Here is a 288,358-nt window from a genome sequence, read left to right on the forward strand (position 1 = left end):
CCAATCCACTTGATGTCCTTTTCAGGGAAGACCTTGCATATTTCAGCAAGACAATGCTAAACGGCATATTGCATCAATTCCAACAGCAAGTTTAGAAGAGTTCAGCTGTTGAACTAGTCTCCTTGCAGTCCAGACGTTTTATCAACCGAAAACATTTGGAACATTATGACATGAAGAATATGACAAAGACAACCCAGGACTGCTGAGCAGTTAGAATTCTAAAATCCAAAATTCCTCCCCAAGAAATCCAGCAGCTGGTTTTCCTTTTCCTGGAATTGGACTGTTTTTAAAAGCAGAGGGGATGCTGATGTGTGTTGCTGCCATCAAATTCAGAATAATCTGATTTTTTTTTTCTTATAATGGTACACTTTGTCAGTTTAAATATTTTCAATGTTTTCTATGTTCCATTGTGAATAAAATTTGGCTTTATGGGATCATTCTGGGTTTTTTCGCCATTTTCCACAATGACAGAAACACAGTTTGAACTCAGGATAATAAATATTCAAGTATGTATCCTATCAGGTGCAGTTTGGGGGCACTGGTTAGCTGGCCTCTTATAAAGTTATGTTAGTAGTAATAGTAGTAGTAGTGTTACAGCACAAGCTTTGCTACTGCCTCTAGATCTAATTCATTCTCATCCCAAGACACGTCAAGAGACTTTTTAGTCATGTCTTGAGAAGATCATGTTTTGTGTCAGTGCCATTCTGCATCAGTGTTGTGTGTTAAAAATGACCCCTATCTTCAGAATTCAAAAATTAAACGGATCCTTTGTGTGATCATATGTGACAAGCTGAGAGTGACAGACCCATCTCACTGTGGTGTCGACGCACTGACACCGCAGGATACACCACCTTCCGTGTATATGAGGGACCTCAACAGCTTTGACAGGAAGCACAGTACCTGGAAAAAATCTTCCAGCGAATGCGGTTGGTCCGTTATCCTCCACCTGCAAACAGTGATGAAAACAGAGACAGGACTCTTGTGCTCTGCATATCTCAAACTACATTTTCGGGATCATATACCCACACCAAAACCTTTTTTTTTTATTACTTGTTTACTGGTGAGCGTGTTGCAGCTTTAGTCCTGATTTTCCATTATTTCTTTGTGATCTCATTTGATTTTTCTCTCAGCTAGCTGTTTCGAGCACACACAAATGCACACCCGTGAGAGATGTACTGATGAAACCAAACACCCAAAGTAATTCTGATGAAACTAACAGCAATCAACAAGAATGGCGCTCATGTCTGCTCTACAGTACGTTGTGTCTGCCGGCGTCTGGCTTTGTGTGCCAGTCTGACAAAAAATACACAGATACATCTTGTTTTTGTATATTTGCAACTGTGACTCAGCATATTGAAGAGGTATGTGCGGAAAGTCCCCAGTGATGCAGTTGTATAACAATTCCAGTGGGTTTTAAGAGACTAACCATCACACTGACAAATTGAGGTCCTCTGTGACAGTGCATGGAGAGCTTTACTGATCCCTGGGCACTGGCACGAGTTCAGATCCTGGAGAGATATTCAGCCCTCCTGCTTCCTGTTCAGCACCTAGGACAGCGAACAAGGACAAGCTCCCACCTGAGGCCAGAAGACGCAGCTGGATGGGATGTGTCCAACAATCTGGTTCAGTGCCTCAGGTGAACAGTTAGAGCTGAGGTTCATAAATCTCAGTATGGGAGAGTATGAAGGCGTTAGTGTGAACCTTACACAAGTTCTTGGATACCACTACTAGCATGATGCTAAATCTTACTTTTAAGACTTGAATTAAAGCTCAGTGAAAAAGATTACAGTTGATAAAGTTTTGGGTTTTTTTAATTTCAAGTTAAGTGATGTGGTACACAATGTCAAGAATTAAACAGCATGAAGGTGTACAGGGTGGGCCATTTATATGGATACACCGTAATAACATGGGAATGGTTGGTGATATTAAAGTCCTGTTTGTGGCACATTAGTACATGTGAGGGGGCAAACTCCTCAAGATGGGTGGTGACCATGGTGGCCATTTAGAAGTCGGCCATCTTGGATACAACTTTTGTTTTTTCAATAGGAAGAGGGCCATGTGACACATCAAACTTATTGGTAATGTCACAAGAAAAACAATGGTGTGCTTGATTTCAGCGTAACTTTATTCTTTCATGAGTTATTTACAAGTTTCTGACCACTTATAAAACACGTTCAATGTGCTGCCCATTGTGTTGGATTGTCAATGCAACCCTCTTCTCCCACTCTTCACATTCTTCATCAGTGGCTCATTCAGCAAGAGCCCACAACGTAGCACAAAATTATATCAAATTAAAGGTTTATTTAAGTTAATTTCAATGGACCAGACTCCATTAAAATTATTTTTTTTCACATTGTAACTTATATCAAAACGTTACATGTAATCAAATTACTTAAAATATACATTTGGGGCTTTTTTGTGTAGTTGCTTTCCCATAATTTAAAACGTATTTTTGAGGACATTTTTAGCTTTTACTGAAGAAGACAGGAAAGCTGAGAAAGAACACAGGGCAGAAGAGACAGAGGCAGATTTAAACTTGGGCCACTGCAGCAACTTTATAGAAAACGGGCTGCTTTCTTTGTCATCTTTTATATACAGTCTGTATATGTTGTGCTTGTTAGCTCCTTACAGTGTTACCTAAATTAAACTTGAGGAAAGAATAATATATTTGTAAGGCCAAAAAGAACTAAATGTGTGCAAGACATTGTTGATCCAACATTTTGAGTTTGGATTTTCAAGTTCAGTTTACGATTGAATATTTTCTCTTGAATTCATAGTTTTCCAACCGTTCCTCAGTGTTTCCCATCTAATCCTGTGGTTTCAGTTTCCCTGTGTTAAGTTTGTAGTTGCTGTTTCCACTTCCTGTCTTATTTTAATAGTTTGTAGCTGCCTGTGCCTTGTTTATAGTTTTACTTCCCTTCCCTTTGTCAACATTGATTTGGTTTACTTATCCTAATGTTACCCAGCTATGTCTTGTATTTTCCTTTGCGTTTTTCCTCCCTAAATGTATCCATTCAATCCTTGGTCCCATTTCCTTTGGACCAGTGGTCTCCAACCTTTTTTGCGCTACGGACCGGCCTTTAAGGTGTCGTGGATAAATACAACAAAATAAAACCAGTACCAATAGCAAAAAAGAAGATTTATTCATAATACACGGGACAAGACCCAGGTAAACCGAGTTAACTATAAAAATGATTTTAAAAACATAACTATAAAAACCCTCAAAACCATCAATTTCACACCCGAGCTTCAACTCTCGCGGCCCAGCACCAAACGAGTCACGTACCGGTCCATGGGCCGGGCGTTGGGGATCACTGCTTTGGACTGTTTCAGCTAACATTTATTAAAGGTAGGCTTAAGTTTTTACCTCGCCTGCCTCTGATGAGAGTGCATTCAGGTCCTTATTCCTCCCAGTCTACATCTAAAGCTTTAATTTTCACATTGGAATTAATTATAAGCTAAATGAGGAACGCCATCAATTCTCTGGAAAAACATGTAATAACCCACAGGTACATGATGGAGTGTTACTTCACGTAATGAGCTGCTAAGTCGTCTTAACATGTCAAATTAAGATGTATATTAGACTGAATAAGATGTGATTTTAAATTACAAATTAATTTGGGGGCCGGATGCTTGCTCGTTCCATGTGCTTCCTTAGTAATACTGCCAGGGGGTACCAGTCACCTATTTTGGATGAGTAGATAGCTGCAGGCCTTTAAGCAGCAGAGGACAGCAAGGACACTGTTATTAAACAGATGTGAAGAACAGACCAGTCATACATCAACCGTATATGTCTGTCTTTCCATGCCTCTCCCTGCTCCTTCATTACTGCCTGACTTTTTCACCTACCCTCTTTCTTTTCTTCCTCTCCTCCCTCTTCTCACTTCTCCTCTCTGCCTTTGTAACTGTATGTCCTCCTTTCACCCTCACCTCTCCCTAGTCCTTTTCTTAGTCTCCTCTTCTCTCCTCCTGTCCCTTTGTTTGTCCAACCTGTTCTAGAGTTACACTTCTTCCATTCCTCATTCTTTCCCCCTCCATCCATCTTCCCTCTCTTTTCACATCCTGCACTTATCTATCTCTCCGTCCCTTGCTGTCTTTGTTTCTCTCACTCTCACCCCCCCCCCCCCCCCACACACACACACACACACACACATGAACACACAACTCTTCTTATTAAATTAGTAATAATGTCACCATGCTCCCTCCCAGGAGGCCAGTGTTATTGACTTCATTATGCAAATGTAAACCAGCCCAGAGCTATACTACTGATGGGATAAGACATGTACACACACACAAACACACACACGCTGTTTATAGGGCGAGTGTGCTGGCCAGGAAAAATTTCTTGCTGTTTCAGATAATTATGTCAACCAGTGGAGTTGATGTGTGAATTAGCATGAAATCTGCTAAATCCAAAAGGCCTGGGGCTTATGATATCAGTCTTGGAGTGACAATGTGTTAGTATTATACACAAGACTAGACTATGGAATAGAGTAGAATAGAATAAACATATGTGATTGTGTAAAAAATTGGCAATGTTCACATAAAACATATTAACTGTAATGCAGGCCAAGTTACCCAACAGGTATCTGAATGGCCCGTGACATGTTGGAGTTATTTTGGCTTTGTGGTTTGGCCAGGCAGCGACCGTCCTCTTATTCGGTCTCTGATCTGTTGAGCACGCAGTTCGTTCTATAGTAGTGGCACTGACTGATAAGAGTTGCCAAACCCTGCTGTGTCTTGATACAAGTTCACAGACCTGGAAACATACTGGAGTGTATACAGAAAACACACAGGCTCACATATGGGCACAAATACACACACACGTTCAGCCACAGTATTGGCAGACTTGGTCGGGACAGATGGAAAGACAGCAGAGAGCAGGGAGGAAGTGGAAATTAAAGTCACAGTGTCAGGATGAACAATTGGAGCTCAGGGACAAGCAATACATGCTGTTAAAGTATTCCACCTCAATTTTAATCAGTGGCACAGTTTTCCTATTTACAATTCTTCATTAATTACAGTTTGAACAAATAAAAATACAGTTTGTTTTTCTAACACCAAAATGTGTCACCATTGTTCGGATAGTACGTGCCGCTTTATACCGCTTCAGCTGATTTACTGAAATGCTTAGGTAGTTGTTTTGACTTCCATTGTTGCTTAATTAAAATTGCCTAAACATCTGTCTTGTTTATTTGATTTGAATCCAATATCCTATTGAGCCTCTCTGGCACTTCTTTGAAATTAAACCTCCACTTAACAAACCTTAAAGCCATAGTTTGTTACTTACCATGTAGCTGCAGCTCATTTGCTCAGCGTAAGCCCAAAGAATTCAAATAAGAGCAACTCATGATCTGAAATAAAGCTTAAATAAAACATTAGAAATCATAGAATTAATAACTGAATTAGCCAATATAAATATTTGTTGATTCGATGATATTTCTTGATAATGAATAGGCAATAAACTTTGTACACAGACTACTGACTTTAGCTTTCTGTCTTTATCTCATCATGACTGGATATTAGATGAAACAAGACAAACTGATAACATACCGCTTTGTTCCGCCTTTCTTTTGTTCATTTATGCATGCTGACAGCCTTGTCCAACTTGCTGCACTTTTTCTCATCATCTTCACCTTTTTGAATTCTCTCCAAGCTAAAGAGTTGTAAAATGTCATAACTGTAGTTGTTATCTAAATATGCACTATTGGCAGACGGTGATGAGTCGTATAGGTTTTTTTTAAACCCATTCCTTTAGCAAAAGGAGGAATAAAAAACTCTCTTCACACACAAAAACGTATTACTGCCAAATTGTGCATTAATGATAAAAGTATTGCAGCAAATCTGTTTAATCTCCAGTAATGCATCACATTCTGTAAAATCATCAGTTTGTATTGTAACTGTTCCATGAGGACTGCATATCTCTAAAAAAAAAATGTTTTAATGAGCTCAGGAACACAGGTATACACCTTAACTCTCAATATCTACACCAGGATTGAAAATATTAATGCAAAATGAAGGCGCTGTATTAGCAAGACAGCTGGTTTAACTTTGTACATTCAGTCAGCCAAGTGATATCTCAACCATGCTAATCATCAAAGTGCTGACTGAGCCTGCACCTATTCAAGTTGTCTGTTTCATTGAAGCAGACATGGAAATAGTTCCTCTCTCAATCATCAAGGTTTTCACTGCTAATGTGCAAAAGGACTTGTTAACGTTTTAACACCAGTCTAACTCTTCTACATCATGCACGCACGTTGGCAGAGGTTGTTACTGAGGAAAAACTTTTCTGTAACACTGATAACTCACAGAGGGCTTGTTTACTTGCAAATTCTAGCTCTGTTTCTACACAGAGCGGAGCGGCAGCTTTCCCAGTTCTCCATCAGTTTCCCGTGAGAGATGGTTTATCTATAATGACCAGAAAAGGCTATGTTTTCTGGAGATGCCCATCAAAAATACTGGGCCCTTAAAGACTCCAGTGCAGTAGGAGCCAAGCTGACACAAACCTGCTTCCAGAGACAATATTCAAATGCAGCCACAAGAACACAGGAATTAAAAGGTTGAATGCAGCAAACAGTTAAGAAGTTTTGTTACAACACTATTTGAAATGATTGAGATCATGTTCATTTTGTAATGTTATAATTAATGTCTACTTTCAGATTTTACTGGTCAAGCACTGCTTGCCTTGCTTGCTCTAACTGAATGACACTGCTTTATAGAATATTTACACTTACTTAGAGCTTACTTCCTCCTATGCTTAGCGGCGCATCGGGCAGCTAACGGTCTCCATCGATGTCAGTCAGCGGTGACTGCTTCAGCTTCTGCCCAGGCGATGGATGGTTTTCAGATCATCCATAAACGTTTGACACCATGTGATCTTTGGTCAGCCTTGCTTTCGCTTGGTAGTGCACAGGAACCATGTAATGGCAATTTTTTGGCCAGGCGATAAGGGGGGTAGACGTAGCCAATGTCGTTGCAGAAAGGGGCTTCCGCTTTGCAGGCCATATTCTACGTCTACCCCCTTATCGCCTGGCCAAGGTTGCTCTTACATAGAATATTTACAGCCGGATACAAAAAACTGTTCTGTTGGTTTTATCATACTGGCTAGCTAACATTAGACCTGTCCAGCTCTAACCTGTTATCCAAATATGGCCTATCCCCACAACTCAACATGTTAATCTACAAACTATTTTTCTCAGGAGACTTTTTGAGTGGTCGTAATAAGGTTTATTATGACTCAGGTGTTACATTAATTGAGTTACTTTTTTCTGTTACTAGATAACACAGAGAAAACTAGAAAGAAAAGTGGTAAATCTATACATCCTTCTTTTAAATTAAGTTTATTAGTAAAACGATAATTTCCGTCCTGTATATTACCACTGTCATTTAGAGCATGTAAGCGCGGAATTCGCAATACTGTGCAAACTCATAGCCTCAAACATACGATAATGTGGTTCTCAGTATATTGTATAAAGGATGAGAAATCCTTTTTTCACCTGTAGTTCAGCCGAAACTGAACTACAGGTGAATAAAGTAAAAAATTGTTTAAAGAGCCAATTCGCTGACCAACTTACTGACCGTTTGTAAAAGGGGCCGATGCCATCTCACAGTTCACTGCCTCAGTTTTGGTTCAACAATGCAGAGCTCTTAGACTGACAAGAATATCTCTTTATTCATCTGTCTGGTTCCACAATTCAAAGGAAAAATGGAAATGACATTTTTACACAAGTTTAAAGCACACAAAGCTTCAATTTCTTCAAAATATTCTGCATTTAAAACAACTGAAACCAGGCAGACTCATCAATTTCAATAAGATTGTACTTCTGATAGAGACTTTGGAGTGACTGTGTTATTTAGCGCCAGATTGTGCCAGAGACTGACTGACTGACTAGCTGTGCTTCCATCTGCCTGTTACTCAGCAGTGTCTGACTAACTGACTGACTGACTTATATAGAGCATCAAATGATATAAAAACAGCTATTAGACACAGCTATTCGCAAAGATTATGCTTTTGATTCCGCCTGTCTGGTCAGAAGGCATTAGAAATGAGGAGCTGCACACCAGACACCTCATGCATTTTTAACCAATCAATATCCTCTGTTCTACATCTCTTTTTCCTTCTCTATTGCTCAATTTTTCTTTGCCTCTCTCTGTCTGCCCTTTGCTTCCTTTACTCGCTGACGTTCATGCTGCTGCTTTATGCTGTGATTATTTTTCTCTCTCTCATCTCGCTCTGTTTGTTCTCTCTCTCCATCACTTGCCACAATATCGCTCTCAAGCCAGCTTCTTGTCTTTTCTTTGCTCTGTCTCATTTGCCTTTTGTTTTTCTTTGCTCCAATCACCACGATCTCTCTGTCTTCATATTCCCATCCAATTTCTTTATTATACATTATTAAAGACGTGATTCATTTTGGAAATCACCTGACCTTGGATTTGACTTATTCAGTAGCCTTTCTTTCTTTCTTTCTTTCTTTCTTTCTTTCTTTCTTTCTTTCTTTCTTTCTCGCTTTCTCGCTTGCTTGCTTGCTTGCTTGCTTTCTTCATTATTTAGACAATATTCCTAAACTGGGGAATATTCAAACTGGGTTCTAAGCATGCTTAAAAGAATCTAGGACACTAATTTGACAAATTTATGCTACTTCTGATTTTTATTTATTTATTTTTATTTATTAATACAATCTTAAAAAGCAGCACAAATCTTGGAAAACTATCTTAAATCAGTGTGGCTCACCACTAAGGGGTGTGAGTGGTAAAATACACTTTTCCTGTCATTTTAAAATCTCCCTATCACACCCACAGAGTGACACCCCACGTGTGTGTGTGTTCCTCAAGCTAGGCCCGGAAATCTGAGGATTTAGTGCATTACCTTAGCTGCTCCTGAGCCTGCACATTTCTGGCCAGAGATCTCTGATGTTGTGCCTGGAATTTGCTGGAGCCACTCTTCCAGTTTCAGGGTTATACAGTGGGGCAAAAAAGTATTTAGTCAGCCACCGATTGTGCAAGTTCCCATACCTAAAATGATGACAGAGATCAGTAATTTGCACCAGAGGTACACTTCAACTGTGAGAGACAGAATGTGAAAAAAAAATCCATGAATCCACATGGTAGGATTTGTAAAGAATTTATTCGTAAATCAGGGTGGAAAATAAGTATTTGGTCAATAACAAAAATACAACTCAATACTTTGTAACATAACCTTTGTTGGCAATAACAGAGGTCAAACGTTTACTATAGGTCTTTACCAGGTTTGCACACACAGTAGCTGGTATTTTGGCCCATTCCTCCATGCAGATCTTCTCGAGAGCAGTGATGTTTTGGGGCTGTCGCCGAGCAACACGGACTTTCAACTCCCGCCACAGATTTTCTATGGGGTTGAGGTCTGGAGACTGGCTAGGCCACTCCAGGACTTTCAAATGCTTCTTACGGAGACACTCCTTTGTTGCCCGGGCGGTGTGTTTTGGATCATTGTCATGTTGGAAGACCCAGCCTTGTTTCATCTTCAAAGTTCTCACTGATGGAAGGAGGTTTTGGCTCAAAATCTCACGATACATGGCCCCATTCATTCTGTCCTTAACACGGATCAGTCGTCCTGTCCCCTTGGCAGAAAAACAGCCCCATAGCATGATGTTTCCACCCCCATGCTTCACAGTAGGTATGGTGTTCTTGGGATGCAACTCAGTATTCTTCTTCCTCCAAACACGACGAGTTGAGTTTATACCAAAAAGTTCTACTTTGGTTTCATCTGACCACATGACATTCTCCCAATCCTCTGCTGTATCATCCATGTGCTCTCTGGCAAACTTCAGACGGGCCTGGACATGCACTGGCTTCAGCAGCGGAACACGTCTGGCACTGCGGGATTTGATTCCCTGCCGTTGTAGTGTGTTACTGATGGTGACCTTTGTTACTTTGGTCCCAGCTCTCTGCAGGTCATTCACCAGGTCCCCCCGTGTGGTTCTGGGATCTTTGCTCACCGTTCTCATGATCATTTTGACCCCACGGGATGAGATCTTGCGTGGAGCCCCAGATCGAGGGAGATTATCAGTGGTCTTGTATGTCTTCCATTTTCTGATGATTGCTCCCACAGTTGATTTTTTCACACCAAGCTGCTTGCCTATTGTAGATTCACTCTTCCCAGTCTGGTGCAGGTCTACAATACTTTTCCTGGTGTCCTTCGAAAGCTCTTTGGTCTTGGCCATGGCGGAGTTTGGAGTCTGACTGTTTGAGGCTGTGGACAGGTGTCTTTTATACAGATGATGAGTTCAAACAGGTGCCATTCATACAGGTAACGAGTGGGGGACAGAAAAGCTTCTTACAGAAGACGTTACAGGTCTGTGAGAGCCAGAGATTTTCCTTGTTTGATGTGACCAAATACTTATTTTCCACCCTGATTTACGAATAGATTCTTTACAAATCCTACCATGTGAATTCATGGATTTTTTTTTCACATTCTGTCTCTCACAGTTGAAGTGTACCTCTGGTGCAAATTACTGACCTCTGTCATCATTTTAAGTGGGGGAACTTGCACAATCGGTGGCTGACAAAATACTTTTTTGCCCCACTGTAACTCCTAATGCTCCTGTTTCCTCTGGGACAACTTTGGACTTTACATTCCACATCTGCTCTGTTTTCTTCTGCTCCTTCCTTCTCATGTTACTGTCCACCAGGACTGTATAGAAACCCATCAGATGCTTTATTAGTACACCTTGCAAGTCCTGGGTTGAACCCTCCTTTTTTTGCCTTCAAACTCTGTTAATTCATTCTTAATGAGGCACAAACTCAGAAAGGTGTTGGACATTTAGAATCATGTCATTCATCCATGATGTGAATCTCACATTCCACCAAATCCTAAAGGTGCTCTACTGAATTGAGATCTGATGACTGTGGAAGCCATTTCACTACAGTGACCTCACTGTCATGTCAAGAAATCAGCTTGAAATTATTATACTTTAACATGGGGCATGGCTTTTTACATGTGCTTACAAGTACAATGCTCAGTTGTTTCTAAGGGGCCCAAACTGTTCCCCAATACCATTACCCAACCACTAGCCTGAACTGATGACATAAGGTCCATGTTTTCACATTGTTCATGCTAAATCGTGACTCTACTATCCAAATGTTCCAGCAGAAAGACTCATCAGACCAAGCAATCTTCTGTTGTTGAATTGTAGCTTTACATAGCTAACAGGAGTGGTATGGCTTTTGCTGCTGCAGTACATCTGCTTCAAAGTTTAACGCGTCGCCCATTCAGAGATGCCCTTCTGCATACCTTGTTTGTAACAACTGATTATTTGAGTTACTGTTAACTTCCTATCAGCTTGAAGCAGCCTTGGAATTTTTCTCTGATCTCTGGCATCAACAAAGCATTTTCACCCAGAGAACTGCAGCTCACTGAGTATTCTCTCTTTTTTAGACCATTCTCTGTAAACCCTAAAAATGATTGTGTAGAAAAATCCCAGTAGATCAGCAGTTTCTGAAATACTCATGTCAAGCTAAGAGTCACTTAAATCACTTTTTCTTTCCCATTTTGATGCTCAGTTTGAGGTTCAGAGTGTTGCCTTTACCATGTCTGCATGCCTAAATGAGGCCGTTAAGTGTACAGTCGGTGATCCTTGTGAAATTACAAGGCAAGTCTTTGCAAAATGAAAAAAGTGACACGTTTGATAGCAGCGTTCTTAGATGTGTTTCTACTTGGTTTTCAAGTGGTGATGTAAGAAGGAAGGCTGCCCTTCAGATTTTATAATTGTTATGGAAAAAAAACTAGGAATGGCAGAATTAAATGTATTAAACAGAAACTCAACCAGAGCGGAATTTGATAACGGGACATCAAGCTTGTTGTGGTTTACATTATACATTTAGCCCCTGTTCTTGATAAAAGTGACAAACGCAGTGAATCGTATTGGGCTCCCGTGAGCTACTGCTGCAATATCAAGATCTAATAGCACTTACTGTTGTGCCTCCAGGCACACACACACACACACACACACACACGACTGAGTACATGCACTATCATGAGCCCTCACACATAGACAAACACTTGAGGCCAGCCTATTAAGAAGGGAAAATGCTTTCAAAGATAAGAAGCACTAAAAGAAAGGAGGAAAAAAGCTGAATTAGTGTGTGTTTATGACGTAAATGTCTGCATCCACACTGTGAGGGTGTCTTTGTTTGGTGCACAGTCACAATAAAATTCTTTGAAGACAAGAAAGGAAGCTTTTATTTTAGGGTTACTGTTACTTATTTTATGTCATCAAAGCTTCTTAAAGGTTACCATTATGTTTCAAGGTAATAAATGAGTGTTTGTGAAAATTAAAGTGTTTTGTTTTTTTGTTTGTTTTTTAATTTTAGGAAATTTATTTGACCTCGAAAACTTGAAACGCTTCTGTGAAAATAAAAGCTAATTCCTGATGTTAAAAACAGAACCTGACAGCATTGAGACTTTGAGGTTTGTATGTTCTCTTGGAAAATATGAGAATTTACAGGCATTTGTTGCTGTCAGTGTCATGATTCTGTTTAAATAAAAGTCTTTATGCAGTGTCTTGAAAGGGCAAACCACGAGCTAAAAACTGCTCCGTTTTGTTGCCCGAGCACATCAACAGATTAGGTGATAGATTCGACCTTCTACCACCACCCGATCCATGCTGTGCTTTCCGCATTGTGGCTCATCTGTTGTATTAAGCAGAGTGAATTCCTGTTGTTAGAGATGCCCATACTGTTGAGATAAATGTGCAAAAAATGTGAGAGCCTGGCATCTCCACCTCCTCACCCTGGTAGGTGACAGGTGTCTGTATTTCCCGGCTCTGCCTGAAATATTTTTCCTGCTGCTGAACTGAAAATGTTTCTGCTTTTATCAAGCAACAAGCTCTCCACCACACTGTCCATAATTAGAGAAACGGGACAGGTGGCAGTGCCTCTCAGAGAACAAATCAATATGGCTCTGCACCAAAGGCCATGATTGGGAAAATGTGTTGGGTTTTTTTCCTGTCACGGTGCCCATGTGAAACGATGGTTTTACCAACAGTGTATATAACAAACATGACATGAGAGCATCATCCAAGTACTGATTGGATTAGAAATGATGGAAAGCTAAATAATATTTTTTCAGTGTCTTAAGAGCTTGAAGCCAGGAGGGTTCTTCACTTCAGATCACCCCAATTAATCTCAGCAGATTGCTGCCACTGCCTGAGCCTGTTTCTGCGGGAGGTTTCTTCCTGTTAAAATGGAGTTCTTTCTTCCTACTGTCACCAAGTGTTTGCTCATAGATGGCATTCTGATTGTTGGGGTATTCTCTGTATTATTGTAGGTTCTTTAGCTTAAAATAGCATCTTGAGGTGACTGTTTCTGTAACTTGGAGCTGTATAAATAAAACTGAATTAAACTGAACTGAATTGCAATGAAATGAAATGAAAAAAAGTGGTATTTAAACCATCTCCTCATATTTAAACCCAAGTGCATGTTGTCCCCTTTGGAGTTTGTTGCTGACCTATTTTTGATCATGAGGTAGCCCTTGCCCTACCCTATCATGTGACCTATTGGGGTCACCTGCAGCAAGGTGTGAGGTGGGGAGAGAAGGGATCTCAAGACTTCCTTGTAAGTAAATACCAAGGACTCTCCACCTTTTGTTTTTAGAACTGAAGAAACATCTTCGATGAGAGGTAAAGGGCACAAATGTTATGAAGTCCAATTGCTTTCATTTATCATGCTCTTAACACTAGCATGACGGCAGAGAACCTATACAGACACGCCCCTTTCAGTGTAAGCATACGTTTTAATCACGTTTTCATCTTTGTTCATGCATCAACATAGCAGAGTTTTAAGGACAGCTGAGCCAGTGAGCATGAAGTCACACTGAAATGCTCTGAACAATATTTTTTTCTCACAGAAGGCAAACTTTCTCTTCACCCAATTCAAATGTTAACAGCCTATTAAATGGCCATCAGTTGTGATTACTCTGACATGGAGAGTAGGCGTCCTTGTGGAATGATTTGCAGGCCAGCAGGTGTGTTATCATCCATTCTGGTCAATTATAAACAGAACGTATGATGTAGGTGACCTCCAGTGCTCAGGAGAAAGTGCGTGTAATACCTCCAGGAGACTCGTTAATACTCTAACCTCTAAAATTGAGTTTTCTCACATAGGTGCACTGCAGGACACAAATCAGGATTTTTTTCCTAATCCGTTGGTCAAATCTGTGTGAAACTCATCAGATTTTTTCTTCTACCACCCATCCAGCCTCCTTGTGCCAACTTCTCCTAAATGGATTTTCAGCAGCTCTGCACAAACACCATTACATGAGGTGATAATGACCTTCTGAGCCTACTAGCTGGCGGAGGAGGCTGTCTACTTACAATATCTATGGGATCGACAACAACAACAGCGAGCTTTTCTGTTTTTCTCTTTATTTTATAATCTACAAATGCAGACCTGAACAATGGACCATGTTACCACCTATATATTTAAAGTGGGTTCTCTCAGCTTCAGCAGCTGAGCTACACTGCTATGTTGCAAAAAAGTATGCTTAGGGAAGCTTGTTTTCTAACTTGTTTAACATTTTAAGATGTTTGTAGGGATGGCTGTAGCTCAGACGGTATAGAGCAGGTTGGTGGTTCGATGCCTGGCTGCTCCAGTCTGCATGCTGAATATCCTTGGGTGAGATACTAACCCCACGTTGCTCTCTGATGCATGAGTATGAATGTGTGTGAATGCTAGATAGAAAGCACTTCCACAGAAAAAAAGTGAATGAAGTAAGGTGTATTAAGTTCTCAAGTAGAGTGAAAAAGCATTATATAAGAACCAGTCCATTTACCATTTCAACATGATGAATGATCTTTTCCTAAGCAAACCAAGTAGTTTTTTCCATGTATGTAACTGTCACGGTAGGGGTTCTTTGACCCAGTGTTTTGTGTGTGTTTTAGTTATATTCTTTGATTATTGTTATTCATGGGTTTTGGTTCTGCTTGTGTTGTACTTTTAGTCCTAGGATTTTGGTTTCTGTTACTTTGCCTTGTCACTCTTGTCTCCATCTTCCCTCTGTTTTTCCAGTCAGTGTCTAGTCTGCATCTTTTTGATTGTCTCGTTTTTCCTGTTTTACTTTGAAAGTTTGTATCCTATGTCAGTGTATCTAGTTTTGCTCAGTCCCAGCTTAGATTAGTCCCAGCTGTGTTTCCCTCCTGTTTCCCTCATTACACCCTTGTATATTTAAACCTTGTGTCTTTGTTGTGTCTTTGGTTGTGCTGTGTGTTTTCTCTATGTTCCTCACCATCCTCGCACCTAGTTTCTAGCGTCCCAGTTTATAGTTTCCTAGTGTCTTTGTTCCTCGTCCTTAGTTTTTAATTTTCTCCTTTTGGATTTTGCTTCTAGTATGTTTTTGCTCCAGCGTAATAAAGCTGCATTTTCCTTTCGTGTCTATAAGTCCTGCATTTGGGTCCTACATCCACAGCCACACAGCATAACCTGACAGAAACCAAGCAATTTTGTTGTCTTAGTTAGCAAAACAGGAACTGATAGACCTCCTGAGTAAAAGTGTAAGGTTTGACTTGTACCACAGAGAGTAATATTTCTTATGTTGAGAACCTTGATTGTGAAACTAAAATGTGTATTTAGTTGCTTAAGATAGGGGGGAAAAAGATCAAATATCTGGCTCGTACTTTTGCCAAAAAATATTCCTAGAGCATGTCAGCGTTCTCTTCAGTTTCTTTCTTCTTCCTTTTTTTAAAATATATTTTTGTTATTGTTTCATTGATGCAAAGCCACGTTCTTGTCAGTAAGACAAAATGCATGTGACAGTCCTCCATTTTAACGCGCTTTATTTCAGCCTGTTTGCTGCAGCAGTGTGCAGAGATCTCCTAAGTTGCCTTAGTCTAACTCGGTATGCGCTTTCATGTTTTTGCTGCTGTGATCTGCATTTTTCTTCTATTTTTACATCAGGACCATTAACATGGAGGTTCCCTTTTTCAGAACAGCGCATTATCCCCCTGTGACCCTCTTGTGTTGCACTTCCCATGCTCGCCCTTCTTGTCTGTCGCTGTCATTGCCTTTCCTCTGTTTTTTCCACCCATGTCTTGTTTTCCCCTCTATTTGATCTCATTTCTGTCCATCCTCAATTTTACAGGGTGTAAACAGTGTATATGAGTCTTCAGTAGTTCACTCACTGTAACTGATATTTCACAATCACATCTTTTCAACTATCACGGGTCTGCAGTTAGATTGTTTTCACATAGGACACGGTGTAGGAGGTATTGCATGTCAAAGTGGCAGAAGGATAGTGTGTGTGTGTCTGTGTTTTCCTTGCATTAGTGTGTGCGGATGCAAGTGTGTGTGTGTGTGGGCTGAGATAGGCTGGCAGCAGCAGGCATCTGGTGACATCTGGTCCAGACAGATAAAGTAATAAACACACACTATCTCTCTATCAGCAAGGTGTAGCCTATCGCACCTTCTCTTTCTCTTTCGTTGTCACTCCGTTTTTTCTTTTATATCACTTTTGACCTGTGTCAGAATCACTGATAGGACAGGAATCAGCAAATACTGGCAAAGCAGTGTTTAAAATCAGGATGGAAACGATAACAGGTAAAATAACCAAGTATGCATTCTAAACTAATGAATCTTTTATCTATTTATTTTACTATTTTTAATAGTGGAAATTGTCATGAATGTAATAAAAAAAGTGTGTATTGTGTATTTTGTTGTACAGTTATTTTATTTTCAACTTTAATTTATATATTTTATCTTATTCCTTCCCAGTTAAATTTACCCTTCATTCTAATTTGTGTTGTACAGTTATTTCATTTTTAACCTTAATTTATATTTTATTCCTTCTTAGTTAAATTTACCCTTTTTAATTTTTCATATTTATTTCCTATCTTATTCATAGCCTTTTCCTTTTTTGTTTTCTTTAGGTCACGAGCAGTTGTCCAAGCATTTCACTACATATCGTACTGTGTATGACTGTGTACGTGACAAATAAATTTGAATTTGAATTTGAAAAGGTGCAGTAATAATAATAATAATAATAATAATAATAATAATAATAATAATAATGGATTGCATTTATATAGCGCTTTTCTAGGCACCCAAAGCGCTGTACAATGCCACTATTCATTCACTCTCACATTCACACACTGGTGGAGGCAGCTACAGTTGTAGCCACAGCTGCCCTGGGGCAGACTGACAGAAGCGAGGCTGCCATATCGCGCCATCGGCCCCTCTGGCCCCTCTGGCCATCACCAGTAGGCGGAAGGGTAAAGTGTCTTGCCCAAGGACACACCGACCAGGACAGAGAGAGCAGGGGGTTCAATCCCCTTGCTCTTCCGGTTACAGATGAGCTTCCCATCCCCTGAGCCATAATCTGTTTACGCTTCCTTTTGACAAGATCTAAGAGACAAAAGGACAAAACCAACAAAATCTCAGCGGCATGTTTTGGGTCATTGCCATCCTGGAAGATCCATCTACGACCCATCTTCAGGGTTCTGGCTGAGGGAAGGAGCCCAATTTTCTCATCCAAGATTTTACAATAAATGGCCCTGTTCATTGGCCCTTTAATTTGGTGAAGTCATCCTGTACCCTTAACATAAAAAACACCCCAAAGCATGATGTTTCCAGCTCCACGCTTCCCTCCCAGGATGGTGTTCTTTGTGGTCATTTGGTTTTGCATGATAGTGGACAGATGTACTGTATACAAATGACAAGTTGGGATCATTAGTATCTGTAATCAGCTGATTGTAATCAGATTACAGAGATCAAGCACTTATTTCACTCAATGACACGCAGTTTATAACTTCCTGCAATGTGTTTCTTCTTAATTTTTGTTTGATATTATGTCTCTCCATTAAAATGAAACTACCATTAAAATTAGAGACTGTTCATTCCTTTGGAAGTGAGCAAACTTACTTCAAATAATTATTTCTCCTACTGCATCCTCATTTATCACAGGGTTCAGCAACCTTTTATATCAAAGGAGCTATATTTGAGCAATGTTTCCAACAAACAAATTTGCATGTAGCTGCAAAACATATTTCAGCCTTTTGATGAAGATGGCAAAGCCTAATAGGTATAAATTAGCCCATCAAAACTCTGCAAATAATTCTCCCCTTTCATCACAGTCTTTGATGCATTATTTAAGTATAGAACTAGAATTAAAATAATGTTTTTTAACAAAGAAACTGAACAATTAAGTTGTTCAGGTGGTGAAAAGTATTTATTAAAATGCTAAGGCTTACTTTAAAACCAACCAGCATTATGAATCTTATCTTTTCAAGTACAAATGAATCAAATTAAAAGCTTTGCTTTGCTTTGATAAAATAATAACATATAAAGAACATATAAAGAAACCGAACGACAGCCCAATAGCTTTAAAAGTGATATAAGTTAAAGATAAATAAATAAAAACAGGCCACTTTCAATTTAATTTTTCACTGAAGTCCTGAAGCAGAATACCAGTAATCCAGCAGTGTTGATTAAAAGCATAAAAATCTGCCCAAAATGGTAAAATACTGTATTTTTTGTGGTGACATTTGTTTATTTGGATTTCAAATCCATATCTAAGGAGACTCAGGACTAGTCACGGATGTCTATTCATCCATGCTAGCCCCTGACAGTGAAGCTTTAATAAAAACTAAGAGGATAAGACACCAGGCGGCAGACAAAGGCTGTGTCACACATTTTTAAAACTGGAGAATGTAAAGACTTACTAATGCTATGACAAATAAAACTAAAAAAATGTTTTAAAACAATTTCCATTATCATTTGGTTTTTATCGCAGTTACAGGGAATTACTGGAGATGAACTAAAGGGCTCTGGGGGCTCTTCCACTGATAACAACTCTTGAAGTCCAAACTGAAATCCTTTTGTTTGCCTCTTCTTCATTAAAATAACTTTTTTGGCAGGAAGACTAGTGCTATAACAATATATGCAGTTTCCCCCCCCCCCCCCCCCCCAGTGGACGAGGTTTGATCACCACATGACAAGTTTTCAGTAATATCCAACCAAAGCTGTCTAACAAGAAGGTAGTACCACAGTAAGTGCATTAGCATAAATACTACTTCACAACCGTACCCGCACAGTTTGGGTGATGTGTACTCAATTTTCTCCAACAGACAGGGTGCAAGGTGCTATCTAACACATCTGTGTCTGCACTTCTTTTAAATTAGCGTTGTTATGCTTGCTTTTTGTCCTCCTCTTCTTCTTGATTTCCTTCTTTTTGTGTGTGTGGTTTCTTTTGAAGTTTAAACCCACTATTTCACTGAATCCAGATAGACTGATGGAAGGAAAGCTGGAACCTGATCAGTGGGTAAACACCACACAGTCCAATGAATTTTATTTTCCATACGATTGATTACCCTCTCTGAAACAGCAAGAAATCTTGAAAAACAAATGAAATCTTTCTGCCAACATGGGCAAGATATCCTTCCAATATTTCGTTTACCAAACCATAAAATTAAATTCAACTCACAATTGTTCTTGCTTTTCAGTTTTGAGGAAAAAAGTCATGCAGACTTTTTCACAGCAAAATTGGCCTTTTCCCGTAGTTAAAGTCTGATGATTTTGTTTTTCTTCATTAAGGTTTAATCTTCAGATTATTTTTTGCTTAATCAAATGATGCCTCTTGTTTTGTTTGGAGGTTTAAAACCCCAAGATATCCCATTTCCAATCAGAGACAACAAAGAACACCAGAAAATATTCACATTTAATGAGCTGGAATCTGTTGGGGGGGGGGTTTCTTCCAGTTTTTCCACAGTTTCTGCAAATAATCGCTTGCTGATGAATTTGTAATTTATCTCTGGATTAACTATTTCACAGCTCCTCATTTCAGACTTTACTCTTACCTCCCATATCTGCTAAAATCACATATAAGATGTGTACACACGCGCAGGGGAGATTTGTTATTTACTCACCCCTGAACCACACGGGGCCTCGCTTTCAGTGGTCAGAGCCTCTGTGGGTACAGGCCCAACTGACCCCGTCCAGAAGGCTTTTCTAAAGAGCAGATGATGTGTGACAGGGAGAATTAGGAAAGCTGACTTCTACAAAGGCCTCAGAAAAGGCACAAGGAAAGGTTGAGAAGGAGCTGGGAGTGGTTAAGAAAAAGGAGGCTGACTATAAGCGAGAACCTGAGTGGAAATATTGGTGGATGGAGTGATGGATGACTAAGTAAGTAAATGATAAATAGAAGGAGGGCTGGGTGGATGAATGGGTGGATGCCTCGACACATGGCCCCAGGGAGTCAGCCATTATACATGCTACTGTCACTCAAGATTAGAGGCATAATTAAACTCCTGTCCCACTGCGTGTGGCTGGAACGAGTGTGTGTTTGCATTTGTTTGTGCATGCTTGGTGTGTACCTGGATGTGTGTGTTGTTTTGGGTGCGTGTGGGAGGGGCAGACTGTGACAGAGATTGATGGTGAGGGGAAAGCGGGCCATTATGTTGTCTAGCAAAAGGAGTGATAGCCTCTCCACCTCTGTGTCCGCTTAAACTGCTGGCCATTTTATAGGCGTGGCACAAGCGACCCCACAACACACGCACACACACACATGTACACACACAGATTCTATAAGTCTTTAATTAGGAACAAACTGCTTATTTCGAGGAGCTTCTTGAAGCTTCATTTGGCTGCAGTTGGTAGCTGGAAAGCTTCTGCTGGATTGCACAGGCACTGTGAAAACAACACAGAGCCGCTGAGCAGAAACTAAGTGTCATTTATAAATTAGACAATAACCCTCCAAAGTGTTCACCCAAGGCTCTTTCCAACAATTTATAGATATTTGCGAGTTATTTTAATAAGCTACACCATTTCCCCCTCCTCTTTAAAATGTTTAGACTTAATAGCAGGTTATCAGAAAACCATTCAGACTTCAATTAAGTGAATGAAAAATGAGGATAAAATGATTATCTTGACAGCTCAGAGAGGACAGCCGACTGAGAGAGAGAGAGATTCACGATGATGGTTAAAGGCCATGCTCATGAGCAGCTGCACACCGACCAGGGCTACGTCTCTCTCTACATGTTTGTGTTTCAGGGAGTGAAAGAACCGCGCCGCTCCCCTGCCGAGCAGAACATCAGCCTCATCAAGTCCGCCGGGCTCAGATACAGCACGGCGGCAGGATGGCTTAGGCTGCCTTCAAAATAAAAGTCCAATAAATAAAACCAATGTTTAAAAACGGGAACACCTAATGCACTGAAATTTGTTGTACTAAGCAAAATTTGCTTGAATGATTTCAACTTTTAAAATATAAAAATATTTTATTATTATAAAATAATAATAATTATTATTATAATGCGTACTGTACGCGGAAGAGACCTTCCGCATACAGTACGCATTGTGTGCTTAAAAACATGCCACTGTAAACACTATACTGGTTTTAAATTTTGGACTGACTGAAGCTGATTAAAAGTAGTTAATGTCGACACTATCACAGGTACTGTATTATAATGTATCATCCCTGTTATCGTAGGGCAGGGAAGTCAAAGTCATTTTAAAAAGAAGGTCACACGCAGCCCCCTTTGATCTTAAGCATGCAAGACGAGTGAAACTCCACTTTCTGTCAGCGTAAAGGCGTTTAACTGCACATTTAATAAGGTACCTTAATGTAGGGTAAAGAAGTGCAGCTTCAACAGCATATCTCAGCTTTTCTACATGATGAATGTGTAAAATTGCTGAAAAAAGTTCTTGCAGGTCACTGCACAAACTATCCCATTTTTTTAAATTTACCTACAAATACTTAGCAGTATATTCAATAGAATAGGGGGGGGGGGGGGGGGGGTAATAATTAATACATTGCATTTTAAGGGACTTTTTTTTTTTTGTTTATTTTTTTGTTTTCTTTTTCCCACAGCTGTTGAACTGTTGTGAAAGAAGAAAATCAAATCTCACTTGGATCTGTCTTTATAAGATCAAATGGTCCTATACCTATGCCCAATGCATGCTGGTGTTAATTTGCAAATAAAAGCAAAGTGAAGCCACTTCATAATACAGCATATTTACAATACAAGATGGGAAAATTTGTTTTTATACTAAATTAGCCAGATGTTATTTACCATTTACCATTTTTGAAATTACTTGCAGTATCATTATTTGCTCTTTCTTGGAAATACTTGATACATTACCTACTTATTTTAGTGTATATACTGGTAAGTATTTGCAGGTAAATATAATTACATCAGAAAATACATAAAATTTCCAGTTAATTCTTGGGGAATTACACCCTTAGTCGCGAGAATATTATAAAGTGCTATTAGCCCTGATAGCAGCGTGGTACTCCACCTGCTTTATAGTAAAAACACTTTCAGGTTCAAGGTTCAAGGTTCTTTATTTGTCACATGCATAGTTATACAAGTATAACACACAGTGAAATGTAGCCTGACACGCTCCTCGACATGTGCAAAAAATTGGGGGGGGGGGGGGGGGGGGGGTGTAGAGGAAGAACATTATATATATGTATATATATATATATATATATATATATATATATATATATATATATATATATATATATATATGTAGTATATACATTGGGTGAATGTGCAGTAGTAGCAGCAAGCAGGTGAATTCTGTACATTAATATGAATAGACATCTGACTATTTTACAGGATAGACAATATAAACATATTTAAAATTAAAGGAATTGAAATGTCTTTCATGTCTAGTGTAACTGTGATGCACTCTGTAAACTGCTGAGTATGCAGGTTAAAGGTTGGGAATAGGTAATGTGAAGGACAGACAGTAAACAGTTTAAACTGAACCCTGCACCCTTACATCACTTAGCACACACTAAGATACTGTTTGCTTTGCGCTGTTTGCTACACTTAAACTGTTACCAGTGTAGTCTGATATTTGCTATGCTGTTTGCATTTAAACTGTGCTTTTGCTTTTTTGATCATTGCGGCAGTTATTAGAAAGATGATTTAAAGTAACTTAAATTAACTGACCATCTTAAGTATTGTAAGTAAGTATTTGTCTCCGACCAGGCCCATCCCTTTATGACCACAGTGCACCCATCTCTTGATGGCTGCTTCCAACAGGACAAATCATCATGCCACTAAGCTCAAATCATTTCAAACTGCAGCTTCAAGTCATGGATGTGCAGCAGGTCTGTGATGCTATCATGTCAATCCAGACCCAATCTGATGAACGTTTTCAGCACCTTTTTGAATCTGTGGAGAATTAAGGTAGTACTAAAAGCAAGAGAGAGGCCAACCTGGTAATAACTACGTGTACTTAATTAATGGCAAGTGAAAGTTTTTCCAATCCTGTTCGCTTTTATTTTGAAAATCCCCACCGGAACAGCACCACTGTACCGAGGTATTTGACTTGACAGATGGCAGGCGGGAGACGCTCCTCTCTCGGCTGTCTCTCTCGGTCCGTTGGTCCATCCCGGTTCTCATTGTCTCCCCTGTTCACTCCTTGAAGACAACCCCGAGACGACCAACTAAACTTAGCCGTTTTTTTCCCGCTCACACCACACACTATGCTTTACGTTTGGAGACTTACCTCGACCTGAAAATTTACCCCTTCCCTCTGTGTATGAAATTTGGACATGCTCTTCTGTTTTCTTGTTTTTGTTTTTGTTTTTTAAAAAAAACATTGTATAAACGCGTTGGCAGTAACGGAGACAGCACCGACTAAAACAACCACCGGCTGACGGGCTTGACAAGACAGCAGTTGTGCCATGGATCTGATGGGGAGATGAACCGAAGGAGGAGGAGGACTCATTAGCCAAAAAGCGCCCCCCGAAATCAGCTTCCAGCGGCTGTTGACACCTCACAACATTTTTATCAATGACCGTTTTCTCACTGGATAAAACACCACAGCTATCGGAAGATATAAGACAGGTTTGGGACCTACGTGTTGGAGATTTGAAATAAATATATAAATAAATAAAACGCGGTTTTTGGTGAAGGATGTTGCCGCTACATGTCCGTTACTTCCCCTGAGAGGAGAGGAGCTCGCCTGTGTGAAAAGAGGCAGGGACCACTTTCGCTTGTTTTCTCCACCCTACAACAAATTAGGCTGTTTCACTCACACGAATGCAAGTGGCTCTTAATCGGATTACTAAACGAGGGATTTAATCTGGAGGGGAATACATCCATCTAATCTCACCGTCTCTCTTTCCCCCCCAGCCCTTCAGTGTCTTTAAGTGGCTGCTGCTGGTGTGCTGGACTGTGTCACTTCCAGTGTGCTCAGCGTTGTGATGATGATGGTGATGATGATGCGACTAATCGAGGTGATCGCAGGTGATGTCTGGACAAGTGCAAACTGTGTAGAAATCACTGGAAAGTCGCTGTAACCTCTGCTGGATGAATGAATGAAGGAGCTGGATCTGACTTCGTTTGTGTCACATGTATTGAAATGCAGCTGATTTAGCAGGCTACTAAAGTGCCCTCAGTTGCTGAGGCTTGGAGAGGGTTTATCTACATATCCAGCTCTGTGGACTTGAATCATCCCCCTCCCCAAAGGACGTACTGTTACGGGCTTAAGTAGTTGCCTTTCATTCCCTTCAGCTCCAGAGAGTACAAGGGGGGAGCTGGTACCCTGTCCTCTGAGCCCGAGAAGGGAGTGCTTCTACCTGGGCTGGAGGCCAGCCAGACGGCCCTTTGGGAGCTTTTGGATTTTGAAGGAGAGATCTTGGGGAGTTTCTGCTCCACGTGGACCTCCAGAGAGAGCCAGGAGGACATCATGGGGTGCTGCAGTGGCAGGTGCACCTTGGCCTTCATCTGTGGCATGCAGCTGGTGAGTGTTTACGTTACTATTGATCCTGTAAGGGGAGGAAAGTCTGGGTTAAATCTTTGAAAAGCTCCACAAACAGACAGGTTCTGATGGGAAAGAAGAAAAAAAGGCATCTTTATCTGGAGGTGGAGCAGGAGGAGAGGTGGGTGGCTGGAGAGAGGGAGAGATGGATTACTCAAAGGTCACATTTCAGAAGTTAATAAAAGGTCATGATACAAGGAATGATGTTGAATGACGAATATGAGGACTGAATAGATGAATACTGTTGCCTGGAGCTCTGGGGCTGTACTAAGAGTCCATATAGAGGGATTGATGGAGGTGGAGAGTGATAGATTGAGGCACTGTAGAGAAACGAGGTATGGGTGGATGGCAGATGGATAGATATATGAAGCAGGTACAAGTAAAGCAAGGAAGGTAAAGACCCATTATAAGGTTGCAGCATCAGACGCTGCCATTCTGTGTCTGTCTGTCTCCCGGTGTATCTCTCTTTTACACCATCTGTGTCAGTGGAAACTGGTGCCAGGCAAGACAACTGGGAGGAGGGATGGTCTGTAGGTGTGTATGTGTGCATACATGTGAGGAAGTGTGAGGAGCAGCACAAACAGTTTTATTAGTTCTGTCTTGTAGCTTCTGCATAATATGAGGAAATTTTTTCCCAGGAGCAGAACGATGTAATGAAGCAGCAAGAGCTGCCAAATGGTTTAATGTGGGTGACCTGCTGGTAGATCATGACATTTCTTATTAAAGAGGCAAAGTGGATAAAATTTTTTTAGGTAGCATGTGAATAAACATTGTTGGAATTCAGTTAACGTTTTTTGTTTTGTTTTTTTAAATTAAATTTGATTAGATTTTCAGGCTTTTTTAGCCTTGTTTTGGTTAGTTTGTGACAAGCTTGTTGCCACCTTGGTTTCTGTATACCACTATATAAAGTCACTACACATAAATCTCCTGTAAACTACCTGTGGAAACCCAGCTTTTGCATTTTATTTTGTCTTTTATCATTTTGTAGTTTTATATCTGTGTGTGTGTGTGTGTGTGTGTGTGTGTGTGTGTGTGTGTGTGTGTGTACAAGAATACAGTCTATTTGCCCAACCTTAGTTAGGAGGATACTATAGGAAATATAAATATAGGCTGTTGTTTCTTCAGTAAGGCCGTTCCACTGTTTGCATCGCATCTCTTTCAATAAAGTTGAGCGATATGTAAACATTTTTCCACTTGGTGTTATTGCAAGCATCTCTTGTACCTACGGCATCTGTGTTACTCTTGGCAGCTTAAAGGTATTTATTGTGAATTTCCAAGCGAAACAGTTAAATCCTACTTCTGGTTCCTCCCTTTATTCACAAAGGGTCGCCACAACAGGTAGCTGTGCAGCTTTGATTTGGCAGATTTTTACATTGGATGCCCTTCCAGACCACCGAGGGCTGGTGTCAGGAAGGGCATTAAGAACGTGAACAAACTTTATGTTGTAAGTGACTGAGTGCTGTGTTGTGGTGAAGAGATAATCAGGAATTTCTAGTAGGACCTGGCTGTACGTTCCAATACCAATTTGTACTAGGGTTGACTCGATAATAGAATTTCAATATCAATACCGATGCCCAAGACAATACTTGATACTTGATGCCACTTTTGAAACCAAAGGCAATGTTTTGACCCAGTGGTGCAACTGTAGAAGTGAAGACTCGATCAAAATCTTGAAAAAGTTAACTTGTTAATTTTCAACTAATTTCCCCAATTATAAATTTGATTTAACAACATAAGTATTTAGGATTAATTTTAGAGATTTTACTTATTTTATAAATTATTTAGACAATTTCACTACAGACCATGAAGTTAAAATGTATTTTATATATGTATTACTCATAATAAACCTAGGGTACAACCAACAGCATAATACCTACCATATGTAAGTAACTTAATTGTTGTAGAAGAAGAGCATTAAAGAAAATTTAAAGATAAACTTTGGATGAAGTGTGGTATTCGTTCTGCTGCAAGAAATATTCATCTTTTATCTGGCTACAGTCCACAAGCTGCTGCATTAATGGTTTCAGATGCATAATGTGGCCATTGGGCAATTGCTAACAGTTAAACAGGTAGCACCAACATGTGTACTGGCTAGGTTAACATTCACAATACTTGTTTAATAATTCAGTGCTGTAAAACGGGAGCTTTACTGACCTCTGAAATTCCTCCTAAAATGTTGTTCACTCTTATGAACGTTAACTACTTGAAGGGGCTGCATGGATGACTGTGCGTGAAGATCGGCTGGAGGAGGCAAAGACGGCACTGTTTGTATAGAAACAGTTCCAAAAAGGACAGCAGGACACATCTAAAACATTTAAACACTTGCTTGTTAAAATGCTGCTGCTTGGTGGTGAAAGTTCAGTTTTGGAGATTGTAATTAAAAAATGTTCCTTTAAGAATAAGACAAAAAGAAACGCTGTTTCTAATGGCTCCCTTTTAAGTCCTCAAACAGACTTTTTAAGCTGAGAGCATGCCTTTAATTGATCCCTAGTTGTGGGAAAGTAGATGCCTTTACTTTTCTTTCTAATACTGTTATATTTAAGCTGCTCATTCTAGCTACATTTTATACTAAAGGATTATTATTGCTACTGTACATAGTAGCTATAAGACTAACAGCCACAGCAGAGCAATAATTCCAGGCAAAGATTCTCCAGACGCTAACCCGGGGAAATAAAGGAAATCATTCCCTTCAGGCAAAGCGGTACCACTCATCACAGAATAAATCCTGCATTTTCTAAAGATTTATGAAATGTTGCTGTTAGAGGATCTCGCTGTGGAGCTTTTGTCTGCCGCGTGTATGGTAGCCAAAGACAGGCTATGATATAGAATGGGACAGTGAACACGCATGTGAACAGAAATGCATAAACATGAGGTGAAACGCTTTGGCTGTTGAAGCCTTTGCAGTCATGTACAGTGACTGTGTGCAAAAGTAAAAAGCTATTGTGATGATGAATAGGAAGCTGTTAGCGGCAGCACGAAGCACTCTGTTTTCAATACAAAAGGAAAATATAGAGAAAAAAAACCTATCCAATTTACCATAAAGATATTATGTGCATGACCCTCTTTGAGCGAGCGTGTGCTTGTAGGCCTATTGTGCTGTGAAATAGGACGTTGCTCTGCTCGTTTCCATTCAAATAAAGACAGTTCTGTAAGTGAACACGCCCGCAGCAGAATGCCGATGAGTTTACCAAATGCGGTGCACACACTGTACGCGAAGAAACACACCACTGTGCTGTAAATGGGGATGCTGTGTATTTCCCTGTGTGAAATAAAGGCCACGAGTGACTCTGTGTGTGTGTGAGAGAGAGAGCGAGAGAGAGAGTGCTTGTGAATGAGATGCTGTCACAGAGATAGTCATTGTATCTAATGCGGTGGAACTAATGCTATGCCATAGTCAACAACATGTTTTGCTCTGTTAACCGTTGTAATAGCTAAGCCAGCTGATGAGCTGGAGGTCTAACACTACTGTATGTTTCAGCTTGGCCATGCACGGTTAGCATCTGCAGCTATTGGAGCAGAGGGCTCGTGAAGCATCACAAAAAGTGCTCATTTCCACTCTTCAAAGACATACATGTGAAGATATTTCATTCCTGCGGTTCCCTCACCAGAAGGCACGCTGCTCTCAGTCCTCTCTGCTGTGAGTTAACCACATTGACCACAGATTAAAGACAGCCTCTTACCCTGCCTCAGACGCCCCCCTGTTAGAAGTAATTGTTTTTGCTAAGTGAGCCTCCGCCTAATTGGGGAGCTTGTAGAGTAGGAAGCAGCACTGGTCCAACCCAGTATCACGGCAAAACATGTAATAGACACAGCGCTCCACCATGTCTTTTTCACGCTTTGCCTCTCCAAAGTGTAAAAAAAAACAGTGGACCGGCATGTCTGTTGCAAGTTTTGGTGCAATATCGGGTTGACTGGTCAGTGTGTCTTATGCAGGGGAACTGATGTCTTATGTAACTCCTAGCAGCAGTTTTTCCCCCTGCTTCATTAGCTAGGTTAATTGCTAAAAGCTGATGTCGCCACACCTGAGCAGAGATCAATGATCCAGGTTGGAGATATGTCTACTTCACAGCTGACGTCAAAGCGTGCAGAGTTTAATTGATTCTATCAGCCAAATGTATATATTTGCCTGATTGTTTTCATTGGTCTTGCTTTTATTAGTAATGTGTAATTTAATGTCAGCAGTTAGTTCAAAGAAAAAAGTGTGCTGCTTTTCTGATAGCGCTCGGTGCCAGTCTAAATCTTTTTCTTTCTTTTCCTCACAGCCACACTTAGTAAGTAAAGCTAAAGGGACTATTGACTTTGGGGGATTGAATAAATGGTTATATTCTCAGTGAATCAAGCAACCTCTAAAGAAAAAAAACGTAAAATGTAATTACGTCCAAGGTGATGGCTTCATATCCCTTGATTTGGCTGCCCCCCCCCCCCCCCCCCACCATCCGTACACCACCATCACCAAGCTGAACTGTCAGTAGAAGACAGGGAGAATCGATGCTGTTGTGTTGTTTACACCAAATTCTGACCCCACCATCTGAGTATTATAGAAGAAACAAAGATTCATCAAACCAGGCAGCATTTTTCCAGTCTTTTAATGTCCAATTCAAATATGGTGTAGCCTCGATTTCCTGTTCTTAGCTGTCAGGAGTGGCCGCAGGTGTGGTCTTCTGCTTCTGTGGCCAGCTATTTCAAGATTCAATGTATCGTGCACATTTAGAGATGCTCTTCAGCATACCTTGGTTGTAACAAGTAGTTATTTCAATTACTGTACCCTTACTGTCAGAGCGAAACAGTCTGGCCATTCTCTTCTGAAGGCAAGTCATTTTTTTCCTCCCAGTCAACTGACACTCGTTGGATATTTCCTCTTTTTTGGACAATTTTCTGTAAACCCTAGAGACGGTTATATGAGAAAATCCCAGCAGAGCGGCGGTTTCTGAAATAGAGTAGCCCGTCTGGCACCAACAAATCACTTCAATCACCTTTCTTCCCTATTCGAGTTGAACTTCAGCAGGTCCTCTTCAACGTGTCCACATGCCTAAATGCCTAGAGTTGGTGCCAAATGACTGGCTAATTGTATATTTGCATTACCAAGTAGCTGAACACGTGTATCTAATAATGTGGCTGTTGAGTGCAGATTTATTCTAAAGACAAAAGTGGTTTTGTCGTCTCTAGTGACTAAAAAAATGAGCAAATGAGAGACTTTCTCAAAATAAAGTCTTGTTGACTATAAAAGTGGCGTCCTAATGAGCCCATAGCAACAGCGTTGTCATGTTGTATTACATGCATAAAGTTTCATGGTGCTGTGAGCAAGCTGTGTTATAAGAGGAAGATCATACAGCTGAATTGAACAAAACAGCCATAGAGTACACACACACAAACATAAACACACAGATACATGCCATGCCACTGGTGACTCACTGCCTGTGGCGATGGTTCAGGTCTATGTTGCTATAACAGCCCACAGCAACCATCAGCTGCTGCCACAGAAGTGATGACTAAATTATCTAAGGGCGTGACGGGTAACAGGACTGCAACCGTGGCCTCCCACCATTGGCTGGTTCAGTCGAGCTTTTGAAGTCGGCCGGTGGGTGTTAATGTTGATGGAACGGTAATTATGTTGTTGATGTGTACGTTAATTGAATTGAGGTAATGGAGTAAAATGATGGGCTTGTAATTCAGTGTAGTGCACAATTATAGTGAGATAATAACTGGTAATCCAGAGAAATGTAATTGATCTCTCAGACTGTCACAACAGGAGAACATTAACCTAAAATAAATTTTCCCAGAAACTGAGGTAAGTGCTTTTTCTTAAAAAAAAATCTCTTTTACACGACTGGAATTGCAGATACTAAGGCACATACCAAGAATATTTGACTTTGATCTCCTGGCAAACTAAAGTTATTTTCATGTCTCCTTTATGAGGCTGTGGGACAGTAAGCGTTCAGCGCTTTCAAAGCTGAGCTGTGCGTCCCAGCACCTTAGAATTAAACAGCAACAAAGAGCAAGACATCAGACATAAAATATTTAATTGGAATTAAAATGTTGATTGTTGAAAGTTGATGTCGCTCTGTGTGCTACAGCACCAGATTAGGGTTTGCTGCAGCATTCATTTCTTGTCTTTTTTACAGTAGTTATTGTAGTACTGGTATATTTTTTATCATCTTTTTCATTTTTAATCACAATTTGATTTTGATAACATCTCTGGAGTGGGTGGCGCTCATAGGGATCATTTTCTGTGGAAGAAAAGTCATATGATGCATGAAATACCCATTTTAGCTTGCTGCCAACAACACCCATTTCATTTGAAGTTTTTTTTTAAAACATTTGACCAGACACACATGTATTTTTGTGTAATTTTGCAACTACAGTTTTATATGGAATGAGGTTATGCAGAGAATGACTGTAGGCTATCAGAGGCAGTGTTTATCTTACTGTGACAGTACGATCATGTGACATTTCCACCACTGAGGGACATACTGAATAATTTACCTTTTAGAAGCTGCAAAATGGATGCAGAAATGGTATCTCAGCATGTGCACCACATGTTTGAAAAAAAAAAGACTTTGTAACCATCAAAACTCAGAAACTAGTACTTAACCAAGATGTTTTGGGAGTTTAATAGAACTCATTTTATCTTGAAGCTGGCTTAATAACTTCAGCAGAACTGGTTTGTAGATTGATATAAACAGTCAATATCAATTCAGCATTGCAATTTGGCAAAAATGTTCTCCCACTCAGTTTGATTGTATCGTATATCCCATTTTTTTTATTAGTGATCTTTAGTTGCAACTATTTTGTAGTGTGCACCATCTCCCGCTGTTGGTTTTTTTCAGCATTTTAAAGAAAATCCACTTTTAGAATGGGTTGAGTTTTCAAAGTGAACAGAGCTCTGCTCTTTGGCAACAAACAATCTTCAGACCTCCTTCCTCATCGCAGCAACTCAGCGAGATAAAAAGGCTTTCCTATCCTTTATGTACAACACTGCTTTCAACAAAGGCCACACACAATCTCAGCTCTGAGTCTATAGATTTTCTGTCGCTCTTTCTTTTTCACACTCTCTAATTTGTCAGTCTCCCTTGCCCCAGGTCTCCATCTTTTTATATATGCCCACCCTCTATGTGTATGTCTTTCTGGCCATTTCATTTCTTTATCTCCACCTCCTCTCGCTGTCTGGCTCTGCTTGCAAGAATGCGGCCATCACACCTTGGCCAGGGACTTGACTGACAGCTCATTCACTGTATTTCAATAGTCTGAACACAAAGTAAGTCTTCACTCACTGATCTGATGAGGTAGTTTCAGTGTGCCAAATCAGTCCCACACTGAATCTCAGTCTTTGTAGATCAATCCAAGCTGCATCTGTATTGCTCATACATTCATGAATGATAGTGTCATATTCTGTGATTTTCTGTTCTGTGATTTTCTGTGAAGGTATGCTGTGTGCAAAAGGTTACGTTTTAGGCTTAAAACTTTACTTTTTGATAAAACTGACAGTTAGGTCTGAATCAGGTGACCCTGAACCTTACCTTAGTTATGCTGCAATAGGCCTAGGCTGATAGTGGCTTCCCATGATGCACTAAGGGTTTCATCTCCACTCACTCCTTACACAGCATCATGACACAGGGTGTACCTCCTTTCACATCACTCTACATTTAATAATTATTCATTATTATTTCTGGCTTGGCTCTTTTCCACAGTGTGTCTTTTGTCCTGTCTTCCTCCCCTCATTCCCCGAGTGGCAACAGCAGATGGCTGTCGCCCCCCTGGAGGTTTCTTCCTATTATGAGGGAGTTTTTCCTTCCCACTCTTGCCAAGTCCTTGCTCATAGGGGATTGTGTGATTGTTGGGGTTTTCTCTGTATTATTGCAGGGTCTTTACCTTTTAATATGAGGTGCCTTGAGGAGACTGTTGTTGTTATTTGGCACAATATAATGAAAAATAAAATTGAATTGAACTGAATTAACAAAGAGTGACATATTTCTAAACTCTTTTGATAGGGTATCGAGTATGTCAATAGGTTTTTGCTCTTTCTAATCTACTGAGTGGTCAGTTCCATGTTGTGTATGCAAAGTCTGATTGAGTGCATTGTTTGAAGTCACACACTTGAACTAGCAGATTATTACCAGATACATAACAACTAGGGGTGCAACAATACTCGTATCGATATTGAACCGTTCGATACAGTGCTTTCGGTTCGGTACGCATATGTATCGAACAATACAAAATTTTTTATTTATTTTATCAACTTTTCTTCTGACGATGCTGTCTGTGTTTTGCGCTCAGTGGATCTGCGTTGGACTACTCCACCTAGGCTGCACTGTCAGTGCAGATCCACTGAGCGCAGCGCAAGCTAGCAAGACAGAAGCTAAGCTCGTTGCAACATGGCAAATTGAACCTCCCCCACCCTCATTCAGATGTGGCGTTTGGAACTATTTTGGTTTTCATGTGAAGAATGACCCTGATCGAATCGAACCGAACCGTGAATTTTGTGTATCGTTGCACCCCTAATAATAACCTATATAAGCTATCCCAGTCCAATTAATGTGCAGACAGTATAATGAAGGTACAGACAGGAAAACAATAGATCAGTCAACCAGTACTAAGAAATAGTGCGTATATTGTGAGTATTTTTTGCAACCGTGCCGAAGTAATTTTTCTGCTGTAAGACTTACATCTGCAGTAACTGAACTCTCCCAGCATAATTACACTGCTACTGACAGTCAACCTCACTAACAGATTTCAGGGCACTCTGCACTGTGGTGTGATACAAATTATCTTAGGTCAGACAATGGATCAGCTCTGTTCAAGCAGATATTTTTAATTACTCAGTTAGAACCTCCGCCTCCTATACAGCCAAACGCTAACACCCAGCATATCTACCTCTCCCTTTCTTTGTTTCCAGCATTGATCTTCACATTTGTGCTTACTTGCATCCACCAAATGCCTAATTGTTTTAAAGGCTCATCCTTTAGACACCAAATGACCGCCTAAGCTATGAAGAAATAACTTTAAGGCGGAAGCAAGGTGGCCTGTTGTAACACTGCAGTAGTTCCAGCAGAATTCCAGCAGGCTCACCACCGCCTTCTTCAATACAGTAATAAATAATACTTTTTGTACTAGTGTAGTACTTCTATAGTATATATGTACTATAGTATATCTGTTTTTTTTTGCTTCATTCTTTACTGACCTATTCAACTGTCTCTCCACTCAGTTGTAGTCTGAGGTTGATGAGCTCCACATTCTTGAGCTGTAGCTAACAACAGGTAGCAACAGAGTCCCTTCACAACAGGAAGGTTTTGGGTTCAAATTCACTGCCTGACTCTGGCCTTTTTGAGTTTTCTCCATGTTCCTGGGTGGGTTTTTGCCGAGTTCTCAGGTACTCAGTACTCACAAAGGAATGCATTCTAAATTATCCATAGGTGTGAGCGTGAGTGAATGGTTGTCTGTCTCTTTGTGTTAGCCCTGTGAAATATCCAGGGTATCGTGGTGCCTGGTCTGTGACCCAGGGTTTTGCGTTTTGGGAATGTTTAAGTTTTTTCTAGTTTGTTATCTTTATTTTAGTTATTATTTTGAATTTGTTGTTATTCAGTATTTCATTATTAAGTGTTCCCTGTCCTCTTGTTTCTGGATTCCTGTTAGTTATTTGTCTGTTCCCCCAGTCTTGTTTCTGTGTCTGTTTGCTTCCTCTGTTTTCTCTTGGTCCCCTGCTCTTGCTCTGTGTCCCTGGTCTCTCACCTTTGTATTGTGTCTTCTAGTCTTGTGTCTGTCTCCTCCCTCCATTCCCCTTATTTTGTCGGTCTGAATCTTATTAGTAGATGCAGATTAGGCACCCTGTGACTAACTTAGTTATTGTATTTGGTAATTCAGCAATAAAGCCGCATTCATGTCCAGTTTTGCCTTTGTACGCTGCATCTTTGGGTCCATTCCTAACTGCCTTACACAGGGTGTACCCTGCCTCTTCTCCTATGACAGCTGGGCTAGGCCCCACCCCCCCTGCAATTCTAAATTGGATAAGCAGTTGAGAAAATGGATGGATGCAGCACCATACTTACATTTTACTGAAGTTGTCAAAATGAATGTGAAATTTTAACTTCTGGAATTTTAGTGCTGTGAAAATTAGAAAGAAAGTAATTTTACTCAAGTGGTGAGCACCTGGACTATAATTTTCTATTTGGTTGTTAATGTGGGACAAATTTTTGTGGAGCCATTCATTAGCCAAAGATGTCTATTAAATAGCTGTCACCAAACAGCACATCATTTTGCAAAATTTGTTTAGTTCATTAAGGTTTGGACTAACACCAAATGAAAAATGTGTGGGTGCTCTGTGGTGGTCTACCACTCATCTCTTTGCTTATGTTGATTTAAGGGAAGAAGTCTCGTGGACAACATAAAAGAGCCTTTTAATGCTATTTACATGTTTCTTTTTGATAAATATTTTCTGAAAGGTTGAAACATGTCGCCCTGCTTTCTGTCTAGATTCTAAGCTAAAGCTACTACATCTACTAGTTTACTGAATAGCAAATATTTTAAACATTATTAAAACTTAGTTCACGAGATGCAGACTCACTCAGCATGTATAGCAAGAAGAAAGTGTGGATTATACTCTGTATGTTACAGTTGCAGACACAGACAGCTGCAGACATCACAGAGGCGTAGTCCTTCCTGTTATACTTCTTTGAAGTCCACTTGAAGTCTTCTCGAAGAGCGACTGTGTAGTTGGTGCATTGTACTTTAGTGCCCGTCTCCCCAGACAACTCTACGCAGTTATACAAACAGAGCAGCATGAATCACTCGGACACAAGTGGACCCTAGCAGCTTCAGAGAAACTATAACACCTCTGAAAGTATCTGTAGTCATACTTAAATCTTCTGGAAGGATGTACTACTTAGGCACACCTGTGTTTTGAGCTAAATCCTAACACTAATATCAGCACAAAAACAATGCGTAGATACTGTTTTAAACAGGCCTTAGCATGTTAAGCATCTTGCTTTAGAAGGCTTTGCTGGATTTCTAAATTAAAGTCGAAGACTGTATTAATTGCCAGATTTAGATGAGAGTCTAATGCTAGTAGACCTGTGGGAGCAAGGTGCAGCCACAGACTGCGAATACATCACACAGGCACAAATTCCTGCCAGTTATTGTTAAATAACATTCAGGTGATGAGTCCTGATGATGCTGAAATTTAATGTCGTCGTCATGTCCGATGTTCAATAGCCACTTGATGTAAAGTGTTTCTAAAAGAAATCGAAAGAAACACTTTCTCAGTCATAGAGCTGGACAAAAACATATAAACAGAATTATTGCAAAATAACTTTGTCCAATAAAGAAGCAGAGCAGCAAACTGTGTCGAAAGCATGTTTCCACAAATGGCAGGTGACATCACGGATCACAGCGCCATTCTCACACAGTGCACAGCTCATTGTTTAGTTGCACAATGCAAGATGTTGGAGTCTCAAGCAATTTTTCCTGCAACATGCCTTATGACAAAAAACAAAGCAACAGCCTACTTTATTGTGAAAGTCATTATGCCAGTGAGCACAGTCGAAAATGTTGGATTTTAGCTGCTTAATAAAGCAAGTGACTCTCATAACCAACTGGCCATAAACATTTCTAGCGACTTGTTCATGGTATACTCCACCTCTCACCCTACGACAGCTGGAGTAAGCTTGATTTATATCGAGATATAAAGTTGTTGTCATGGTAATTTTTAACAATTTATTTTAAACTGTTCTTTTTTTATGGTGAAATGGGTTAATGTACAGCATACACCTTTAATAAATTAATAAAAGTTTGAATTTATTTTGGATTTTGTGTAATCCATACAGGATCTAATATATATATACACTGTGACTGATGTTTGGTTAAATGTCCCTCAGAAAGTTGCACCTCAACCAGAGATTTTTGGTTGCCATCAACAAGCTTCTGCCACAATTCTGGCTGGATATTTGAGCACTCTTCTTGGCAGGATTGGTGGAGTTCATTTAAATTGATTGGTTTCCTAGCACAGACCCAGCTTTTCAATAGGATTGAGGTCAGAGCTTTGGGAAGGCCATTCCAGAAGCTCTCTGTTAAAATAAAACTAGCATAAAATGACAGAGTTTTCATTTCTTTTACATGAGCAGAGTTACAAATTCAGCAGGGGAATAATTAAATATTTCTCCCACACTATGCTGTGAAATCATTCCACCCTGACCGGTGGTAACATTAAGAAAAAGAACAGCTAAAAAAAAAAAAGATTAAAATTACCATGACATTCATGACCAAGATGCATGGATGTAAACTTCTGACCAAAACTGTTTGTAAATATACATATGAAAAAAATGTTATTGTAAAAAGCAGGGTTCTTCTCTTAGTTGTGAACACAACATGTCTTGGAGGCTTAAAAAAGGAGTGCAACACAATGATAGTGTATCAACTCACGTTGTCATCATAACAAAGTCTGTGAAAGTGTGAAAGAATGGCATCAGTAAAGAGTGATTTTTTTTTTTTGTTCGACTTAGAAAAGCTGACTCAATCTATATTCCTGCACAGCTCAGTGGAGGCTTTAAATTGAACTCTTACACAGTTGGATTGTTTGTTCTATATTCTTACTGATACTGACACGCATATTGTGAAATCACAGCTGCAAACCAAAACTGAAATCCACTGTGTGGTGGGTTTGTTGTGTACGTTCATGTGGCAGCATGCTGCTTTTCTTCACTTATTTTTCTTTTTTTCATATCAACAGTGCTCATCACAGAAACACACTTGCCTCAGTTTTAATATTTTGGGGAAAGCATGTGTTTTCAGCAGTTTGGCCATCATTTGGTTTGGTTTCTCTACTGTTGCGATGGAGAGGAAGACTGTCAGAGGTGCAAATTGGAGCTACAGCAATTTTACAAAGCTTTCAGATAAAACTGGATCATTTTAACTCTTTTGAATTTTTTGTTCCACTTTTCAAAATTTGAACGTTCCAAGCTGCAAGAAAAACCTCAGTTAACCATTTTAATTACAACGATTCAGATCTTCATCTAGTTTATGTTTTGTTTTTTTATTCAAAGGGAAGACTGGAAATTCGTCATTATGAGCACTTAAGTTTGTGCATCGTTCAATATGCTAGATTTAGCTGTACATACAAGTACTAAAACAAAAGGGGTTGGTGGAAAAATAGACTTTCAGTGACACTACTTCAGATAAGGACAAAATGTATTTGCTGCTTTGGAGAGAAAGAAAAATATTATGTTCCTTATTTCTGGGGGTGTATTGTTTCAGGTATGTGTGTTTTAATTGTCACTTAATTTATCTAAAGAATTTATTAAAAGCAGATCAGAAAGAATAGAAATGAACAAATAATAAATAGATTTATTTGGCTAATTATTGCCCAGTATTAGTTATTTGCTATGAGTATCAGTATTCATATTAGTTGATGAGTTAAATTTTAAAAAGTAAAGAGACAGGAGCAAAACCTTCAAACATGTTATTGTGTGATTACACTGCATAGTCAGTCCACCAGAGGGGACTCCCCTGTTGGTAACTTGGGATGTGACGAACACAACAACCAGCTGATCCAAGCACATTCGAGTAGACTGTAAACAAGTACGTAAATCACTGCACATAACAAATTTTATGGAAATCTGCTTATGTTTGTGTGTCTGAAAGAAAGAAAATATTGGCTAGTATATCAGCATATCAGACCTTTAAATGACAAATATTGGTATTGGTCATAAAAATCCTGTATTGTTCATGTTTACTTTTGGTGTCTTTTTCAAACACATTAATAATTGCTCACAGTAAAAAACAGGTTTTCATCAGCAGTATTGAGATGTCTTTATTGAACAACCCTCTACGAGGCTCGACACAACATTTCATCTGGACTCAGGATTCTTGATTCCATAATATATTTTTAGCTCATTCCAGCCGAACATCTAATGAACTAAAATTAGCAACAGTTCATCTAAGCCGCTGCTGATCATTAACCAGTCACAACTGGCCAGAATTAGATGCTTTTTTCCAAAGTTCTTTGGTAATAAAAAATCATGTGGAGAGGAAAAAAGCTATTTGGTGGCACTTGAATATGACAAACCTAAAGTTGGAAACTGTACATCTCTTGGTGCTCCAATTATATATATATTTTGTACACGTTTGCCTCATTGATTTTTTTTTCTTGCTTGATTTAGCTTAATTGATGTAGCTTTTCTACTTGATGATTTGAGCCAGAGAATTTCATAGTCATCCAAGACAAAGAAACACTCCATCTGTGAGTCAGCTATTATTGTCTGTGGGGAGAATGATTGGAAACTCTCTAACTGAAAGTCCTTAGTGTGCACTGTTTCCCTTGAAACATACATTTTAATTCCAGGTTTTTCCTTTTTAAAACCAGAGGTGGTTATTTCATACACAATACAAGAAAGACAGAGGCAATGTATCAAAGATAATGCGAGGAACAGCAAAGTTCACAGTGGCTCACTGCTGGGCACGAAACTAGTCTGCAATGATATTTATTCACATCACTCCTCGGCAAACAAATTAGTTCCTTTAGCGCATGAGGAAAAACAACAAATGGTGAATAATGTTTAGAATCCTTGAAAGCTTCCTTTAATGCAGAACATTAGCGAGTGCACTTATAGATCTAGATTTTCAAAGTAATTGTCCAAACCTTTCATCTTAAATTGCAGCTGTGGAAAACACCATGAAGGCCACTGCAGCCAGTTATATTGGATTGCTGTTGTTTCTTCAGAGCAATCTGGTGGCCAATTTCAATCTCCCTGCATCATACTCCTGAGTCCTGACCCTATCTTTGAAAATTGCCGCCGGTTTCATATCGACACTAAGCAGTGGCGAGCGAGAGGAAAGTGAGGCGACGACAGGCAACAAAGGTCATGTACTGGATTTGAGCGAGCGATATCACAGGCGGGCGTGCCTGCTGAGCTGCCAAGATCCGTATCGACGGCGCTGGAAGCTGACCTTGTGCACGACCACCGCTGACGGATGAGCCGAGATGGTGTTTGGTCAGATACTGCAGCCTCAATATTTACACTCAGGCAGACAGACAGGCCGCCACAGACACTTGCTTCTCTGTGCTTCATTTTAAAGCGCTCCAAATTGTTGTGCTGCTGACTTTCTGCTCGTTGCTGCTCCGGGATCGTTATTTACCCCTCAAGGTGAAACGCTCCCCATTGTTCTCAGAGAACTCATATCCTGTTGATGTAGTTGTTGCTATTGTTGTTACCGTGAATCCTGATATTCCGCCTGCGCAGTCGTTTTGATCTTATTACATCAAAGGAGTGCTTGAATTATAATGGCGAGCGGCTGCAGAGCAATGCTTCCAGCTTCATTTCACATAATTATAATGTGGAGATACAACCGGTGTCAGATTAAGAACTGCTATTTGGAGAGAAAACAACCATATTTTCGGAGTGACATTGGTATTTGGTCGAGTCTAATGGATTTTGGGCGAAGTTGCTCTGCACAGAAGAAACTAGAGTTATCAGCGCTCAATATTTAGATGAAAAAAGGTAAAAAATCAGTTACAAGAAGGAAGTGATGAAAATTCAATTTAGCTGTTTTCTTCTTTCTACAGAAGCGAATTCTCTTTCTACCAACAATGTAACCATCCTTTCAACAGCAACAAACCTACTTCTGATAAAACATCTTGTTATATTGCCTGAAAGCTTTATCTTATCGGCTGCAGCTAAACCTCTGCTACGTCTTCTTTTATCATATTCACCATTTGTCTTTCCTCTGGTTTCTTATGCTGTTTCACTCTTTTCTTTCTCTGTGTCATTGTTGGCCTTGTTGTCTTGTAATTTTTCTCTCTGCGTCTCTCAATCTTTCTCTCAAGCTCACTCTCTCTTTTATTCTCTCTGTTGCTGCTCTGCAGAGTCTCCCGGGCCATTTGAGTTGCTCAGGGAGCTGTGAAAACGATGTCTGTGTGTCTTTGAGTCTGCATCCTGTAGGGACTGCCTTTGTGTGTGTGTGTGTGTGTGTGTGTGTGTGTGTGTGTGTGTGTGTGTGTGTGTGTGTGTGTGTGTGTGTGTGTGTGTGTGTGTGTGTGTGTGTGTTCACATGCAGGGACGGGGAGGTAGTGGAGCGTGTTAAGTCTTGCTGTAGAAGCCTTTCGACTGGGATAAGGAGCCAAGGGAGGAAGGAGGGAGAGCAGGAAGGAAGGATGGTTGGATAGATATATTCATAGTGGATAGATGAATGTTTGTGTGCATGGATCGATATTGGGATGGAGGGATTGAGATTTGGATGAATGAATAGATGTAGAGAGGGCAGAGAGAGAGATGAGTTGGGGCAGGAGGGGAAGAACAGATGATAACAAGAGAGGATGGATCGATGATGTATGGATACCCAAGATATATGGATGAACAGATGATTAAGGAATGAATAGACCTTTTAATAGGGCAGAGTTATTAGTAAAGACCATAGATGGCAGACAGAAAGCCAAATATGTTGTGCATTGACTTTGTTATAATGGAGCAGATACTGTCTGGAGACTCTAATAGTAATAAGGCTTACTAAACTTATATTTAAGAATAAAATCAAGCACTTTAAGGCCCTTCATGCTACTCTGTACACCCGACTAGATAATGTATTTAAATGTGAGTAATCAGTAAGTATTACTAAGAGCAGGGGTGGAGGAAATAAATAAAAGCAGTAATCAGAGTAGAAATATTATCATAGAATTAAAAGTCATGCAGTCAGGATTCCAATTAAAGACCGACTAGCAGGTTGGCAACCTCAGTAAATAAAATTATAAGAAAGTTAAACAATACCTAGATTATTCTGAAAAAAAGTTTATATATGCATTAAAAAAAACTCAGAGCTTGGTTCTCATGTTACACAAACTGAGTGCCAACTGGTAGGTGAGTGGTTGCTGGTTGTCACGATATTAGAATGTCAAATTCGATACTGATACCTATGAAAATACTAGATGCTCGATACCATTTTCGATACTATGGGGAAACTTTTGATCCCATTCTGTAAGAACAGAAGTAATGGCAAAGAAGTCACATCTTAACTTAGCTTAAACAAAATAAGTAGTCAGGATTGAGTTTAGAGGTTTTATTCGTTTTACAAAAAACAGATCATTACACACAGAGTGTAAAGGTAAAATAACACAATACCTAACGTCTAAATCATTTAATGAATGCAGCATTATGGAAAAGTTACTCTCATTGCGCTCACTGTGAAAAACCTCACAGCTGGCTTCAACAAAAAAAGAAACCCATTTTAATAAGTTAAGTAGAAAAGTTAACTTTTTCATCTCGTCCACATCTGCCTGCAGCCTGTTTCACTGTTCTCACTGCTTCACATCACTCTGCAGCTCTTCACATCCTCAGCTCTGCTCTGGATTTCACTCGTTATTTGCTCAGATTAGTTCTCCACACTCTGGACTCTGCTCAGTTCATCTACAGTTACCCCGCTGCTCTGCACAGCCAGCAATCTGCCAGGTTCTTCACGTGTCCGTAATCCGTTCTGTCACGGCACAAAATTCTAGCAGCGTGCAATAAGTATTCTGCTCTTATCTAACTGCAGCCCGCTAGGCATTATGTTAATGATAACAGACAGCTAAACTTGCTACCATGTAATTGCTAATAGTGAAATGGCTAATGTTACCACGTTCACTGGTCAGGTTAGCATTTATGATAATGGTTTAATACTTCAGTGTTGTTAAAATGGGAGCTTTACTGACTTTGGGAAATTCCTCCTAAAGTGTTCAGTGTTGTTACTTGTTAGTGAGGGGAGGGACTATGAACATCATCTGAATTTTACTGTCTTTGTGCTGTATAATGTGTAGAACTTAATTAACTTTTTAACTTTTTATTTTCAAGAAAAACTAACCTGCAAGTTCATCTTTAAGCAAAAGTTCAGTGTTATGATCTAAATACAAGTCAAGGATATGTATCATTTTCCTACAGTAACTCTGTATTTTATATTATATTTAATATTATTAGTCCCAGGAAAATAAGTACCTGAAGTAATCGTATAAAAGAAGTGGTATAAAAAGTATTTGGCTCTGAATAAATAAATTAATGAATAAAAAGTTGAGCAGTGTGGTTACTTTAAATTCAGTCTCACACCCTCAACAGTAAAGCTTCGAGTTTCGAGTTTATGGTCAAAGTCACATGTGTTCAAATCTGATGTTGTATCAACCCATCTGCATACCCTAACCCAGGGGTGTCCAACTCCAGGCCTCAGGGGCCGGTGTCCTGCAGGTTTTAGATGTGTCTTTGATCCAACAAACTGATTTAAATTGCTAAATTACCTCCTCAACATGTCTTGAAGTTCTCCAGAGGCCTGGTAATGAACTAATCATTTGATTCAGGTGTGTTGACCCAGGGTTATATATAAAACCTGCAGGACACCAGCCCTTGAGGCCTGGAGTTGGACACCCCTGCCCTAACCTCTTCCACATGCAGGGTTTTGCTTTGATTTTGTCCTTTCTCTTTTTTTTTTTTTTTTTTTTTTTTTACCACAGCAGCATTCAACTGTATGCTCTTCATTATGTGATTTTTCTCTCGGCAGAAATCCTGAACAAAGCTGCAAGTCAAGCCTATATTAAAGGACCTTAAGAAAGTGAGGTGATATTGGAACTGCAGTCTTACAATCATCCTCTTACACTTTAGAGGGTTTGGATTAAGGAGAAGTGATCGCAGTGAGAAGCCACAACTATGGTGTTTCAAAACTGAACATGGGTGAAAGAATAAAGATTAGTTGATTCAACTTATTTGTCACTTTGCAGTGTTCTAGTGGTTTTCCAACGAAACTGCATTTTTGAGCAATTCTTTACTAATTAACTTCCTACAATCTGAGTGTACAGGGTAAGCAGACATGTTCAACTGTCATGACTCATTTGTAAATGTCTAATATTTTATGTTGAGACTTTCCTTTAATGTAGTAACTGGCAGTTTTGAGCGAGTGAACTTTATCCACAAACAATAAAACCAAAGGTTGGAAATAAACTGGGCAAGGCCTCCTGGAAAAGATAGTTTTGACCTTAGCTGATCTGCTAATGTTTTACCATTATTTGATCACTGTAGACTTTGCTCAGGTTAAGAGGCTCGATGCACAGAAGAATCAGAGATCATAAACCTGCCTACATCTTTTGTGTCTTTTCATAGAATACGAGACTGCATACATTTTCACACACCCCCTGTTGTGGCACACACAGATCAGTAGTGATGCGGGTTGTTCAGTTCTTGTGCAAATGAAGTATTAATCATTCAGTAATTCTAAATATACAATGAACACATCTCATATGACTTATGCAATACGTGTGCCACTGAGTGCACCCAGTGTTGATGGGAAGGAGGTGGTTGCTTTAGGCAACTAGAGAGAAGCATTAGAAGCATTAAGGCTTTTATCATAAAGAGAATATCACATGAATTCATTCAGAAAATCATGTAAATAAGAAGCTGTCTTAACAGGCAGTTTCACACAACAAAATCAGATCTTGCTCTTACTTGAGCTTTCTCCGAAGGGTGGCTGGTCTCTCTGTTAGAGATAGGCTGAGGGGCTCAGTCATCTGAGAGGGGTTTAGAGTAGACCCGCTACTCTTCCAAATCAAAAGGAGCCAGTTGAGGTAGTTTGGGCATGTGACTAGGATGCCTTGTGGAGACGGACTACCCCCACAACCAGGCTTTGGATAGGCTTAAAAAAATGGATGGGTGGATGGATGGATGGATGTGTTAATGGGTGGATGGGAGACTCATTTTAAGACAAAACCTCTGCCCATGTATTTTAGTGATGTTATCTCAGGGTTATTGCTAAATAGTAGAGGTGGGAATCACCATACATCCCACGATACGATATTATCACAATACTTAACGCACAATACGATATTATTGCAATTATTTAAAAATATTTTGCAATATTCAGATTCTGTACATAAAGGTAAACTTTATCAATATTCATTTTATCTAATAACAAAGTCTCGCACTTAGTCTTTCTCTCATTTCAGTCAGTTTTATTGTTGACAAACTGAATGGTTTGTATTACAGTCTAGTCCAACTTAACTGAATCCAACCATCTGGTGCAATTATAGCTATTCTGAACTATGCAATTTATGAAAACTATGCAGCCCCTTCAGCAACTGAAGAATTTGAAAGTAAATTAAAACAAAATATAATTTTACATTAAATAAAAAAGTTTTAAACTTAATTAAAATAAAACATGTCTTAAATTAAAATAAGTAAACTGTCATGTTTATTGCTGCCAAAAAAAAAGTTGAACACATTTGGACAGTGAAGGAATGTCAGGATTCTTGCTCAGAAAAAGGATCAACATGCTCTGAAGTCAGAGCATGTTCCAGTCCACAAAAACCTTTTTGTAACAAAATATCGATTTCTGCTGTCCCTGTATCGATACATTATTAGCAAACAAAATATCACGATACTACACAGTATCGATTTTTCCCCCCAGCCCTACTAAATAGCAATATCAGTCTAATGTCTGGGCCCAAACACCCCCCTGACCTAAAGTATAGCTGCATTGGGGTAAGCTCAGATGGGAAGTGGCCCTGTAACTGGGGGTGACTGAAGCCTAAGTGTTAAAGAACATAATGGAGTGGATGGGTGGATATTTCATACTAATTAACTAACATCTCATAGTTTAATCTTACTTATTATTATTTAATTAACACACCAGCTATACACAACTCTGATAGAAAAAAAAACCTTGTAAAAACTACTTTTCTGTTCCTTGTGATTCTCACATTTTTCAAATACTCAGGCATGCAGATTGGTTCCATTTTGACAAGCACTTTTGTGATTAAAAAACAGAAGCCAAAACATCATTTTGCATCACTGATTCTTGTTAGCCTCACTGTTTCTGTTGCATGAAAAAGAGCACAGAAGTTTTGACAGGGGCTGTCTTATCTGATATGGGTCACATGTTTACTGCTGCCTGCCAAGGTCTTCTATCACTTCTCCAAAAGCTGCCATTATTCTGATCTATAAATATGTTACTTTGCTCTTTGTTCTCTTTACACACAAATGAACACACACTGTCAGGCTGGGCACAGACTCATATCTATGCCCTACCCGGCATGTAAACACAGACATGCAGATGCAGTTTTTCTGTACTTTCCTCTGATATGTTAACAGTAGGAATCCAGAGAGTCTTCACACATGACTCCTAAAGGCACAACAGAAGAACAGTTTTGATTCAGTTTTGAATCCCTTGAAGGAACAGAGAGGCGTAATGTGTGAGAGCAGTAAGAGCACAGCGTGTTACACTTTCATCTTTACCTGTAATCATTTTTTACCCTCCACCACTCAAAACCCTCCTCTTCCCTCTTCCTCTCTCTAAGTATGGATTGATTTAGTCTTATTACCTTACACACCTGCCCTTTGGTTTGGCTCCACTTGTCTCCTTTTCACATAGACACACACACATACCAACTACTGCCTTCTATTGCTCTTACTGTCATACCCACACATACACAAACACACTCAGACACAGTAATCAGATCCGCCAATCTCTTGTATTTTTGAATACGGCAGCTAAAGTGAGATACGGATACAGTGTCAGCTCGCAGCCCGGCTCCGTATCAGCATATCAGCCAAACTGCAGTCACGTCTCACCAAAATAGGAGCTCAGTGCGCTCTTGAATGTAACAGACATTATGGTGGCAGTAGTGTTCAGTGTCTCTGTGTGTGGGGGAGTCTTGTGTAGAGAGAAAATGTTAAATGACTCACATTACTGTTTTAGACCATCTTACATGTCAGAGTCACTTATACCCTCCCATCTTCCTGCCCTTAAACTTCAAGCATCGATGTAACGCCGCTGTGCTACATCGAAGTTTGCCAGAGACAAAGACAGTGCAGTCATTACTGAGTTGTGAAATGTGAGGAGTTCAGTCCTTTTCTCTATCCCCAGTGTTGGATTGGATCTTGGAACTTCGGTTATGTGCTCTGGGTAAATTGGACAGCCTTTAGGGGTGCAGTCACAATCCCTGATGAACTGGATGTACCAGTTTTCCAGTTCTATACTGATACAGTACCAGCAGTTTATTGATCGGCTTCCATAATAATTTATTTTAAATGTTTATTATCTTGTCGGACTAGAGTAGAAGTGGGATGGCATTGCATTCGGCAGTTGCACAGCTTTCCTGGTAGAAGGCAACCTGTCTCCCAACAATTAGGGTCTGACTCAGATTGACTGCACACTCAGACAGATTGCAAATAATTTCCGACAGACATACTGCCAACACATTGTAATCAATCTGAGTCAGTCTCCTGCAACACATCTCTGTGTAATAGGGGACTCGACTCAGGTTGTTGCCAACTGGTTGTATTCTGGTTATGTTTATATAAGGTTGCCCAGTGCCTATGTCATTTTGCAGTTAAACCACTGTGCTGCTCAAACTGGATCACTGTTCGTAGAAGAATTTTCATTTCATGTTCAATTTAGCTTTTTTATATAGTACCAAATCACAACAACAGTCACCTCAAAGCGAGGTGAAGACCATACAATAAAAGAGAGACAACCCCAGCAATCAGACAGCCCCCTATGAGTAAGCACTTGGCAAAAGTGGGAAGGGAAAAATCCCTTTTAACATGAAGAAACTTCTGGCAGAACCATGCTCAGGGCGGGGTAGCCATCTGCCATGGCTGGTGGGGGGAGAGTTAAGAAAGACACGACAAATCTACTGTGTGAGGTGCTGAATGTAAGTAGTTAATATGAATTTCTGTTTAATGGGAATTTATCTGTATGTATGGAGCAAAAACTGTTAATTGCCATATTATCACAAACTGCTTGCATGTAATTGCCAACTTGACCCCAGTTGTCACAATCTGATAGCAGAATGCCATCCATCCATTCATCCATTCGCTTATCCTTGTCCGGAGCCAATCCCAACTGTCATAGGGTGAGAGGCAGCGTACACCCTGGACAGGTCGCCAGTCTGCAGCAGGGCTAACACATAGAGACAGACAACCATTCGCACTCACATTCACACCTATGGGCAATTTCAAGTTACCAGTTAACCTAACCCCACTAACTGCATGGTTAAGTTTGACAGCAGAATGACTCGATCTTATTGCAGTCTTCTATCAAAGTCACTATGCAGATGCGTTTGTGTGTGTGCAAAGGTGACGGTGCAGGCTGTCCATGTGTGATTCTCTGATTGTGTGTGTGTGTGTGTGTGTGTGTGTGTGTGTGTGTGTGTGTGTGTGTGTGTGTTTATGTGTGATGCAGATGGTCCCCCATCTTTGAAGCAACCATTTCAAAGGCAACATATATATATATAACAGGTTGCTTGTCAGGATGTAATCCACGTCACTTTTTCTATGGTAACCCAACAGGTTGTGCTGTTATTTTTTACTGAGCATAGTCTCAGTTATTTTCTATATTTACAAATTTTCCTTCTCACCTTTTTCCTCCCACTCTGCTAGTTTCAGAGGATGTGATAATATAGGCTGCTTTTTAAATATTTTTTTATGTGCCACTTTTGGCAACAGATTCTTGGTCTGCTAATTGTACACGCAGCTTTTGAAACCAAAGATCAAGCTGCGTACGTATCGCCGTGTTCGTTCAGTGGCGTTGCCAACATTAGCAGCTGCATTTAATGATAAAAAATTGTTTGCCTAAATCGTCTTGAAGCATGTCTGCCAGTGTGAGGTAGTTATTACACAGCCCGCGCCTTTGCACGTTGAAGCGGTAAATTTGAAAAAAGTTTCTCTGAAACACAAAAAACCCCATGGAGCGTACAAACATGAACACAAAGCAAATCACTCCCCTGAATCCGACATAATCATTCATCGGGTCTGATGAAAGCAAGCCAATATCATTTGGCAATCTGTAGGCCTTTTTGCAGCGGAGGACATGATTGATTGAAATAAAGGGAGACGATGCGTAATGCCGACACTGTCAGCTGTCCAATCCCCAGAAAGGATTTTATGATTGATGGCAGGCGGTAGCTTTTAGAACTCTCACACCTCTGCACTGCACTCTCAGCACTCACGGTGATTACATCTGAGTGTGTGCGCATTTGTGTGTGTGCATGTGTGTGTCAACCGAGAGACACAGGAACAAGGGGAACAGAGCTGTAATGTTTGTGCGCCGGTTTGCATGTGTGGGGTTGATTACAGTGGCAAGTGCCCGTCTGCTTGCATGCATTTATATGTGTGTGCGTTTGTGTGTGTGCAAAGGTGACGTTGCTGGCTGTCCATGTGTGATTCTCTGATTGAGTGTGTGTGTGTGTGTGTGAGTGAGAGAGAGAGTTGCTGTGGAAACCTGAGTGCTGGTTGTGATAATGTGGGACTAAAGGAGGGAGGAAGCTAGTGAAGGACAACTGAGGATGTAGCAAGAAATAAAAAAAAGGGATAGATGGCAGCAGGAGTAAGTCAGGTGCTGAGGGATGTATAAGATGGGAAAGACAAATAAATACGTACCAGGCAAGGTCCAAAGAAGAAATGGAAGGAGGCAAGGATGGATGGATGGTTAAATAAAGCTGTGGCAGACAGGGACAGGGGGAGACAAGGTTATATAGAAGGGAGAAAAGGACGAAGAAGCATGTAAGGATGAAGTGAGGAATAGATGGAGGTAAATGAAAACCTCGACTTTCAGCCATGAAAACATGGGTCATGTACTTATCGCCACCACTACTGCACCAGTCCTGAATCTTTAACTGGTTTCACACATTTCCACTGGAAGAAAATGGCAAAAGCCTGACACTGGCACAAGATTTGTTGGGTTCCAAAGTTTGAACCACTGACAATAACGAATCATTCTGCAACCCACAAATACACATATTTTCTTCATGTGGAAATTAGTATAAACTTTTGCTATATCACAAACAGCCTCACAAACATCTCCTGTGCAATCCCAGATCATTCTTCTTTGATTAATCTCTCAAGCTACTTCAGATTTGAAGGTCTTCTGGCACAAATCTTCTGTTCACCCCACAGATCTTCAATGTGATTCAAGTCAGGGTTTCATGCAGGCCAGTCAGTAACGTTTACTTTCGTCTTCTGGCGGCAGTTCTTCACCAGGTTACGTTGTGTTGTTGACGGATTGGAAGGCAAAGCAATTACTCAGACTGAGTTCACCTTCTGACTTAAAATCTTCACAAATCCTTCTTTCTTGTTGATTCATTCCAACTTAAAGAGCTTCCTAGTTCCTGACCTACTGAAGCATCCCCTCAATATAACTGTCGCTGTAGCTGTCAAACAAGGTGGTGTTCTTTGGGTTGTGCACCTCACCCTTCTTTCTCCATCTCCAGCTCTAGCTTTGTCTCATCTGTCCAAAGGACATGCTTCCAGTCTCCTTAGCAGACCTCAGTTTGGCCGAAGGTGTCTCTTCTGCAGCAGTGGAGAATTTCTTGGTCTGTAACCTTGCAGTCTATTCCTGTTCAGAGCTCTAGTGATTGCCTTCTTTGAGACTACAGTTCTACAGTTGGCTAACTCATTCACTAATATCTTAGCAGGATTTTCCCAAGTAAAGTTAATGATTTTGTCCTGATCTGTATATAAATAAATAAACCATCCTTTAAGCTTTGTCTCTGTGCTGCTGGGTGTCCTCAGCAATCTGAAGCATTAACCTCCTTGGAGTGGCTCTTTCGATGACAGCAAGCTTGTAAAGGAGTGTCGATGCTTAAACACTTAATGTAATGGCTAAGCGTGTCAGCAGATTGATTTGGTAGTAAATGCACTGTAAATCTGTGTAACACCTGTATACTGTATCCTTATACAAACTGACTCGTGAAGATTCCCACACAAGCCGAGAAAAGACTTATCATCATGTTCGTGTTGTAGACAAAAGACAAATACTCTGACTATAATTTATATGGCGCTCTGTATTAATGAAAGTTTGTTCACAGTCATCAGAAGCTGTTTCGCATAGTTAAGTTTTCAAGGTCCAAATAATATTTTCTTTTTCTTTCTTTTTTTTTCTTGTAAAATCGTTTTTGCTTTGTTCTTTTGTGTCATAACAGCAGTCCCCTCGAATAATGAGGCAAAGTTATGCTTTTACAAACCCTCAACATTATTATTTTAGATTTCCAGTCACCCCACCACTACACACACAAGCACATACACACACTCCATCTAAAATGTAAAATGTGATCTTCAAAGGCACTGCGAGGGCATAAATCATCCTGAGCTCTGTGTGTGGGTATAAATGCATCATTGCGTGCGTGTGTGTGTGTGTGTGTGTGTGTGTGTGTGTGTGTGTGTGTGTGTGTGTGTGTGTGTGTGTGTGTGAGTGTGGTTTTAGATGTAAGGTCAGTGGCAGGGCAAACTGCAGGATAATCAAGACCGCTGTGTTTATATGTGTGGTTTTTAGCAGAGTCAAGAGGACACAGCGGGCTAGGTCAGATGTTATTTGACTATTATGTGTCTGTGTGAGTGAGTACGCCTGTCAGGTCACTGACTCCCAAGTTCCTAGTGCCAGGCCCACATGCTGTGTACAGACACCTGTATGTTCAAGCTATAAGAAGAGTTGTGGGTGGTTTTATTTTCCGTAGCTTGCTGGCAGGATACAAAGAAACCATATCACACCACACTCAGATATTTCCAGCACTGTTACGATACAGTGGTAGGAGTAAATTAATGCAATTTTATATTAATATCAATGTTTTCAGCATTAAGTTTGATCACACTGTGCAGAGAAGGTTTGCAAAAGCTCCACATCCATTAAGTTGATGCCATCACTTCACATTATGAAGCTCAGATTAAATGCATAAGTATAAATTATCTAGAGGCTACAATGTAGCCAGCCGAAGTTCGCGATGGTGTTGCCAGCATTCATACCTGTGTGCTTTTGCCACCAAAACATTAGCTGGTGCTGGAGTTTCTCTTTTAGAGTTGATCACTTCTCTTCCAGGAAATTTGAAAAATGGCACAAGTAAATGCTTAAGACAAAACAGTGATTAATGATGAATGATTCTCATTAAAGTGTCTAAAAATAGACCAATGTTATACAGTATGTCATTGCTTTTGTTCTATTTTTATTCATTGTCTTTCTAATCACCTGTCAGTAGCAACAAAATGCCATCAAGAATGCAAATTTTAGTGAGCGTTAATTTACATACTGGTGATGTTCGCTGAACGTGACGCGTGAAACTAATATAAACAGAAAATGTAACATCGCATTCATGATGATGAACATCATAGATGCAAAAATCAAAACTGGGATTTTTTTTAAAGCATAGAGCCGTTAATGATTGCTGTAAGTGTGGCAAAGTTCATGGAAAGTTTTGTTTAGATTGGCCCACCCCTTAGGGAGGAGATGGGGTACATACTTTCATACATACATTACGATCATTATAGTAAAGAAGGTGATGATGCTTGCTTTAGTTCTTGTGTTGTAAATTTAGCAGATCTCTTTTCTTTACATTGGCATGCTTTCATCCCTTCCTAAAAACCCAACTCACTCACTATTTAACTGAGCTTGAGCCAGTGTGACCGAAAGAGAGCCAACAAGGTCTACGTGGAAGAAGTAAAAGTCATAACAAGGTTTCTGTAGGTGAACTCGAGGAAACTTGCTGTCACTTACCGGTTGTCTCCTGAGGTGGGGATGTCTCCTGATAACAGACAAAGCCTCCAAGTGTGAAAGCTGCCCTTACAGGAAGGGCCTCACAATCTCCACCACCTCCACTTCATTTCTTGTCATTTTCTTGTTTAGTTTTCACTGAAAGTGTATTCAAAGTATACTCATAGTTCATGAAAATAGAAAAAAAAATTCAGCCTAATAATAGTTAAGTTGAGTTTCACACATTATTTTTTTATAAGTTAATCATGCTACATAACCGTGATCTGAGTCATGACCAAAATAATTGTAATTATGATTTTTTTTAGAACATAACCAAGCTTCTGTGTTTTAGCACGCATAAAGTGAATTTGTTTATGTTGTTTGTGTAAATGAACTGATTTATATTCATGTGACTTTCAGGCGCCAGGATCACATTACGTTAGCTGGAGCACCCAGAAAACATTGCGATCCGTTTTAGAGATTGTCATTTTAGAGACATTTTTCAGTGCTCAACACTCTGTGTAATGCATTTGATATAAAGCTGGTGTGAGTGTCTGTTGGCTGTAATGCTGTGAACTTTTATTCAATAAAGAAAGCGGAGCACTAACCCAGCAAACTGAGCCTGTTACAGCACTCCGATCCATGCTTTTTACTCGTAGCATTTAGCGGCAACAACTTCTGCCTTTAATAAACATTATAATCTGTTTCCCAGCAGTATTGCAAATTAGTGATTCAATATTATTCAGACTATTAATAGTGGACACTAGGCAGTGTAGTGATCAGTGTGATGGCAACGAGTGTTTGGCAGCAAGGATAATACCAGCGTCATTACAAACACCCCTTCAACCCTGCTAATGATCATTGATTTAAAATCACTAAAGTTACCAGTCCCTTCCCAAACTGCCACTAAAATGAAGTGCTGATGCTTTTTTCATGCCATTAGTTAAATGAAAAGCAAACACGTAGGGGTAGAAATGCACACAAAGACAAATGCTTGTTCTCTGTGTGTAGAGAAAAGAAGCTCTTTGAGTTTTTGTAAGAGCTTTCATTCAGCAGCCAGACAATGCTAAAAATGAGATTTTTGTTTTTGAAGTCTCAAAAGAAATGCCTTTGTGTAGTTGAAGTGGCTAGTTGACTTAAGGGAAGAAACACACACACGTGTACGCACACTCACTTAATAGATTGAAGTGGTACACAAATTACATTTCGAGGACCGTGCACAAAAAGTACAAAAGGGTGCAACTCAACACGCACACGCACACAAATACAAAAACTTTATCAGGGTTTAAGATCAGTTCCAACTAAACCAGTCATTTAGTTTTTTCACTGAAATGTGAGGGCTTATAATTACCTTTTAGAATGAACTTTTCTCACACAAAACCTCACCTGAAAACCTCGCCTTTTGCTGTGAAGCTGTAATGCTTGAGAAAAAGTAATTAACTGTGGTTGCTCGTGCTAATGAGCATGCTAAATTTTTTCATGACAGTTAGCCTTCTTTGAAACTTATAGTTATATAATATTACCTATATTATGTATAGGTAATAATAATATTTTGTGCCTGGACACAAAATAGGTAATTTTGTGTCCAGGCTCTTCATTCACCTGGTCACCATGTCGACCAAGAAAACAGAGCTTTTGTACAGAGCTGCTGGATTAGAAACCAAACCACAATCTTCTAAAGATAAATGGGAAGCACTTTGCAGCAATGTGGCAACCAAAGACCACAGTATAAGACATTTGGGGACTTCAAATGATGTTGGGCGAAATAACCACTGGCAACACAATGAGTTAAACTCCACCAATGACAGCAAAGAACATCGCAAACTGATGTATGAAGGGTGGTAATTACATTAAAGGATTGCCTAGAAAGCCCAAACTATAACTTGGGACAATACCAGAGGTTTAGTAGTTAGTACCAATACCAGTAGAATTACATTATTCTCTACACCCAATTGTAGAAAACAAAAATGATTATCCCATGAGCTTAAAATGTTGAAAAGTCAATAGTCGTGGTAGATCCTTTATTTAAAATGTTAACATTATGTTTTATTACCAACTGGCTCATATTGCCTGTCTTATCAAGAAGTTTAGGTGGAACTATTGGGGTAGCTGTAGCTTTTCCTGTGTTTTAGCCACAACATTTAATGATAGACAAGAACACTTCTGAGAAAAAGCCTCAATATATGTATTGCCTACGGTGACTAGACTTGTACAAAAAACTAAAAACTAAAAACAAAACAAAAAAGTATTCGCATTTTTAAATTTTTGGTATAAAAAGAAAGTAGCTAGCAGTTTTGGTCGCTTTGCTACTAGCCAATGACTGCCAACGACAAAGCAGTGTGTTACCAGGGTCTCCCTTAATTAACCAAATATCTAACCAAGTCATGGTTGGTGCTTAAACCCAACCAAATCATTATTTAACAAGTTGATAAGTTGAAAATTGTATTTTTGAATTAATATCATAGCTAAAATAATATCATAATATAAGTGAAGTGTAACTTGTTACTTGTGTAACTCCTACTATGCAAACTAAGCTGCAAAATAATCCACTCTACATCCCAAAATGTCATCTTTTTCGGGCTTTAAAAGTGGAACCTATTCACTTGGACGTGTACATGGACATATGAGACCTGTCATGTTCACAGACACGAACTTAGTGTGGGAAATTTGTGTCCACAAACAAGAATCAGTATTTTTAAAGTGACTATTTTATGATCTGTGTTTGATTGGTCATGTCTTAATGTTTACAGGCATTTTATAAGCTAATCTATTAATGGGAAAAACAAAAGATAGGTGGCAAGCAGTTCAATAATGAAAACAACTGCTTGTGGCAACCAAAGAACAAAATATTTCCTTGATATTATGTTTTATATTAGTGCACTGAATTAACCTTGCTATGACTCAGTAAGCACCTACAGTTTTGAATATATGCCAGCACCAGCATGAAAAAAAGAGTAAAAAAGAAATCACAGGTAAATTATGGACTGCTTGACAGATAAACTAAGTTTTCTCAGCCCAGCCCAGAACGGTAATCATGCCCTTATTTTAAAGTCTCTTTGGCCTCTAGTAGCACCTAACCCTGCAATGGAAACTTACAGAGGCTCCAGATTCACTGCATCTTAAATAGCTTAAGTGCAATCTGCTCGTGGGTGTTTCTGTACGGTAAACACACAGACGAGCTTTCGTGTCCACATGCACCGGGAGTGAATGCTGCCTGGATGTGCTCCACTGACACTGAATGGGTGATCAGCAATGCAGCCTCAGTGATAGCAGCCAGAGTAATATTATGGAAATATGGCCATATTTTCTGCTTCATAACAGTGAGCAGGAGGAAATAAAGTGCCTGGCGCCCATTGATGCTATGAGCGCCGTGAGCACAATGAAGCTCATTTAAATAAGGTGACAAAGATGGCCGGCAGTTCATTGTCAGCTGGGACACTGCGGGTTCTTTTCATGTCTCCCATTCAGCCCAGGACACAAAGTTAATTTAGTTTTGGCCCCGACACAGACACAATAAACCGCACTGATGCTATTGTCTACGGTCTTACTGAGGCAGCTGAAACATTTTGGGACACAGCTTGTGTTTAAAACCTCTACCTGGTTATTTTCACGCTGCAGTCAGCCCTCATATAACACAGTACAATAAACTAACACACAAGCTACTTCCTTTGTTTTATATATTTTTCCTCAAAGTAATCCTTTTTGTTACCAGTTACACACACACACACACACACACACATTCATGTTACATTCTGCTTGTGTGTATACAGGCATGCACGCCACAACCACCAATGACGTGGTTGATTTCATTCGGCTCCCATGAGGTTATTCAGAGAGAGGGAGAGGCCAATATCTACTTACCATTCTGTGTGTGTGTGTGTGTGTGTGTGCGTGTGCGTGTGTGTTAATGTGTTTGTGCAGTCTTAATGTTTCTTAGCCCGCTGGGCGTCCATCTGTGGGTTTATCTGTTGTCATTTCCACTCCCGCTTTGTCTCGCTCTCTCGCGCGCGCTCTCTCTCTCTCTCTCTCACACACACACACGCACGCACGCACGCACGCACGCACGCACGCACGCACGCACACACACACACACACACACACACACACACACACTTACAATACAAAAAACTGCACTAAACACACACTTCATGCACTGCTCTCACTTTCGCTCACGCACACACACACACGCAGTAACCTGACAAAACCGGGTCTCATACAGTGAACCACACACGCTGCATGCAGACGTGCACTTAACACACAAGCGCACACAAAACGAGAGCCCCTGGGTACGATAGAGGTTGCCTTCTAATACTCCCTATTTATCATGCAGCAGTTGAACTAACCAACACACATGCACGTACACGCACACACACGTTTTATTCTCATAAAAGCACTGCCTGCATAGATCGTCCATTAAGATATCAGAGTCTACGAAGGGAAAACCATTGGTGGGCTGATAATTCATTTACAGATTGACTGAGGAGAGATGCTACTGCATTTGTGTGTGTATGTGTGTGTGTGTGTGTGTGTGTGTGTGTGTGTGTGTGTGTGTGTGTGTGTGTGTGTGTGCGTTGAATAGTGACACAGAAACCGATTAAGAGAAGGAGGGAATGAGGTGTGGGGTGAATGGAGGAGGAGGAGAGATGAGGAAGATGAGATAATGGAAGCAGAGGCAAGGAGTGAGAGAGGGGAGAGAAGAAGAAGAACTCATGGAGGAGCAAGGGAGACAGAAAGCCAAAGAAAGTGGAAGCAGAATTGACAAGCTAAAAGCAAGACGGAGAAGAAAAGTTTGTGATAAAGGGAAGAAGAAAGAGTGAGAGGGGAGAGCGGGAGAGTGTCACAGGCTGGGTCTCCGACCCAGCACTCTGAGTTTTCTTTGTATTTTTTGATATGTTATTAGTTTGTGTTATTTCCTATTTGCCTTTAGTTTAGGCAGTTATTGTTCCTGGGTTTTCTATGTTTTGGGGTTTTCTATTTATTTCATCACGTATTAGGTCTGTTAAGTTGTGTTGTCATTTCCTGTTTTATTCTGACAATGTCATGTGTTCTTTGTTCATTGTATTTAGCTTTCCTCTCCTGGTCCTGTCATTAGGTTTATGTCTGTCAGCTGTTTTCCCCCATGTGTCGCCACTTCCCCATATCACCTCATGTCTGTATTTAAGCCTTTTGTTTTCTTCATGCCATTGTCAGTTCGTCTGTTTATTCTCACCAGAGTTACAGTCACAGTCATAGTCATAGTCTGTTTATTTTCCACCTCGGTCATAGTTATAGTTTTTGGTCTTAGTACCTTTAGTGTTTTGTTTCTTAGTGTTTTGCCAGTTCAGTGTTTTGTTTCTTAGTGTTTTGCCTGTTTGCTTTGGTCTCTTGGTTCATTTCCTGCCGTCATCGCAATAAAGGTTCACTTTTCTGTTAATCATTACTATTCCTCGTCATCATCTGCTTTTGGGTCCTGTTTCCGCACACATCGGCGCACCCCGCCGTGACAGAACGAACTGACCAGTCATGGACCCAGCGGATTCTGCTCTCACCGAGTGTCTGGAGGAGACTGCTCGGATCCAAGCGATCCTCGACCGCTTCTTTACAGCGCCCGATTTGAAGAGCAAGCTGGTAATGATTAACGCTGCTGAAGCTATTATGGAGAGGGATCCCCGCCTTCTCCAGCTCCCGGACTCACCTGCCATAGTTGATGCCTTTACGAGGATAAAGGAGATGCTGCAGGCCCAGGGACTGTCGAGTCAGGAAATGGCTTCCAGCACCCACCAGCCACAACAACCCCACAATCAGTCATCTCCATTGCTGCCTCCGGAACCTGAGTGTGTTCGTGTCGGTTCGCTGAGATTCGCCGCAGCGTCACCACCTCTCAGCTCACCAGTTTCCACGCCCTCATCACAGTCTCGCCATACTCCTGTCACAGTTCAGCGCGAGGAAGCGCCGCACACCATAGACTTGGACGACAACGAGCGCCAGTCTATATTCTGCGCTCTCTTGGAGGAGGAGCTCCGGTGGAAGCCGTGGCTCATTCCGGAGCACGAGCACTCTTTCCGGGGAACTCGACTGGCTCTCGGGGGACCTCGGAGTTACCAGGGACTTCCACCCATCGCTCCGCCGTCTTCCACTCCTAAGAAAAAGCGGCGTGCGCGCCACCGACGCTCCGTATCACAAACGCAAGTGAGTGATTACATTTTGGCTCCTCATGTTTTCTCTCAGGAAGTTGTTGAAATTGACACTACTTTTCCGGTTAATGAGCCCGGCTATACAGAGACTGTTTGCCCTGGAAAAGCTAGCCATCAGGCTCAGCTAAGCTGCTGTGGGACTGCTATCCAGGCCGGTTTGGAGCCGGAGACGGAGGTACAGCTGGTGCAGCCAATTTCAGTGTCAGCCGGAGGGCCCGGGGAGCCCGTCCGGCCTCATGTTTCGTCTGCTGGAGGTTCAGGAGAACCCAGCCAGCTTCATGCTTCATTTGCTGGAGGTTCAGGAGAACCCAGCCAGCTTCATGCTTCGTCTGCTGGAGGTTCAGGAGAACCCAGCCAGCTTCATGCTTCATCTGCTGGAGGTTCAGGAGAATCCAGCCAGCCTCATGTTTCGTCTGCTGGAGGTTCAGGAGAACCCAGCCAGCCTCATGTTTCGTCTGCTGGAGGTTCAGAAGAATCCAGCCAGCTTCAGGCTTCGTTTGCTGGAGGTTCAGGGGAATCCAGCCAGCTTCATGCTTCGTCTGCTGGAGGTTCAGGAGAATCCAGCCAGCTTCATGCTTCGTCTGCTGAAGGTTCAGGAGAACCACATCAGCCTCGCCATGTCCGGCCTCAAGCCACGTCTGCTGGGGGGCCCGAGGAGCCCGTCCAGCACCACGCCACGTCAGCTGGCGGGCCCGAGGAGCCCGTCCAGCCTCACGCCACGTCAGCTGGCGGGCCCGAGGAGCCCGTCCGGCCTCACGCCACGTCTGCTGGGGGGCCCGAGGAGCCCTTCCGGCCTCAAGCCACGTCTGCTGGGGGGCCCGAGGAGCCCTTCCGGCCTCAAGCCACGTCTGCTGGGGGGCCCGAGGAGCCCTTCCGGCACCACGCCACGTCTGCTGGGGGGCCCGAGGAGCCCTTCCGGCACCACGCCACGTCTGCTGGGGGGGCCCGAGGAGCCCGTCCGGCCTCACGCCACGTCAGCTGGCGGGCCCGAGGAGCCCGTCCGGCCTCACGCCACGTCAGCTGGCGGGCCCGAGGAGCCCGTTCAGCCTCACGCCACGTCAGCTGGAGGGCCCGAGGAGCCCGTCTGGCCACCTTCTGCTTCACCACCTGTGGCTGCCTCACTGTCACCTGGTTCTGCCTCTGCTACGCCAGGACCAGCTCCAGCCTGTGCTTCGTCAGCTGCAGCCTCAGGGCCTTCATCCTCGCCCGGTCCGGCCTCTGCATCAGCTGCTCCTGCTCCACCTGGTCCGGCTCCGGCTTCAGCCTCAGAGTCTTCGTCCTCGTCTGGCCCGGCCTCAGCCTCAGAGTCTTCAGCCTCGCCGGGTCCGGCCTCGTCAGAGTCTTCAGCCTCGCCGGGTCCGGCCTCGTCAGAGTCTTCAGCCTCGCCTGGTCCGGCCTCAGCCTCTGCTTCAGCTACGCCTGGTCCGGCCTCAGCCTCTGCTTCAGCGTCACCTGGTCCTGTGCCCTCCAAGCCTCGGCCGGTACGCCTGACACTTGGGCGCCGCCGCCGCCTTCCGCACGGCCGGCCCCCTGAACGGTTCCCGCCCCGTCGCCTTCCGCACGGCCGGCCCCCTGAACTGTTTCCACGTCACCGCCGTCGAGGTCGGCCCCCTGAACCGTTTCCGTGTCGCCGCCGTTGCCGTCCGCACGGACGGCCCCCTGATCACATGAACTATGACTTTCTGGACCGTCACCCTCCGGGTCGGCCCCCTGAGGAGTCATGAACTGTTCCCTGCGCTCCTGTGATTTTGATGGACGTTTTGTTTTTGTTTGTTTTTTTGGCCTTGTTTCTGGCCCTCCGTCCTGGACCCCCACCGCCCGCCCTTGGTGGGTTGTTTTTGGTTTTGTTTTTCGAGGTTTTAGGGCGTCTGGAATCCGCCCTTAAGGGGGGGGCTCTGTCACAGGCTGGGTCTCCAACCCAGCACTCTGAGTTTTCTTTGTATTTTTTGATATGTTATTAGTTTGTGTTATTTCCTATTTGCCTTTAGTTTAGGCAGTTATTGTTCCTGGGTTTTCTATGTTTTGGGGTTTTCTATTTATTTCATCACGTATTAGGTCTGTTAAGTTGTGTTGTCATTTCCTGTTTTATTCTGACAATGTCATGTGTTCTTTGTTCATTGTATTTAGCTTTCCTCTCCTGGTCCTGTCATTAGGTTTATGTCTGTCAGCTGTTTTCCCCCATGTGTCGCCACTTCCCCTGATCACCTCATGTCTGTATTTAAGCCTTTTGTTTTCTTCATGCCATTGTCAGTTCGTCTGTTTATTCTCACCAGAGTTACAGTCACAGTCATAGTCATAGTCTTAGCCTGTTTATTTTCCACCTTATAGTTTTTGGTCTTAGTACCTTTAGTGTTTTGTTTCTTAGTGTTTTGCCAGTTCAGTGTTTTGTTTCTTAGTGTTTTGCCTGTTTGCTTTGGTCTCTTGGTTCATTTCCTGCCGTCATCGCAATAAAGGTTCACTTTTCTGTTAATCATTACTATTCCTCGTCATCATCTGCTTTTGGGTCCTGTTTCCGCACACATCGGCGCACCCCGCCGTGACAGAGAGAGCCACCAGGAGAGAAGATAAAGAAGGAGGGAGAAGGCAATAAGCAGAGAAAGCCAATGCCATTAAGGAGCCAGGAGAGGAAAAGCAGGAGAAGAGAGCCATTTGCACAAAACGTACAACTCTTGACATCAGTTTGAAATTACCACAGCTGCACGATTACCTTCAAGTTCTTCAGTGTATAACCACAAGATATAACAAGGAATTACCCATACTGGTTCCCAAAAAACCCCAGCTAAACTATCATGATATTGGAGCAGTGTATTGGAAATATGATTTCAAATATAACCTCATCGCTTCTACAAGTTTTTTGTTTGTTTTTTTTAAATTTCCCCCAGCTCTGTTGTCTTCCCCCTCTCTTATGTGCTTTTGTCAAAGTCAGTCCAGTTTAGATCAAAGCGGCAGGGCAGATAAAACATATTGAGATAAATCCGAGTATTTCACTCTTTCTGGTCTCCTCTGATAATGTCAGCGTTTCTTTGGTCTGGCCGGATCAGACAGAAAAAAAAGGCAATCTGACAGACAGTTAGAGGAAGAGAAAGCTTTCAAAGGGAGCTGCAGGAAGACAAACAGATGGACAAGGTTTCCATCAAAGGCCTTAAATTCATCACTTAATAAGTATATTAAAAAGGATAGAGCATCAGAAAGAAGGTGACCGGACTGGGAGTTGGGGAAAAGGACGCGGACGGTAAAGAAGTGGAAGATGTGGAGGGAAAGAAAGTGAGATGGTTGGGGAGAAGAGACGGTGGAAAAAGACGGGACAGGTGCATTTATTGAGTTTATGTGTATAATATTAATCATAATCAAATGGTCAATCACGCTAAATGACTGCAAAGAGCTTCGGCTGCAACCTGCAATTATCGCTAATGACACATTCAGCTCAGGATCGGCACACGGCCATCAAACAAGCACACACACACACACACACACACACACACACACACACACACACACACACACACACACACACACACACACACACACTGTCATAGGCACTCAGACACACGTGCACTTGTTTTAGGCAGCCTAATGATATCTGATTGATAGTCTAAGAGAGAGGATGTCCCCCCCAGTCGTGTGTGCGCCTGTGTATCCATGCAGTCTGCCTACCTGTGTGTGTGTACTCCGTCTCGCACAGATGTGCCGTGTGCACCCCTCTGATATCGCTGCTATAAATAACCCTCATGCTGTCTATATTTTGGGAATTGGGATCAATTGTGCCTCACAGTTTGAGATTAGAATGGGCTTTTTTTTCTTTTCTTGGCAAGCTGAGCTAATATACATTGTTTTATCTGTGTTATCCTACACTGGGATTTACTGATAATAGGGACAATTTGACTGTTAAAAAAGGAGATGATGATAACAGAAGCAAGACTTTTCAGCCAGACTTTTTTGGATGTTGTTTCCAGGCAAAGAGAGAGAGAAAGAGGGAGAGCAGCACCCAGCTGACAGAAAAACAAAAGAGCAGCGGCAGAAAGAGGCAAAGACGGAGGGGCGGACAGTCACAGGCAGAGAGGGAAGATCTGTTGAAATACCAAACTGATTAGTCGGTGTTTCTGACATTTAAATGCCACGTTTACATAGAGAAATGTTTCCAAGGAATATTAATCACTTTAGTTAATTCACGAGGAGATGTGTACCGGATCCGTGGTGCTCGTGGCAGAAGAGAGGGACAGAGGGAAGGGAGGTGAGGAACGAATTCAGGTGGAGCAATTGCAGAAGTTAATGATATTAGCAGCAATGCTACAAAAATAGAAACCAAGGGGAAGAAGTCACAGAGTAGCTCATGATACGGTAGCGTCTCATTTCATTGCCCGCACTAAGCAAATGCAGCGATTCTGTTTGATACGTTGCATGACTGTGTGCAACTGAAAAGGAATAAGCACCAATGAATAAGTCCTGCACTTTGGTAATTTTGCCCCACCACTGATAGAAACTACTGCAATGTAAGTTTAGTAGTCAGTTGTCTGCTGCACTTCTTACCCATCATATTATTATTGTTATTATTAGAATAAAAGGCCAGCAATAAATAGAGGGGGCTCAGGTGGTGGTGTGGGTGCTCCATTGATCGCAGGGTTAGAATTTGGCCAGTCCTGGAGAGTCCCTGGACAAGAGACTGAACCCCAGTTGCTGGGCAATGCTTGAATGGCTTTGTGGAAGCTCTGGTTCAAAGTTGTAGTTATAAGAAGTCCCACAGTAGAATGCCAGTGCAGGTCTTTTCAGCATTGAGAACTTCATCTTTCAAATCAGTGGTCCCAATGTGGAACAACCCATTGAGTTAAGAGGTGAAATCATGTACTGCAGTCTATCTAAGAAACTTTTATCTTGACTGCTGGGATGAAACAGCTTCCCAGCAAGTGGCTCCGTGGCATCTTGTATGAAGTGAGCGAGAACCTGAATGTATTTCATCACTGAGGTACTTTGTCAGTGCCGCTCTGAGCTGCGAATAAAAAATGACAAAAAGAACAAAACGAGGGAAATCCCCCCTCGTGGTATTTCTGATTATGTTGCAGAAATAGGATTTCAGCACCGTCTATCTATCTGTCTGTTTTTCCAATGACGTTCCATTTTGAGAATGTCAGATGTCCGTGGGATCCAAATTGCAGTTCCAATTTGCTCAGGTGCTGGGGCTTATTACTGCAAATTAGGTGGGAAAATGGATTTTTGCCTGTGGGCTAGTAGTTACTCATCATATTTCCAGGTAGCCTGTCTTGAGCTGTAGTGTGAAGATGTGTGACCATAATAACAGCCTACGAGTGCTCCTCGGCAGCGCAGCTTTCATTAACACACTGCCATCTTGATCCATCTCAGTTGTTCCACATGACACATCAGAGCACTTACAGCGTGTTGCTAACTGGCTAACACTGCTCCCGTCCTCTTTTTCCATCTGCTGACAGCCACGGCAGCCAGATTTATAAAAACTGACATTATGACAGGCCAACAAAAGTGCAAAACAGATGAACCAAATGCATATAATTTGGACAAGAATCTATGAGACGTGACAAGTGTTGGGCCAGTATTTTTAATGTGAGATGCTGGGCAGTCGTGCAGCACACTTTTATTGTGACTACTGGCCATCTGTGACAGGTAAAAACAGTTTAGTTTATCTAAACTGTGATATTTTAGATACTGCATTCATTCTTTGTGAAATGAAATCCCTCATTAAGCTGCAATAGATTAACAGTAGACTTATATAACCATAGTTGGCCATATAGTTTGAAATACTTACTCGAGTCTGAGTTCACAGTGACGCATGTTTTTGGGAACACTAATCATCGATTACTGGGAGCCCTGGAGCCTGAAACGTACTACCACTAGTTTTTTGGGCAGGTCAGAGCAGTGACATTTAAACTCAGTGTAGAAACTGCCTGAAGTCAGTGGTCTTGAACCTTTGCCAGTGTACTCGGTTTCTTTTGGCTTCTTCTGTGTGCACAGTTTTACCACCCACATTTTAAAAAAATATCTTGTTTCAATAAGGAAAGATAATTTGGAAGAACTCAACATATTTTATTTAAGTACAAAGCTTGAGTAATAAATTATTCGGCGATTAGACTCAGATGAAACTTCGCAGCAGAGCGGAGTCCAATGATGAAGAAATAGGACAGCGCCCCCCAGAGTGCTGATGCTGATGGTGGGGGAGATGAAGCAGTTGGAGATGAGGTGGAGGTTGGGACAAGGATGATCACATGAATGAGCCTGAAAGGGGAGAATGAAAGAGGAGCCCTGAGATTTAAAGCACATGGAATAGGGGCTGATCGGCTTGCAGAACGTGGGCGAGAAAATGACTGATTGCCAGAATAATGGTGAGAGAAATGAGTCTGAAAGCATGGGAAAGTGGAAGTGATGTAAAGAATAGTCAAGCAGTCCACACATCCAGGTAGATGAGTGACTGCAGGTCTTCCTTGTGCTACAGTTACAATAGGGAAAACAGTGCCTGAAAATTGTGGAACGACCAAAATAATTCCTCTCTCACCAGGTAATCTGTGCCGTTACGTTTGATTGAATACCTTTTGCTGCAACTACTTGTAATCAGTCACCAGAATCATAAAACTTCATTGGGCCACTACTGATTTTTCCTGGTCACAAGGAAGTTGTGGTTGCATTTTGTTGTTGTACACATTATGATGTCCTTTTTGTTTCTTGTAGCCTGTCTTTAATAAAATGAATTGATTAATTTCTAGTCTCTGATCACTAGAAAAGACCTTTAAAAGACTAAAGAGGTGTGCACACAGGAAGAAACCAGAACATTAATGTGGTGGTGAGAGACCATGACCTGATGTGATGACACGTAAAATAACCACAGGGGTTGCTAAGCCAGCAGGTCCTGAATTGAATTAATATGTGATGTGGTGCAATTGCAGCAGGATCCCCCTGCAACAGTTAATTGAATAAATGGAAGAGGATGGATGGTTCAGTCCAATAGTGCGTATCAATATAAGTCTTGTACACTTCTGACTGACATTTGATGGAGTGTTGTCTGAGAGTCTGAAATGCCTCCTGGAGACCAAACTACCAGCTCTGAGCAAATCACTTCATATATAAAAGTGTAAGAGCCACTAATGTAAACCTGAGCACTTTCTGGCATGGAAAACCAGCGTTCAAACATTCTCTTGGACCTGAAACTTTCTCTTGACTTTCATGAGTGTCATTTCCGGCATCATTCCCAGCCAAGAAAATACGTTGACTTATTGTGTCACTTTTTGATGAAGGTTTGGACTCCTCCTTCAAGCTTTTTCTAGGCTGTTATTTAAATGGTTGATTCGTACACGATCCTGTGAGTGCTGGCCTTTCATCCCACCTTCAGGTGTGACCAAACAGCTCCAGACACTTTTCCAGTGTGGCCAATGACACTCCACTGTATTCATTTCAAAATTTATGCGACACTTAAATCTCTCATGTAACCATGATTATGATCTGTCATCTTGGCTGTCGAAAATATTTTGAATTCATTTAGAAATTCTTGTGATCATTTTTAGAGCTCTGTCTGTAATAAGAGACACACCGAGGCCTTGTAACACCAGTAGATCTCTGAGGTCATTTGATCAAGGTTTTCTGCTTGCCTCCTCACTTCAGGCTCAAAGGAGACTTTGTCTTTGAAGTATCTACCTGTAGACAAACATTGAGGGAATCCTCTCATAGAGCTGCTAAGCCACAAACTTTCTGCCAAAGAGTTCTAGCAGGTAAAAAGGTTCTGAGAAGGAGGGCTTGACCTGGTTCCTTTTTAAAGTTTGATACATTTTTAAGAGAAAAATACACTTTTTGTGATGATTGGCTTACTTTGGCCATTCAAGTTGATATACCTAATCATATAATTTAGGCTTTATTAGAAAACTTGCCCCTCCCTGAGTGCTGGAGGTTTCTTCCCGTTAGAAACGAGATTTTCCTTCCCACTGTCACCGGGTGCTTGCTCATACAGGGTTCTCTGTATTATTGTAGGGTCTTTAGCTTACAATGTTAAAGTCCACAGAGGCCGACTGTTGTTATTGACGCTATATAAATAGAATTGAATTGACAACATTCAAAATTACTAATAAACTAGGAGTCCCACCTACTTGCAGTGTAGCCTCTTCACACGCTGATAGTATTTTTCTTGTCTTTACTGACTAAAATAAATTGTTCTGCTTTCAGTTTCTGTGATACAATGAAGTGTATCTCAGGCGGAGACGTCGTTATTTTTTGTTGTGTGCGATCAGTCTGCTGATCAAAGGTTGCGACAGACATCAGTGCTGCACTGTTGCATTTTTCCAGCTGCCAGATATCTTCGTGTTGCGATGATCATTTTCATTTCCGGCATTATAGCGTTAATGTGTTGGGTGGGAGATGTGAGCGAATCTCTAATGAGATCGACCACAAACATTATCCCTGCACAGTCTAATCTGTAGCGTTTCATTAACTCACTGTCATTCAGTGTTTGGGGAATAATTTCGCCTCACCTCTTTGTCTTTCCGCCAGTTTCTCCTTTGCTTAAAATCCTAAATCTCTTAAAAGTCCCTACTCCAGCAGCTTTTCACCCGAGAACCTTTTGAATGCTTTCAGAATAACTATAATCTTTGGCAGAATCTGCAAGGGGGTCTGCATCCCAAACTGTGCACCTCGGAGTAGGATGTCTTTGTGATTGGACTTCTTAGTGCATTCATGTCATTTACAGAGAAGTCCATTTGCACTTGGAGACACATTACAGTCATAGCCCAAATTTGTTTAACATGGGCCACTGTTCTGCAATATGGGCATAGACAGCATATGAGAGGGAGGGCAAATGAGCATATATTGGATAATCTGACCCGAAAATAGTAATAGAGGTCATAAAGGTCATAAGCCTGGTGCCATTCTCCAATAGGTTTTTATTTTATTTTTATTTTTTTTACAACCAGAGGAATCACCCCCTGCTGGCCACAAAAAAGTATACAAGTTTAACGATTCAGCTTCCATGTTGCCTTTATTTTAGACCTGGAAGCTGTGTACATGTTTTATATTGTCTGATTGTATGTAAGGTGACTCAACTGTGGAAATATTTTGCCAATGTAATGTCCTAGGCTTGCATGCTCCAGTATTCCACTGTAACTGAAGATTCTCGCATGCTATTTTGGTATACCAAACAGTACATCAGCATTGAAAACAGAATAACAGCAATGGCTTTACCTTTGAAGACAAATTCTAATACAATTTCCATCCATCCATCCATTTTCTTAACCTTCTATCCAACTCACGGTCACAAGTGACTGGAGCTCATCCCAGCCGGGATACACTGGTCGCAGGTCGCGGATTCTAATTAAACTTTTCTACACCTTTTCTCTGAAATATGATCACCAGGAGCTGAAATACACACCCTGCTGTGATTCTTAAGCCTCACCTCTGCATGCAAGCTTCAGATCCACATGACGAAACGCTATGCCAGAACTAAATATGAAGCCATATCTCCTGCTGTAGTTTCATAATCTTATTCACCAGCCTCAAAAGCCCATAAGATCAGGAAAAATAATAGGTGCACCTGAAGGCTCAGCAGTAGCTTAACACAAGTCTCCTAAAAGTTCATCCAACTCATATAAAGGCAACACGTCACCTGTGTGAGTCACAGGTATGTTTTTTCAGTGCCCGTTTCCACTAAAGCGGCATGGCTTATGACTATGGCCATCCTGCAGTGTTAATTCAAGTGGGACTTCCACTTGGAATAGTGCATAGTCCGTGTATGGCTGAGTGACTAAGGATATTATGGCTATTACAGCTATAACTGAACAGCTGTGATGACAATGAGTAGGCCTGAATGGAGGAAATTGGATATTTAATAGAGATTTTCACCTGTGATCATCATTGTCTCTTTCCATCACGGCTCCTTTCCCCTTCCTCTTTCTTTCCTCCTCTTCCACTCTTTTGCTCTCCCTCCCTTTCTTCGGATCACGACATCCTTTCATCTTTTTCCTTCTCCTCTGCTCGCTCCACCTTTCCCCGCCGTCTTTTCTCTCTCTCTCTCTCCGAGCTCTAAGTAGCCACAAATGGTCCCTAATAGCCTCCAATGGAGATGAATTGATCGTTGTGCGAACCGAATCGATGGGAGATTGCTTTTGCTGTACACAGTAGGGCACTGCGCAGGCAGGCGGCCTTAATTAAGTTAACAGTAAAACCACGAATGCTTCTGAGGTTTATTGCAAAAATAAGTTTCGGGTGATTAGAGAAACAGAAAAGGAAAGTTGTGTAAAGAAAAAAAGGACGTATTTGTTTCACCGTGTTTGTGATTTGCTTGGATGTTGCTACTCGGTCGTGATGCTCCCTGCGTGACTCATATATGATGTTTCTGGGCATTTTCTCACATTTTTTCTCTCCCTGTTTATTTTTCTCTCTGCTCCATCCCTGCTGCTTTCCATACTGCCTCTTCTCTCTGCCAGCTCGTTCTCCAGCTTCTTCTTGTTGTCTCACCACAGCCCATCTGACCTGATCTCCTCCCCTTCATCCCTCTCTGCTTTCCTTCCCTCGCTGTCGTTCCTAATGGGATGAGCGGCAGAATTTGATCAGCAGTTTTTTAAAGGTCACACAACCAAGCGAAAACTGTCAGCCAAAGAGCCGAGGGAGCAAGTAGGTGAGGGTGGAGGAGTCTAGCAGGCGGGACAGGAAGGAAAAACTTCACTAGGAGATAGAGGACAAAGAGGGAGACGGTGGAGAGAATATGGGAAGCGAGCACGGAAGTGGGAGGTAGTGAGGTAATGGGGGGGAAAAGAGGGAGGGGGGCAGATGAGGTAATTTGCAGTTTTGTGACATAACAGATCTGTTAACAGATGAATACATATTAAATATGCAGGAGAGATGAAGGAAGGAAGAAGGCTGGGAGATGATGATGAGAAAAGGAAAAGGATGGGAGGAAATGAGAGCAAGGAAAGGGAGGTCGGGAAAGGAAAGACGGTGAGGAAGGAGGAATGGAGATATTTTCATTTCTATCACCCAGTGCCACTCATCTCTTTGCTCAGTAACAGTGGGATCCTAATCACCTCTCCATCTCCTCATGTTCTCTCATCAGATCCCTCTCTCCATCCTTCACTGTCTCATTCTCTCTCTTTCTCTTCGTCTTGTGTTTAAGATAAAAGACACTCGTCGCTCGGCAGTGTCTCATAATAGTCACGCAGTGCAGATGTCCTCCTGTCGGCAGCGAGGCTCATTCTTTGATTTCCATCTATCATTCATCATCAAATAGACCCAACTCTTTCCACCTCACCGAAGACCCTTTCCTGCTCTGCCTCTCTGCTGTCCCTTTCATCAGCTTCATATTTCTTTCTGCTGCTAATCTATTCCTGAAGTATTTCGGTGCGTCTTTGCCCTCACTGCATCTGCATCACTGTGTTGCGTGTGTGTACGAGTGTGTGTGCGCGCGTGTGTGGCAGAAACAATTTGCAGCACAAATGAACTGCAGAAGACAGCAGAGGGGTGGAAACCTTCCTCTGTCCACACTGGCTTTGTTGAGGTTAAAAGGGTCAGCAGTTTCATGTTTCACTGTGTGCACATAGCGGGGACCCCCACAGTCGCAGTATGCATATGACATCATCAGGAGTGGGTCTGTTTTCCGAGGAGGCTGAGGAAGTGTGGCATCTTTGCACAGCTGCAGCATCGATAAGTTGCTGACACCACGTCACTATCCTCCACCAGCACTCCCAGAGGAATGCGCACAGCATCGTCAAGAACCACAACCATGCGGCACACACACTTTTCCTGCTGTTGCGTGTTTCGTTGTCCACCTCCATGAGGCATGACAAATAATGGGAAAGGCAAAGCTTTTACCAATTTATTAACCAAAGAGAAGCAAAAACATATTTGACTTCACGAAGTGTGTTAGTCAGTAGTTGGATGGCTGAATGTTAAGTGGGTGGTGTTGCATAGTGTAAAAACTAAAGCAACAAGCCTAAAGTCAACTGAACTCATAGCATAGCGGGAGAGTGAGAACAAAGCCGAATAAGCTGTGTTTTAACCTAAATATGATCGATAAGGCTGAACTAGTTAAATATTTGAAGATGGAAACTACGTTGATGGCATCATTAGCTCCACAATTTGTTGGACACAGACACAACCTTTGTAGACTTGCCTCTGTACACCACCACAGTAGAGTTTAAATCAGTTAGTCAATACGTGATTGAAGTGCAGATTTTCAGCTTTAATTCAAGGGGTGTTACAAAACCTGTGCATTTATTGCTCAGGCATTACAGCCATTTTTATACACATTCCCCTGCTATGAGCTGTGTTGGAATACATCTTTGTTGGAGATACATTTATGAATATCAGGAGCGGGACCACGTCTCAAAACACGCCCCTTCCGAGTCTTATGACCCCCCCCAGTTCTACAAGCTGTTTGTTCTCATTTATGTGCCTCACCCTCCCTCCCCTTTTCAATCCTTTCACTTCTTCGCTTCTATTTAGTACATGGGGATCTGCCAGGCCCGGGAGCCGCTACCAGTCCCCTTCGAGGCCTGCCCCAAACGACAGCTCATTTCTTGCTTAAGCCATTCGCCTTTATCTACTAAAAATGCTTCCAAACCTAAAATGAGGACGTGGGTAGATATTTTAGCAGATATGCTTCGCTTATGTCACCTTACTTCATGGGTTTTTTCAGTCCGTCTCCAGTTTGCCAGGCTTAGTTTACCAAACAGATAGTTAAGTTAATTCATTAAAAAAGTAACTAAAGAAAAGAAATGGAAGACAATTTGAATAGAATGTTATGGTCACAACAGAGATAAACAATTCAACAAAAGGCATATTTACTTCTACTAGATATGTCGGCAACCAGTACTATTGACCTATGCTGATCTATGTCAGCATTTGTAACAGCCGATAAATTAAAAATTAAAAAGGAAAAAAATGAATTGTGAGAAACTTCTTTTAGCCATGTTGCAAATGTTGACGTTGCCATCGTTTGTCCAACAAAGGGCACTCTACATGTCCCTATTTACAACACCCGTGTTTGGAACGCCAGAAACACGAAAACCAGCGGGTAGTCGGGCAGAGCGTAAATGAGCGAATAATAGTAAATATTAGGGAAATGTGTTTATGTGTCATGTGTCTGAAAGAATATTCGATTTTCAAATCACGAAATAATGGTATCTGTCTTAAAAATCCTATGTCTGTCAGACTCTGACAGACTCTGTCAGAAGCACTATTAGTACAAAGCATTGGGATTTTATTCATTCATTTATTTATTTTTAGCTTAACACTTAGTGAGTGCATGGAATTAGTCCAGTACAATAACCTCTGTTTATACATGTAAAAGAGTGGGCACCATTCAGTTTTGCTCAGTTGTTCAGCTGATATTTGTTCATCATCATTCATTAGCAGCAGTACGATGCGTTCGGCAACACCACACAGTTTTCTGGACTTTACCCAGACTTCCCAGCAGCTCTCGACCTATGAACCTTTATTGCAGAAACCTTGCTTTGCATTCTGTGCGTCTCCAGAGACCAGGCGGCTGGCAGTATTCCTGCTTTTTTTTACACAATCAATCATTAGTTTTCCCAACCAAATGTCACATTTTTTTAAACATTCAATTGCATAATCAAGTTAAGAACAGCCGCTGCCAACCGTTCTACAGATTTGCTGTGACTGTCAAATGTTGCACCTATCTGCCCGTAGTGTTAATCACATCAGCCACAAATAACCTGCCTACAAAAACAACAATAAAAATCCACACGTTTATTGTTTCTGACACTTTAAATATGCACAGTTAACACTGGCCTGGAGTAACCTGGATACATGGATAGTGTTGTAGGTTGTGTATCTTTACTCACCACTAAAACCTAAATGTTCGAAACGCTATGATGGTTTTGCACCCCAGTGTGTGTGTGTGTGTGTGTAACTGACAGAGTTTCATTAACGGCGCTAATCAACAACAGGAGAGTAAATTAGCCGGCAACAGAGGTCACAGTGTCGTTTGTGGAAAACTGCTGTCGATGCCACCTTTCACCTCCTGCAGCTTGGTAACAAATAAAAATCACGTTTTTTGCAAAGCTTCAAATCATTGTTTGAGACAAGCAGGTGATTGGTCTTTGTTACTTTGGCAGTTAGATTACTTTCCCTTTAAACGCAGCCCAGAATCTATTTTATTTTTTCTCAGGAATTTGGCCTCTCTCCACGTAAATGGATAGCAGGGGAGTGATAGATTCACTGTAGCTCTACTTAGACTCCGTCTGCATTTGGGAAGCTGATGCCAGGAAGAGCACACGCATCAGTCTATGCTAACAAAACAGTAGGTGGAATAAACATTCTTGGTCCCTGAGGGAATTTGTGCTGGCATTAGATAGATTGACAGAAGGCTGAATATAAAGTTGTTTTCTGTGTTTTGTGAACCATTGTTAAACAGAGAAATGGAGTACCCACTTTATTTTCCACGCATTCATAGATGCAAGCATTGGCTCTCCAGAGCTCCAAGTATTCTTATGTGCTAGACCAGAACATATCGAGAGTAATTTGCTGTGTCCACCTGCAGATTTACAGTACATATGTACAGCATTTAAAATAACCCTAGTGTGCATGCATACCTGGCCTAAGCATTGGCTCTGAAATGTCCAAATCTGTCAGCAGCATCAAAGCGAGCTGCATCTAATCCCAAAGGACCCGGCTAGCCAGCTTGGAGCTCCACCTGCACACCACTGAAGCTTTCATCAGCTGCACGTATCACAAAACTGCCATATCTGCTTACATGCAGGCCATAAACTGCTGCTGGGAACGAGGCTCCTATGCACAGCTCTTCATCTCCCTTCCCCCAGAGTTAAAGTTGTTGAAAAGCAGAAGAAACTCAAACTGTTTCTTCTGTCATACGATTCATGAAAAAGGATGCAGGCGTTAGGAGGGTAGGGAGGTGAGGGGGGGTGCTTACATGTCTCCTTTCTGTTAGGAGAATTGAAGAAGTGAAATACAAAGGATGGGGCAGCTGATGTTAGTTGTTTTGCAGCTGAGACATGTAATGAGAGTTTCACATGAAAAGACGAGTGCAGTGCACGAACAGATGGTCTGAATTTGAATATTCCTTTCATTGGTTCCTATATGAACCCAGGTTAGAGCAATAAACCCCGACAACTGTTTTTTTAAGTGACTGACAGTTAAACTATAGAAATTCTTTACTTCATTTCTCAGATTTTCTCCACTGGATGCTCCTTTCTGTGACTTCTCTTGCTTGTGTGAGTGCGTGTGTGTGTGTGTGTGTGTCTCTGTCTGTGTGTCTGTGTGTGTGTGTCTGTGTCTCTGTGTGTGTGTGTCTGTGTGTGTCCCAGCTGGAGTGAAGACTGTTTATATTATTGGTGATGAAAGAGGGGCCCCAAGAGGCCTCTATAATAGGCTGGGAGGCCTCTGACTTTTTATAATGGTCTGTATGGTTGTGTGTGCCTGCTTGTGAGAGAGACACAATTGTACCACTATATAATTGTCAATGGGAGGACACACTTTTACATAATACAGATACACAAAGAAAGAGAGAGAGAGAGTCTATCCAAACATAAAGGCACTCACACAGAGAAGCACAGTCTCTCTCTCTCTCTATCTCACTCACACTCACACACACACACACACACACACACACACACACACACACACACACACACACACACACACACACACACACACACACACACACACACATTGTTGAGCCATCTGAGCCCAGTGTGTCCAATAACAGCAGGTGCTGTCAAGTGCAAGCACAGCAGACCTGCCCTGACACAGAAACCCACACATGGATGGATGCACATATGTCAGCACGCCGCACACTCATTCATACACCTTCCTTTTCCGTGTAGCTCTCACATTCAGTAACTCCTTTTTAAAACGACGGTCTGATTGGTGAAGTTTATGCACTGTTACGGTTGTAGTCATGACAGCGTGCCTGGTACTGTTGGGATGTTCCCATCTGTGCAGGACTTCCTCCAGTGCCCATCAGCCCTACTTTATGTTAAATATTGAGCGTAAACTTTGGGATTTTAAAAAAAGTGTATTAAATATGATTTTATTTATATAGAGATATAAAATAACAATGACCAGTGACCAGCCTTCTGCTACAGTTTTACAAATATAGAATCAGCTTGAAAGAGTCAAAAGAACTTTGATGCTTTAATGTTTAGTTGAAATTTGATTACTTGTGTTTACCAATTAGGTTAGTCCTCACGCCTAGAGACAAGTTGGCGACCACCTGGTGACCAATGAGGTTGCTAGGAAAAAATGAGGATTTGGTCATTGTTATTGTAAGTTATTGCTTAAAGCTGCGTTTACACAGGCCTATCAGTCAGTAACCCCTGGCAACCACGGAAAAAACAACTGGTTGGCGAGCATTTATGGGAGGATGGTGGCAGATGCTAGGTTGATGTTGTACCAAAAAACTCCCCAACTACTTGCTAAATTTGAAAGAAACTGCAAAAAGTTTCTTCAAAGTAAAACTTGCACCTTTTGGAACACAATTGAATCACAACTTTTACTTTCAAGGCAAACATTTTTACGTTTCCCAGTGGTGTTGCTCTTTTTCAGCTTTTCAAAAGTACAAGTGACTGAGATGATCTGAGAATGACCAAAGTATATTTCAAAAGAGGCTTTTGGTGCAGCCAAAAATGTACCACAATGGGTTCATAGCCTCATGCTAGCGCTAGAACATTAACACCGAACAAACAAACAACCATGGTTACACAATCATTTGTATTTTTAATGCTTATATTAAATATTCTGTATCAGATACCTTTCAGCTGCTTTGTTATTCACATGGATTACCACAGACAGCAGGTCTACATGTTTCATTTGGCAGATTTCTTTTTACAGCGCATGCCCTGTTTGATGCAACCCCAAAGAGATTGGTGTCACGTCTGGGGATCTTTCGCTTGCTAGGCAAATGCGTAAACCACTACACTACACCTTTAGTTGATGTACGAACATGTAATATTTTCATAATGGGTTTTTGTCCAAGAACACCCAGGCTTCGCTGCTGGTGTGATCCCAGCTCAACACGGTCTCTAGCTTTGTCTGTAGTGCTGCCGTATGGCTTACCTTTAGGGCACTCTGAACTCAGCCGTCCAGAAATTTGCCTGCATGTGTGTGAGAAGAGATCAGGTGTAAACAAAGTTCATTTTAAACTCAACGACACACCCATAATGATTCGGGACAGTATTTTGCAGGGTTGCAATGCTATCTTGACAAAATCTGTGCAGACAGACCACCTTTGCGTTACCTCCTGCTACAGTATTCATTTAAATGAGAGACACTCACAGACAGGCAGCCTCACAAGCTGAAAACAATACCAGCTACACAGTCATGGCTGGTAATGAAGCCCTTGATTTGATATGTAAGTCGATGATGTGTAATCTCTTCTAGCTGAGAGCGTAGAACAGTAAATATCAGTCTCATTTGCACTAAATGAAGCTAATAATGGCATCCTTAGCTTTCATGTTATATTTTTTTCCTATTTCTTTTTAGTGCACACCTTTTCTTTGTCTCATGCTCTCTCTTTGTTCCCCCCTCACCATCTCCCTGTCCCTGTCTTTGTCTGTGTGCGTTAATATATTTAGCAGTGCCATATCATACGCTGTGCTAACTTCATTAACTATCTCAGCATGAGCCTACAGTGACTGAATGATAATAACCCTCACCCCCCAGACTCACTGGCTCTACCACACACACACACACACACACACACACACACACACACACACACACACACACACACACACACACAGCCCTGAGAGCTTAACAGTAATGCATGTATAACTGATTACAGTTTACTTCATTATGACAAAGCATTTTATATTTGTTATTATGATAAATGACCTCTCTAACCCTATCAGACCCATCAGTGAGTTCATCATTAAGAGTCCCAAATAAATCTGTGTAAAGAAGACAGAAAAATCAGCTGATTGAAGAAAGGGGGTGAATTAAAAAAAACAAAAAAACAGCCACCGTTAGTTCAAATATTACGTCAGAGTTAGGCTGCGATTCATCTGCAAAATTGTTTTCTGCATTTAACAAAGAACCACAGCAAATCCTTACATTTGAGGGAGTTAGCCATGATTAATGACTAATGATTAATTTTCTGTTGGTCGACCAGTTGTTTGAGGTTTCACAGCATGTCTGAAATAATTTGGAAAAACGGTGCCGATCTCTATGCCAAGCTGTCCTTTTGAAAGCTTTAAACGGGTTTCTCCCAGTGTGGCACAGACGTTGACTTTGGACTCAGAGGTGAACTGATTAGATTTTTGTGGTCAGAGGTCAAAAGACCAAGGTCCCAGTAATCTCATGTCCGTTGCTGTCTCGTGAAAGTGATATTTCAGGAGCAGCTGCAAGGGATTTAATTACATCTGGCACAAATGTTGACTTGGACTCAAGAATGAACGGATCTGAACGTGGCAGTCAAGGGGCAAGCTCACTGTGGGCTTATGAAACATGTTTTTGGAAGTTTTTCAAGGATAATGACACAATTTTCTCTCAAATGTCCAGACGGGTGAAAACACTAAGTCGGATCATTTAGATCCAGAATGGCATCATCTTCAATGTGACATCATAACATTGTGTAAAAACACTTATTCTGCAACACCATTACTTAGGAACAAAGGTCATGACCATATGGTCAGAAGACTGATTGATGAAACTACAAACTGTGGTGATTAATAGGTCCTGCTGGGGTTCAAGATGCTTGTAAAGCATCTGTGTTTTAGAATTTGTGGCTTTCTGTGGGTGAAGGATCACTAGTGTCGTGTCTACAGTGCATTTCCCAAACATAAATACACTTAATACCTTTTTTTTATTGAAAAGCCATCGTGGTTGGTAGAGGTGTACCATACTGCAAAGCTGTAACTAGAGTTTTATGTCATTTCTGTCACTGTTGGTAGTTTTACCTTTAACAGTCAAATGTTTTACAGAAAACATGCCTTTGTTTTCTTGCGTCTAATCTCACTCCTTTGCTTCTTTTTTCTATCAGGTCAGTGTGCTGGAGCGCCAGGTGATAGATTTCCTGGGATACCAGTGGGCTCCCATCCTGACCAACTTCCTGCACATCATTGTTGTCATCCTGGGCCTTTTTGGCACCATTCAGTTCAGGCCGAGATATGTCACTGGGGTGAGTTTTGCACTCAAAACAAGCATTTTACGTATACTCTGCTCTCTCTCTTTTTAAAGCTTTATAACTTATATAAGTAGTATGTTTGATGTTTTCACAACCTTTCATTAAAAAAAAGTTCAGGACAGTGAAAACTTCATTCATACCTGGAGGATGCACTATGAAATCCACTTGAATGGATAACAGAGAAAATTTAAACAGTTTGCATTAATAATTAATAAAAACGCATCTGCTGGTGGATGCAAGATTGATGGAAGACCATGTACTGTATTTATTTTATATACCGATGAGCCACTACATTAAAATTGACAGTTTGAGTGAATAACTCTGATTATCTCATCACAATGTAAAGTGTTGCTGGGAAATCTGGTTCCAGGCATTCATGTTCATGTTATTTTGACACGTGCATTTCGCACATTTACTATAGAATTGCTGAAGAAAAAAAGAATCAAGGTGCTGCAGTGCCCTAGTACGAGTTAACCTGATTGAAATGCTGTGGCAGAAATTTAAGCGAGGAGTGCATAGACGAATGCTCGCAAACCTCAAGGCACTCGAGCAATGTTGTAAAGAAGAGTGGTCCAAAATTTCCCTCACAACAGTGTGAGAGACTGATGAAGTCATACATAAAACAATTACTTCAACTTATTGCTGCTAAAGGTGCTTCTACAAGCTAGAATTATGGAGTGTAATTAGTTTTTCACAGGACTGCACAGTGAACACTTTGTTTTCCATGTGACTGTACCGCCGTGTTGCAGACGTGTTTTTAAGGGATTTAAAATACAATTTGATTATTAAAGAGTTTGAATAATGGTTTTAAACAGACATTAAATACATAAAATCTATTTGTATGGACCAATTTTAACCTCATTTTTCTGGCTTTCAGACTACTCCTGGGTTTTCTCCTGTTTAATTGAATAGCAAATCAAAAACCTGGAACATTGCTAGCAAAACTTTTTTTTTAAAACAAAGAACCCAAGGACCTAAGGCATTATCAGAGCCTGCACACTCCCAAGATCCCAGTCTAATCAAGCTTCTGTGGGATGTGCAGACAGAAGCCAAATGTAAAGCAGCTCCACCCAGTCTATACCAGAATCCTGGTGCCATCAGACTCCAGAGGTCCCATGTTCACGCTCTAATAGGTTAGAGGTGGTGATGTGGCTGATCGGTGTATATATATATATATATGTGTGTGTGTGTGTGTAAAAAGATGGTGTGAACAGAGTGGGAGTAGGAAGAACTTTTGAGGAGGAATTAGCAGATTAGTGCAAAGCTCCCCTTCACATTGCCACATTGTATTAATCCAATCAGAAGACCTTCAAGTAGACACACAAGGTTTAGTAAGAAGATTCAGTTAATGAAAGAGACTGAAAGTTGTATCGAAGCTTGTAAAATCATTCTCGCTTTCTTATAACTTGCACAAACACATACACACAACACCCCTATCCATTTTCTCTTCCTGTCTGGTTTGATTCAGGTGATCTGTTGTACTATTTGCCGTTGTTTCTGTTTCTTTGCATCTCAACGACATCAAAAGTGAAGCCGCCCTCTGTCTTTCTCTCCGTCTCACCCAGTCCCAATGCAAGACACGAAGATGCATTTTAAATTCTCTAACAAAGGCTTGTCAAGTCTTGTCGGCATCTCACTTTCCTCTCTGCGTATCTCTCTGCCTGTTTCTCCGCAGTATGCAGCCTGGCTCGTAGTCTGGATGACCTGGAACGTTTTCATCATCTGTTTTTACCTGGAGGTTGGAGACCTGTCCAGAGTAAGAACATTTTTCTTTGTCAAGTCTTAATGTGCCAGCGTTAACACAAAAAAAGGCCCAAATACATATTGTGTTATACACACAGGTTAGACACAGTGACTTGAGCCACACTGTTCATTTGGGTAACGTGTTCTCAAACTTGTTTACTTGTTCACAAAGTTTGAACGCAGTCCCATGAAAATGTATTAAGCCAAAATCCCTCAACCTGAAGGAGAAAGGGTTGACCTTTCTCCTTCAGGTTAACTGAAATTCAGCACTGTACTGCTGTCCCGGGTCTCAGCAGAGACGATCACCACCAGGACCTCGGTCAAACTTCCGCCTCTGATGAAGCACCTCTCAACCATCACGTAGAGGGGAGGGAGCACCATTGCAAAATATGGATATAAATCTGATAACACACATTCAAGTGGTGTAGGGAACTTAATTATTATTATTATTTATTTTATTTTATTTTTTGCATTTAGATATGGCTTTGTTTACTCCCAGCATGCTATATGAGTCACACAAATATTAAGAAAAGAATTAACTCACTAAATAAGCTGATTATTTGTGAGGGTTTAATCAACTTTAAAACCGTCTGCCATTACATGTACGTTGGTTCCCCTTGTGTCACCAAGCTAGTTGTAATTCTTCTGGGGATGTCCTGCAGTCTCTGGCACCCTTTGGGTCTTGTGAAACATGGATTTTGGCCTCTGCGGATCGGGCTTGTTCCAGTGCATTTTGTAGATGCTTGGTTGACTGATTGATCGATTGGGGTCTGGCAAGGCTGGATGGTTTGTTATGTTTCTTGAGCTGTTGCTGAGCTTTTTCTGTGGCCAGGATATATCGTCCCGCTAGGGGAAGGCAGCGGCCATTGGGGAGCACTGCTATATGGAGTGTTGGGGTACTTTGAGTGCAACAGTGGTGAGATTGGTGGTATGTGCCAAAGCAAAATGTGCATGAATGTCAAGACCAAAGATTTCTTAGTGGAACATTGCATTGTAGTGAAATTATTTCCTTTCAGCCGTCATTGGTTTGATTTTAAAATCACTATGTTGCTATTATCCACTAATAAATATTAGAGATGACTGGAGGGTTTTCAAATTCTTTTTGATGTGTTTTTCAAAAGTTAGCCTTATCTAAACTCCAAATTTGTTGATTTAAATGTATTTTATCAGATTCGATGATTTATTAAGGCTAATCAGTGCTTCCATAAACAGAAGAAATCAGTTGATGTGAGTGCTGATTATTGCTGATTACACACTCGGGTGTGTGGCTGTTGAAAAAAAAAAATTGCCTCACTTCTCTGTAATTTACTTATTTTATTGGACAGTTTCACAACATGCTTGCTATCAGTTTAATATCTGACACAGGACTGCGGTTACAGCCGCCTCATACCATCTGTCTTAATCTGTTCTAATCTACATCTTATTGGTTTTTCCATCAGTCATCCATCAATCAATTAATGATATTTGGGAGTACAATTTCTTTTATATCTGGTACTTGTTGCATATACTCATACCGTTTCTGCTCTTCCCACACAAGCACACAGTCTACACTCTCAGCCTTTTTCACAAATTTTTACACATTTCAATTTTGAGTTGAAAGTTGTCTAAAATCCGCCTTCTGTTCAGAAATCCAAATAGCAGGGCGATAAATTTTATTCACCGCATTCGACAGTGGGTCAGTGGCTGATTGGTATATACCTCTCAATATCCCCATGGCCTAGTTGTAACAGAAACCACTGAAACTGAGAGAACAGGGGACTACTGTTTGGGTTTCGTTTTTATCACACGGGAAAAACGAGCAAGTCTGTCATTTTAAACGGATAGAGTGGAAGGTAGAAACATGCGGAAATGGCACAGCAAAATAAATAGTGTGGATCACTTTTCTTTGGGTTAAAATTATTAGTCTGTGTTCTGTAAGATAAAGTCATTTAAAAGGCTTCAGCTCTCCTGACCAAAATCAACACATCTGGTTTCTAATGAGGGCAAAGCAGCCAGTTAATTAGCAATACCGTCATCAATTACCCGCTGACCAATCGTACAGAAGCACACACAAACCAGATGCTAAACAGCTTTGCTTTTATGACCAGAACAGTTTGCACGTGCCTCAAGGACACATCCTCCTTGACCCAGTTACCGCAGCAGAGAAAACCACAAAGTCCCGCTTCTCCTCCGATCGGCTCCACCAGCTGTTATACAGTGTGAGATATAAATCCATCACCAACCGTTCTGAGGCTTAATTTCTGACCTGAGGGCTATTATTATTCTGGTCCACATGTAAAACAAGTACAAGTCTGATATTGTTTCCACAGGTGTACACATCCAGTTTAAAACATAAGAAAACTGATTTCTGTACCCCCGCATTGTGAGTGGTAGTCAACGCCAGAATAACAACAAATTTGGCAACAGGCCTCAAAATTTTTTACAAAATTAAGATCTTAGAACAGCTTTAAACACTGGAAGTGATTTGCAGCGATATGGTGAACAGTGGGAGGTAAATTATGCTCAGTGACTTGAAGTGAGCAGGTCCCAACATAAACTTCTCTCAACTTCCAGCAACCACTGAATCCCCAAAGCTATTTAACTTGGATACTTCCATCTATACTGATTTATATTGGTATGGTTCTGTTTTGGACCCTCTCATCCCTTCTGCATTAACTGTAAATCTGTACAAATATATTGTATGTTAAAAATATTTTTCAGATTCATCTATCTTTAATGCAGGCGTGCTGCATTTTGCTTTTTAAGATTAAGCTTGATTTTTAAAGATTTTCAGATGCAAATAAACAGATCTGACCAATCAGATCACTGCATTTGGCAACAAGTGCGCTCTTATCTCAAAACACTCATCGGTACTGAATATACAAATAGTAATATAATACTGTTTTACTTCAGACACAGCTAGACGCAGGTAAGGGTCAGTCAGCTTTGAAATTATTTCTCTGCCTCCTCAGAGGTGGTCCCAACTCCGCCAAAGAGCTTAAACTACCCTGAAATATGTACAAAAGCAGCTCCGATATAACTTCAACTCCTGGACCAAACCATGAAATTCTCCCTGCTTCTTACCTCTCGGGAGGATTAGATGAACCCAGAATCTCAGTTTTTCTTTCTGTTGTTTAGAAACATCAGAACCAGCTCGTCTTGTTTCTGATGCTGGTTTGATAGCTTGGTGCTGAGTTTTGGTGTGTATATACATTACAGCAGCAGTCCCCAACCTACGGGTGACTCACGGGCCGGTACTGGGCCACGAGAGTTGAGGCTTGGGTGTAAAATTTATGGTTTTCAGGGTCTTTACCAGTTTTTATCCTTTTTTTAAAACATCGTTTTTATCGTTAACTCGGTTTCCCTGGGTCTTTATGAATAAATTTTCTGTTTTTTGGTATTGTACTGGTTTAACTGGCAAAAAAGGTTGGGGACCGCTGCATTAAAGGAGAAGTTCTCATCCTAAAAACTCAGAAATTCATGCTTTGTGTAAATGGCCTCAGAGCAGACAATGCACCTCCCTGCCTTTATATATATAGAGGCTGGAGATGAAGGTGGGTTGCAAAGTGGATTGCAGGTGTGTAGAATAACCAGTTCCACATGTAGAGGAGTCCCAGGTGACCTTTTAGCTGGTCAGCTGTGGGCTTCCTGGTCTATAACACTCTCCGGTTTAATCACCCTGAGGGAAACTAGATGTTAGCGCCAGATTTAATTGGATCCCAACCAGCAGCTGATAAAAGTTGATATATCAATATCATGACAGCCCAGCGAAAACAGACTTCAAGCTCGGATTTGAATACGAGTGTATCAATAATACATGGTTTGTACAGTATATTTACCAGAGAGTGAGATGAGTATCATCGTGACATGTTCTTTTCCTGCTGCCTCTATTTATGTATCACGCTGCCACTTGTCGGTATTTGATAAGGCTGAGGTTGGCACGCGCTTCAAGAATGCCATGATATAAATGAAATTTCTTTGAAACTCTCTCTCTCATTTGCTTCTCAATGCCACTCTCTCGCTCAGTCTCTCTCTCTCCCTCCTCCTGCGCCTCACTCTCTCTGTCTCCATGTAAGTCATCCCTCCTCTCCCTCTGCTCACCCTATAATCAAGTCTTTTTCAAGTTGCTTTCCAAAGTCCCATGCTCCTCTTCTGTCTCGCACATCTTCATCTCTCGCCTCGTTCTTCATTCCCCCTCCTCCTTCAAATTTCTTTTGTAGAGACACGGGGAAACGTGGCCCTGTTGAGAAGGCACTCCTATTAGTGGACAATACAGGGCAGGGATTTGTGTACAGCCCATTACTTTATACACTCACACCATTACTGCGGGGTCACGGGACAAAACTGATTGTGACACGCTGCATTTTTCTTCATAAAAGCCATCTGGCGTCTCCAAATGAAGGAGGGTGACAGTCCTTTGATTTACGCTATGTTATCACTGACACTTGGATTTGTAATGTAGCTTTGATGTCATTTTTTTCAGCCCAACACTCAGTTTTAACCATTAATAGACTTGATATGCAGATTGTACGTTTATCAGCCTATCAGGGAAATAAGTGTGCGCTTAGGGGCCTGCCTTCAACTTATATATTTTTTCTGCATGATATGTTTTAAACTAGGGGAAATATTGCAGGCAAAGGCATCGAATCTTCTCAATTCCTTCCTGATGACAGATTTCATTTTAACCATGCGGTGCACGGCACACAGGCTGTTTGATGTTCTGCTAACTGCAAATGTTCTTGGTGTTTTGTAGTACAACAGCAGGAAAAGTCAGAAATATTAGGCCTGTAAAGGTATGGCATTTGCCAAATGCCCATGACATTTCTTCTTGATAAGGAAAGTAAACCCCCATGAAAGTGAGTGGAAAAGTAGGAGAGACACCGAGTGGTTGGGGTGGATGGGGGTGGGGTGGGGGTGGATGGGTGGGCGGTGTCCGCGTTTGTCAGCTCAGTTTGACGTCCTAAAACCAGGCAACCAGATGGACAGACGCTGAAAGAACAGGCAGATCATTATCATGACTGAGATTACGGCAAAGTGGGTTTGATGAGACATCATGACACTGAGAGCTAACAGGACATTGTGGGAGCATGGTGCACGTCAGCGATGACTCACTGACATTGTCCCACGCTTACAGACATGCACACACAAACACACAGCAAGCCCGTAAATCAAAGTTAGGGGGAACTCACTTTTTTATTCCTGAATTATTTTGAGCTTGACAGTTTTTATTAACGGTGGGAACAGCAGTTGACAGCTGGCTTATTCTCTTCTTCTGGAGATTTCAACAGTATCACACAGATTTCATCAGCAGATTAAGGTTACTGTTACGTTCCCCCCGAAGGGGTCTAGGCATATGAGTGAGGGGACCAGTAACAAATGAGTCCGGAATCAGAATGAAAAGGAAAACAGACAGAGTTGTTCTGCATCAATAAAACTTTATTACAAAATGGTACAGGTTAACATTAACTTAAAGGGCCGGCAACGCCGTCTTACCAATAACGCCAAAGAAACACTCTCAGGGCCCACAAGCCCACACCACTCACGCAAAGCAGCTATGCTGTTTCCACAACTCCACACTTTGAGCAGGCTAACCACACACAACACAGAGACACCAGAGAACACCCCACACACTGCTCACAGCTCATCCCCAGCTTATATGACCTCCGAGAGGTGATTGCTGACTGGGCCCAGGTGGTAAATGAGTCCAATGAGCAGCAGCTGTGTCCTGGGGAGAGAGAAGAGCAAGAGAGAGACGGGGGGTGGAGCAAAAGAGGAGGAGGCGGAGAAAAACACCACGCCCACACAAGGGCAGTATCAGGAGGCCCAGCTAGGGCCGTAACAGTTACCCATATTTAATGGAAATGCAGTTGTATCCAGCGTGTTTGTTTCATTAAAATCAATGCTGTGCCTCGTATAATGCTAGGAATCACTGAGATGTTACTGCTATGCTGGCTTTTTGAAGCCAAGCTTTATGAACTAAAAGAGTGGAGTGCCATGTTATTGGCTAAAGTAACAGACTGATAAAATACTAGTATTTCCCCCAGTAAATCCAAGGTAGACGCTTTTTGGATGGTCTGTTCTGCACAACAAGCCATAATATTAGCCAGCCAATCCATTAAAAATGCTCCAGCAGCACACACACAGTGAAGAGTGGATGAGGCCTAGCAGATGCTGATAGGCTGCCTAACTCAATTATCCAGGTGGATGACCCCACTCAGAGTTGCTGCGGGATGAGAAAATGATTTTTCTTTCTTTTTTTTTTAGTTTTTTTTTTTTTTTTTGCGGCCTGTAAATATAATTTTAATGCTGTAAAGTTGGCCATTTTAGAATGGAGTCTATGGGCATTGACTCCCTTTTGGAACCAACCTCAATTGGCACTGAGAGAAACTTCAGTTTGCCTCCTTTGATATGTTAGCTTTATTTTTCAGGCCTATGGGAAGCACTGATACTACATTAAAAAATTCTCCTTCTTATTTAACTAAACTGAACATCCTCTAAGTCTTCTCATTTATGTTGACCAAAGCTGACCTTCCTTGATCTTTCATGAATCTAGAGACAGCAACGGTTGCATTATTTTCTGCAAATAAGTAAATACTTCTGCCTACTCCTTTTCAAACAAATAATGGAATCATATTTTGTAATGATTGTGAAGGCACATGTTTGAAATAAAAATGAACTGAACTGAACTGAATTTTGTCTATAAAATACCAAGAAAAATTACATATTACATGACTCTACAGGTATCTGTTTCAGTGTGTGAGCAATCAAGCCAATGATGGTCTTTATCCATTCTGACCAATAGTAGCAAGTACCATTTAATACAATCTAATATTAGATTGTACCAGGACCAGGTGGGGTATGTTTTCCGATTCTTTGAGTAAATTTCAAAAGGTTGTCTTTGCCACACTAACAAAACGCTAGGACGATGTCATTAACAGGGGTGATGCTACTGTGCTCTTCTTTCTGTGATAGAGTTTGGCTTTTTTACCAGCCCTAACCGTTTAGCCATAAACATAGCCAAGCAGTGAATATTAGCCAATCAGATGCAAAGTAGTGGGATATTCACACAGTACATCTTAACCTGTAGCCTTAGACTAATTGGGGACATGCCCAGATTTTTTAGGGTTAGGGTTAAACAATATTATTCTTTTTAAAATATTGGTGTAAAGCGATTCTTAAAATGTAGAATGAATTATTTGTTACTGGACTTAGGAATTAGATCAAATTATAATGGCAGAGCAGCCATTATAATTTGGCACCGGTCACAGAAGGAAGCTGCTTTCAGAACTTGAGATTTTGCATTGTGTAAAATAATGCCTGACTGTTTGCCTGCATCAGGATTGTTTGTTGCAGGCAAACAGTGCAAATGTGTTGAGGTTTCACAGGCAAGTGAGTACTAACCACATGACATTAACTTGTCCACCATGTTGGACATGTGACAATCATGGTGACAACGTAGGATCAAGTGAATAAGGCACTACTCATTCAGAGACTGGTCTGTAGCCATCTGGCAACCATTGGATGTAATAGGAAAAATGAGTATTCCCCAACTGGATGCTAGTGTATGGTGGAGGTGAATGGCAGTTGTAGGGAGATGACTGCTAAAGTTTGAGTCACACAGGCCTACAGACCAGGCGGTAATCCCGTGACAACCATCTGTGGCTAGGAAAAAATATGTATTCTCCAAATAAGTGGCAAAAACCACAAATGCTATCTCTGAGTTGTACTGAAACTTTGAAGAGTGCAACACAAAATGGGCATAGAGACCATTCATCTGCAAGTAAAAGTGGCACCGTTCGAAAACACACTGGGTGCAGCATAAGAGCTGAGGCACAACTTTTACTTCGCCATCTCTAGTTTGCATCGCACTTATTCATCTAGTAGTTAACAAATATTTACTGACAAATACGAAAACCTGCAGTCAACCGTGGTTATCTGCTAGCAACCAGGTTTTTCGGTGCAGCACCATTTTTGCAACCACTTTCACCCAGCAACAGCTAGCAACATCCAGGAAACACAGCAAGCAAGTTGGGGAATATACATTTTCCACTAGCAAACAGTTGTTGTATCACATCCAATATGGCAGACAACTCTTGAGCAATGAGAAACCTAAGTAGACAAACAGATGCATGAACAGCCCGTCACTTTAATCTTCAGTGACTTAATTACTTTTTGCCAGAGTCGGCGTGTTAGGCGTGTAGTGTTAGGCTCTACATGGCACATAAAAAACAGATAAGTAGAATTTTGAGATCCACGTGTCTTTGGTTCTATTAATGCTTGTACTAATGAATGAATATTGAAATAATTTCACTCTAGCCTCTTTTTATGTTAATATTCAACTAGATATTTGGTTATCTAAAATCAGTGTACTGAAATAAATACGAATGTGACACAAACAAGGCCGAAAAAAAATTACTTTATTGAGCTAAAAAAAGATGCTTTTTTTTTAACCACTCCTATTGACTGCTGAGTCAAACAGTTCATTTTGGACGCTGCTTCCAAGTAGACACACAGTACACTGATGCATGTCTGCTAACATATGTCAGCACGAGGCAGGTTTTTGTGTACAAATCCTAGAACAACACACCTATGGATGTTTTCACTTTATACAAGCTGATTTTCAGATGTATTAGAATTGCGTATTATAAGCAGACAGTTTATATTTGTTTATGTTTAAATTTCTGCTAAATAACTGTGTCTGCCTTTCTGTGAAGCCTTCTTTTTTGGCTTTTCTAACATTTGTGTTTGATAAAACTTTCTATCTAACGTGTATCTTTGCCTTCCACGAGGCCCCCGTGGAGCCCCAGAGGCAAGATAAGGTGTACATCCTGTCTTGACAGTAATTTGAGTTTAAGCCCAAGATTCATACCATATATCAGTCTGTCACAGTCCCATCCTTCCTGTCACTCGCTGCTGCACTATCTAATATAGCAGCAATGCCATAAAATTAATCTTTAAAAAGATTTCTGATGTGGCATCCCTGACAGTTTTGGAGAGGAGCCTGTGGAGAGAGAGAGAGAGAGAGAACTGTCACCATGTTGCGAACGCACACTCGCATATTCACGCTCTCACACATATGCATGCACACTCTCAGACAGCTAAGTGTCAGAAAAGTCCACTGTGTCATATAAAAGATGCAGCCACCCCCCTGGGCAACGCACAGATAGTGGCTCGTAGAACTGCACACGCACCAACTGTCAGTCATTTATTGGTGGTCGGGGTGGGGAGGGGGTACTGTGTGGGAGGGTGTCCTGCATACTTTTTAAATTTGTGAAAGTGTGTGTGCATGAGGGATGCATATTTGTTTATGTGCATGGACTAAATCCAGACTGCCTTAAAACGTTTTGATTTCCACATACACAGTGAAGCAGCGACAAAATAAAACATGTGGAGGAAAAAAATTAAAGAAGGCCAAAAGTTTTGGTGACGAAAAGAAGAAAAGCGAGGCATCGGGGGTGAAGAGAGAGACTGAGAGGATGAGACATGAGAAAGTGTGATAAGAGCTGTAGAAGACGATGATGTGCTGCGAGATGGAGCCACAAGTGAATCAACGGGTGTCTTTCAACGCGGAAAAAGAGGTGAAGCGGGGACAAGGGGGAAAAAAGAAGTCGAAACACGGAAAAAGTTGGTTCAACAAAACCTCTTAACAAGATAGGATCGCTTATCTAACAGAGGAGCAGGAAAAAAAGAAGAAGAAAAAATATCAAATGTGGCTTTCATATCAATTTCATATTAACATCAGATGCGCCTGTTGTCAGCATGCGGTGGGCTTTTTACTCCGGGATGAATTGCAGTAGAAATATGACAGTAAATCAAACTCCAAGCCACCCAATTCATTGCTGAAGAAAGTTGAAAACAGGTTTCCAGCTTCTATGCTAATAGTTGCATTGAGACGATGAATGAGGGGATCCCCACACATTTAATCATAGGCGTTCTAGTTAAAACATCCACCCTGAGTCACTGACTTAATCCATCTGCCCCGTCTGTGTTTGATCAATGGATGCATTTGTTGAAATTGTGGCATGAAATTGCTTTTTTCCCCCCTTCCCCATTCAACACATCTCTAGTGGGACATTTCTACCCCACCAATTCTATTGCTTGAGCCCTGAGCTATTATTACTGGTGATTCCATTTGATTGTTACTCGTTTTTACTGTACAGTTTCATGTGAAATGAGCAGAGCACAGATTGGCTTAATGCCACAGTAGATAATGGATTTGATTGACTTGCCTGCTGCAGTCAAACTTGTCCCAGGGCCCAGATGGCAGCTTGTGTTATTTTCAAGTCTTAATGGATTTAGCTCAACTATGTTAGCGATAGAGTTTGATTTCACTGTAAATGCTAAACTGCTAATCTGCCTAGCCTTCAACTTGTAATTTACAGTGTACTTCTTATCAACGACCAAGACTGTCGGAGCCGGGGCTCGAACCAGCAACCTTCCGATTACAAGACGAACTGCCAACTCTTGAGCCACGATTAAAATAAACGTGCTGACTGAAATTTGCTTTAGTTACCCATATGTCTATGCAAATATACCATTACTCTTTTATCAGTAGGAAGTGCATAAAGTGTGTTATTTGTAAGCTTTCACTTGTACTGGGAAACATCATAAGTATAGCTCATAAGGTTTTGCTGCTAATGGCGAGTTCAGGTTAAAGCATTGCAGTGGGGTTTTGTTGGGTTTTTTGGGTTTTTTTGCAACCTCTCCAGTATCTGTTTTTTACCTTCAAAACATACCTCTGCTTGCACACCAGAGAGGCTCTAGTCTGCAAATGAGCCCCTCTGTGCCCGTCTGTGGCACAGCAGCCTTCAGTGTTGACTATTACTTGTGACATGCAACCAAGTTGTGTGGGTGGGATGTTGCCTGAGACCACCGAATGGTGGCTTCAGAGAAAGTGTGGGGGCTGCATCAGAGCCAAAGTCACACATTTTTAAAAGTAATTTATTTTATCGGGTGTTGTTAAAAAAATTCAAATAACATGAATCTCAGGATTAACTGAGATCAGTAGATGCTTTGTCTTGGTTTGACAGGGGACGTCTTCTTAAATATATGTGAGAAATCTGGTTATGTTTCACTTTAAAGAGTCAGATATTGTGCATGGCCTTGTAAGAGCCAAAACGAGCCCCTTACAGTCCATGGGATATGCAGAATTTGCATGGAATTTTTGCATTCTTCTTTACAAGTAACACCTTTTCACTTCTCACACAGCAATTTGATCATTTCTTAATATACAAATAATGATTAGCGCAGCTTTAACAATTCAGCTGTTCTGTTTCCGTGTGAAAATATTGTTTAGGGTTTCTTTCTCTTTTTTTCTTCTTCTTTGTTTTGGAATTCACAAGTATAAAGCTCTGACAGGATTCTGAATTATTCCTTAAGGTGTGGCTGGATGAAATAGTTTACTCGCTCCATGCTTCTCTTAGCAGCCCCTCCCTTTCATGAAATTATGGATTCCACCTGGGGTAGAAGCACTATAATTGGCCCACCGATCAGAGAGATTGAAGAGGTTAGAGTGACTTTGTTGAGGCATTTGATTAGAAATGGTAATAGGTTTGGTATGGTTAAGGTCAGGGTTATGATCTGGAACAGACCTCATCACTATCTACCCCCCAGCACACTCACACACAAACAATTCCCCCAAAACCCCATCCAATCTGATAGGAGAAAAGTGCTTCAAGCATTATGGGTTAAGGCCTCATCTAACACCCGTGGGAAATTATGGCAAAACAAGGCAGGGAGATGCACAGTGACTGATTATGTTGGTGTGAAATAACAGAGAGAGAGACACAGTGAGAGAAAATGACAGAAAAGTGGATACAGCCAGAGAGTGAGGTTCAGTTAAATAGAGTGAAAAATTGACTTTAGAGAGAATAAAGCTAATATCGTCCCATCACTGATTTTCTGCCCTTTAGTGTGATGATCTGCTGATCTTTGTGGTGGCCTGCTGAGGCAACTGACTGTCTGGGTGACTGGTTTGTCTGTTAGACTGTTAAACCTTTTTATTTGCTACAAAACTGCTGGAGCTAGTATGGTATGTTTAGACTAGAAAGCTATAAGGTAGCTATAAACTAATATACACTCACCAGACTCTTTACTAACCACACATTGTTAGTACCTGGTTTGACCCCTTCTTGCCTTCATAATTGCCAAACTTGCTTGTAGCATTGTTCTAAGAATATGCTGGAAACATTGCCAACATGGCCCATGTTGGTATTATGGTGTCACACATTTGCTGCATCCAAAAATCTCCTATTCAACCACATCCCAAAAAGGTTTTGTTGGACTGAGATCTGGTGACTGTGGAGGACATTTGAGTGCAGAGAACTCAGTGTCATGTTCAAGAAACCAGTTTGAGATGATCTGAACTTTATGACATGACACATTATTCTGCTGGAAGCAGCCATCAGAAGATGGGTACACTGTGGTCATAAAGGGATGCACTCATCAGACCAGGCTTGTTTCTTGCCCATTCTGATGCTCAGTTTGAACTTCAGCATGTCCTGTTGACCACAGCTCCATGCTTAAATGTATTAAGTTTCTTCCATGTGATTGTCTGACGAGATATTTGCATTTGTGATACAATATACTATTGCTTGGGGTACAAATGGGAAAAATCTACTACTTTCACCCTCATCTTATTCTGCCCATCATCCATCCAGCCAGCCATATGATATTTTTCTGATTAACTTAGAAGAAATAAGTAGGCACATTTATTAAACTGGAAATTCAACATGCTGTATGAATAAAAACAAAAACACATCGATTTTGGTTAGAACTGACTCTAAGGTATTCAAAATTCATTTTAAAGGCTTATACTTTTCCTTCCTTTTCTTTTGTTTTTTTAGTTGAAAATGTGAAAAAATATGAAATGTAATTTTTGCCTGATTGCATGTGTTGTTATTCGAGTCGTTGAAATAGTCTCTGTAGTTTCATGTCACAATGGCAGCACTCTTCCCCTGTTAACTGTAAGACCATCAGAGGAACGACCACTCTGAATGGTCTCCCCCCCCCTCTCCCTCTTGGGAGATGAAGACAAAGGAAAATATGAAGGTGGGAAATTGAGGGGAAATTGAGAAAGACTGAAGGTGTGGGAGGGGGTTGGAGTGAAGAGCGGAGGCAGAAGGAGAAAAGTAGAGGTGGAGAGGAAGGTGGTGGAAAAAACAGATCTGGTTCATTGAAGCGGCACTAGCCCACAGTCAGAGACAAAGACCTGAGCGCATGAGTGCGTGATCCTTAACTAGAACACTGGAAATTATAGACTGTATGTGCTATTGCATGTGTGTGTGCCAGAGAGAGAGGGGGATGAGAGACAGGAAGAGAGGAGGAACAATATAGGGAGACTAAGAACAGCCAGAATGGTGCTTTGTACATGCACACAGACATACACACTGGGTTAGAAATATTAATACAGCTTCAGCCAGGGGTTTTGTTTAGGCTTGCAAGCCAAACAGCCCATTCATCACCACACAGATCTCAAGATTATTTTGGAGCTGCAGCTTCATCTTTTTACTGGGTTAAATAGTGCACTGATAAATACATTCCTCAAGTTCAATACATCAATGCCAGTGCAGGCTGCAATTTAATTGTTTTGTGTTCTACTGGTGAACATGGAGTAATCTTTTTTTTCTTTTTCGCCTCCCAGTGTGTTGAACAGGTTGTGAACTCTAAAACTCTTAATATCTGCATTATTTATGGGTTTGGAAAAATGAGCTTAATCTCTAATGTGTCACATTTTCTCTTCCTGTGGTGGTGGAGCCTTGTTGAGAGAGCTCACTGCAGCTGGATGAATACAAAGGGGATAATACGCTTTTTATTATTAGTTCCAGTCTGGGGCCGAGCTATATTAGAAATGCTGTAACCTTTGTGATACACATGCACAAAATCCTGAAACAGGGCTCAATAGAAAAAAGAGAAAACAGAAAAGTCTCTTTTTTGTTTATTTGTTTGTTTATTTTGGAGGAGTATTACCACATAATTTCATAATGGCTCTGCTTTAGTATAGTTGATTTTTTTTAGGTGATTAGCTTAGGTTAGCATGTACGCGTAAAACTGAGGGAAAACAGTTATCTTGGTTCCTTCTAAAGAAATATTAAAATACATATCAAAACTTAAAGCTCACTAATACATATTTCCTGTTAACATTTATTAACTTAGAGATTTTGTAAGGTGGGTTTTCTTAGCTCAGACTAGCTAGGCTAGCTGTTGCTCATTGCTAAGCTAGTTAACCTTCTTCTGGCTACAGGAACCAGTACAAGAACCAGCATACACTAAAAAAATGTAATGGAGTAATGGACTTTACAATGAGGTATAAGGAGAGCTAGACCCCCTCCCTCTCATTTCCACCCATGATTGCATTAATATTACAGTACAGTAGAGCTCAAATTGACGTCCACTAGTTAAAGAATTATTCATTCATTTTTTTTCTACTGACGTTTCAGAAAATCTTTTATATGAAGAGTTTGTAGCCTTGAACCAAGCTAACCAGCTGTGGGGTGAATCATGAGTAGAAAAATATTTGATTTGGGGAAAAAAAGTCAATAAATAAAATAATGGAAATTTTTTAAAAACAAAAAGTACAAGACAGCATTTGTAGTTACTTTTATTGGTGAAAGAACTGTTCGTCACATAATGAATTGCAAACAGAGTCCAAAGCGAACGACTTCCACCCTTCTCTGATTGAATCCTTTTTATCATCAGTGTTTTTTATGGTTAATGATAATACTGTGTTGTAATATCTTTGGATTTTTTTTTGTGTTTGTGTGTGTACAGTAACGCAGTGCCCCCTATGTGTACTAAAATATAGCTCAGTTATGGATGTGGTATTGCACTTCGAGCCTGACTCGAGTCACCGCTCGGGCGGTTTCTGGAGTTTCACAAAAGCAACCAGCCAACATAACCAATTAGAGAGGTCACTGTTTTATTTCAGGATTAGGTAGAGTAGTTGTTTTCTGTAGCACTGTGAATAAAATGATTGATGTCACACGCATACTATCAATTCATAACGTGATAGCTTATAGTAAATATGGTTTTGATGGTCGACATAATTATGTGGCTCATAATTAAAAGCCCTTTTGGAGAATATTAATGGGATTTTTTACTTCCAGAACCTCACTGCTGACCTCTTTTTTGGGGAGGCAGCAGGGGGGACATTGAAATTTTGATGGCCAGGGGCAGTACCCCCCAGGCCCCTGGCCCCCCTTAACCACACCCTTGCTGCAGACTCATATTTAACATACAGATATAGGAATGGTATCAATTTTCTCATCAGATTCTCACAAGGTCCAAAACAATAAAATAAAATAAAACTTTTCTTAAAGTGTCTAAATATTCCTTGTTGAATATAACAAGCAAGATTAACGGCTAAAATCGATGTCTGAGAGGATGCCATTTAGAATTAGACATGACTCCTTTTCTTTCTCAACGTCAGTTTTCTAAAGGAAACATTTCATATATTTTATAATCAAAGCTAAAAAAAGTAAAGCTTTTTCCAAACTACTTTTTGTAAAATGTATTTCCCTTATCTAAAATTAAACACCACAGCTCCTTCTGTTTGCTCATTCCCCGAGTGGTTAGCGATTTAGCCAAACTAATTTAGCCAAGCATCTTAACGCATTATTCTTGTCATGTCCATAAATGCTTCCTTCACAGAATGAGAAGAGTTGGCATCGCATTCTCTCGGGTCTTCATAACATTTTGCCAAATTCAGCCTTTTAACGAGAATTACTTGTGATTTGAAAATGCCTGTTATGAAAGTACTGATGGATGATGCTGTGCTGGAATCATTATTACCTGTTTCCCCAGCATTTCAGCAGGTGTATAGAGTGAGAGGAGCATTGACGGAAACGGGGGGGAGGGAGGAGGTGCGAAGAATGAAGAAATATAGTGAAAAAGAAGAAGACAGAGAGAAAGCTGCGGCGACGCAGTGACAGGCACGGGGAGAGTGATGGCAGAGAGGGAGCAAGAGAGAAAATTAGAGAGATTTTACTCATTAAAAAGAGGAGCACAACAAGGGGAGATGGCATTAATCAGAGCTCTGCGCTAATGAGGCATTTACTCATTATGCTGAAATAGAGAGAGGCCACGGAAAGAAGAAGAATAAGAAGGGGAGAAAAGGGGGGAAGGGGGGTGAGATCACAATATAAATGAATGGAGAGAGAAAAAGAGAGAGCAGGAAAAAATTAAGTAACGGTACAGAAAGAGGTGACAGAGCCAAGTGCGGATGTGGTGGGAGGTTAAGAGGGACAGGCAAGGACAAGATAAGGTGGGATATATGGAGTAGAAACAGGTAATGTAAGAACAGGGTTTCTATTTAAAGCTCTCTTTAAGGATTTATGTGCTTCAATAGAAGTGACTTTAAATGCAGACAGTGTACTTATGGGACTGTTGTGAGGATGCTATGTAGACTTTGTTTCATCTTCTTCTTGGGTAACATCAAACCACAATAGGCACACTTTCTTGCAACAAAAACTAATAGATTTTTTTTTTCTAAATCTGAGTGGCACACACAAGAAAATCGGTTTTATGATGTTTTTTTTTCTTTCTATATCTTAGTATAAAGATTTATGGTGCTTTTAAAGAGCATTAGGGCCTCTCATTCGGCTAATGGCGAAGTAACACATGGACAGACGCCCGTGTGGTTCGCATGGTTGTCTGTTTAATGATCTATGCCTCCTCTTGCTAAATGGAGTCGTTAATATGTGCATTGTTTAATCCGAGACGACAATCATAGCTGATTCATTGTGCGTCTTTGAGGCTTTTAGAAAATGTAATGACGAGGAGCCTCTACAGATGCTCCACACTGGGCCCGTTTCAGCGTTGCTGAACTGAAATGAGTTACCACAGAAAATGTAAAAGTTTAGAGTTTGTTCCATCAGTGAGGGGACTATTCATGCTTATTTGGACATAAAGTGTGACAGCTGCTTTCTCTGTTTTAGGTAATTAACAAATCTGTACGATATAAGGCAATCCTGCCTCATATGAGTACACGCTATCAGACTGTAGCTAGTGGCTTTGTGATGTTGTGCAGTTATGTAGGTAAAATGCTGACGTCAGCTGCTAGCACGCTTACCGTGTTCTCTTCTTGCAAATTAGCATTACAGTAAGTTGCCGTTTAACTCTAAACACAAAGTACGACACAACAGTGGTGCAGTTAGAGCTGGAAAGTTTTAAATCAAAGTGGCAGCGCAGTAAAGGTCTGCGAGCGAAAGTCATCCGGAGATGTAGAAACCTGCTGCTGATGCTAGAAGAAAAGTTAAGGAATCGCCAGTCATTAGGGCTCTTCCACTCAAATGAGTTTCTGCAGTTTTATGGAAATACATGGCAGTATGTGAAAAGATAATTAAATCTGGGTCAGAGTGGTATAGTGAATGATGTTGCTGACATTTATGGAGCCACGTTGGCAGTGCAGCTATAAACCCCCACAGTAAAGTTAACGCTCTAGTGACCCTACCATAAACCTAACCTTAAGTTTCAGATCATAAAAAAATGACTTTTTTGTGTGTGTGCATGTGTGGTTTGGGGCCGGGGGGGGGGCTTTTAATGTGTTTTAGTGAGTATTAGTGAATATTTATTCCTTCGTCCCATGATTAGCAAGGCAAAAATCACAGATGCTAATTACTGATAGGTTGGTTCTGATTCTGGTTAAGTTTCCAAGTCATCATTGTCATAGTGATAATGATGACAGTAGCTGCATGTGCACAATTCACATCCAGGCCCAGAATCACTGGAATGACTTTTTATTAGGTACGCCTTGCTAGCACCAGATTGGACTACCTTAACTCTTCGTGGCACAACAAGTTGCTAGAAACATGGCTCTGAGATTTTGATCCATGTTTACTTGATAGCATCACACAGTTGCTGCAGATTTGCCGGCTGCATATCCATCATGCAAATCTCCCACTCCACCGCATCTCAAAGGTGCTCTATTAGATTGAGATCTGCTGGCTGTGGAGATCATTTGATTACACTGAACTCATTGTCATGTTTAAGAAACCAGTTTAAATGATGCTCAGCTCGTGCACAGGAAGAAAATATTTCCACTACGAAGCAGGATGGTTCCACGCTTTCATGTTGTTTATGCCAAATTTGCCCTTTTCTCATCTCTAAAAGATGGCTGTGTGGGAAAATCCCAGCAGATCAGCAGCTTCTGAAATACTCTGACTGTCTGCCCGTCTGGCATTTGCAACCATGCCACGCTCAAATTCCCTTAAAATCACCTTTCTACCCTACTCTGACGCTCAGTTTAAACTTCAGCAGGTCGTCTTTACCATGCCTACATGCCTAAATGCACTGAGGTGCTGCCATGTGTCTAAATAGACATATGCATCAATGAGCAGCTGAACAGGTATACCTAATAAAGCTGCTGGTGAGTTTAAATCTAAATCTTAGATCAAACCTCTCTCCTTACCTTTCTGTCTAGCTCTCAGGGTGCGACATATTCAGACGGCCTCTTCTTTGCTCCTTGTTCGTGTTCTGTCTGAGGATGTAATCAACCTCTTTCTGTCTGTCTCTCTCTGTTTGCCAGGACTCTGACCTTGTCCTGACATTTAACCTGTCCATGCACCGCTCCTGGTGGATGGAGAATGGCCCAGGATGCAGGGTGACGCCCATCACCCCTCCTCCCTCCTGGGCACCCGAGGACCACCGATATATATCTATATCTGGCTGTCTGATGGATTTTCAGTTCATAGAGGTGGCTCATTCCTCGCTGCAGATACTCCTGGCTGTAAGTACTTGAGATGAATAAGTACAATGCACTGTAATTTCAAACTCAAGTGCCTGCATGTAGTAGACATACTCGGGGTTTATTGCTTTAAAAGGCAGTCATGACCTGCTGGTACTGTAGATACAACTGTAGCAGTTTAGAGCCGACTAAATTTGCCATAATTATGAGGGGAACATCAGGCAGCCTCCAAAGGAAAAACCTAATGCCTGTGCATTGAGTGGGCCTGCGTACAGGTGGCTGCATTCACCTATGCTTAACCTGCAACTTCGCACCACGAGAACAGTAAGGCTCTGTCCAGTGATAGCTGGTCAGTACTGGTAAAGAATATTTGGAGATAAGGAAATGGATTTAAATGAATGCAGCTGTCCACCATTAACTCTTCAAAAGTGTGTTAATCCTGTCCTACCTAGCAGATTCATCCATTCTTTTTGCATTTGGTACCAGAGTTGAGGCTTTATGGTTTTCAGGGTTTTTATCGTTAACTTGGTTTCCCTGGGTCTTTTCCCGTGTTGTAGTTGGGTGTCTTATTTTGAAAGAAATATTTACGCATTACCATAGCGAGCAGAGAGGAGAACGTTACTCTCAATGTTGTTGGCGCATTTCAGGAGGACGCTGGTAATAATAATGTTACGCAATTACACAGTGAATTCGCGTTTATTTTTATATTTACAAAATACCACAGTTTTTGCCTTGGTCATATCATTTTATTTTGTTGTGTTTATCCGCCACACCTTAAAAGCCAGTCCGTGAAAATATTGTCTGTCATTAAACCAGACCGTGGCGCAAAAAAGGTTAGGGACCGCTGTCTTAGAAAATTAAGTAAAATGAGTTAAACCATCATATTTAAGGGTGTTGTTAGATTAAAGTACATCGAGCCTTTCTTGTTTCCAACCATAAATAAATCTTTTTGATCATAAATAATTACATGGTTCTTTTATTTGGCTAAAAAGAAAAAATGTGTCTATCTCTGCATTAGTTTACATGTCCAGGTAAGTATTAACATATGCGGCAATTACATCCTAGGCTTTGTACTTTTTTTGTCTGTGTATGGATATGTGACACGGTGCTTTTAAAATTGCAATTATTCAAATTATATTCGGCTATAAGTTGAACGTATTCTAAAGTGTACCACAGCCATGACAGCTCCTTTGTCTGCTGCAGCGGGTTGGGCCTTTTTAGTACCTGTTTTAGACTAAAATGAGTCTCCATTAAGTTAATAACTCATACCCTCATTAACATAGAATAGGCTGGATAAGCTGCTTTAGAAACCGTTCCTCTATCTCGGTTTTCTGCCTGTCTCTCTGTTTTATTTCATTTTTGCAAACGTGATAGTTTTCCTCTCTGTTTCTCTCTGCCCTCAGTATTTCTTCCTCTCCTGCACTGTCAAACTGTGATAATTAGGAGGATCAGAAGAGAGAACATACAGAGAGAAGTAAAAAGCGAGAATGAGGGAGGCCTGCCACTTCTCATATCAGTTTCCTCTGTACTGTAGCTCTGTTTGTACACATACATTCAAATAAGGAAGTGCACGCAATAAACAAGTCAGAGCTTTAATGCCACGGCCGTGCATCATTACGCCAACAAAGAACAGGGAAAAGGTTTCGGAAGCGAGTGACTCTCCGTCTTTTCGGTTTCATTCTGCATCTCGCTCTCTTGCAGTGCATGACTGTCCCCTTCTCATGCCTACTCTGTGTCTCTCTGACAATCGATAGTGGTGCTTATAGTGTGGCTGAGTGCCAAGCCGCCGCACAGCTGTACCACTGTCTCACTGTAATTGGTGTGTTGAAACACTGTCATGCTCCATGAGCACAAACTCAACAGTCTGACAGGTTCACCAGGCGACCGCCAGCCTTGTTTGGTGTAATTGACTAAGTGTGGGTTAGAGTTTGCTTGAATTACACCCTAAACTAAATGACTGGTCGTTATCAGGTTGATTGTCTGAATAACCAATGCTTGGCACATAATCCAGCATTGGTCTGTTGGTGTCATTAAAGCTTCGTATTTATTGTTACTTCCTTTTCTGGCACAAAGGCTTTCTAACATGTGACTAACATTGTGAAAAAGGTGTCTTATAATCGAACTATATTGTTTTGCAAAAATCTAAATGGGACTAAACTATGGGCCAGATTTATGTATGCATTGCACTTGTGCAAACTGGGTTTTGACGTTAAAGAAAATTACTGTTATAAAAGAATCATCTGTATTTAAAAAAAGAGCGCAGGGTTACATGTAAGAGATTTTTCAGACTGACTCTGTTGGATTTCTAGGAGCATCTTTCTCAAGGGGCAAATTATAAAGCAGAGAATATTTAAATCAAGCACGCAAACTGAAACATTTGCAATGTGAAGTTTACTCCTTACTTTCTTACTGCTAATAAACAAATTATTATTGAGTATCATTATGATCTTTTTCCTTGATGTTTATGGCATCTCAAGCTCCCATAACATTAAAGAGTCATTAACGAAAGGCAAGAGCATGAGCCAAAAGTTCAGAAAGAGTTGAATTACATTTGTAAACTCACCTGTTTTGAAATGTCCTACTTTATGACACATTATTTAAGTGGCAAAGCATGTTTGAAAGGTGATAATGATTGGGGGTGTGCATGGATGATTGGATGACATTCGACTGAAAAAGAGCTCAGAGGACCTCATTAAAGAAAACACCAAAAAATGAACATGAACAGGTTAATCTCATTATTTGCTCTTGTCAAGTTTGAACTTACACACCCCAGGTGATTGGATCCTGGAGCAACGTTAATGGTGCTGGATCAATACTAACAGGTAATATCTGACAACCTGACAAAAAGGGGTAATGCTTGTGTTTTCAAGAATTAAAGGCTCTCGTGTTTCGATGGTGGGGGGAATCTAAATGTAGACAAGTCTGGACAGTGTGAGGAAGACAAATAGCCACTGAAGCATTGCAGCTGTCAGGTTCTTCAACACTGCATGTTTTTGTTTGTCTGGGTGGTTAGTTGGGTGTGTGATGGACTAGTTTGCTTTTCTAAGTGTCTCGCAGCAGTTGGATTTTCGTCTCCAGTTTACTGACTTCATGTGATGTAACAACTGTGACCGCAAATCTATTTTAGTTTTTTTTTCTCCCTACAACAGATGAGAATATTTGTCTCATAAGAAAACAACTCGTTCCACAGTCAGTCTCGTTGGGCTTTGTCCCATGGTTCATTTATTTCATAAAGTGTATATGATAAATCGTTAATTGGTTTGCTGCCTGACTTTTACAGTGAATTACTGTGTTAATTTTGAAGAGTGGACTAATTAGCTTTCTAAACTTTCAATTCCTTTACAGTTTGTTCCACAGAGTGAATATCAGCTGTACTGACGTAGAGCATAAGGCTTCTCCGGGGAGAACTGGAGCGTGCTCAGTGAAATGTAGGCCTTCAATCCCAGACGATAGCACAGTGGGGAAATGCACGAGCGTTACTTCTTTAATTACGTTTTTTTTCCCCCTCAGCGCTATTGTACATCCTAATAGCACAAACAAAGTGATAATTATATTAAACAACATTATCTAAGAGGCTGTCTGCTGGCTCCGTGGTCTAAAGTGCATGCCTGCAAGTAATTTCAGTGATTAGCATAACTTCATCTAAAGTGGAGATACTAATCAGTGAAATCACCTACTGTTGTTTTTTGTTTTCTTTCTCTGATTGGGAGGAATGGCTGCATATAGCCTGGTCCCCACACACAGCTGAGTAACCCTGTCTCTGAGACATAATCGACTGATGAAAATTACCATTAGCTATGTCGGCTTGTTTGCATGTTACAACTCTGCACAGAGAATATGCTTAAATCAGGAGCACTTAAAACCAGGGAATTGATTTTATCTTTATTCTTCACTTTGAGAAAGAGACTGGGCATTTATTATTATTATGATGGACTAAAACACTGTTTTGTTAACCGTGTCCAACATGTAATAAATAAATACACTAACTGAATTGGCATTTATGAGTAATGTAATAAATGACACAGAAAACCAGATTTAAAAAAGTTATTTATCCTGTTTATTTATTAGACAATTTAGAGCAGGGATGTCAAACATGTTTTAGAATTTGGGCCACATACAGCCCCAGTTTGAGTTCAAGTGGGGTGGACGAGTGAAACTCCCCTTTCTGTCATTGTAAAGAAGTTTAACTCTTTACTCTTTAACTAGACATTTAGTCCTCACATATCTTCATTTAAGAAAAAAATTGAACAATTTCAACAGTATGTCTCAATTTTTTCATAATAAATAAATGCTACTGCAGTAAATGAAAGAAATTTGTCAGCCCAAGTCTTTGGGGGTAAATTGTAGTGAATAAATATGTGAAATTACAGGAAAAAATCTGGTAACTAATTGCTGAGACTGTCCTGTAATTATAAAAAAGAAAGTTTATCTGTGGACCCACTGTAAATTATGAAAAAATTTCTATAGCACAAGACAAGAACTTTTCTCTCACTGAATTGTTTATTGGTTACCTAATTACACAGCATTATCATTCCCGACGCGTAACATGCCGACGATTTGTCACAACCCTAGGCGTCACATAGTAACGCGAAAGGTACCCTTCCGCATCCTTATGAAACGCTCTCGGTTTTCAGTTGAATCAAATAGAAAGCTGCTCACAGCGGTAAGACACACTTAGAGCAGAAGCTCTAAGCCGTCTATTCCAGCCCTAATCCTAACCTTAACCATCACCTTAACCCTATCACATAGTGTATTCCAAAGTAATTCAGGATCTGAAAGTGAACAGATTTAACGTACATAATGCTTTGTTAGGTTGATTGTAAAACGCATGTATAGATTTATTCCAACCCGTTCTCATGCCTATCGACAATTTGTCACAGTCGTCTGTATGTTACGCGTTGGGATGAGAACGTGTTGCTAATTACTTTGGTTTAGTGTGAATGATCATGGTTGAGGTCTTTATCAGTAGGCAAAGCTGTACAACCTGTACAAACCTGTATAACCTGTATAAATAATGTTAAAAGTCTAAAATTCATGCCCGCCCTCACATTGTTCAAAGCCATTCAGTGGGCTGGACTGGAGCTTTTCCTGGGCTGATTCTGGCCCCCGCACCTTATGTTTGATACCCCTGATTTAGAGAGCTCACTGCTGCCAGACCAGTATGTCTACTGAATATCAGATTGGTACAGCACTGCTTTTAGGTTAACACTGCGCAATATCAACAGTCAGTTAAATATTTTGTGCTCCCAATAGTTCCAGAGTGCTGCGCTTGGCAGGTCCATGGCATGGTACCCAAAAAAGCTCTGTGAAAATGGACTGTAACTAGTAGTTTCAGTATGATCTATCAGACAGCTGTAGAGTTTTTCTCAGCCTTCATCTTGTGAAAGTAATCCTTTGAATTACAGGTTATTTTAGTATTTAGTATTTAGTATTTATTTATTTATTGTCATTGTCAAGAACAATGAAATTGCGTTTGGGGCTTCCATACTTTAAGGTGGAAATTATGTGACATTGTCAGTGGGATCAAACACAATGACATGTTAGGGTCAAGCTGCATTCACGGGTCGTGCTGCACGTTTCTTATAAGAACAACAAACTATAATCCTAAAAAACATATTGGAAATTGTGAAAACATAATGCAGAAATAGAAACAGAGTTACTAGAGCCAAATACCAGTAGGAAATCTGGCAAATAATGTGAATGTGAAAATTAGATGGTTTCTAAAAACTAAGAAAAGACCTTGTTGCTATCCATGCACCGTGTTGTGCATGAAATTTTTTAGAAGTTTCTCGTGTGACATCATGCACGGATTGTTCCAGAGTCAGCCTGTTTGCTTGGAACCGAATTTATTTGATCCTACATTGTCACCATGATGTCACCCTGCTGTAGTGGCAGCACAAAGTCCCATGACCGACAGAAATAATACCAAAATGGCAGCTTGTCCAGGGAGTAAACGGTGAGTGTAGAATCACAGTTGGTGGTTACGTGTCTGTTTGTCTTTTTAGGTGCCTTGCCGAATAGTATTGGCGAACATGGTCCTCCAGGATGCCCCGTCTCTCACACAGTGCAGCAGCTCATTTGCTTTCTTCATCCAGTCTTTCATTCCGTCATCATTATATTGCATTCCTGCTCTTATCATAATGTGTCCAAAGAATCCTCCTTGTTTCAACGTGGTCTTCTGACACAGTGTTCTTTTGGTCTTGTATGTATGATATTGTCATCCTTCTCCTGATGAACCACATCTCTGTTTTCTTGATGGTGTCTCTTTTTTTGGTTTTTGTTTTGTTTAAAACAAATTAAGTATTAATTAAAGCTGTAAATTTTCACTCCTGCTCTTGGTGACAAAATATAATACACCACACCCTCGCCACACCCTCAACTCCCCCAGCATTTGTTTAAGTTTTAGAGGACATCATCAGCACGTAAATAGATTTAATCCAATGGATGCGACATCTTCGTCACAACACAATTTATCTTCAGTACAATTCCACAGACAGCTGTAATGGATTTGCTCATTGGAGATGAATTCATTTCTCATCAAAGAGCAATACATCCACAACACAAGGCAAGATTAGCAGACAAATAGACAACAGCTCTATCGTTAAGATTCAGAATGAACACTGTGAATGTTATGAGAATAAAGCAACAGTGAATGGGAGGGGTAATTGGTGGTGGTGGTGGTCATGTATTAACCTGCGGATCTACTCAGCTGGTTTAAGATCTACTTAAAAAGCACTGTGCTTCATTCAAAATGTTAACTCCTCTTCATTTCTGGTGTAGAACTGACTGCGTCACTGGGAGACTGACTTATGCATGCACGTCCATGGCATCTGTCCTTGCTTTTCTAACAGGTCTCATCCCGTGATGGTATCAGTGAATTATTGCTCTCAGGCCATGCAGAACGTAGAGTTTCCATCCTTACCGAACACCAGCTGCTTGACATTCAACTAATTTCTCCCTGCGCTCCGTTCAAAACTTCCAGGTGTTATCAGAATCACTGCTAAGGGAACATTTGGAGCATCATGATTGTAGAAAAGTATGATGATTCACTTATCTTCCTTTTGTCTAATGGGATTTCTTTGCCTGCGTAGCACACAGCGGCAATGAAAGTGATTTTAGCAATGTGGCAATGTTCCTGAGGATTTTGGCCTGTTGAAAGAAAAACAAAGACCTGGTAAAAGTTCAGATATCCTGACAATGCACTGCCACTGACATTTACTTTTCCTTTGGCGCCACTAGAGGTTGATATTTGTGGTTTTCCATATCATTTCTCACCCCAGCTCACAGAACCTCTCATATAGCTGTAGACTCTTAGTGCAAGATTTATTAAGCAAGAGCCCGGAAAAAGTGCAGATGGAAGTTGAAAGTTCTTTGGGTGATCCACTACCATCTATGATCACAGATGGAGCTAGTTTATTCAAGTGATAACAACCAAAATCTAGCAGGAGTTTCTCCAATTAGCAGATTGTAAAGCAGACAGACCAACTAATAACACTTGCACAGCTTGCTACTTATAATCTGACAGACACAGCTAAGTGTTTGCTTAGGTTTTTGCTTATGAACAGCATGAATAGAATGGTGGACAAAATCCTCCATCAGGGGTGTTTTGACTCCTTCTCTGGCTAATTTCTGACATCTCAAATTTCAGGATTTATACGTAGAAAAGCGGCTTCACTGCAAACAATTTAGCCATTTAAAAGGAACAGAGATATGCAGATATGGCTCTAAACATTTGAGCTATGAGCTGCTCTTAAACTGTTATTATGCACTTGTACTTATAACCACTACCAGGATGATGTCAATAGAAAATTAGGTAAGACATGATTTTTTTTTCTGTATCAAATAATGGTGCAATTAGCTGGAAATTGCCAACTGCAAGCCTTGATATTCATGTTGTATGACTTTTCTTTCTCTTCTTTCCATAAAAGAGGAACTCATGAATGGGAATCTACAAATACATGTGGAGCTCACTGCACGTCTTTATTAAATATCATTAGTAAATCTTACATCCTATTATTTTGTACTTTGGGTTTATTTGCAGATTAGTAGTATTGACAACTTCACACTTAACAATCACACCTGTGGGTAGCTGAGTCCAGGCCTTGCCAGATAATGGCATTTACCATCGCAACACCCCATTTCATTCTTACTTCATTTAATAAATTAATTGAATCATTGTTAACATGGACTAATCTGTTATAAATGCCAAATGGGAGCCGTAAAACAAATACACCAAGAAGAAGAGTTGAGATTGAAAACATGCACGTGCATGTGTATCAGCCACTCACAGACACTGTGAAACTAGGAGGTGTAACTGCAGTGCAGGAAGGCCACTTTGCCATCGTTATCATTGCAAACATTTGTTCAGAACACTCTGTTCAAGCTCTAAAGGGGAGAAATGTTGCAGTCAACTACATCGAAGCGGGAAGAACATGCATATCTCACAATTTATCACCCATACCATTACTTTTCTCTACCTTGGAATAATGCAACTAGGTTTTACGGACTTACTGTTGCATAACTAACTACATTTGCAGTGTTTACCATGGCAACAGGCATTTCGATAAACGGTATGTTTAAGAAATGGGATAAACTCCTGCCTCCTGGGATTGCATGCGCCCTTGTGCTCATAAAACCTAATAAGAATAAAGGGCTTCTGCTCTGAGTGAGGTGCACGGTGCTGTGCGGCGAAATGGTGAAGCTGTACAAGTTATTGCTTGTCAGGCTGATCAGGGGCAGGGATCCTGTCTGAGTTGATGCTGAAGTGGTGCTTTTTCCATTTCCACTCGTCACACTGAACATCGCTCAGTAACTAGGAAACCTAAATCCACAGACAAAATGAAAAAAAGGAGCCAGAGTCTGTCTGAGAAACCTGGGGGTATAGCTCACTAAAAGGCAGAAAGCATGTACTGTGGAGAAGCTAAAACACCGTATTTCTTTCTTTTTACAATCCCCGATAAAAAAAAAAGTTGATTTTAGAGAGGCCTAGTTTCTGAGAAGTAAAGATGGGCAAGGTTTTACCAATCTGCAAAAAAATTGTGTCTTTCAATTGTTGAACACTTTCAGAATAATGTTCTTAGTGGATCGCGGGTGCTGAACTGGTCGGCCTGCAATCCACTAAGCCCAGCAACTACTCTTATCAGTTCCCAGATGGTTACAGACTGTCAAAAAGAGGTGATGCTACAAACTGCTAAACATGGCCCTGTCCCAATGTTTTGGAGACATGTTTAAAATGACCTCTTTTTTTCCTTAAAATGGTACATTTTCACAGCTCAAACATTTGATGTGATTTCTATTTTTGTTTGTGAATAACATAGGTGTTTATGAGAGTTGCAAATCATGCCATTCAGTTTTTATTTATACACACACCTGTTTTGTAATTGTCTGTAAGTTGTATCTTACACTGACAATGTGTTTCTAGTTGGTTGCTATTGGCACTTTTTAATCAAAATCTTAGTCAAAACTAAAAATGTGGTTTGGAAGTGTTTGGCCCTGCAAAACCTAAAATAACAAATATGCTATTTTCCAGGGTTCATGAGCAGGAAAGTCCAAATATAACTGCAGGGATCAAACATAGACACACCCAGAACTCCAGCAATAAACAAGATAAGGAACACACATGCTTACAGCCCCATAGCTAATATTGGTGAACCCCAGCTATCTTATTTGGATTTCTTGACTCCAAGACGAGATATAATCAGACTTCTTGTAAACAGGATATTATGTTTATATGCAGCAAACACCAAAAACGGAATACTTGAGTTTCACGAATATTAACAGGATATTGATGTGCAGAGAAACGTACTCCGTCACAGCTGATCAGAATGTTCCCTATCGCGGGGCGGGCATGGCTCTCCGCTCCCTGTTCAGTCGCGCTAACACAACTGCACCCAAAAGTCATTTTCAGAGCCAATGAGCCTGCAGAAGAAGACAGAACAAGCTCCCGATCATTGGTGGAAAACTCCCTAAACTCTTCATAGTCTTTTAAGCAACATTTTGACTTTGCAATGCAAAAAGTCTGCTTCAAGTGAATACTAATATAAAAATCATTTCAAGCTGGATTGGCGGCAGACAGGAGACGCAGCCTGAGGTCGAGGTCATCCTAATCTTTGAAATGATGCTGTCAGTAGTACCGACAGCTGCGATGTTGTAGGACGTAAACTTATCAGCATCTTTGACCAGTGGATATTTCTCATGGCATATCTGCTGCACAAAGCACATTTGTTTTCTCATCAGTTTTGATCCCCCCGCTGATACCGGCAGCAGTTTCCTCCTCCTGTATGTGGCTTAGCTTTAAGTAAATTCATCTACCGCGCAGCGAAACACTGTATTCCTGACTCGTTTCCTTGTGTGAGGCAGAGGAGAGAGCGAGTACAAGGTGGAAGGAAATGGGATGTATAATGGCAAGAGAAAAAGGAAGAGAAGCTGGAAGGAATAGTCAGTGTGAGAAACGGAGGGGAGCTTTGGGAGCTGAACATTATTTAGAGTAAATGAGGTCAGGACCTTGAGATATACACTGAATCTCAAATGTAGCTCCTCACATTTGCAGCTAGCTGAGTGTTTATGCGCTTGTGTGTGTGTGTGTGTGTGTGTGTGTGTGTGTGTGTGTGTGTGTGTGTGTGTGTGTGTGTGTGTGTGTGTGTGTGTGTTGGCATCCGTCCATGTAGTCAATAGAATACCAACCAGGTCAATGTCATTTTCCCAACACTTAAAGCCATATTTCAGCAATAAGTCCTCTTTATTCAGGGTAATAGGTTAAATTAATGCCTCATACAAACACACGTGTATACCTATTTTTCCTCCCATCCCACGTTTTATCTCTTCCCTCCATCCTCTTCTCCTCCTCTGTCATCGCGGGGTAATAAGGTCACTAAAATCCCGACCTTACATCGACTGCACCTTCCTGCATCTTTGCTCCAATCGGCCACCTCCTATCGGTCTCCTAGGAAACAGACAGCCAATGGGAAAGCAGATCAGATAGCAAAAGGTGTTTTGCTGGTGTGGATTGCTGTACCACAGTCTAAACATAACCCACACAGATACACACATGTTTAATGTAAGCTTCTCCCTGTAACAATCACAGCACAGAGCTGCAGCATCCTTTTTTGATTGTTTGGCCCTCATTATTTCCAGGTATGTGAATGGCTTCAAACGGACATGACATGACGAGATGGAAGACTGTGAGGTTCACCTCTGGTTGTACGCTTACAAAGCCCTGCCCCACAGCGGTGGTGTAAGGTTTTCATTCTGATGATAATCACAAATGTAGCATTATCTGCCTTGACTTTGTAAGCTAGAGTTATTGCTTGTGACCGAGGCAATAGACGGCACATGTTTACCCACAGCATGTGCATTAAAACAGTGTCTGTGGAGCTTTAAAACCATGAAAATTTGGGATAACCTTGTGGTTGTCATTGAAAATATGTTTTTGCACACACACACACACAGCGCTCTATTTTGGAGCAAAATACCACAGTGCTGTTCCGCTCCACTTCCACCAACACCTGTTTTCTCTGTCTGTTCCAACTATTTGTTCACCCTCACATGTTTTCCGCTTTCTCTCTGTGTTGCACAAAAGAGTAATGTTCCTCTGTTTTTTGTCTTTTTTCCTTTGTCTTTGTCTCTAGTTGGTGGGGTTTATCTACGCCTGTTACGTGGTCAAGCTTATTTCTGAAGAGGAGGATAGCTGTAAGTACACAGTCACACACCTGGAGTCACATGGTCATACACGAAAAATACCTTGAAAGCAAAATTATGTTTTTATTTTTTGAAACTTACATAATCCTCGATTTAAATGAGTACTTTCATCTCTTTTAAGTGTGTGCGAGGAATAAATGATTACATATGGGGAGTTACATTGAGATCCACAAACAAAAGTTATAATTGATTCACATGAAAATATGCGACTTCTGAAATATCAATCTTATCAACATTCATTAAATACCTGCAGAATCGCATCTGCGGGATCCATATGAGTAGAGGGAGTTGCAAGTATTTACACGAGTCGCACAGCAGCTGTGACTTTATTAAATATTTCAAACTATTAATTATCTCTAACATGGAGACAGGATTAGTGAGATTCTACCATCAGATTTAATTCTCTGCTTCAGACAGGTGAGCTGTCTCACTCAGAGTTTATAAACACCAGTCGTACCATTTGTCACAAAGCACACATCCTCAGGTTTGAGCACTGAGCCACATTCCAACTCCTGAGGTATTTTTAGTTTACTGTTTGTAAAATTCATAAATCTTCACAAAACAGAAGTAAAACAAAGTCCACGATACAAAACAATAAAATACAGGCAGCACAGTGAAAAACACCGTGAAACAGGCAGGTATGGAAACAGAATGACATGACGAGGTTTAATTGAAAGACAGGGAAATGCCACAGGAACACACTGAAGGTTACGGAGTTGAGTGGAAACAGCTGGGGAACAAGAAACAGGTGAAACTATTCAAAGATAATGAGACAGGAAGTAGACTAACCTAGAATTGAGAAACAGAAGTCAGGAGAGTATCAAAATGAAAAAAGAAAGTGATTATACACAGAGACTAAACCCTAAGACACACTTGACACAGAAGTATATAAGGAAAAGGGCTAGAAAAATAACAAGTATACAGAATAACCTCAAGCCAGAAAACAAATGTAAATACATGGGATCTGAAACAAAGTACTTAAGGCTACAAATACAAAGGAGCATGACAATCAAAAAAATATATATATATATACAAATAAATTATCAAAGAATTGAATGTCAACAGATACTCAAAACTCTGGGTCCACAACCAATGACGTTGCACAATGAGAAAAAATTGCAGTTTTTTTGTTCTGTCGAATGGTTTAATCTGTTCTGAATTTTTTTGTTTGTTCGTTTGAAAAGATTTTTTTAAAAACTGTAGCCATTTAAACTGAGGATTTTAATTGTTTCTCTGGCTGCTTTTAGCGTGTGTAGAAATCCAAAGGTTGACAAACCCGCTGTTCCTGGTTACGGTTGCTAAGCTCTGACTAAACTCTGTTTGGCAAGGTTCAGTGGTTGATTTCTAATATACTGGGTAAAGTTGCTTTGAAGGGTCAGGCTTCTAAAATAAATTCAATCTGTCGCCCTCTCACTACACTCCTCCTGTCCATCTTGTTTATTCTCTTAATAAAAAAAAGCAGAAGGTTTGAATGGAGCCATTGTCTCGTTGAGGGTCGTTACCACTACTTTACCGACACAAATTCACAGTGAAACTTGTAGCCCACAGACTTAACAGCCGGGCTCATTCATTTTACAGCAACATGCAGAGAAAGAGACGTGAGAGAACGTGTGGAGGATGAAGATAGCTGAGCACATTTCTGCTAGATCAAAGTTGCTTTTCATTCATACTGCAGGTCTCTCCCTCATGCTTCCCACTTTCAACCACCATCACCAAGCAACAGTCATGGAGGGAAAAATGTGTGAAGAGAAAGGGAACTAAAAGATGTTCATCAGTCAATTCACAAAGTATTTGTCTTTATTGAGGCTTTTATCGATACATCAATTCATTAATACAACCATGCTGATTTGGAATTGGGCTGGTTTTCCAGAGGTGACACTGACTACTATATAGTAAGCGTTTTATGTAAGATGTGAGTCTAAATAGTTGCCTTTGCATGTGGCGCAGAAGATGAAAATGTGGCACATCAACATGTTAATTCAGTTTTTGTTGCTTTTAAAATGCAGTGTGCATCCTTGTGCATTTACTTGAATGAGCCCATTTACCTGAGGCCATCAGTTAAGTTATTCCGTTAAAGTAGACGCAGCCGTTTTTCCCAAAGATCAATACCGTGGCATGTCTTATTCAACAGTGAACCATGGAGGCTGCTTGTTAACGCATAAATATTGATAGGTAATAAATGCAGACTAGATCAGTGGAAATAGTTTGAAGCCTCGAGACTAGACACATTTTTCTGCTTTCCTTCCTGCCCTGAACAGATTGGGAGTCGAGATTGAAGGGGGCAAATTTATCCCGTCTGTTATAAAAGTGTGGGTCAGTACTGGGACAGGACGACCTCTATGTTAAACGAGGTCACAGCGAAAAGTGAAATCATCATAGTGTAAAAATTTAAGAACAGCTGAGAGTAATGTAATGTTACATTTATGAGACTTTAAAGGAAAATAATTGAGTTTCAGGGGTTGTTTTTGAGAGGAGGTTTTTTTAATACTGCATTTTAATAAGCTCAGTGATGACAGTAAACCTAAAATGCCACTTTGCCTTCATCTCCATGTCTAAATAATTGATGTGCAACATTTAGTATTTGCCCTTTTGTTAACTGCATTTTGGCCGTTGGCTTTCGATACTGCACATTCCTCCTGATGCTGCACCCCGAGAGAGAGTTTGACAGAACTAAGCAGCAGACTTTGATGAGAGAAATGTGTTGCCATCACTGTGCTTAGTGGCGTGAAATGTTGCCAAAAACAAACATTCTTAGTTTTTAAGGTAACAAATCCAGTCCCTGGAAAAAGTTTAAATAACATTTACTCATCCATGAGTTATGTAGTCCTGTCTGAGCACATGTTTCTGTCAAAGTGCAACAGCTTTATTTTTTCACATTTTAGTGCCTGTTCTTATTTTTCATTGGTTTGAGCTGATAGGGCTCAGCTAAAAGATGTCAGAGTTCACAGTATTTTCATGCACTAACAGAGACTAAGAGAAAGATGTCACCGAGAGACTCTTGAATAGAAATCTGAGAAAATTCTGTAGTGGCAAGGATGGTAATTATCCCACCCTTACCTCAAAAGAGCAACAGTCAAACCAGGAAACCTGAGAGTCAGTTGTGTTGTTGTCATACATTTTCACAGTAGTTTCTGCTATGTTGTGGCAGGCTTATGTACTCTGTCTACATGGCATTAGCCAATAATGGTTGGAGGCAAGCCTCCTAATAGCCTGCAACATCTACAAAATGGCAGTAATTTATAGGATGGTGGAAAGTTCAAGACAAAACGCTGTTTGAGATACAAAAAGAGAGATTGCTTTCACTTTAATTGATACCTCTTTTGAGATTTCACAGGCCAAGCCCTGCTTGCCTTGCTTGCCCTTGCAGAACGCCAATTATCTATACATTGTATACATGCAGGATCTCTTCCCATTTATCTAAACAGGATGTTCAGAATAACTGTCTAGAGGCATTAGCAAGAAGGCTGACAAGTGGCAGGACTTTTTTGGACAATTATTTCATGTTAACAAGACAAAGTCCCTAAATAGATAAACATGAGACATAAAAACTGCATGGATAGAATCAAAAGAGATTCCTATTAAAAGTTCTTAAAAAGTTTGGTGTCTTTGCCCCAAAATACGTTTTTTTCTGAGCTTCTGTTCCCCTGCTGATTACACATGTACTACCTGAACATCATTATAATTTCATTTACAGTTGAGTCTCTCACCACATCAGTACTAAGGAATGGAGAGCATTCTAAATAATGTCACAGTAACCTGAGAAAGATATATCTCTATAACTTTATATAGTAAGGAATAATATCTTCTACCAAACTGTTGAAACGGTCATGAACCATTATAAATGAGTCTGAACAGCATGGTGATTGTATCGTTGAATTTTTTAAATATTATTTAGCTGTTGATTGGCCTTTTGGTAGCAAAGATGGGAATTCTTTGGGTAACAGAATAGTCCTTTATATATTTCTAGACAGGATTCGTTGAGTGCCATATTTCCTCTCCTTTAATGGCTCTGTTGACATTAACAGCATAATGAAAAAAACTCATCAATCAACACATGATGAGTGTAGTGGGGCCCTTTTCATTACTTATTTATTCATGAACATTTCACAGTAGATAGAAAAGCTATAATTTGAAACCATGTTGTGAGGGACTTTAACAAATCTGGGCAAATTTCACCTCCACATATTAACAGCTGACCCATACATTCATCCATTTTCTAAATCAATTATGATATTAAAAGTGATGGGAGCTGGAGCCTATTATAGTGTACACTGAGAAGGAGGCACAAGGTAGAGTCTGGCCAGGTTGCTAGTCTATGAAATTGTTAATGCATGTTGACAAATGCATTCGCACTCACGTTCACACCAACAGGCAATTTAGAGCTTTCAGTCTATCGAAATTGCATGTCTTTGGACTGTGGGAGCAAACAAGGGCACAGAGGAAATTCCTGCAGACATGAGGAAAACCTTCAAACTGCACACAGATGAGAGATAATAAACTGCATGGAAGATTTTAATACTTCTCAAGGGGAAAATGCTATCAGAAAGAATCAGGATTCAAATTAAAGTCTCAGCCCTCTGTTAAAGTAGGGATAGGCAACATGTTTTGAAAACCATAAAAACCTTTCAGGATATTGTAATTCAAGCTCTGTGTCTTTTTTTTAGTCAATCACAAGTCCTTGGAGGTACATTGTGGTGAAACAATAATTATCTGACTTTGAACTGGAAAAGCTAGGCTTGAACTCCAGATAAAGCATTGATAAATCCATCAGATTTAATATATAAAAAACAATGATAGTGATGCTAAGCAGTGAGTCCCAAATTTTGGCTGTGGAAAGTGGTACACAATGATCCATCCTGGGTGAATAAACAATAAGGGAGCTTGGTGGAAATCAGCCTTGGGTGAAGAAGTGAAAACTCAGGACCAATAATAATTTGAGTTGCTGAGAAAGCTCATTACCTTGATAATTATTCTGTGCTTGCCTGAGCATATGTGTAGGTGTGTGTGTGCGCATGTGTATTAATCAAGATAGTAAGTGTTATCTGTCTCAGAGCTACTCAAATGTGCCAGACAGATTTTTATCAAACGCATTCGTACACACAAACGACACGCAGTTATGAATGAACACTTTAACATAGCAACAGCAACTTTTTATTTAACAGTCATCATAGAAATGTTTGACCAGTAATAAATGTAAAGAAATATAAAGTTTTGCAACATTTTTTGAGAGAGTTGCTTATGTGCTTACACTCTTACTGGACAGTCTTGAGCCTTATGAATAACAAATCTGAATTTTTAAATTGGGTAGCTACAGCTTGACAGGCAGCACGCTGACAAGCTCAGAGGCTCCATTTTCTCTAGTGTTCAAAGGGTCGAGCATGGCAGAAACTCTGCTGAGGCTATTTGACTGCAGCATGAATCAGCAGGAAACCCTTACGGTTTACACCAGGCCATTCCTCCACAAAAGGATCCACACAAAGAAGGAAAGCTCCATGCACCAACAGAGGCTCTGTCTTGTCTTTCTGAACAGTCACAATCAGCTGAATGACCACCAGAAACTGTTCCATCTGCTTTTCTGTTGTGTGTTAGGCTGATATTCAAATTTCTCATGCAAGCAATGTGAAAAAATAAAGGACAACTTGTTTTACAACTAATTAAGACTAAAGATTAAGATTTTAAGTGAAATAAACAATCAAGAAAAGTATGTCATGCCAAATTCCTAAAATACTAAATAGCTTTTAATAATAATCAGTGTTAGATTTTCATATTCTTTACTGATAATGTAGAGTATGGTTGTCTTTAAAGTAAAATTTTAAATGTCTCAGTGTTGCAAGATCTATATTAATTGATTATTTTTAATTTAACGTGAAGATTTAGTTATGTGCACAGGCATATTTCAACTTTTTTTTTTTAAATAAAAGCAATTACAGTCTGGTTGTTAAGTCCAGCATCATTATCCATTTCCGTATTGAAATGTTCCTCAACTTCCAAAAGCAAACAGAGTTGCCATTGACCATTAAAGCAGCAGTCTAAATTCTTTCAAGTCCAATAATGATCAGTGTCTTTTGCAGCTGATATTGCAATAAATCTCGAGGCATGAAAATCAGGATTCATAGAGCCAAGACGATTGCACTAAGTTAGCTAGCTAGTTAACATCTTTATGCCTCTTGTCTTTCTTCCCACATCCAGCCGGTCACAAGCAAAATAAAGATGTAAAACTAAGTTTTGAAGGGTTACTGAAGTTAGTTAAGCTGATCGAAAATTATTCACTAGCTTCAGAGCTAGCGAATATTAAAACCATCCAACACTTTGTTTCCACCACTGTGTTACATCCCCACGAAGAGGTCTTGGGTTGTGAGTGTGGGGACCCGTAACAAATGGGTCCAGAATGGAATGAAAAGGAAACCAGACAGAGGTGTTCAGTATATAATATAGTTTTATTACAAATAATTTGAACTGACAGAGACGGCAAAGCCGTTTTACCAATAACACTAGAAAAAGAAAAAGCTCGCAAGAACAAAGGACACAACAACCAAACAGGCACTTCCGGGGGCCCACAAGCCCACCCTATCACTAGCAGCAGCAAGTTCCACTACTGCTGCTTCTGCTGCTGTTGAGGCCCACAAGTCCACACTACTCACATGAAGCAGCTACTCTCCCCACTGCTCCCACAACTCCACGCCACAGGCAGGACAATCACACAGTAGGACCTCTTTCGACATCTAGAACACAATGAAGAAACACCAGAAAAATCACCACCATCACACAGTTCTTCCCCAGCCTATATAATCTCAGAGAGGTGATTGCTGACTGGGCCCAGGTGGTAAACTAGGCCAATGAACACCAGCTGTGTCCTGGGGAGAGAGAAGAGTGAGAAAGACAAAGGGGTGGAGCAAAGGAGGAGGAGGCTGAGAGAGAACGCCACACCCACACAAGGGGAGGTCCTGGTAGGGCCTTAACCCACTGAAAAAAAGTCACAATTTCAAGTTACCGATAGATTTTCTTGAAATTTTGAGTTACAGGCTTCCATGCAATACAGGTGCGACTTAATACAGAAATTATATTTATTATTTCAGTACTAAACAAGTGCTTAGCTGTTGAGGCTAAAGCTAGCTGCGAGTTAGCATAGCAAAATCTTTGAAACAGGAGAAATTTTTCTCAAACAAAAACATCTACATCTACAATTTTAGTAACACATTATCTCTTTTTTATTTGATTTTAAAAATATAATATTTTAGTGATTAAAGGATGGCTAACTGTACATAATCAAATAATCTAAGTTGCTAAAAAAAACTGCCTTTTTTTTCTTTTCTTTTTTTTACATTTTTTTTAATATAGATTAACTAAACAAGAGTTAACATGTTGATTATCTATCTGATAATTGTAGAGCTAAGCTTATTGGGTTGCATAAAGATTTACATCAATCTTCTCATCTAATGCACGATGCAATACATACATGCAATGTATGTATGTTATTATCTTAGTAATAGACATATAAAAGCTATCTGCCATAATGAGGGCTTGTTTTGGGAATAAAGATGCCTGACTGTATGTGGTACTTGCTGTAAAATGTTATTCAGACTTGTTTTCTGCAGGTTTAAGGTAAATTCACAGCTACGTTTGCTCTATGCAGTGACAGCCAAAACTCTGCATTGTACTTGAAGTTATGAAATCTCACAGAATAAATAGGAATGTATGCTGCTGATCAAGGCAGGGAAGTATCATTTTATGAGCTCTGCAACATCAAAGTAAAAGAAATATCATGGCTCCCTCGCTTCAAAAGTCCAGGCTTTTTGCCTCTGTGTGAGGAAAGCAACCACCTGCTGGCAGCTCCTCAGCTCAGGAATCTGTGGAGCTATCCTAGATAATTTAGGAGTTAAGCGTATTCTCAAGGCATAAATATATATCGCTGCATAAGTCTTAGTCTTGCACCTAAAAATAGATAGGAAATTTGCATTGCAGAATTTTTACTTGAAGCCGTTTCATGCTTACAATCCTGATTAGCAGGAATAGAAGCAACAGAGATGGTGGTTCTGGTTCAAAATGTACTGCTGAGACCTCTGTAGGTGGAGTAGGTTTAAAGGCATGAATCATCTGTTGTGGGATGTTCCCACTTGATAACCACGGTGACATACGCTTTCTCTAATTGCTTTTGTTTTTTTGTGCAGTTGATTTTATAGGAGGGTTTGACTCGTATGGCTACCAGGGGCCTCAGAAGACCTCCCACCTTCAACTACAACCCATGTACATGTAAGTATGGGGACACTCTGTCTCTTCTGCAGATGCCTGGCTAAAATGCTTTGAGGTTAATTTTATCATATGTTGTACCAACAACATCAGTGCCATGGTCATTCCTCACTTTTTTAAACCCCGAAAAGCTCTCACCCTCTAAAATTCAACTCCAACAATCTGTTTAGGGGTTCATTTTCATCTGGGTTTGATATCATGCATTCTACAGAGGTGGATATAGGCACGTTCTTGCTCTATCAGCATAAGGGCTTATCATTTACCAGCTCAGGTCTCATCAGTTATCACCACTGTGGTGCTTTTATCACTCCCCTCACAAATAAAGGTGAGCCATGTAGTGAAAACCACTACACTGTTTTTGATAATTAGCTCTTAACCATCTTTTCCACTCTGACTGGAACGAGCACCTACCAGAGTATTATTTTTGTCTCATGGAGTGGCCTTTGTTGTTGTTGCAAGGTTTTTCTTTTGCGTATTTGCAGGATAGATCCTAGTTTATATGGTAATTTCCCTAGACTCAAACTGTGGATTGCAGTTTCATCAAAATCCTCGGCTGCTCTTAGGCAGCGAAGCCAATAGGAGATCACAAGACGAGTCCAGGCTCAGACAACCGTGCATCAATCTCACTGTCTCGGTTTGTTGTGGGGAAGGCGCCGAGCGAACGCAGGAAAGAGGTCCACCAGTGTAACAAACAGCGAGGAAAAGTAATGGTGATTCCACTGATGTGCAGCGGGCAGGTTATCAATAACAGTTTTTATTAGAAAAGAGCCAGAGCAAATTAGAGAGAGAGAGAGAGAGAGAGAGAGAGAGAGAGAGAGAGAGAGAGATGGGTGAGAGGCTAGTAGATGAAGAGAAAGAAAAAGAGAGAGGAGTGGCTAAAAAGAGAAACAGAGAGTGATGGATGAAACATAGGACTAAACAAAGAAGAAAGGCAATAAAGGACCATTCTGTAGTTTTATATCTCCCCTGTGGAAGCCATAACACGGGTCATAAATCATCAAAAAACCCTCCACACACACACACACACACACACACACACACACCTCCCCACCCAAGATAATTGCTGGAAACACAAACACACATAAACATACACACGAGAGCTGAAGCATGAGTACACACAAACTCATACGCAGAAACATCCAGACAGTAGTTGTGCTTGTACACATATGGACACACAAACGTACTTTACAGTATATGCACACATACTGACACAAACGTCATCAATATGCTATCATTGTTCTCCAGCTGTTGTCCCTTCAGTTTGGTGTTTATTGGCTCTGGCCAAAGGGACCAATAAAAAAGCATCAGCTGTACCATCCCAAAGGAAAAACACACAAACACACACCTACACACACACACACGCACAACAGTCACCCCTCCAGCCTTCTGTAGAAATGTCTTTCTTTTTACAAAGAAAAAAATGACTTTTGTGGTTTTATGATAGAAAAAAATATACAGAGCTGAAACTCTTGGAGTGAATTTATTACACATTTTATTTAGTCCTCATCTTTTTGTCTCACGCTAATTAGGGGTGGAAATTGATAAGAATTTAGCAATTCTGATTCCATTATCAATAACACTTATCTATTTGATTCCTTATCCATTCTCTTATTGATTTTCAGTGGGTTCTCATTGGCTAAGCAGCATATCAAAGACATTACATTCATGCAAATTGATTGCAGTGCTATGTGGTCAAATGTTTGTGCATGCTGGAGGTATTGCAGTACGATACTTAATAACTCCTAGAAGAAAATAATTTGTTACATTGCTTTTTACTCTGTAAAATGACCTGAAACACATTGTCTCAAAGTCTCTTTAGGCTACAGCCCCATACATCAACACAAACCCCTGTCCTAATGAGAACACACATACGATCTTTCTCTTAGTATTTGGTTATGAACACAAAACTGACAGCGCTAAGCAAAGATGAAAACCAGCACAAAGACATTTTGAGAAGTCTGACTGCTCATCAGGTTGCTACGTGTTGAAGTTCAGGGTCTGACAGCTGAGCTGGGGTTAGTATTCACTTATCAGCTTTAACATCATTCTGGGTTCTTGGCTAGCTTAATGTTAGCATGTTCTCTGCACAGGTGCTTGCAAAGAGGCAAAGTTGTGTTAGCAGTGTAATGCATCTTCTTTCTGTTCTCGATGCAGTTTGCACTTCATTTGCTCCGGCTCTTTTTATCATGCTCTCATACGTTTCTGTAATAGAAATAAAAGTAGTGTCCATATCCACGCTGCAGACTTTGACGCTAATTTGCTCCTCTGACACGCAAACTGAAATCAGCCGACTGTAGAACGAGTACAAGTGGAACCAATAAGTGGAATCGAGGCAAGCAGACTAACAATTGGGAACCAGTTGTTTACAAGAACCAGTTCTTGGTTCCCATTCCTAACGCAGCTGACCTCTATTGCATTGTGGCATAGTTTTGAATGATAGGCTGTATCGCCAAGAATCATCTGATTTCAAAGTGCTTTATTTTGACAGCATTCACTTGTAATATTTAAAACACGTTCTGTTAGAAAGAGGGGATTCAATTTTTACGTGGTTGCTGGTAGGTAGCATAAGACCAGCAGTGACTGCTGTGAGTACAGTGCGCTGTATTGCCAAAAGTATTTGGGTTGAGGTCAGGACTCTGTGCAGGCCAGTCAAGTTCTTCCACTCCAAACTGGCTCATCCATGTCTTTATGGACCTTGCTTTGCACTTGTGAGCAACTATGTTGGAACAGGAAGGGGTTGTCCCCAAACTGCTCCCACAAAGTTGGGAGAATGAAATTGTCCAAGAGTCTTGGGATGCTGAAGCATTAAGAGTTTCTTTCACTGGAACTAAGGGGCCGAACCTGACTCATGAACAACAAACACCATTATCACCGCTCCATTCAATTTTACACTTGCCACAATGCAGTCAGACAAGCACTGTTGTCCTGGCAACTGCCAAACCCAGACTCATCATGGGATTGCCAGACAGAGAAGTGTGAGTCGAGACTCCAGAGAACACATCTCTAATGCTCTAGAGTCCAGTGGTGGCATACTTTAAACCACTACATCCGACGCTTTGTAATATTTGTTATCCTTAGAATGAGAAATTACAAGTCTTGAGCCATCCACCATTTCTTTATGTTTTGCTAGAAAAATAGGGAAAACTTGGAGTGATTTACTGAATTGTGTGCAAACATACATGAGTTTGTACAATTCTAGCAACCTTGGTATAACCTTATTTTTAAACATTGCCTGATTTCGCTCAGGCAATCTTTCTTGTATTATTTTTTTTAAATTAGTCTTCAGGAATAACTCTTGAAGGCGTGGTTCACCATCATGTATCGTCACTGCACAGCAGCAAGATCCTGAGTTTGAATTCGTCAGCTGTCTAGGGCTGTTCTGTGTGGAGTTTGCATGTTCCCCACGAGTTGGTCCTAGCACACCAGCTTCCTCTCATAGCTCCACATGCAGAGGGTTAGATTCATTGGTCATTCTAAATTGACAGGGTACACATGTCAGTGTGAATGGATGTCTGTCTCTCTGTGTTAGCCCTGCAATAGATTGGCGACCTGTAAAGAGTGTAACCTGTAACGCCCTAAAAGTGGAAGAAGATGGATGGATTGAAAACACTGCACAGTGTGCTAAAATATGTTTTCAGCTAAAGACTAGAAACTGAAGAAATGGGAACAAATAATGTGTTTTGGTAACAAAGTGCCTCAAGATGCATTTTAAAATGGTTTCTTAGCTAAGTTGTCTGTTATGTGTAGATACACCACTGGTTTATCACTTGAGTGAGGGGAGGTTTTTTTGTACTTGAATGTTTCAAGGGTCAGTGTTAAAGGGCCTAACAGAAGAAAAACACTTCTCTGAAAATGGTCAGGTAAAAGAAATGGGCTGATACGAAATAGTGAAAAAGCAGCCACTGCCCAAAGAAAAACTTTTTTCAGAAAAATCTGGAGAGCTGTTGCTCAAGAGCGCTCTAAAAAGAAAAAAAAAAGACAAGAACAGATGGCTCAAGACTTTTTCAAAGTACAGGTTACACGGCTACCAAATCTTAGTCTTACTCTTACAGTTAGACATCACTGCATTAAAGATGATGTAATATGATTGCATTAATGTCAGATGATTGTTTTGGCAACAAAAAGGGGGTGTGGGGTATCACAGAGCCAGTGTACCCTTGAGATTGTCAGGCTCTCTCTCGAGTGTTATCTTTCACAAAACACATGGGACAAGTGCTCATGATGTTCTCATCCAGCAACATTATCATGAGTAAATGACTAAGTCAGGGAGCGTACTGAACACAATGTACTGCTTAGCATTTCAGCATAAACCTCTTAACCTTCAGTGTTCTCATTTTTACGGAAGATTTGACCGTGTCACATACACTTTATGTTTTCATGTCTTATCGCACCTTAAAAATAACTACTTACCAGTTAGAATAGAAATAAAATCATTGGCATTGTTTTGGGTTTTCTTCATCTTGTCTTTTTTTCCCCCCACAGGTCAAAATAAGCCCAGAAGCGACTCCAAGAGTGCTGCCTTACCAACGATTCCTGCTTAAAATCCTGTTTTTATTACTCCCAACTGTCTTTTAATAAACAACAGAGACACAGACAAGTAGACAGGGAACAGATGACTCTCTGCGATTCAGCTCACAAATCTCCCCAAACACTTGGTCAGATGGCTTCCCACTAGCCTGTCTTTCAGTGGAGTTCCTGATGAAACATTGGCCTCATGTGGCTCAGCATGGTAACTGCAGGACATTTTTCATTCCTTCCTCAGACCCGGTCAGTAGCCAGTGACTTGCTTCTCCCTTGTGCTGCTGGGCGTCTGCTTTACGAGGGAAACCGAAGGGATGCAAAGAGGCCACGCTCGACGGTCGACGGTCACGTGTTCCTGCGAGCTTCCAATGAGAACTCGTTCAATTTTCTGCTGTCAAAAGAAAAAAAAAAACATGTTTCAGGAGCGCTGGTTAAGTGTGTTGGTATCTAACAGCTCTTGCGCCTCACCAAAGAGTTTAAAAACCATCCCCGTGCACACAACAGAGCCTGTTTAACCTTCTCTGGAACTTTTTGCTCTTTGTGCCTGACTGATTAACACTTGGAAAAGTCCAGCGAAGAATCTCCGAACATGACTACCGATTAAGGAATGTTAAACACCTTTCAAAGTTTTTTTTATTTTGTTTTAGTTATTTATTTATTTATTTTCGGTGAATTTCCGGATCTGGTTTTCTAACGGTGATGGCCAAGACGGCAGGAGGACACATTTTACTCTGGCAAAAAAATGTTGAATGTTATCCAACAGCGTTGATTTTACCGTCCTCTCATCTGTGCATGCGTACAGGAAGCAGACGCATTCACAGTTGAGTAATGTACATGTGAACGCATGCATGCACACAAACACACACACACACACAAACTTAGGACAAATCTTAGCACTTCACTTTTTTTTTTTTTTACTGCTAATGTGAATCTTAATGTTTACAATTGAGAGACTGAACACTTGACTGACGCAGCAGGTAGAGATGACCCACACTTCTTAGCTGCAGCATCCCAAAGGTCGGGGTGTTTTCAGCCATACAAGGAAAAAAAAACAGCTGTGTCTCTTGCTGTATAAATATTTCGTCTTCCACCCAAGACACATACAGAGATGGCAACAAAGACAGAAAATGTCACAGGAGAGCGACAGGTTCCCATCCGTCTCAGTCCTTGTGTAGACTACTCCATATCTGTCACCGAACAATCGATTCTCTTTTTCTTAATTAGACTCTTTTGTTTTTTTAAAGAAAGAATGGCAAATCACCCTTTTTTGCAATATCCAGCTCTTTTTAATAATAATTCAAAAGCAGCCAAAATCTTCTGCAGGCAACACTTTATATAAATGACAATCACAGTCAGAGCAGCCTGTCGTGTCGTGAATTGGCATTTTTCTGTCAGTTCAGGGAGCTGGATGTTAGAGAAGGAAACCTTCCCGAAAGATGGTGGTCACCGTCACTGGAGAACAGGGAAGCCTTTAAATGATATTCTTTGATGCATTATTTGATGTTTCGCCTTTGTGGTGAATGATAAAAGATTGAAAGGAACAAATGGGGAAAGCAAGGTTTGCCGTATCCTTGCACACCCTCGCCAGCAGCCTGATGAGGACAAAAAAACAGAGAAAGACATTTAGCAGTTCTCCTCTTTCACTTCATTGCTCCACTTTTAATGCTTAAAGTGCCAACTGTACCATCACATAGACCTCTGTAGACCTCGGTTTCAGAGAGCCACACACTGGGACCAATAATAGTAGGTCTCAAGTTTACTTTGCAGGGTTTCCATGAAAGAAAACTGATAAAAGAAATCACAAATTAAAATTATATTGGCATTCCAGATAGCCAGCAGGTTTTTTTATTTTATGTTTTATTTTTATTCAACTGACTCCTCCTGGAAATGTGACTGATGTTGCATTTGTATTGTAATCACTGGACCAAATGTTTTGAGGCCTTTTTCTTTTACTGAGAAACTCTTTTTTTTTTCTGGTGGGAAAAACACTGGCTTCTCACGAAAGAAGGATGGACAAGGTCAGACTGTTTTCCTCAACAAAATTCGTCTCAAAATCCACCTTAAGCACCCCCTCGGCCAGTATCTTCAGCAGTATATCCGTTTTGTAATGAAACTCCAGGCGTTTCAAATCGCTGCCCTGTGGGGCTCCGCCGACGGTCGCTCCGGAGGACAGAAACAGCATTTTGTGTGTTTGCATGAGGTGTTTCCCAAACTGTTGCATATTTAATCTCATGCTGCGTGTGACTAACTAGCTACTTAAAAATGGGAACTGTTTGGTTTGTCGAATGCTCCTCAAAAGCTCCTCCAAGAGTCCTAAATGTGAACTTTGTGGGGTTTTTTCTATAAATAACACAGTCTGAAATGTCTGCTGAGTAAAGGGAGAAAAATAGCTACTACGATGTAAAACTATGAAATGTAACTTTGACCTTCTAGACGTTTTTTATTCACATGTGGCTGTGTTTACTGTTTTTTCTAGTTGACTAATACTGTATGATGTTGTGTATAAGTGGGACTACTATGTTTTACTTCTTCTAACTGTATAGTATATTTGAAATCAGAGCGGGAAAGAGAGGACAAGGCGGAGGGAGAGTATTAGTTGCACTATAGGCTGTAATTGTTTAATTAACTGGTCTGTTAGGCCTTAAAATTCACTTTCAATTCAACACATAATTAAATTAACTAATATTCATTTGTATTTGAACTGTCAACCAAACACATGCACATGTGGCTTTCTGACAGCTTGGTTTGTTTTGCACAGTTCAAATCGGGAAACTGTGAAAATGTTCCATTATTGTGAAGCTTAATTGAAAGAGCTGGTCAGTCGCAGCATTATGAAATGACTTTATTTGAACTGAAAGTGGATTTTATTTGTTAATAAATTTGTCTTTGACCACGCTGTGTAATCAGTGATCTAGAAAGTCCTAATTTGGTACATTTAACAAGCGAGAAAGGATTTCAGAAATATAATGTGACCCGTGTGTGTGTGTGTGTGTGTGTGTGTGTGTGTGTGTGTGTGTGTGTGAGACCACATGTGGGACTGTGTACTGCAGTGCATTGTTTTCTATGTCATGGTGAACTATGCAGACTTGAACCCCGAACCTAACAAAAAGACAATTAAAAAAACACACGCTCTGCTCTAAAGCGAGGTGCCACTTTAAGCTGAAGGAAGAGCTTGTTAAAGGTGAAAAAACAGCAATAACAACAGTAATAATACATTTTTAAAGTAAAAAGGAAGACAGCAGCTACACTGTTTGTTATTTATCTTGAGAGCTGGTTGAGCCCATTTAGACTTTGGAACAGTCAATAGAGCTTTTGTGTGATAAAAGGAAAAAAGAATTTGTAGAAGAATTGAGCCAAGCCATTATTGTGTTGATCAGTGTAAATAAACATTCAATCAAGCCAGTGTAAAACTCTTGACACTGCAATAAAAAAGCTCCAAGATACTCTGTGTGGTATGAGATACCAGTTAGCTGAGTTCTCTTAGATAATTGATTTAGGTGGAAATTTGCGCTTTAATTTAAAAAAGCATACATTCTGGAGGGAAATTGGTTTGTTGAAACAGATAATCTTCTGTTAGACGAGTGTTTGAAAATGCAATAAGACATGATCATCTTATATTTAGCAACTATTTTCACAGTACAATGTTACGGAAATGTGCCACTTACTGAAAGTGGGAGCAGAGACGTCCAGTCTTTTCTCTGTGGCTCTGGGTTGATTTGTTGAAGTTCACCACTGACTAGAATGTACCATGTATGTATGTTAGCGCCTTCTCTTCATATGATGGGTTTCCCACAGGTGACTGACTGTACATAAACTAGACAGCTGGGATTAAAGTAGAGTGTGGAGAAGGAACGTCTGTACTGTGTCCTCTATTCTTTGATTCCTTTTAGACATTAGCTCAGATTATTCATCCCAGCTATATTATGCATGTAAATTAGTTTAGCATTTACAGACCGGGCTATTTCTGTGGACTTCAGGGTTTCTTATCAAGTATACGCTCACACTTTGCTGGGACTGGGTTGGACCCAATTTAGCCTTTGGCACTGCCTTCGTTTGTTGTAGCACAGCTTCAACAAGGTGCTAGAAAGTTTTGCTTCATATTGACATGCAAGCATCACACAGTTGCTCCAGATTTATCAGCTGCACATCCAGGATGTCAACCTCCCGTTCCACCACATCCCAAAGGTGCTCTATTGGATTGAGATCTGGTGACTGTGGAGGCCATTGGAGTACACATCGTCATGTTCAAGAAACCAGTTTGAGATTAGCTGAACTTTGTGACATGGTGTGTTATCCTGCTGGAAGCAGCCATGAGAAGATGGGTGCACTATAGTCATAAAGGTACAGACATGGTCAGCAACAGTGCTTGGGTAGGCCGTGGCCTTTAAATGATGCTCAGTTGGTACTAAGTATGTTGGAAAATATCCTTCACAACATTACGCCACCAACAACAATCTGAACCATTAACACAAGGTAGGGTGGATTTATTATTTATTAATAGACAAATGACATTTGTCTATTGTATGAATTTGAACTGTAGTATTAGTATTCTATTCATAACTGGCCCAGTTTAGTCTTCTGCTGCTTCAAGGTTCAGTGTGTTGCTCATTCAGAGATGCTCTTCTGCTTACCCCGATTATAATGATTGATAATTAGGTTATTTTTGCCTTCATGTGAGCTCATAGCAGTCTGTCCATTCTCCTAAGACCTTTGGCATCAAGAAGACATTTTCACCCAGAGACCTTTTGCTTACTTGATAGTTTATCTTTTTCCAACCATTATCTGTAAACCCTAGCAATGCTTATGTTGGAAAACTGCAGCTGATCAGCAGATTCTGAAATATTCAGTGCACCCTGTCATCAACAACTACGCCTGTTTAACTCCCACATGCAGTCAAAACTGGGAAGCTGTTGTTCCTGTTCCAAAAAACTACAACAGTCATTTCAACATATCAATGTTAAAGGAAGGAATGACACATCTACCCACTTATATGGGAAAACATTCCCGGAGTGAGCAAGGCCAGTTAATTGTAAGGCTGAAGAAATGCTGAAGAATGCAAGTAGTTGAACTATTTTATACCCTGCACACTAGTTACTTTTTGACCTGTTTTGTGTAAAACAGCACCTTCCTGATTGGGTTTGAGGCCTTATGTAATAAACGTGCACTTGTAAAGATTTTTTTTCCTCTCTGAACATTGTTGGCATTCTCCATTAAAACCAATTGGGCACAACCAGAACAAGAAAACTAATTAGTGTGTGGCCCCAGCCCTGTGGCATTAATGAGAAGTTGTAACAAAGCTAACAACCCATTTTACAGGTACCCTACTTAGATTCATTTGAAAGTTCTACTGCAGTAAAAATGTGTCCATTCAAACTGCTTTCATTCTTCACTTTTCCTGATGAATTTTAACCAGAGCTGGATTTTTATAAAGAGGGGAACTGTGAGTGTGATGCAACAAAGAGTAAGTGGTCTACAACAAGTGCTATTGCTCGATTCTTTCTTCTCTGAGTTGTTATAATGATTTGCACAGCAGTACAAAGTGATGTATTCAGTTTCTTGTAAACGAAGCTGACAAAGATTCAGTATCTTGCTCAAGGACATTGCCACAGCAGATGCAGATACACAGCAATCTGAAGTTTTTTGTTCTCCTTCAATAAAATTTCCCAGAAATGAATTGCCCAAAGACCTGTTAGACTCTTGGGGGGGGGGGGTACAGTAAGAAAATACAGACATTATCTGTATTTTTTTGTATTACAAAAACACATTATTATGAATTAAGATACACAAACCTTGGTCAGATGGACTGTTAATATTTTTACATTACCAGAATGATGATTATATGCTTCAATGGTTTGGATTGTTCAGTAGTTATTGTAAAAATACAGACTAATGGCTTTTTACATTTATGAACATTTATGAAAAGCTGAAATGTGGCAGGAAAAAATAAATTAAATTATGGTCCAATTCTCTGTCGTAATGGGACAAAATGGAAAATTGTTCAGACAATAAATGCTCACGATTTTTAATGTTTTAATATTGTATTTGCTAAATGTGATCATAGCTCAGATTTTTTACAAGCAAAACTTATTAAACTGAACATTTTCTTTAGATTTACAAACAATAGTTATAAAAGAAGGCTGTAATTTTATATTAATTTAATGCTGAAATGTCAAAGAAATGTGATGGATTTTTTTCATTTAATTATTTTAACTGCACATTATAAGATCCAGCTGCAGAGCTGCAGTCGTTACAAGGACAGGTTGAAGAACCTACGAGGGCAGGGATGTCACTTGTTTTATACTATGTGCCGCATAAGAGGGCCGCTTTAATCTTAAGTGAAACTGAATGATAAATGTGTAAAATTACAAAAAAGGTTATGGCAGTTCATTGCACAGGTTGTCCTGTAATGATAAAAGATAAAGTTTCTGTTAAACTGTAGACTCGCTGTAGTAATGGAAACACATGAACTTTACTGTCTTGAAATTGTTTATCTGTTAGTTAAGTACTTTGGTGTAGTATGAATGTCAATGGGCAAGTCTTTATCAGGAAAAGCTGTAAAACCTATGAAATACAGTTAAAAGTTCAAAATCTGTGCACTCCTTCACATTTGCTAAAACTGTACAGTAGGCTGGATTGGGAGAAAAACAGATTTTTTTCTGTCTTTTCTTTTTACAGTAAAAATAATTTATTTCAACTAGTGAAAAAAAGAGGAACTTTCTGTCATTTAAATGTTTATCTGTTACTTACTTTTTACTTCGTGGATGTTAATGGAGGAGGTCTTTATCAGTGGGAAACACAGTAAACGCTAAAAACCGATAAAAAAAAATAAAAAAACCCCTGAAAGCCATACATTTCACACCCGAGCCTCAACTCTCGCGGCCCGGTACCAAACGACTCACGGACCGGTACCGGTCCGAGGTCCGGGGGTTGGGGACCGCTGTTCTAAACCATCCAGTGGGCCAGATTAGAGTCTTTAGTGGGCCGATCCTGGCGTTATGTTTGACACCCATGTACAGAGGCCTAGGACAAAAAAACAAAATAACCAGTGGGCCAGCCCTTCTGGCTCCTCTTCCTCACACTTAGTACCGGGAGCACTGTTTTTATTTGGTGGCATAGATTAAAGGGGAGTTAGGCTCTCTCCGATCTCCACCACTAGGCTTTCCATCGGCCTATCGCTGCTCTCCTTCACGCTTACGACGACACCCGGAAGCAGCGACCTGACTGCTTTGTTTTGTTTTGGTAGTGGGAGTTGGGTGAGAGGCAGACAGACGAGCAGGCGGCGGTACGCATGGGAGAGAGCCGCTCTCTAAATGGGGAGAGCTAAATCGGGAATGGAAAATGACGGCCCGATAGCTGACGCCTGTAAAATGCCGAGTTTCATCAGCGGCATCGAGGAGGGGAGGGTGAAATTGTCCCGCAACCTGCCGACACAAACTTCCCTCACGGACGGTAAAGTTGAGCGGACGCTCGGAGATTTGAGCCGACGTGTCACCAGGTCAAACTCTCGGCTATCGCTGGACGAAAGCGACAGGGACCCGGGGGGGAAGGATGCGGAGGGCAACAACAACAACAACTGCAACGGCGGAGGGAGAGCGAGGAGGAGGGCGAGCGCTGTCGACATCCTGAGGAAGAATTTCGGGGATTCAAAATCTCCCTCTTTCCGTCTTAACAGAGGCAGTCGGATGCAGTACGGAGCCGAGCTTGAAAACCACGAAGGAAACGTTAACGACACTCAAGATTATGTACCTGATTGTAGCGGGTCTACAAAGTCGGACGTAGAAACGGGCGAAGCCGAGGTGGAAAACGAACCAACCTCGAGCGAGTTACCGAGTTTGGGTGTTCGGGCAGTTGAATTGTTAACCGTTACAGGTCAGCACCATCATACGTGTGACAACAGCGGCAGCACGGCCACTCCGGAGGGGTCTGTCGGTGCCAAAGAGCACGTCTACTGCACCGTTTACTGCATTGCCAACGACAGCCATAGACAAGACGCCGAAATCACGGACCGCTCCGATGACACGGTCGCACCAGACGCGTCAGAACGGGACTTGGAGACTGGGCAGGATGCGGGTTCGAGTCTCGAGCCGCAACCGTACACAGTGGACGACCTGGTGGATCCTTTCGGGGACTTGTCCCACCGGCTGTCCGCGGAGCAGGCCGGCGCCGAGGGTGCGATGCAGAGTTGCCGGGTGTGCATGGAAGAGAAAACCATCGCACCCCTGCCCTGCTGCAGGAAGGCCGTGTGTGACGAGTGTCTGAAACTCTACGTCAGCTCCCAGGTTGGTTGGGTTAGGGATCAGTGGGGGGGTATCTCAGTGAAAACAAAAGGGGCCTGTCCCAGAAGCAGGCCTCGCTGGGTCGGTCAGCAGCAGCTGGCCGAGGTGTCCTTGAGCAGCAGTAACTTTGCAGTCTTCTCCGTCACACTTTTCTGGGGCTATATTTGGCATTTTATCCACATTTAGAAGCACGGGCTTGGCTTTCGAGCATACCAGGTGGTGACCCCCAACCCCACGTGTTTCGCATGCGTCCAAAAAGATCCACGTTAAGGGTTAATTAACGAGTGAGTGCGAGAATCTACAGGTCTTCTTGTCTTGTGATGAGTACTTTTTCGGTGAATCTGGGTCACAGACGCATGCCACACCAAAATTGGGACCTGGCAGCGGTGGTTTTCACAATAGAGGACTTTGTGAGAGCTCTTTGGCTTATTCAGCGTCTTTCTCTCAGGCTCTTTAAGAAGGATCCCACCTTCAGATAGAAGACCTTTATTCTTATGTGCATTAGTATGTCCAGTTGCATCCCAAAGGGGCACAAAGTGTGGGATCATCCCCTTCTGGGTTGATTCCTACATTCCCAGAATGCCTTTTGGTATCTGGAGGAATAAGATGGATAAAAACAGCTGCAGCAGTCAACACAGAAGCAACAACGTCATAGTTGACGAATGAGTTCTTCCACTATAATAAATATCAGTGTGGAGTCTCTGTTGCTTTATGCTGATCCATTAAGAGAATTAATAATTGATAGATTGATTACTCTCCAGTATAAACAGCTATCAGACTGCAGCACAAGGCACATTGCTGCTTCCTACCAGGCCTGCACGATGTAAGGAAGCTCTGCAGTGTTCAGTAACAGGGGTCAGCGCTGCCATGACTGTGTGACCTGTGATAAATAAGCAAATATAAAATTGTGCGTATTAGCAGTTATTTTCTGCTTTAATAGCTCCACTGCTAACACAGACCCCGAAACACTGACTAGTCCACTGAACAGATAAATTAAATAACCGTTTATTGTACATGTTCACTGCACTGACAGTAAAATTACAATTTGCCAGCCCGCGATGCTTTCTACCAGAGGTAAAGTGTTTCAGGATGGATTTTCTGCCTTTTTGTGGCTTCTTCATCAGGCTGTTCTGGTCAGCAATCTTTCAGTCATAATCCCTGTTGCTTTTGCAGCCCAGGGAGGAGCTGCACTCTCATCTCCTTGCTACTGTTGCCAAGATTGGCTTTAATCTGTGTAGATAACACACTTTTTATCAGTCATTGAGGCTCATTTTTATCTGCAGTTGCCTTGCTTTGATAACAGGGCATGAACATTCATGCAAATACAGAACCAAGCCGGCTCTCTGATGAGCACACTGTGAATTATTATTATTATTTTTTTTAAAAGGGTCATGTACATTATCCTGTGGAGGTGGAATTTTTAGCACACATGCTTGGCGCTTACCCTCAGTAGAAGCGGTATGTCAGATGGATGTGGTCACAGACACTTGGGAATTGGTGGTTTTTTTGTTTTGTTTTTCTGTGTTTTTGTTTTTGCTCCTGGGATCTTGGTCAGGCTTTGCAGGATGGATGGATGTTGCACTGAACCGCTGCCAGCCGTGTTGTTATGACAGTTGTTATAACAGGGATTAAACCTGCAACTTTCCTGTTGTGCTAAATAAAGACCTAATGAAATCTAGGCAGTGTAATCGCTTTCATTTCCAAGGTTATATGTATCAGGACATTAGCATGTTCTTAAATGAACACCAGCACACGATATATTACACTGTGTCGTCATTTATATAACAAAAATTAAGCCAAAATGCAGAAGCAGAGTGTGAAAAGCTGAGTATCCTACGTGATTCAGTGGAGTCACCTTTAGCGGCAGTAAGTTGAAGTGTTTGTTTTCTGTTTGTCTCACATGATTGTGGAGGAACTTTCAGCCCGTTGGTCTTTACAATGGTCATTTCAATCAGGTCGAGGTCTGGACTTTGGCTGGGCCATTGCAACACATTGATTCTTTTCTTTTTCGGTCATCATGCTGTAGATTTGCTGCTCTGCTTGAGATCATTGTCTTGTTGGTGATCCAGTTTGAGCCAAGCTTCAGCTGTTGCACTGATGTTCTCACATTTCACTCTAGAATACTTTGGTGTACAGAGGAGTTCGTGGTTGACTCAAATCATCACCCCTCCATCATCAGTTGTTATGAGGTGCTGATAGGCTGTGTTGGGTTTTTGAAAAATGTGGCACTTTAGAGTCTGAGAAGTTGAACTTGTTTTTTAGTTTTTGTTTTGGGGGGTCAAACGTTGAGGTGAATGCGCTGCATCATCCACTCCTGGGAAAAATCTCTTCAACATTTTACATGTTTAGTCTTTCTCAGTGTGGGATGATGGGTTCCAGATTGTTTGGAAATGGCCTTATAACCTTTTCCAGGCTAACGGGCAGCAGTAGTCGCTCCTCTGAGATCATTACTGATGCATGTTAAGACACAGCTGAATGCTTCAGACCAGCAAACTGCCAGAACCTCTGCTTTCATAGAGGTGCTCGCACTTCCTAAAGATCCATTAATGGGGTTCATTTGATTACCAGCACCTGGCTGCTACTTACCCGCTTAGACATATGACAGAAGCAGTATGGGTCTTATTTAGTTTTTCATACACTGCGTCTCAATTTTAGCTTAGTGTTATTAAACAAATAGTGACGAGAGGTTTCATGAGGTCAGATTAACTATGGGAAAACCCTATGAGCCAAAACCTCAGGCTTCACATTGCCCATAATAGTAAGTTCTAGACATTATTTTGTACTCTGTGCTCTGTATGATGTCAGCAAAAGTGGAAATCCCTAATCAATCATCTCAGGGACACATCCACCCATCTGCTCTTCAAATGTTCAGTTCAGCAGAGGCAGGCACTCAGCTGAAAGTCGGCTTAAAGGGAACAGGAAGAGAGCGCTAAAACAGTTTTTTCATGCAGTTGATAAGCTGGCTGAACCTGTGAGACAAATTGTTTTACTGTGAATTCGATTCAGCTTTATTTCTATAGCACCAATTCACAACAACAGCCACGTCAAGGGAGTTTATATTGTAAGGTAGAGACCTGACAATAATACAGAGAGTACCCAACAAGCAAATAGCCCCCTTTGAGCAAGCACTTGGTGACAGTGGGATGGAAAAACTCCCTTTTAACAGGAAGAAACCTCTGGCAGAATTAGGCTAAGGACGGAGCAGCCATCTGCCTTGACTGGTTGGGTATGAGGGAAGGGGGACAGGGCTGTGAATCGTGCAAAGCTACCCCAGTAGAGTACAGAATACAAATACTGAATCACAGATTGCCAAACACAGGTCCCTTTTAAAGCCTCCTACATTCCTAAACACTTACTACCAGTTGTTTTACTTTAAGGCAGCATGATCTCATTTTGGTCCACGTCATGCTGACATCATCTGCTGCTCTTACGAATCTGTTATTCAAAGCTGGATGTAACCCAATGCTGTTAGTTTACAACCCAGCCTCAGTCAGCTAGTTTTCAAATACGTGCAGCACGTGGCAGTTTACGTGCTCGGACTGGCTCAGGTAGGTGAACGGTTCACTGCTTATGTGGTAAAATCAGGTTTCTGGTTATATTTGATTATGTTTTCACTCAAGACATTAAAACCACAGAACAAAGTCACCTGTATTTTCAGCAGACCACACTCTGTGACACGTGGAGGTGAGAAATAACCAGTCAAACCAGTCTGTGCTGGTCATCCCTGCGCTGCTGTTGTGGCAACAATATCAATATAGCTTTGGATGATATATGCTAACTTTATATGCAATATTGGGTTTTTGAGGGGTGGGTGATATGGGTGTGACACCATCAGAAGTTGATGCTATTGTGCTTTGTTTTCGGCCTGCCATTTCTCACACACACACACAAAGGGAGAAAAGACCTGATCATGTGTCAGTATAACAGGTCTCGCAGGGTATGATGGATTTAATGTGTTGAGGAGACAGAGAGAGCGAAAAATGAGGAAATGAAAGATGAATGGAACTAGAGAAGATCAGCCCTAGCTGGGAGGAAGCACATTGAAAAAAGTTTGAAACGAAAGATGGTAAAAGAATAGGAGGCAATATTTCCAGTGGGATTTGAGTTGTCTCTAATCCTGCCCGTGACATTTACTGCATCACATACTGCATTATAGGCAGGGTTAGATGACATGAGTTTGTGTTTGCCGGACATTTGCACGTAGCGCTGTAAAGGCTAAATTAATGACTCATGATAATAACAGATTGTGAAATTTCCAGGATTACATGTCAGCCTCCTGAAATCGCTTAGTCAGACAGTCAAAATATCCGGCTCACCTTTTGGTGAGCAGGTTTGTTTACCTTAGCCTCACACACCTTCAAGAGAAGTCTAAATAAAAGAGTGCACTTCTTCCAGAGTGCGTGACCTTATGGTTAGTTAGTGTTTTACTGGATCACCAGACTGTGGTTCAGTTCCACTCAGAGTTACCAAGTTCCAGGCACTCACGCTGCACTAATGTGCCCACGTGCACACGCTTTGTCGTAGATTAACCTCCAGCGGCTGCACGACCTCCCTCTGCCCCTCAGTCCTTCTGGTCTTTGGTGAATTATTTACCATCTCTCATCAGTGGTGTAAATATATTCAGCATGTAGATTTGGGCCAGAGAAACACACCATAACAAACCGCCGAGTGGTGACACACGTTTTATGAAGCTTACCGATTTCTTTGTGGAGCCTTTGACAGGTTTATCAGTAACATTTAAAAGTAGAACACCCTCCTCTGAGCCTCTGCGTGCATTAAAAGCAGCTTTTTCCACGATGCCATGTCATCTGTCTGTGTTCTTTCCCCAGGTGCGAGTGGGGAAAGCTCTTATCAGCTGTCCGATCACGGAGTGTAGTGGCAACCTGGAGGAAGGACTGGTGATTTCCCATTTGACCAAAGAGGAGGTGGCAAAATATCGTTACTTCTTGGAGCTGAGTCAGCTGGATTCGAGCACAAAGCCCTGCCCCCAGTGCAGTCAGTTCACTTCTCTCAAGACGCACACCCCCAACCGCTCCGAGCACAAGTATAAAGTAAGTTGACGTGCCGGCGTTGACAGTTGCCGTAATGTTGTACAGTAAAAAGGGATGCTCGCAGCGAGTCGCAGTGAGCTGTGTGATTAAAAAGAAGTGCCTCGTGCCGCTGGTGTGTGCACTAGGCAACAAAAGCAGAGCTGGGGTAAAAGTAATTGCTTTGGTTAACTGCGAGTGGATCAAATCAGATCCCAAGCCTTTATTCACGTCAAGAGCAACAAAGACCAGGGTCCCCTATTGATGTATGATTTTATTTGTTCAACCGAAACCACATCCATAGTTCACATCTGCACAGAGATATTTGCTGCTTATCGTTTCCCATCTCTCTTCCCCCATTCCCTGTCATCTCCCTACTGGCAAACTCTTATATTTAGGAATAAAATGCCTCACAATCCTGGGGAAAAAAACAGGCAAATTCAAAAACCTAAAGGTCTTAAATAATACTTTTGTGTGATGTGTGTTTATTTGTGTATTATAATGTCAAATGCTCTTATGAAATTGGGCAGAGTTTTAAAATAATAAGGTAATCAGTGGGAAGTAAGACCTAAGCCTTGGTTTCCAGCCTGTGCCTATCTGACATCAGCTCGACATATATTTTCCTCTTGTAGTCATCTATTACACAGCTGGAGGTGTGGGTTTGGGTGAGCCCTCGGTGAGAAGGCGGAGCTTAAAAGCAGCAGGTTCTGTTTGCTGAAGCCAGGCGAGGGGGAACCAATCAAAAGGGGCTTTCTGGAGTTCCATGCTTTAGGAGACAGGAACTAAAAGATCAGATCGGTTGGAAAATAGATAAACCTGGGATTTCATTAAGGGTCATGTGTATATATGAATATAAATAACTGGCTACTAAAATAATGCATTTTGGTTTAAGGATTAATAGCCTGTACTAAATCTGCACCTCTGCTCAAAAGTACCACATTCAATGTGATTGGTCAAACTGCAGTTGTCCATTTTTAAGGCTAAGCATGTTGGTTATTTGTGGGTAAACATGTCTGTCTTCTGTCTCCTCTGCAGATCCAGTGTAGCAATTGCCAGTTTGTGTGGTGCTTTAAATGCCACGCACCTTGGCACGACGGGCTCAAATGCCGCGACTACAGGAAAGGAGACAAGCTGCTACGTACCTGGGCGAGCGTCATTGAGCACGGACAGAGAAACGCCCAGAAATGCCCCAAGTGCAAGGTGAGACACTGATGAACGACACACGCCACAAGCTTTTAGTTTCCAACATTTTGGGAAGAGGACTCCTGAAAGCAGCCACAGTGTCTGTAAACAGAAAGGGATTTGACTGATGGAGGGTGTTATCGGTGTAGATGAATGAATCAATGAAGGTTAAGAAGCATTGAAGCAGCTGTAGATGATGGATGGAGCGCTGTAGAGAACAGGATGGATGCACAGATGTAAAAAAAAAAAGCAAAAAAAAAAAAGCACGTGTGGCAGCGGCAGTCCACGCTGAAAAATGATGGCCATGTGTGTTGCACAAAACCATATCTGGTAGACTCACTGGCATCTCCCTGCTAGCCATAATACCAGCCTGGTCTTATCGTGCAGTCTCATTACGACCAAGTTGGTCTACGCAATATCTAATTTGACTGTCAGATGACTAAAGGAAGACATAAATTAAGCTAATTACCGGTATATGGGAACTGTTTGCTCACAGCAGTAAACACTTTCCATCTGTGTTTGTCACACTGGTGCTCCATGGCTCTGGAAGCAGGAAGAGGAGCTCATGTTTGATGAAGACAGCAGATTGGTGTCAAGTAAAAGAAGCTGCTCAAAGCTAGTTATTGCTGAGGTTATAGAAAGTCTGCTCCCTGATGCGTACTGCTGATGTACTGTACTACTGCGGATGCTGTTAGATGCTTATAGTGTACAGCTCGAAACCGAACGAGACTTCAGGTATTGCACTAAAGCGATAGTGGATAAGCTGCACTATTGAGATTCAGTTAATGTTACATCACCTCTCTTTGTTTTAATCTTCGTCTGTAGATTCATATTCAGCGTACGGAGGGATGCGATCACATGACCTGTGTGCAGTGCAACACCAACTTCTGTTACCGCTGCGGAGAGCGCTACAGACACCTGAGGTGTGTTGTGCTCCACTTTCTTCATTCTGGCTGCTTTGTCCGCCCATCTCTTCTCTCCGATTTCATCTTTCGCTTCATTTTGCCAGCAGATTTTTTGGGGACCACACATCCAACCTCAGTGTGTTTGGCTGCAAGTATCGCTATCTCCCCGATAAACCTCATCTGAGACGGCTAATTAGAGGCTCTGTCTGTGGTAAGTTGCTGCGTGTAATTGATAAAGAGATGTTTTCATAGCATGTTTGCTCTTTTCAGCTATAGTGAGCTTTATGCTAACACAGCTGCATGTCTACAACTAGGAGTGGCCCGTTATGGCAGTTACCGTGTGTTCTGCCACAGATTTAAACAACAGAGCTGTTTGCTCAAGCTGTGATGAGAGTGAACTCTGGTCACTGGCTTTGTCACACAACAGTAGTGTCAGACTAGGACAATGTCCTCTGCTCGTTACACAAGTGTGTGCAAGACGAGTAACAGACACCTTACATCCAGAAAACTCAGGGGAAGTACCGTATGTGTGCTTGACTGCACCGTGCCCCAATTTTCTACTTTCAAGTAATGTGTTGATGCTTTGGACAGTTGGACAGTGCTTTTGAAATTACAGAGAACCAGTACATTCCCTGAAAGTTTCAAGAATATTATTGGAAATGATTTCTTTTCCCTCATATGTACAGCACAAGGTTTCATTTAGCTGTTGTGTCCAAGTTTCAAATGTCAAGCTGTCGAAGTATTTGGAGGTAGTCCTCCTTCTTTATTATCCCATGCGCTTTGTGCAGTGTATGGAGTGCCAGTGCAGCTGCTACTACCACCGTGCTTTACTCCTGCTATCAGACCTCCTGTAATTGAGGCAAAATAACTCACTCTTTGTTTTGTCTGATCATGAAACTTTTCTCCAGAAGGCACTTGTCCTTGTAGCTGTAAATTTCAGTCGAGTTTGAAAGTGTTGATTTTTTAACTTTTGGAAAGCATCCTCTCAGTTCCTGGTGATGTAAAACTTCACTGTGGACAGTTACCTGTTTACGGCAGGGTTGAGCCTTGATGGTTCCTGAACATCCTAACCAATCCCCTCTCATCTGAGGGTGACAGTTTGGGTCTTCAAAGTGGCACAAATGCTTGTACTGAAAGTATAGTTGTTTGAACCAATCTGGAGTTGTTTTTGGCCTCTTGTTAGAAAATGAAGGTGTGTTTTCCTCCACGGATAAGTCTCCATTTTGAAACACAGTATGACCGAGATTTACAAAATACGCTTAATTTTTATTTTGGTGTGACCTGAAATGAGTGATTGAGCCTGTAAATTCAATCAGGGTTAGCGTTAAGTGCCTTTGAGTTGCAGTCTTTTTAATGGCCAGCAGGGGCCGACTCCTGTGGCTGCACAAAGATCTTTGGCTGTAAAGAAGTGTGTGGACAAACAGCCCTCGCCTGCTGTTTCTCTGTGACCTCAGTCATCACGCTCCTGTTGACTTTATCATCATCATCATCATCATCACCTTTATTTATGGTCTAAGTTGTTACTTTCAGGTCATACTGAACAAAACACGCAGTCCATTTTGTAAATTATGGTCATTCTGAGAGTCAGAAAGGAGGATGATCCAGGCTATCCTCATGTGCTAAGGACTTGTTGATCACAAGTCAGCTTCACAGTCAGATCGGCGCCTTGAAACCACAGCGAAGACGCTCAGACTGAGGCTTTATAACCGTCTATGGGCTGCACTGAAGCAGGAAGAATTAGTAGGGATACTCCTTACCACGTTCAGCATCCTGTCTTAGTGTTTTAGCGCGATTGCTAAGAAGTATTAAACACAGAGAAGAATAGAGGTATTTGTACTTTTAACAGTTTGAAGCTATTACAGTTTGGATCAGAGTGGCGGAACAGCCGGAATTAAGCAGACTTGCCATCCCTAAAGCTCCACTGCTTGCATCACTTTAATGAAAAAGCCTTTCCTGGGGCTCCTGCACTTAGAAACCAGATTCTCTGGTTTCTAAGTGATTGATGTGAATTCACCACCCAATAACAACAGAAGTGAACATATCCACATCTACCTCTGTACTTCATTCGTGAGATTCCTGATGAAGCATGATTAGAATCACATATCAGATGTTCATTCTTATTATCCATTCACGGTTATCAAATACATGCAATCCCCTCTGATAGCTCTCTTTCACTCTGCTCTCAGCGACAGCTTCAGCTCGTTATGTCAGCAGGGTGCCCGTGAACCGGGAGCTAATTTGTCGCTTAACACGAGCCACTGGCCCATTACAGCGCTCATAACTGCTCTCGTGCCATGCACTGCTAGCGGCAAAGATGTAGCATTTAATAAAGAACATTACACTGCGGATGAAGTAATTTGTAGTTACAGTAACTTCCATCCCGCAGCTATTCACCGATGACCAAATGTCGCAATTTATGAAGAGAAAAAAAAATGACAATCATCTTTTCCTCTGCCTGTGTCTCTCTGCAGCCTCTAAGGTGCTGATAGCTCCTGTGGTCATTCTGCTGGTCGTGGTACTCGGAGCTCTCGCACTGGTGATAGGTAACATATTACAAACACACGTGAGCTCTAATCTGCTTCGGTGAGAGCATTTAACACTTATCAGCGAGATGGTTCGCCTTGTTGTTTTCCTCCAGGCTGCTAAGGAGCTCTCTTATCATCTGTTTTCGGTCATGGGCATCTTTTTATTTTCTGTAAAAGTTCACTTTTTCTGTTCAAAAAGGACAAAGCTGTTGATCCAGAGAAACACTATAATGGAGTAACTATTGCTTCCTGGAAGGACAGGACTGTGCAAGTGTTTAGTCACCCCTAATTTCTTTGTATTTGGCTTCCAATGAACAAAGCTTTCTAGTAACTTTTTATGGTGGTTTTGAGCATCAGTTCTCTGGGCTTTCTGAAGGTTGTCATAGGACATTGGGCTGCTTCTTCACTCTTTTTCAGTCCAGTCCCTGTACCTGACCTGAAGCTTAAAAATATAGCTAACACAAAGGATGAACTAGAGTTCAGTGTCTACACAGAAGAGACAACCTAGCAATGGACCAATTTCAGTTTTATCTTTAAAATTTGCACTTTGTTATAGCAAAAACATAGCATTTGTTCCTATTTTTTATAGATAAGAAAGATAAGGCAGTTTCACAGGTATGAAATAATATTTTTGCACCAGCAAAGTGATTCCCAAAGAGATTTTAGCTGGAAGTTGTGCCCCTAAAGATTTGAGGGAGACGAGATTTACAGCGGATGAACAGTAACTTAAGAAATAGCTAGAAATTCAACACAGACCTGACAAGAGGGACCCGAGAGATGCAGCTCCCCTTCAGAATTTTTTTTCACTGAAGCCTCATCTTCATTTTGCAGCATGAAAATGATCCCAAACACACTGCCAATGCAGTAAAAACATATCCTGATTTAAATAAAAAGCACACAGTGGAACACTATCAGTCATGGAACAAACGTCAGCCAACATCAGCATAAGAGCTTTAAATGTCCTTCTAGAAGAACTATTCCTAAAGACTACTTAAAGAAAGCTGCCTAAGAGAGTTCAGTCTGTGTTGAAGAACAAAGGTGGTCATGCCAAATATTGACTTTAAAGCCCTTTAAGCTTCGTGTATGTTTGCAGGTTTTAATTCATTGCTCCAGTTTTCCCTGCAAAATATAAAGAAATGAGGAAGGTCAGGGGCTCAAGACTTGCACAGTGCTGTACATTTGTAGGAACATCCAGCTACAGACTAATCAGACTGCACTGTGAACTGCTCATGCCTCAGCTGACCTGTAGTTATTAGTGTAATTATTGTTAATCTGTTTCCTGCGTCTGTAAGTCCGACTGATGGTCCTCTGCAGACTGATAGTCATGCTGGCGGGTTCATCATTAATAGAATCAGTGTTGTGCTGCCGTCTCTCTCCGATGCCTTTCAGCTCCACATTTGTTTGCAGCGCTGCACAACAGAGAATATTTAATGCTTGTAGATAAGACAGCGGTTTGACCTCTCTTGCACTTTCTGCCTTCTCTGTTTGTAGGGTTGGTTGTTTTCCCGATTTATTACGTGTGCAAGAAGAGGAAGAAGCAGCAGCGCACCAGAGGCTCCGGACGATGGATCTGAAGCTCGTCCTTCTTTCCACGCAGACCTCACACACACACACACACACACACACACGGTTTGGAAAGACAACACCCGCACCTCCTCAGGGACAGACCTCCCAGCCTGAGTCATCACAAAACTCTTGAGATGAGCAACACAAACTAAACACTGGCAGTTAGGAAGGACCTCAGGTGGAATGATGTACCTAAATCTATAACGTGAGGACTACATGAATGCACATCTTTACATCTGGATTATTGCTCTCAAGTGGGACTACTGCAAAATGAATGCTGGATATTTACGCAGAAGAGTAATTAAAAAAAAAAAAAGTTTAAAAAAAAAAAAAAAAAAGCACCCCCCCCCCCCCCCCCCCCCCCCGATCAGCTGCTGTCTTGCACAGTGCTCGTCACATAGAGGATGTTAAATGCAGGAACTTCTGAGGACTTTCTTGGATACACTGCAGGAAGTTTAAATCAGTGCACATTTTCCACGAATGTCACACTTTTTATTTCATTATTTTAAAGGAGAACAACCATAAATCGCAGCTTAAACAGCTGCAGTTTGGTTTGCGCCCTTGCTTTCCTACCTGCGGTTAGTTTGACGCTGAGATGTAGGAATACTGTGGACACGAGGCTTTGATTGTGTCGGATACCGGTAATTATGAAGGTGCCAGAAATGCCAGCTGCACGGTGATAGCAGAGCCTCGCGGATGAAAAAGAAGGAAATACGTTTTTATTCATTTGCAAAGGTTGTTTTTGCCGCTGTTGGCTGCAGGAAAAAAGGGTGAGAAATGGAAATGAATTTGAAACAAGCACTGATATCAAGTTCTCACCGATGCAACGCAAGCTGGACCTCAATTTTTCCCAGCGTAGGTCAGATATTTGGAAAAATTTCCATCGCAGTTTGAGTATCTGGCAAACCGACAGCGTGGACAATAATGTCAAAGGAAGGATGATACTTGACTATTCTGGGTAACAGCGACTGCCTCTCAAATTCTCGCTAGAAGGTTTGAAGATTGGGTGTGTACCCAACCTTAAGAGTGACGTCTGGTGTTAAAGACCGCACACACACTAACACACACAAAAGTGAAACTTTGGAAGGCCCTTTGGAGTTCTAACAAGCCTCTGTTGTTTTCTGTTATGGTTTTCCATCAAACCTTCATCCTGTCTGTCCCCGTCTCTCTTGCTGTCTTTTTGTCCCACCTCTCTGTCTGTCTGTCTGAGCTGATGCTGGTTTACACTCTCCCTCTCTGCATGGCATGTTGTTTCCAGTGAGCCTACATGCTGTATGCCAGTATCTGCATCATCAAAAAAAAAGGAGCTGCTGTGCCAAAACAAAGCGCTGAATATGGCGGGATAGACGGTTTACCGTTTCCCTTTGTTATTTGTTTTGTTTTTATTGTTCTTTTAGACGTGAACTTTTGCAGGGGTGTCGATGAGGTGTAATGGAGTGTGCACAAGAAATGGGGATCAAAACAAGCTGTAGAAGTACGGTAGATAGTTGGAAAGTGCTCAGAAGACCAGAAACTGACTGAAAAGACAGAGAATAGAATGTAGAGTTAGGCCCGCGGTTTACCAAAGAGCTAAACAGGGTGTTATTGTTCTTAAGGTCATCCAGTTTATTTGGATGTCAGCTGTATGTGGATCAGTTTTGTGTTTGGTTTTTTTTGTTTGTTTGTTTGTTTGTTTGAAGCTGTCTGCCTGCTTGACAGTTTGGATAGTGACAAAGCAGTTTTGATGCAAACCTCTGAATTCATTCGCACTGGCACGAGAGAGAGTGCGCACAGCGAGCGCTGCCAGGAAACGACAGATTTTTAAGAGCTTTAAAGGTCGCCACCTGGCAGCAGTCAGCCAGCTGCTCTCTCCACTTATCCTGTCACTCTTTTTGTTTTTTGCTTTATTTCATTTTTTTTTATATATACCTTTGATGCCTCGTGATTGTCCTTTAACATCTTTTGTCCGTGCCGCTGCCCCGTGAGGTGTGACTGGACTCTGACCTCAGCTGTGAGTGGATGTGGAGAGGCGGGTGATTACAGTACAGGTGGAAAGTTTGTGTCTGTGCATCCGTAGCAGTTGCTGTCGGAGCGAATATTACAGCACGTTTCATCACTGAAGCAGATGATTGGATGATTTGCAGTGCAATGCCATTAACTGGGATTTATCCCATGACCTGATCTCTTTTCTACATCTGGGAGTTAACACATACAACGTGTCAGCTGTAGGCGCAATATACATACACAGATTGTTACACACCCGATCTGAACAACCACAACAGGGTCACGATTCTGGGTTTGAATCTGTTCTCAGGAAGTTTGCTTTTCTCTTCACTGTAACCCAGAGACTCCCATCTTACCTGAGCTGTGCCACAGATATCCTCAACTGCACTCTAGAGTCGCAGCTCTTCCTGATGCCTGGAGCTTCAGGGATTAGAAACCCTGGTTTAAATTCCAGGAAGTAAAACCACTGTAGTGTCAAAAGAAGATCAAACTGTCTGGGTGCAGCCGCCACTGTCCGGTCTGCACTCTGGTCACGGGTTAAACCTGTACATTACAATATGTATTAGTAAATCAGCAGCATGGAGGCGGATGTGCAATGAATGGGCCAAACTGAATGCTTTTAACATTTACTCACATGCATTTCATGCAGGCACGTTTCAGCTACACTGGTGTATTGAATTGCTGCTTGTTTTTTTTGTTTTTTTTTTAAAGTTATTAAATGATTGACAGAGAATATGTCCTTTAGACTATTGTCCTTTAGCATTTTCCTAAATTTAAATTTTTCTTTAATGGTTAGCTCGTAGAAAAAAAAAGATGGCAAATTTGCCTTTTGTTTTTGGGGTTTTTTTGTAAATACAGATAATTGAGGTCTTATGGGATGGTTCTTTTCCATGTCACATCAGGTTTTTACCCTTTTATACACATCTGTGTTGCATAACTCTGCCCAGTGCTAATGCCATGCAGAAATCCCATCTTTGTTGTTACTGTTGTTGTGTTACTATAGCCAGGAGCTCTTTGGTTAAAGCTGTAACCAGAAGCTGCTCTGTATATTCATTTAGTGACATTAGAGTTGTTTCAGGTCATGATTTTTTTCCCCTTGCTGGGAAGCATTGGCTGGTTGACACCCATGGTCTTTGTTTTGTTTATATGACATTCCCGGTTTTATTGGCATAAATATGCAATGGTGCCTTCACATCAACAATAGATCAGATTACCAACTTTTTATTCAGGGTCCTGCAATTATTACAGACAAGGGTGCAGTCTTATCAGCCTGCTGTTGTATGTGTTATTTATTAGAACAGTTAATAGAGCAGTACAACAGGCTTCTTGATGTAAAATAAATTTGTCTGAAACTACTGTTGAAGGAATATATATTTATGGATGTCTTACCCATACCACACAGAAGATATGCAGATGACTCAGTGTTTTCCTGCTAAAAATATGTTTTATAGCTTCAGATTAAACTAAACTTCTGAAATTTTATAAGTGCCACAATGCAGTGGGTTTCGCTACATCCCAAATACTCTTTGTACCTTTTTGCACAAGTTACTCTGTCACCATGTTTCCGACTCGCTCTTTGGATTAATTCGAGGAGGCTATTGCACTCATCAGATGAATATAATTTAAGGCCAACACGGGACTAACCCTGTCTCGATGAAAGAGTTAATCACGCCAAAAAAAAAACGATTTCAGTGTCATTTCAGCATAAGTTTGACTCAGGACAAGTGATGTTGCAATATGGTGGTGTACTATCAGTAACATCGGGTTGGGTTTTCCCTATCTAGACATGCAAAGTTGTTGGAACGACAACAGCAGCAGGTTTATGTGTACACGCCACACAGTTATCCACGGGTATTCCTATTCAAGGAAATGTTAGAGACGCTTGATGAGTATGTTCCTTGTTTTCACCAGGAAAACCTTCTTCCACCTGCTGAAACATCTGCTAGTAATATTTGTTATTGTTGCTCACTTAGCCAGGCACAAACACTGTTTTCTCCTGAACATTTGCTTTATTAACGGAGAATAAAGTAAAGTAAGTCAAATGCCAAAATGCCCCGGTTTGCCTGATTCTTTTTTATATTAACGCATCACCGAAACACTCTGCTTCTTTGTTCGTAGATAAAGTGGAGGCCTCTCTCAATTATGCAGCTCTTTCTGAGGTCTGTTTGACAGGGTGTTTAAGTGGCTACAGTCTGTGTATTCGTGTAAGCACGGCTGTGACTGCAGTTTTATGTCAGCAGGGGTCATAAGTGCACCAGAGGAGGTGAAGCCAACATAACCATGGGCAGTCTAAGGCCAAAACCTCATTATTTCCTATGAACAAGTAGACACTAAAACAGCGGTGTAATGAATTCTGAAAAAAAAATGGCAGATTCATTAATGGCTTAAAAACAAGTAATAACATTAAGTGTAAGTGGCTTATTTAGTGTTCAACTGAAGTGTGAGTAGTCGTGTCAGGAGTGGTACAAACACACCAGTAAGAGCAAAGCCAACCTTATTTACTTTACTTAAGTACTTTAAAAACAGAAACCACTGACCAAAGTGTTAAACACGGGAATAAAAATACATTAGAAAAAATTACATGAATAAATATAATTAAATTACAGCACAAAATGAAATCGATTAAAAAATGTACAATTAGACATGAGTGAAATAATAAGTGCACAGACAGTGCAGAGGTGTAGTACATGCACTACTTTATATGTACTAGTAGCTCACAACATCCAAGATGGTTACATTTAAATATTTACCTTATTTTTATCTCTTTATTTGTATTTTTATGTTCCGGTTTGTTTGTTTTTTAATAATGAAAATGAAAATATTTCTCCACCTCCAACAAACATTTATTTTCTGGACCTTTGTCGCTGTGGCATCTTCGTTGTGTCCACCGAGCGCAGCTTCCTGTGCACGGAGCAAATTAACTACATTAAAACTGCGCGCGCTCATTGGCTCGCGCTGCAGGCTCCGCCCGGGAACTGGCCCAGCGCGCGTGACATCCAAGGAAACTTGACACACGGACTGACCCGAGGAGCGGTGCAGCTGCCCGTGCGGCCGATCCTTGTTGACTCAGAGCGCGTTTTTTTTTATTATTATTTGTTGTGAAGCTCACCTGTGCGTCGCTCATGGAAACCAGGCAGCAAGGTGAGTGAGTGCCGTTTCTTACCTCTCAGACCGGGATAACTGAATCCGCAGCGTTACTTTTTGTTTCCAGTTGATCTGATAATGAGTTGAACTTGAGTGTTGCACGCGCCACTGTTATGACGTCGCTGTGGGAATGGAGAAGAGGGGGGGGGGGGAAAAGTGTATAAAGCGGAGCATCTGCTGCTGCTTATGTCAGCTTCATCTGTTGCTGCATGGCGCCTTCAGTGTAAAGACTGTTTGTTGAGGGTGCTGCGTTTTTAAGAAGCAGTGCAACAGTTAAGAAGCTTCATGCACACACACGCACGCACACTGTAAGACGACATGGAAACTCCTGACCAAATCCTGGGCTGGCTACTGTTTACCCCCTCTATGTGGTGACTTTCAGGCTATTTGTGGAAGTTCTGCAAAGCCAGAATGCTTTCTATTCACCTCAGGAATTGGCTTAGCCCCCCTCCATCCTTCCCCTGTCCACTACCTTTGCGCTTTGGTCTGCTGCAGGTACTGCAGGAGATAAAATCACTGCTGCAAAAGGCTTTACAGAAGACGCATTGCTTTCGTTTTCTACAGCAGTGCAAAGAATCTGTGTTGTTTTTAGAGTACAGAGTGACTCCAAGCTATAGATAAATAACGTTGACTGACTGCTCAGACCAAATGAATTGTGAAAATGAAAGCTGGAGCTCGAGCAGTAGCTCTGCTTGTGTGGGATATAAAGGATTGCTTATTCAGGTAGGTAATTGCATTCTTTTGCAGTCTGATTCTAAATAGGTACCTGTTACAGCTAACAGGAAGCCGGAAAGGCTTAGAGAGGGAGGAAAAAGGGGGGAAAAGACTCTGATATGGGAATATGAACTTTATAATCAACTTATTTGTTTTTTATAAAGCAATACTTTTGGTTATATTTCATGGTTACCCATGTACAAGCAGCTGTAATGTCTGGAACAGGGATTTTTTTTGTGTTAACTGCTGTAAATGTTATGTGCAGTATCTACTGTTTGCCAGCTTTAATTAATTTTTTCAGCCGTATGACCATCCCCAAGCCTCTGATTTAGCATAGCCACATGACCGCTGGGCCGAATGGTAATCTTGTGACCAAAGGTATTTCACCCCCACAAAAAAGCAGGGGGAGGGAGGAGACACACAGAATGGACAGTAAAGAAGGAGACAATTTTCTTCTGAGCACCCTATGACATAAATCAGTGTTAGTGCTAAAAGACCCTCACAGTCTGGTATGACCTGCTTTGAGTAGCTAAAATCACACATGTTGCTGTATAAGACCCACCTCTGAGGAAATTATTCTTCTTTATTACCATAAAACATGCTTTTTAGATTAAAATGTATGCTCAGTGTTTTTCCACCCAAGTACGTGATCTTTTTCTTCCCTGGAAAAACTGTTTTTGCCAGTCAGCTTTGCCTCATTGTCAAAATGTGGAACCAGAGGGACATATTGTAAGTGAAACTGGCCTTATCCTGGCCAACTTCCTCCTGTAGTGCTGGAGTGTGGTGTAATGAGATTTCATCTGCAAGAAGGGAGCTTGTATTGCCTAATAGCTTCAGATATTCTTTCTGGATTGTTTCAAAGTTATACAAGATCCCATTGTGAACCCTCTGTGGCACTGATTTCTTCTTGGTCTGGGTCTCTAAATAATAAGAAGGAGCTACATCATGTTTAAAGAACTCGGAGAAGTTCATATCAGTGGCACATAGGGTCAAAAGTCAGGTTTCCTGTTCCTGCACTGAGCTGGGCCTAACTACAGCTGTCAGGGAGGAGAAGTCTCCATGTTTGCATGTATAACCGGATTTCTTGTGTCCCCTCACCCTGCTGCCTTGCTCCGCTGCAGAGATGTACTCTAGTGTTCTGAGTGGATCAGTGGTGGACTGGGGCAGCATGGGCCCCGGAGAGGAATGGGTTGATTCAGCCATACACGAGGGAGAGCAGGGTAAGACTCAACTCTCCCAGTAAAGCAAAAGAAACCCGTAAATCCACCCTGAATCACAAAAAGCATAAAACCACGTCATGCAGTGGTGCTCTGAGCAATGCTGAAGCAGTAAAGGTGCAGAATGTTTAAAGGTGCCTGTCTATAGGAATTACTGGAGCACTTATTGCCCTTCTGTTATTCAGTGTTGATTTAATGAACAGTCAGATGAGTGAGTTTGGTCTGTGCGAATAAACCAACAAGTAAAAAGACAAAAAGACTGGAATTTTATTCCTTAAATTGAAGGGAAAGTCATTCCTTTCATTGAATTTGATATAACTTTACCCAAAGCAGCAGTGATCAGGCTGATTTGAGTGCATGATACCTGTTAAATCACAAATAATCTATTTTTTCAAAGACCTGAAATATGAATGTATATGTGGGAATGCATTTAAACCACACGAAATGTTTCTGCAATAGAACAGAAAAAGATATACTACGTGTAATATGACAGGTTTTTGCTCATAGCTACAGAAAATTATGGTCCACCTCAGCCCTTCAGAGCATTTTAACATCTTCGGTGGATTGTTTCGGTATCGCGGTACACAACGTTACCGTTTCATTTAACACTCTCAGCTCTCACCAATTGTGTTTTCTTCCACCACATGCAGCTGTCTCCTTTAAAAAGCCTCCATAGGTTTTATGAAACCTTGTAAATGCTAACATTGTGTCTGCTGGGTGAAGTTTCGACGTCTTTCATCAGTTTTGGAAGAAAATGCAATTCTGTTACAGTGCAAACCATTTGAGGGATATACTGTATACGTAAAACCACTAGCAAAAAACGTTGGCAGTTATATGAGATGTTGCTGACTGATAGGATGATTTCCTTAGTATGAAATTACTCACATTCCTGTGTTTCCCTTAAACCAGTAAGCACTCTGTTCTGTCTGCAGGAACTTCCTGTATGCTTACAGGCAGTTTCACAGCCTGTGAGCTTTCCCACTTTTGCCTTTTTCCCCTTCCTTAAGATAAAATATTAAATAAGAACTAATTGCTTGCAAAATTAAAAATTCTGTTTTCCTCAGGTACTGAACATGTTTTAAACTGTGACTTTACTCAGGTTTGAATCAAGGTAAGCTTTACCCCTCTGATGAGGAGTCCCTTAGGAAAAGCTCATATGGTTTTACCTCCGTCGTCCAAAATGGGGAAAACCTGACAGAATGGGGTAAAACTTCACCCTCAGGGGACAGCCGGTGGGGTCACACATCAGTGTCTGACACCTGGGCCACGTCCACCGCTTGGGATATGCAGCTGGACAGCACAGGTGACAAGGGATGTAGATATAGAGCCTGTAGATTAGATCAGTCGTTCACTTTGGCTGAACATTTAAACCTACAGCTACCCCTAGGGCTTCTGTTGGCACAAGCAACATGGTAAGCATCAGGCAATCTGATCTGTGACAAAGCTATTAAAAACTAAATTCAGTCTTTTATCTCAGTAACGATTGAATTATTTGTATCTGCCGATACATGATTTTTGTGGTGTCCTCAAATGAGAATGCACTCAGAGGTGGCAGTGACTGTTGTTTATCACTCGTGTCACGTTAACATAATAGCCATCTAGAATTTCACATGGGATGTATCCCTAGCGGTTATAATTAAAAAGCAAACACACAGACCCCACTGTATATAATACAGTTTGCATTTAGTCTCAAATATAGACCACACTCAGCCTAACAGCAGCAACAAGGAAAATGCAATCAAACAATTAACCAATCAGATAAATTTAATAAATCCAAATTCCTGCAATTTTTGGGGGAATTTATTTTCTTTCTGTTACCAAGTGTCTACAATATGTTAAGTGTTCAATCAAAAGTTTTTTTTGTTGTAGAACATAGTTTTTATATTGTATATTGTATATTGTATTATAAAAACAACATGAAATTAGCATTGTAACTTTTCACAAAGTTTAATCTTCTCGTTGTTAGATGTTGCCTGCACATTTCTAGTGGCCCACTGCTCCTGTTTAATTAAAAAGTGTCAGTCACACAGGCCTAGAGACCAGTTTTTGACACCTGGCAACCTCTGGTTGCTAGGGAAACGTGTTTTTCTGAACTGGTTGCTGTTGCCAGGTGAAGTCAGTCGCGGAGAACGTCCCACAGCTAAAACTTGCTTGTGATTGCTTTTGTCACTAGCAGGTTGTCACCGTCCACTGTAGTTTGCATGGAAGACACAGACTTGCCTGCAAACACTTGCTAACAAACCACCGAGCTTCAGCAACATTTGAAAAAGTGTGACAGCAATTAGACACGGAGAAATCAAATGCTGTGTATTATCGCAAAACTTTTACTTTGAAGGCGACCAATCATCGCCTCTACTGCAGTAGCACCGTTTCTTTGAAACCAGTTTCTTGCTAGCGACTGCCAGCAACCACTTGCCAGCCAGTCAGAGAATACACATTTTTCCTTTGCAACCACTGCTTGTTTGAGGATCCCCAACTGGTCTCTAGACCTGTGTGAAGACCTGGGAAATTGAGATTGTCAGTACCTGATCTTACACTGAATCTTGTTTTCAATGTCTGTCTGTTTGATTTTACCCAATGAACATTAACCTTTCTGCAGGTTATTCCCCTTTCACTCTTATCTATATTTCACTGTCAAATAAAGGCATAAGATGCCTTATAACTACTCTTAACCAGGGTATTTCTTAGCTAAAGCAATATTTTGGTGGACCTCAAAGGTTTTGGACAGACAGACATAGCTTAGGTCTTTAAAAAAAAGTTAGCTAAAAGGAAATCAAGGTTAGCCAAAAAATTGCAAAAATCATCAGCTAACAAGTAAAGAACAGCACTCAAATGTGGTCATTCATAGCTACCTTGCAGTGGTTTTTACCTTTATATTCAAAAGCACTTTGAAAAGAAAACATAATCTGTACCTTGCAGACGAACTTCAGCAGAGATGGTGTGTTGTGTTGTGTAGTGTTTTGTTTCCCAAGCTTTACCAACTCTGGTAGAAAATATCTAAACCGGGGCTCTGCCTGGCTTTTTAAGGCTGTGTAAACAGGGACACTGCTTTCTGAGTGCACTTAAGACAGACATGAAAAGCTTCTATTGAAACCGCAGGGGTTTAAAATCTCATTGTCCTCCTGCTGTGTAATGTTAGCAGAAAAAGCTCTTTACTGTAGAAAGACCTGCAACGGACTGAACTGCTGCAAGCTGTGCTTGAGTTTCGTGCTGTACGCTGTTTTTGTGTGTGAGTTTGCTGCATGAGCTGCTGCTGTGTCCCCTTTAACCTTAGTTTTCAAAGAACTGAACTGCTGATATGTTAAAGTAGCCACTACAGTCAGTGGAGAGTGGCGACACAGTGCAGTACATTAGTCTTTACTAACCTCACTGTCCCCTCACCTGTCTTATAATGCGGCCACATCAAGAGAGGGGACACCTCACCGCAGGTACGTGAAAACGTTTTACTTCCATCCTGTCGAAATGGCGTCTGAGTCAGCATTTAAAGGGATAACTTTAAGTGTTCATTGACACACGACTTGCGTGTATTTACCTTTCTTGCGTTGTGTGTACACTGCCCTCCTGCTGTTTCCTGGTACTGTGTGCTGCTGTTAAGCCCTTTACAAATATCATAAAAGCAAATGGTGCAACAGTATAAGACGGATCATACTAAAATAGTCTAAGCGAGTTCACCTTCAGCTCATGCTTTATTTTGGGTGTTTGCACCTCTCTGCAACTATTATTTCAATAGAATTAAAAGGTAAATAAACATTGCTAATCAGAAAGCGTCATTTACTGTAGTTGTTTCATTCTGTTTGTGTATCTGAATTATGTGTGTGTTCTGTCCTGTCTAATCATATTTCACTTCTTATAGCTCGTAAGTTGGGCAGACGGCTGCGATGCTGCTCTTGTAAGCAAGCGGAGGTTTTACATAATGTCTTTAATCTCAATTCAACGCTTTTCCCCAAGCGCATGTTTTTCATTTGCTACAAAACTGAAAATCAATCACTGCAACTTAAAATTTGCTCTCCTCCCTGAAGTCTCAACCCATCTTGTTTGAGTGTTTGTGTTTGCCCGTGGTGTTGGTCAGCAGAGTTTAAGCACGATAATCCACATCAGTTAAGCCAGATTAGGGCACTACAGGCTGCAGCCTCAGATTACATAACTGTCAGAGACACGATCAGAGATGGAGACAGACACAGAAAACGTTGAAAAAGCAGAGTCAAAAAAAACAATGAAGCAGAAAAAGGCAGAATGAGGCATGGATGCCAGATTGTCTCTGACATGGCTCATTTAAAAATACACGATGGCAACAAAACGAGTAACAATACCAGGAAATAAATCGGCGCCAAGTACAGATTTACTGGTGGTCAGAGACCAGATTTTCACCTTGAAATGTTGAATTCACACCTTGTCATTAGGGTGTCGTCAGTTTTAAGGTCACACATGGACACGCTAAAGTGCATTTATGGTGCCTTTGTGTGTGTTTCACACAGGTTTTCTAGATTCGGAGCCACTGAGAGAGGCTGATGAAGACTTTGTGTCAGACGTCAACCTGAGCGCCTCCATGACGGAGGAAGAGAGGGAGGAGATTCAGCAAGAGTTAGCTAAAGTAAACACACACAAGAACACAAATATATCTTTAGCATTAGGATGATGACTTTTTTATCTCGGTCTATGAAGTCACTTTAGAAGCTGTGTCTTTCTGTGCATGTCCAGCTGGAAGAGGAGATCGGCACACTGAGGCAGGTTTTGTCTTCCAAAGAGAAGCAGCATGCGGAGCTCAAACAGAAACTGGGCATCACTCCTCTGAGCGAGCTCAAAACCAACTTCAGCAGAGGCTGGCACGACATGCAGAGCTCAGTAGCGTAAGTTACAGTGTGTGTGTGTGAGAGAGAGAGGCTACATCACACAGCTAAGAAACAAAGAAAGAATTTGTGTGCTTAATAAGGTGTGTGTTTCGAAGTGTACACGGCAGAATGGCTTTTATGTTAGCTGTAAACACTGATGCCCTTCATAGGACACACTCAAAGTAATCACACAAAGAGCAGGTTTCTCTCTTCTTAACAGCCAGCATTGACTATCCAAAACGAGTGCCAGATATCAAAAAGCTAATTAAAAAAACATAATGTTCTGCTCCTGGCTGCACAGCATGTGTGTGATTTGTTATCTTTGTTGTGCTCACTGTAACAGACACCATAAACCTGATCAAAACACATCACCCAGTGCTGAAGGCTATGGTTGTCCTCAGTGCACAATTAGTAGTACATGTTCCCTTTAGCAGCTGGAAGTCATTGTACTGTACTATGATTTTCTTTTAAATGTCACTTCCCTACCTGTAACAGGAAACATTTATTGTTTGTGTACTTCTCTTTTTTTTAAAGAGAAGTTGTCGGTGTATTTCTGAAAAAAAAATTCCCTTAAAGAAATATTGATTTCAACTGTGTGCTTTAAAAAGTGTACAACTATCTACCAACCTAATAGTGAATGAAATGGTACAAAACGTGCAGCCCTGCAGGTTTTAGGTTTGATTTTACCGGGGCTTTGATGTTCATGCAGATCTGCAGGAGTTGATCTTATTTAAAGATTAATAGGAATAGTTTGGAGTTTGGGGAAATGTGCTGGTTTTCTGTTCTTTCCAAAAAATCTCAGAGGGTGACAAATTAAAAGGAAAACAGAAAGCCTCGACCTCCATAGTAAGAAGATCTGGTGGTTCTGTAATGCTCTGCATGCATGGCACTGCGATCGACTCAGGCTTGTAGGACAAGCAGGGATAGTTAACGGATGGAAAAACATGATGGTTTAGCAGTTAAGTGCAAAGTGATCAAATTTACCCAGTGATCCTACATTTCTATCTCAAAAGGAGTGTTTTTTTTTTCAAAGATAACATCCAGATGGTTGGATAAAATGAAAAGTAGTGAATCATGCCCAGTCACCACATCTCATGTGAATCCGGTGCTTGTTACACTGCGTTCCTTATCACTGTGATCGGGAATGTTTTCTATAAGAATTATTTTTATCCCTTCACTAGACCTTCAGAGACATGCTAGGACAGACTGAAGCTGTTCTGGCAGCATGTATTAACCTAACACCTTAGCAGGAACCCAAATACTATTGTGTTGGGTTTTCCTTTTAATTTTTCATTTATCTGTACAAGACCAGGTGATAATAGTTAGCTCCAAAGATACTTGGTAAGTCTCTTGATGGGAATACTAAGCTAAAGAGCCATCTTCTCATCTCCAAAATGTTGTTTCTGTAAGATCTTTTAGTGTCTCTGTCTCCAGAGAAACAATCAAATTTTCTGATCAGATGGTCAGCACTGAGCTTTTATCCAGACAGCAAGAGACAAAGAAGAGCAAGAGGATAGTCTCTGAAGGCCAGCTTTCTTATCCAGTTACACTTTTCACCGAAGATCACCTTACACACAGACTCCATCCTCATCTATAATGAACCAGGGTGACCACAGCAATGTGTGGTGTTAGAGAAACTGGGCAACACAGACATGCGAGAAGCTGTGATAGACGATCTGGAAGCAAACAGGCCCAACATAAATTCATGTCAAATTTCTACAATACAAAAAAGCAAAGTAGGGCCTTAAAGTGATGTGTTCGCCTTTTTACTTAACGCTAACAAATAATTTCAAAATAAGCTAGATGGTTATTTTTATTACCAGTGATTGAAGTGAGGCTTTGTAAAAATAATTGCACATATGAATTATCAGCTAAAGGAATCACCCAACATGAACTGTGACTTATTCCATTTGCTCCTGTAAAACCTCAGTAGTGCAAGTTTTAATTACAGCATGTTCATGCTTTTGTTTTCTCCGAACAAGCCTGTGTTGTGTATGCGTCTTTATCTTTCACTGCACGCACCTTTGTGTGTTTTGTTTTGGGGGTTTTTGGCAGCTACAAGAAGACATCAGAGACGCTTTCCACAGCGGGACAGAGAACCTCGGCAGCCTTCAGCACGCTCGGCAGCACCATCACCAGGAAGATTGGAGATATGAGGTACAGACTGATGGTCACATGTTCATTGAATTTCCTGCTTCACACTTGCCAAACAGCTTTAACAGTGACAGTAGTTGTATGCAAACCGTGTGGCCACAGTCACCCAATGAATTTGGTTGTTCTGTGGACACATGGCGTTGCCTTCTGTGACACCCGATCTGCAAACGGTTTTAAACATAGATTAGATAAACTGTTTCAAATGTCTAAAGTCATCTTGCCTCTTCAGTGAAGCATGTTCGCCAAATAGTGTGCTAAATGTCGTCCTTCTGCAGAGGAATATGTGCTAATGAATCGAAGCCCTTGTTTGTGAAGGTTTTCAGTCATTGTTTGTCTAAAAGTGGATTTTATCTTAATAAAAGCTGTGCTAGTAGTTCTGCTGACAGGTCAAGAGCATCTTGTATTAAACCAGGCTTCCTTTGTCTAAACACATGGATTGATCCCATTAATTGCTTTAGTCTTTGAACTTTTTCACCATTCAGTCTTTAAATGTTGTTCATGTGTGCTTGTAGCTCACAAAAGATACCATTTAAATGTGCCCGTTGCAGGCACTTGATCATCTTAAAGCTCCATTATCGGCTCATCTGTGTAACTTACACAAGCATTCCGGTTGAACCCATCTGCCCCGCGTGCGCCTCCACTTTTAACCAGCTCGGTGACACTTTCTATCTGTGCTACCCATCTCTGTGTCTCAGACAGCAGAGTTTTGACTCTTGGTCTAAACAGTTCAAGGCAGCATCAGATTATGTAAGAAGCACTAAGCTGCTTTCTGAGTCAAAGGGCTCGAGGCAGCAGCTGTCTCCCTCGGTCACTTTCTGTTGTTGTTGAGCTGACAGTCTGCATTGCTCTGTTTGAGAGACGGATACACACACACACACACACACACACACACACACACACACACACACACACACACACACAATGTTGGGGTGTTTTGCAGGAAAGCATGTGTCCCTGTGTTAAATGTGCACAGATGACTGCGTGACAGCGCAATGGTGATGCAGAAAGTATTTCCAGGATGTGCAGGTGAAAACAAAAAAAGCTTTTGAAGGTTAGGAACCAAAAGCCCAGTGAGGACATCACAATGTCACCAGGCCCATGTTGCTAGTGCTTCATAATAATAATAGTTCATATTAATAATGTAATAGTGGTGAAATCAATCAGAAGTCTTTTCTGCAGACAGTTTGGCTTTCTTTGGCTTTAAGTGGAAGCACAATTACACTTAATTATTCTATACCAATACTGTACTTATATACTTTTTATACTATTCTAATTATACAATTAAAATTATACTATACTTTCAGTACTTCCCTGTGTAATTTAATGTATCCTTTTTTGAGGATATCAATTGCAGAAAAGCAACAACTTATTATCTTTGGTATATTCCAGCATGTTTGGTCTAGAGTTACTGTTCCCACGGAGGTATGTTCTCACACTCTACACAGGTTTGGTTTGTGTGGGCATGAACTTATTCGAATATTTTTGCTGTGGATATCTATCTATCTATCTATCTATCTATCTATCTATCTATCTATCTATCTATCTATCTATCTATCTATCTATCTATCATGATCATTAACAAAAAAATGTTGAAAGGTTTAACTTGCAACATTTAGTAATGAACTATAAATACTGGATGTGCCACAAAATGTTCATGCAAATATGAATAGGAGCTGCCTGTCTGGTATAACATGTGTTAATGCTGTGCAATTAACACTGACCAATGACGCCAAAAAAAGCAACCCACAACCTACAGAAAATCACGTTACAGGTAGATTAATAGAAACAAACTGTCAAATCAAGTCAGTCTGTAACACAGTTACAAAGATGATTTACACTGTTGTTTGTCAACCGAGTTCCACAGCTGGGTTTCCAGTCACTGTGACACTGTTTCCCTTGTTCTTCTTCTGTTTTCTTCTTCTAACACAGATTGTTTACACATGTTTTAAGAGTCAAGTTTCAAAGAGTTGGTTACTTGTGTTACCTAAAATAAGTGTAGTAGTGGTAGTTTGCCTTTTGTAGTTAAATAGTTTTGTATTGATATTAATGTTTGGTAAAGTGAATTTGACAGAGTGTGACTGTAATGCTGACATCGGCTTGTCCAAGTATCCTAAAATGTTTTTCCGTCTTTTTTCATGCTTCCTAAGATCCAACTCCATAGGGTAAGGAGCCACACAGTAGATTTTATCAAAGTAAGGAGTCTGTTGCAGTGAGTAGATCTCAGTCAGATCAGCTGATAGCACTAACTGGACAGCACAGTATGGACTCAGTCAGGTTCTGGTCTGAGCCCAGAATCACATCAGTTTTGTTTTCGGGGAGAGAAACTGTCTTCCTGACTGAGTCACATGAGTGGCTGCACTTCCCTGTGCAGAGAGTGCTAAAGCTAAGCTAATAAAAAACAAATTTAGTACCACATTGGATTTTTCAGTTTTAAATTAATAGCTTTATTTAATAAATCTATTGAAGAGAGATTAATGAAAATACACGAGAAACTCTGGAGTGGCTGCTGCTAATTCCTTGCTTGCATATCTTTTGACATGTAACTGCTTTCCTGTACGTAATCCTCTGTCACACTCTGCACATGCACAGCATCAGGACAGAACAGCTAAGCACTGCTCTGACTCTTGGCTTTGTTTCTGGTTTGGTGAGTGCGTGTAACCTGTGTTAATCATTAACTCTTCTCTCACCACGCTCTCCGGGGACAGTTACTCTATCAAACACTCTATGAGCATGCCCGCTATGAGGTAACCACTCTGTGCTTTTGTGCATGTCTTTGTGTGTGTGTGAGTGAGAGAGAGATGTTTATATGTGAGATGATCATTTAAAATTTGAAGTTTTTGTGTATTAACACAAAAAAATCCTGTGCAGTCTTTAGGAGTTAATGCAACGCTTGCACTGCTTTGTATTTAGTTAAAGGCACTCTGACCCTGACACACCTGGAAAAATACCTGGTGTGTTTTTTTCCACATGCTCACTTCTTCAGGTCATTTTGACTTTTTTGTGTTGCAGTACCAAAAAACCCCCATTGTGTTATTTCAGAATATTTTACAAATCAAACATGACCCCTTTTTGAATAAGGGCGCTGCCAAAAGTAGCTTCTTCTACTTCAGAAGAGGATTTCACAAATAATTGTGTGCTCATGTGATAAGACAGCAAAATGTGGTTTATTTTTTAATAATCTTTCCCTCCCTTTTTCACAGAAACTCTCCCAGCTTCAGGTCTTTTGAAGAGAAAGTTGAGAACACAGTTTCCACTATCAAGGTAACCATGTGTGTGTGTGAGAGAGAGATTTAGCATTATAAAGTGATAACATGTGAAAAGCCTCAAACAGAGTGTGTTTGCCTTAAAAGTAGTCTCACTTAATCCGAGGCATTTAGGGGCACTTTTGAATGTTTTTCAAGATAAACTAAAAACTATTTCATGTGAACGCTGCACATAAAGAAGCTGGTCAGGTTGCAGCTTCTAAGTACTGACGCATAAAACAAAGTACTATAATTAGTGTGTAATTATGAGCCTACACTCTGACAGGGAACCCACTGATTACTGACATTTATAGTGATACCAAAACAAGTCCTAAGAGTCCAGAGGAGTGTACTAGGAAGCAACATTCATGGGTTAGTAAGCTGTGAAACTGACCCTGTTTTTACCCAACTAGATCACCAGAGAGGTTTACATTAAGAGTTTTGGTTTTCAAATTGACTGAAAGCACATTTTCACTCATTCATGTATGGATGCTTTAAATGTGATGTAAATGATCAGTTTGGTACATGATTTCTTGGCCTAAGACACAATTTTTGTATGTTTTCCGCTGTACACCATCACAGAGGATTTTAAATCAAACAATAAAGCTGTGATTGAAGTGCAGACTTTCAGCTTTAATTCAAGAGGCTTTACAAAACAGCTGCATTAACGGTTCATGAATTACAAACAGTGGCTGAAAAGTAACTGGAAAATTCACTGACAAGCGGTTCTGTAATCAGGTGACTCGTGTTCCCTTATTTAATGACAAACAAAGCAGACACAATAGCTGAAGTTTCAAAGTGTAAAGGCCCACCAGAGCATCTCAAAGTTATCCAGGATGTGGTGATGTTCACGGGTTATACAAATTTGTTAGTTTGTCCAGTTACTTTATGAGCCTCTGAAAATGTAAATTCTTAAACAGTTAATGGCATTTTGAATCAAAGTTGAATATCTGTACTTTAATCACATGTTGATTATTTGATTTGAAATCTGCTGTGGTGGTCGGCAAAGTTGGAACAAAAGCTGGTGAAATGACTCCTGTTTCCATGTACACGCCCTGCAAATGCCCGACAGCTTCAGTCTTTGTAAAAGTCTGCCACCTTGAGTCGACTCTGTAGCACCACAGAACAAGAACGACAGCTTCAGTGACACTTTTGTGCCTTTGTTTCTTGTCCCAGACAAAGGTTGGCGGCACCGGGAGTGGGGGCAGCTTTGAGGACGTCCTGTCATCCGCAGCGCACGCCAGCTCACAGGACACGCCCACCAACAACTTGATGGACAGCTCTGAGAGGCAGTGTTAAGGCTCCACCCGGACCACGAGCCAGGGCTTAAACGGGAACTCCGCTGCCGATGTGTCGCAGCACTTTAACTCAAAGCTCTGACTGAAACAGTGCACAACACCTTTTGATCCTTAGTGTCAAGGCGCTTTTGCAGAATACAGATTGTCTTAAAACCTAAATAATTACATTTACCCAAAATGACCCCTAAGGCTGCAGTCGTCTTCTTTTATTTTAAAAGATCAACTCTAAACCTCATATGATACGGGGACTAATGAGAGCAAGGAGCCTATAATGTTTTCCTTCTATTTATAGTGTTGAAGGGTTTTTAGTGGATTTGATGAATGCCATCTGTCCTCCAGAGGTTTCCTAACCACGTTACACCACAGATGTTGATGAGATGGGGTTGGGGAGGAGCAGCTAGCAGATAGGCCTTAAATGACCTGAAACACGACATGAAACGAGTCTGAGCTGATTACACATCAACTTCAGGAGACAGACTGAACCTAAACCCCGCATATCGAGCTGGTACTTTCTTCTTCTTCTATTTGGCACATTTGTGCTCATGTAGTTCACTTGGCTGTCAGATCACAGCTGAGTTTCCCCAGACACAAAACAAAAGGCCGATTCCTCCGTGAGATGTGTAAATTTAAGACAAGTGGAAAAAGTGACAGTAGATGTTCAACACCGCATCAGTATGAGAGTTTTAAAACAGCTACCTTTCTTTATTAGGACAGCAGAAAACTGCTGTTTCACATCTTTACTAGAAATATGTTTGTGATTTAAAAAATTAAGTAATTTTATTACTTAATGCTGTAAAAATGTGACCGATCAACCTGAACATCCTGGGTGACATTTGTATAAAGGATTTTACACTACTACAGAAGATCTAGCTCCTCGGGTTTCACTGTGGCATCTAAAAACATTTTGTCGTCGGCATTTCACGATATATACTCAGTGTACTGATATACACATGGGGTTGGGGAGGCGCAGCCAGCAGTCAGCTGGGAGTTGCAGCTGGGGTCTGTTTGAATATCTAAATGCAAACTGTGAGAGCAACTACAGGAAGCAGTGGTGTATATGTGAAAAAGCATCAGTGTGACATGATGTATCATCGGGAGCACAATTCTTGGCTGTAAATGTGACGCATTAATCCAGCGAATGCTGTTACGCATGTAGTGAAACTACATGAGCTCAGATTTTAACGAACATTTTAACGCTGAAAAATTGAATTCAGTGTCACTATAACTAAAATGTTGGTGCCGTAAACGATGAGAATGATCTTTGCAACTATTCAAATCTGCTCTGTGTGGCAAACTCATTACTTTGTCTTTGTATTATTTGCAGTAAATAATCGTTTGTGTTTTGTAGTTTTTACTTTCTCTTCCATGTGTTAAACTTTTGTTTTTGGTCCTCTCCCATGAGAAGATGCTTGGCCCTTGAAATACATTCAATAAAATCCATAAACAGAAACAGACTCACTAAAAATAACTCGTTCTGTTCTGTCTTTGGAAAATTGATTTCAATAAACCTTTTATGTAATAAATGTCTTTACAGCATAAACACAAAAAGACATAACTGTGACCATCATGTACAATAACACTGTATGTGAATGATCAATAACTGTTTTTATGACTTTAGTATGTATAATAAAGATTGTTTGAACCAAACCTGATGTCACTCTACAGTTTCAACAGCACTCTGGAAAAGCATGAGGAAAACAGAACAAACATTAATACCTGCAGAATACTAAAATAATCGTTTATCTGCAGCATTGTTTCTAAAACACACCTATCATTTATGGACTACAATGTAATGGTGCAGCGACACTGTTGCATTAAAGTATCTGAATTTCAGAACCAGGACCACGTCTCTAAACACGCCACTTCCTGTTCTTATCTATATATGATCACCCAGTTCTGCAAGCTGTTTTCATGCCCCATCCTACCTGCCATTTTTCAATTCTTTCACTTCTGCCAGGATCTGCCAGGCCCGGGAGCCGCCGCCAGTCCCCTTCAAGGCCTTACCCAAACCACAGCTCAATTCATGTGTTGTTGTGCACAATCGTAACGAGACAACGTTTGGTGAGCAAACTGATATTAAATCAGCTCAAAAGAAAATCACTGGACACACTTAGCTCGACAAAGCTACCTTCTAATTCAGAGCAAGCCAAGAGCTCAGTCATGAATAAAAATAAGACCACAACCTCCTTCCATCTATAAAGAAATCAGTGTCTGGTATTGATTTTTTCATTTTCTTAAACCAGCTGCAGCTTGAGGTGATTAAATGCTTGCTCAAAGCTTGAAGGTGTTGCATACACGCAACTGCTTGATTGCACGATGATTGCAAACGTCAGCTTTTAGGAGGCAAGCTGTCTGCAAACAGTCGCATCCGCCAGTCAGTCTCAGAGACTGTGGAAGGTTTGCAGATAATTTCTGTCTAATTTAAAAATGCAGAACGACTGAGATCAGTCTGAAGGAATCTTTGACAATAACTGATATCAGACCTACTCCACCACCTTATTTGTTCAGCCAATCACAGATCTAATCACACCAGCACAGGTGAAAAGTTTAAAGCACCAAATTAGTTAAGATGAGAGCCCTCGCCACAGTTATAAATGTGATGCCAAACTTGGGTTTTGAAGCCTCTAAGTTTACTTTCAGGAGCCAAGTGTGAGCGCATCTTTTTTAGATTCATACCTGATTCACATTCAAGTATCAAACACTAAAGATGTACATGTATATCAAATAACTGAAAAACACAAGCTGTCACAAATACAAGATCAAGAAATGGCGTTACTAGAGAATATGTAAACGTAGCGGTTCCTTAAAAGTCATTTGCTACTTCAAATCTTCAGTCTTTGCTTTAACTTTGTCTTGGTTTAAAATACGCAATAATGTGTGTAAACTGAAAACATATAAAACAATGACTAAAACAATGAACTGGTGTGATTTAGACAAAAAAAACAAAAACAATATTACAGCTTGTGCGTCCCTGTACAGACTGTTTGTCTGAATCCAGCATCTCTGTCTACCTGAGAAGTCCTGTTCACTGTGTGCGTGTTACAGTCAGGAAGCGTGTGACGTTGTGTGGTCTTTTTCAGGCACCGAATCAGCAGCCTGCGATGGCTCAGACGTCTTTGTGCCATCTGTGTTGGTCATGTGACTTTCTCGCTCTTTGTTCATAGAGCTGACCAGCTGGAGAACGTCCGGGTGGTGGAAACGACCTAAAGACAGCCCAGCAAGATCAGAGCGAGTAGAAAAATGGGTAAATGCTACGATAGATGTGCTGGAGATGTACCGGCTGTGGAGTCAAAGAACTCCTGCAGTCTTCCTGGTGTTCCCTCCAGCTCCTCATACTCGTGCGCCTGCAGGATCATCTCCAGCTGGTCAAACTGTTTCACCAGCCGGGCCTCTGCGCTGCTCTGAGTTTCATATTCCTGCACAAGGACAAAGCATCCCGATTATAAAGCACATGGCCAGGAAGCAACAAATGCCATGTTTGCAGAGACGTACTTCCCACAGTGTGTAGATTTCCTGTCTGAGAGCCTCCGGAAGAAGACTCGTTAGTTGCTTCATCGCTTCCTGAAAGGCAAGGAGAAGTTACAACTACAGCCAAGTTTAGTATTTGCCTCCTTTATGATGAAGTCGCTTGCCTCTTCTCTCCTGTGTTTCTCTGCTTTGCTGATGTTATCTGATGGCGCGATGTCTCCCACAATGCACTCTGCCATGTCGTGAACCAGAGCCAGCTTTATGCACCTGGAGACACAAGAGTTCACAACAACAGTCAAGGTCCTTTATACTGCAAGCTAAAAACCTTGCAATATGAAAGAGCAATTCCTTGTGATCTCCTATGAGCAAGTACATGGCGACAGCTGTCGCCATGTCGGAAAGGAAGAAGTCCCTTTTAACAGGAAGAGACCCAGAGCACATAAAAAGAGGAACATTTATATGTTTTTCAGCTTTCCTTTTAGATAATGGTGTAAAAACTGATTTTCAGGTGTATGGGACCCACCTGTCCCTGTCCACTGTGGGGTCAGTGATGGTCAGAGACATCATGGCCATGCGGTACATGTGGTCGGACACACTCTCCGGCTTCTTCACATTCCTGTACACCCAGCCGGTCCGCGGCACCCTCTGCGAGTAATATCAGCCATCAGTGACACACATGCAGATATCTGTCTCATAACTGGTTCATCAGGGGTTTTTTGGGGGACACTCTGTGTGCAGATACTGACTTCACTGTGTTTGGTAACTCGTCGTGAGTGCAAGTAGGAATAGTTTTAAGTTTTTTGTTTGTTTGTTTTTGCAGGTAAAGCGGGTAAGCAGACCTAAAAGATAATATATCTCTGGCTTCTGGTGATAGATTTTTCTGGCTTTCCGTTGTGGGGAAATACTGTACACTAAAGGTTTGGTGGCAAAAAACACACGAAGCTGCAGGAACATATCACATGTACACATCTACAATAACAACATAGAGGTGTCTTGGTTCTCTTTCTATAATAACTCACTTTCAATTGTCCGATAAGTTTCATAAACTGCAGCATTTTACTCATGCCGGCTGTTTTGTCCGCGGTGGCCGCCATCATGATCCGCCGACCCGGATACAGAAAGACTGAGTTTGCTGATGTAATAGCGCAAAGCAGCCGCTGGATGGCAGCATACACAACGTAAAGATACCGAGTCGAAGGACACACTTGTATCTGTTTATTCAGGAAGCACTGCCTCTCCTCCTGTCCTCAAAATACACATTCAGGTCTTTAAAATCCTGCAGTTTGTGTTTTAGGAGTTTATGCAGATTTATGGATATTATATAATGTCATCTGCACATCTATGCAGAACATTTTAAAAAAGGAAATACATTGATGAACCTTCAAAGTGCTATCACTTAGTTTGTTTTTCTTTACCCTTTCCATCTTTTGTTTGTTTGTTTATTTACTGTTAAATAATGTGCTACTTATGCTGTAAGGGCTGATTTGTATCCCAAAATTGGTGGAAAAGTGATTCATTTCTTATGATATCTTTTAATTGTTTGTTTGCTTGCTTGCTTGATCGATTCTTTATTCAGAATGTATCCACATTTGTGCGCTTTTACACAGAAGATACCTAATTTGTAGAGGTAAAAAAATTGTGACAGGTGAACATCAAATTATAAGATTTCCTGCATGTGCATGTTACTTTTACTTTTATCTAAGTTTCAACCCTAATATTTTGTCATGTTTGTCTTAAATCTTCTGCATTTTTATTTATTTATCTATTTATTTATTTATTTATTTATGTTTTGGTATGTTAATACAAGGTGAGAAAGCATTTACTGCTTTGCGCAGTAATGAGTACAAAACTCTAGATGGCGCGGATGAAACAAGCAAGGAGGCAAACGGCTTATAAGACCACGAAGAAGAATCTACACCGGAAGTCAACAAAGCGGGAGATTAGAAAACGTAAACAAACGTTTTTCGTGGGGTGTTCCTTTCTTGTTTCACAGAGAAACTTCATCGACATGTTGAACAAAGCGCCCAGACTGAAAAGTACAATTAAAACGAAGGCGAAGGGCAACATAAACGTGAGGCCGGCGTCAGAGGCGATGGTAGGCTATCGCTTTGTCCGCAGCTGACCGGTAGATGAGCGACGCTAAATAACAGCTGGTTTTTGCTCCTGTGTGCTCAGATCGAACTGCTGACACTGCTGTTCCTGAACAGCCTGGCTGAAGAGGCGAAGGCCAAAGCGTTTGAGGAGAAATCTGCGACGATCAGAGCTCAGCACGTCAGGGCAGTCTCCAAGGTCGGTTTATGTTCACATAACTGCATTAACAACACAATCATGTAACCAACCAGTGATTAGAGATTTACTATTCATTAGTAAATCATTAGTTAATCTATTGATTCCCGATTAATCGTTTGGGTCTGTCTCTCCGTTTAACTAAACAACCTTAAAATTAGAGATTGAATTATTTTCAATATTTCCATCACTGTATATAACTGTAAAGCACTAAATGTAAAAGAGTAAACTACGTTTTTTTCCCTTATTGGAGGGGTCTTGATTGAATAACTTATATACATAAATCAGCCCTTACAGCAGAAAATACACATTATTTAATATTAAAATAAACAAACAAACATTATTTCTCTGCACACACAATCAAATCACATGTTAACATTTCAAAGACTTTTAAAGAATTGCTCCACGCTAGGTAGTTTCTGCTACTGTAAAATAATAACAGCTATCATCTTGTTACATTACGAAGTTTTTCTTTTAATCATTGTAATTGAAACTACATAAAACAGACATAATTTTATTCCCTCAGTATGCTGGCACTTCTTCTTCATATTATTAAAGATATTTTAAACGTACTGTACAGAAGTTAGAAATTTCAGTGTTGTGTCAAATTGAGCTCACTCTAAAATATTTCCGTTCTTTCTTTACAGAAAGTATTGAAAAAGGCGAGAGGATGATGAAGACGGTGAAGAGCATCATAAAGATTATTTTGGAAGGCAGTGGCAATATTCTTTCATATTTTTAATGTCTTGTTTTGATCTGAAATTCCTTTTTTGAGTTTTTTTTTTAAATTGTATTTCCGTGCAAGTAAACACTGTCCTTTCATTGTTCTGTATTAAACATTCATGAATTTTACACTGCCTAATTTATGTATGACAACTTAAAATATAGAAAATAATTGTTATTCTTATCTGAAAACATTTGGGATCAAATTCTTTTAGAAAGTCCACATTGAAATGTCTGCAGGCAGTTATTTGGGCATTCATTTGGAAGCCAAATTAAATCACTCCCTACCTAAATGTAGTTAAATTTCAGTGGCCAGTGATTCATCAAACCTGCATATACATAATCACCAGTCAGTCCTGATAAGACCTGATTAAGTTTGCTGACTTGATCCCAAAATAAGGTTTTAAAAAGCTGTATGTGTGCAGATGAGCTCTCTCGAATCTGTTTTGTTCTCCCATTATATCCCATGATTCTTCAAATTCCTCACTTCTTCACACTACATGTGTTAGTGTGATGAAGTGATATCCTACTGGTTCCACGTCACTACAGGGTTCCTCATAGTGAGCCAAAAGGTTGAAGTCGTAAAAGTGCCTGATTGTTCTTTTACAGTATCTGCTAAGTTACTAATGAAAAGAGTGTCATGTTTGCTCAACCGGCACCCTGACAGCAGATGTAGCGGGGGAGGGGGTTCAAAGTCATCTACATAACACCCAACAACCAAGAGTCAGGGGTGGGAATTAAGCATTTTTGAAAAAATGAGTTGGAATGGGCTGATTTATACTCCAAATATGGGGCTACTTATTTTGCCTCATTTACATAAACTTAATTATAACCAACTTTGTTCATGTATGAGGCAAAAGACATGTTAATTTATCATGTTTTATTATCTTTGTTATATTACCCTAGATATGGAGATATATATTTATACATACATTTGTAAATGTATGTAGAAAAGTATGTCCTGATAGGTGTGTTCACCTGTCACAAAAAAAAATCTGTTTGGTTTGTTTGTTTGTTTTTATATTACAGTTTTTCTGTTTTTCTTTTAATTTTAACTATTCTTTTTACCTCTACAAATGAGGTATCTTATGTGTAAAAACGCACAAATGTGCATACATTTCCAATAAAGAAGCAAGCAAGCAAGTAAACAAACAATTACAAGATACCATAAGAAATTAATCACTTTTCCACAATTTTGGGATAGAAATGTTCTATAAATCAGCCCTTAAAGCATAAATAACACACAGTAAATAAACAAACAAACAAAAGCTGGAAAGGGTAGAGAAAAACAAAGTAAGTGATAGCACCATGAAAGTTCATCAATGTATTGAAACTCTTTCATCTAAAAGAAGCCAGATTTTTCTATACAGCCCGACAGTTATGACTGAAGTGGATGGATATGACTAACTTTATTAAAGTGCTTGTGTACATCTTCATCTGGACATGCTTGTATGTTAGCTATTAATTTCCAAGGTTCATCTGTGCTTCAGTTTATGCCTCACTCGAACACTACTCTTTTGGGGACTAAAATCAACACAAGAGCCTGGGGCAAGTATGGGGCAAATTATACTTTCACATTTAATGATGACAACTTTGTGTTTGTGCTTGTTAGAAGCTCAAAATGGCTGAGAAATGCAAAATGTTTAATGCATACAAAAAGATGCACCAGTGCTGTGGATTCCTTAAACACTTCAAGGTTCTCCATGCACTGAGATAAGCCACAAAACCAACACCAACTCCCACCCGCCATGGATCTCCCTGACAACAAAAGAGACTCAAACATGACCCTAAGGATCTTCTATTATGCCAGTGGTTTTAATCCTAACGTTGCTGCTGATTGGTTTATATTTACAGTTTGTAATTTTGTCATCCTGTGTGTCTATCTCTCATTCCTGTGCAAAAATTTCACCGCTTTCCTACTGAACTGTTAACACAGATAATAAAGTTCAGATAATTTGATTGTATTTGCTAAATAATATAGCAAATATAATCACCAGATGTAGCAACTGCATGAAAATGTTATAGAATCACTGCCATTCTACTGCTGCAGGACATTTTCTGTGCCACTGATAAATGTGAAACTAATCCCTGCACAAAATATTAAAACATGCACTTGTTGTATAAATGACATTTGACCTCAGACAAAATGTGAACCATATTAAACCTTTTTCTAAACATATTTATTTGTAACTTTTTTTTCAACATATTTTAACCCCTTGATGCCAAGTGCATTATATTTGAGACATGACTTTTTGAGGCTTCATTAGTGTGATTTTTTTTCTTTGCCTGGTAAACCTAAATAAAGACATTTTTAAGACAAAAGCTGTAGCAAATATTATGCAAATTTAAAGGCATATATGCAAATTACTTTTTTGATTATTTCTTTAAAAATGTGTTTGAGCTGGGTGTTAACACCATAGGGAATGAGTATTCAGTATGACCATGTATATCTTTAACTTGATGAGTAAGAATTTATCAAACAATAGTTTTTAAACTCTGGGTTCAGTTTTTTTAGAGTTCTGGTAACAGGGTTGCGCCAAGCACAACACACAGTAACTACAATGTCTAATTAAAAGTGAAAATATTATACCTGAGTAGGACAAATGTTTGTTTTTTTTACGGTTTATTATTTGTTTTTCTTAAGTAAATCGCAGTTATTTAAAAAAATTAAATAAAGTTAGTTCTTTTTTATGGTGTACAACATACTAAACCATAACAGGTTTAATGAAGCCCTCCTTTTACTGTGAAATACACTCCTTTTTTACCTACTTTGTGCAGCCACACACACCAGATCTACACAACATATGTATCACCGCTGGAAAGTGTTTGCAGCACATCCAGCAGTACTGAAGTTAGCTGGGCAGGGCACAGAGCTCAACTAACGTAGCAGCACAGTCGTTTCCTGTCATACATAACTTCATAACCAAATATAAATGCAGCTGTGGAAATATCTCAACCTGGCCTTCAGCTGAGGACGCTTCTCGAGGTATCCCGAGTTCAGGTGAGTGTATTTATAGGCCACTTTAGCAGCCCGGAGACACACTGACAGCTAGCAGGCTAGCTACATGCACTGCTGGAGCTAGCAGGCCAACTTTGGCTGAATGAATGATTTAACTTATTCGACTGTAGATTGGTTACAGCCACAAAAGCAATGCCAGAGTTTAACATTATGACAAGTAGTTTAATATCTGTTTATACAACTTGGGGCTGAAAAGCTAACGTTAGCACAACAGTAGCCTAGCTGGGTGGCTACATTAGCTCTGCCAAACAGAGAGGCCTTTGTTGTTCTATTTGCAGACCGATAAAGTCACGAGAAGTATGCTGGCCTGTCTGTTGTTTGTAATATTTAGGCTTTCAAAGCTACAGTTATTTGGGAAGTAATGTTCAAAGGGGGATATTTGCCCTGAAAACAGTTTTGTGCTATATGCGAACGAGGGCGTTCCCAGAAGTGTCAGCAGAGCAGTGCAGTGTATGCTAACTTGGGCTGCATTCCCATGTTTTTGTCAGTGAGTCACTAAATCTGTTTAGCTTGTAGCATGCATGTCCCATTTGCTGTGCTGTGACTCTCTCCCTGCAGCATGGCAGGCTGTGGAGAAGTGGACCTCTCAGCAAACGCCCTGCGACCTTCCAAGCTCATTGAGGAAGTGGGGGATGCTGCCTCCACCAGCACTACCCCGGAGTGCGCCATCTGCCTGCAGAGCTGCGTCCATCCTGTACGCCTCCCGTGCTGCCATGTCTTCTGTTTCCTGTGCGTGAAAGGTGCCTCCTGGCATAGCAAGCGCTGTGCTCTCTGCCGACAGGAAATCCCTGAGGACTTCCTGGAGCGGCCTGTTCTCCTGTCACCTGAAGAACTGAAGGCAGCGGCTTCTGGGTTGAGCCGAAGCGGGGGAGTAGGAGGTGAATCCTGCGGAGACTATGCATGGTACTATGAAGGACGCAACGGTTGGTGGCAGTACGATGAGAGGACAAGCCGAGAGCTAGAGGAGGCCTTCGCCAAGGGCAGAAAGAGCACAGAGATGCTGATTGCGGGGTTTCTTTATGTGGCTGATCTGGAAAACATGGTCCAGTACCGCAGAAATGAGCATGGTCGCAGGCGCAAGATAAAGAGGGACATTCTAGATATTCCTAAAAAGGGGGTGGCGGGATTAAGGTTAGACCCTGAACCTACCCCTGTTCCTGCTTTACCTGTCATTGCTCCGGCAGCAACAGAGCGTGTCAGCTCAGCTCATGGATCGGACTCTGCTGGCCAATCGCAGTCTTCCTTTCCGGTTATTGTGTCTTGTCCCCCTGTTAGACCTCAAACACTCCTGGGGCGTCATCATCTCACCAGTCCTCTGTCACCTTCGACCCTGGAGGCATCTTTTTCTCAGCTTCTAATCAGCCAGCCTGAGGGTGAAGAGGTGGAAGGAGATGACGAGCTTCAGATGTATGAATCTGCATCTGGCAACAGTGAGAGTGAGGACGAGAAGAAGTGCGAGAGAGATCGAGAAGAATCAGTGGCACGAAGAAGACATAGGCAGAGGCCGCTAAGAGAGATCCAGCCAACCAGAGTCCCTCCAAGGGGCAGGCCTTCTAGTTCTACACTCAGTCTCCGTTCACGTAGTCCTGATGGGCAGTGCACTGTGACAGAAGTGTGACTGGAACATTTGAAAAGTTCTCAAACTCTCATCAGTTCAGCAAAAAAGTTTAAAAACCAGTATGCATCTTTAAAAGATCCCATGGATAGAGCAATACCTTTTGAATGTGTTGTTGCCTGTGTCACTGGGTGATTAACCTGTTGACTGATGTGCCAAACATTATCCTGAAATTATTGTTGGAATAATTAAAATTCTCCCTCCACTTTAATGTAAACTTCATTCTGTCGGTGGCCCTGTGTCTGTTGAGCTGTGTTCAGACCAAATTCATGAAAATATAGAGAGTAGTAAAAGCGAGAAGAAGGATTACAGGCAGTAGCTGGAATCAGGTCCTCCAGTTTTGAGAGAGTTTAGAGAATCCATTTTATGACTCTTAGCAAAATTTCCACTGAAGTTGTAATGCAAGTAATTTAGCTTGCAGACTTGCATACTTTCCCCAGTTCATGTCACCTGAAGCAAATTAACATTTTTACATAGACATTATATGAAATTGCTACGTGTGGGATAATGTAATAGCTAACTTCATCATAACACCTCTGATATAGGTTGATGTTTCATGTTACCTTTGTTGTACTCTCTCATGAGCAGAAACAACTAAAACCTTAGAAAGGAATATAATTTTTTTTTAAGGTCGTTGTTATAGTCGTAAACAGTTTGCAGTTCATGGCTCAGTGGTTATGCAACAGCAGGCTTGTTCCTAAAACAAAAAAGTGACGTGCTTTAGAAAGCTATCCAGTCTATAAACTACCATAAGCTCACTGCCTTATCATAAGATGTGACAGTGTAATACAGCCCTTTTGAAATTCAGTGATTCTCTATTTACCAATTTTATGAGCTCATTGTTAATGTGGCTGATTTATGTATATCTAAATGTTTTTTCCTCTTTTCTCCATTTTTAGAGTGATGGTTTAAAAATCAAGCCTAAAATGTAGCAAAAGTTACAGAGGATTGAAACTGCTTCCTTGCTGTGATGATTAGGTTTTTTTATTTTTAAAGCTTAATCAGGATCTAATTATTAGCTATTTAAATTTGAGATTGTGTGTGTGTGTGTGTGTGTGTGTGTGTGTGTGTGTGTGTGCGCGTGCGCGCGCGTGTGTGTATTAGAGGAGGGAGGCCATTTCCCCCCCTGGTTTGGTGTGATAGTCTTATTTAATAATGATGTGTTTTTTCTTTTGTTGTGAGCACTGTTGGGTGTTGAAAAGCTATTGGCAGAACCACTGGAAAGTGTTGGGTTATATATGTAGAGAGACACATTTGGATTTCTATTTCTTGTCACAGGGCTACTATCAAAGCTTTGGCATTGACGTGTACTTGAATGAGCTCACACTGTCCTCACAAGCTCTGTCACCCTCACGACGCCTTCCCTCCCCATGTTCTTGCTTCAGCTTTTAAGTTTTTGCTGTACCTGTCTTACTGAAGTCTGAATGTTTCCCTTGTGGTGTTTTTGTCAAGTTATTAAAATTGTTTATCTGTGATTTAAAGTCACATAATGGGGTGTGTTGATTTTCATTTATGATGGATGAATATGTAATTCAGTGCATTAGAGGATTGTGGGATGACTGGAAGCTCTGATCCATGGACTTGCTTGCAAGGAGTGTCCTGGATTTAATGTTTCAAGAGTCCACAAGATGGAGGTGTTGCTCAGATTTCTGAAACCCTTAAGCAGCTCCATACAGACTGGGTGGTTGAAACCTTGCCCGTGATGCAACTAAGAGTATTTTTGTGCCTATTGTGAATAATAACATTTTTAACATTGGAATTACTAACTCAAGCATACATTGTACTGGAAAGTTGCTGAATTCAGCTGCAGTTTGTGTCAAAGTGAATACTTGAGTTTTTATTTAACATTTATTTGTTCTTAAATGATTACGAATCTTAAGTGGACAGAAATATTCAGTTTGTGTGTTTAAAATCATTACTGCCTTTTCTATAATCCATGAGCAACATGTAAATTTATTTGTATAAATTCTGGGTTCTCTGCACATTTTTCAGTAAAATGGAGCTGATCCAATCCAAAACATCAACTTATTCACAGCCTTTAAAAGGTACAAACAGACTAACAGTTAACACCACTGCACTCCCACTGTATCTCCATCAAAGTCTTGCTCACATTTGCTTTGGTTTGACGCATTAGTCTGTATGCATCACTAAAGGCTGTGACTTAAACACTGGGCTCCGGACCCTTCTGCCCTTTGGATTTATTTATATGATGCTCTGAAACCCCACCAAAGCCGCTGAGCTGCAGCATTTGCCAAGTGAAGAAAACTGCAGGCTTGATGCGTGCAGTTGGACTGTGACTTGAATTAGAAACATGGCTCTGTGGGCCAGACTTTGTCTGTGTCTTTTCAGAGCTTTCACAAAGCTGTGTGCACTCTTTAGTCAGTGGCGATGGTGGCCAGATGTCGTGTTTCTGTTCCTGGGTAAAATAATTTTCATCTGCAGCCTGGAAAATAAGTGAATGCAATTTTGTTTTGTTTTTGAAAAAAGAACATCTTCATTCTTTCAGCAGTTTTAGAAAGCATTCAAACACAATTTTGTATACTTTATCGAGTTGTAAATGGGTAAAAACTTAACACTCAGTTTGTAGTTTTTAGTCATGTTAACAGTTAAACAAAACAAACTTCTGACCATGATAAGTGACTATGTAAGGTGTGTTTTGTTTCAGGAGGTGAGCAAGAACTAGCTGTCACTCTAAAAGGGCTTCAGGAGTCCTCTGCAGAGACAGGAAAACCTGCTCATAGATAACCACCATCATACGGGCCTTTATGGCAAATAAGCCAGATAGAGGATACCCTGATTGGAATACAAATGACTTGCCATTCATATGTGTTGGCAGGCTCCATTCTGTTTCTGGCAATGCTTAGCACTAAAGAAATACAAGAAAAATATGGAATCGCCACACTTAGAGGATGTTCATTTAGCTGTTTGACTTTATGAAATAAACAAAGCCAATATGACAAAAACATTTTTGTATTCAAATGCTGGACATTCTGACTTCATGAAACATTGGCGTTTTGACAGAACTGTAAGAAATGTGATCAAATGAAAACCAGAAAACAATGAAAATGAAGCATGGCCTGTGAATGTTCAGAAGTTAATCATAAATTCGTATTGGCTGAAGATTTTAATCTGATTAAAAAACCCCAAAAACATCCATTCTGGCTCCAAGTTTATCCATCAACTGCTCTTTGAGAAAGTTGGACTCGGTTTGATTGAGAAAATTGCTTTTATTAGTAAAGCCCATACGTCAACCAGGGATGTCAGGCTTTGATGTTTTTCTGGTTTTGTTGATAATGGTTTAACTTTGGATCTGGACAGAAATATTCCATTAATTAAAATAATTATATATAATAGTTGTTCACATATCATCTACCTCCATGTCACCCCATTCCTAGCTTCCTATTCTGTCACACCGACCTTCTGCGTGTCCTCCTTCACTGCATCCATGAATCTTTTCATCATCCTTTGCCCAGTATATCCACTGTCCAAACCATCTCAGGATGCCTCTCTAACATTCCTACAAACCGCTCAACCTGAGCTAAAGTACTAATTTTTAATATCGCTATCTTGACTGAACATCCTCCAATTGTGGTGACTGCAAATTTTTGCCAGGAGTTGCATCACCAATAATCTTCAAGCTGTGGAGGTGCAGTTCAGCAAAATGTGCAGGGATCCAGCTAAAGAGTTTCTGAAAGAAATGACCTGAGTGCAACAGTGCAGTTATCAATATAGCAGTGAGCCTCACTACAACACTACAGTTGAGTGCATATCAAGAAAGTGTGCCTGAATCCTGTGGTGCCAAGAGATGTACCCCCCAAAATTAAAGCTTTAAATACTGCGTAACATTGACAGATTGATGGGTAGACTGGGCCTTACCACCTTCTGAGGTCAGTATATTTCCTTTTCTTTTCCCTTTTATGTGTATTGCAAAAAATAGTATTCACCAAAGTATCACGTGTTGCTGAGAAGGTAGTTTATGGTGAGTTTTATGATTTTCTTGTTCTCTAAAAATACCTTCCAGCTGTAGCCGACAACCAAACCAATACAGTAAATCAGTTTTCCATATAACTGAAACACAACGCCTGCTTGGAACTGAGAGGCTCCGCAAGCTCAGGAGTATATCTATGGGTGCTTGTCACCACAACCAGTTGCATTTACATTACATGCAATTTGATCTATTGTTTCTATGAAAATATTGATTTCAGTAGCTTTCAATTTTTTGGAGATCTATACCTGAACACAGCTGATACTTGTCTTGTGTGTGTTCCATTCATTTACACATGAAGGCTAAACTCTGTCAAGTACTTAAAAAAAACTTGCATTACCTCACCACTGTAGCAGTGTATTCTTTTCTGACTGATATATTTTTGTATATGTTGTTGTGCAACAGTCAAAACATCATAAATATAATCACTGAACAACTAATGTGATGCACATGAATAATAACGTGGATATTACATTGTGCTCTTTTGCTTTTACACAGAAACAGAGACTGTGTTTAGATGGAACATCTGCTGGGGCGGAAGATGAGATGTGACATTAGCGTGAAAATAGCATGAAGGACAAATGAAGAAGAGCAGACATGATGTTGACATAGAAACAAAGATGTCTTTCTGAATTTATTTTTTTTAAAACCTGACTGTGAGTCTCATTGCATCTATGATGAGAGGTCATGGCTACTTCTGGTCTGGGCATGCACTATATGATATGGCTATTGCTGAGTGCAGGCAGACAGACGGGAGACAAGCCTGCTATATGTTTTCAGACACGTAGCTGCCCTCTAACGATCTCACGTGAACCTCATATACTGGTCAAATGCCTTCTGTAGCCTAACTTTTCACACTACATAAAATACATACCCTGTCTCCAATACATCCACAAATAGTCTCATCACTCTCGCCACCCTGAGGCCCAAAGTGGAGCATTGTTATTGTGGGGATTGTTTCTAACCTTATTTTGTTGAACATGGTGGATTGGTTGAGTCCATTAAATACAGGCTCAGGTTTTCTTATACAAATTCTATTGAATATTAAAATGTTTATTTTGTAAGAGAATAAAAGATGTTAGTACACTGTTTAGACTGTTACAAGAACCATTAGCATGTGGCCTCTGTCTTGCAGCTGTGCATGATGTGTCTATGCATATATGCACAGTAGGTCATCAGTATTTCTAACCATAATGCAGAGATTCACAGACAAGGTACCTCACTCATGCAGGAGCCAAAAATGACTTCACTTCTACTGTAACGCTCATCGACCTAACACCATTAGCCTATCAAGTAACATGCCTCACTAAGCCCAGTGCTACTGAACCATTTATAACAGTGACGTATCACATTATTACTATGAAGATCGTAAAGTTTATATTATGAGTCTTCTCCATTTCTAAAAACAGTTTAATGTGATTGCACACTGTATTTTCCATTTGGTGTCTACTTGCTACCAAATGAAGGCTAAAGGGAGAACTAGACAGGTTAGTACTGAGCTGACAGTTTAAGGTACTGATATTAGCTTTTGCACAGGAAGAAATGTTCTTTAGAGATCTAGCTGCTCTCTAGTTTATACAGTGTGGGAAATAATTATTTGGTCATCCAATGAATTTGTAAGTTTGCCCTTTTCTAAATAAATTAAATGAAAAATGAAATGAAAAAAGTTTCATTTCAATGGAGAGAAACACAATATCAACCAAAAATCCACATTAACAAAGTTCATAAAACTTAAATAAATTCATCTCCCATGCAAGATTGTTCCTTCTGGGGTGAGAATGATCACGAGAAAGGTGGCAGAACACTCTAAAACTCCCCTGTAGCTTGTTAATGATCTAATGACATTCGGGATCACAGTGACCAAGAATGCCATTAATAATACACTAGACTGCAATAGACTGAATCTTCCAGTGGCTGCAAGGTCACTCTGCTTTTAGGTGAGCAAATAAATGATTCAGAAAGAGCTTGAAAGAAAGTGCTGTGATCAGATGAAATCAAAATTGGGCTCTTTGGTTTTAGAAATGCTGAGTATGACCCAAAGATCACCATCCCCACAGTCAAGCATAGGGTTGGAAACATGCTTTGGTGTCATTTTCCACTAATGGTACAGAACGATTTTACCAAAATCAGGGGCCAATGGACAGAGCCATGAAGCATAAAATCTTGGTTGAGAATCTTTCTTCAGGGGAAAAAGTCCATGACAACATTGTACCAATGCATTACTGCAGTCAACAGCAGCAGCCAGGTGCATGTACCTGCAAAACAGATGACATTCCTTGGTGATGTGTATGTCCAGGAACATTTATCTGACGCGAACATGGGCACATGAATGGGCCACAGGCCAGTCCTGCAGCCATGTTGCCGCTCCCAGCTGACCACCAAATTAAAATTGGTCATTTGTCACACGATAAATGGACCACTATAGTCACCTCTGCCAAGCAACACCAGCTAATCCCACGAGAGCGCCCCGCTCTTGTTTTGAAAGACGACCCTCGTGGGTCGTCTTTCAAAGGGGAGATATTTGGGCCCCATTCTATTTTAATGAAGGGTTCTGGAATTTTCAAGAACACTTTAGGCTCCCCCCTGGCTGTCCTTAATGGTCCAACCTCTTGTACTGCTGCACTCATCATCTAGCATTTGAGACGGCTGGTTCAATGGACAGATGCAGGCACACTGACAGTGTGGACAGGTGGACGAAGATAGAGCAGAACAAACTGTGACACCACCTCCAGTCTAACGGGACATTTTGTGCCATATGGTTAAAAGGAGCACAAAATGGAAGCGTGGAGCAGTGGAATTTGAAATTACACCTCTGGCCTAACAGAGTTGACCCTCAAATTCATAATTTAGGCTGTCAACACTCCTGGGAGATGTACAGCAGCTTTGAAATCCATTTTTTACGTGTTACCGATACAGGGATTCGAGAGGAGCAGGTTCAGCAGCTGCTGAAAATGTGTGAATTCTTATCACCCAATATCTTTGAGAGACAAGAAGATAACTTTATTTACAAATGTGTGACAAGAAATTTCAGGTTCGCATAGATCTCTGAAAGAGCATTTCGCAAAAGGTCTGAAAAGACTGAACAAAACAGGTGTCAGTCGAACCCTGCTCGTTTCTGCAGCTGTGCGCTCACGTGTGCAGTGGCAGGTGGATGCCAATGAGAGGACAGAGACATGCCTGTTGTTTGAGACATGCAAACATTTCTTGTCTGTTAAATTTTAACACGAGAAATCCAGCTATATAATGCAATGAGAGAGCTTGTGAAAACGGCTGTAAAACGGCTCAGTTTCAGCTGATCTGTTCTCCTTTACACTTATTTTGGCCCTGCTGCTCTCCTGTTCACAATTTTGTGAGATGAACTCAAAATTAATGACAGTCAACTATTTTGAGTCTGTTGCAGGAGCAACTGACACATGCTGGGATTTCATTGAAGACTCCCCAAGCCCAGCTTTAGAGAGGCGGGACAGGGGTGGAGAGCAGAGGACAGAGGACAGGTGGATGTGGCTAAGAAGTGACAGGAAGGAATGTGAGATTCTCACATTCTTCAGACATCTAAGAAAACATTATGTCATCAACCAGGGACTCAGTGAGATATATTTAACACTTGTAATAGGCATTTTTCCACAGCGGAAATCCTGGCATGCGTTCTGTGGAAAGGTAACATTAAAAACGACCACATTCCTTTTATGTGACCCAGTTTCTTGGTCTTTTTGTTGTGGATGCTGAAAAATTACTGGACAAAAGAACTAAAACCGGCACATGTGCACATAGAACATCATCAGTCCTCCTAGAGGGATGGAAGACCATTTCTTCTAGATAATCCCTGTTTTAGATGAGCTCTGACATTAAAAGTACATGTACAGCAAAATAGTTGTGTGTGCAAATTATGCATATCATAGATCATTTTAACCACGTTCTGATTGGAGACTGCAAGATAAACAGAGGTGTTTTAACAATATTGATGCCTCAGTTCCATCAGGAAGACATCTGTAATTTTATTAATTACACCTTCGCCATCAACTGGTAGTGGCAGATGGCTGCACCTCCCTGAGTCTGGTGCTACGGGAGGTTTCTTCCTGTTAAAAGGGAGATTTTTTGTTCCCACTGTCACCAAGCATTTACTCATATGTGGTCATCTGATTGTTCATGTTTTCTCTCTATTGTATGGTCTTCAACCTTGCATTAAAGAGCATCATGACATGACCGTGGCTGACTGTGATATGCTGTAAAGCAAGCAGGATTTATTTTTGAATAAAGCAATATTAACTATGAAACAACTATAAGTTGCTCCTGTAAAATAAACTCAGTTTTCCAGACATTGATTTAGACCAGTTGTAAATTGGTCTGTAAAACCTTTTTTCTTTTACCTTTTCTTTTTAGTCCAAGATTACGCTCAGTCCAAGTCTGGATAAATGTCTGAAAGACTGATACACGTGTTTTCTCTTAACAGAGGTGAGGATAGATGTAAATGTTGGCAATCACTGCCACAGGTTCGATTCTCTAAGGGGGTACAAGTGCTGCCTTGTCTGGGCTGCTCCCAGGATCTCAGCACACACACGCATGTACACAATAGCAAACCATTGAAAAGGGCAGTTCAGCATTGTACATGTGTCATGAATGAATGTGTTTGGACAGGACTGCACTTTTATAGCATATAATAAAAGTTGCATAACTCGTAAAGTAGTTGCGTAAAGTAGAGGCTGTCCGAGGTGTGATGATGTAAAACTAAAAGTATCTTTTAGTGGGCGTAACCCCCTTGGGTATGTTAACTTGGTTGCTGACGTCAAGTAAGCCAAGGCGACACTTCAGCTGTCTGCTCCTGTGTTCTCTTCCTTTCTCCCCACTGGCATGTGTCTGCTTCTGCTCACATGAATAGCCTTTCCGGTGGAGAGCATGTTGTGCCAGGCTCTGCCATGCTGTGTCGGTCTGATAGCAGTGTCTTTCATTCAGGGCGGCAGGGATAAAGGGGGAGCAGGCTGGACTAGGAGGGTGAAGAAGGAGAAGACGTACATGGCAAAGAACACTGCTTTTTCACACTTTCTACTGCGGATTTCCTGTTTAAAAGCTCGCTTATGCAGGTGGGAGGTCGAGTTAGTAGGGGGCCTGATGAGGGTAGCGGAGATGGCCAGCATCTTGCAGCATGTGGAGGCGCCAACCTGTAAGACGGGCTGTCATTTACTCACACAAAGAACCTGGAAGCAGAGGCGGGAAGACCAATGAGTAATGCTGTAACAGGGATACAGGAAGAGAGATGTAATTTTGATACCAGACAGAGGAATGATAAGGGGAACTATTGTAATGTGCCTAAAAAAGCAAAATACACACAGACACACACAAATGAACCCAAAAACCACTAAATAAAATTACTTAAAAAAGAAAATGAGTGAGGGGCAAAATTATGTCCCAGATGAGCAGTTGAAACCCAGAATCTAAAGGCATTTCTACCTGAGGAGGCAGAAAAGGAGATAAATAAGCTAAAAGATAAAGAGCTAAGGAGACAGAGAGAGGAGCCAAAACCCCCTTCCTGCTCTTTATTTATACTCCTAAAGACAGCAGGATAAGATTTCTGGCACCAAAACACACGTCACGCTTGCTATTTCTGTCTGAGGTGCCACATAGCACTGAGAGGTTGGGTGACAGGCATGAAATGAAACACAGGCCCAAGAGTCTTCCACGCACCAATGCAGCTTTTAAATGACATTTCACACTTCAAATACCCTGTAAAATGGGGCAAAAGGCATAGCAGGGCACGAACATAAAATGATGTTGGTTGGTGCAGAAACTGTGTGATATGAATGCTTTTTTTATGCAATGCAAATGTTCTTTCAGCGCCAGTGTGTAAACTTGTGAGTGTGTCAATGTGTTTCCTTCCTCTGCTCCAAAGCAGGTGTCAGGTGCCCCAGAGGTTGTTGATGGGAGAATGATGAGGTGAGAAACACAAAGCATGCGACGTCATCTCTGCCTGTGCCGCACGCTGAATATCCCGATAACGGCAGGTAACGTAACTGCCCTTGAACGGACGCTGCACGGTGTTTATGTGCTTAACAGCATCATCATTTCACTTTTTTTTTTTTTTAAGAACATGATTAAACCCAACAAATCAAAACTGTGTCATATGCCAATCTGGAAGCTGGAAGTAATCACATAGCTTGTTTCAAATAGCTTATGTCACGTTGCAAAGCGGCCTAGCTCTGGACGAGCTGCCATCTCACTGGCATGCTGTGATTGGATATCAGCAGGCATCAGCGGGCAACGTCCTGCAATATGAGCCAATATTAATGGAGTGAGACAATGCAGTCCTTCAACGCAGAGAGAGACGAGTCTTTATGTCAAAGCACTGTCATATTTATTACCAAGAAAAAAAGACATTAAAGGCATATTATAGTCATTTGTCACAGCTGTTATTTCGACATCTTAAATATATTTTGACAATGTGATACAGTACAACACACTGTTGTTGACAGTTAGAGGAGTGGCCGCTGGAAGAACGGAGAACGGTCGATAATACAGCAGCCGTAAGGATCAAACACACGGGCATGCACCCTCAAAACAGGGCTGCATGCTTCGTCACGTTACACAGAAAACACCTGAAATTCAATACAAAAAAAAATAAAATAAAGAAGTTTATAGATACGATGCAGGATTACAACAAAGCCGATATGGTGATGTGTTGGCAAAGTTTAGGCACAGAAGGATTTAAAAGCCACAGCAGCACTGGAGAATGTAGTGGATGTGTTTTATCTCACAACAAAAACGAAGCGCTCTTGTTTGATAGAAATTATTTACAAAAAAAGAGGAAGGGAACAAGCTCAGTTCGAATGGAACTATTACATAATGACGGTCTCAGTAGGAAGAGAGTAAGAAATAAGAAGCCGGTGCTTCATGGCAGGGCTTGGGGTTCTGGTCATGGGGCTAGGGGGGTGAGTGAGTGGGCTTGGTGGGCGGTAGATTGGGCCTGAGGGGGCGGTGATTCTGGCAGGAGGGGTGCGGCTGGCCCATCTGGAAGGAGGTCGCTGGTTGGCCGGCCGTGCAGGGCGAGAGAAGCTCTTCTTAGGCGTGGCTGGTGACAACTCAGCTTGGTTTGTCTGGTTACAAACACAGTGGTACGCGTGTTAGGGTGTACTACAGTTTTTTTTTTACAGGTTTATCAAATTTATAGTAAAAAAAGAAGCAGAAATTTACCTACCTGTTGTGGCTCCTGTCTGTAGGGTTTGTATCCTGTTCTGGGATTGGAGCTGTACTCGTGTTGGATCTCCAGCATGTCCAGCAGTTCAATGAGTCCTTCATCCCTCAACTGGCCATAACGAGTCGACTCCTGTCCTGATAACATTCCCCTATGGATTACAGAGGGAGCACTTGAAACCCTGTGCTCCATTTTGGGCTCCGCTTGCTCCACTGTAGCCTTTCTTGATTTCTCTCGAGCCAGTCCTCCATCTCTGTCTGCCCCACTGTGAGCTCTGGGTCTAATCTTTGGGCTCCCTGCCACCTGTGATCTCCTCTGAGACTGCTGGGGACCAGACTGGGATCCTTTGGAACTGCTGTACCCTCCTCTTTGATCCTTGTAGTTCTGCCTTCCAGGGTCTAATGCTAACCCCCGATCTTGGCTGGGCTCTATCTCTGCTGTCAGCACGTCAGAATCCGTTTGGCACTTCTGGGTAGGCACGCGGGTGGGCAACCTGCCGGCGACTGCAGCGGCTCCCAGAGTTCTGCGCTGACAGCTGGGAGTGGGACACTTTGCTTCTGGAGCTTGCCCCCGATGGGTAACCACTCCAGATTCTGTCAGCATTTTACCTTCATTCTCCTGCAGCATGGCTCCAAACTTCCTGAGAACAGAGGGGCTGCTGCATTTCCTGTCACCCATGACACCTGCACTGAAGGACTTCCTGTCCAGAGCGGGAGATTCTGCAGTCCCTTGGAGTTGCGAGCGTGCTTGCGCAGGAGCATCCCTTTGTCCAAGAGGGGGCTTGGCTGAGTTTTCTTTGTTGGGGGAACTCTCTCTGCAGGGGGAGTTTCTCATGTGAGACACTCTGTTCTTTCTGTTTTCAGTCTCCTCGAAACTGCCGAAAAACTGTTCTTTACCAAGCCTGGTTCGGCACAGAGAAAATAACTCAAAACAAGGCACAAAAATCCTCTCAGACTATAAAGAGTTGATGAAAAACACATACAGCCTCTTACCTTTTATCTCCAGATCCTCTTTCAATCTCACCCTGGCATGCAGCGATGTCCTGGCTCACTTTGATTGTGTCACTGAAGCGCTGAAAGAGATCAGAAGTGACATAAAAATAACCCTGTATCACCCTGTGCTGTTATATTTGCTGGAAGATCATTGGCAAGGTACCCTTTACTGTATCTTTACCAAAACTGAACCCCACCACTCAATATAGCATAGCTCAATCTATTCTTATCTACTGTACTTTCATGTTGCACTTGGCAAGTTGGCTTTCTTCTCCACTGCTGTCAGGTACAGGGACAGAATGTGAAACTAGCTCCTATCTGGCAGCTTGTCTGTGTAAGCAGACTTACAGGGAACTGTAATCAATATGCTCCTGACCAAAGCCCTACTTATACTTTTACTGATCGGGTTCCTTCGGGCGTGCAAATGCCAACGACATGAGGCACATGGAAGGGAAATAAGAGAATTTATTTCCTCTACTTACCACGTGGCGAGCTCCATTGTTCTTCCGGCCCATTTGTTTCCCTGCCCCCAAATAATCCTGCAGCAGGTCGCCAATCTCTGAGACGCTGTTGGCGTGGCAGAAACCGTAGCCGTTCTGATGAGACACAGGGTAGCTGTACCCACTGGAGCTGCAGCCGTTACTATAGTGATGTGGCACAGTTATAGCTCTAGTGTGGCTCTCTCTGTGATGGTCAGGCACAAAAAGGCCATTGCCATGGTGACCCAGGCCACACTCCAACGGGGTGCCATTTTTCTGGTTGTCAGCGGCGATATCGTTTGCTCCTCTGCGGGCCTGAACTTCATTGTACAGCTGGAAAGCAGCGATATTAATGATTACAAAACTACTTTAAAATCTAACTTAGATTTCTGACAAGCTCATAATACCATTACACACATGCACCTGTTTCAATTTGCATCTTTGTAATGTGCAATACTTTGGTATCCTTTTTCAGACAGTGTGTGTGTGTGTCCAGCATATCTGTCAGCACATCACAGTTTAATCAGCTTGTTAACATTTGTCTGCATCACTGCTCCAACAAAGCCAAGAGGTTGTGTCAGTTTGTGTGCTGCCAACAGTTTATTATGGAGCACAAACACACATGTTACTCCAATTAACACACACTCTAGGGGCCACAAAAGCTCCTCACTGAAAACACAACATGTACCACACGTGGTCATGTTGAGAGATAACTGATACATCTTTCTGGGAAGAAAAAACAACAACAAAAACAAAATAACTCCACTTTAAATTAAACATCGAGACCATCATTTATCACAAAATCAATCTACTGAATTTTACTTTTGCACTTCCACACCAGTAGGTTGTAGTATTAGTAAGTACAATTTACACCCACTGACCCAGAGTCTGTAGAAATCTGCACGTATCTATTCAGTTAACACTGCGTAGATACATCGACTGTTTGTGCTGATGCAATGTGTGATTAAGGATCAATTTTGGCTAAATTTAACCTGAGATTGGTGCAGTTCCTCAAATGACCACTTGAGGCTGCGACCAAAAGTTAATCCCCATAGACCACAGGTGTCGAACTCCAGGCCTCGAGGGCCGGTGTCCTGCAGGTTTTAGATGTGTCCTTGATCCAAGACAGCTGATTTAAATGGCTAAATTACCTCCTCAACATGTCTTGAAGTTCTCCAGAAGCCTGTTAATGAACTAATCATTTGATTCAGGTGTGTTGACCCTGGGTGAGATCTAAAACCTGCAGGACACCGGCCCTCGAGGCCTGGAGTTTGACACCCCTGCCAGAGACCCATGTTGAACTGCACAACTGTAGAGCAAAAATAAATATGTTTTATCAAAAGCTGATATACACCTTCAAGAAAACTGCACACGATCCCAGTACAACCCACCAGTCACATGAAATGTCCAAATTTGCCTTTCATTATTCATTAATGCACCTTGGTAATGCTAGCAAGCATGGTTAGTGACGCCAAAGGTCAGTTTGGCTCCACAACAATACAGCGATGATCACAATACTAAAGCTGAGGTTTCAAAATGCATGTCCACAAGCTAACGGGTGACATCACAGTGGCCACTGCCATATTTTATATACAGTCTGTACATTTAAAAGTCCTGCATTGTTTATGTAACGTCTCACCTCTTCGATTTTCCTCTGGATGTCCTGCAGCTGGTCCTCCCACTCCTGCATCTCCGAGTCGAAGTTGTCCATCAGCTCTGGTCTCTCTTGCCCCCAGCCACAACCACTGTGCTCAAGCCCTCGCTCCAGATCTATAGCTGCCATGACAGGCTGCTTAATAGCCAGACACTCTTTCAAATGACTTCCCCCCCCTTTCACTTTTCGGTCAAAGGTCACCAAAGGGTTGCAAGCAAGGGGCAGAAGGATTAATGGCCTGGAAACACTAAAAAGTCAAAGAAATAGAAGACAGACAACAAGCGTTGTTGATTAATTTCAATGTGTTTCAATGTATTTCTATATAAAGTAGCCCAAAATCTGGTTTTGTTTCTGACACTGAAATCAAAAGGCTGATCAACCCATTTCTACTTTTTCAGTCAAGGCTTTTTCATCTGGGTTTGGCTTGAATACTTCTATCCCCAGGAAGGTCAGATATTTACAGCTGCTTTTGGAATTCTTCACCAATAATTGCAGGCATGTTAGAACTACCAATGCAGCACGTGTAGACAAAACTATTACACGACAGTGCCACAGCCATCTGTTTCAACTCTTGGTCAGTTTGACCTCCAGCCTGACCGGGCATTTCAAAGAAAAAACATTTCACGCATGAATCAGAGTGCCCATGTGCACACATGATGTCACCTGTTAGGCATTTTGCTCTATCCACCCTATATCCTACACCCACCTATCATGTTTATACTGATAATCATTACAATAAGATTTGCTAATTTAAAAAAAACATAAATGTACAAAAATTGCAAAACTGTGACAGAGTCTATTAGTAAGAAGGTTTAAAAAATCATTATCTCTTCTGCATCTGACCTTTAAAGAACCACTTAAAATCCTACTTGAGCTCAGTGCTTCTTAAGTGGGGCTTAACATTAAAAACGTGCTCCTGGAGATTAAACTGCGGAACACCTCAGATGCATCCAAGACGGCGAGCCAGTTCCCTAAAACCAGCCAAGAGCAAGAGCCTAACTGCTGTGGTAAACTGAGACAGCAAGGCTTCTCTGATGTTGTTGTTGTTGATGATGCCGCCACTCAATATTACAAGTATCCTGGTAGAAAATGCCCGAATTTACCAGCCACTTCCCTCCCATCTGTGATGTAAGAGTAGAGATATTAATAATCTTGTAACTATGCATAGTAAAGTGACTGCACGTCCTGTGGACAGGGGAGAGGCACAGGGGAACAGAAAGTATGCCCGACACTAAGCCAAAAGAAAAATGATCAAACTGAACATGACTCAGAATAAATCTTTAAAGAAAACAAAAAAATCATGTTATTATTTTTTCAATTTTCATTTTGTATATGTTGATAATTAAAACTAAATAAAATAAAATAAAAAATTTCCCACTTTAGTAATTTACAGCTTTTCTTACCTACCTCTACGTAAAAGTTATATCTGCCCTCGGGTGTAACTCCTCAGTCTAGTCCCTGGTCTCTTCGGTCCTTTCAACCGTTCCTGCTCGCCAATTATTTTCAACTGCCCTCTCTCCGCTGCGTCCCCCTCGCTTTTGCCTCCACTGTGTTACGTAAAAAAAAAAAAAAAAACCTCAGGGGTTGAATTTAAAGGATCCCCTTGTCCTCCTCCTCGGGGAGCGTTGAGCTAAAGGGTAAACAACTTCTGTTCCAGCCGGGGTACCCACACTTTATACCGCTCCCGGGTGTTTACGTGGGGCGGAGGTCAAATATCATATTGTCAAACTTATTCCAGCATTTGAAGTCTCGATGGGACAAACTGTCGTCACCAGCATCCCTGCTATAATTACCGGGGCTCGCGGAGAGAGGGGAAAGTGTTTACATAGCTATTTCAGCTGCTGCGGTCTCTCGACCAATCAGCTTCTCTGTTGCTACTCTGCTTTCGGACGCTTGGGCAGATTTTGCCTTGTGACCGTGCCCAGCTTGCAAATCATTTTTCCAAGGGATGCCAAATGAGTGCGTGTGACACTGTGAGTAATAATGTGTCACACGGAGTAATATCTTTATTGGAGACAGTCACAAAAACACAACAACAACAACACACAAACAATAATAAAAATAATAATACAGCATTTACATCTAATTTGTAGAGATTTAATATTTAATATTAAATCTTTAAATTTAATATTTAAAGCTTTAATAAAAAAAAAAACACACACACACATATATATATATATATATATATATATATATATATATATATATATATATATATATATATATATATATATATATATATATATATACATACATATATAAAATACTTCAAACTAACAATCAAGCCACACACTCACTAGAGGTATCACATTATTTATGCTTCAAATGGTGCAAAGAAGTAAAATATGCACACTCTCATCCATGTCCTGGAGTAACCTAAAGCTGTGACTCATTCTGCTGCGGTGAACATCTGAAGACAGTTGCTACTGTTCATCTGCCACGCCATCAATTACTAATAGCAACCCCTAATCAAGACCCTGTTGGGAATTTTGGGGTCCTTGACCCCTTCTTATGGTGATGATCAGAATTCCTTCCAGTGTGAAATCAGCCTTAGTCTTCCACCTGTTGTGTTCCCAAATGAATAATTAAGCCCTTCAGGAATTCAGGGGTGGGACAGAAACAAACTTTCACCTTACTTTACTTTGAGGCAACAACAACAGCAGGGCGGCACAGCAAGTGTTGTTCTACAAATTAAAGACGATGTCGCTGCCGTCAAGTCCTGTTACAACAGCTAATGTACTAAGTAGCACTAAGTGGTTCAGATTGCATCCAGTCAGAATAAAACCTATATGACCAAACTTTCATTTTGGCTTAAACAAGTTCCGCACAAATATGCCAACATATCTCCGTTGGCTTTAAATCCACAGCTATTACCCGCACAGTGAGGAATGAACTACAAAAAAACTGGACTATTTATTATTATGATTCAAACAGGCACACATCTTAAAATGTCCACACACACAAACACACACACAGGACATATTATATAACTGGACTCTTTGATGATGTCTGTCGTGCTGCAAGTTTGTACTACAATAAGTCTCTGAGGTGGCTGTTTTTAACCCCGTGGACACTTCCAGTGCTTACAAATGAAGCCTACGAGGAGTTGCAGCTCCTCAGATGGCCATCTGAGACTGAAACTACATCCCCGCTGTCCGCTTCATTAAAATGCTTAATTGCATTTAGCAGAAATAGACATTTTTACAGTCCAGTTGAAAACAATTTTGTTCTCTGTAAGACAAATTTTCCTATTTATGACAACTTAGGGGCGTGAATTATTATTATTATTATTTTTGCAATTTAACCGTTTAAACATCACTAAGGCTTAAAATTAAGCATTATTATGTTAGAGTTCCACTCGCTATCTGCAATGTGTAACCTGTCTGTAACTTACCGTCTCGAGCGTCTTATGCAGATGGCGATGCGTGATGATAATGCAGATTCCAGTGCTGAAGCTGGCCACACTTCCTCCAATGTGAGTGCAACCTCGGTAAGTGCTGAGCTTTTACTGTGCTGTCGGTTACCTTGGCAACAAATGATGCGGGGATGGAAAGAAAAAAAATCAACGGAGGGAAAACAAACCAAAGGATGACGTGTGTTAAAGGGAGGTGTGCATCACAGAACAAAGAAAAGAGTGAAAAGAAAGACGAGCTTGAAGATGGTGGCGTAAGAGAGGGATGAGAATAACACGAGTATGAGGATGAGTAAAATGATTGGCTGGAACATCTGGGAGAGGGAGGAGCGGCAAACCGACAGATGAGAAACACGGGAGTATGGATAAAGAGAGAAAAAGGAAGAAATACAGTTAACTCTCGAGGATATTTTACGTGCTCACATGAGATATTTCAGTTCTATTCTCACCGACAGCGGCTCCTCTGACTCCCTGTCCTCTAGCTTCGGCACTTCCAGTCTGTCTATGAAGGCCTGCAGTTCCTTACGAAAGGCTTTCATCTGGGCGTTAATGCGATATAGCAGCTCATGTTCCCTGATTCTGCTCCCATCTTCTTCCCCACCCTCCTCGCCGGACCTCCCGAACATTAAGTCGCCATTTGAAACGTAGACCCTCGCCTCCGAGATGATGGCCGCAGTATCGGCGATGAGCCTATCAATGGTGCGAACGAGCCTCTCTGCTTCCACGCGGATGTCTATCATCTGCTGCCGCTCACGCAGGGTGCACCGGCCACCAGGCAGGAAGCGGGATAAGGCGGAGGAGGCGGCGCCCTCTGGCCCAGTAGGGGTGTAGAGGCCCCGGGTGGGCGTCAAGCAGCGACTGCTGCCGTTATTGTTTCTCACCTCATCTGAGTCACTTTCCCCACCAACAGGACCCTCGCGTTTGCGGTGAGGAGGGAGCAGGCGGGATGAGGTGGAGTCCTCGTCGCTCTCTCGGCGACCACTCGTTGTGCCACCGGCATCGCTCTCTGCATCGCTGTCCCGTGGGCTCGGCCGCAGGGAGAGATGAGAAGCCAGATCGTAGCGTTGCATGTTGGAGAGGAGCACTCGGTTCTCATACTGCAGCTGCATAACCTGATGGGAAGAGGCGGAGAGAGATGAACTGTTTTAAGATGTTTTGGCGAAGCAGTGACCTCTGGGGTGGACAGATAAAACTATAAATTGCAGGCTGGTTCCAAAAGCAAGTCAATCCTCATAGGCTGCAATGTTAAAATACCAGGCTTTGCAGCAGGATCGAACATGTTACACCCTGGCACAAAAAATGATTTGGGACTTTATGGGCAATTTTCCCCTGTTGTAAAAACTGTTCAGTTATTTTACCCACTTAAAGTTATGCAGAACTGTGAAAGGTGCATGTAAAACTGTCTTGTCTTTCCCTCGCTCTGTATCTCTCACCCTACATCTCTCTGTATGTCTTGAGTCTCTTGAGTTTTTGTGTTCGTGCTACTTCCTGTCTTATTTTGATAGTCCTTGTCTCATGTTCATTGTGTCAGTTTTGCTTTCCCTATCTCGTTATGTCTAATTTGTTCCTGCTGTGTTCCCATGTGTTTCCACTTCCCTGATCACCTCTCAGTGTACGTATTGTCTCAGTCCTTTGTCTGAGTGTCTGTCTGTCTTCCCCTGTGTCTCTCAGGTTCTATGGCTGAGTCTCAATTCAGGGGCTGCATCCTTCGGAGGCCGCATTTGAAGGCCAATTACGTCACAGCAATGCAATGAAGGCTGTCCCAATTCGAAGGCTGCTCCAAATGCGGCCGACAAATGCGTCGTTCATTTCCCTGAATTTGAAGGATAGGTCGGGACTATCCTTCGTGGCCCAACCTATCCCAGAATTCATAGCGCGGCCCAGCCAATTCCAGTTTCCAACAATGGCGACAGCTACTTTGTTGTAATATTATTTTTATTACTCTTTGCAATACTGTATTAATTAAATTAGTATTTCAAATATTTTTATAATAATATAAAAATAGTTTTCATGTGCGGCAATGGATTAGGAGCGCGGCTAAAGTAGCCCCTAAATTGAGACACAGCTTATGTTTCCAGTGCTTCCCATGTTCTAGTGTCTTTCCCAGTTTAGATTTCAGTTCAGTTTCCTTATTTTGTACTGTTTTGCCAATCAGCCCGAATAATCTGCTCGCCTTTTGTTATAGTTCTGTTCCTGCTTACATTGTCTGCAAATAGGTCCTCACTCTCTGCTCCACAAAATCTGCTGCTGCAGATCATAACAAAAACCCAACTGATTTACCAAGCAGGCTGATACTATCGACTGATTTTAAATGTTTGCAGATCTATCAGCATCAATATTTATAGTAGCCAATAAATGAAAGCTAAAAAAGAGAGGAAAGAAGAGATGAGAGGGTACTCTTAGAGTACCTTCCCCGATGGCAACACACGTATTTGGAACCACAGACTGTTAGGGAATTGTGTTTGTGGACTCTCAGTCTTGGGAATGAGTTACTAATTAATACCTAAATGCATATATTTACACTAATTATAAAAGCATTAAATGAATTACATGGATCAGCATCTTATATTATGTCAGTGTTTAACGCCTTTCTTACCTTGCCACTTAGATCATTAATCTGCAGTCTTGCAGCTTTCAGCTCCTCCTGGAGGGCTTCTGCCTTTGCTCCATCAATGCCTGCTCCTCCTGTAACTCCTCCTCCTCCTCCATGCCTGGCACCTCCTTCATGAGTGCCAGCTTTAAAGCGTAACTTGTTCAGCTCAGCTGTCACCCTCTTGTTCTGTTCCTCAGCATCAGCCAGGTTTCTCCTCAGGAGCTCTGCCTCGTCCTCCACCAGCTGTAGCTGTTGTCTGAGCTCTGTCAGATCATCCCCCAGGCCTCGGCCTGCGCCCGGCCCACCTGTCGCTCCACAACCCGAGCCTCCACCGCTCTCTCCTTCTCCACGGAGGTCATCAAGCTCAGCCCTCAAGCCACGGTTCTCAACCTGTAAGGAAAAAGGGAGACGGGTGCAAAAATCACATGATCTTTCATTCAGAAATTTCACACAGTCTGCTCTTACCTCTAACTCAACTATCTTTCTCCCGAGGATGTTGGCTTCCTCCTCCACCAGCCGAAGGCGTAGCTTCAGCTCTGACTCACGCGTGGTGGGTGGCCCCCCAGCCTCCCCTTTTGGGTGGGTACTGTCAAGTTCTCCATAGAACGAGCGGTATTTCTGCAGCTCTTGCTCTAGCCGGTCCTTCTCCTTGTCAATCTTGGCTGTTTTCTTCCTCATAAGCACAGCCTCCTCTTTGATGAAAGCTAGTTGGCACTTCAGGTCCTCATTGTCCTCCTAAAACACAAACTGTATACACTCAAGTGCATTGAATTTGTTAAATTGTTAAGAAGGCTGGTTTCTGCATTGAGACCTAAGACTTAAGATTAAAGTGAAGAGCAGATTTTTTAGCCACAGTCTTTCTGAGCCAGACGGTTATCTCTCGTCGGACTCAGCGGATTCTTGGCATGTAATAAGTCTAACAAAATTGCTCCAGCTCTGCAAACCCTCAGCTTTCACTAAAACTTTGTAGCTGGAAGTGAAAAGCCAAACATTTGACACAACAGGATATCACAGAAGCTCATACGCAAAATCTCAGGTTGGACCCTGAGAGTTTGCAGGGTAAAAGCTGTTTATTCTTTGGCCTGACTGCTCAATACATGGGCAGGCTGTCTCCAGGCTGAAGTGCATGTTTAAAAATAGCTGATACAGGACTAAATATTCACACATCAGTTCACATGAGACTGCACATTTTCCTAAGAGAACTACCTCCTAACAATTATCTGCATCAGTTTAGGCAAGGTAAGCATTTATGCCAAAAATGTATAAATATACACAAAATAAAATAATTATTTTTAATCATAACAGGATCTCACCTCAGTGGGAGTCTGTGCTGCTTTCTTGTCACTCTTCTGGACGTCCTTGCTTCCTCTTCTCTTTTGAGACTATAAGAGGACATTGCAATTGAAATTAAATTATGACTTCTTAATGTATTTATGAGTATACTTGTATGCGTACACTTACTGGCCACTTTGTTAAGTATACCCACTCAACTGCTGATTAAAGCAAATATCTGTTCAGCCAATCACGTGGGAGTAACTCGGTGAATGATCAATGCGACCTGCTGAAGTTCAACTCAGGTATTACCTAATGAAGTTGCTGGTCGATCATTTAATATTCATATATGTGGACATTTATGACACATTACATTTAATGCTCCTCTGATGTATGGTGATGGATGTGGGGAAGCGTTTACACACCTCTTTGGTTTTTTCTAGTTCATTCTGCAGGGCTTGTTTGGTCACTTCCACCTCTATGAGCTTCTGTCTCAGCTTTTCGTTCTCCTCCTCCGTCTTAGTGCGTTTCTCCTCCACTTTTTCCAGCTCATGGTGGAGCCTCACAGACACATCCTTTGCTACCTGTAATAATCATAACCTGAACCTGCTGTTTTGGAGAAATAACTAATAATCTGTTATACTTGATTTTTGCTGCTGTAAAATGCATAATAATTGAACTAACGTGATGGTTCGTATTAGCCTACATTAAAACCTCCCATACATAACATATTAACCTTAACACACAGAGTCATCTCCTCCCCTCCCCTACCTTTAGGTCCTGCTCCAGACTCCTGAGCAACTCTTCATCGATCTCTCCTGTCTGGGCGTAGCGCAGCCTCTTCCTCTCAGCCTTCCGCAGACGATACTGCAGGATTCTGCAGTTTTTATTGGCTCTCTCTAGCTCACGCCTCATTTCCTGGAGCTGGCAAGTGTCTTCTTCATAGAAAGTGTCTCGCATCTCGTCCATCTCAGCCCTCATTTCTTCAATCTCACACTAGCAGAATCATAGCAGACAGAAGATGTGATTGCTACATGTGTCACACTGACAGCAGGAGGTGTATATACTTCGAAAACAGGAGATTTTATTGGTTCAGAGTCTGACTAGTAGCTCCAGACGTATTACAGATTTTCAGGTTCAGGTTAAAATATACAACCTGAAAAAAAATCATTTTCCAGATGTGAGTCTGATCATCTTTATTACTCCACAGTTCATTTCAGGGATATATAAATGCAACATTGCAAACATATGAATTCCAGCTGTGGCATTGTGGGTAGTCCCTTCTAAACACAAGATATAATCGATCCGTATTAATCAATAGCATCAGGATCGATATACAGTTACAATAGCGAATGCGTTTTCACTGAAGACAGAGAGCCTGTCCTACAAACATAATCGACCCCATATGCTATCTGTCATTTCATGACAATTAAGACGTTTCTGAATTGTGTCATTCTAATATGATTTCACCTCTTTAGCATTGGCCTACAATTCAGGTTAGGTGAGATTATGTATTTTAAAGTATTTTAATTTTATTTAAAAAATGTTTTTGTTAAAGTCTATCAAACCTTGAGATCTTCGTTTTCCTCCAGCAGCCTCTCCATCTCCTCCTCCAGGGCCTGGTCCTGCTGTGTCACGGACCCCGCCTCTGTCGCCTCTGAAGCCCGCTCCGGCTCTTCCACGGCGGTCTCCGACGTCCCAGTGCTGTCCGCTTTGGCTTGCATCTTGGCTCCCCTCCTCTTGAGTCTCTTCTGCAGGTGGAAGTGAATCAGCTCAGCCTGTAAGCATCGCCCTTTCCACAGACCCAAACCGAGGCCCGCTCCACAGGCCGCGGACACGTCGGTTCTCTTCCCGTGTCCGCTTCTCTCAGCTGGCTTCCTCTCCTTTTCTTTCAGCGAATAAGCTCTGCCGGAAAACAAAGGCTGTGTGGAGTCACCTTTAAAGCGGGTTAAGGCAGAGCCTAGAGTCGGTACAGGGAAATCTGCCGGATCTTCCTCGACAGCATCCGCCCTGTTTGGTCTGACAAGCTCAGCTTCAGCACCATCCGGGTGAACAGCTGCCCCTCCGCGGCTCTCGGGCTCCCTCTCCCTTCTGTCTGCGGTGCTCAGGCTGTCCCTCAACCCAAGATCCCCGCTTCTCCGTGCACGATCAGGAGGCCTGGAGCTGCCCGGGTGTCTGGGAACAATCTTTAATGCCCCCTCCTGGGCTGTAGCCGGCGAGGGAGCCCGGTGCTGCCTCCTCCTCCTGCCTGCGTTGTTGTCTGCCGGTGCTGTGGAAGAAGGATCTGCAGCGCCGCTCACGGTCGGCTTCATTTTTTCCACCTCAAGTAAACTCCACGCACACGCTGCATTTGCGTGCTTTTATAGATGAAAAACGAAGCAGCCCTACAGAAGGATTTTCTGAAAATCTTAGCCTGACTGAAACATGAGCAAAACATTCATAAAAACTCTAAAAGTTCAAAGTTGCCTCCAGTGAGCCACTAGATGTCGCTATTGTGCCGCTGCTGTCAGCGCCCCTATCCTCTCATCCCAAACCATATGCATATGACCCGAAAGCTTTACGCACAGCCAGTGAGGGCGGGGAACACATGAGCGGTGCCACGACTCTGTAAAAGTATTAAAAAATAATAATAAAACAAATGCGTTTTAACATTTATTTAGAATTTTACATAGTGGCTGAATCCTTACCGCGGACCTCTGAGAGAGGAGACGCTGACACGGGGTACCACCAGGCACTGCAGGGCAGGGGCACGGGGGCGTAAACGTTATGGTGGACGTCAGAACAGGAAGTAAAACAGCCTCTCCCGACAGCCTCGTGCTTGTAGACATATCCCACTCTCTTCCTCTGTCTCATATTCAGAGCATTATATTGTTGTACTACAATATGTTGCACAATGTTAACAAGAATGTAAGAAATAGACTACTCTTGGTTGGTTTGAATACAGTCCACTTCACTGATACTGAAACAGGCATCGATTTCTGGGGCTCCAGTTTGCTGAAAGGGCTGGTGCAATCCTCCAGTGGGTCCAGCTGCAAAGGTGAACTGTCAGATTCCTGACACATCCAGTCCTGCTGTTATTTATTACTCCTTTTTACTTGCAGTATTGTGTAAAAGTCTCAGTCAACCCATAATTTCCTTTTATTTTGCCTCCAAAAAGCTAAAATTGTATCTTTAGGCACTTATTGCTAGCAGCCCATTGCAAAAACACAGAAGTTGTTCCCATTTGCTTAGTTGAATCTGTGAAAAGTGCCAATGATAACCACATTTAACGGACATAAAATTATACTTTTGCACCAACAAAGTGATTCCCAAAGAACTATTTGGCAAACACTTGCTATATCTCTTCATGGTGCGCAGTTGTGCTTGAAAATTTTCAAGAAACTGATTAAAGTCAGGAGTTAAAAAGAAAAAGTGGCAGGCCTAAAAATAACAGCAGAAGATGAACAATATCTGAAGGTCATGTACTTAAGAAATAAGAAACAATCCAGTAAAGACCTGACTGTTCACTTAAGGTTAATCAGAAATGGTCTCAGTGAAAGTGTGACTGCCAAGAAGCCATTTTTAAGGGAAGGAAACAAGGAGAAAATGCTCAAACATGAGCTGAATTCCTGAATTGCTGAAAATTAACCGCACTGGCTGTGCATTTTACTCTCTCACTGGTTTTAAACTGTTCTGAATTGAAGTTTAACTTCCTTGCACAGCATTTTATTTGGTTTATATTTACATTTTTAACAGGTTTGTATCATTGGGCTCATCCTCTCACCTCTAAATAATCAAGAAATATAACCATGGCCCAACAGAGGGTGCTCTACATACACAAAACTGCCTATGCAGAAGCCCAGAGGGTAATCTGCCTCACAGATAGAGAGAGCCAGTAAAACGCTGACTGTTTCCACTCTCTGTTCAGCTAGAATGAGCTCCTTAGTAATATAATTGCTAATGAGATGAGTAAGACCCAGGTCAGGTTTGCAAAGATTTAACCCCCTCCGGAAAACTGACCCTTCACCCTTCCAGCAAACTGGCCCACTTGGGTCTCCCAGCTACAACTTCTATTGTCTTTGTGTAAAGGTTTGTGTGTGCCACAAAAGGAAAGAAGACATTCAGGAAGCAGCAGTGTGTTTTTATGAATGCATATGTTTTAAGTTCCACATCAAACTGTAGCAATAGTGGTCAATTTTATGCATGTGCATACATGTTTTTTCTGCTTCCTGCAGCAACAGCAGCAAGCATGCAGGTTATAGTGTCCTGTGCTAAATGCCTTTGATAGAAAAGCCTTGGCAATTCTGCAATCCTATTAGTCACTGGCTTAGATCCTTCTGTGTCCCCAAGGAGGATAAATTTACTTCCTCTCAATCATCTCACCCAATCTATCATTCACATCTACAACCTTCCACCTCCTTGCTAACGACATCAGTGGAAAAAAAAAAGATAAAAATAGCCACAGGTATACCATTATAAGAAAGTAGGAGTTTAGGAGTAGGGCATGTATGCTAGGAAGGAGGGATAAGAATGTGGGAAAATTATGTGAGGAAATAAAGAGAACTTGCAAAAATACAACAAAGGATGCAAAAGAATTGCAATTGACTTTCCAGACATGCAGCCACAAATGACGGCCTGAGAATGAGCAGAGGCTGCGGGACACAGGAAAAGGCATGGACGAGGAAAATGATAGGGGCTAAATAATTGAATAGATGCCATTAGTGACTCATGGTGTGGCGAAAGAAGAGTGGGCTGTAGTTTGCTTGTTACAGGATGATGAAAAAAATTAATGTGAGTGTGTGGAAAGATCATGCAGTGTCACAAGAATGGCAGAGTTATAATTCAGGCTGATGAATTTACTATTTCTTTTCAAATATCTTGAAGTTGTTAAATACACATGGTTCACATTGTAAATAAACTATTTTCAAGGCCAAATATGAACTAATCCACGCAGTTTGAGAGTTGCAGTAGCAACCTGGTGGCAGATTAGTGAAGGCTTCTCTTTCAGTGACCCGCTTTCCTGAGTAACCTATGGAGTGACGTGGAAATAAGCTCTTTTGGAGCTAAAGCCAATTTGCCCCCAAAGATTAGGGCAGATCTGTCTGAGCAGGCCAAACACACATCCTACCTCTGCCTATCTCTCTCTCTCTGTCACACACACTCACCTATAAGAGCTCTTTCCATTGTACAGATGGAAATAGGAGAGATGAAGTAAGTAGGACAAAGGGAGAAAGTTGGAGGATGGGAAGACTAGCTTCTGGTAGTTTAGCAGATGATTTGCAGCTGAATGCACAGACGCTAATGCCAAAACTAGCACAAAGACACACAAACGCAACCTATGGGGTGCTGACATTGTCTTTATTTCAGTTATATGTGCAGCCAGGGAAAGCTGTGTCACTTCTGTTTTAATAAGACAATCCTTTTCCTTAAAAAAAAAAAGACGAAGCTCTTCTCAAGACGACTTTCCCCGTCCGTTCTACGTGGCAGTGAGACAATACTGAGCTGTACATCAATCTCTTATTCTTGCACCTCAGCTACATTGCACAGCAAAAAGAAAGAACGACCCACAGAAATGTGTATTATAACAAAGATAATCATAAATTAGCGTGACTCTATAAAAAAAAACCTACAATTTCACCGCCCCCCTCAAAAGTATTTAAAACCAGGTTTTTAATCCACAAAGCACATAAAGAAAATAGTGTATCACTCTGTAAGTGCAGCACAGGTAAATAAAATCAGAGAAGACAGTGAAATTTGAAGTCTGGTAGATGGTGCAGCTGACTGCAAAGAGTTGATGGCAGATAATGTAGAGACATGTTTTTTTGTTTCTTTGCTAGCCATGTTAAGGTAAACTAAGTATTTGTAAACAATGATTACCCCCCAAACCAAAAAAGAAAAAAAAAAGAAAGATCAGAGTTTTGAATGTTTTTTCCCCTTGTTAACAGTTTAAATAATAATAATAATGGATACTTTATTGATCCCCATGGGGAAATTACTTGTTTTTCTCTGCATTTGACCCATTCACTCAGTGAAGCAGTGGGCAGCCCACTAAGCAGGCGCCCGGGGAGCAGTGTGTAGGGACGGTACCTTGCTCAGGGGTACCTCAGGGTAGCCGTTAAGTGGATTCGAACCGCCGACCTTCCGATCATGGGGCGACCACTTTACCTACTGAGCTATCCCTGCCCCAAATGAATTGATACTCATTGAAAGCACTAGAAAATAAATTAATTTAGCTTATTAAACACTATTAAGCTTTTAAACAGTACTGGAATCCAGAGTACAAAAGTTGGAGGTGGATTCCGGTTGAAAGTAAGTGGATGCTGAGCAGGATGCGGTTCCTTTAATATTTTGGTCCTACTATGGTCCAAAACAGAGCTGGACAGAGGAACGGGGGGGTGGGCCTACACGAACAGCAATTTTCTTTTCTTATCTGGATTTAATTACAAAAGAAAGCTGTCATGGAGACAACCGACACTCTCGTCCCCTCAAAACCAGAACCATTTACAGACACACCCAGTGAACACACACTGCTAACCATTCACTTCATCAAGTTGGTCCCTAATCACATCCATCCACTTTATTTGCAGGGATGATCGTCTGGTTTGAACTCTGTTTATCCCTCCCCTCCCCTCCCCTCCCTCTTTCTCTGGCCTATAAAATAACTGTCTGCTTTTCGCAAAGCAAGCCCCGTTTCCTGCTTTACTCCCTTTTCGCTCTTCCTTTCTTTTGCCTCTTTCCGTTGTCCTCCTCATCGTCCTCCTCCTCTTCCTCCACTTTGCTATGACCGTTAGCCACCACAGAGGAGCCGTTTGTTATGGGCTTCCCTCCTTTCCGAGAAAAGGCAGGCTTGCGTCGATAAGCGTGGTAGTAGAAGTTGGCGAAGAGGATGATAAAGGTGACGGCGTAGCCAATCAGAGCCCACTGCATCCAGCAGGGGAATGGACAGCCGGTGTAGAGGGAGTGGCCAGCGTGGCCGATGGTTACGTGGAACTGGATCTGGTGAGTATGTAAGAAAAAAAGATTAAAAAGACACAGAAGAAGCAGTCTGAATTTTTGAATATACAACTACCAACTAAAATCAGAGCTATCACTGAAACAGGCAGAAATCAGTAACAAACGAAGATCTGTCAGATTAACTTAACACTAAAGCCTACATATTTGTGTTTCTCATGCATACAGCTGTTTCAGAGGGCTGACTTCACTCCTGTTCCCAAGTTTAATCCCAGTGGTTCACCACGGTGGATGAATCAGCATATCTGATTTGGCACAAATTCTACATCGGATGCTTTTCCTGATGCAACCCTCCAATTTATCCAGTCTTGGGACCTGGGACTAGCCTGTGATCCCCTGAGATTGCATCTCTTCGCAGTATCAAACCAGGGATCCACCTTGTGCTAGACTAATGTGTTCGCTACTACACCATGGAACCTCTAGAATCAATGCTAATAACATTTCCTAAAAGCCTATTATCACTATATTAAAAGTTTATAACAATTAAATAATGTTTCATACTGATATGATACCCAATTGTATTAATCTTTAAAATGTGAAGATCTAAGAGGAAAATATAGTTACAGATTTAAAAGTTGATTTTTTAATATAACATTATATTAAAACCTGCCTGCCTCCTTCAGTGGCAGGCTGTGGCACCCACGATGTGGGACGGAGAGATTTCGCAGGTCTTTCCTCCCTACTGCTGTCAGACTCCACAACAAAGACTTCAACTGATCAAACACACACATCCACACATGTGCAATAGCAATAACACTAAGTGCAATACTCTTTTCTGGCATCGTTGTATTATAATCAATTGTACCTAGCATTTGTATTCTATTTTATTCGATTGTATATAGTATTTTATTATTGTGTACAGTATCTCATAGATATATTATTCCAGTGTTTTTTCTCTAATTTTTCTATGCAACTTTGCACTGTCCACTGCTGTAACAAAACAAATTTCCCACACGTGGGACTAATAAAGGTCATCTTGTCTTATCCTATCTTATTAATATTCCCTATGTGTGGAATAAAGAATACACTGTCAACCAATTTTCAGTCATAAATGTGGCAGACTTCAAAAGACTCATTGCTGATGGAAAGGTCTAATTAAGTCTGTAAGAGTTCAACAAATTCAGATATAGTTAATTAAATACAAGCAAAAAATTAATTAAGCGCTCATTTGTAGCACATTTATAGCAATTCATTATTAGCTTCATAAGCTCTGCGTTTCTGCGTAAACTTTATTATAACTGGATGAAGGTGCAAACTATATCTAGGGGCTTCACATATTAGCAGATCAGTGGATCTTTAGATGATAACCATTGTCACTAATAATCACTCTGAGGCAAGTGAAACCCAAAGTGTGTTTCATTGTCCTCACAATTAGCTCAGGTAATTCGGAGAGGCAAAAAACACCAATCACACCATGTTAGCATAAAAAACTGTTGGCTAAACTTTCGCAATCAATAACGTCAAGTTATTTGATATATGATGCATCCCTAAAGGTGCCACTTACCATCTGGATAATGGTGAGGTATTTCTTCCACCAGAGGTACTTCTGCATCTGAGGTCCCAAGGCAGCCAAGCCATAGTACCCGTACATGAGGACGTGGATGGAAGAGTTGATGGTTGCACCAAAAAATGCTGTGGAAACAGTTACATTTATATCAGAGGTGATGGTGGCTGTGTTATTACTAAACAGCCGTAATGTGCCTATTTTCCAGCTCCAAGTACAAAGACAAGCTCTAGTCTGATTCTTTGACTCACATTGTCCACCGGGAACCCATTTGATTCCAATCCACCAGAGGATGAACATGGTGCAGTGATGGTAGACGTGGAGGAAGCTGACTTGGTTGAACTTCTTCCTCAGTATGAAAAAGACAGTGTCCAGGAACTCCACTCCTTTGGAGATGTAGTACCACCAAAGAGCCGAGGCTATCTAAAGATATAAAATGAGGCAAGGTGAATTATCACAGCACACCGAGGTGAATCCGTCACATAAGTCAATAAACCTTTTGAGACAATGCATGGGACATTACATTTGACTTCTCTGACTTTTTTGCATCTTATATTTCACTCTTCTCAACACAGACCTGTTACATCCCTTGCATCCTAAACAAGACCTCCGGAGGAGGTTAAGGTCCTATGTAGGTCATATTTAACTATTTACAGCCTGTTTCTGATTCCTTTTCTGAAGGTTTCTTCAGTGAAACATTGCTGGTAACAAATGTTCTGCAAATAATGATTACATGGAGTTAAGATCACTGTAAACAAAGCCAATGGCAACTGTAGACAACATCAGAATCCCACATAAAATAACATTATTGTAAACTATGTAAATTATATATTTACATAGTTATTGGTACAATATATATTAATATTTCTTTAGTGGTGATCTCTAGCGTGGTATTCTTCCTAGTACACAAATAATGAAGCAGATTCTTTGCCTGAGTTTCCTTTGTACTAATAGAAAATCTTTAGATGACAGAAAAATGTAGCAACTGAGGATCTTTGGAGAGATCAGCAAATCAAATATTTTTAGTAACTCCTTTATACTAACACAGCATGTCAAAATCTCTCTCTCTGTTATCCTATTCAACTCTGTCGCAGTACAAATTACTCCCCTTGTGACACACAGCACACAAGGTTGCTCTCTAAGCCATCTTGCTCTGGCATCTCTTATCCTTAAGGCCATCATGAAAGCGTGAAGCCTAAAGGTGGAGATGGGGCGGAGCTTAAGGGTGGTGAGACTGACTGGTCCCGCCCCTCTGAGTGTTGAGCCAAACCCTCTTTGTGCTGAAATCATTAGAAATATACAGTATCTCTCAGCCCTCGCTCTCCTTCATGCTTATAGTGATATATGTACAGTCAAGAAATGTGGCTCTTCTTTCCTGTGTCAATACTGCAGCCCCACTGCTTTACAAAAGATTAGCAAAAGTAGTAAAAAAATTGTCATACTAAAAAGTGTCATATTAATGTTATTTTACCCTAACTATGTCCAGTGCAGAGGTAAACTGTGTGCGAAGGATGTTCACAGATTGCTTTTTAGATGTCTGTGCGTGCGAGGGAACCTACCCTGACTTCATTGACATCATTCGAGTAGTTTACAGGCTGACAGAGGTAGCTGTACCCGGCTGCTCTGGAGGCTAGTAGGAGCTGATGAGAGGACACAAAGTCGGAACAAGGATGAGAGCAGAACAACAGATCCTGCCTGTGATCTGGAGAGACCGACAACTACTGCAAGTCACTCCTGTTCAATTACCCTTTTTCACGTAAGCACTGCTAAAACATTAACAGCACACAGAGAGCAGGACTGAACATGAGATTCTGTGCAGATAGGACCTTCAGTTTATCCAAAAATACATGAAGAATGTAAGCAGACACAAATTTGACTCAAAAAGATCAAATTAGTGAAAGAGCCTATGTGCTCCTATAATTCACGTGAATCTCCCCACTTTCTTTTCTTGTAGAATTGAACATGTTTTGCAGATGCATTGCCATGTATGCAATACAAGACTTTGGTAATGTAAATCACTAAATATGATGCCTACTCATTTAAAGTCACATAGACAGTTAAAAAATATGTATATCCAAAAATCGAATTTCTCCTACGTCTTATGCTTCTAGTTGACTGGATATATGACGCACCAAATTAAAAATGTCTTTATTTATTCAATACAAAGGTTTCCACACTAATCTTACTGGCTGCCCTCCAGGTTCTTCTAGTAGGGAGTAAAGGCAGTTCCATCCACGTAATGGAGTTACCAGAGAAAATGGGTGATCAAGGAAGCTACATTAAACCCCCTCAGGTAAGAGTTTTGAAAACTCTGAGCGGACTGAAATGCTGTTATTTGGTGCATTCAGTGACAGATGTTCATGCTGTGGGCTTCACTGCAAACATGTTATATGAGCATTATTGCTAACATCAAAAAAGGTAGCCACAAAATACTGCAGCCGCTTCTGACTTGTGCAAATAATGGTTATTTGACAGTAAGATTAAGTTGAAATATTTTCTCTTTATTAGGGAAAGAAATAAAATGTTCATTTGATTAGATCCACAATCTTTAAAGCTGGAAACTGAATTCACAGACCTGCAGAATCTGTGTCATACATCCATTTCCTTTAATAAGCTCTAAGGTATATTTCATGTATATACAAAATATAGTGCTTTGTAAAGTATTTTTTTATGTTTGTTTGTAAGTTTGATGGACAAAAAATGTATTTTCAATTTAGATTCTGCCCAGAATCTGCCAAGCACCATATCGTGGCTCTTTTAAGCATCTAGTACCTCCACTTTAAGCTATGATCGGTCCTTCAAAGGCTACAATGGCACTCACCTCTTTGGCGATGTAGAAGTTGAGGACCACCATGCTGAAGTTGTAGACTATGAGGGTCTTCCTGAGTGTGTAGGGCTGGCGATCTTGCATGTATTTAGGTCCTGCCCACAGGAAGATCAAGTACAGGCAGCTGATAGCCAGAGTAGGGAAGGGAGAGGACATCATGGGCCAGTGCTGAACCCTCTTGTCTGATGGTAAAGGGGTTACAGTTAATTTTAAGGGTGGGGAAGAAAAACACAAAAAAAGTTACAGCTGTAAATATCAGGATAGATTCAACTGAAGCATTAATAAACATATGTTGTAAAGTTGAGCCACAAACCCTCATAATCTTTATTAATTTTATTATTTATTTTTTACTAAGAACACAAGCTACAGAAGTTATAGTTTGGCATTCATTTATTAGCTCTATAAAAACAGTACAGAGGATGTAAGTTGAAGGTGAAAATACTCTTCCCGGCTCAAAAATAAGCTGACAAGTTTAGTTTTGCAGTTCCTCTTTCACTTGATACACGCACGTAGCTGTAAACACACTTGCAAAGCGTCAAGTATGTTTACTTTTGCAGTTTTCTGTTCACTCCATATACCATCAGCAAGCACATCTACACATACACACGACTGCATGATGATGAAAACAAGAGACATCGATCACTTTTGGTGAAGTTATAATAATCCATTATTATGATTATGCAGCCACTGTTGAACAAACCATGTTGCCACCCCACAGATGTGCGTATGTAGTGAAAGCTCCTATTGCGTGTTGTTTCCAAGCAAGAGATCCTAGCTTACCTGCTATAGTAAGGCTCCATTTGTAAAACTCTACAGTGTCATTCACAAGATGCGTTACAACCTCCATGGCTCTGCCTTTGGTCTAGATTACACTGTGGTGGAGAGAGAGAGAGAAGAGCAGAATATCAAAATCAGCTAGAGTTACACTGTATTGGTAAACGATGTCTGGACTAAAGTCAAACATTTCAACAGCTCAAATAATATGTTAAATGCATGTTATGATAAATGCATGATGAAGTTTTTTCTTTTCACTCTTTTCTCCATTGAAAGTGCACATTAGTCACCTATTCACCACAAACCTCCACAGGAAGTTGATTATTATGATTGCTGGGCACTCCCATCAGTTACAGATAACTACAGGAAAATGGATGGAGGATACTGAGTAATAATGGGCACACAAATAAAAAACGCACACATATGAGACAGTAATAATGCAGAGGGCGATTTGCACCCCATTGATAAGGCAGCATTACATAACAAACCCTTTTTATCCACTTGAGAGCTGGGAGCAGGTGTCTCTATATTAATCTATAATTAATCCTATGCGTCAGATCAGCTGCCCTTTAAATAATTAATTGCTAAGTGTACAGTAACTACTGCCCACCAGTGAGCGCTCAGTGGAAGGAAAGTGTTGAGTGTTGAGCACAGAGTTGCTCATAGCTTTATCAGGATAACTTTATTTGCAGGATGCATCACATCCAATCCAGGGTCCAGGGTTTAGTTGAGCAGCAGAGGGCCGCGGAGGGAGATCAGATAAGAGAGGGTTAACCGGGTCTGTGCAAGAACAAAAAGACTGGGGCGCATGTGTCAGCAGGTTTCGCCCTGACCGCTCAAGAGGCTTACATTCAATTGATCAACGAGCTTAGATGTAGGCCTAAGAACAAATGCCCAACCATTTGACAGCCTGCCGGATGGTTATCTGCCTATATGTGCTATGACATACGCAAAAAATAAAAATAAAGAAAGAAAGGAAAACAGACAATACAACCTGCACACTGCACAGCAGTGATACTGTCATTTTTGCAATGATGGGGATTTAAAAGAATAAACACATCGCCCTTTTTATTTTAAAAGGGGTCCAACAAGTGATTTACTCCAGTCAGCTTTATTCGGATGGTGGTAACAGGTGGTAGCTGAAAGGCACTGAGGGCTGATACTATAGTTCTTTGTAGCTTGCAAGCCATAGAAATGTGATTCTTCATCCGCCAGCGTTAAATACATTATTTCTGGTGTACAAAAGGCTCGTCCCCTCTCTAAGTAACTCCAAAATTAAAGCTCAAATGTTTAATTTTCATGTATAATAAACTCACAAGAACAAAGTATACTCAAAACCGCATTACAATAACACTTAAAACTCATGCAATAGTTTTTAAAGATGCATTTACTTACGTCCTCGATATTTAAAAGCGTATAATGACATCCGGTGGCAATATGATGCCCAACTCCTGTCAGTAACTGTTTCGCTCCCCCTCTTCTTCTTCTGCCCTTACAGCTTATCAGTTCATTCGCTGCTCCTGTTCAAATTCGACATCAAGCAGCAAATTTGGCAAGAAACTAACAAAAGAAAAGGCAAGTGGAAACCTATGACTAAGGTTTGCCCGTTAAGCAGTCGGTCCGTGCCGGCCGCTCAGCCGCATCTTCTTCTCCCAATCTCCTGGAAGCAGGGAAGCCAGAGCGCATTGCGCATGCGGGAATCGACTCTACTGTCTCACGCGCATCAGGCGATGGCAGCTCACCTCGTGGCCGTGCTCGCGTTGTCGCACTTGTGATAAACCTCGGCATTTACTAACCGTACATATAAACAGTTAGATAATTAAGAAGCAAACTAGCTTCGTTGCTATTCATATATCTTAATAAAAATAGATAAATGATAATAACTTTCTATTCACAGCCTAAAACAACTATATACATCCTAGAGGTTTGGCTCTGCAGGTTGCCTTACTCGTAAAAACGTCCCTGTCGGATTTCTCCACTAGATGGTGCTGTTAGGCTATCTTTAAGTTTTCAATTCACCGTCACCGGCTCAAGACTCCTTTAGGAGGGTTTCCTCAGAAGGAAAGCTGGTTTATGTATTTTGGTGGAGCGAAATTTCCCATTTCCTTTATCAAAAATGTATTGCCAAGTCACAACATTAGTCATCGAATTATTATGGCTATATGTCACTGTCTGCGTTTGTTAGGTTAGTTGTCACAGCATAACCTACAAGTGAAAATTAGTTTTGACTAGTGTGTCAGGCTGTGCTGTTTTGGAGAATCCAGTACATTTGAAAAGGCTCTATTGCTGTGCCAGAGCCATTTATAGGCTTTTCTGTGAGGAAGGGTGACAGATCCAGCTGGACTACACTAACCTGGCCCAACCACCAAAAGGCTGTAGGCATCCAGAACAGTGAAGGATGTGAACGTATCCTGTGTCTGTTTGTGTTTAAACCAAGCTACAAGGAACAGGTGTAATGGCTCAGATTAATGCCTTTCTCTCCAAATACAACTTGTAAACTGACGTCCTCTGTCCATTTGTTTTGATATTGCTGCAGTACAGTTAAGTCCTGTATGATACCCTGTAAATAAAAACTGCATATACATTCACAGGTCTGTGAAGGTAATCATGTCTACATCTGCAAGATGCTGTGTCACTAATAGACACCTTAATATTTAAATAGTTTTGACTGCTGTCTGAATTTGGCATTGATTGATTGAACTATATACAAAATAAACTGAACAGTAGATTATGTCTAAACAATGCATGAAACAGTGTGCTTCCTCTGGTGCAATTTATTCAAATTTGCCTTGATGGTTTATTTGCATGGCTCCAGTTGCACTGTAATTATGGTGCTTGCAGTTATTTGCTTCGTTAACAGGAGATCTATCATTTCTAAAATTGACATTCTTTGCAGGCCTGCCTTCCCCCACGCTCCCTCGGATGAGACGAATAACTGTTTTTGTGTGCTTTCTAATAGTTTCAGTGTGTGTTTGTGATTGCAAAAAGGACAAAGTTGCCCCCCCACCTTTTTTTTTTTGCATACTTATTCTTTGAGTGTTGCAAGAAAGAAATATAGGAAGTTGCTCATATTCTTCCTTCCTTTAGACATTTTAGCATTTGCAATCGATAGTGCATCTGCAGCCAAACTGCTGTTTTTTTCTTCTTTTTCATCTTTTAGGTTGTGCAACATGCTGGACGCTAATTGTATGTGTTACAATGTAGCTCGTATGAAGTGTTTCATACGATATTAAAACGCAAGATTCAGGAAGCAGTTTTTGAAATTCACAGGTCAGGATGTTTACCGTGGGTTTAACCTCAGTTGTGAAAACGCACACAGATACCATCCTGCACACACATTTGCATTCCAGTTTGGTTGACACTGACATTTTCTGTGCACATGCACAACGTGAAGGAGGCAATTGGGCTCGACCGTAATCAGAAATGACTACCAGTGTGGAGGCACATCAGGGCAACTTGGAAGTTAGGCTTTTAATAATGCAAGCTAATGCATTTAATATTATCATTTGACATTCCCAAATGTCCTGCTAAGTCTAACTAAACTGTGGTTGCTTTGCTTTGTGGGGTTTAAAAATGTACATTTTATACTCCATAAACGTTTAAGTAAATTTATCCCATAATTACAATCTAATGTTATAATCATACAGAGGAGCATATCCTGTTGCAGACTTCCTATTCAGAAAGTGAAGTGAAGTGCTCTGAGGTTCTGAGTGTGTGACGTAGTAGGGGTTAAAGAGAATATATGCTGACTAGACTTCCTGTTTTCACTCTTCCTATTTTCTATAGTGTCATCTCACTTCACGCATGGCCAGCTGTATATCATATTGTGCTTTCGCAGCTTGTAAAGTTACCATCTGTTGATCTCACACGCTTTTATCGCACTTTATGGGCTTCATATTTCATGTAACATCTGGCAGTGCCATTTTCAAAAGGGTAAATATTCCACCGTTTCCAAACTGAGCAAATGCCAGAGCACAGCCATCTCTCTCAGAGATATATTAGTCTATGATTTATGCTGGAACACACTGTGCACAAACCACCGAACTCTCTGGAAGGGAAATTTCCTTCTGTAGGGCACAGTCACAGCCAGCAACCTGGGATAAACTATTTTCCACATACCTCTGGAGCGGCTTTTAAAAAAAGTCTTTTGGGAATACCGCTTTTCCAAAGCGTTCTCTAAATAAAGGGGGAGTTTCACATCCTTGAGGCTCTTGTAACTGGGATAGGTTGATGTCAAACCTGCCAGCATGAAGTAGCTGTTTGCGTTTATTTGCTGGGAAAAAAGTAAAAACTGGAAGACCCTAACTGTAAGCACATTGTCATCCTCACGTTGACAGAGTTAATTATGATAATGTGTGAGACGAGGAGGGCAGATGGGAATAAGACTGTAACTCAGTCAAGATGTATTTTTGAGTCTCTTTTTCAGCACGTGCGGCCAGGAAATTACAGGCCTAGGGAGATTTAGCTCATAGATGAATGTGCATATTACTTTTCTCAGTGGTTTCTGTGTGTGTTCTTTCTGTAGGTGTGCGGTCACTGCATTCTTAAGCAGGATTAAATCACCACATTTCATATAGGCCAGTGCTTTTGTTTCAGGTTAAACACGTGCAGCAACTTTTCACATGGCGCAAAGTGCAACAGTTTCCCATAAACAACGCAGGTTCGTGCTCCTTTAATTAGCTCTCCTACCCTAGCTCCAGTTTCTCCAATTACATCTAATTGCATTGAATCGTTTTCTTCCTCTGTTTCTGTATAATCTGGATCGGGATAATCTTCCATCAGAGTCTTTCATATGGTTTTAATTTAGGACGGCATATCCATCAGGCTGAGATTTAAATGGCTTCGTTCAGTAGCTGATCCCTCTCTGTGTGTAGTGGCTCACTAGATGTGGCATTAGGTCACAGCTTGTGCCACTTTGGGGATAACAGGGCTTTTTTTACTGCTTCTCATAAAAACAGGAATTGAGCTGCACACTTATATATGTTCTCTACAGCTGCGTGCACACACACACACACACACACACACACACACACACACACACACACACACACACACACACACACACACACACACACACACACTTGTCCTCATTTGGCCTTTAAGGGAACCCACATGCAGAAACATATCGATGACGATGATAGAACAACATTTCTCCTGTTTTTCTCTTTCTTTCTTTCTTTCTTTCTTTCTTTCTTTCTTTCTTTCTTTCTTTCTTTCTTTCTTTCTTTCTTTCTTTCTTTCTTTCTTTCTCAGTTTCCCTTCTCTGAAACCCAAGCCATTTTCATTCATCATCATCTTTCAAAGACAGAGTTTCTCTTCTGTTTTTCTTCATGTTGACTTGCGCAGCACTTGGCCATCCACACAAAGTTATTCTTAGAGGCTAAGGACGCAGTTAACATTGTAAAGAGACACAAGCAGGACTCAATAATTAAAAAGAGAAAATGTTTTTATTATTAGAGTGACAAGTGGGGTCATTTAGAATTTATAATAACCTCTATTAAATTACTTTCATTAAGGAAAGTTAAATGTTATTTATACTTACACTATAGAATGTGGTTAGAATGTGTAAGATGTGGTTTTTCTGAGTTATTTAGAATTAAAAAAAAGAAAAGAAAAACTTATATATTACACGTCTCATTTAGAGAGGACCAACCCCATATAATTTAAAATGCCAAGTATTGTAATTATCTCCAGCACTGATTCTAAGACCAGACCAGTTTAAGTATAGAGGTAGAACTGACTGCTTCAGCAATCCTCTTACGGGATAAGACCCAGAGAGTTAATGAAATCACATTCGGTTCTTACTTTTGTGGAGCAGAACGTAAAGTTCACGTTAAAAACATAAAGTTTAAATGTTGCATTAAAAGTGACTTGTTAAAAATGTGTCTCAGTAATTGCAAAACCCTGAGAAACTTCCACACGCTCGGAGACAGGAGACATGCAGAAAATGCTCGGTTCTTATTGAAAGACAGATATCAGTGGGCTGTTGCTGCTATCACATCTAGGAAACTGGCAGCCAGATAAATTAAACAGATTCCCTGCAAGCAATGTGAGCAGCTTGTAAGATCATTGCTCCTGATAGCATTGTGAAAACACACTATATGGTCTGCTATAATATTTTCGTTACCTATACTACAGCCTGTCAGTCACTGCTGAGTGAGAAACCACAGACATAATACAGGAGTTGTCTCAAGGTGCTCTGTGGGAGGGGGCCGGGCTGGTTGGCTTGCTCCCTTCATTTTTGCCTTTGATGAAAACTTGGCTCTGCACTGCAACTTCTTATAATAATGAACACCTGTGCAGTGATCTTAAAAGAAACCTTCTATTTCATTTACTTAATGAAATCTAGACCTGTTCTTTTGATTAAAGAACTGCTGGAAGTTTCAATAGTATACAGCAAGAAACCCCACTTATTGCTTCAGCCATACCCCACTGCCTTATTGAAGTCTTTACATTATACTGACAGCGCGATTACATCCTGTGAAAGCTACTACACTTACTTTGTATGCATATATACAGTCACATTTCATGAATGTGTGTTCACAAAGTGAACAGTATTCTTCTCTACAGCTGTAACACATGACAATATTTTGAGGAAAAATATTTTCTCTGTAGACTAAAGCTAGCTGGAAGCAGTTACACGTGGTTCACTGACTTGGCCTTACTACAGGAAATCTGATTCCCAGGATTTTGCCTCATTGCCACCAAGTCTACCGATATTTTGACTGGGCAGAGCGAAATGTGTCATAGTGCATGGTGGCTGGTGTGATGTAAATCCATAAAAACAAGTATTGCCACTCAAAACAGGAGTTATTGGATCAGTTTTAAGAAGCAAAGCCAGCAGAGAGAGGGCCTGCAACTGTGGGGTGGAAAGCAAGAGTCAACACGAGGCACTTCCAGCACAGTATGGTCACTAATTATATTTACAGCTGGTTCAGGACCAGCTCTGCCAATAAGCCCATAATGGGGATGTGGTTAATGGGCAGGCAGGCTAACAGGCTTTAAGTTTGTTTGAGATCTGCTGTCTACTCTGAGTTTTCTTTCCAGCAAACCTACCACTAAATCATTGAACAAATAAGAAGTACCATATATGCTATATTCTTCTTCCACAGTTTTAAAGCAACTAATTAATGTGCATATTTAACTATGTTTAGGGGTGAAATGACACAAAAACATGCACTAAAGCTGTGAATCATGCTGTGTTTTTCTTTACAGACTGCATCAAACTAAACTTACCATAAGCTGTACGTGACAGATGAACACCATGATGGCATTGGGTAGTTTAAATCATATTCGGACGAGAGGGTTGCGCTGCCATCAGCTAAATCGAGCCCCGGCTAGCTAGCTCAGTTAGCAGAGTGCATCTACAGTATGATTCACTGTGATATTTAATGGAATGATAGTTTTATCTGTTGAAAAAAACCCTTCAAAACCCAGACTGGCTTAGATAGCTTAAAATATCACACACATAGTACTGAAATATGTGAAAACTTATTATTTTGGTAGACGTGCAAGATCCTTATTCCAAAACAGCAACTTTCTTTAAGCAAATGTTTACTTTTTCTATCAGTCTGGTGCACAATCAGCATCAAATACATAATGTATTTCACAGATGTAAATTACAAACAGTCAAGAGAAAGCTTTTTAATATTGTTATTTATTCTTACAATAATACCCCTTCTTCATGCATGTTAATTCAGTTGCTAAAGTCTAGCTTGTTTCCATGTTAGCTAATGTTAGCTTTGTTTCACAGCTCCAGAGGTTATATAATGTTTAATAGACCACAGAAGGTACAGAAGACTTTATGCAACAGCTTTCACTGATTAACACTCCTTCATAAGTAAGCTGACCTGAAATGGGTTTAGATTACCACTGTCAGAAATTGCAATTTGGAGCTGTGACTTACAAATCTATTAGTATACCTTTAGTACCTCCTCCAGTGTGAATGCATTACATATTTTAGCCCTGCTTATGTTAGTACGTAGTATGGAATTGGGACGCACTAGCTCTAGGTAGGCACTGCAGGTATAGAGGTAGTTAATCCTCTGCCCGACCGAGCTCAAAGTCTCTCAGCGCTGTCACGTTCTCTTAATGTTAATCTGAAGTGGATCCACTGCCAAGGGGCTGACCCACTGCCTGCAGCCTTACTGAGGTCAGTGTCTTACGTCACTAGAAGAGGCTGGAGTGCCCTTTGATAATTACTGCCAATAGCCTGGATTTAACATGCCCATGACCTTTGATAACATTTAGAAACCACAACCACCATCAGACTTTGTACCAACTTGTTCAAGACTGTGTTCAAGTCAACAACTTACTCAGACTCAGTCACTCAGACATGTCTAAGCTAAATAAATACCCTGTATTTCAGCAGAATAAGTCAGATATGTGGGTTTGTTTTTCTTGATGTGCTGCTAAAAGGTAATGGCTCCTATATTTATCAGACCACACTTTTCTTTAGCATGATTAGTGTGGCTTTAAGGAAGATTGTGTGGACTGTTGTAAGGTTGATCCGTGAATTGTGTATCTATCCAAGGAGTTGATTCTTGGTGAATTTTTAATTCCAGGCTACGGTTTTTAGTTAAATAACTACTGGATTTCTTCAAAAACTGGTGTACACAATTTACAGATTTATAGATAGTGTATGTTAATAACTTTGTCACATCCGTTTTCTCTTATGAGATCCGTTTATGTTTTTGTAAAATCACTTAGTAGCTACTGGATGGATGCATAGAAATCAAAAACATGAATATTTTCTTCACGTTAGAAAGTAATAACATTTGTAAATCTCTGACTTTTTAAAAAATCTGTTGCTCTCTCTACATGTTTGAATCTGCTCAGTCAATTTTGCACAACTTAAACTGTATTAAATGTTCATTTTTGTTTGTTTGTGTTAAAAAATGACAAAAAGTTTCATCAGCAATTTAGTGAGTCAGTTGCTGAGCTAGATGTTTATGTGTTTACTGTTCTGGCTTGATAAGAGCGCCAGAGTAATGTTAAATCTCTAATTATGTTGAACTCAGATACTTTCCTCTAAAGGGAGAGAGAGAGTTTGGTTTAAAAGAGGAGAAGAACAGAAGAAAGAAATCTCCAAATTTCTCAAGAATTGAACTTTATATTTGAGGAACTATAATTCACTGTATCTAGGGCTATAGTTAGATCCATAACCATGTCTGTGTGTTGGACATAGACCTGTACTTTTGCATTTGTACACTGACACAGTGGATTTTAAATCACACAATTAATTGTTTTTAAATCACACAATTAAGATGTGACTGAAATGCAGACTTTTCAATATATATATATATATATATATATATATATATTTATATTAAAAGTACTGAGATGCAAAGTCCTCTGGATATCATCAAATGATGTGTTTCCTCCTTTGAATTGCCACTGGGGCTGTGGGTCTCTCTGCATTTATGACTGACTGACTGTTTTATTTCAAACATGTAAATACTACTAATAAAGTAACAACAAACTATATTGTCAGCAGAAAGTAAACACAGGTAACCCCCCTGTCCATCAAGTTGTGGTATATAACTCTATATAAGGGTGTTAATGCTATTTAAATTCTTAAACAGAATTAACAACTTTAATGTTATGTTGTCATGAAACGGCTGTGTGCGGCAGGCAGGAAAGGACCCAAATGTAGACTCGTGGAGACGGGACTTAGAACTCATAAAACTCATAGCTTTATTAGGTAGAAGGAAAATAACACGAAACTATACTGGCAAATTATAAGAGCAAAACACACGGGGAAACACACAATAAACACACAACCACGAGGGAGATCACAATACAGGACCAAGGGAAACGCGGACATAAATACACAGAAGGATAATGAGGGAAGTCAGAACATGCAGGGAACACAGCTGACATGAATTAACATGACGCCACAGGGGAAGCACAATGAACATGGAAACACGAGACTTTCACAATAAAACAGGAAAGGGTGGAATGTGACACAGGAGTGGGGGAAAGGCAGAGGAGAGGGAAATAAGGCACAAGGACTAACACACCTAAACACATACACACAGAGGGGGACACAAAAGGCAAAGACACAAGTGGAGCCTAAATGTACAAAATAAACTCAGGACTACCCAGTGAACCTAAAAATCATAAACCATAATACAAAATGTCCCCAAAACCCAAAAATACTGGGTCAAAAGGACCCAGAACCTCTAAATCCCTGTACTTTGTGAAAATAATCTCTTTATATTTTGTTTTTTAATTGAGTTAAAACAAAACGACAAAGTTTTATCTTCAGTCTTAACATGCACTGTTGTGTTAAAATCGTGTGATTGACATGATCATTGAAGAACAATCCAATATTTTTTTTTCTCTTGCCTTGAGAAACTCTTGGGTTGGTTTTGTAGTTTGCTTTGGATTATTATCAATTTGCATTGTGAAGTGCTGTGTGATCCGTTTTGCAACATTCGGCTAAATCTAAGAGAGAAAGTAGCCCTGTACTCATCCTGCTACTTCTGTCAGCAGTCACATAATCAATAAACATTAGTGACTCAGTTCCACTAGCCGTCATACACGCCCATGCCAAAACATTGCCTCCACCATGTTTGGCAGATAATGTAGTATGTTTCTGATCATGAGCCGTCTCTCTCCTCCTCCATACTTTTTTTCCACATCATTCTGGTACAAGTTCATCTTGATTTCTCCGAAGATTTATTTATTTCTCAATTTCAGAACTGTGCAGCCTATTTTAGATGTTTTCTGGAAAAGTCTAATCTGGCTTTCTTTTTCTTGAGCGTAACCAGCAGTTCGCATCATATTGTAAACCCTCTGTATTTCCATTCATGAAAGCATCTCTTGATTTAGATTTCAACAGTGATACACTTCTGTCCTCCAGAGTGTTCTTGACTTGTTTGTGAAGTTGTTTTTCTTAACCATAGCAATAATTTTCCCATTATGCACTTCAGTTGTCTTCTGTGGTCTTTCAGGTCTGCCAGTCAATTAGTCCAGTTGATTTTGAGCTTGAGGAAGTTGGGTAATATGTGCAAAAATGCTTGTAATTCCTAAACAGTTAAAGCATTTTTTTGTAAAACCCGCTGAAATAAAGCTTAAAGCTTACATTACGATCAACCATTTATTGTTTCATGTAAAATCGACTGTGGTGGTGTAAGCAAAACTTTGAAAAGTGTGTCTTTGTCCAACCAATTATTTACCTAGTATCATGGTGCTGGGTTTTTTGACCTGGAGTTATCAGTTTCAGTTTTTGGTCCTAGTTTCAAGTTTTCTAGTGTTACCTATAGCACTAGTTATCTATAGCATTCATGGTTGGGTTTTTGGTTTACATCCTATTCTTAGATTTCATTTTGCTATCTACCTTTGTCTTTCTACAGTTTATTCTATTTATTCAATGCAACTGAGAAATACTTACCTCTTTAACATTTATGGAGCCTCATTCAGGAGCAGGGATAGCTCAGTAGGTAGAGTAGTGGCCCTATGATTGGAAGGTCTGAGGTTCGAATCCACTGAATGGGTACCCCTGAGCAAGGTACCGTCCCAACACACTGCTTCCCGGGTGCCCAGTGGCTGCCCACTGCTGAGGCAGGCCCACCACGGGTTGATCAATCCTTGGCATGTGTATCGCGGTTAGCTGACTGCCTTAGCTGCCCAAATGATGTCAGCCCTTTTTTAGCCATAGCCAGTGACTGGTCCTCTCAGCAGTGTTAGCCAGTTCTCTTATAGCCTGCCGTTGTGCCTGTCCTCTGATCCCAATCTCTCTAAGCAGTTTGGCTGTTGTCTTGGCAACAAAGCCCCTGCACCCCACTTCCACCGGGCGCACCTTGATCTTTCAGCCTCTGTCCTCTGCCTCAGCTGCCAAGGCTCAAATGCCTCTTCAATTGCTTCCTCCCATGGTACCGCCAGCTCAATGACATACGCAAGTTTTTGGGAGTTAGACCAAAGGACAAGGTCTGGTCGCAGAGTAGCTGTTACGATCTCTGTGGGAAAAATTATCCTCTGGTCCAAGTCCACTTGCATCTGCCAATCCCTGGCAACCTTCAGCGGGCCCAGGTCCAGGGTTGAGGATCTCATCCTCGGCTTGTCTCCCTCCTGGACAAATACTAATGAAAACTGACGCTCCTCTTGGTTCGTGGAAAGTTGAGCGTTGATGGATTTTCTTTTGCGCTCAACTTTCTCGGCTAGACACCTGAGAACCTAGTTGTGTCTCCATGTGTATCTGCCCTGAGTAAGGCTAGTCCTACAACCAACCAAGACGTGCTTGAGTGTGGCTGGGTCCTTTACGAACCACATCTGCAGATTTATTGTTATACTGTTCTCTGTGGTAGGTGTTCTCATGTTTTAGTTCATTCCAGTTTTACTTTGGCAGTCTTTGTCTCTTGTGCCTTATTTTCAGTTTTATTTCCTTTTTTTGTTTAATTAGTTCAGCTTTGTTTCGTCACGCTCTGGTATCCACTTCCTTTGTTTACATCATGTGTTTATTTAAGGCCCCAGTTTGTCTCAGTTCCTTGTTGCGTCATACTGGTTGCCTGAGTGGTTTCCCTGGCAGGATTTTTGGATCCATTTTTTGTTTACCCTTTGGATTTTCAGCTTCATCTAAATAAAGATTTGTCTTTTGTTTAGTCACTCAGTCTTTAAGTCTGCATTTTTGCATCCACATTATCCACTCATATGACACCTCTAGCTCTATAAACTACAAAACCAGCCTACACTACAGTGAGACTGATGTGAGAGTCTAATAAAAAAACAAAAATGAGTCGACTGAAGAAAAAATACAAAGGAGCAATGGAGTCAATAAAGAGTTGTCATATACAATTTTGATATAATGGTGTCTGCACAGTCATTAAGTGTATTAGTATATTTCACTATTAAGTCTGACTCAGAAACTATGTTTTAACAGACATTTAAAAAGAAGTGGGCTTTTATACAAAAATGCATCTCCCTTTTAGATCAGCATAAGCTGGCTTCTTTTGTGAGTCACTCTAAAGAAAGTCTTTGTTGTCTGTGGTCGTGATGTAATTTAAAAGTTTGAGCAGACATCATTAGAGTTTTTGTCTTTGTCTTTAAAAAAGTGACTTTAATTTGTTTATCCACCAACCACGCTTTGTAGTTTTTGTTTGTCTAGTTATTTTCCAGTTGTCCTAAAGACTATTTAGATGTCCCACAAACACATTTACATTGTAAATTTGATGACTGCCATTATGTTGTTCTTGCAGTTACAGTTTAAGAAGAAAGGAATAAAGTGCAAACACACACAAGGAATGTTTGCATGCTTATTTGTGCATGCCTTTTATTTGTGCGTGCTCATATTTTCAAGCTCATTGCCAGCTGCTTGACTAACCATACACTTTACCTACATACAGTAAATCTGTCTCATAATATTTAATGAGAGACTATGTACCACTAATAGCTCATTTTAATTACACTAGATATGTTGATCCTTTCCTGACCAGCAACCAAAACTTCTGTTATGGTTGAGTGATTGTGGCTGGGAAAGATATGATTAGCATCCTTTTGAATCCCATGTGTTTTATTCAGCAAAAAATTTGTATCTACATGAGAGAGTTGGCCCTAAAAAGCAACATAAAAGGGCTAGTCACTTAGTGAAAAGCACTTATTGGGTTTATTGTCGTAATTAAAAGAGAAGACATTATTACTGTCTCTGTGTCTTTATTTTAGCCAGTTACAACTAGCACTATAGTTAACAAATAACACTCACTGGTCACTTTGTACAACTGTTCAGCTGCTTTTTAAAGGAAAACATCAACAATCTTTTTAAATTTACCAAGACTAATAAGAGTCCAGGGACTGATGACATATGTGGCCAGGTGCTAAATACATGTGCTGAGCAATTATGCAGCATCTTTTCTTACACCTTTCTCTAATCACTTCAGCAACAGAAGGTTCCAGAGGTGTGGAAAAAGTCAATTTTTGCTCCAGTTGCAAAGACCACAAAACCTACATCACTAAATGGTTTAAGGCCTGTTTCTTTAATGTCTCTAGCGATGAAAACCTTTGAAAAGCTCATCAAGAAGGAGATTCTGGAGCAAGTAGAAAAGCTTGATCCACTGCAATTTGCATACAGGCCTTGTAGGGGCGTTGATGATGCTGTGGTGACCAGTGTTGCTCAAGTTACTTAAAAACGGTAATCAGTAACTAATTACTGATTACTTCCCAAAAAAGTAATCCGGTTACTTTACTGATTACTTATTCTTAAAAGTATTTATTTACTTAGTTACTTAGTTACATTTAAAACATGATTTACACCCTGAATAGGTAATAAAGCGATAGATCTTTCCGCCCAAATCTACTTTTTCTGCATAATCCATCATATAAAATGTAATCAAATGAAAATGTCTCTTTTTAAAACTTCTTTTATTAGTTTTAATCTTTTAACTTTATGCATCAAGCTAACATTAACTTATATGCAACATTCTCTGACTGGAAGAAATTTGTTTAACATTTAAACCTATTTTCTGCACATTCAAATTCAAATCAAATTCAAATTTTATTTGTCACACACACACAACCATACACAGTATGACATGGGGGTGAAATGCTTGTAGCTGTACAATGCCCGACCATTAAATGACAGAAGAAAAGTTTTACAATATTTACAATTTACAGTTTACTACAAAATTTACAAATTAACTTAGGAATTTACAGTAAAGAATGTGCAAATAGCAGAAGAGATTATAAAGATTATAAATTATAGGAATTATAGGATTATAGGAAATGTGTGGTGGTGCGTGTGGTGATGTGTGGGAGAGTCCAGTCTTATAGTGACGTGTGTGGGAGAGTCCAGTCCTACACCTGGTTCAGGGCCCGAATAGCCTGGGGGAAGAAGCTCCTCCTCATTCTCTCTGTTTTGGCCTTAAGGGAGCGGAAGCGCTTCCCAGACCTCAACAGTGAGAAGAGTCCATTGTTGGGATGGGAGAGGTCCATCATAATCTTCCTAGCTTTGGACTTACACCGCTTGGTGTAGATGGACAGCAGGTCAGGGAGCTCTGATTGAATGATGCGTTCGGCTGAGCGCACCACTCTTTGCAGATCTCGTCTGTCCTGCTTGGTGCTGTTCCCAAACCAGGTGCAGATGTTTGCCGTCAGGACGCTCTCGATGGTGCAGGAGTAGAAGTTCTTGAGCACCTTCAGTGGCAGATGGAAGTCTCTAAGTCTTCTGAGGAAGAAGAGAAGCTGACGGGCTTTCTTAACCAGGGAGTTGATGTGGCAGGACCATGACAGGTCCTGAGTGATGTGGACACCCAGGTATCAGAAACTGTCCACTCTCTCCACTGGCGTGCCACTGATGATGAGGGGTTTGTAATTCCTCGCCTGCTTTATATTCCTGCATATAAAATAAAATAGGTTTTTGTGTTTACACTCACTCTTTCAAGAAGGCAACCTCTGTCATGTTATGTTCAGACCATCCTCTCTTTAGGGATTTTCAACTGCTTCCCTCAGGTCATTGGTATAAAGTGCCTGCAGTGAAGACCAAGCGACAGAGTGTCTTTTACACCTGCTGCTATTATCATGCTTAATAACACATTATTGGACATTACTGATGAAATTTGGGCTGTTCTTGTTTGTTTGTTTTTTTTAGATTTATGTGTGTGTTGTTTCATGTGTGGACATGCTGCAAATCAATAAAGTTACCCAGAGGTGTGGACTCGAGTCACATGACTTGGACTCGAGTCAGACTCGAGTCATTAATTTTATGACTTTAGACTTGACTTGAAAAAATGTTGTAAGACTTGTGACTTGACTTGGACTTTTACACCAATGACCTGGGACTTGAATTGGACTTGAACCGGTTTACTTGAAAAGACTTGATATTTTACCCCAAATATAAAATTTAACATGCATATTATATAGAGATTGAAAATGTGACGTCATTCACGGGTAGAACCGCAAAGGATTCTGGGAGCTCGTGGCAAGCGGTACTAGCGCATGCAGGCTTTCAATTAAAATCAGTTACACAGCGATAAAAAGAAACACAAAAATGTCAAGAAGCCGTTGTATTATTAACTGCAATAGCCGGTCGCATGACAGCCACGGGAAGCCGACGGGTAAAGAGATCGGTTGTTATCGGATTACGTCGTTGAAGAGAAATTGTTCGAGCCATGTTTCCGAAGTGACAAAGACGCGACGGATGGCCTGGATTGCAGCCATTCAAAGATCAAATATAACGTCCCAGAACCCTCCAGCTCACAGGTTAGTCTGCTCCAAGCATTTACACGAAGGTCAGTCTGCTGTTGTAGTTAATGCGTCATTTTTCTTAACATAATTGGTGATATAGGTTACAAGCAAGTCTGGCGCTGAACAGAAATTGTCGCTTCTTTGTTTATTGTGCATAAATAGTGAATTGTCCTGACACAATATTGCGTTTCGCTTCTGTTATTATGGTACATTGACAAAAACATATACTTTTAGTCACAGGATAAAACAGTTGTTTTGTATCACTAATTGTCCAGTGCGATTACAACATACAATATTATTGTCACTGCTACATTTCTGTGATGCTACCAGAAATTATTTCCACTGCTAATTAATTACCGTTGAGCTCAAAGGTCCTATTAATAAATGGTTAACAAATCTGTATTTATGACGACGATTTGTGAGACTGGTAAACTTATGATACGTACGATGGTCTTTACTTTCTACACTGTGCATTTCAAGGTCCTGCACCCATCCGTCGGTAAACTGTACCTGGGCTTGTTGCAGTGACCTGAAGTTACTAAACTTCATGAGTGTATGCACTCACTCCAAGAACCGTATGATTATAAATATGCATATAAATATGCTAAGATGAGATAGCTGACTTCATCTAACTAGCAAATGTTTTCCAGGCTACGTTGGTGATGCAGTTTTTTTTTTTAAATGATATTTAAAAAAAATAATCATTGATTTATGTATGATATTTTTGTCATGCGATTTTAAAGCCGGTCCTACAACCGCATCCAAGAATAACATGCAGCTTATCTCAGAACTGTCGGTGAAAATTATTCTTGGAGCTAGGTTTAATTGAGCTGCATTTTAAAGAGGTGCAATTTCACAATTTGTGTATATTTTCTAAGTTCACTATTTTGTCATGTGTTGAGAAAAACAGATTTAAAAATTACATGGTCTAATATTTACATTTAGCATATAACTGCAACATAATTTTTTTCGTTTTTTTTTAAAAGACTCGAAAGGACTTGAAATTCAAAATTTCAGACTTGTGACTTTACTTGGACTTTTACACCAGTGACTTGAGACTCGACTCTGACTTGCCTGACATTACTTGAGACTTGACTTGAGACTTGAGGATAAAGACTTGAGACTTACTTGAGACTTGCAAAACAATGACTTGGTCCCACCTCTGAAGTTACCATTGACCACTGACCACCACTGACCATTGACCATCTCTTAGTTACACTGCAACATGTCAAGGCTGGTACGGTTTCCCATGGTGCACTGAGTGTTTCACCTTCAGTAACCTTTTATTTACATGTTTATTGTAAACATGTTTACATGTATTTATATACCTCTCTACATTTAATAATTATTTACTATTAATCTCTGGGTCTCTTCCACAGCGTGTCTTTATTCTCTCTTCCTCCCCTCACCACCCAAACAGTCATGGCTGTGCTGGAGGATCCTTCTTGTTATAAGGGAGTTTTTCCTTCCCACTGTCGCCCAAGCGCTTGCACAAACTCAGATAATCTCAAACTGTTTTCTTAAACATTACAGTGAGTTCACCGTCCTCAAATTGCCTTCACAGTCATCAGCTCTCAGTCCAGTGGAGCACCTTTGGGATGTGGTGGAACAGGAAATTCATATCATGGATGTGCGGCTGACAAATCTCATGCCAATGTGGATGAGAATCTCTGAGATATATTTTAAGCCTCTTAAAGCTTCCCTTTTCCACATTTCTTGTTTTCTTTTTGTTGTTCTTTAGCTTTTGTATATGCCGTATATTCTCTTAAAATGAGTTTTTCCAGTTGAGTAAAGTACTGAGTTGCTTTGCTGTTGAATAATGCTAAAAAAATAAACTTTACTTTTCTTGGAGACTCCAGGAAGTTAATACACACAACCAAGAAATAGTGCCATACATAACCCACGGTCATATACTGTATAGTTTGACATTTTAAAACATTTATCATTGAGGAATTTAGCACATTGAATTAGTCTTTAAAGTAATTAGTGAGCTTCAGAGGTGCTGAAAGTCAAATGTATTATGGTCAGAGTAAGGCTGGTCCCCAGTGTTTAGTGCTGCTCATGCTCAGTGTGCTGATGTGAGAATGATGAAACATGTTTTAAAAAACCACATGAATGCAGCAGTGTCACTGTGAGTGTACTACAGGAAAACACAAAGTACTTGCTAGGCTCTCACTGAGAAGAAAGTAATGCTTCCTTGGGAAAAGGGCTGACTTCAATTTGCCTGCTAAGATCTTTTTTTTCCCCCAGAATGACACACAATAGTTTATGTATAAACATCCCAGATTTTCACAGCAGAAACGGTCCTTTCATTCAAAAGTGTTTCATTTTCTTCACGAGTTTTACAAAACCGCACTAAATGATATATATATAATACTAAAAGAGATGATATCATTAGTAGCATTTTTAGCATAATAAACATGTAAATAAACTGCTGTCAGTCTGAATTGGAAACATGTGCATGCTGATATTCAAGCATTCTTTGTTAAAAACACTCAGTCAGGTCATTACAACATCAGCCAGAACAGTTCCTCATGAATTATTGGATAATTACGAGACCTCTGGCAGAAACAGCAGGCAGAACGGTTCATTAGAGAGGTCGGTGTTGCTGAGAAACAAACAGGGTTGCTTGCACAGATACGCCAGTGGCTCAAAGACCTGGCTGCTTTTTTGAATTAATTTTCTCACCTTAGCCCCCTAAAGCATTCTCTCTTAAAAAGTTTTAAAGGTGAGAAATACTGAGTTTCTTTGTTTTCTAATTGGATGTATAAAAGGTCAGAACAACCTTTACAAAAACATAGCCAGACACACAAAATGCTAATCAATTCTTCAGTCAAAATGACAAGAACACAGAGCTTTCCATTGCAAATGTGGTTACAGAAACCACATCCCCACATGCCTACACACACGCAGACGCACATGCAACCCATCCAGACACCCCTTTGAGCTTCTTCACAGATGATTCATCTGCGGTCTGATGTGGTTAACAATGACCAGTGTTTCTGTGTTTGTTCAGATTCCGCCCTCACAGCCACATGGGACGATCAGCAAGTTTTCTTCATTCCCACGATTTTTCCTGATGTTGCTGACTAAATGAATGAAGCAATGTTTCTCTGCGGGAACAATAGTTACAATTCTTCGTATCACATGTAAATTTAGAATAGATTTCCGGTTACAGCCATTTACTAGGTAAATATCATATGGAAGTACTCCACTGATTCAGAATTGTATTCTAGTAGCTCTCATTGTAATGCCAAACTGCTAGGCTAAAAAGTGAAGCTAACGCACCTTGATAGTGGATTCGATCTATTGTCCAGCAGGGGGAGACTCCAAAGGAAGTCTGGGTAACACTTTCTAATATGTGACTAAGGGCATAGTCCCATGTCATGAAATGGATGGCTTTTATTTGACATTGTACATGTAGACATGTGAAAATATTTTTGTTACAGAAAACAAAGAAGTCATTATGATGAGAGTAAATTTAAGTAGTAATTTTAAATGATATGCAAATAATTTATGCAATGCATGAGTAATTTTAAGTACAATGGTCCCTCGTTTATCGCGGGAGTTACGTTGTAAAAATAACCCGCAATAGGTGAAATCCGCGAAGTACCCAACTTTATTTTTTACAATTATTATAGATGTTTTAAGGTTGTAAAATCCCTCACTACACATTTTATACATTTTTCTCAGACAGGCACGAACATTTTCATACTTTTCTCTCTTGTTTAAACGCAAAGTTCAAACCTTCGTAGAAAAATAAGTCCAGTATTAGAGAATGAAAAAACCTGCAGTTGCCTTTGATGGTGCAAAAAGTTTTACCGACATTGTTGTGTTTGTTGGGGAGAAAACACTTCAGAGTCACACTGCTAGTGATTTTGATTTATGTAAATTTGACAAGCTGAATGCATTCTGTACTGTACAGGAGACACGGCACAAGATTGATTGACAATGGTCTACAGCCAATCAGGACACAGAACACAACGCATTGTAAAAAAATAAAAGCATGCAAAATTGTACAAAAAAAAAATAGAAAAATCGCCAAATTGGCCGTGAAAGGTGAACCGTGATAAAGCGAGAGACCACTGTATTGCATAACTTCAGGTATTTTACCACCTTATTTTAGTGTGCCTACCTTTAAATATTTGTAGGTAAATATAACTACGTTGTAATTTCAAATATAATATACTGAAATTCCTTTTAATTACAGAGGAATTGCAGCTTTAGCTGTATTAAAAAATGTTATCCAAGTCTGATTGCATTAAAGCTGATAATTAGACGACCTTGAAGTTTTTTGCCTTGGATCACAGTTTAAAGCACAACATGATAGTAATTTTGTAAATTATGGTCCTATTTAGAGTTAAATGGAAAATAAAAGAGGCTAAGCTCCTCACCCCCACTCCCCTTTGCTCTTCTCTAGCTCTACCCTCTCATCTAAACATAGTCACATTTTGGCAACAGTCAAATTACCAAACTTGAGGTTACAAAATAATCTGCTTCTTTGAGAAGGTCTGTGTGAAGCAGGATCATTGTTTTCAACAATGGAAAATAGCTAAACGCCTGATCAAAATCATAGAGTATAAAAGATGGCGCTAGCTACTGTGACGTAAGTCGCTGGTTTCTGAAGTTCCATTTTGATGTCTCAAGATGAGCAAAAAGCCTGTGAAATCAGAGGGTGGGCCTGACTGTGAAACTGCACATTCATTGGCAAAAGACTTACCAGTTAGACGTTGTTTTGAAACATAGCATGACCAAGATTTATAAAACTTCTTAATTTTTTTCTTCAGTATGACCCAAATTGAGTGACCAAACCCATAAATGGCATTCAGATAGAATGCAGGTTGATGCATTTTTACGACCCAGAAGCTATGTCCACATTTTACACTGTCTACACTCACAAATGTTGCAAATGTCTCCAAATATTGCAATATGCTATTGTATGTTCATCGCGTAATTCAGACACATTTACATGCAGTCAGTTTGCCATGCTCTTTGTTTCTGTCATGGTGGCCGGGGTCTTGGACCCAGGGGTTTTGAGTTTATGTCTTTTGGTATGATTCATGTTTGCATTTTGTTCCCTATGGAATATTTTCTAGTGTTCTTATTTGAAAACTCTGTTAAGTTACTGATGACTTTAGGTTTATATTTTTGCCCTGTCCTCTCGTGTTCCCTCCATCAGTCTCATTTCCTTGTCTTTCAGCTTTACCTTGTGTCAGGTTAGTCTTTAGTATCTTGCTTCCTGTTTTAATTTAGTGACTGTTCCCTGTGTCTTTTGTTCAGTTTCACTTTCCCCAACTCATCATTTCGTTTGTCCTCCTCTGTGTCACTACCATACTATTCTCACTACCCCATAACCCTAACCCCCAGTTCATATATTGTCTCATTCTTCCTTTGCCTTTTTGTTAGGTTGCTTTATATTTCCTACCTCTAGTTTCCCTGCCACTCCTAGTGTCTTCGGTACTTTTACATTGATTGGTTTTACGTTCCATGTCAGAAACAATGTACTTTTGGACATTGTTTCTGACATCTCTGGACTATTTGGCTTGACTTTGACTTGCTCATCTTATGGTTACTTCTGTTTCTTGTGTTTGCGTCTTGATTAAGGCAGTCCACACTCCAGACAGCAGATCTTGACAGTTTCAGCATCAGATGTAACTTTTATGAAATAAAAAAAATTCAAATATGTGTTGTTTGCAGTGAAAATCCATGCCAATTTAAGTGAAAAGAGAAAATCTGGAAACTCTGGAAATATATATATATATATATATATATATATATATATATATATATATATATATATATATATATATATATATATATATATATATATATATATACAGGGTGGGCCATTTATATGGATACACCGTAATAACATGGGAATGGTTGGTGATATTAAAGTCCTGCTTGTGGCACATTAGTATATGTGAGGGGGCAAACTCCTCAACATGGGTGGTGACCATGGTGGCCATTTAGAAGTCGGCCATCTTGGATACAACTTTTGTTTTTTCAATAGGAAGAGGACTTCTAAATGGCCACCATAGAAAAAGAGAAAAGTTGTGTTACGGTCAAATGTCCATTTTCAAAACCCAGTAATGATCGTAACCAGAGATAGGCCTTTCTATCTGATCAATCAGTGGAGCATGTGGCCACAGGGTAATTTAGTATCTTTTGCAAAACAGATCAGTCACAAACAGAAAGGAAGTTTTGCAGTCATCTTCAATGAGCATAACATGAAAATAAATTACAATAATTATAATATGTTTGAAGATTAAGCTCTTCTACATCAAATAGAAATTCCTTTTGACCTCATATCCTCTGCCCCTCACGGGACTGTGGAGTTTTTCAGGTTTCTGCATTTTGCTTTCTGCAGTGATTGCTGGTTACAGTTAATCATTCGATTAAAGCTACTAATGACAATGCTTATCTTTACTTAACAATTACATCCAAACATAATCCCCTCTGCTACAGAGGTTATGTTTTGGGTATCATTCGTATGCATGTCATTCTGTGTTAAAACACAATACCACGATAAAGTTTTGAATGAATTCTGATAAAATGTTATAGAGGTGCAGACTGGGGTCATGCTTACAATGCATTACAATTTGGCTTAGATCCACCAAGGTTTTCAAGGTTAACCATTTATTGGTCGAAAATCGACCAAAAGCCTTATAATTTAGAAACTATAATTTTTATAAGTGTGGCGTGTATTGTCAACATGTAGAAAGCACTATATAGAGATGTAAAATATCATGTCACATTTGACCTCTGACCTCTCCTTCAAGGACAATACATTGTTCTGAAGATCAGAGTTCTATATAATGCTCTATAGAGCTATTTAAAACTAGGTTTCTTACAGCTATTGTTTGCATTGACAACGTATAGGTATATCAACAATGATATATGGATATTCTAAATATCACGTCACCTTGGGCCTCTGGCCTCACTTTTATATTTCACATCTGCCATTTGTTCAAGTTGTTCCCAAAATATGTTAAGTCTTTAAAGAAAGTACTGTCAAGCGAAACAAAATGCTCCCTAGTTAGTTATAAATATATAGTGTAGTATAATATTATATAATAAGATCAAGTTAATTGTGTCCAGTTATTAAAAGGTCAGTACCTGTTTTCCATTACCTACTACTACATGTTTGTGTAATCAAAGTAAACAAAGTCTCTATGCTACCTTTATCTGATTTTTACTGAACTACAAACTTTGCAAATTATTATTAAAAAGGAGAAAGATAACAAAAATGGACATATAAAAAAACTGTTTAAACTACATGTTAAATACTGGTCTCGGAGTGCTTCTTTCCTTCTTTATAAAGGTTTTTATAAAGTTGTAACATTTAATCAGTTGCTTTGTGTCTTTCTGCCATTCAGGCTTACCTTCTTTTTGCATATTTCCAACAACATCATCAACGACTGGACAACTTACAAAGAGCCCCATGTCCATTCCTATATACAACCTGAGCTGCCGTGCCTATGACCTGCCTGCCACTCCAGACATGTGGCCATGATGTCAGTCTAGAAAACCTTTCAGTGCTATAATTCATTCATTCCCTAACTTCCAAAATCTGAACGGGCTCTAACATTACAGTTAAAGTGTAAACCTTGTTTCGCATCCGTAAAAAATATATTAAGATGAAAGTGCTGAGTGCCAGAACTGAGGAAGCATCTGCAGCCCATTCGGGACCTTTCTTCTTTATTGCCCTATTTAAAACATTCTTTGGCAAAATAATCAAAATTCAAGCATTTTAAGTTATTTTGGATCATTTAAAATAGCAACATTGCTCAACAAGTTGACAGGACAACTTGCGATCTGCAACCTATTCAAAGTAATATTCTAACACTGGTCAGACTATGCCATAGTACCTCTGTCAGAAGCTCTGTGAAGCTTACTAAATGATCAAACGTCACAAAGTGGCACAACATCGGAACTCACGTTGAGCCACATCAATCATTTAATGGGATCCAGATGAGGCGCTGAATGAGTAAAACATTCTGTAACATCAGATATGTCTTTGTGTTTTTGCACAATGGCTTGCCAAAATAGCCCAAAGTTTTAGAATTGAGGTGGTCCTTTGTGTTTGGTCTACTCATTTTAGGTTCAGTTTACTCAACTGGCAGAATATAGGACTAGAAAAATGTAGCTCCTGAGCTTCAAAAGTGTAAAACCAGTGGTTAAAGTGTGTTTCCCCCCTCTTTTGCCCTCAGTCTTCTAGTTCACAGATACCTGTCTTGTTTGCCATCATAGCAAGGAATAAAGGAAGAGACTTCTCCGGAGCAATAAATGATGTGTGTTATACTGACAGATGACAGCACAAATTGTGACCATGTGCTGAAAGAAGGTAGAAGGCTGTAATTTTGGGAGAAGAGGGGAATTACTCTTGTCGTTTTATGACTTTTCACATCAGCTATTATAGTGTAATTTATTATTCTGTCAGTAAGCGGCACATAGGAGAAATTCTTTGGTAAATGATGTATATTTTAACTTTGGAAGCAGAAACGGAATGACCTGTAGTAAATTAAAATGTGGAAATTGCTCAGAGGATGTGAACAGGTTTTCATGTAAAGAAAATATCTGCAACCATATTTACTGCAGATGTTGAGCTTTGCTGTCAAGAATACTGCAGTAAATATTAAGGTTAGTTTTATTACTTTTATTCTTATTCTTCGTCTTACTTTTCTTTTGAGAATAATTTTGCTTAATGACTTGAAACAAAAGAAGAGAAATGGGGGATTTAAACAGAAAGCAAGGCTATGCATTCAAAATGTTAGTTGCATCTTTTTGTCCTTTACCTAGCAGTTGGAAGAGGAGGGCATTCTCAGAGTTGTTTATGATTTCCTTCTGTTTCCTGTGATCAGTGGTTACGGTATCACCTCAATGGTCAGTCGTTGATGTTTTATATTATCCTCGATGCGGTTTCTCCATTTTTTCTTTTGCGCCATAGGATCTTGAACGGTCATCGATTTGCATTCATTCAGCACAAGTTACCCAACAATCAAAGTCATTGTATTTGATCTTCAGCAGGTGACTGCTTGTCACATTGCAAGTATACCACCTTATTTCATAGGTGGTTTAGAAAGGACACCCCGAAATTTTTTCCAAGGCAACTTTTTGGATTACCTGCAGTTTGCACATGTCAGTTTTGAGTAAGGTCCATGTCTTGGATCCATAATGCATAAGTGCACAGCCCTAACAGGCTATCTAATAGGCTCTGTATCTGAGACCAGTCTTAGAAGCCATCTGCTAATCTGACTTACTATCTAGGGGGAAAAAGTTAAACGGATATGGGATACTATGTAACCGATACCTGGTTCAAGACTTCCTTTTAAAATCTGTTCAGCAATTCAGTGTTTTTTATTTTAGCCCAAACTATGATCTTGATCTGTTCGTATGCTTCAAATAATTGTTTTGGTGGCTACCACTGGAAACTCTAAATAATTTAAAGAAAAGGGAAGTTTTGTGCAAGAAAGCCAAACTCTTTTTAAGATGTTCTGAGCTTTGTAACATGGTGCATTATCCTGCAGTTCATGGTCACCAACAACACTCAGGTAGGCTGTAGCAATACTCAAGGGGTCCAAAGTGTGATAAGAAAATATCCTCCACATCATTACAACACCACCACCAGCCTGAACTGTTGTTACAAGGCAGGATGGATTCATGCTTTGAATTTTTTTATACCAAGTTTTGACCCTGTCGATCAAATGCTGCAGCAGAAAATGAGACTCATCAGACCAGGCAACGATTTTCCAATTCTCTACTGTCCAATTTGTGTGAGCCTGGTTGAAAGGTAGCCATAGTTTCCTGTTCTTAGCTGACAGGAGTGTCACTAGATGTGGTCTTCTCTCGCTGTAGCCTATCAAGGTTTGACGTGTTATACATTCAGAGATGCTCTTCTACATAACTTAGTTGTAATTAGTGGTTAGTTAGTGGATAGGCTCCTTAAACCCTAAAATTGGGAAGAAAATGGATGGATGCTGTTTTCTATTTGAAGCACTCTTTGGCAACTGGCATCAACTATAGGATTTTCTCCCACAGAACTGCCGTTCACCGGATGTTTTCTCTTTTTTGACCGTTCTCTGTGAACCATCGATATGATTATTTTAGAAAATCCCAGCAGATCAGCATTTTTTGAAATACCAGCCAGTCTTGCACCAACAACCGCGCCATGTTCAGAGTGACTTAAATCACCTTTCTTCCCCGTTCTGATGCTTGGTTTAAACTTAGTTAGTTGGTGGTCTTGGCCATGTCTAAACATCTAAATAAATTGAGTTGCTGACATGTGATTGTATGTTAATGAGCATTTGAACACATAAGGCCATGTGTGTTTAAATCTTCAAAAATGACATAAATGCTTTTTATATTAGAAAACTTTCACTATGTTCTTGTCAGGCAAGACACCCATGAATGTATAATACATACTGTATGAAAACTGAGAGCCAGGATGTGCGTTTTTATGTACGGCTATTTTCCATATTTCAGTTGGAAAATGCTTGTTTTTAAAGCACAGGCTTTTATTTTAATAGCTCTAAATCCTGCCAGTGAAACATTAAACCTGCTAAACATGTTAAACATGTAAAAGAGTTTAATGACCATTCAGGGAAAACTAAAGCAACAAAACGTGAAAAATTACTTTCCAGAAAAGCTGCACTAAAATAAAAATGTCTTCAAGGATTTATATATTTATCTGAATTTTTGCGGCCGAAGCTGTATGTTTAAGAACCACTTTGGTAGGTTTAAAACTCTCACCAGATAACAGTAAATCACTTTACACAAGATGTACAAAACCCCTCCCCAAAAACAAAAAACCAGCAAACATATTGTAGTACTGTAAATTCTAATAACACCATAAATGTCTGCTTTTTTCTGAGGTGGTGTGATGTTTTTCTGTCTTTGTAAGAGAAAAGTGGTTTAGCAACGATTTCAGCACCAGTTTTTTTAATTGATGAATCATCCCCGAAATTATCTCATTTCTCTGATAAATGCCGCCCTCATCTCTCCCTCCTTCACCCCTCTCCGGTGATCTCATTCATTTAGCTTAAGAGGCAGGAACTCATAATCTCTTTCAAATTTTCAACAGCAGTGCCCCCCCCCCCCACACACAAAACAGCTGGTTACAGCTGGCAGCACCTCACTTGCTCACTTTTATTTATGTGTGTTTTGTGATGTCATTATGAAATTAATTCCTTGTTGGGTTTTTGTTGGACCTTAAAGGAAATGCTTGCTGTTGGTCAAATCTCTTGCTCTGCAGTATCTTTGAGAACTGTTGTTGAGGGATTAGGCCACAGTCATGTCAGTTACACTCTCTCTCCTCCAAATAAAATGACATGTGCATAAACAGAGCGAGGGATGGAAAAATACATTATATAAAAAAGCATTATAGTTTTCATGTTGTGTATTAATAGACAACTCTCCAACATCTACTCCCCCCTGAGGATGAGAAGAACATGTTTTTCTTTAAGCGATAAGGCTAAATGATATGCACAATGCCAGAGGTGTGGACTCGAGTCACATGACTTGGACTCGAGTCAGACTCGAGTCATTAATTTTATGACTTTAGACTTGACTTGAAAAAATGTTCTAAGACTTGTGACTTGACTTGGACTTTTACACCAATGACTTGGGACTTGAATTGGACTTGAACCGGTTTACTTGAAAAGACTTGATATTTTACCCCAAATATAAAATTTAACATGCATATTATATGGAGATTGAAAATGTGACGTCATTCACGGGTAGAACCGCAAAGGATTCTGGGAACTCGTGGCAAGCGGTACTAGCGCACGCAGGCTTTCAATTAAAATCAGTCACACAGTAGAGGTCTGCGCGGGAATGTTTTTTTAGTCCCGCTCCCGCCCGCTCCCGCAAGGTTTTGTACCGCACCCGACCGCTCCCGCTGTATATTCAGTCTTTGTTCACCCGCTGCCCGCTTAGAATAATTTTCTACCCGACCCGACCGTTCCCGCTAAATTTAGATCTGGTTTCCAAAATCTCACATTTAAATGGGGTACCACCAAAAAATAGAGATAACAGATAAAACTGCAGGTTGTGCAATGATTGTATTTATTTTTCTTAAACAAGATGCATTTATCTGTCAACATGCAACATTTATCTTTTAACATGGAAAACGTGTTGCAAAAATAAAATAAATAAAAACGAATACAGCATTGTGGCCTACTGCAAAAAGCACTGATCCATGCGCTCAGTGCATGTAACAGGCGTGAGCACTGGCTGTACCAGTGCTCAATTAGAATGAGGAAATCACAGATATGCTGTTCCGAAAAAATGTCGGGCACGCTATATTTTCAGACCGCCCGCTCCCGTTCAAATTACACCAGAGTTACCGACCGCTACCGCATTTTATTTGGAAATTTATTCCCGCGCCGCAAGAAATCTGGTCGGGTCCCGCGGCTCCCGCGGGACAGCCGCGGGAATGCAGACCTCTATCACACAGCGATAAAAAGAAACACAAAAATGTCAAGAAGCCGTTGTATTATTAACTGCAATAGCCGGTCGCATGACAGCCACGGGAAGCCGACGGGTAAAGAGATCGGTTGTTATCGGATTACGTCGTTGAAGAGAAATTGTTCGAGCCATGTTTCCGAAGTAACAAAGAGGCCACTGGATTGCAGCCATTCAAAGATCAAATATAACGTCCTAGAACCCTCCAGCTCACAGGTTAGTCTGCTCCAAGCATTTACACAAAGGTCAGTCTGCTGTTGTAGTTAATGCGTCATTTTTCTTAACATAATTGGTGATATAGGTTACAAGCAAGTCTGGCGCTGAACAGAAATTGTCGCGCTATGCTCCTTTATTTATTGTGCATAAATAGTAAATTATCCTGACACAATATTGCGTTTCGCTTCTGTTATTATGGTACATTGACAAAAACACATACTTTTATTCACAGGATAAAACAGGTTTTTTGTATCACTGATTGCCCAGTACGATTACAGCATACAGTATTATTGTCACTGCTACATTTCTGTGATGCTACCAGAAATTATTTCCACTACTAATTAATTACCGTTGAGCTCAAAGGTCCTATTAATAAACGGTTAAGGAATGTGTATTTATGACGACGATTTGTGAGACTGGTAAACTTATGATACGTACGATGGTCTTTCGTTCTACACGGTGCATTTCAAGGTCCTGCACCCATCCGTCGGTAAACTGTACCTGGGCTTGTTGCAGTGACCGGAAGTTACTAAACTTCATGAGTGTATGCACTCACTCCAAGAACCGTATAATTATAAATATGCATATAAATATGCTAAGATGAGATAGCTGACTTCATCTAACTAGCAAATGTTTTCCAGGCTACGTTGGTGATACAGTTTTTTTTAATGTGTATGATATTTTTGTCATGCGATTTTAAAGCTGGTCCTACAACCGCATCCAAGAATAACATGCAGCTTATCTCAGAACTGTCGGTGAAAATTATTCTTGGAGCTAGGTTTAATTGAGCTGCATTTTATAGAGGTGCAATTTCACAATTTGTGTATATTTTCTAAGTTCACTATTTTGTATGTGTTGAGAAAAACACAGATTTTAAAATTACATGGTCTAATATTTACATTTAGCATATAACTGCAACATTATTTTTTCGTTTGTTTTTTTTAAAGACTCGAAAGGACTTGAAATTCAAAGTTTCAGACTTGTGACTTGACTCGGACTTTTACACCAGTGACTTGAGACTCGACTCTGACTTGCCTGACATTACTTGAGACTTGACTTGAGACTTGAGGATAAAGACTTGAGACTTACTTGAGACTTGCAAAACAATGACTTGGTCCCACCTCTGCACAATGCTAATACAGCTTTCATAAACACTAGACAGGAAGCCGAAGTCTCAAACGCAGCTGTATCCATTTCCAGATGTCACTTGAACCCTGCCTCACGTCTCCTTTTTGTTTCTCTATATAAATTCAGTCTGTATCACCCTGAATTACCTTTATCCCTGCTGTCAACCCCTCTCTCTCTCCTCTCTGTCCCCACATATCTGCTCACCAGCTGCGTTCAGATGGCCGAGAGGAGCAGGCTGAATGGGGTTTTATAGAGTGCACGCTCTGACGCACATGCATTCACAGGGTGTTGTGAGCGACCTGCTAAAGCAGGGATCCAGGTCTTTTGTCCCATGAGCCTGGAAACTCTTTATTCCTTTTCCCACTTCTTTTCGCCATTTGAGACCATATCAATACTTGCAAGTGGCTGCTGACAAACTTAGGTTTTGGTCAGAGAAGGTCAGGAATTTGGCTGTTTCTCTGCTGCTAATCGGATTAGTGTTTCTTTTCTTTTCTTTCTCGTTTTGCATGGCTAATATGAAAGTGATTAGACTGTCTATTCGCAGTACAAATCCTTTAAAGTTTAACATCGACTTCATTCAGAACTCTCATGACAAAAAGGCCATGTTTCCTTTTTCTATGTCATGTTCACTGCAGTTTTGGAAGGCCTTTTCTCTAGCAGAGGAAGAGGCCAGCTTTTAGGATAAAAAAAACTGTCAGCAGTGTCAGCTAATCTTGGCTCAACCACAGCAAGTATTTATGATCTAATATTTAAAAAGAGGTCTTTTAACCGAGCAACAATAATCACTTTAACAAAGAAGAAATAAATGAGGTCATGGGTGCTTACTGCACAAAAATTGCTGCGTGCTGACACAAACCCATACTGTTTGAATTTCTTCAGTCTTAACTAGCCAAGTGTAATAGATTTTCTTTTTATCTGCTGAAATGACAGCAAAATATTTGATCAGCACGGATGGAAAAAGTACAGAACAGAAATACAGATACTTGTGTTAAAAAACAACGATGGTTTCAAATTCTTTACTCAAGTAAAAGTGAATAAGCACAGGCTCTGACATGCATTCATAGAAGCAAAAAAGCAGAGGACAGTTCTACCCGCTAACTGCAGCTCATGCCATATTCATATCCTAATGAAATAATATTTATATATGCGAAAAAAAAACTTCACTGGACTTACAATTTTAACCTAAATTGTAAGTCCAGTGAAGGTGTCAACCTTGAACATCTTTTGTGTAGAACATAAACAGCTCTATTTGCAGTTGCCTAAGTCTTAGATAGGTGATTTTGCGGAGTCAGGGCGGTCTGCTTCTCCCCACCGCAGGGAAAAAGGGTAACACCACCTGGGTCTGGGTGCAGTTCCCCCCTCCAGGGGCAAGGGTACCTAGACCCGGTTCATAGAGTACGCTTGGGGAGTGTGATCGTGTGTACAGCGTCTCTTTATGTCTGTCTCCACGTTGGTTGAGTGTGGAGTAAGTGCATATGAGAGCATGAGGGGGGGAATGGATGTTTGTGTCTGTGTGTGCCTGTATGTCTGTGTCTATATGTCAGGTTGGGTATCAGACGCCACCTCTCAGGGGACATCTCAGGCCCTCCAAGGTTTGGAGGCCTATCTCCACCTACCACCACTTCCTCTGCCGGTGGCGGACTCCCTCAGACATCGGTGCGTTGGTGGTTCTTTGTGTCTGGGGATGGGTGTCCAGGTACACACCGGCTCACTCCTTGGCGGCTGCTTATCGGGGCCTGGAGCCTGGGGCTCGCTCGGGCCACTTCGGAGGTGGGGTGCCCCCGGCCTCTCGGCCTGGGGCTCGGTCACTCAGGCACAGCTGGCTGCCGGCGGAGCTCACGGGCGCGTCACTGCAACCCCCCCTGGCTTCTGCTCCGCGGCTGCTGAGTGAGCCCTCATCTGGGACTCTCCTCAGCTCTTTCTGGGACAGTGGCGCGGCTGCCCCTCTGTTGGTCTTCCTTGGTCTCTTGTGTTCTGGGGGCCTCTGGATGTCTGGAGTTTTGATCTCCTCCATACCTGCTTCATGCCCTGGAGGACAGGGCTGTGGCCCCCCACACCCTCTAGCAGATCATTACATGAAGGAAAACAAGCGCGTCCATGCTCACAGGTGTACACACGGGAGCTCACACACACAAACTACACCCTTTTTGGCTCCTACCTCAAAGCACACTGTGTGCTGTCGATCTTACGTGCTGCACAATAATGTTTAATATTTAGTATTTACTGTCATATTCCCATATATCATTGTGATGTTGTTTATTCTATTACTCTTGTTCTCTTCTGCTTGTTTTCTTTTTTCTTTCTCAACAGGTGATCCAGGTGATCGATATATGCATTTTTTTCTCTCTGCCCATTCTGTTGGTTTTTGTTTTTTGCCCTTCTCCCCCGTCCCTCTTCTCAGCTGTTTTTCTTTCCCTCTTCCTTTTTCCCCTTCTTTCCCCCAGTCAAGTCTGTCCCGTATTCAGTAAGTGAAAATAAAATAAACAATAAAAGGTGAATCAAATGGACCATTACGGCAAGGCTGGGATGGTCAATTTGGTAAAGAAAATCCGTTGGGCATCTTTCTTTGCCTTTAGACAATAATTCTGATGGCAAAAGAGCCAAACGGGACAGGCAAAAAAAAAAAAAAAAAAAAAAGATAGGTGATTTTGCCTCCGTAACAGAAAAGGTGTAAGCAAGAATTAAAGTGGGATTTGGCAGATGTGGGAACCCTAAGATTGGCTGTAGCAGTGCAGCACGAGTAAAGAAGTCTGAACTCCAATAGATTCCTGGTGTGGATGCTGTGATAAGCTGAGCTGTGTTGCTGCAAATTGCAAAGGAAATCCCATCCCAGTGTTAAATTTAGTGCTTATATTTAAAATGATGTTAGTTTCTTTAAGGCAGTGCGGTGGCGCAGTGGTTAGCACTTGCAACCTCACTGGAAGAGCTTCCCAAGTTTGATCTTTGTGTGGAGTCTACATGGGTTCTCTCCGGGTGCTCCAGCTTCCTCTCACTGTTCACACACATGCAGTTAGAGGTTTTGGGTTAAATGGTCTGTAGATGTAAATTTGAATGCAAATAATTGTCTGTCTCTCTGTGTTAGTGACCTGTCAAGGGTTTACCCCGCCTCTCAATTTATGGCAGCTGGGATAGGCTCCAGCCCTCCTGTGACCCTAATAAGGACGAGTGGAATAGAATGAATGGATGGAAGGATAGTTTGTCCAAATGGCTTTAAATTCCTTCACAATCACTGCAAAACTTTTTGTAAACCGTCCCAAATTAAAGCTGAAAATGTGAACTTCAATTGCATATTGACAATTTGATTCAAACTCCACTGTGGCAGAGGCAAAGCTTTAAAAAAACTTGTCATTTCCTAAAAACATATGGACAAAATTCTTCGACAAGTTTGCCTGCACAATCAGGACCTCGAGTACTTTCCTAACTGTCTGTGACTGGACAAAAAATCTTATTTGAGGCAGGGGTGTCAACAAATGTTGACTGGTTTCATTTTTCACATGTAAACACAAAAACTACAGTCTGAGTCGCCAAACTGTGATGTTGCCATTATGACAAGCGAGTAAAACCATGAGCTGCCCTGCTGCAGAGTTCTGTCGCTGTCTTTTAACATAACAGGATGGGTCATGTGAAAACCACACAGCTGACAGGTGGGTGTCTCTATGCGTGAAAATGCCAGTCAGTCAGGAAGGGGTACATTAAGTGATGAAATGAGGGGAAGGAAGGTGAAAGAGAGGTCACGGGGTGGAAAGACTGAGCAGGTTGGAGGATGTTAAGATTATGGGCCTCGTGTGTAAACATAGCTCTAGTGTGACATGCGAGAATACGCCTGCATGTATGCACACGAGGATAGCTCTTCCACAACCAGCCCCTCTTGAATCAACCTGAATTTCACAACTTTATGATGATGAATAATCGGCTCAGCCAGTCAGTCAAGACATGAGAAAGCTGACACACTTTTCTCTCAGCAGTATGTCCCCTTTTGTTTTACCCTCACCTTTAACCTTAGACCTTAAAGCCTTTGCCGGGGTCAGTTAAGAACCGACAGTCAAAGGGCATAAATCTGGTATTAGAAAGACAAGCAGCTCAGTGAGCTAAAATGCCAGACTTCCCCTTCACTAGCATAGGACTTTTAAAAGATCACATCCATCAGCTGGTGGGAACCAGCTTATCTAACAAAAAAGAATAAACAAATAAAAAAGATCATATTATGAATGAGGTAATTTTATCCGAGCGTGGCCTATGTAAAGTTTACATAGAGTTTACTTTTCCTCTCATTCTGTATTCAGAGAAATAAATTCCGTTGTTTTCTTTTTACTTTTGATTTACTTATAAAAAAAACCTCATCTGTTATTCAGGCAGGGATGAGGTGTTTGAGAGCATTATTTTGCCAATTATTGCATAAACGGTCTCAGATCAGACCCGGTCAGACAGAAGCAGCAGGCTCAAAAAGCAAAAATAAATAAATAAATAAATAAAAAGTCAGGATCAGTGGGAGATCTTAAACACAATCCAGATGCACCCTGGTAAAATCATGGTTTGACTGAAATCATTATTAAAGATGTTTATCTACAATAAAACTCAAGAGGTCCTCCATCCAAAAAGTCACAGTGGTCAATTGACCCTCCCATTGGAAATGACATGTGCCTGGCAAGAACCTCTCCTGATCCTAAGCATGCCATAGCATCTGGCAAATATGGTGGAGGAAATGTTACAGCACAGACCAGTGGAACCAGTTTACTCATATTTATTGATCATGTACCTCAGTCACATCTTCATAATTTGATGTAAAATCGTCTGTGATGGTGTACAGAGGCTAAACTACAGAAACTGTACCTTTGCCCAAAAGCTTTTGAACTTATTGAACTGATTTTCATAGCCTTTCTCTTTGTAGAAAAACTCTCAGTCTTTTTAAAATACGGGCAGCAAAGGTCAACAACTCTTCAAACTTCACCTTTGAACAGGAATGAACCACAAAAGATCCTCTCCGAGCATTAGGCACTTCTTCATAGGAGAACACTGGATCAGCACAAAACAAGCACAGTTCTTTCCTCAGATTCATGCCATATGTCTGTAAAAAAAAAGAAAAAAAGATCCAAAACAAAATAAAGAAGAAACAGCTTCTCCGTAGATCACTAAACCAGCCTTGATTAACCAAAACCACCTATTATATGATGCAGGAACACCAAGGATTCAAAATTTAAAATGCCAAAAACAGTCAAAAATACAAGAGAAGGGGGAAAAAGGCAAAATGAGGGGGGGAAAGAAGAAGAAACAAGGCAGTGGTGTGTGTGTTTGTGTGTGTGTGTGTGTGTGTGTGTGGGGGGGGGGGGGGGGTCAGGGGGTAATTTAAATTTTTCCCTTCATAGAAATGTAAACATGTTGGTATGTATGGTTGACTGGATATTGTCTGACCATTGTGGTTACAGCGTGGCTAAAGTTTAGTTGACTCCAATTGAATTACACATCATTATGCAGTTAGTTGTTCTGTTTTGAAGATTTGTCTTCTGTAAGTGCTCTAAAAAAAACAAAAAATAAAACAAAAAACAAAAGAAAACCCAACCAGATACATCTGGTTTGCAACTGGCCAACACTGAACACTAGCAAATATATTACAGGAACCATCAGGAAGATTGGTGATGGCTGAATTAGAACCACTGGTTTGTCTGACAGGCCAGAAAGAGAATACTGACATTGGCACTGTAAGCTTCTGTGACAAATTAACGGTCTGAGAAACTTAATAAATCCAGGCTTAATATTTGTTTTGCAGACATAGCAACAAACGAATGAAGACATTTTTGTTCTGTTTTCTAGTGTGAAACTCACCCTCAAAGTGTCCATGTGAGTAAAAAATATAAGTGTCATGCAGAAATGTCATATTCCTCCCTTATGTCTTCTCGGTATGTTTATCTTTCTCCACGTTGAATATCTGAGCTTCATATGGAGGTAAAGCAGCTTTAAAAACTCAACTTGCCTGTATGATTTATGGATTGGAACGTAGCAGCCGACTCACACATTTTGTTTGCACTGCAAACATGATCGAGGACGTGCACTTGCAGTAGCAGCAACATGTGCACACAGGACTCACTGTTACACAGACACGGTCATGCACTGCACGACTTACATGTATGCAAGCGCTTGCCAAAGACCAGGAAATGGGAGGTACATTTATCTCTTTTTGACAAATAAGCCCTTCTCTTCTCTTCTCTTCTCTTCTCTCAACCAGTGCTAATTCAGCATATTATCTTGTAATCTAACTCTATTGATGGTGACAAGATTAGCCTGCTACAGTGACAAGTGACATTCTAGCTAGACTTTGATTAATATATGATCCTTTTAGCTGATTCTGAAATGACTAACGCTGTCTGCTGAGTAATTCATCTCCCAGTATTGGGATATACATGCATATACTGATTCAAATTACAAATTTAGTAATTACATCTTTAACTGTAATTCTGCAGCCTAATCATTATGAACAGATCTCTGAACATGCTAATTTAATCCTGTCTCCTCCCTTAGTCACGTTCCTGCAGCCTACCTCTACTCTACCTCTTCATCTATGAGCCTTACTTATAAGTTATCTTGCTCACTAAAAGGAGACACAGTGCCAAAGATGAGCTTTGTTAGGTTTAAATCAAACACACATCCGGAGGCTAGTTGGGAAAAATGTGTGTTCCCTGACCAGTTGGTAATTATTTGCTTGAGGTTGCTGGCTATTGCTTTAGTCTCTAGTAAAGTGTAGTTGTCTGTGGTTGGCTGCCTACAGTTTGCATGGAACAAGCCAGCTCATCTGTAAACACTTGCTAACTATTAGCTGTGCCGCAGGGAAACTTGAAAAAGTTGAACGCAAGCTCAAAATGATGAATGTTTGCCTGCGAATTAAAAGTTGTGCCTCACAACTGCAGCTAACGTTTTAGCAGGCACATTTCTGCATTATCTGATATCCCCATGTTGGTGTTGTTCCTGCATCATCACAACAGTGTTGGTCCAGGATGTCACGTTCAGCTGTGTAGAAAATAGAGACAGGGGACCAAAATGCAGGACTCGCAGGCTGGTTTGGAATATACTATGTTTTACTGGAGCTGAGAGAAATAAACACAAATGACTGCGTTAAACAGGGCACACACGAGCAGTTGACGACGACTTGACAAGGAACAGAGATAAACTTAGGGCTTAAATAGGCAAGGTAATGAGAGGATTGGAAACAGGTGAAAAAACAGCTGAAACAAATCTGACTAATAAAAGAGAGGAAGTAACACTAAACATAACGCCCATGGGAGAAAAGACTGTCACAATAAAACAGGAAACAGACACAGGAAAACTAAACAATGACAACAAGACCAAAACTCAAAACACTGTCTAAGCACTCAATTAGCATTAGCCAAGATGTTAGGTAATGCTATTAAAAACAGTAACTAGCAAACAAACACATGAAACCTAAATATGGCTAACAGCAAATCTAACCTGATAATATTTATTATACTGTATAAATTAATGAAGAAAACACTTGGAATGCTTACAATTGGTTCCAGAAAAGAGTTTTATATAAGCAAAGGTATTTTTTCTTCCACACATTATTTTTCAGTTGCAATGTTTATCCAGGCCAAACATTATTATGATGATGCAGGAACAACACCAACACAGGATATCAGATAGACTATCCATTTCAGGTCACTGTCTGTTTTCAGTTCAGCACTGTATGCTTCTTTGGGACCAATTTTGCGTTGTGACTGCCAGGAACCTCCAGCACCCATTTGCTAACCGGTTAGGGAATTTACATTTTTCCTTAGCGACCTATGGTTACCATGGGCTCATTGACTAGTCCCTAGGCCTAGGTTACTGGGACTTTATCAATCTATTTCACCTACTTTCACAGCACGATGATAAATAGTGCTTCTTTTGCATTAATGCTGTCTAGCATTATTGCTAAAGTTGACATTCAGAGTCAAACCCAATACACCAATACATAATGTCAGCTTTCTTTGTTCTCAGTCTTTATTTGAAGCAAAACATTTCAACTCACTTCCATTTCTGGAAATGAGAATTCTTTGGTAATATCTAATCACTTAAAAAAGCTGTATTCCTATGAAAATGCAGAAGCAGTAGGTAAGGACAAGAATTTTTGGGACCTGAAAGTTTTTAGTTTCCCAGTAGTACTGATCAGTGGCTTTTGAGGCTGTGTTGGCTGCACGCATGTAAAAAAGAGCAAAAGTGACATGCACTGGCTGAAGCTGGAATAGGAAAGAAAAATTATGTCCCCAGTGTACGTTTTATCTTAATCGGATCTTCATTGAAAGCTCCACAGGTGTACCCGCGTCAAGGTCATCAAATGGCAGCTGAGACTGAGCATCATCAGACACCGATACATAAATAATTTCACAAGTTTTGCAATGGCTGATATACAGTTTTCACAAAAAGTCTATTTGCACAAAAATTTATTTTTTGTGTGTGTGTTTGGAGTCCAAGAGAAGCAGGCCATGTTGTGAAAGGAGAAACTCGGGTTTATTGAGGCTGGTGGGACTTATCTGACAAGGGTCTAACAACGTGAGTCAAACAGCACAAATACCTTTTACATTACCTAAATGCATGTCACGGTGCTTAGCATCACCCCTAAAGATTTATTTGTCACATAAAAAATCTTAAGCTTTCATGTTTCAGATGTTAGATGCATTCAAGTCATTTGCAAATGTGTTGCTGCAGCAGCTGAATTTAAATAGCGACTTATCCAAGCTGTAGAGCTTTGGATGAGTTTGTTTTGGATTACTGTGGACAGGAACAATGCTATGTAGCTAGAAACAATAAACCCCAAGTCTGCAGACTTGGACAGTCTGCTTGTGACTTTTCTGAACAGCGGCGCTCATCAAAACACTTGCTGTGTGGAGACAATCTGTTGTGACTAAGACTGTTTCTGTGATTAATTAGAATCCTGCTTCACATGGTTGCTATAACACTGTATCCTCTGTCACGTTTTTATTTCTACAAGGAAGAGAAGAAGAAATAATTAGTGATTTTAGTGAATGTTCAGGAAACACATACATTACCAGTGTCACACACAGCCAGAGCTGATGATATATGATGCTGTAAACCGGAAAATTAAACATGCCACACATACCTTACACATTCTTGAGGCCAGTTTTAACTTTCCATTTCCCTATATAGTGACAGTGCTATACTTAACCACATACAGGTGTGTTTTTGGCACCAGCAGCGAGCTGGCAGGTGTGTTTGCTGTTACAATGTGATAATGACTATCATTACACCCCAGGTAAGCGCAGGCTTGTTAGCAGCAGGCCAAGATGGAGACAAGAGGAAAGCAATAATGCCTTTATCAGGATGTGAGTGCACAACTGGCATTTCAGCACCTTAATCACACACAGAGTCATAATACATACTTATGCAGAGGTACAGACACAGCAAAGCAGTAAGGAAGAGATACACAAACAGAAACACACATAAATTAGGACCTTGCTGATTTAAATTTAGCTCCAAATGAACCCTTCAGAAGTATCACTGCTGAAAATAAAATGATACCTGTTATTTTCCTGCAGGAGGAGAGCGCAAACTAGTGTTTTATAATATAATATAATGATGAAATGCAGACCTTATGCTTCTTAATCACGTAGACTTTTAGAAAACTCTTTTACAAAAAGTAACATTTTTAATGAATGCTGCAAAAGTCATGTTTTTACATTAAACTTTGACACGTAGTAATATTTCATATGTTTATATGGGCTCACCTCAGAGTTATCTGAGCTCCTTTTCCCCCACACATCACTGCAGAAAGTCACACTCATGCTGATCCAGGTAACTGTGTTTAGAAAGCAAATGGGTAATCTCTCAGGCCTGCTCTCTGTTTCTGCACTTCACCATATGGGGTATATCCATCACAGCTTTTCACTGCCTCCTTGGGTGCTGTAAACAGAAAGAAGCAGATGTGTGCAAATGTGCACATACATTGGCAAAACACACATTTTGAATGATGGTACTTGTGAAGGCTTAACTGGCTATCTTAACGTCCTAAATTGAGTAAATGCTCACTTTGACCCTGAATTCTAAGTCTGCATGTAGGCTTTATTATAAGTCTAAAACGTTTCCTTGGTTTTCTATGGTTAAAGAAAACTTTAATTACTTCAGAAACACTACTGCACACATACATGTGTTTGAGACCTGTTGTTCTGGAGTCAGTCTGGGGAAAGCTCCAAAGAAAGCATTATTCTCTAAGTGATTTTTCAAAATGCCATGGATCTAGGTCCAAAACAAAGCATATTTCAGCACCAACTGCACCAGTGATAAGAGCTTGAATGTTTTTCTAATCACCCACAGCATGTAGTAATGTTGATTATAATTATACTGATTTCATCAGGACGGGCTTGAACGTTTGAAGCGGGCGACTTTTTAGACTCTTAGCAGCTTGTTTTGTAGCTGTAGTGCTTTCAGAGTTGGCATGTGGTGAAATGGTAATGCATCTGTAATACTTTATGTGACAAGTTAATGGTTTTTTCATCTATGTACTTTCATTGTACTCTGTCTTTTCTTCACTTCTCATTCCGACTGCTTGCAAGTTAATTGGTATTGTAGTGCATTGTGCAGGTTAGTGTGGGTGTGTGTCTTAGACAGCAATGCACCAGATGTTATTTTATAGGACAGAGGAGGCGGCTCTCTCATGACTAGTTGTTGCAGCCTTGGTGATTACAATGTAACTGTGTCTGTGGCCACACCAGCCAAACACAGTCTCTTGTACAGACTGGGGGAAACCATTTCAAGTACAACAGCCTTAATGTGTTTTGATTAATGGCTTTATTAATCTCTAACAAATATGTTGCTGTGGTTTAGTGGTTAATTCATTAAATGCAGAACATCATCGGTTTGATTCCAGGAGTAATCGCAAACTCAACCTGAGGGAATAATAAGGTAGAGTGTACTCTTAGTGCCGGTCCCAACCCTGGATAAATGGGAGGGTTTCATCCGGTGTAAAATATGTGCCGAATCCTTTGCAATTCGTTTTTAACTCTCACAGATTCCAATAAGGCACTCAATGGATTCCTCTGTGGCAAATAAATGAATTATTCATGCATAATTTAGTTTATAACAAAAACAGAAACCCATGGGTAGTTATAAATGAACTACTAATTTTGGTTCAGTATAATTATACCGAACATTTAGCCACACTCGTTTTTTTCAAGGACTCTGGTATCTGATAGATATGCAGAGGTGTCAATGCCGGACATCACTTTAGTCAACACATACATATACCTGTGAAATACCTCTTCCATTTAAACACATATGTGTCCTTTTCCAATCTTCAAGTGTGGAGGTGTGTGTCAGTACAAAATATAACATTCTACTATCTAAACACTAATCTAACAAGTAGATTTTATTTGTTGGCCTTTAAAACTGAACGGCTATAATTCTGAATCCCATAGACCCATGGCTGACCCACCAAGGAACTGCCACTGAAGCACACCTTGTACTTATCACTTACAGAATGTCAGTATTTGACACCGTGGGATGTGAATATGTTATACTTAACTGTATAATTGAGAATATTACAGTACTATGCAAAAGTCTAGAGTGTCTAGAGACACTCCTTTTTTCTTAAAGTTTTGCCTCCAGTAAACCATACTTACTCTTGAGCAATAGTTCTCCAAACTTTCTGAAAACCTTTCAAAGATTTTCCAGTCCTTGAACCTGACATTTTCATTTTTTATTTTTTTTGTTCTTAAGCCACTAAACACTCACCTATGACCCATCCCAGCATAAAAAAAGAGATGCATGCAGCCGTCTAGTGTTCACCAAAGCTTCATCATAATTGGTGTCAGTGGAAGGGTGGCTGTCAAAAAGACATTCTTAAAAAAGGAAAACAACAGGCTTTATAACAGCGAGTGTCACCAGTCATCTGTAAAACACAGTGGAGGCTCTGTCATGGTTTGGAGTTACATTTCAGCCAGTGGTGTTGGGAATCTTATGCAATTATGAAGAGAGAAAAGTATCAGGAGATTTTGGTCCTGTCCTGATTGTGGACAGACAGAAACACTCAAAGGTGGACCAAACTGTCGTGGAACAGTTCGTAGATTTTATTTGCAACCTGTGGGTTGAACAACAAAGTTGATTTAGCTGCAAATCTGGATTCAGAGCACATCCCAAGTGAGGCTTCCCAAGACATAGTACTGGGAAATGATGATTTCTTTGGAGTCTGAGACATATCCCTTGAAGAAAACTAAACTGACCAAAAAACAAAACCAACCTAGCCAGACGATAGGTTCATTTACGCCAAGTTCTTATGGTCGGTCCAAACATCCAAAGGTTGCTTGGCCTCCTTCAGTCAGTGCCCCCATTCTTCCGCAGGTCTGTTACCTACATCATAGTTAAGCTTGGAATAAGGAAAGAAAGAAAAGAGCACTGATACAGCATTGCCCTACAATGACATCAGAATCATCAATTTCACAATAAACTGAAGGCTTGGATCAGGCTGAACAAGTACAGGAGCAGAGGTGAATTTCTCCTTGAGACACTTAAAAGCTGCTTCTGAAGACCAAGTGACAATTTAGGCGAGTTTAAATAGAATTTTACTTCAATGAACCTCTTGGAGAAATGTGCAACCGCTGAGAACCTTTGTTTTTTTTTGCACACGTCAGGACTGGGCTTAGATTTTCTCTGGATCGGTCTTCAGCTGCCCACCTTTCAGACCATAAGCAAATGACATATGTAATTCTTATTTTACAGCCGTTACACAACTTGTTTTCAACCAGACTCTGAAGTGCTCTTCTGATGTGCTCTTCTGATGTGCTGCCCGTGTCCCTCCGGGTACATGGAAAAAATCGAAATGTCATCCAAATATACAAATACAAAAAATGTAAATAATCCCTGACAGCATTATTTACTGGGCCTAAATAACTGCTGCAGCATTTGTTGGAGCAAAAGAGATCAGCAGATAATCATAGTGCCCAAGATCAGTTTTACATTCATCCACTTCTTAAATGTGCATCAGGTGATTTCCACTCCTAAGATCAAGTTAAGGAAAAATCTTAGCACTCCCCCACAGGTTGAAAAGCTGAACTGATTAGTTGTTAAGGGTATTTGTTTTATAGGGTTATGCTGTTTAGTCTCCAGTAGTCCGTGCATCAATGGAAAGTTTTATAATTTTTCTCTAAAAAAAAGCATGTCTGGCCTCTATTGGGAAAACTAGCCAATTATTTTCACTGATGCAGCAAAATCACCAATTTGTCTCACTCTCTCTGTCTCTTTAGTATCTCTGCGTTGCAGGGAATCAGTTTGTGTTTCACTGGAGTCCAAGTTATTTACACAACCAGGCATAAACACTTAAGATCAGGGATGAATCTGATTTAGTGCTTGAGCCAGCCAGCTGTTTGGCATCTGATGTCACGGGAAATTCTCTCAGTGGTTCGTTTGTTCGACAAATCTAAATTATTATTATTGTGTTGCCTAATAATCAAGGGGATCAAGTTTTGCTTATGGCTGGTATTCATAATCTCTAAAGGCAACATCGTCCCCAGATGTCTGACACTGAACGCTAGACATTCGTTCATGTTTTCGTGTAACACAAATACACAGACAGACAGGGCGAATGCACGAACACAGACACGTGTGCCCATACACACTCTTCTCGTCTTCATCCTGCTTTATCTCTCTTGTTCTCTTTCACACGCGCACGGACTCAAAAATCGTTGTTTCTCACAGTCTAGTCTGGCTGTTGTTTGATTTACTGGGTGACCTCTGACCCCAGCTGGGCTGAGCTGGATGGACTCTCGGCCCTGCTGCAGCTCCAACTGGTTCGTCTCCAACATGACCCTGCCAGACCTGCGTGCATGTGTGCGCCTGTGTTTGAATGCCTACACACACATCTTCATTTGTTTTCACGTCACTCCGTGGTCCCAAAACCTGCAACAGTTACACGCAGTTCCTTTCTTGAGTTCTGTATATTTTTAAAAAGTTGATGTACTACATATTTGTTTAAATTACTGCTTGTTTATATGTCTCAAATCTGCACCTGTGCTGCCTCCACATAACAGCTAAACTAAATAAAGTCGTCTTCATGTGTGACTTCTCATTCAATGAAAACCTCCTGTCAGCAGCGCAGCCACAATACCAGTGTTTTAGAAACTGCTAAGAGACCTTTTGGTGCTATTCATTTCCTGTTTTTGTGAAACCTAAATTAATTAAAGATGGCAACAGTAATTCGACTCAGTCTGACCTTTTCCTGTGAAAATACTCACACAAGAGGCTGAGAGCATAACAATGGGGAGAGACCGGTTCATTAAACCACTCCAGGGCCAAATAAAAGTCTTCTAAACCAATTAATTCAGTTAAACAACAGATAATTCATTTTAAAACCAGAAAACTAAAGAAAAAGACTTTGTTTCGGCTTTCATCCACGTTCGCACTTTAGCCCGATTCCTTTTCATACTGTTTTGAAACATTTAACGTGTCCGTTAAAAAAAGATCGTATTCATTTAGAAACATATGTCTTGAAGAGGCTCACTGTTTACTTGCCCTCAACATGACCTTCACTATAATGTGGCTAGCGCTAAGCTATACGCACTATATGAATTAGAGCCTGGAGAGCCTGAAAAGAAGAGTGTGGTGAGACATTTTATATCTACCTAGACTCTGAGTAATATCTAACTCTGTAGTAAACAAATCTGTCAGCGCTTGTCTGAACACATAAATCCACATGTATTTTTTTCTTTATGCTTCTTTGATGGCGCTTCTTTAACTCATAGATGTGGTATTTTTTGAACATAAGTCTAATCTTTGAAGGCAGCTCATAGCTTGGCGTTTTTGAACAGATGTGGGATTCCCGCTGCTCTCTCCTACTCATGCATCTTGAACTAATAAGGTCACCTTGGATTACAGCTTCTTAAAGGAACAGTTTGACATTGTGAAAATACATTTATTCACTTTCTTGCTTGATGTTAGAGGTGGAAAATATCTCCATTTTAATATCTGTATGTGAACTCTCATATAATAGCTCAACGCAGGACCAAGAGTGGAAGTTGAGAAACAGCTAGGCTCTGTTCAAGAAAAAAAAAAAAAAAAAACAGGAAAAAAAACCAAAAACTCTGAATTTTGTTGTTTAGAGACAAAGTCCATCCAGGCAGGAAATGATTCTGACTGCTAGTGAGAAAATTCAAAATGACTTTTTACTTAAGTAAGCATTATAATCCTACTCAAATAGGTTAATAGTGAGCTAGTTGCATCATAAAAATACACCAATTAGCCATAATATTATAACTACCTGTTTAATATTGTGTTGGTCCCTCTATTGCTGTTGCTGATCCATCGAGGCATGGACTCCACCATACCCCTGAAGGTGTGCTGTGGTATCTGGCACCAAGGTGTTAGCAACAGCTCCTTGAAGTCCTAAAAGCTGAGAGGTGAGGCCTTTCAGCCTTTTTGTGGGTTGGTCTTGTTTGTCCAGCACATCTCACAGATGCTTGATCAAATTTAGATCTGAGGAATTTGGAGGCCAAGTCAACACCTCAAATCTGAAATATCTTTGCTTTGTGGCAGGGTGCATTATCCCAGTGAACACAGTTTCCTTCTTCCCATGGTGGATACTGGTGCCAGGTGTTACCCAGCTAAGCGAACCACACGCACAAGGACATTCATGTAATCTAAAAGAAAACATGATTAATCAGACCAGGCCACCTTCTTCCATTGCTCTGTGGTCCAGTTGTGATCCTCACGTGCTCATTGTTTTCACTTTTGGCAGTGCAGAAGGGTAGGCACGCACTTCCTGACTGGAACAAACTGTGATGCATTGTGCATTCTTACACCTTTCTATCAGAACCAGCATCACCTCTTTAAGCAATTTGAGCTACAGTAGCTTGTCTATTGAATCAAACCACACAGACCAGCCTTTGCTCTCCACATGCACCAGTGAGCTCTGGGCACCCATGTCACTGATTCACCACTGTTCCTTCCTTGCACCACTTTTAATAGATACTGACCACTGCAGACCAGGAACAACCCAAAGCTGCTGCAGTTTTGGAGATGCTCTGATCCAGTCGTCTAGCCATCACAATTTGCCCCTTGTCAAACTCACCCAAAACCTTATGCTTGCAAATTTTTCCTGCTGATGTGTTAGTTGATGTGTTAAACACATCAACTTTGAGGACAAAACTTCATTTGCTCCTTAATAAATCTCACCCACTAACAGTTGCAATGATGAATATAATCAGTGCTATTTATTTCAACTGTCACTGCTCATATTGTTATACTTGATGCATATTTAGAGTGCCTGCAATAAACATACTCATTATGTCAAATGGTAATTTCTCAATTGTTGATTCATTGATGTGTATGCATGTCTTTATACTGCTTTTTATATTGCTAAGTAGCTTGATGTATAACAATGCAACCTATCTCCAAAATAATAAGCAACTAAATATTTCAAATAACTGGTACAGAGTACAAACTGAGGTATTTGCATCCAAAACATAGCTGTATAGAATCATAAGCTCATATAAAGTCGTAACATCATATAACCATTTAAATCAAATCAAATCAAATCAAAATTTATTTATATAGCACATATTAAAACAACAGTGTTGACCATAGTGCTTCACAGTCACTAAAAACATGAGACATTTAAAACAAACAATAAAAGAGGACAACAAACAATAGGTAACAACGCAACAAGCTAAAACAGCCAACTAGACAGAATCAAAAGCCAAAGTAAAAAAATAAGTTTTAAGACGTAATTTAAAAGACTGGATAGACTCGGCAGTGCGAATATGAACGGGGAGGTTATTCCAGAGTCTGGGTGCCATGGATGCAAAGGCCCGGTCGCCTCTCGACTTCATTCGAGTCCTAGGTTGTCCTAGGAGCCTGTGGTTGGACGATCTAAGTGCTCTGTTGGGATTGTATGAATGGAGTAAATCAGAAAGATAACTGGGCGCTAAATTATTCAAAATATTAAAAGTGAACAAAAGAATTTTAAAATCTATACGATATTTAACAGGGAGCCAATGTAATTTGGCTAAAATTGGAGTTATGTGTTCATGAATTCTCGTACCTGTTAAAAGACGCGCAGCTGCATTTTGAATTACCAAGTTATATTCTCCTATCCATTCAGTGGTGGTGGTGAGGGGGGTTTAAAAGTATTAGTAGTCATGTTCTGTGGCACCCCATGGCCCCCATCTAGACATGCCCCTGTTGTCACAAGCAAGTCAAATATGCCATATGCCAGTTTTTAAGGCTATTTTATTTAAGAGTGAGCCAGCTGTCAGAGTTTTTTTCTTTTCTTCTTATTTTAGTGTACAAACTCTTTTGTACACTGAAGAAACACATGGTACAGAAGGGTTGCTAACATAGTCATTTGACACAGCAAAATTGTAATTTTTAGTCAGCTAAAGGCATTGCTATTGTTTCAGTCCTTGCTTCCATAATGTATGACAGCTTCTGCTTTGTCTCTGTGAGGGCTGTAAAGTGGCTTCTAATATGTTCAGAGACAGCCAGGTCGGTGCTTTTAATGGTTTCTAGCCTTTATTAGAAGCTGTAGGAGGGACTTGCTTTCTGTTAGGAAATAACACAAGGGCAAGTATTCTCCACACAGAGTCTAACAGCAATTTATGAACTAGTTATGACATTTTATCCCACCGGGTTGTTCAATAGTCACTAAATGCAATTCACTGATTTGTTTTCATGGGCACCGTTTGTAGTGCTTTTGAAGGGACCTGAGTTGAACTGTTTTTGCTTTCATTTTTAATTAACATTTCATGCATTCACAAAAAATGCTTTCAACTGGAATACAAGAAATGCTGCTATTAAAAAAGGGAAATTAATATCCATGCATAGAAACAAAGAGGTGGCATTTGGTTCCTATTTCATGCTCTGCAGTGAGACCGGCAGCTGTCACTTCATTTAAAATATCGTTGTAGAAGAAAAGACTATAAAGATCTGAATGACTCAATGTTTGATAGTTTCAAAAATAGTTCGTTTTTAGAGCATTTGTTTTCCTTACTGCAGTCTAACAGTGACTCCCTTCAAAAGAATTGCATGGCATACTTCCTATGCTCAGCCCACCTGTCAAGCTGCTCTGTTATAGCACGCTAGTAACACCCTTCCTAAGCTTACGGTGTTATTGGGTTCGCTATTTTCCTTGTTGTGCAACACAGTAAAGGCCTCAATCTGTTGTTTTCTTTAAGCCCGTTGATAAGGAAGTGGACTCCTTCTCTTTTCCTCTTTCAAGCGAGAGTGACCTAAAAGACGGGATGAGGCAGGTACGTGTTGCAGCACAATAGCCAGTAAATCTCTCCACAGCAGCCACACTAGAGCCCTGAGTGCATGGTTATGGAGGGAGGCTAATCAGCTTTTGGCAGATGGGCTAATGTCCTTACAGTGGCTGAGAGGGGGGCCTATATTTAGTGTCCACTCTCTCCCGCTTAACAGGGGATAACAGTGGCCCTGTTCTTCTTTCCATAGCTCATCCATTGCTGCTTAAATTCACCAAGAGACCAACTGAGGCAGAGATGAAGGGAAATGAGTGAACACAGAATTATCATAATAATAATAAACACCTAGAGTGAGAGCTGTAATCTCAAGTGACTCAAAATAGAAGAGTCAGTAGTTATGCACATCGAAATCTTTTCAAAAGCAGGCATGAAAGCAAAAGGAAAAGATAAAGAGGAGAAAACATAAGCAGAGTGTCAAGTAGAGAGACAGAAGAAAGGAAAAAGATGAAAGACAGAGTTGAGTAACGTTTTTTCCCCACTGTCAGCAGGGAAAGTGACATCTGGAGGCTGAAGCTTGCGGGCATTAGAGTGATGCAGACCTGGAGCCAATCCACTCAGCAAGTTACCATGTGTCCCTGGAGACCTGGGCTCTGCTGGTAGTAAGGTTTGTAAATTCGTGATACCTGCTTGCCGTTTCAGATTCACTTAAAGCTAATTAGCTTGGCAAACAGTGTGATGACGTTCGTTGACGCTCATCTGTGACGTCTCACTGAGGGGAAATCCTTCACGTTCAGCTGTTACTTGCTGGCAACAAGAGTCATGCACTTGTGTGGATGTGCGGGCACTTCAGAGCATTGACCTAATGAGGACTTTTCTCTTAATGTCAAAACCTGGACACCAAATCCAAATGCCAGAGCCGTTTACCTCGGCTAAACTAAAGTTCAAGGTGGTGAAACGTCTAATAATCATCATGCAAAGTGCTACTGCGGCTGGTAGTGTTTGTGATAAGAAAGAAAAATCTTAAAACATCTTATGTCCAGTGGGCTCCTTTTGCTTTTAATTAAGAAATTGCTGCACTTGAACACAATCATCAGATGTTTATTTTCAGGTTCAAACAGGATTGCTGTTGAAAACACTGAAAAACAATGAAACAATCTCTTTACAGCAACAGAAATCCACATGGAACAGCTCAGAGCAGAACGTACAATGAACATGTGTAAATGTAAATCTCAACCACTGTATTCACCAAAGCAGGTCTCCATCAGCCAAAACTAATACACAGAAAAGCACCTTTAAATTCAGTGACACAGCCTTGTCTGCTAATTCGTCTGAACACAAAGTGTACAAAAATAGAGATCGATAGAAAAATAGAAGATCTGACTTGTTTGAGAGGGAACATTCTGAGTGAAGTGCAGAATGCAGTTAAAAACTGGAAATGTACTCTGTCACTCCACAATTGTTATGAAAACTCTACTTTAAATCTCAGACGAAACGCTTTAATGCCTTTCAAATATCCGTGCATTTTCAGTTCTACTTATCTCATTATTTCCTCACTGAGACAAATTTCAGCAGCTGTTAACTGTGTTCTCCTCTGCTGGGCCCGAGCTCTGTTACGACACCCTTGCACACACAAACCAACTTCCACTCCTTTGACAAATTTAGAGCTTGTAGCTTGTAACACAATTGTTCCCTTTTTCTGTTACATGTTGTTTTATTTTAAAGCAGATACATTATGGCAAAATGCATTCGAACTGCATACAAAATTTCTTAATGCATTTGATAAAAAAAAAAAAAATTAAAAGTGTTTTAAATCTTTTACAATTTTCCAGTGTAATTTTTTGAAAACTGATCGCCCATGTTTCAAAACTTTCTGTTAAACATGTGTTTGTTACTCAAAGGTACCTTGTAGAGTTTGTTTGATTTTAGGAGCTCTAATAGAGCAAAATCTTTGGTTGTATCGTGCATGTGTATGAGAACATGCATACATGTGATGTCATGCATGAGGTCCAGGGCTGGCCATCTGGCAGAATGGGCACTTTTCCTGTAAGCCAATATAAGCATTTGCATTTGGGTGGACGCACCGGTTTTTCAACAACATGTCAGGAAAAATAGTCAGCTGGCCAAAATGGGTAGGAGTAAAAGGGAAGGCACTTGTGGAGAAAGCTGAAAGCCAAAACACAGATGCTAAGTTTGTCAAATTAAGGACCTGTGGGCCATAGTAGATGATTGTGGTGGCAGGTGCTGTGAGAAGAGGCCCAACAGCCGGACAGTAAACGAAATAAAAACTTGCAATAAGGAGAAGCTAATTTAATTCAGCGTTTTATATAGCACTAGTTGACTTGGCTTTACTTCAAGGCATTTTCATATTGCAAGAATGCACAAGAATCCCGCCGATCAGACAATCCTCTGCGAGCAATCACTTGGTGACAGTGGAAAAGAAGAACTCCCTTTTAACAGGAAGAGAACTCCAGATTTAATTTTCTCCCTGTTGAGCTAAAACCATCTTTAAATGTTGATAAGTTGTCTCAGTGGAAAGTTTTGGTTATTTTTTGTTAGCCAGCGTTTATCATTAACAGCGTTTTTAGGCAGTGAGCTTGCTGTTGCTCTTCTTGGAGCTGACTTTTCCTTGGCTTTACAGTTTATTGTCTACTTTCTCCCTCTCTCCCTCCCACACACAGGATGTCATTTGGGATTTTTTTAGGATTCACTGCAGAAAGTCGTGCATTTTTGCAGAGCCCCCTTTATGAAGTGTGCAGTTCCTCTCGCTTGTTCTTCATTCCCTTTTCCTCACTACAAACTTTTAGTGTTTTACGGGAGCATCACAGTTGATATACAGATTCAGAGGAACGCAAAGATGGGTAGAGAGTGACATGATTGTGGTGGGCCAGTTTAAGTGAAAGTGCTGGACCTGACCTATTTCTCACAGTTACGCCCTGATGAGATTGCTGCAGCTGATTTCATGCCATGAACTCACTTCAGCTTTTTAGACCTTAGGGAAATAGTGTAAACAAAGAAAGAAACTCCACAGGGTGCCTTTAAGTAAGCTTGAGTGGTACATCTGAAAAATCTGTTCTTTTAATTTGCATTTCAGTTTGCATCTGGCAAAGTGTACAAAAACACATGAAAATGTGTTTTAATAAGACTGTATTTTGAAATGCACAATGGGCATACATTTCTTTCTGTCACATTTGACCCTGCACATGAAATAGGTTGCTATACACTCCTTCACCTTAATTTGCAACCCATCCATCCATCCATCCGCTACCGCTTATCCTTTTCAGGGTCGCGGGGGGTGCTGGTGCCAATCCCAGCTGTCATAGGGCGAGAGGCGGGGTACACCCTGGACAGGTCAACAGTCTGTCGCAGGGCCAACACACAGGGACAGACAACCATTCGCGCTCACATTCACTCGCACATTCACACCTAATGGCAATTTGGATTTTCCAATTAACCTATCCCCTCAAGCTGCATGTCTTTGGACGGTGGGAGGAAGCCGGAGTACCCGGAGGGAACCCACGCAAACACGGGGAGAACATGCAAACTCCCCACAGAAAGACCCCGGCCTGATGTTGGAATTGAACTCAGGACCTTCTTGCTGTGCGGCAACAGTGCTAACCACCGTGCCACCGTGCTGCCCCCCTAATTTGCAACCCATCTCTCATTTTAAAATAACCATGCATTATATTTTTATAAGTATTTTTTAGACACTCTCGCCACCCACCTCCTACAGATGATGAGATTATGTTGGTACTTCCTCTTTGGTAATCAGGATGTGTACTTATCCAGCAGCACTGCTGATAAGAGCATAATCTTGAACCAAACACTGTTAAAAACATCAGGTGGTCCGATACCTCCCTCAGTGTTAGAGACCTTAGTCAGCATTGGTAAATTTTCTGACCATCAGTACATTCATAATCATTTTGAAAATGTCATGAGACAATTCAATACTACTCTAAGATAAAGAATGACAAAAAACAACTCTTCCCTTTAGGCTTTATCTAGGCACTTAAAAATGTATTCCTGTACAGAAATAAAGCATGCATTGTTTTGTTGTTGGGTTTTTTTTGTTGTTTGTTTTTTTGTTGGTTTTTTTTGTTGTTGTCAGAGTTCAGAAAGAAAAACTTGAGTAACAAAGCAGATCTTTGGGTTGTAAACAGTACTCACTTCCTTTTTTTGCAATTTTCTTTGAAAACAAAGTTCCAGTCTCCCACAAACTCAGTGCAGACGGTAAATATGTGAATGAAAACATCTTCTGCGTCCTTTGCTGCTCTTTGCTCTTTGTGGCCATTTGTGATCTCATGTTTTGGTTTGCAATGTGAAGAAGATGTGCTTATTACACATGTCAAAACCCACAACACACCAGAACACTATCCTGTCCAGGCTATTTATGACTCAGAGCCTCAGCGACGGTTTGATCTAGCAAACCCTCGAACTGGCAGGCCAGCCCCACTCACTGGCATCTCTCCCTGTGTGCTCACCTCCTGCTGTGGCATCCTAACCCGGGGGGAAAAACATTTCTTTCTCTTGCTGCTTTGGTCCTGATTCCTTGTCTTCATTTTCTTGCCTTTCCTTGATTCTCTTCTTCCTTGCCCAATCTTATCTCTTGCTTTCCTTTTGTCCTTTCCACAAACTTCCGTTCTCAAGGAGGAGATTTAAAAAAAATCATCACTCCTCCCTTTTATGAGTGGGTGGGAGTCCCAGCACTTACACAGTGGTGCATGGACATAAAAAAGGTTTAGTTACAGGGCAACCAAGTGGCGTACATGGGGTGCTGCAAAGAAGCAAGGTACTGCTGAGGAGGAGAGGGTGGGCATGAGTAGACAGGCTGAACCTGTGCTACGTAATAGTTGCTGAAGTTGCCATCAGAGACATATGGAGCCGGCTGGTAGAAGCAGGTGACATTGGCAGCATTGGGTATGGCATTCTGCTGGACCAGAACCCGAAGGGCCAGCGACGAGATGAGGCTGAGTGTCTGACGCCTCTCGTGGCCCATCAGGCACACAGTGCTCTCTTGCACCACATTGTACAGCGTGGCAAGGTAGTCATACTTCCTGTCCTCCAGGTCTACAAAGTGGTTCTGCAGATAGGACTCCAGCTTTCTCCTCTGCTCACTCACATCAGGAAAGTCTATGAAGAATCGCGAGCACATGTAGCGCTGCAGCAGTTTCATCTCGGTGTCAGAAGCTGCACGGAAACCCCGAACCAGCAGGTGGCAGTACTTCAGCAAGCCCCCGCCGCGTATCTCCTCGGGGCTCCTCGTGCAGATGAGGCGCTTGCGCAGGTGATCGAGGGCGGTGGGGAAGTCACCATAGACACTTTCCCCAAGGATGGTGGGGTGGAAAGTTGCAGCCATTGGGTGCTCCGAGCACTCGTAAAAGAGGAGGAGCGAGTCCAGGCGGATCTGGAAAGAGTCCACGCTGAACTCAAACTGCCGGCGAAGAGAGTCCACAAACTTGAGCTCCACGTTCTTGCCACGGTTGTTGGACAGTGAGATGAGACTCCAGCGATCTGAGTCATTACACACCTTCACCATCTTCTGCACATAAGCCTCCTACAAACAGACACAAAGTAAAACATGAAAAGTTTCTACACAATAGGAATCATGATCTTCAAGTAAATGTCATATTTTGCAGGCTTTAACCAGCACACTGAAATCATCAGTGAAAACTTAAAGACACTGTTGGAACAAAGAGAGTGGACAACAAGGGTTTTATACCCACTTTATATCCACACTAGAATTCTATATGCCCTCTACCTTTTTTATTTGTGTGTCATTAAGGGCTTACAAAAAGCACTGCATTATAAGATGAGTAACTAATTGTATATATCAGCTCAAATCATTCAAAAACTCGAGGACCTCCTTCAAACCCTCTCTCACAATCTCTCAACTCCTCCTCCTCCCCCATGTCCTTTTCACAGCTGTGGTAAAGTGAAGTTCTTGCAAAAAATTTACCAAAAACTTCTTTTTCTGACCGTGACCTGCTCACCAGATGAACGACTGCATTCTGGGTCAGCAATGGAGATATAATGTGTTTTGACCATAGTTTGAGCAACAACTCCACATTAATGTGCACCTGATAAAAATCTCTGTCTGGCCTTTTACTCATCATGTTTTGCTGATCACATCTGTTGGTGGGCCATTAGTAGCCTGGGTAGTCCTTGGTATCCAGGTAACTGAGGGCCGACTGATTAATGTGGATCTGACTCCAATTGGATTAGACAGAATCCTCTTTGAACTGGAAACCAACCTTTTTACTATTTGTAGGCTTATATCTCTATGCTGCACTGACATATTCAGACTTATTAGAATTGGGTGCATTATTAAATCTAAAATGTATGCAATGACTGAGAAATTTTAACTAATTCTTCTTCATGTATAATTCAGGAATTGAGTAATTTTGAAGCTCTGCATTATATGCGCCAGTGCTTCACAGTTCTCATAAGAATCATAATTTGCTCCGTTTGTGAGTCACATTTCTTCATACACTACCTTTAAGGTCACTGGTGTGATCTTTTCTTTATTCACCCCCTCGGGCAAGAAGTCTAGAAGTGAGTCCAGCACTATATCTTTCACTATCTGAAACTCCATCTCCCCTTTCAGCTCGGCGCAAAATATTAAGTCCAGATCTTTCCATCCCAGACCGCTGTCCTCATGCAGGATGTAGCTGGCTGCCGATCCGTTTAACCGCACCTCCCGAACATGTATCCGCTTCTCCTCCATGCGGCTTCGGACCACCTTGACGATATCTCGTGGCTTCACCTCCAGGGTCGGGAAGCTCCATCGCCCGTGAATTGGGATGGAGCCCGTGAGGATGGTGTCCAGCCGATGCACTTGCTCCCAGTTGAGCACGCTGAGGTTGATGCTCTCTCCGTGCGAGTAGCTGTCAGCTGCAGCGCACTCAGCGCTCTCGATCATGTTGACAGGAGGTAGAGGAGGATGTAAACGGCAAAACTTTCTACTAACTCCGTCCGGAGCTGCGGCATTAGCCGGAGGCAGCGTTCTGTGGAAATGACCCTTAGGAGCGGAACTCTGTCACACCAACAAGACCGTGAACGACAAAACGTCTTTACGCATGACGAAGAGAACAGGTCGGGCGGCGTTGCCCCACTTCTTACATAAAGTCTGCTTCTCCAGACAAATTCAGTTCATGATCTTGTCAAGCTTTCGCTGGCAGACTGCGCGCTCCGATCCGTCTCCGTGTCTAACCTCTGGACAGCGGGTGTCAGCTGTGTCGGTTCTTTCTTTCCGTTTCAGCTTTTCGCGACGTCCCAGTAGTGCTCTGACGCAGCTATCTCAACCGAAAAATCCACTGGAGAAGTTTTACTTCTGTCTTCTTTGACTCGCTTTTTGTCTTTTTGATACGCACAGCTTATTGCGTATCCATGCTGAGCAACTTTACGCTCCGTTTTTTTTTCTTTTTTTTTTTTACAATGCGCGTTTCCGATCCCCACCTACTTTTCAAAAGCGGTGAGCGACTGCTGTTTGTCTTTTACATTTTGGCCGTTTTGGAGCTCGCTGATACTGCGCGATGCACGGAGGTCCCACTCCACGGCTGCTGGAGAGGTTGTGAACAGATCATTTCCAGTCCGAGAAGCGATGGGGCGGCTCGGTTTGATTGACAGCCCACACCAACTAACACAACCCCCTCCACCCCCTCAGCTTCCCATGGTTAATTTCAGTGGCTTCAAGCTCGAATGCTGAGGCGTGTCTAAAGAAGAATAAAAACTTTTAAATTAAAGTTCTAGCCTTCAAAATCGGGGATTCGTATCCACAAACAGTCACTTTTACTCAAAATCCCATCATTCCGGAGATGCAGCCAGCCTACACTTGTCTTCCTGCAGAGGGGAACCCTGGTCTCACTGGTCCAGTATCAGCTCCCCCTGTTCAGTTTGACATAAATCTATGCACGTTATCAAAATCGGGTACTTAGAATTCTTTCCAACCTTCCAAACAGATAAATTTGTGTAAATTACACAAATATAAAACACTACAATTTTACTACTACGCGAGGTTTCACATGCACCCTCTCTAGAGATGTTTGTTTTTTCTTCACTAGTTATCATCTTATCTCCAAAGTCACACATCGTGAAACCACATTTAATGCGCAAATTTAACAACAGTTTCTGTTTTATTTGTCCTCTTAACACCAACATGAATGTTTAATTTGAGCATATATGTGCGATGAAAGTTGTCGGTCATGTTCTTGACTGCGGTCCAGCTTGGGTATGGGCCACAGTCTCTCGGGTTAGTTGTCATAAAGAATCTGTCAGTGCGGAGCTGGGCGCGCATATCTGCGTCACTGCAGACGAGCCCATAAACCAGCTTATCGCAGATTACCCTCTATGTGCAGTGTCACACACGTTAACACCGACACACAGGAAGATGCGCTGTTAGCAAGTGCACTTTCACACATGAGGGTGAACGTATTGTTATCCAAGAATTGTTTTTGTGCATGCGCAAAAAGCTAAAACACCGAAAAGAAGGAGAAACGTGATGATAACCGTGAGCCAAGTTTTGAGTAAGACTGAAGCAAAGATCCAATACCATCTGTCAGAAAAAGGGAGGGATGTAAATATGAAAACGCTACATTTTACAGAAAAAAAATAAGATATTTGTATCTGTTTAATATCTATTTGTTATTTTAAAGTCCGACATATGACTCGAGTGAATAATCCATGTCAGTTTACAATCTGATAGGCAGCATTGAGATCAAGTTTACTTTAACTATTCGCCTCAGTATCATTGTCAGTCGTTGATGCAGTGAAGCATATGGCAGCTGCTTTCACTTCTTTGTATTGTTGATGCATTAACAGCAGCTACTTAACATTTAAATAATACGGGAAGAATCACATTTATGTGCAAATGCAAAACTTTCAGCATTAGTGCTGCTGCTGCATTACAGGAAATACTGTGCCATTATTTCCACACTGCAAATACAGTACGTAGCTCTGTAGGTTAAGACATAACAACAGCAGGTCAGTCACACTCTTCACTTCCCCATTCACCATTTAGCTCAGTTTAAGCCTTACTGCTTACTGTGAAGCAACTACTTACCTGACCTTTGACCTGCCAAGTGGATGACACCGGATTGGTTTCCGATGTCTAACGACTATCCAGGATTTCAGACAGACCGCATGCCTGGCTGCTAAACTTATCTCCATATATGGAAACAAATTTATGCACACAAGAGTATCTTGAGGTGTGCACTAAATTGTAACCTATCTGTTTATGTGTGAATTATTATTGCACAGTGCCCTCTTTCTATTCAGGAACATGACAGTAAATGAATCAGAGAGTTTTTTTTATTAAAAAATTCAGATGCAGACACATGAAGAAATCTCGGCACCCAGGATTCTGATCACACTTAAAATATCTTTCCATATCTTCTGCATATTCTTTTGAAATGTTTCCATGTTTTCCTATTAACCCACTATGTCTTCAGTCCCTCTATCCTTTCCTGCTCTTTGCTCATCCTCTTCCCCTTTCCTGTTTTTACCATTACTACACGTGGAAGTTCATTAAGAGATTACAGTGAAGTAGTTAGGTGAATGTCCATCCGCTCGCTTCCTCCCACTCTTAACACCTTCTATTATTTTCATATATAGCATGCTGGATCATTTTAGTATCTCAAAGATTTTCCATTAAAAAAAAGAACGAAAAAAATTTCCACATTTAACCCACATGTATTAGCAGCGTGCAGGCCTGCTGACCACCTCCAGATGTAAGACATTGAGACATTGTCCTGCTGAAGGTCACATTGACAGGAAAATTAGCCTGGCACAATTATGATGGCAGTTCTGTGAGTAGCTGCAGACATAGCAGCAGGGTGTAGAAAAATAAGTAAAATAAGCGTATTAATGTTGATGAAAGACCTCCAACCATCTGGGATATTTGCTGTTTTGGTTTTCTGGGTGTTGGAGAATCTCCTAAAATACCACAGGCTGCATGAAACTGCTAGGCTGAATGAAAGTATTCAAACCTATATGCATTTATAGTGCACCGTGTGAAAATGGCAAAAGTAACCAAAATACATTTGCAAGATTCAACACCTTCCCCAGGCAGCCAGGCATAAAAACTTTAGGCTAACAAGATAATAAGGTAACAGGATAACAGGCATAAAGTCTACTGTCTACACGGGCAGCTAAGTCAAGTGTAGGGATATGTACGGCTATCTAAATGGTCTCTGTGGTGAGCAAATGGAGCTACGGGAAGCCTGCAGGGCAACAGTATTTATCAAATAAACTAATTACGCAATTACAAGCTAAACTTTGTCACACAGTACTTAACTGACCGTTTAACACTACTGAACATTGTTTATGCTTCATTGAATGGGAGTTAGGGGGAAGAGTTTGTGATGTGCGACAAGAGTGTTTGCATTTGTTCTTGAATTGTTATTTGTGTCACCATCAGTTCTGGTGACTTCAGTGTGTTTTTTCTTTCTTTTTTTTCTGGTACATTTGCACAAAGAACTAAATAGTTCCCCAAAGAGATTAAATAATACAAGTTTTTATGATGAGGATTATTTCCTGGAGTATTTATTTATTCTTTTGCCAGGATCAACACTACATTAAAACCTCAGTGTTGGTGCTGCTTATTGGGAGGTGCTTTAGGGTCATTTGTAATTACATCAAACTCGTTTTAACTCATGGGCCATATGCAGCCCAGTTGGATCCCAAATGTTTCAGACCAGTAAAACAATTGCATAATATATGTGTTAAGCAGTAGAATCTAAAATTATTTACTAGAGCTGAGGCTTCTTTAAAAAGCTGAAGTCAAAAGTAAGACACCTGTATCCCACACTTTAAACAATTTACCAGATATCAAAGGCATGAAACCTCACAGACAAGTCATATTTGTTGTCTTTATAATTCAAACGACCTGTCAAGAGATAGAAATACATTTAAATTGCCAGGCACGTTAACAGTAGAAAAGCATTTTATTTAAAAACCAAAGTATTTAATAACAGCAATTTAATTTAAGTGCTTCATCCGAAAAGAACCACTTAAATTAAATCTGTCACTGAAAAGTAAAATATATAAAAAAGCTTCCTTTGCCTTCCTAAACCAAAAAAGAATCTTGTATCTCAGTGTTTTATTCAATTTTCTATGACATTTTTTGTCTGTTATGTCACATCAGGGCCTACTGAAATATTTTGCATGAGTTCCTGTTGTTTTGCCCACAATAACTGTTACAACTTTTAACAAACACTTCACTTTAGCACTGGCGGTGATGCAATCATGCAATTGCAGGCCACCCTGTTTCTGCTACTTGGCATGCAACGCTCAGTCTTTAGCCCGTTGCCCGATCACATACATATAGCACTGTAGATGTATAGTGGGTATCTGCTAATGTCGACAAAGACAAACCTCAGCAGTATTTCCAATCAGTTTTAACCTTGACCTTCTGAAGTGACCTCTGTTGGCCTCAATCAACCCTAAAAGAATATGCTCAGTAGCGTAAGCCCCCTGCTAAACTCTTCCACAGCCACTAATGAGATTCATTGCACTGCTGGAGTGTAAGTCATGCAGCGCAGCACTCGGAGAAGGTCCTCCACATGGTACTGTGCTAACAACAAGTTTAAGAATTTGTTGAAAAGAAGCCCTACCAGTAAAACCACAATGAACCTTTTCCCTCCTTTTATGCATTTCATACGATTATAGATTAAGAGATTTCATGATTAAAAGTTTCCATTTTTGAATTTAACTTATAGACGATGTGTTCTCTTATCAGTAAAAAACGACACACACTAAAAAGCCGACCACAATCGACTGTGTCACAGTGTCACAGACGTGCATTGCTCAAGAAAGAAAAAGATGTAAAATGGTGTTTAAAATAGTTCAAAGTTGTTCAATAACCATAAATATATTTTTACATATATGATTAATTGACCACATTAGACTTTTTTTGTACAAGGCTCCTGCTTTGCTTTTGGAAAAATGAAATGAATAATGTCTGTGAGCTGAACTCAGGTGAATGTTTTAGTGCAGCCCCCCAAAAATCACAGAATAGCCCACCACCCCGCAGTTTTTCAGACTGCTTTCTTGACTTGTCATAACAAGGGCCAAAAGACTGCTCTGATAAAATAAACAGGAAGTGAGTCGCCCAATCTGTGACTCAGCTTCCTGTATGATACCGTCGTTGGAGATGTTAATACCACAGCAAATTTCTCTGATGGTTTCTGTGTAAACAGTTGTACCGCTTGCACACACATTCATAAACATAAAATTGTGTGCATTAGAAGCCAAAGACTAAAATTAATTGGAAGTAGTGACAACATGCAAACATGTTGCAGTTTACACCTCATGAGGCCAGCCTTCCTAAAACAACTTTCACGGGTAGTCTAAAAACACAAAACAAAACTTGGTTTATTAGTTCCAGTTAATGATCATCAGTTCAACTTTAGTTAGAAACCGCCCTAAACCGGTGGTTTCCACAGTGCACAGTGCAGTAGTACACTAAAGTGAACTAATGATTTTTATAGTATACATTTTATTCAGCCTCTGAATGTGTTGAATATACCCAGGTTAACGTGTTTAATCATAGGGCCACAGAGTAAATTCTACTGTCAGGAATTATAGAAGCTATATAGAAAGAAATGTGAGACATAAAGGTTTTTAAACTCCTCTGTAGATTGATTACATGGCCTCACATGCAAACGGAAAATTATAAGAGAACATTACGTTGTATTAAAATGCCACAAGCCAAAAAGTTTGGAAACAGAAAAGTACCTGATGTTTTTTTCTTTAAATCTACTTTTTTTGTGACTGATCATTCTCACACTGAAGTGTCAGCAGCAACCAAACTGGACATAAAGTGGACTAATCAGAAGCAGTACACATATAGGAAACTCACTCTTTGTCTGATAAATTTGCTTTGATCTCCTTCTCACATTGTTCTTCTACTTTCATGAGGAAACTGGAAAACCCCTGACAAATCCCAGCAAAGGTCATGCTTACGCAGCATCAAGGTACCACAGCGCCATCTGCTGGACCACCACAAACAGCCCGGGCTGAGCTGATCTGAGACTCAATCAGCAATTCTATTCACCCCCCCGTAGGTGGCGCTCTTTTCTACAAGTTAAAGTTAAGCGTATCTGTGTCAGTTTCTCAGTTTCCCACATAGCCGCACGCACAGAGACACATTGCACAGCTGTGCTCGGTAAACAGTGTCATTCAAGAGTCAAAGCTGATTGAGTGAAATGCACTAATTAAATGCACGCAGCTATGACACAATCAAGCGCATTAGTCATCCATCTTTTGAAGCACGTCTCTTCTTCTCTCTGTTCATCATTTGCATCATATGTGCAGAGTGACTTGTTCTGTTTAAGATAGTGCTGATGCTCTAGATACTGTGGGTATCTGCTGTGGGAAATCTGCGTGAGCACTGCTGGTGTTGCATTTGATTCTAATATTGTTCCTAACCAATTAAACTTTGATACACGAGACCTGTGTCAGCGTTATTTGGTAGCTTTGTCTGCTGCTTTTCTGTGGGTCGGATGACTCAGACGACTAGTTGCACGTGCAGCAGAGGCGAATGCTTGGGATCAACCCCGTTTTGGCTCCGCAGCGTGATTCACGGGGACAAACTGTGCAAAAGTGGGAGGAAAGAAATTCCCTTGAGATATCTGTGAGGGCATATTTCCCAGATGATAATTAAGGCTTTTGATCAGCAGCATCTTTAAGTCAGGATTTCTTGCGTGTGCATGTGAAAATTGAGTGAAAAATGATATTTCCATTGAGCTTCACTTTGAAGCATCTGTAACCGGTTAGCTGCCACTACGCGTGAAAACCCCTTTTTCTCCAGTATCAGTGACAGGGAATGTTGAAATCTCATACAGAGGGGAAATCGAAAAAAAAGAAGAGGACAACAAACGCACATGTGCAGTCACACCCTGCTGCTGATAGCAGTCAGTCTGCTTTATAGGCTCAACATTGACGATGTAAAGTCAAAGTTAGGTTGAGGCTTATTGGTTGGGGGCTCCGGAGGAACAAAGAGGTTCTTAGTGGGAAGATCTCAGTGCAGCTGCAGGTGATGTGGCAGTAATTTTGTGTCTCGGTCAGTCATTTGGCACTTTGCTCTGTCATGAAAGGTTTAGGGTGGAGATCCACTCCTCTGCTCTTCCGAGTACGTCTTGACTGAGCAGTGATTTATTCAGGGTGAGGTGTACTTTTCTCACACCCACGGAGCAGAGCAGTGGTGGGAGATGTGAGGTAGCAGGTCAGTAAATGGAAGATAAAAAGAGAAAAATGCATTCTGGTGTGTAATTGAGGTCTTGGATGAAGACATACATGAGTGAAATACAGAGCAGGAGATGGGAAGAAAGCGTGCAGTTGGATGTCTTAGAAGGGTGGGGAAGAGGAGGTTGGAAAGCATAAACAAAACATTATGAGCAGAGGTGGATAAATGATAAAGAGAACCAAAGCCCCTGCAGACCACATGAATGCCTCACATTCAGCATCCAGCCTGATGTCACACAACACAGCTCTTTTCATTTACCTTACATGGGAGTGCTTTCCATTCTTACTAATACTGGGCGGTTTCTCATGTCTCTGCTTTGAGCTTTTCTCTACCTTTTCCTCTTCCTTGTGAGCCAACTTTTATCTTCTGCCTATTCTCCCTTCCTTTCTTTGTGTCCTTCAGAGAGGTATTTATTGTATCAGAAAAATTCTGATTAAAAGAACATCCAAAACACCCGAGGGACCTCATCCAGGTTTAACAAGCCACATAACACACATGTGGCATGATGCCTCAGTTTGTTCCTCACAGGTGTTAGCACAAGATTTTATTAAGAAACTAAGTGTTTTTCACAGCAAGTAAAACTGATACATATGCTTCAGAATCCTTTAATGCCCTCTTTTATTCATTTGAAACTGTAAATAACTCCATCTTTTTAATGTAAATATCTTATAAGCAAATAACATGGCAGCAACCCAGTGCATTTAGATGTGTACGCATTGTGGCTGAAGTCCAAATCGAGTATTAGAAAAAGAGAGAAAATATCCAGTGACATTTAAAAACAGACAGAGAAGAGGCCTGTCTAATGTGCAGAGGTGAATTGTTCCACACTTTAGAAACTTCAACACACAGGCGGTCCCCTCTGAGGTTATGCTTAGTTTTAGGTATGTGCAGGAGTAGCTGATCAGATGACCTGAGAGAAGAGGAGGGTGCATAAGGCTGACCATGGCTTTATGACTACAGGGCACCCAGCGTCTGATGGCTGCTTCCAGCAGGGTATCACTCCATGTCACAAGTTCACATCATGCCAAACTGGTTTCTTGAACACAACAGTGAGTTAACTCTACCCAAATGGCCTCCCCAATCACAAGATCTCAGCTAAATTAACTGCCTTTGAGAACAGGAGATTCATATCGTGGATGTGCAGCTGACAAATCTGCATCAGCTGTGTGCTATCATGCCAATATGGATAAAAATATCTGAGAAATGTCTCCTTGTTGAATCTATGACATTAAGAATTAAGGCAATAATAATAGTAATAATAAGCGACTGGTGAGTGGAGGTGTATAAGTTCTTTTAAGGAAAACAATATCTTGATGGTAATGAGGTCAAAAGTGATTACCAAAGTATTGATCACAGGGCCAGATGGAGGTTTTTGCAGTTTCTCTTAATCAGTCTATTTGATAAAGTGAGCAACAACTCTTTGGCTCTTGTCTTTGGATTCAGAAACATTGCTGAAAACCTTCCCACCACCATCCAGTGTTGTTTTCAGAAAATCTGACACTAAATGTAACAGTGATAAAGGATGTCTGTGGTTCATGTCCCAATTTCAAAGCAGCTGTGTGTTTATGTGACAGCATGTTTGTAATCTTTAATACACTGAAAAAATGGCCAGAATTCAACATTTCAGTGATCAATCACATTTCACAATCAACTCTTTCAACTATTTCTTTCTTTGCTCTTGAAAAATGTGCATTCCTGGACTCAGATAACAAAAAGTATTCTTTGCTTTTGCCTCAATAATTGTTACAGTCTGTTTGTAATCAGAGCCTTTCCTGTTTAGGGCAGAGAGGAATAATTCAGGAAGCCATCTTGGAGATGGAAGAGAGCAGGTGGAACTCTCTGGATATCAGACAAGAGACTGGGAGTGAAAATGTTGCACTGGAGACTGGCTGAGAAGGCTGAGATTGTTTGGGGGCTGGACTGGTGGTCAGCAACAGAAACAACCATCTTCTGAGAGCTTGATGTCTGGCCATCGACGAACTTATCAGGAGGCTGAAGGGGCAAACAGTGACAAAGTAGGAGACGGGATCCATGTGGAGGCTTGGTAAAAGTTGGCCAACCTGAAAGGCAAGAAGATAGCCAGAAGCAGCCTACTTTGGATGCAGGTACTGAGTACTGATGCAGGACTGAGTGGTGTTCAGTTAACAACCTCCAACTGAACACCACGAAAACTAAAGAACTTATCTTGGACTTCAGGAAGGGCAGAGCAGACCCGGCCCCACTTTACATTCACGGGAGCTGTGTGGAGAGGGTACACTCCATGAGGTTTCTGAGATGACCTCTCCTGGACTGCAAATACTACAGCGGTGGTTAAAAAGGCCCAGCAGCGTCTCCACTTTCTGAGAGTGCTCAGGAGGAACAACCTGGAGGAGAGGCTGCTGGTGACATTTTACAGAGCCACCATAGAGAGCATCCTAACGTACGGCATAACAACATGGTATGCAGGGTGCTCAGCTGCAGACAGGAAAGTACTGCAGAGGGTCATCAACACAGCCCAGAAGATCACTGGCTGCTCTCTGCCCAGCCTGGAGGTCACTGCAAACTCTCGGTACCTCAGCAGAGCTGGCAATATCATCAAGGACCACTCTCACCCCAGCAACCAACTGTTTGAACTATTACCGTCAGGCCGACGGTACAGGTCACATAAAACCAGGACAAACAGATTCAGGGATAGCTTCTTTCCCAGAGCTATCACCGTAGTAAATAAGCACAAAAACAATTGAACCTATTCCATACCGTCACTGTCATTATATTATGCTGCTATTCATACTGTCATTATATTAATGCTGCTATCCTGTATATATTGTACATACTATTGTTTGAGTACTTACGATTGTTTTTTTTTGTACTTTTTATATTTTACATTTATATTTATTATTGAAACTTGCACCAAGGGAGTGGCACTCCAATTTCGTTGTACTCTGTACAATGACAATAAAGGCTATTCTATTCTATTCTATTCTACTTGGGGAACAGGTTCAAGCAACACGGGACCCCCTGATCAAGGCAACATGTGACTTTCTGTCTTATATTATGGCTGCTAGGGACAGACCTTGACTGACTCTGGCTGCTTTGGACTGCTTGAAACCTTCCAAATCAGTGTCAGGCTGCAGCAGCAGGGAAGTCACTGAAGGCTCTAGACACCCAGGCAGGGACTGTGGAGAACCCACTCCCCTTTTAGGGTCCATACACTTGGAATTCTTGGGCTGGGACTGTGCAGAGCGCACTGAAGGCTTTGGACATTCAAGGTAGGACTGTGCAGGAGCCACTCCCACTGAAGGGTTTAGGTACTTGGACTCTTGAGCCTCGGATATTGCAAGGTACACGCAGGACCCTCTGACACAGGAAATATGGGACCTTCTGGCTCAGGTTCCATCTGAGTTTGCACAGAACTCACCAAAGGCTCTGGACACTCACATTGTTGCTGTACAGGACCCACTCTCATTGGAGGGTCTTTACACTTGGAATCCTCGGGGTGTGGCTTACTGAAGGCTCTGAATACTCAGACTCATTGGGCTGGGGCTGCACATGGCACACAGGCTCAGCTGGCTGAGGCCACACGGATCCATGTGCATTTTTGGACAGCAATCTAAGAATCATTGTTATTTCTAACGCAGTCAAAACATTTCCAAACTTTAACATTTCACCAATCATTTGCACTTCATAATCAAGTCTTTCAGCTATTTCTTTCTTTGCTGTTGAGAACGTGCATTCCTGCACTCAGATAACAAGTACTCTTTGCTGTTCCGTCAATACAGGGAGTGCAGAATTATTAGGCAAGTTGTATTCTTGAGGAATAATTTTATTATTGAACAACAACCATGTTCTCAATGAACCCAAAAAACTCATTAATATCAAAGCTGAATGTTTTTGGAAGTAGTTTTTAGTTTTAGCTATTTTAGGGGGATATCTGTGTGTGCAGGTGACTATTACTGTGCATAATTATTAGGCAACTTAACAAAAAACAAATATATACCCATTTCAATTATTTATTTTTACCAGTGAAACCAATATAACATCTCCACATTCACAAATATACATTTCTGACATTCAAAAACAAAACAAAAACAAATCAGCGACCAATATAGCCACCTTTCTTTGCAAGGACACTCAAAAGCCTGCCATCCATGGATTCTGTCAGTGTTTTGATCTGTTCACCATCAACATTGCGTGCAGCAGCAACCACAGCCTCCCAGACACTGTTCAGAGAGGTGTACTGTTTTCCCTCCTTGTAAATCTCACATTTGATGATGGACCACAGGTTCTCAATGGGGTTCAGATCAGGTGAACAAGGTGGCCATGTCATTAGTTTTTCTTCTTTTATACCCTTTCTTGCCAGCCACGCTGTGGAGTACTTGGACGTGTGTGATGGAGCATTGTCCTGCATGAAAATCATGTTTTTCTTGAAGGATGCAGACTTCTTCCTGTACCACTGCTTGAAGAAGGTGTCTTCCAGAAACTGGCAGTAGGACTGGGAGTTGAGCTTGACTCCACCCTCAACCCGAAAAGGCCCCACAAGCTCATCTTTGATGATACCAGCCCAAACCAGTACTCCACCTCCACCTTGCTGGCGTCTGAGTCGGACTGGAGCTCTCTGCCCTTTACCAATCCAGCCACGGGCCCATCCATCTGGCCCATCAAGACTCACTCTCATGTCATCAGTCCATAAAACCTTAGAAAAACCAGTCTTGAGATATTTCTTGGCCCAGTCTTGACGTTTCAGCTTGTGTGTCTTGTTCAGTGGTGGTCGTCTTTCAGCCTTTCTTACCTTGGCCATGTCTCTGAGTATTGCACACCTTGTGCTTTTGGGCACTCCAGTGATGTTGCAGCTCTGAAATATGGCCAAACTGGTGGCAAGTGGCATCTTGGCAGCTGCACGCTTGACTTTTCTCAGTTCATGGGCAGTTATTTTGCGCCTTGGTTTTTCCACACGCTTCTTGCGACCCTGTTGACTATTTTGAATGAAACGCTTGATTGTTCGATGATCACGCTTCAGAAGCTTTGCAATTTTGAGACTGCTGCATCCCTCTGCAAGATATCTCACTATTTTTGACTTTTCTGAGCCTGTCAAGTCCTTCTTTTGTCCCATTTTGCCAAAGGAAAGGACGTTGCCTAATAATTATGCACACCTGATATAGGGTGTTGATGTCATTAGACCACACCCCTTCTCATTACAGAGATGCACATCACGTAATATGCTTCATTGGTAGTATGCTTTCGAGCCTATACAGCTTGGAGTAAGACAACATGCATGAAGAGGATGATGTTGACAAAATACTCATTTGCCTAATAATTCTGCACTCCCTGTAATTGTTGCAGTGTGTTTATAATCAGAACCTTCCCTGTTTAGAGCAGAGTGATAAGAAATGTGTCTTTAATCAAAAGTAATCAGCTAATGATGCTGGCGTGTGCACACTGAGCCGAGTTGGACCCATACCTTCACCAGCAGCTGATATAACACCAATCCACTTCTATTTTAAGGATCCTGTGCTGAGAATTAGATAATTAGCTCATCCCAGCTTTGTACAGATACAAAATTATTAAAGTGACATAAAGTGCATTCACTTAAGGAAAGACAGGTCACTCTGAAATACACCAGCATTGCACAATTAAATCACTCAAACTTTCCTGCCAGCTGGCTGCTGCTGTTTTTGTGAAACTCAATCATGGGAATGTGTCAAAGGCTAGTAGATAAAAAGTTAGATTAGAATCAGCAGCTGCACATTATTTCACTTTAATATTGTTCTTACTAAAAAGCTTGCGATATCTACAGTTTAAGTATGGATGTCAATGAATGCAGAAATACGCATTATTATTCATTGGCTTGATTTTTTCCCACCTACAGCAATGAATTCACTCTCGTTTCTCTGTCCAGTTTATTAAAAATAATACAGTTTTCAGTCCACACGAAAAAAAGCAGTTAAACTCTACATTTTAAAAGCAGGAATTATTATTATTATTATGTTTTGTGTGTGTGTGTGTTTTGGCTGTTGAAAGTTTAGGATTGGAACCAGAAGACATAATATGAAATATAAAACGTGTGATGTTTTGCTTCCAAAAAGCAAAAAAACCAACAACCAACCCCCCCAAACAAAACAAAAAAGCACAAAAATGCAAATTCAATTAAAATCTAAAAGGTAAGAACACACACAAAGGTTACATATTACTTATATATAGTTACACAAGTACGATATCATCCTCCTCGAGCTGCAGGGGTTTGTAGGTGAGAGTATTACTGAGAGAATCATACACTGAAGCAACTGAGCACAGGACATACAGAGGTCGTGTAAGGACAGAGAAATTGCGAATAAAAATCAAGTGATGAGTGAAAATCTCTGGGTTTAGAGCCAGTTGTTTGTGTGTTGGCTACTTGGATACAATAACTATATTTTCCATACAGATGGATCCAGACAGACACAAAAATGATAAAGACCGAAGAGATAAACATACAGCTGGGAGGTGGATGATTTAACTGTGTGTCATTATCTATTTGGTGTGAAGTCTTGGCTTCGCCAAGCCGCCTCCCACTGTCTCACATGGCTGAGTGAAGTTTTCTGCCTCAACCCGAAACAGTGAATCTGGCTTTTTTTTTTTTTTTTTAAGAAGTGGAAAGATCTGAAAGCTTATAGCATTGTCTGACAGCAATGCTAAGCCCCAGGACTGGGGGAAATGCCAGACACACTGAGTTAAAGTCAGATTGATAGAATCTAGCCCCATTAAAAGCAAACCTACCAGCAGTCAACCTCCTGTCTCAGTTCAATCACCACCATGGATTCCACACGCACTGGCTGCATGCTGGTAAACACAACTCATAGTCACCAATAGGTTTGCCAATTCCTCCCCGAGTGGAGTGCCTTGTTAATAAAGTTATAAAAGAGACATGTGGCATGGTTTAAACCTTTAAATGAACTGCACTGTTTCCACAGACGTTCAGATTAGTTAGTCTCTCTTTTTTGTTGCAGCTGAAACAGAAGCAAGATGGAAAGGTCATTCGCTCCACTTCCTGGTCCTAAAGCTCCATCAGTCAGAGGGTGTTGTCTGCAGTGAGATTACAGTGGAGAATAATTGTCCTCACTTTACACTGATAGCATAAATGATATGAGGTAGCATTACTTTTCAAGGTGCTAAATCTTCATTATCTTACTTACAACCTGTTATTTAGCACCACGCCCTGAAGGCAAATGCAGTTTAACAAAGCGTGCCTTCTGCACAGTAAAAATCAAAGAGCAATACCTATAGAACTAAGTAAACTTTAACCACCATTTTTCCAAATCAACATTTTGTTTCTTATGGAATACAATTATTGCATCTGCTATCAATATAATACACTGATTCTTTTTTCCAAGATGTCAGGAGTTGCAATTAGTGACAAAGGCTTAATTAATCAGCTTTTTCAGCTGTTAGGAAACACTTGCAGAGTCATTATTTCCACAGAATAGAGAGAGAGATATGTGTCCAAAAGCATGCAAACACTGAATATTACACCCACATGTGAGTTTTAAAGTAGTCGTTTGATCAAAAATGAGCAAGAAAATCAGTGAGGTTGCCTGCTGAATTTAGGTGAGAGGGCCTGGCTCAAACAGAGCGTTCCAATCTATCCCAGTGGTGCTCTGCAGGACCGAAGGTCAGTCTGCACACCAGGCTCAGAAACTAACTTCTTCATGGGCATCGGTTTGTGTAGATTGGCCTTTAGCAAGTGCGCATTAAGATTAACAAATTACAAAGTTACAAAGTACAAACCATAAGGAAGTGCCTCCAGGAAAAAGAAAATCCATAAATACATCTGGACAGGTGTTTCTGTTTGGCTGTATTGTGTCCATGTAAATGGCTCAATGTGTTGGCACTGGAGGTTTTCTGCTACGTAAACAGCGTTTTTGGGAAAGTGATCTTATGATTAAATGATTTTCACCAATTTTTCTTTTGTGAGTTTTTGAGACTTCAATTTCATCAGCAGCAGAAATAAATTGCAAAATGTATTTTAAGCGATTAAAAAAATGCCCGATGTAGCAAATTAACTGAAATAAAAGTCATATATGGGAACAAATTTGTCAATATGGTGATGTTTATTGGTGGTTTAATAAACTCTCCATTTTCAAAGATTCTTATTTTTCAAAAGCTTTCTAGCAATTATTTCAGGCTTTAAGGGGTTAAATTTGTAAGGCATTTTGTTTTTTTTAATCAAACTTTCACTAGCAATGCTATGGATACAGGTTTTATGTCTTGGTGACCATCCAGCCAGCCATTTTTCCCCATGTGTCTAATTCAGGATCTAAGTGGATTCTATCCCAGCATTCAGAGGGAGCGAGGTGGGGTCTGTCGCAGGACTAACACCAAGGGAAGGACAATCATTCACACCTGTGCATTTATACATGCAGTCATTTTAGAAATGCATGTCTTTGGACTGTGGGAAGAAGGCTGAGTACTCAAAGAGAACCCACAGAGGCCTAAGGAGAGCATGAAGATTTTTTAGTGAAACATGAGCAATTTGAAACTCTGAGACAAAGGGGAGTACATGGGTACTGTTTAGCTTAACAGAGCAAGAGGCCAAAAAGCCTAAGAGAGCATTTCATGCAAGCATAAAGAAGTCATCCTCAAACCTGGTTTGCAGCAAGTACTCACTATCTTGCCATGCATCACTTCGCAGCTTTTTAGTTTTAATTTCTTTTGTGTCCCATTGGTAAACACATGGTGCTCAGATTTCTAATGCACATTGCTGAGTGACAGAATAAAGAAAAAGAGCAAAGAAAAAAAGTGACCCTTACTGTGGAAGACAGAATAAATGCTAAGTATGCACCACACATTTGTGCTGGAATGGAGAAAACATGTAAAGCATGTACAAAACAAACAACCAGTTCAAGGCCCACAACACATGGTTGCTTACACACACACACACACACACACACACACACACACACACACACACACACACACACACACACACACACACACACACACACACACACACACTTAGAATAACAGAACAACAAAATCCTCCTCCTCCTGTTGGAGCGCTAACACGATGACAGAAACTGCACATGTCAGCCTGTTTATGAGATCTTTGCTTATTATAGCAGTGAGACATGACATAAAGGCTTCGCAGATGTTTCCTGATTCAAACATCACCACATGTTGTCACAATTATTTGGATTTCAGGTCGCTTTCAATTCAAATAACGATAAAGGAGAGGCAGAGTTTGTGCAATAAAGACAATTCAACCTTTGTAAATTTTTGACATTTTTGTACACGGACAAAACAAAGTAACTGATCTTAACATTTCTGCAGGTGATTATGTCGGTTAAGTTCCTTACGTTAATTCAGAGAGACAATTCTTGCATGTTTACTTAGAATGAACTGTGATGTAGAATTAAAAACAAACTAAACTGAAAAATATCCCATTGACAAAAGTAAATTATAATGTCTCTCTTGCCATTCAACCACAGTGTAGTTTTGAGTATGTGAAAATGTATATGAAGTTATGAAGTGGTCTTGTAACAGCAGTAGATTGTATTTTTTTTCCCTTTTTAATTAAAAAAAAACTTTTTTGAAGGATAGTTATAACAAACTGAAGTTGTAGTAATGCATTGCAGAAGTGCTGATATTATTAAATAAATAAAGATAATATTTTTAGTGTTACTTTTCTTTATGCCAGAATATCTTTTTAACAGTAAATAAGTAAGTAAATATCGATTAAAATACAAGATTTCTATATAAAATTACATCTAAAGACTCTGTGTATACTGACGTAATCATAATTTAACAATAGTTTGTTGTAATTATCAACCAAGTTATTGATTTTACAAAAGTATTCTGCCTGTTTTTTGTGTGTGATATATTATTTTATTATAGTAAATGTGGATTAAAGATAAAGGATTTTTAACATAAAATCCCCAAATAAAATCCAAATAATAACAGTACTTTTCTGTCATTTTAAACTTGATAAATTGCATTAATTTATACATTAACCGTAGAACGCTAACTGAAAGAAATCTCCGTCCCGGGTCATCCGTGGATCGGGTTTTCCTCCGAGGCGTGGGCACCTATAAGCAGAGTTCTGTCTTTACCCTATAAGATTCAAAATTATTCAAAGTAACACTCAGGTATGCCGCTCAGCAGGTTAGTTACAGCGCCAGGAGTAGCTTGGGAGAACAAGGAAACACAGACTGCTTCAGGTTGCTTTCCCAAAATCAACTCAAAGGTTTATTCATCAGACAACAGTTTATATAGAGGAAAAAGGTTCGTGTGTCAGCAGATTCTCAGTTCAAACCGGTACAGATCAAATAAGGAAGCGTCTTCCTGCCCTCTGAGCAAAGAAGTATCCTTTGTATAGTTTATCAGTTCAGCTACAATTTATGATTATCCCAGCGAAATACACTCCTAGACATAGAATACAGAGTTCTTTCATTAGTGAATTCTGAAACAAACCACCTGGCCTTTAACAAACCCTTTTCTAAGGCTACGTTCACACTGCAGGCGAAAGCGCATCAAATCCGATTTTTTGGACCCTATGCGACCCATATCCGATCATGGTATGACAGTGTGAACGGCACAAATTCGATATTTTCAAATCCGATCTGGGTCACTTTCGTATGTGGTACTGATTCCGATACATATCCGATGTTTTAGAAAGCGACTGCTGTTTGAACGGTCATGTCGCATTAAATCCGTCTTTTACGTCACTGACACAAGACAGACGCCAATTATCAGTTCTGGAGAAGACATCGCGAACGCTTCCTGGCCAATAAGTGTAGATGTTAGTGAAACTGTTGGGAAGACAACGTTGGGGAAACGTGAACATTTTACTTTCACGTATATTTTATGTACTGTATAATCTGATTAGTTTAATTCTAAAGTCCGAAGTCTTTATATTAAGGCCCATCAGTCAAACAATATGGTTTGCTCTGGGTGTACAGAGCGTGTTGTGTGTGACGTCTTCTTTTGCGCATGCGGGCCGCTTTGAGCGTTCACACTAGAGCGCGTTTGCTGTCGCATTTTATTTGTAGTGTGAACAAGCAGACACAAAAATCGGATTTGATCAAAAAATCGGAATTGAGCATTAACACCTGCAGTGTGAACGTAGCCAAAGAGATAAAGAAGGGAGGATGGGAGTAAGGAAGTAATCTCTGTGGTGTTTTCAACCTTGAGGTACCAGCCTGTGAATATCACTATAAAACAATATCCTGTAAATGCTACCATGGTATCAAAATATCACAACACTAACACTGGGTGATTTTCAACCGAGCAAATTTATTTACATGATTTTCAGTATGTTGCGTTTGGCTAAGTGTCATTGGTCCCTGGATAGCTTCAGCATTGTCTTTGAAGTCTTTGAAGGCATGGGTGTTTCCCGACCCCAACGCCTGGTGTTTTGTGTTCGAGTGATTTTCACAGTCTACAATGATCTCTTTATTCGGCTCCACGTTCAGGGAAAGGTTGCTGTCTCTGCACGGCTTGGCCAGATGGCTCACTTCACTCCTGTAGTAGGTCTCGTCATTGTTGCTGATGTGACCTACTACAGTTGTGTCATCTGCAAATTTGATGAAGAGGTTGTAGCTGTGTAATGGGGTGCAGTTGTTGCAGGAGGGCATGCAATGAGTTGGTGTGACAAAGGAGGATGGTGGGGATAAGGTGAGATGGATAGAGTCAGATAGGATCAAATAAAAATGAACATTATTAATTTAGATGCAGATCCTTTTCTTAATACATAACATGACACGTAACAGTTAACTTCCATAACCTTTTGTTAAAAAAGGATTTAGTGTCTGCTTGAAAAGACTGTCCCTCCTCCCTTTAAGCCCTCATTAAACTTTGTGGAGCCAAGAAAATATACACCTATTTGTCCAGAACAGCCCTTCCCTCGGCACGTTCTCCTCTGAGACTGCAGATTGCAGACAAAAACATGTGAGCTAAGCTGTCCATTGCACCAACGTTCTGAGTTACAGGAGGTTTGTTTACTTCTGTGAAATAAGCGTGATTCAAACAGTCACACTGAAGATTGGGAATTGATTTTTAAAGTATGCCAGGCCTCATTTTAATGAAAACAAAACATTTCTGGAAAGAATTGTTACAGTGCTCTGCTCTGTTATTTCCATGCGGTGCATACTTGATGAAGGGGAAAAATATAGTTAATCATGTAGTTTTTTCTTACGTGCTAAACTTGCACTTCTCAGTATCAGGTTTGTCTGCAAAGACTTGGAGCTGTGAAGGGTGACTTCCAGCTTAGCCTCTTTGGCAAGTATTTATCATACTTGATCTTTGCAGTTTAAAGACATCAAGAAAGCCTGGAGAACTATTGCTCAAGAGCACTTTCAAGATTACAAGAAAGTCATGAAGAAATGAGGGCAGGCGCAAGACTTTCACACAGTACAGTATGAGCTGATACTATCAGTAAGTGAACAAAGTAATGGTGATAGGAGATGATGCAACAACAACAGCTTTGGTTGGCTTAAATAATACATTTAATATACAGAATACGCAAATGCATGCATCTGTATATCTGCATGGAGATTCTTCTTCACCAGCAGTGACATGTGCTGATATTTACAGACAGAATACAGTGTGAAACACAAGGCCATTAAACTGCCAACTCCTGCTTTTAAAAGTTAAAAGCAGGAGTTGGACATTGGCTGCTGTTTTAATCATTTTAAGTCCAGTTCTTGAACCTTAACATTTGCAGAGGAATGATATTTTTTTTCATGGGCTTTTTTTGAGCCTTTTAACACTGAGCTATGAATTATTCACTATTAAAAAGCGCCTAAATAATGTATACTTTATTAATCTTTTAAAGCACTTTTAATTCTTACTCTTATTTTTATTTTCATGTCTATTTAAGCGTTATATGACAGTATGTTTGCACTAAGCACCGCAGCAATTTCCTAATGTAAACCTGCTCAACATTTGGCAATAAAACCCTTTCTGATTCTGATTCTGAATCCTGTAGGAAATTAGTCTTCTGCATTTAACCCATTCACTCAGTGAAGCAGTGGGCAGCCACCAATCCAGCACCGGGGAGCAGTGTGTAGAGACGGTACCTTGCTTAGGGGTACCTCAGGGTAGCCGTTCTGTGGATTTGAACCCCCAACTTAGTAGGTAGTTCATGGGGTGAACACCCTACTTACTGAGCTATCCCTGCCCCTAACGCAAAGGATGAACCAGTTTTGTGCCTACGCATAACAGACAACTCTAAAGATTTGAAATGATACCCTTCTGTACTTTTTGCTAACAGCAACAACAAATAATTTGTTCTGACTTGTTTATTTGAACTGACAAAAAAATGCCAAACATAACACATTTTTACAGGCATAAAATTTTATTTTTTTCTTCACCAAAAATGTGATTCTCACAGAGCTATTAGGAAAACACTTGGTATATCTCTGGTGTGTAGTGCATCCTTAAAATGTTTGAGGAAACTGAACAAGTGGAGGACTGAAGAAAAGTGGCAGGCCTAAAAACTAGATACAGTCGATGAACTCGGTCTGAAAGTCATGACCTTTGACCACATGGCCACAGGTCTCATCGACTAATAAATTAAATCTGACATTTTTATTTCAAATTGTCATCAGAATATAAGGCAGTGGTCAACAGACTGGAACAACAGTGAATGTCTGCAGCCATCTGTAAAAGATGGCTGCAGACAGTGGAGGCTCTTTCATGGTTTGGGGCTTCATTTGAGCCGGTGGTGTTGGGGATCTTGTCAAAGGTGATGGAATTATGAGTGCACAAAAGCACCATTAGAATTTGCCAGAGTTCAGACTGTGTTGAAGGCTAAAGGTGGTCATACAAAATATTGAAGTTCAAGCTCTGCACTGCTGAGAAAAAGCTAAGACGCCGTCAGATTGTTTGAGCCACAATAAAAAAGGTAAATATGAAAACATGATATGAATTTATCTCAAAAAATTTTAAGGTCATATTTGGTAGGCATGTTATGGCATAATTATAGCTGTCAGTGCAAGCAGTTTCATACCTATTAAACAAACCAATTGGAATGTCTGTCTAACTCACCCGGTGACATGTATGCACATGAAGGATTAACCAAACAGACAAACACACCCTGACACTCATTGCAAGACATTTCTTCTGTCTGCTTCATCCCACGAACCTATTCTCCTAACCAAACCCTTTTTGTCAAGATCCAAACAGTTTACTGCCGCTCTATTTACCTTACTTTGTTGATTTGTGCTTACAGCTGGAGATCTCAGACAAACTTTATCAGATTCATGTTTCTCAAGAGGTCACACTGAACCTGAAATCTCTTAGATTGGTGCTGTGTGTGTGGGGGGGGGATTTCCATTTAACTGCAGTCTCCCACTAAAACTAAGAATTACAGCTGGACAGAAAACAAAAAAGCTCTATTATGAGACACAGAGTGAGCCAAGGTAAACCATCTCCTCTTCTCTTCTTTGCTTTTTCCTCAGTCATGTTTCTATCCTCACCTCTTCTCCTGGCAGCTGTAGCAAGTTTCTTACTGGGAGAGGGGGCTGCTGTTTTTGTTTTGTTGACTCTAGAGACGGTGTTCAGGGACGGAGGAATTGAAGACAAAAAGAAAGAAGAGTTAAATAAAGGGCTGGACAGCAGAGGAGAGATTAGTAATTGAGGGATGTGGGGGAAAGAAAAGCAAATCTGAGATGCGTGAGAAGATAGCACTGAGCAGGCAACAGTGAGTCATCAATTGTCCCAGGGCAATAAAATGCTGTTATCTCTAGCTCCCCATAGACTGGACTCCACTTACTGAATACATTTTGATAATTTCATATGGAGAACTGTGACCTTGTGTCAATGGCTTGTTTCCTTATTTCTACTAATTTAATCATCCGGTTTAAAAATAGAAATATTATTTTAGAAAGATCTTGCTACAGTCAGGAGCTAGCTGGCTTAGTTTTGCACTTAAGGGTTAAATGGTAGCATGGAGAGATCTAAGAAGGAACCAGTCTTCACACTTTATAGTCCTTTATGATTCTCTTTAAGTCGAGGATCACTTTAGCCACATTTGAATCATTGTAATGTCCCCTTCAAAGCTTTGTCCATATATGAAGTGAGTCGCTCTCATCGCTTTGTAGTTAAAGGTTAAATTGCTATTGGATGTTCAAGCTCTGATCATGAAGGTAAACCTGTGATGTGTTAAACAACTTGTCAATCAGTGGTATCATTCACTCCTATGGGCAGTCACTTCAGCAATCAAAGCTGATCCCACTTTGCATAGCTGACAATTGTTCTGCCTCTCGTTGTTACAAATCACTGAGTTTCATTGATATTGTGCAGTCTGTAGTCACTACATCACTTTAAGCCTTTTTCTGCGACTCTTTAGATGTGTCAAGGGCGAGAATTAAATTTTCCCAATGAGAAAATTGACTCACATAAGAAACTGGGACTGCTGTGGATGCCCACACCAATAAGCTGAACCTGGCCCCCGGCAACTGTCCCAGTTAGATGAAATAAAATAGCAAACATGTAATAACATTTAAATTTGATGTTTTCTTTATTTTTTTTAATAGCTTGTAATGGTTTTTAATAGTAAGTTTGTTTGGTCCTCCCTAATTTTTTTTCAGTATTTTCTTTAGGAGAGCTGACGGATGATGCTGACTTTTTATAACTTTGCATTATTGATCAGTGAGGAGTTAAAGGACTTGAAACATTTATTTTGACTAAAATAAATGTTATATTATTATTTTTTATACATCGTTTGGTTTTTTCTGTTCTCAGACTTCTTGCCAAGATATGTTTAGTTATCAACTTTTGTCATTTTGTTTTGTATTCAAGACTTTGCATCCAAGTTTAAAAATGATTCAGCTTTGTATGTTTTCCTGCTTTGCCAGTCCAGAAAACCCCCTTTTGATTACCAAAAGTGTGTGTTACACATTGTGAAAATCTTTAATGAGCATCTTGGCAGGGGTGCACAGAGACCAGACAAGTCAAACTTGGATGGGAAAGAGTTTCTTCTGTTCCTTACAAGAGGCAGGAGAAAACCTCGCCTGGGCCCAAAGGAACAGCTGGGGGAAATACTGAATCACCAACCACATTCTCTCCTGCAGTAGTCCTGACTCTTTGGGTGGGATGGATTTACCAGTAGTGTCTAGACAGAGTTTTGTACTGAGGTTACAGGTTGAACAAGACAGCTGTCCATAAAGCCTGAGAGCATAAAAAGGGTGACTTGGCTAATCAAACATATCAGTGCAAATATCCTGAAACATTTCAGTGGAAGAACAATGCAGAGTTTTATTGAGAATTTCCACAAATATAATCACAGATGCTGTGGAAGTAACAAAGTGAACCCTTTAAAAATACAAATCAATTTCTCTGGAAGTCATCTTTGCTGAACTGTGGGTTATATATACTACTGTGAAGCGGACACACACACACACACACACACACACACACACACACACACACACACACACACACACACACACACACACACACACACACACACACACACACACACACACACACAGTTACCTTGTAACAGTATATGTGTGCGTAACACTCTTGTATAATATGATAAACTGTGGAACTAAAACTATGCAATGGTTTTGGAACAAACTAGAGCTAATTTATAAATATATCACATCAGTATTAAATACAATTGAGAATTATAGGAGATCATTTAAGTACTTTTCTGTACCCATAATGATACTATATAGTATTTGAGAAATATGTTACCTTATTGTTGAGTTAGGTAACCTGAACCTGGGTTGGTCTCTAGCTAGCCAGCTGCTAGCTTTGCATTTACAGTACAGAAATGAAGGTGCTTTCAGTGTTCTCATCAAATCCTCATGAACTTAGATAAATATAAACATTCAGAATTCACAAAACTTTCTCTAATAAACATTTAAACTATTACAGAACATTTAAAGCTATGGAGAAATCATTTTTCATTGTGTTCCCACTCTTAATAGGAAGAACATACAGGTACTTCCTCTTCCTGTGATAACTACACTTTTGGTAAAACCATTCACCATTTTGAATTTTAAAATTCCCTTTATATGCTTTTAATGGCATGGTACAATGTGCCTATTTTTATACTATTTTAAAATGCCGATGAATAAAAACAAATGTATTAACAAAATAAAAGTGAAATGATGAGTTAATGGAAGGATAATTGAGTTTACACACATCTGCTTGCTGTATTAGAGCAGCACTCTCTCTGTCCTTTCTGTTGGTAACATCACAGACAGAAGGCTGTTCCTGTTGATGAAGGAGCTCCAGTGAAAACATTTATTCAATCTTTTCATTAATTGTTGTTTCTTCTGACTGGCTGATGGATATAAAGTCCACAAAAACACCCAAACTCAACATGAGAAAATTAAAAACATGTAGAAACTGCTTTGATTGTCATCAAGCCAGTGAATGGTTGATATCAGCTGGTGTCACTGTCATTGATATGATTACTTCAATTTCCCAGCTGTCTCAGATTAATGGAGATTACATTATAATTTCAGATGAAATTCTTTGTAATTATATGTAATTTGATAGGTACTTTGATTCTATTGAATGTTTGCCTCATTCCTTTTCAACAATCATGTGTTTTTAAGCTCTGGCTGAGGACCAGATGTAATCAGCGCACGATTGATTTGAGGGGAGATGTTGCTTAACCTTGAAATTCATCATTAAACCACCAATCACCAACAGTTGCCTGTGACAAATAAAGAGGACCCTGTGCGTATCAGAAGGAGAGAGGAGATATTTTGACTCAAAATATAATTTCCAGTATCAGCAGGGCAAAAATTATTCTCCAAAGATGTTCAACATTGAGGTGCTGCTTCTTCAGTGACATCTGTTGACTTAGACAGATTTTGGGGAAATCTGAACTTCTCCACTAAATGTTCAGCATTTTTTGGCAAAGACTGAACAAACGATTAGAAGTAAAGGCATAAAGAAGTGGATTTACGGCACTGTTTACAAATGTTACAGAGGCAAAAGCGTTCCAGGTGTCCTCGCTAAACTTTAACAAGGATTTGTTATCGAGGGAAACAGCTGCAATCTCCACCACATTCATGGCACGATATGGCACCCACAGGACAAATACAGTCACTATGATGCTGGTAATCAGTCTGGTGGTCTGTGGATTGTTGAAAAAGGCTGCTCGATTCAGCTTTCTGTAGAGACTGATGTATGAAAAAGCCATGACAGAAAATGACACAACTCCTACCAGGAGTCCTGTCAACACCACAGCTACCCTCTGACCCTTGGAGGAGTAGTGAGGTTTGCAACGTGTCCAGTGCTGATCTTTGTCCAGCCATCGAACCACTAAAGCAGGGATGGACAGGGTCATCGAAGCCAGCCAGAGAGGAGCCAGCAGCAACCTTGCTTTCACTAGATTTAAACTCCTCTGTAGGTGAACCACCTGAAGGTAACGCTGAACACTGAGCACAGTCACAGTCAGCAGACCGGCATAAATGCTGCAGTACCCAATGTACGTTACGAGCTTGCAGGCTACCAGGCTGAAGGTCCAGCCATAGAGAAAATAGTAAATCCACAGTGGAATGGTAACAAAGCAGAGCAGGTCTGACATAGCCAGATTCAGCATCAAACTCTGGCTCAGACTGGACATGTTCTCCCAGTTTGGCTTAAGAATGATGACAGCAATGTTTCCAGGGAATCCCAGCAGAAAGCAGATGGACAGCACCACTGCAGGAACAAGACTCCTGGAGTCCAAAGAAGGATGAGGTGAATCTCCAGGAGAGGAAGAGATGTTAGAAGTAACCGTGGTGGAGTTGACTTGTGCCATGCTGGAAACTTGGTGTGAGTGGCACGCACTAATAATGATAAATGTTGAAGGTGTTCACCTTTTGAGGAATCAAAGGGGAACTAATAACAAGGAAACTGTGATGCTAATGCAAATGAGGATTAATCCCTTAGTATCACATTGTCACAACAGATGGAACAACACCAAGGAAGTATAGATTTCACATGTATAAAGACTGAGAACTAATTTTCAGCGTTTACGTCATAGAACTGGATGTTTTCCACTTTCCTCGGAACTGGTCAGGCTATTTTGACTTCATAGAGGTCAACAAAGGTTGACAAAACATGAGAATAACACAATAACACAAGAATAAAATCTCTGCAGCAGCAACTAATAGGATAGGAATAACGAGTAATTGCCTGTAGCAGAGTCTTTGTTGACATAAACAGCAGGGGTTAAACTACAGGTAAGAGCTGCACTGGACTCATGTCTAGAAACACTTTGATAGGTCGTTTGAAATACATTTAATACACACACACACACACACACACACACACACACACACACACACACACACACACACACACACACACACACACACACAAACCTACACTCAAAGTTTCTCGAGGCTGATTTATATGTAAGAGCAATAAATGTTTATGTTTAAATACAGTTCTAAAAGGACGAAATAGCAACATAAACCGGAATCTGTGTCCACACGACTGCAACTTTGACCTCAAACATGATGTCATCACTTGCTAAAAACACAAAAGCCTTCGTGCTGCTGGGCTGGTTCATCCCTCTGCATGCCTGGTGCTGACTTCTTTTTTTATACATCGGAGTGGGATGTGGATGCCTATGAGGACCCTGCACGCTGCCTCTCATTGCGATCCCTCTCTTTTTTTTCCTTTGAGCTCAGCAAATGATGGAAGCAGTCTGCGGGAAGTATTTCGGATAGAGAGAGTTTTTTTAAATCCACAGTAAGGACAACGCTAAATGGGAGTGCTTATTTATTTTATCTGCAGGTAGGAATGTTTTATATTTTTCATGCCGCTAACAACGAAAAGGTCACATTAGCTTATTTACATTAATATGCCTTTCCTAAGAATATCTGTAAAATGTATATATTTTTAAATTTACGGGTTATGCCGATTTATTTTCATAGCTTTCACGTTGTTTGTTATTGACCTGCTTAACTTTGCAATAAATACATTAGTTTGGATCCAGAAAATATGTTTTCGGTTTTATAGGAAAGGTAATGATTATATTTCGTGATTAGATTAGAAATATTTTTCAAAGTTAACGGAAATAACTAACTAAAATGTCATTTTAATTTAAAGTGAAATCTTAAACATTTAGCTGCCGAGCTATTTTCAATTCATACGTAAAGCTTGTGCGCCATCTGCTGGTCGTTTAACTCCTAGCCTCAGTGTAAAAATCTTTTGGTATTTCTCTCCAACTCTCAAATATTTTTTTTTTTTTACTGTATTTTCAGCGGGATGGCCCTGACTCATTTGAAGTGTGTGCTGCTCTGTGTAGCTGCACTTTCAGCTTCTGGTGTTTTTGGCAACAGTGAGAGCAACGAGGTGCACAGGTGGACCAGACAGAGCCTTCCTGAGCTGGTGGCCACACGCACAGCACTTTTAAGAACACCTTTGTTCACAGGGAAGGAAGAGGAAAAAGAAGAATTAGAAAGAAGAGCGGCAAAGATGCTCTGTGGAATAGAATGTCAAAGCACCCTACCACCTGTAGACCAAACTGAGCAAGAGAGAAATCTGGGATATGAGACGCTGTATGAAAATGGCACTCGCACACATACAGACATGAGTTTGCAGGGAATCAACAAGATGTCTACAAGACCACCGGCACATTCAACAGGTCTTCCCCGCAGGAAACGGCAGGTTTATGGAGCAGATGGTCGTTTTGTGATCTCAGACTCCCATTTCATCACCAACTACCCGTTCTCTGCTGCAGTCCGCATCTCTACGGGCTGTTCTGGAGTCCTGATATCTTCAAAACATGTGCTAACAGCAGCACACTGCATCCATGATGGCAGGGACTACCTGGAGGGTGCCAGGAAGGTTAGAGTAG

The 288,358-nt window shown here is 40.8% G+C and overlaps 11 protein-coding genes and 2 long non-coding RNA genes across 27 annotated transcripts in view; 7 read left to right on the forward strand and 6 right to left on the reverse strand.

Moving 5' to 3' along the window:
* Nucleotides 1-23,192: 23,192 nt before the first annotated feature.
* nkain2 (sodium/potassium transporting ATPase interacting 2) lies at nucleotides 23,193-126,184 on the forward strand. Its single transcript, XM_026193855.2, has 7 exons — nucleotides 23,193-24,723; nucleotides 77,320-77,457; nucleotides 79,139-79,219; nucleotides 97,709-97,909; nucleotides 109,495-109,555; nucleotides 117,733-117,814; nucleotides 122,294-126,184. The coding sequence occupies exons 1-7, from the start codon at nucleotides 24,670-24,672 to the stop codon at nucleotides 122,301-122,303; spliced, it is 627 nt and encodes a 208-aa protein (XP_026049640.1). The 5' UTR covers nucleotides 23,193-24,669; the 3' UTR covers nucleotides 122,304-126,184.
* LOC145420574 (uncharacterized) lies at nucleotides 123,596-129,210 on the reverse strand. The gene is made up of 2 exons (XR_013901898.1): nucleotides 129,080-129,210; nucleotides 123,596-124,117 (listed from the first exon to the last, which is right to left on the reverse strand). It is a non-coding gene; the product is annotated as an uncharacterized LOC145420574 (long non-coding RNA).
* Nucleotides 128,443-145,846, forward strand: rnf217 (ring finger protein 217). 4 transcript variants are annotated; one of them, XM_026142376.2, is made up of 7 exons: nucleotides 128,448-130,611; nucleotides 135,438-135,659; nucleotides 136,671-136,835; nucleotides 137,643-137,740; nucleotides 137,827-137,933; nucleotides 140,194-140,265; nucleotides 141,739-145,846. In XM_026142376.2, exons 1-7 carry the CDS (start codon nucleotides 129,643-129,645, stop codon nucleotides 141,819-141,821), a joined length of 1,716 nt encoding a protein of 571 aa, XP_025998161.1. In that variant the 5' UTR covers nucleotides 128,448-129,642; the 3' UTR covers nucleotides 141,822-145,846. The 4 variants fall into 4 exon arrangements, with proteins under 4 accessions (XP_025998163.1, XP_025998161.1, XP_080146031.1 ...); XM_026142377.2 differs by having other exon boundaries at nucleotides 128,456-130,611; nucleotides 137,830-137,933; XM_026142378.2 differs by lacking the exon at nucleotides 140,194-140,265 and having other exon boundaries at nucleotides 128,443-130,611.
* A 393-nt stretch (nucleotides 145,847-146,239) lies between these two features.
* On the forward strand, nucleotides 146,240-162,041 carry tpd52l1 (tpd52 like 1). Of its 6 annotated transcripts, XM_026194780.2 has the most exons (11): nucleotides 146,261-146,937; nucleotides 148,776-148,874; nucleotides 149,971-150,174; nucleotides 152,279-152,299; nucleotides 153,347-153,462; nucleotides 153,570-153,718; nucleotides 155,756-155,857; nucleotides 158,002-158,016; nucleotides 158,560-158,598; nucleotides 159,055-159,115; nucleotides 160,273-162,041. In XM_026194780.2, exons 1-11 carry the CDS (start codon nucleotides 146,919-146,921, stop codon nucleotides 160,393-160,395), a joined length of 948 nt encoding a protein of 315 aa, XP_026050565.1. In that variant the 5' UTR covers nucleotides 146,261-146,918; the 3' UTR covers nucleotides 160,396-162,041. The 6 variants fall into 6 exon arrangements, with proteins under 6 accessions (XP_026050566.1, XP_026050565.1, XP_026050567.1 ...); XM_026194781.2 differs by lacking the exon at nucleotides 158,560-158,598 and having other exon boundaries at nucleotides 146,240-146,937; XM_026194783.2 differs by lacking the exon at nucleotides 148,776-148,874 and having other exon boundaries at nucleotides 146,432-146,937.
* On the reverse strand, nucleotides 161,888-165,015 carry hddc2 (HD domain containing 2). 2 transcript variants are annotated; one of them, XM_026194788.2, is made up of 7 exons: nucleotides 164,882-165,015; nucleotides 164,386-164,507; nucleotides 164,027-164,129; nucleotides 163,887-163,955; nucleotides 163,672-163,810; nucleotides 163,406-163,597; nucleotides 161,888-162,072 (listed from the first exon to the last, which is right to left on the reverse strand). In XM_026194788.2, exons 1-6 carry the CDS (start codon nucleotides 164,957-164,959, stop codon nucleotides 163,440-163,442), a joined length of 669 nt encoding a protein of 222 aa, XP_026050573.1. In that variant the 5' UTR covers nucleotides 164,960-165,015; the 3' UTR covers nucleotides 161,888-162,072; nucleotides 163,406-163,439. The 2 variants fall into 2 exon arrangements, with proteins under 2 accessions (XP_026050573.1, XP_080146033.1); XM_080289907.1 differs by having other exon boundaries at nucleotides 161,888-163,597.
* A 739-nt stretch (nucleotides 165,016-165,754) lies between these two features.
* On the forward strand, nucleotides 165,755-167,000 carry cenpw (centromere protein W). The gene is made up of 3 exons (XM_026142783.2): nucleotides 165,755-165,957; nucleotides 166,038-166,151; nucleotides 166,796-167,000. Exons 1-3 carry the CDS (start codon nucleotides 165,871-165,873, stop codon nucleotides 166,820-166,822), a joined length of 228 nt encoding a protein of 75 aa, XP_025998568.1. The 5' UTR covers nucleotides 165,755-165,870; the 3' UTR covers nucleotides 166,823-167,000.
* A 2,686-nt stretch (nucleotides 167,001-169,686) lies between these two features.
* Nucleotides 169,687-172,990, forward strand: LOC113006956 (E3 ubiquitin-protein ligase rnf146-like). Its single transcript, XM_026143231.2, has 2 exons — nucleotides 169,687-169,872; nucleotides 170,449-172,990. The coding sequence occupies exon 2, from the start codon at nucleotides 170,450-170,452 to the stop codon at nucleotides 171,506-171,508; it is 1,059 nt and encodes a 352-aa protein (XP_025999016.1). The 5' UTR covers nucleotides 169,687-169,872; nucleotide 170,449; the 3' UTR covers nucleotides 171,509-172,990.
* Nucleotides 172,991-183,666: 10,676 nt separating this feature from the next.
* On the reverse strand, nucleotides 183,667-195,724 carry LOC113006497 (microtubule cross-linking factor 3-like). Of its 6 annotated transcripts, XM_080289913.1 has the most exons (11): nucleotides 194,644-195,724; nucleotides 193,847-194,071; nucleotides 193,501-193,659; nucleotides 193,117-193,185; nucleotides 192,269-192,538; nucleotides 191,807-192,193; nucleotides 189,660-190,322; nucleotides 189,193-189,524; nucleotides 185,784-186,045; nucleotides 184,148-184,477; nucleotides 183,667-183,745 (listed from the first exon to the last, which is right to left on the reverse strand). In XM_080289913.1, exons 1-8 carry the CDS (start codon nucleotides 195,385-195,387, stop codon nucleotides 189,414-189,416), a joined length of 2,628 nt encoding a protein of 875 aa, XP_080146039.1. In that variant the 5' UTR covers nucleotides 195,388-195,724; the 3' UTR covers nucleotides 183,667-183,745; nucleotides 184,148-184,477; nucleotides 185,784-186,045; nucleotides 189,193-189,413. The 6 variants fall into 6 exon arrangements, with proteins under 6 accessions (XP_080146039.1, XP_080146036.1, XP_080146038.1 ...); XM_080289910.1 differs by having other exon boundaries at nucleotides 191,807-192,538; XM_080289912.1 differs by lacking the exons at nucleotides 183,667-183,745; nucleotides 184,148-184,477 and having other exon boundaries at nucleotides 185,904-186,045; nucleotides 189,193-189,322.
* Nucleotides 195,725-199,010: 3,286 nt separating this feature from the next.
* Nucleotides 199,011-206,832, reverse strand: LOC113006883 (very long chain fatty acid elongase 4-like). Its single transcript, XM_026143115.2, has 7 exons — nucleotides 206,566-206,832; nucleotides 205,177-205,268; nucleotides 204,391-204,578; nucleotides 203,129-203,209; nucleotides 201,821-201,992; nucleotides 201,570-201,697; nucleotides 199,011-200,050 (listed from the first exon to the last, which is right to left on the reverse strand). The coding sequence occupies exons 2-7, from the start codon at nucleotides 205,241-205,243 to the stop codon at nucleotides 199,754-199,756; spliced, it is 933 nt and encodes a 310-aa protein (XP_025998900.1). The 5' UTR covers nucleotides 205,244-205,268; nucleotides 206,566-206,832; the 3' UTR covers nucleotides 199,011-199,753.
* Nucleotides 206,833-253,257: 46,425 nt separating this feature from the next.
* On the forward strand, nucleotides 253,258-254,805 carry LOC145420575 (uncharacterized). Its single transcript, XR_013901899.1, has 2 exons — nucleotides 253,258-253,397; nucleotides 253,895-254,805. It is a non-coding gene; the product is annotated as an uncharacterized LOC145420575 (long non-coding RNA).
* On the reverse strand, nucleotides 254,432-261,652 carry LOC113007081 (terminal nucleotidyltransferase 5A-like). Its single transcript, XM_026143442.2, has 2 exons — nucleotides 259,840-261,652; nucleotides 254,432-258,900 (listed from the first exon to the last, which is right to left on the reverse strand). The coding sequence occupies exons 1-2, from the start codon at nucleotides 260,263-260,265 to the stop codon at nucleotides 258,085-258,087; spliced, it is 1,242 nt and encodes a 413-aa protein (XP_025999227.1). The 5' UTR covers nucleotides 260,266-261,652; the 3' UTR covers nucleotides 254,432-258,084.
* Nucleotides 261,653-285,249: 23,597 nt separating this feature from the next.
* On the reverse strand, nucleotides 285,250-286,439 carry LOC113006476 (leukotriene B4 receptor 1-like). The gene has a single exon (XM_026142469.2). It carries the CDS (start codon nucleotides 286,307-286,309, stop codon nucleotides 285,398-285,400), a length of 912 nt encoding a protein of 303 aa, XP_025998254.2. The 5' UTR covers nucleotides 286,310-286,439; the 3' UTR covers nucleotides 285,250-285,397.
* A 681-nt stretch (nucleotides 286,440-287,120) lies between these two features.
* LOC113006474 (inactive serine protease 35-like) overlaps nucleotides 287,121-288,358 on the forward strand; it is a 2,246-nt gene continuing 1,008 nt past the window's right edge. The window contains exons 1-2 of the mRNA XM_026142468.2: nucleotides 287,121-287,292; nucleotides 287,763-288,358. The exon at nucleotides 287,763-288,358 is cut by the window's right edge and continues 1,008 nt beyond it. Coding sequence (XP_025998253.2) covers nucleotides 287,264-287,292; nucleotides 287,763-288,358 — 625 coding nt within the window. The 5' untranslated portion in view covers nucleotides 287,121-287,263. The remainder of the gene's footprint in view (nucleotides 287,293-287,762) is intronic.

The sequence above is a fragment of the Astatotilapia calliptera genome, chromosome 15, assembly GCF_964374335.1.
Source record: "Astatotilapia calliptera chromosome 15, fAstCal68.1, whole genome shotgun sequence".
Classification (NCBI taxonomy): domain Eukaryota; kingdom Metazoa; phylum Chordata; class Actinopteri; order Cichliformes; family Cichlidae; genus Astatotilapia; species Astatotilapia calliptera.

Coding starts and splice junctions, on each gene's coding strand:
- nkain2 (XM_026193855.2), top strand. CDS start 24,670: ATGGGGTGCTGCAGTGGCAGGTGCACCTTGGCCTTCATCTGTGGCATG. Junction 97,910..109,494: donor CGCTGCAGATACTCCTGGCT/GTAAGTACTTGA, acceptor CTTTGTCTCTAG/TTGGTGGGGTTTATCTACGC. Junction 109,556..117,732: donor TTCTGAAGAGGAGGATAGCT/GTAAGTACACAG, acceptor TTTTTTGTGCAG/TTGATTTTATAGGAGGGTTT.
- rnf217 (XM_026142376.2), top strand. CDS start 129,643: ATGGGGAGAGCTAAATCGGGAATGGAAAATGACGGCCCGATAGCTGAC. Junction 137,934..140,193: donor AATTAGAGGCTCTGTCTGTG/GTAAGTTGCTGC, acceptor GTCTCTCTGCAG/CCTCTAAGGTGCTGATAGCT. Junction 140,266..141,738: donor AGCTCTCGCACTGGTGATAG/GTAACATATTAC, acceptor CTCTGTTTGTAG/GGTTGGTTGTTTTCCCGATT.
- tpd52l1 (XM_026194780.2), top strand. Junction 150,175..152,278: donor TATGCAGCTGGACAGCACAG/GTGACAAGGGAT, acceptor GGCCACATCAAG/AGAGGGGACACCTCACCGCA. Junction 158,599..159,054: donor ATGAGCATGCCCGCTATGAG/GTAACCACTCTG, acceptor CCTTTTTCACAG/AAACTCTCCCAGCTTCAGGT.
- hddc2 (XM_026194788.2), bottom strand. CDS start 164,959: ATGATGGCGGCCACCGCGGACAAAACAGCCGGCATGAGTAAAATGCTG. Junction 164,508..164,881: donor AACTTATCGGACAATTGAAA/GTGAGTTATTAT, acceptor TATTACTCGCAG/AGGGTGCCGCGGACCGGCTG. Junction 164,130..164,385: donor CCCACAGTGGACAGGGACAG/GTGGGTCCCATA, acceptor TTGTGTCTCCAG/GTGCATAAAGCTGGCTCTGG.
- cenpw (XM_026142783.2), top strand. CDS start 165,871: ATGTTGAACAAAGCGCCCAGACTGAAAAGTACAATTAAAACGAAGGCG. Junction 165,958..166,037: donor GGCCGGCGTCAGAGGCGATG/GTAGGCTATCGC, acceptor CTGTGTGCTCAG/ATCGAACTGCTGACACTGCT. Junction 166,152..166,795: donor ACGTCAGGGCAGTCTCCAAG/GTCGGTTTATGT, acceptor CTTTCTTTACAG/AAAGTATTGAAAAAGGCGAG.
- LOC113006956 (XM_026143231.2), top strand. CDS start 170,450: ATGGCAGGCTGTGGAGAAGTGGACCTCTCAGCAAACGCCCTGCGACCT.
- LOC113006497 (XM_080289908.1), bottom strand. CDS start 195,387: ATGAAGCCGACCGTGAGCGGCGCTGCAGATCCTTCTTCCACAGCACCG. Junction 193,660..193,846: donor GTCTGGAGCAGGACCTAAAG/GTAGGGGAGGGG, acceptor TGATTATTACAG/GTAGCAAAGGATGTGTCTGT. Junction 189,323..189,659: donor AGTCAGAGGAGCCGCTGTCG/GTGAGAATAGAA, acceptor TTTGTTGCCAAG/GTAACCGACAGCACAGTAAA.
- LOC113006883 (XM_026143115.2), bottom strand. CDS start 205,243: ATGGAGGTTGTAACGCATCTTGTGAATGACACTGTAGAGTTTTACAAA. Junction 203,210..204,390: donor ACTTCTACATCGCCAAAGAG/GTGAGTGCCATT, acceptor TCCTCTCATCAG/CTCCTACTAGCCTCCAGAGC. Junction 200,051..201,569: donor ACCTCACCATTATCCAGATG/GTAAGTGGCACC, acceptor CATACTCACCAG/ATCCAGTTCCACGTAACCAT.
- LOC113007081 (XM_026143442.2), bottom strand. CDS start 260,265: ATGATCGAGAGCGCTGAGTGCGCTGCAGCTGACAGCTACTCGCACGGA. Junction 258,901..259,839: donor TCACACCAGTGACCTTAAAG/GTAGTGTATGAA, acceptor GTCTGTTTGTAG/GAGGCTTATGTGCAGAAGAT.
- LOC113006476 (XM_026142469.2), bottom strand. CDS start 286,309: ATGGCACAAGTCAACTCCACCACGGTTACTTCTAACATCTCTTCCTCT.